The sequence below is a fragment of the Sarcophilus harrisii genome, chromosome 1 (genome assembly GCF_902635505.1).
Source record: "Sarcophilus harrisii chromosome 1, mSarHar1.11, whole genome shotgun sequence".
In the NCBI taxonomy this organism is placed as follows: domain Eukaryota; kingdom Metazoa; phylum Chordata; class Mammalia; order Dasyuromorphia; family Dasyuridae; genus Sarcophilus; species Sarcophilus harrisii.
Genome location: NC_045426.1, coordinates 642,066,821 through 642,308,781, shown reverse-complemented (window position 1 = coordinate 642,308,781; position 241,961 = coordinate 642,066,821). Strand labels below are relative to the sequence as shown.

At 38.6% G+C, this 241,961-nt stretch overlaps 4 protein-coding genes across 11 annotated transcripts; 3 read left to right on the top strand and 1 right to left on the bottom strand.

Annotated features, from left to right (window-relative positions):
* Positions 1-24,360: 24,360 nt before the first annotated feature.
* On the top strand, positions 24,361-35,737 carry KIFC2 (kinesin family member C2). Its single transcript, XM_003760553.3, has 18 exons — positions 24,361-24,866; positions 25,587-25,671; positions 25,848-26,026; positions 26,589-26,781; positions 27,056-27,156; positions 27,789-27,854; positions 28,089-28,226; positions 29,261-29,338; positions 29,694-29,823; positions 29,948-30,057; positions 31,663-31,771; positions 31,971-32,128; positions 33,042-33,146; positions 33,272-33,402; positions 33,511-33,634; positions 33,829-33,958; positions 34,043-34,299; positions 34,545-35,737. The coding sequence occupies exons 1-18, from the start codon at positions 24,765-24,767 to the stop codon at positions 34,779-34,781; spliced, it is 2,433 nt and encodes an 810-aa protein (XP_003760601.2). The 5' UTR covers positions 24,361-24,764; the 3' UTR covers positions 34,782-35,737.
* A 183-nt stretch (positions 35,738-35,920) lies between these two features.
* On the bottom strand, positions 35,921-39,470 carry FOXH1 (forkhead box H1). Its single transcript, XM_031947582.1, has 3 exons — positions 39,255-39,470; positions 37,056-37,160; positions 35,921-36,890 (listed from the first exon to the last, which is right to left on the bottom strand). The coding sequence occupies exons 1-3, from the start codon at positions 39,468-39,470 to the stop codon at positions 35,994-35,996; spliced, it is 1,218 nt and encodes a 405-aa protein (XP_031803442.1). The 3' UTR covers positions 35,921-35,993.
* A 56,688-nt stretch (positions 39,471-96,158) lies between these two features.
* PPP1R16A (protein phosphatase 1 regulatory subunit 16A) lies at positions 96,159-220,148 on the top strand. Of its 4 annotated transcripts, XM_031947358.1 has the most exons (13): positions 96,159-96,421; positions 132,148-132,249; positions 147,650-147,709; positions 157,815-159,442; positions 184,146-184,216; positions 184,426-184,571; positions 216,319-216,422; positions 216,575-216,699; positions 216,967-217,092; positions 217,314-217,389; positions 217,479-217,617; positions 218,773-218,935; positions 219,142-220,148. In XM_031947358.1, exons 4-13 carry the CDS (start codon positions 159,064-159,066, stop codon positions 219,541-219,543), a joined length of 1,731 nt encoding a protein of 576 aa, XP_031803218.1. In that variant the 5' UTR covers positions 96,159-96,421; positions 132,148-132,249; positions 147,650-147,709; positions 157,815-159,063; the 3' UTR covers positions 219,544-220,148. The 4 variants fall into 4 exon arrangements, with proteins under 4 accessions (XP_031803218.1, XP_031803219.1, XP_031803220.1 ...); XM_031947359.1 differs by lacking the exon at positions 132,148-132,249; XM_031947357.1 differs by lacking the exon at positions 96,159-96,421 and having other exon boundaries at positions 131,903-132,249.
* Positions 220,149-221,969: 1,821 nt separating this feature from the next.
* Positions 221,970-230,554, top strand: GPT (glutamic--pyruvic transaminase). 5 transcript variants are annotated; one of them, XM_031947362.1, is made up of 13 exons: positions 221,970-222,071; positions 222,438-222,483; positions 225,136-225,295; positions 225,893-225,982; positions 226,074-226,182; positions 226,465-226,598; positions 226,874-227,117; positions 227,249-227,328; positions 227,428-227,564; positions 227,793-227,967; positions 229,624-229,779; positions 229,895-230,007; positions 230,125-230,554. In XM_031947362.1, the coding sequence occupies exons 3-13, from the start codon at positions 225,140-225,142 to the stop codon at positions 230,213-230,215; spliced, it is 1,485 nt and encodes a 494-aa protein (XP_031803222.1). In that variant the 5' UTR covers positions 221,970-222,071; positions 222,438-222,483; positions 225,136-225,139; the 3' UTR covers positions 230,216-230,554. The 5 variants fall into 5 exon arrangements, with proteins under 5 accessions (XP_031803222.1, XP_031803223.1, XP_031803221.1 ...); XM_031947363.1 differs by lacking the exon at positions 222,438-222,483 and having other exon boundaries at positions 221,982-222,071; XM_031947361.1 differs by lacking the exons at positions 221,970-222,071; positions 222,438-222,483 and adding an exon at positions 223,982-224,115.
* Positions 230,555-241,961: the final 11,407 nt, after the last annotated feature.

Genomic DNA, 241,961 nt, shown 5'->3' with positions numbered 1-241,961 from the left:
CATTGAAAAAGCACTGTATGAACTCTGATGGGATAAGAAGTCTGTTGTAGGAAGTGGTGGGTCCTACTTCCCCATTAAGTTCCCCAAACTGGACTTACATCCTCCCTGAACTATTTCAAAGCCCATTATAATCTTATCCCAATTGCCAATCATTGCAGTCTACTTTCTAATGAAACTGGCTTACAAACTTTTACTTAGAATTTCCTGTTTTCCTTGTCTTTACTCATTGCCATTCCTTCTGTTTGGAATCTTCTAATGAAATAAGTATCTAGTGAAATCCTGCCCAGCTCAAATGCCTATTTCTCCATGTAGCCGTTAGCTGATTCAGCTTATAAGAATATCTCCTTTCTCTGTACACCTATAGAATTTACTATCTATGCCCTGTCTAGCCATTAATTTTGTTTTTAAAAATATATTAAGCCCATTATGTCTTGGCACTGGGGATACATAAATGAATTTGAGGAAAAAAAGCTTACTCTCACAAAGCTTAAGATCTACTAGGGAGAATGTGATTTGTACACAAGTGTGACAAGTAGAATTTGAAAGAGGCAAAAGAAAGCTCCAACTAAAGTTTCCATGAAAATTTTAAGTGCAAGACTTCATGGGGGAATGGTATGTGATCTGGGCTTCAACAGGGAGATATGAGATGTTTCTGGCACAGGATGCACTTTGTGGGAATGCAGTAAGGATTAAAATTGGGGTCTAATTTGGCTGTGATGTAGAATCCATGAAGGAATATAGTGTAGAAAAAGGCAAAAAATATAAATTGGAGGCAGACTAAGTAGTTTGTATTTTATGCTATAGGCAATCTTTATGCACTGAACACTTTTAAGCAGAGGAATGACATGGTTAGACCTTAATTACAAGCTGGCTTGTCTTTATAGCCATTTCTAGACTATAAGCTAGGGGAAGAAATGGACCAGGGAGGCAGAACCAATAAGTGTCTCTAACCTGTCTTTCTTTCTCCTTGTGCTTCCCCTAGCTTTCTTCTACAGATGTCTCTTTCATACAGTAAATACTTAGTATATCTATTGAAAAAATGAATATATGAATCCTGCCCTTCAGTTGGAGTTGGGAGAAAGAGGAACAAATAGATGCCAATACCAAGAATCTAGAACACCGTATTTGTTTAACTCCAAGGGGTTAAATAATGACTGCTAGAAAATCAGGCTACCTAAGGAAAGATTTCTTCATTGAAGGAGATTAGACACCCTAAATCCAATGTTCCTCCTTTTCTCCCATGATAGGGCCACCGTGCTTTGCAGTTTTGAGACTAGAGACTATTCTGCTCGTTTGCTCTGCTCAGGTTTGGAGTTAGCCTTGGCCATATGAGAAATGAGTAAATCAGACAAAGGGCCAGGTCACCTTCAGGAACAGCTAGATTCATATTTCCCTATTCCACAATATTTATTAAAATGTCACTGAAAGGCAAAAGGCAGATTCCTCTCTTGTCCCATATACAAGTCCAGCCAAAAACAGAGCCCTTCGGATAAAACTCACATGTCCCTCGATGTTCCATCCTTGGTAAGAGGAAAATTAAAAGGTAGGTCCCAAGGGTTGCAACATTCCCTCCCCACACTATCTTCCAATTAAATGGAGCACCAATCCCTGGGTATAGGGAAGTGCTAAGGTCTTTGGGCTGTAGGAAGGAACTGTGAGGGAAATAGTTCTAGAAAACCCACTCTGGGTAGGACACCTAATTCATCTCCACAGGCTCACTGTCCAGGGTGTGCCAATCCCCTTACCATATTTCAGCAATAATAGGGATTGTATTTATTTGGCAAAGAAGAAAATGCTGCAGCTTACTCCAAAAGAAAGTACTGGCCTATAAAAGATGGAGCAAGAAAGTACAGAAGGAAGGAGGCAGCCAGCAGGTGATGATAATGGGAGAAATCTCACTTCCCTGATGGGGCCAAAAGTTTCTGGTCACCCTGGTGAATGAGAACCTAATACAAGAAAGAGTTAACTAAAACAAGAACACCCACCACACACACCTGCCTTGCCTTTTCCTCCAGCACAAGTCCCACAGGATCCAACACCTGCCCAGGTAGCTTCCCTGGCATCCTGAGAATCAAGTTGGTACCCATGGGAATCGTCTGCTCCTGAAGGGATCTTGCTTCCATCTGCCCTAGGAAGTGGTCAGTCCAACTCCAAGTGCTGAGTGTGCAGAGCCCAACGATAAGCCCAGCTCCCCACAGCCAGGGCCCATCTGCATGCATCTTCTTTTTGGAAGAATAACAGTAAAGTCTCCTCTTCTAGGCGACTCATGAGGCCGGCTGCACCTAATGCCACACCACCACCCATTCCATAAGTGTTGACAGTGAAGACAGACACAATGAGGATAGTGACTGCAGCCACTAGGGCCACGGCTTGACCAGCCACAGCCTTGGTCTCTGTGCCCAGATAGTCGCCAGTCACTGCCAGGACCATACCACCCCCCAGAAGCAGATTGGCCGTAGATCGGTCTCCATTCACCCAATGGAAATCAAAGGCCAAGAGAGGGAGGCCAATGACTGTGGCCACCCAGGTTCCCATCTGGTTATTGATATCTGGCTGGGGACCTGAGGCCAATGCGGCAGCTGCAGCTAGGGCTTGAAGTAGGAAACCTGCTGCAGCCCCTCGGTTCACCTGGCAATATAGGGGAAAGGAAAATTAGATCACAAAGACAAAAAAGAATCATTTACCACCCCATGAGCAGCTGAGAGCCAAAAGCTGGTCCTCTAACTTTATATTCAACTTCCTGTCCATTCCCATTCACCAACATTTAGAATAATTTTATCCATTTGAATCTATGTACATCACACTTAAATGGTACCCCACACTTAAAATGGTCAAACTAAAATGCAACTGATTAGCCAACATGTGGTCCAAAACAGTCTCTGTTGCCTCCAAAGTCAAGAGAGACAGAGCATGGCCCTCCTACCACCCATACTATCGCAGCCAAAGAACTGCCATTCAAATATTCTGTGACCTCTGATGATATAAACTCTTCATGATATAACTCTTCAGGTATCATCAGGGGGATGCTATAACTCTTCAAAATCCCACTCCCAGATAGCAGGCCACTCACCCTGGCAGTATGCACAGCAGAGTGCAGAGAAACTACTCCTAGAACAAGATAGGAGAGCTGGGTGCTCCATTCCTCAGACTTCTCTGCCATGGAGCCAGAGAAAGGGAAGGTGAGGAAGGGGGCCTTCTGCCCAACCTTCAAAGGAAAGGAAAGAAACACACTACTCAGCCTTTACCCAAGACTGAGAACTTTTGGGGTTCCAGAGCAATGTAGGGGAGAATCTGTTTTCTAAGCAAGGTAGACAGCAGGAAAGGGTGAGCGCGAGCTAAGCTGAGGGAAGCTATAACTGGACAGGAACTGGTAACATTTAGGAGTCTGCAGAATGGAGTTGGCCAAAGGAGATCGAGCTGTGCAGGAAGTAGGGTGGGGATGGGGCTGGCAAGCAAAAAGCTGAGCTTTGTTACATGGGGAGCAGGGGGTTAGATCCAGAGTTTGTTAAAGGCGGAACAAGAGCCCGCAATTACCTTGGGTGAAGCTCAAGGGAGAAAGGCGGATGGGCAGGTAGTGGGGCTTGGAGGATGCTGGACACGACGTCAGCTCGAGCCGTAGGGAGAGAGGAAGGGATGCGAGGGGATCCAAAAGGACTCGCGGTGCAGGTGGGGGGTGGGGGTGACTCTGGCGAGGGCCCCCAGCGAGGGTACGGTGGGGCCGTGTGGGGAAAGCCAGGCCCGGGCTGCAGCGAGCTGTAGGGAACGGGCGCTGTCCAGCTGCTGGTGTAGATGGTCCAGGCGGAGGCGTAGCTGCCCTGGGACAGAGCCTGGAGAAAGAGGAGATGGGATCTGAGCATAGGGAGGATCTCTGGCCGCAGCGAGAGAGGAAGGGGCGCGGGAATCGGGCCCGGCTACAAGCACCTGCAGGCCTAGGCCCAGTCCAAAGGACAGTGTAGGGTCCGAGGGCGGTGCAGCTCCTCCTCCCGAGCAGGCCCCTCCCTCTGTTACCATAGCAGCGCCTGGAAGCTGGGATCGAGGCCAGGAAAAAAATGAAGGAAAAGAAGGCAAAAAGGAACCATAGACTCGGCTCCGACTCATCAGCGCCCCCTATGTCCGGAGGGGGAGGAGTCTCCGTGAAGACAGGCCGGGACTTTGGGGAGGAGGTGGGATGGTCTTGGAGGAGGAGTTGAAAGGTGGAATGCGGGAGGGAACTCCTCCAACGAATTCAAGATTGCCCAGACATGAGAAAAGCTGCTTTCTAGTACAAGCCTGAGGTTTGCATCGCATACATCAGAATTTCTTTCAACTCTCTTCTGTTTCTAAAAATTTGCCAGCAAAATCACTTTTCTTCTTTCCTTTGTTTCCCACCATTATTACACCATCTCTGTCTTCTGAAATTATTGAAAATTCAGCATATTCAAAATATAATCTAAACCAAACCCGTCCCTTCTCCAAATATCCCTATTTTTGTTGAAGAGACTACAAATGCCCTTCCACTCTTCCAGCTTCTCAGATTTGAAGTCATCCTTTCCTCTTTCCTAAATTGCTTTACCCTAATATTCACAAAGTTACTCCCATCCCTCCAATTACCTGGCAAATACGCTAGTTTAGAACTTCATCATTCCTCATTGACACTGTGCAAGCTCTTTCTAATCTGGCCCCTCATGTTCTTTCTAATCATTCTGGTCTTCATCTTCTCAACCCAATCCTTCATACAACATAGAAAAGGATATTGTTGAATGCAGCCAAAGGAGTGCTTAGGAAAAAAATATATGTCTTCAAATGCATACAGCAATAAAAGAGAGAAAGAGCAAAGCAATGAATTTGGAATGCAACTGATTTTTTTTTATTTCAAGAAAAAAAATAAACCATTAATTAATTTGATTTTTTAAAATAAGAAAAAAAATTACTACTATAAAAATTAAAAGAGTAAATGCACCGCCAATGAAAAAGGCAAATTTGAAGTACTACCTCACACCTATCAGATTGGCTAATATGACAGAAAAGGAAAATGAGAAAAATTGAAGGAGATGTGGAAAAACAAGGATACTAATGCACTGTTGGTAGAGATGTGAACTGATTAACTATTCTACAGAGCATTTTGGACTATGCCCAAAGGGCTATAAAACTATATATGCCCTTTAATACAGCAATGTCACTACTAGGTCTGTATCCCAAAGACATCAAAAAAAAAAAAAAGAAAAGAAAAGAAAAAGGAAGACTTATATGTGCAAAAATATTTCTAGCAGCAATTTTTATGTTGGTAAAGTATTGGAGATTGAAAAAATGTTCATCAATTGAACTGCTGAATAAGTTATAGTATGTGATTGCTCTGGAATATATTGTACCATAAGAAATGACAAGCAGAAAATGTTTTCAGGAAAACTTAGAAGAACTTACATGAATTGATGCAAAATGAAGTGAGCAGAACCAGGAGAACATTCTATACAGCAATAACAATATTATATGATAAGCAATTATGAATGACTTAGCTGTACTCAACAATACAATGATCCAAGATAATCCCAAATCCTGCTTGTCATTTCTTATAGAACAATATTACATCATAATCATATACCACAACTTGTTTAGCCATTCCCCAATTGGTGAGCATTCTTTCAATTTCCAGTTCTTAGTCACTACAGAAAGAGCTACCAAGAATACTTTTGTACAAATAGATCTCTTCCCTCCTCCCCCCCCCCCTTTTTTTAAAATCTCTGAGATAAATACCTAGAAGTGATATTGTTGGGTCAAAGGGTATGCACAGTTTTATAGTCTTTTGGACATAGTGAAACTCATTTTTTTTAAGTTTCTGAAAATTCTATATATGTAATTGGGAGATATTTAATAAAAATTAATTTTTAAAAATTGGATTAAAATGCAAAAAGAAAGAAGAAAGAAATAGTCTTGTCAAAGAATTATGGAAAGAGAATTAACCAGGAGTGGAGCCAAGATGATGGGGAAAACACAAGAACTCACCTGAACTCTTTCCAAAATCCCCCTGAACACCTTTAAATAATGCCTTTGAACAAATTCTGAAGCAGCAGAATCTACAGAGGGAAAGGGTGAAGAATTTTCCAGTCCAAGACAACTTGGAGGATTGGCAGGAAAGGTCAGTCATGCTGAGGTGAGAATGAAACACAGTTCAATATAGTCTGGACAAGTGCCAACTGGACCACAGCAAATCAGGAGCAGGCCTTGTAAGCACTGAAATCAGCAGTAATAATGGTTGCTTCCATAGTTCTCATTCTACAAATGGTAAGAGGATTGAACAACTGATCTGAAGGATCACTGGGTTTCTTTGCTGGCACTAGGGGCAGGACTCTGTTGTTTTGTCCATACTTGAATCCTGGATCATAATCTTGAGTAGCAGTCCCAGGGTAAGAAGGAACAGTAGCATACCAGAGCCCCAGTGAGGCAGGAATCATCATCACAATTCCAGGGCAGAAAATAAAATTTGTCTCTCACAGACTTGAGCACATCACAGGAGAATAGTAAACACCTCTATTCAGATCATATTACCTTGGAAGAACTGAAAACTTACAAGCCCATAGAAGTATCTCTGAAAATAGCTGTGCAAAATTCCTGAAGCTTGAGACAATGCCCACCCTAGAAGTAGAGCCCCACTTAAGCAAAGAGTAAAAAGTCAAGAAATAGGCTTGAAAAATGAGCAAACAGAAAAAATTCTGATGAGTTACTATGGTGACAAGGAAAATCAAAACTCAGCAGATGACAACAAAATCAAAACTCCTACATCTAGAATCTCGTAGACAAATATGAATTGGTCTCAGACTAAAGAAAAATTCAAAAAGGATTTTAAAAATCAAATAAGGGAGTAGAGAAAAATTGGGGAAGAAAAATGAGAGTGATGTAAGAAAATCATGAAAAGTCACAGCTTGGTAAAGCAGGGATTAAAAAAAAACCTGAAGAAAATAACTTTTTAAAAAGTAGAATTGGGGGCCCCAAACAAAGTCAAAAGAATGTAAAAAATAAAGAATATATGAAACATCTCATAGAAAAAAAAAAAAACTGACCTGGAAAATGGATCCAGAAGATAGTATTTAAAAATTATTGGACCTGAAAGCCATGATCAAAAAAAGAACCCAGGCATCATCTTTCAAGACATTGTCAAGAAAAACTGTCCTGATATTCTAGAACCAGAGAGTAAAATAGAAATTGCAAGAATCCACCGATCACCTCCTGAAAGAGATCCCAAAATGAAAACTCCCAGAAATATTATAGTCAAATATCACAGGAGAAAATATCACAGGCATCCAGAAAGAAATAATTTAAGTATTGTAAAGCCACAGTCAAGATAACACAAAATTTAGCAGCTTCTATGTTAAAGGATCAGAGGACTTGGAATATAATATTCCAGAGAGCAAAAGGGCTAGGATTTACACTCAAAAATCATTCAGCAAAAATGAGTATAATCCTTCAGAGGGAAAAAATGTCATTCAATGAATTAGAGAATTTTCAAGAACTCTTATTGAAAAGATCAGAACTGAATAGAAAATTTGACTTTCAAATAAAAGATTCAAGAGCAATATAAAAAGGTAAACAGGAAAGGGAAATCATAAGGGATTTAAATGAAAAGATGACACTTGTAACTCATAAGAACTTCCTCATTATTAGGGCAATCAGAGGGATAATATGTAAGCAGAGAGCATAGAGGATTATATATGGACAGGGCATTGGTATAAATTGAATATGAAGGAATATCTAAACAAATGAAGGGATAAGAGAGGAATGTACTGGAAGAAGGGGAAAGGAAAAAGTAGAAAGAGATAAATTTGCCACAAAAGAGGCAAGAAAAAGCTTTTACCATGGAGGGAAAGAAAGGGAAAGCAAAAAGGACTGAGTGAACCTTATTCTCATCATCTTCTCTTTCCTACACTTTCCTTTAGAGCCACACAGACACTAAGCTAGTACCAGGCTAATCCTGGTACTCAGGCTCTCTCCTATATTTTCCTTTAGAGCCACTCAAACACTACACTAGTTCCAATGATGTGTGCATCAACCTCATTATTAATCTGTATATCATTGGAAAATGTACTCTCAAGATTAAGTAAACTTATCCAGAGTATTCAAAATTTCTCCATTTACTGTAACCAGTAGTTCCACATACGAATGGTGTGATCTTGGCTGGTATAGCACCTGTGTTTTTTCTTGGCTCAAGAGGGGAATAACAAAAACACTCAATGAGGGCTAGAAATCTTTCACAACATGACTATTATGGAAATATTTTTCATGACTTACACATGTAGAACTTATATTGAATTGCTTGCATTCTCGATGAGATGGGGTGAGGAAGAAGGAAGGGAGAGAGTTTGGAATTCAAAGATTTAAAATCAAATGTTAAAAATTGCTTTTACATGTAGGGAAAAAAATAAAATACAAAAACAACAAAAAAGAAATTATGAAGAAAAGCTGCTATGATATTCTAGAACCAGAGGTTAAAAGAGAAATTAAAAGAATCTACAGATCACCTCTTAAAAGAGATCCCAAAATGAAAACTCCCAAGAATTATAGCCAAATTCCAGAGCTCCCAAATCAAGGAAAAAATACTGCAAGCAACCAGAAAGAAGCAATACAACTTTACAGGAACCATGGTCAGGACAACACAAGATTTAGTAGCTTCTATATTAAAGGATCAGAGGCAAAACAGTATAATCCTTCAGGTGGAAAAATATATATTCAATGAAATAAAAGATTTTCAAACATTCCCAATGAAAAAACAAGAATTGAATAGAAAATTTGACTTTCAAATAAAAGATTCAAGAGAAGCATAAAAGGGTAAAATGGAAAGGGAAATCTTAAGAGATTTAGTAAAGTTAAACTGTTTACATTCCTACATGGGAAAATAATACTTTTAACTCATGAGAATTTTCTCATTATTGTGTAGTTGGTTGGTTATCCTCTGAACTTGAAGAAAACCAAAATGACATCACTATATTAGATTCAAGTTACAGTGTTTCCAACCATAGCTGATCAGACCAATACTAGCTCAGAAGGTTCTGCTAAAGATTGGGCACAAATAATCTATGTGAATATTTATGACGGATTCTCTAAATTTGCATTTATTTAGTTTCTTTTAAGCTACTTCAATTCTGTTTTGCTCATAGAATACAGCATCTTCTTTGATGAAGGCATGCCATAGTGGACAGTTCTGTGTCAGTGACTCCCATGCCATGCAATTAATTCCATATTTGTCAGAGAGATCTTAGTGTCTTTACATATCACATGAGTACTTGATTTGTGCATAAAACAGTCTTTAAGACAAATTTGGCATTTGAACAATTTGTCCAGGACATTGGAGTTGCACATTGAAGTAGTCTGAATGCTTGGAAGTACAGCTAGAGAAAACACCTCTGTGTCTGATACCTTATCTTATTAGTTGACCTTTATACTCTTCCTAAGACAATCCATATTTCACAAGTGTACAACAATGAATTTGGCATAATGGCTCTATAAACCTACAGTTTGGTAATCAGGCTCTCTCCTATACTTTCCTTTAGAGCCACTCAAACACTACACTAGTTCCAATGATGTGTGTATCAACCTCATTATTAATCAGTATATTATTGGAAAATATACTCTCAAGGTAAGTGAACTTATCCATAGTATTCAAAATTTCTCCATTTGCTGTAACCAATAGTTCCACATATCAACAGTATGATCCTGGCTGGTAGAACACCTGTGTTTTCTTGATATCTAGAACTGAACCTACAATAAAATCAAGATGTGCCTGTACTTAAAAAGTAAAATTGGGCAAATGGGGAAAGAGGCATAAAAGCTCACTAAAAAAAATTATTCCCTAAAAATTAAAGTTGGACACCTGGAAGCTAATGACTCCATGAGACATCAACAAACAATAAAAAAACAAAATCAAAAGAATAAAAAATAGAAAAAATTGTAAAATATCTCACCAGAAAACCAACTGATTTGAAAAATAGATGAAAGAAGACTTGAGAATTATTGGACTACTGGAAAACTGATCAAAAGAAGATGTTAAATTAATAAGATAGTTAAATTAACAAGGAAAACTGCTCTGAAATTTAGGTAGAATAGAAATGAAAAGAATCTATTGATCACTACTTGAAAGAGATTCCAAAACAAAAACACCAAGAATATTATAACCAAATTCTAAGCAGCCAAAAAGGATAAAAGGGTAATCCTGAATGTATCAAAGAAACCATTAAATATTGTGAAGACACATTCAGGATTACCCAGGATTTATCAGCTACCATGTTTAAAAAAAAAAAAAAAAAAAAAAAAGGCTTAGAATATAATTTTCTGGAAGGCAAAGGAGCTGGAATTACAATCAAAAGTAATCTATCTACCAAAATAGTATAATCCTGCTAGAGGGCATATAATGAAATAGAGGATTTTCAAACATTCCTGATTTCAAACAAACAAACCAAAAACCAGATTTGAATAGAAAATTTGATTTTCTAATACAAGTCAAGAGAGGCACAGAAAGGTAAACATGAAAGACAAATCCTAAGAAACATAATATGTTTAAACTTTTTACATTACTATATGAGATGAAAACACAATTTTGAGGAACTTTAGCATTATTAAAAATCTGCATAATCAGAAGGCAAAAATGTAAATTGATTATGTTGGACTTATCCTTCCCTCTGCTCCCCTCAAAAAATGAAAGGAGAAAAAGGGATATATGGAAGAGGAAAGGAGTGGTAAAAGGGGGAATATTCTCACATAAAAGTGGAATACAAGAAAGCTCTTATAGTAGAAGGGAAAATAGGGGTGGGGGAACAGGCAATAATCAATTGCACTCTCATCAGAATTTGAACAGGGAAGATTGTATATCACACTCAGGTATAGAAATGTATCTGACTCAATAGAGAAATAAGAATACGCTTTTCTGGAAGGCAAAAAGAGCTAAAAGTACAATAAAAAAAATAATCTATCCATCAAAATAGTACAATTCTTCAGGGTGAGGGGAATAGGGTGTAAGTTCAGGGAATATCAATACCTTTGGTGTGGTGTGCCCTCACACCAAAAAAAAAAAAAAAAAAAAAAAGCTAAACACTTTTCAGGGTTGCATTCCACTTTTGGTATCCATCTGATTCAATTCTCACCTATGTCTCCAAGAAATTGGAGCATACACAACAGCCACACCCCAATAAATCATTTTGGCAGATGGGTTAAACCAGCTGAGGGTAACCCAGAGATCTCAAACCCTTTGGTAAGTTAAGGGGGTGTCTACCCCAAGAATATGAAGACTTTCCTTAATGGAATGGGCAGATAAAAACATGTTCCATGGTGACTCAGCCCCATAAGGTTGTCTTTTTTCTGTATCGAAGCAGCAGTGAGATTCAGGAATGCTGTGCTGATTCTATTCCAGCCAAGATTTACAAGACAGAGGGGCCACATCTTATACAAAAGTTGACCGAAATTTTCTCAGTTACATGACAAGAGAAGGTTATTCCTCAGGTTAACCTAAAGAATTCAAGGATGCCTCCATTGCCCATCCATAAAGGTAAAGGAAATAGATTATCCTGTGACAATTGGCTCTTAGGAATACCTAACAAGATTCTTTCCAGAGTCCTCCTTACTAGACTGATTCTTCACCTGGAAGATAGTCATCTACCCGAGAGTTATTGTGTCTTCAGAAAGAGCTGAGAAATGGTTGATAGGTGTTTGCTACCTGACAACTCCAGGAGACATGCCAGAAGCAGAATAGAGGTTTGTACACATTTGTCAATCTAACCAAGGCTTTGATACCATCAGTTATGAGGGATTATGAAAAATTATGGCAAAATTTGGTTGCCTGGAGAAGTTTATCAGTATTACACATCAGTTTCATGAGGTCAGGATTGCATAGGTTCTGGATAATGGATGATGCTCTCATCCTTTTCCAGTAACCAGTGGATTAAAGCAAGATTATGTAGCTACTTGCTCCTATGTTTTTAGCATGATGTTTTCAGCAATGTTGCCAGACACCTTAAAAGAGGGTGCAAAATGCATCAAGGTCAGTTACCTTATGGTAAATTATTGAACCTGAAAAGTCTACAAGCCAAGAACAAAGTAAAGGGAAATTTGGTGTACGTGCTTTGTTGGGTTTTTTGTTTGTTTATTTGTTTTTCGTTGTTGTTCACAGTTGATTGTGCACTCAATGAAATTTCAGAGGCTGAGATGCAACAAAGTATGGCTCAGATCTCTATAGCAAATGAAGAAATATTGAATGCTGTGGCTAAATTAACTTACTTTGGCAGTATACATTGTAGGTATGTAGATATAGATGATATGATTGATGCATACATTGTCAAAGCTAGCTCAGTTTTTGTGAGCTATGAAGTGTGAAGAGTAAAACTATTAGACTGACAATTAAACTGCCATTGTAGTGATCTTTTTGTTGTATATTTCCGAAAACTCTACTATACTAAGAAATAATCACTCTCATTTGAAATGATCTTATATTGGCCTGATCAGTCACATTTGGACACATTACACTTTGACTCCAACACAGTGATGTCATTTTGGTCCTCTTTGAGAATGAAGGACAGCAACCAACTAACCAGGAGAAGTGGATAAAAGATATGATGGGCAGGGGAGGAGTGATCAAAGGAAGGACTGAAAAAGGGGATGTCAATTAAGGGAGGCAATAGAAGGAAAATAAACTTTTGAGAAGGGATAGTATAAAAAGAGGGAAGGATAAACAGGACAAATACAAGAAAATAAGACAGAGGAAAACACTTCAGAATCCTAACTGTAAATGGCAATGTGATGGATTCACCTATAAAACTGAAGCAACTAGAGAATAAATTAGAAACCAGAATCCAACCTTATACTGTTTATGAGAGACAAACTTGAAACAGAAAGACACACACAGAATTCAACTAAAGGAATAGAACAGAATCCGTTATGCTTCAGCTAAAGTAAAAAAGAAACAGGAAATAATCTTGATCTTAAACAAAGCAAAAGCAAATATAGACCTAATTAAAAGTACTAATCAGGAAAACTATATTTTGCTACAAAGTACCATATTTAGTGAAGTAATAGCCAAAATTTTTTCAGCAAGTTTCTCTGATAAAAGCCTCATTTCTTAAATATATAGGGAACTGAGTCAATTTTATAAAAACAAGAGCCATTCCCTCCCTAACTGATAAATGATCAAAGGATATGAACAAGCAGTTTTCAGAAGAAATAAAGCCAATTGTAATCATATGAAAAAATAATTTAAATCACTACAGATAGGAGAAATGCAAATTAAAACAACTCCAAGCTACTACTTAAAAAATGACAAATGCTGGAGGAGTTGAAGGAAAATAGATAAACTAACAAATTGTGGGTTGTTATGAACTAGTTCAATCATTCTAGAGAACAATTTAGAAATATGCCCAAAAGGTTATAAAACTGTGCATGCCAGCAATACCATTACTAGATCAAAGAAATAACCCAAAGAGATTAAAGAAAAAGAATCTGTAGTTCAAAAATGTTTATAGCAGTTCTCTTTGTGGTGGTAAAAAAAAAAATTGAAGGGATCCTCATTAATTAGAGAATGGCTGATCAAGTTAAGGCATATAATTGTGATGGAGTACTATTTTGTTATAAGATGTGCAATGTTGTAATGATGATCAACTTTGAAAGACCTGGCTACTATGATCAATACAGCGATCCAAAACAATTCCAAAGGAATCATGATGAAAAAATACTATCCTCCTTCAGAGAGAAAATGATGAATTTTGAGTGTAAATTAAAATATAACTTTCTAGCTTTATTTTTGTTGTTCCTTTTTCCAAGATACAACTAATATGCAAATATGTTTTGCATAATTTCACATGTATAATGATATCATTTTGCTCATTTTCTTAGTGATGAGGAAGGGATGGAAGGGAGAGAGAAAATTTTATTTTTTTATTCTTATACCTATTTTATTTCTAACAAATTTATTTATTTTTTAATACACATTGCTTTAAAAATCATATTGGAAGAGAAAAATCAGAGTAAAAGAGAAAAAACATTAAAAAAAAAAAACAACAGAAAAAAAGACATGAACATAGCATGCGTTGATTTACATTCAGTCTCCTTAGTTCTTTTTCTGAATGGCATTTCCTATCCAAAGTCTATTGGGACAAACAAGTCTCATCATTCATCACACATTCTTGCTGTACAATGTATTTCTGGTTCTGCTCAGTATCAGTTTGTGTAAATCTTTCCAGGTCTTTCTGAAATCAGTTTTTATTTTTTTATAAAACAATATTCCATTACCTTCATATACAACTTTGTTCAGCCATTCCCAATTGATAATTAGTCAAAGGTTATGAACAATTTTCAGATGATGAAATTAAAGTCATCTATACTTATATGAAAAAAATGCTCTAAATCACTACTGATTAGAGAAATGAAAATTTGAACAACTCTGAGGTGCCACCTCACACTTCTCAGATTGGCTAAAATGACAGGAAAAGATAACGATAAGTGTTGGAGGGGATGTTGGAAAACTGGAACATTAATTCATTGTTGATGGAGTTGTGAAATGATCCAAACATTCTGGAGAGCAATTTGGAACTATGGCCAAAGGGCTATAAAAGTGAATACCTTTTGACCCCACAGTGTCATTATTGAGTCTGTATCCCAAGGAAATTATAAAGGAGAGCAAAGGACCCACATGTGGGAAAATGTTTGTAGCCCTCTTTTTTTGTTACCAAAGAACTGGAAAATGAGTAGATGTCCATCAATTGGGGAACTCAGAAAAAGAGAAAAGAATGTTAAAAATACATAATGAATTAGTTTTTAAAAGAAAGAAAAAACTATCCTAAGTGACTTTCTAATGCCTCTAGGATAAAATACTAAGTCCTCAACCTAGCATTTAGAGCCCTCTACAGTATTACTTCATCTTTCCCAATCTAGTTTCATATTATTTTAGTTTGTAAATTCTATTCTTATTTATTTTTATTTTATTTTTTCTGGTTACATATGTACTTTCTTTTTTATATGTACACATTTCTTTATGCATCATGTTGAAAGAGAAAAATCAGAGCAAAGGGGGAAAATGAGAGGGAAAAAAAAAAGAAGAAAAAGAAAAAAAAATTGAACATAGTATGTGTTGATTTATATTCAGTATGCATAGTTCTCTTTCTGACTGCAGATGGCATTTCCCAAAGTTTATTGGGTTTGCCTTGGATCACTGAATCACTGAAAAGGATGAAAATTGCAAGCCAAAATTACTTGGCCCATGAACCCCTAACACACAAAAAAAATTCTTACCATACTTATCATTCTTCAACTATCCGTAATCATATCCTTCTCCTCATCAAAGCTTATTATGTTCTATATCCTGTTTGAAACTGTATGAAACCTTCACACTTGATCAATGCACAATGTTGCTGTTAATATGTACAATGTATTCCTGGTGCTACTTGTTTCACTCAAAATCAGTTTGTGTAAATCTTTCCAGAACTTTTTGTGATCAGCTTGTTCATCATTTTTTTATACAAGAATAAGATTCCATTACTTTCATATACTATAACTTATTCAACCATTCCCCAATTGATGGGCATGTACTCATTTTCCAGTTCTTTGCCACCACTAAAAGAGCTGCTACAAACATTTTTGCACATGTGGGTCTTTTTTCCCTCCTTTATGATTTCTTTGGGATACAGACCCAGTGGTGGCCCTTCTGGATCAAAAAAGAATGCACAGATTTATAGCCCTTTGGGCATAGTTCCAGGATGGTTGGATCATTTCACAACTCTACCAACAATGCATTAGTATCATAGTTTTTCCACATTCCTTCCAATATTTATCAGTATTGTCTGTCATTTTAGCCAACCTGAGAGGTATGAGGTTGTACTTCAGAGTTGTTTTAATTTGCATTTCTCTAATCAATAGTTATTTAGAGCATGTTTTCATGATTATAGAGGGCTTTAATTTCATCATCCGAAAATTGTCTGTTCGTATTGGACCATTTATCAATTGAGAAATGATTTGTATTCTTATAAATTTGATATAATTCTTTATATATTTTAGAAATGAAGCTTGTATCAGAAACACTGGCTGTGAAAAAATCCTCCTCCCCCCCCCCCCCAGTTTTGTTCTTCCCTTTTAATCTTTTTTGTGTTGGTTTTGTGCAAAACCTTTTTAATTTAATGTAATCAAAGTTGTCCATTTTGCATTTCATAATATTCTCTGCTTCTTTGGTCATGAATTTCTCCCTTCTCCAAAGATCTAATAGGTAAACTATCCCTTCTCCTAATTTGCTTTTAGTATCAGCCTTTTTGCTCAAATCATGTATCCAGGGGTAGCTAGATAGTTCAGTGGCTAGAGCATGGACCTTGAAGTCAGGAGGACCTGAGTTCAAATTCAGTCTCAGTCACCACACTTACTAGCTCTATAACCCTGAGCAAGTCATTTAACCCCAAATGCCTCACAAAAAAAAAAAAAAAAAAAAAAAAAAAAAATTATTTGGGGCAGCTAAATGGCGCAGTGGCTAAAACACTAGCCCTGGAGACAGGAGGACTCAAGTCTAAATCATGTACCCATTTTGACCTTATTTTAATATGGGATGTGAGCTGTAAATCTGTGTGAAGTTTCTGAAATATTATTTTTCAGTTTTCCCAGAAATTTTTGTGAGATAGTAAGTTCTTATCCCAGAAGCTGGAGTTTTGAAGTTTATCAAATACTAGATTAATACAGTCATTGATTATTGTGTCATATATATCTAACCTATTTCACTAATCTACCACTCTATTTTTTAGCCATGACCAAATGGTTTTGATGACTGCTGCTTTATAATGCAGTTTTAGGTCTGGTACTGCTAGACCACCATCCTTTGTATTTTTTTTTCATTAATTCCCTTCATATTCTTGACTTTTTGTTCTTCCAGATGAATCATTATTATTTTTTCTAGTTGTATAAAAAAATTTGACGGTAGTTTAATTCTGATGGCAATTAACAAGTAGAGCAATTTAGGTAGGATTATCTTGAGGGACTAATATTTTTACAGTTGTTTAGATCTGACTTTATTTGTGTGAGAATTGTAATTGTGTTCATATAGTTTCTGAGTGTTCATATAGTTTCTGGGTTTATTTTGGCAGGTAGACACTCAAAATTTTTGTTTTGCCTATAATTAATTTAAATGGAATTTCTCCTGCTGCTAGGCTTTGTTAGTAAAATATAAAAATGCTACTGATTTTTGTGGATTTATTTTATATCCTGCAACTTTGCTAAAGCTCTTGTTTCAAGTAGATTTTTGGATGATTCTCTAAGTATATCATCATATCATCTGCAAAGAGTGATACTTTTATCTCCTCATTGCCTAATTCCTTTAATTTTTTTCTTTTCTTAAAGAAAAGTTAACATTTCTAGTTCAATATTGAATAATAATGGTGATAATGGACATCCTTATTTCACCCATGATCTTATTGGGAATGCATCCAACTGGTATCCATCTCAAATAATGCTTGCTGATGATTTTAAATAGATACTGCTTATCATTTGGGGGGGGGGGAGGGGCAGAGTTCAAATGTCCTGATTTTTATTTATTTTTTTATTATAGCTTTTTATTTACAAGGTATATGCATGGTAATTTTACAACATTGACAATTGCCAAATCTTTTGTTCCAATTTTTCCCCTCCTTCCACCCACCCTCTCCCACAGATGGCAGGTTGACCAATACATGTTAAATATGTTAAAGTATAAATTAAATACAATATAACAGTTACTTTGCTGTACAAAAAGAATTGGACTTTGAAATAGTGTACAATTAGCCTGTGAAGGAAATAAAAAATGCAAGCGAAGAAAAATAGAGGGATTGGGAATTCTATGTAGTGGTTCATAGTCATCTCCCACAGTTCTTTCACTGGGTGTAGCTGGTTCAATTCATTACTGCTCTATTGGAACTGATTTGGTTCATCTCATTGCTGAGGATGGCCACATCCATCAGAATTGATCATCATATAGTATTGTTATTGAAGTATATAATGATCTCCTGGTCCTGCTCATTTTACTCAGCATCAGTTTATATAAGTCTCTCCAAGCCTTTCTGAAATCATCCTGTTGGTCATGTCTTACAGAACAATAATATTCCATAATATTCATATACCACAATTTATTCAGCCGTTCTCCAATTAATGGGCATCCACTCAGTTTCTAGATACTGCTTATCATTTTAAGAACTTTCTCCTTTGAATTTCAGAATTTCTAATTTGCTATTTAATTGGAGATTTTTAATTTGTTCTTTTTCTAGCTTTTTTAGTTGCATGCCCACTTCATTGACGTCTTCTTTATTTTACAATAATAATTTTGAAAACTACACAAAATAAAATAGGTCCTCAGTCATATCAAATTTATACATTAAACTATAACTAAACTTATAGTGAATTAGTGAATACAGATGAAAACTAAAATACTATGCATAGTTTCTAATATTAGAAATATTTGTTCTATTTTACCATATATTCCCATTCATTTTTCTCATATCAAAAGCTATGATGATTTTCTCCTTTCTCTCAATTTCTATTTGCTCACTACTCTGAATCCTGTGGAGCACAAAGAGAAAATACTGTAAGATATTTTTCCTTAAAACTTTTTCAGTAACAGAATAAAAAATTAGTTTTTTTTTTTAAAGATTTATGATCAAAATAATGACCAATCATGTCTCCAGAGGACCTATGGTAAAGTACCCACCAAATGAGAGAGAGGTGATGGAGGACTAAAAGTACCAAAACATATATTTTTGGACATGGCCACTGTGTGGATTTGCTTTGCCTAAGTGCATTTATTAATACTTTTATGATCCAACTCCATTGGCCTATTTACTATTCCAAGCACTTCATTTTTTTTAAATCTAGGTTTTTTAAGATGAATGAAAGGTAGGCCAGCTAGATGGCTCAAAGGATAAAGCACTGCCCTAAAATCAGGAGCACCTGAGTTCATGCTCTAGACACTTAACACTTCCTAGCTGAGGGACCCTGGGCAAGTCACTTAACTCCAATGACCTCTCCTCAGAAAAAAATTGGAGAAAAAGATAGGGAGAGTAAAAGAAAAAGAGAGTAATTGGAACTTCTTAAAATTTAGTATTTTATTTTCCCCAGTTATATAGAAAAACAAATTTTGACATTTGCTTTTAAAACTTTGAGTTCCAAATTTCCCCCTTCTTCCCTCCCCACCCACCCATTCTCACTGAGAAGGCAAATAATTCTATATAAATTAGACATGTATATTCATACAAAACATTTCCATCAAGTCAGAAACTTTTTCATTGCCAAGGACACAAAAAAAGGCAAAAATAAAAAAGCAGCATAGTTTTGAAGAAAAGTATGAAATTTGTATACACTTTTTTTTCAAAGTATATAGAATGAAATGGAGACACAGTTTCATATAGAATTCATTTTTTAGACTACCACAGTAAGTACTCAAACTCTGTCTTTGTTTCTTTATATTATACTCAAAAGTTAAGTGATTTGTCCACAGCTCTTTAACTAAGAGCTGTACAGAACTATACTGTGGGAGGTAGAATTTCAACCCAGGCCTTCCTAACAATACAGACTCTCCATTTACTCCCCCATGCAACCTTTTGTGTCATGTATTACATGACTTTTAACAAAAGTTTCTTTTTTTTAAATTTTCAATAATATTTTATTTTCCAAATACATGTAACAATAGTTTTCAATATTCCTTTTTGTGAGGCTTTCCAGATTTTTCTCTTTCACTCCCTTTCTTTTCCCTTCCCTAAGACGGCAAGCAATCTGATACAAGTTAAATATTTGCAATTATTTTAAACATATTTCCATATTTATCATGTTGTATAAGAAAAAGCAGATCAAAAGGAAAAAAATATGAGAAACAAACAAATAAAAAGGAAAAATACTATGCTTCAATCTACATTCAATCTCCATAGTTTTCTCTCTAGATGCTGATAGCATTTTCCATCCTGAGTCTATTGGAATTGTCTTGAATCACTACATCTAACAAGCATTTTTGTGATTTTTAAGATTTATATATTGAACCTCCTTGAGAACAGATACTGTCTTCTGCCTTTTTTGGTATCCCCAGCACTAATCAATTGATTGATTTATATATGAGAGGATTCTAGGTAGATGAAGAGATTTATACAATCTATGTGTAAGGTTGTGGGGGGAGGGGGAAAAGGGGATTGTGAAGCTTTTTCTGATTCATCTTTATATAAAATAGTCAACGTACAAAGATCATCAGATTTAAATACTAATACTCTATAGTTTACCATCTGTCCTTGGATAAATGCCCTCTTCTCTGGGAATTAATTTCCTATATGTTAAAGAATGATATTGTATCAGATCACTAGTTCTTTCTTTTCTTCTTTTTTTTTTTTTTTTTTTTTTTTTTTTTTTTTGCTGAGGCAATTGGAGTTAAATGACTTGCCCAGGGTCATACAGACCTCAGGAAGTCTGAGGTCAAATTTGAACACAGGTCTTCCTAACTTTAGGGCTGGTGCTCTATTCACTGTACCACCTAGATGCCCCTTTTAATTTAAGATCACTAGTTCCTAAATTGGGGTGTGTGAACTTTTTATCAAAACATATTTTGGTAAATGCTTTTCAATATGCTTGTTTTTTGGTTTTTTTTTTTTTGTAATCCCAGGTATCTTATTTTATGAACTTAAAACATTATCTTGTGTAGAGTCAGCTTTAAAAGGCATCACCAGCCCATCAAAAACAATTAGGGCAAAAGGATAAGAATCCCTTTACTAGATGATCTCTGGTTCCTTTCAGAATTAAATCTTATGACCCTATGAAAGGTTTGTTTGTTCTCATCTCAGAAGATAAGGTCATCCTTTCTCTTTGTCAAGATAACCAAACTTTCCTCTACTATAGGAATCCTTAATCCTATCTTGATTCATCTATTCTAATTAATCTATTTAATCCATTTAGTCAAACCCTCCCCTCCCTTCTTTCTCTCTCTCTCCTCTCCCTGTCTCTGTCTCTGTCTCTTCTCTCTCTTTTTTCCCCTTCTTTCCTCCTTTATTTTCCGCCTTTTCTCAACTGGCTCCTTCTTGCCTACAAACATGAACAAACCTCCCCAATCCTTAAAAAAATTTTCACTTGACTATCATCCCCTAAGACCAGCCTTCAATATCTCCCCTTCCTTTCTCAACCAAATTCCTAGAAAAAAACTGTCTTTATTACCTTCCCCTCTCCCCCATCTTCCATTCATTCTTAGTTACATAAATTTTGGCTTTGATACTCACTATTTAGCTGAAATTGTTCTCTCCTATGTAGATTATACATGCAAGGCACCATTTTTTCTTCTGGTCACTCAGAGTCTAAACTTAAATTGGTTCTTCAATCTATCAGAAGGATTTAATAAGCACCTACCATATGTTAACCCAGGCTATACTAGGTGGGTTGGAAATACAAAGACAAAATTGAAACAATTCTTGCCCTCAAGTAATTTACTTTCTTAAAAGGGAGCCAATCCATACATATATTCCTGGTGTTGTTCTTGTGATTTATCCTGCATTTTCAAAGAGGACCAGTGACATTATAGGTGATTTGGATTTAAGTGAGGCTGAGCTATATACAAAGTCACAATCTTTGTTCTCTCTTCTAGAGGCATTGAAATCCAATGCAAGACAAAAGTCATCATGACCAGCAATACACCATCATGACCAGTGGATCACTTTGTGGTCTTCAGTGTCTGATCGAGTTCTTCATGGCCACGGGAACAAATTATTCTCATCCACCCATGCCACCAGGGGAAGTCTTCCTGTGGTTGGGGTAGACATCCCCTAATTCACTTAAAATATGTGGCCCATCACATTGATTCATTGTTGGTGGAGTTGTGAACGAATCCAACCATTTTGGAGAGTAGTTTGGAACTATGCTCAAAAAGTTATCAAACTGTGCATACCCTTTGATCCAGCAGTGTTACTGCTGGGATTATATCCCAAAGAGATTGTAGGGAAGGGAAAGGGACCAGTATGTGCACGAATGTTTGTGGCAGCCCTTTTTGTAGTGGCTAGAAACTGGAAACTGAATGGATGTCCATCAGTTGGAGAATGGCTGAATAAGTTGTGGTATATGAAAATTATGGAATATTACTGTTCTGTAAGAAATGACCAACAGGATGATTTCAGAAAGGCCTGGAGAGACTTACACGAACTGATGCTGAGTGAAATGAGCAGGACCAGGAGATCATTATATACTTCAACAACAATACTAGATGATGACTAGTCCTGATGGATCAGGCCATCCTCAGCAACAAGATCAACCAAATCATTTCTAATGGAGCAGTAATGAACTGAACTAACTATACCCAGAAAAAGAACTCTGGGAGATGACTAAAAAACCATTACATTGAATTCCCAATCCCTATATTTATGCACACCTGCATTTTTGATTTCCTTCACAAGCTAATTGTACAATATTTCAGAGTCTGATTCTTTTTGTACAGCAAAATAACGTTTTGGTCATGTATACTTATTGTGTATCTAATTTATATTTTAATATATTTAACATCTACTGGTCATCCTGCCATCTAGGGGGGGGGGTGGGGGGGTAAGAGGTGAAAAATTGGAACAAGAGGTTTGGCAATTGTTAATGCTGTAAAGTTACCCATGTATATATCCTGTAAATTAAAGGCTATTAAATAAAAAAAAAAAAAAAAAAAAAAATATGTGGCCCATCAGTTACCCTCAACCTGGTTTAGCCCATTTACTGATGTTTACCTGGATGTATCACTTTTTTTTTTAATTAAACCTTTTTATTTACAAAACATGCTTGGGCAATTTTTCAACACTGATCTTTGCAAAACCTTCTGTTCCAAATTATCCCCTCCTCCCCACCCTCTCCCCTAGATGTCAGGTATTCCATACATGTTAAATATATTAAAATATATGCTAAATCCAATATATGTGTACATATTTATATAGTTATCTTGTTGCACAAGAAAAATCAGATCAAGAAGGAAGAAAAAAACAAAATGCAAGCAAATAACAACAGAAAAAATGAGAATTCTATGTTGTGGTCTACACTCAGTTTCCTCTCTCTGGGTGTAGATGGCTCGCTTCTTCATTGAACAATTGGAACGATTTGAATCATCTCATTGTTGAAGAGAGTCCTGTTCATCAGAATTGATCATCATTATAGTCTTCTTGCTGCCATGTACAATGATCTCCTGGTTCTGCTCATTTCACTTAGCATCAGTTCATGTCAGTCTCTCCAGGCCTCTCTGAAATCTTCCTGCTGGTTGTTTCTTACAGAACAAAAATATTCCATAACATTCATATACCACAATTGATTCAGCCATTCTCCAATTAATGGAGACATAATGCTCTTTTCAGTGAGACTTGACTGCCAGGTAAACACCAAAGGTAGACGAGCATTCCTAAAGAGGACTCGGCAAACCCTCACACCAGAAGTGCTAGTCCGATGGAGAGCTATGCTTGGAGTCAGAAACACCAGAGTTCAAATCCAGCCACAGAGAAGATACATTTCATGTGACTCTGGACAAATCATTTCATTTATATCTCTCAGTTTCCTCATCTGTGAAGTGGGAATCCTAGTACCTTTCTCCTCCACTTCTTGTAAAGATCAAATGAGATAATTATTGTAAAACACTTAGAACGGGGCCAGCCATATAGCAAGTTGTGTATAAATTTCAGCGCCTATTATTATTATCCCTGAAAGTCTCTGGGCCTTCAAACAAAAAGTTCTATGTCTGGAGTCACCTCACTTTGAAAAGTTCTTGGAGTAATCTGCTGTTATCTCTGTGTGGCACTGGTATTCTTTATAGGAAATCTCCTGCACTAGACCTCCATTTTCTATCCTTTCCAACCCATCTTCCAGCCAAACTGGTATTCTTACACTACTCAAGAAGTTGCAGCATAAAAAAATCTAGGTTCAAATATACACTCTGTCTCCATTCTATTTTTTCTAAACTTGATTGCACTTTACTTCCTTCTGTGTTTCAGATAAACTGATTTTCTTGATGATCCCTGTAAACATCACTCCATCTCCTATCTCCATGCATTTTGTACAGTATACTGTCATTCTTGAGATGTGCTCTTTCCTTACCTTCATTCTTTGAAACCCTAGCTCAACTCAAGTGCTACCTTTTCCAAGAGACCTTTCCTAATCGGGTGTATCCTTTATTTATTTATCGGTTAATATGTTGTATCTATGTAGTAAAATGCAAGATCCTCGAGGGCAAGCACTTATTTTTGTATTTGCATCTGACACACATAGCAGACGCTTAATAAACGTTAGGGGGACTGGTGACTGATTAAAGAGGAGTGGGTGGGAGTGAGGGTTGGTGCAGGAGGCTGACTGACTCCGAGATGAGTCAATGATAGGGGATGTCAGTATAAAGAGGCGGAGTCTGTATGATGAGTGACAGGGGAGGGTCTGGAAGAGAAGGAGGAGGGAATATGTGGTAGGGTGGAAAGCGGGAAGGGGGTCCAGGGAAGGAAAGGGTCTCTGTTCCGTGAGAATCTGGGATTTTCAAATTCAAGGGGCGTGCTCCATCTATTCCTCATTCCGCCCCCTATCCAGGCCCAGGTCCCCCTTTCCCGTAGTCCTTTCTCTGTGGATCGCCGTTCCCACCGCCCGCCTACCCTAACCCTTCCCTTGCCCAGAGATGAAGCCGAGGGAGCGGTCCCCTCCGCAGCAGCGAAGCTGGGGAGACTACGGCAGCAGCAACAGCAGCAGCGGGGGTGGCCTGTCTTTGGGCATGCGCACCAGCACTGCGGCTGCGGGCCGGGAGGTGGTGGTGGGCCGGGGGCAGACCTCGGAAGACCCCCGCCCCTCCCTCCTCTATGTATGCCTTTTACTCGCTCCTGGTCTATATCTTTTACACCCTCTTTCGAAGGGATGGGGAGGGAGCGGCTGCAGCAGCTCACAACGGGAACCCCTCGCAGGTGAGTGACAGGTCAGAGAGGGAAAAGGGATGGATAGGGTGGTGAGTAAGGGTTTACCTGAGCCCTTCTGCCTTTGGGAGGAGTCCACTTGACATACTCAATCTATGCCCTCAAACCCACTTCTCTAGATATGAGCTCCCGTACCTATGTTTGGGGAAGTGCTTTTTGCTGGAGTCTGTTTCCCCATTTCTAGGGAGACCACCCTAACCTGTGCTTGCTGCCTGGGACCCCCCCCAACCGGTGCTTGCTGCCTGTACGCCCCCCTCCCCCAACCTGTGCTTGCTGCCTGGACCCACCCTAACCTGTGCTTGCTGCCAGGATCCACCCTAACTTGTGCTTGCTGCCTGGGACCCACCCTAATTTTTCTTGCTGCCTGGGCCTACCCTAACCTATGCTTGCTATCTGAATCTATCCCCTGTGATGAAAGCAGAGCAGTTGAGCCTTCCCCACCCAATTTGAGGAAGCATCATTGCCAAGCTCAGGTTTGCACAGCTCCATTCCCCTCCATGACGTTGACATGGCTTACAACTAAAAGCCCAGGTGACACAGGGATGGTTCCTGAGGCCCCTTTCTCATCTTTGTTCTGATCCCCAGCTTTTACTTCCTCTCCCCCTCCTTGGGAGAAGAGGAAGACCTAAAATTATCCATCACATCCACCTTAGGAAGGGGGTGGTGACCCCATTTTGCCTTGAGGCTCCCATTCCTTTTCTCCTTTCTTAGGGTACTGGCTCCCTCCCCAGAAGAAACCGCCGCCACCGCCGCCACCCACAGCAAGATCTTTGGACTGAGCTCAATGGTCTAGACAGTATGTGACCTACTAAGTCATGGCTGTGGGGAAATTGGGCAGTCCAAAAAAAAAGAGGACAGTCTTCCCGCTCTACCATTATTGATTCCTCTGAGAACTCTGTATGACTATCTTGTAACTCCCAGGGCAGCCCAGATCTTACTCTTCTTTGACTTCTGACTTCTAATACCCTGCAGGCTCCTCAGATCCAGACTCTGAGAATGACAGGGATGGGAAACAGGAAGCAACAGCTGAGGGAGCTGCAGGCAGCTCCCCAGAGGTCTCTCTGGAAGAAGCCATCACCCATCTGGCTGAGTTCCTGTCTCTCCAGCTGGGAACAGGTGAAGGCTGGACAAGGTCCCTGGACCCAGACAAGGTGAGTGAAGCCAGATCTTATCTTCTCTTCTCAATGTCAAGAGTTGGAAAAACCTTCCAGGATCTAGTACAACCACCACCTTTACACAGGGAGAAATCGAAGCCTTTACTAAAGTGAGTATACACATCACTAGAAGCCAGGTCTCCTGATTCCTAACTTAGTGGTGGGCTTTCCATGCAGTCCCATCATTCAATCTGACAGAAGAGAAGGTCTTCAGGGTAATTTTTCCTTCCTTATCCCCAGGTCTTTTTTCCTAACTTTCTCCCAGTTAGCACATCTATGCCTTCCTTGGGGAGTCTGTGGCCTATTAAAAAGAGCCAGAAAATCTAAGTTTGAATTTTGAATTTTCTTACTAGCTAAGAGCTCAGTTTCCTCATTTGTAAATGAGAGGAGGCAGGGGAGAGGGAAGAATTATTAGCTAATCCCTAAAATTGCTTCCAGCCTGTTTGTTGTGATGGCTATCCCTTTTCTCTGACAAACCCTGTTCCCTCACAACCACCATAGCCCCTTGTTCTGACTCTTCCCCAAATTCCCCATTGACCCTTGACCTTCAAACTCCCAGGCTCCCCTGCTACTGACACTGACTGGGCAGCTCCTGGCAGTGGTAGCCTGGCTGCAAGGGCCAGGTGAGAATCGACCACCAAGGCTCCAGCATGGCCTCCAACATCGACTTTGTGGATCCCAGCAGACTGGGGCTCCAGCCCCTGCTACAACTTCAGCTTCATCTTCAGGAGGGCAACCCTTAGCCCCAGAAGGTAAATGGGGTATAATGGAGTGGGGAAGAATGATGTTTGATCTTGGAGGGAGATGAAGATTCTACTGCCTCAGTATCCCTGGGGAAATTGGGGTTTGGAGAGTAAATATAGTTAGGCTGGAGGCCAGGACTCCAATATATTCTTTCCAGTTCTTTTTCCTGCCATGGTCCCTGTTTGGAGTAAAGAGTACTTCTCAACACTGATAAAGCCCCATCTTTGATTCTAAGCTAATAATTCTCTATTCTTCTTGGACCTTTCCCCACTCCCCACATAGGCCCAAGGGTAACCATGAGGGGTGAGCCTAAGGGACAACCCCAGCAGAGGGAAGAGGAACATAGAGACTGGCAATGGCTGGAGGGGACCACCTTGGGACAGGTAAGAGGACCTGGAAGCAGCTGAAGTTGAGGAGGTTATCCTGGAGCAGAAAGGGATTCTATGAGGATGGATAGGAGATAAGGGGAGCTAAGCAAGGTTTAATGAGGAAGGTTTGGGAGGCAGAGAAGGGGCCCCAGGATAAGTAAAAAGCAAGGACATCCAGACAGGTAAAGAGATTGGGGGGAGGAAGTGGAGAGTTCTGGAACTAAGGAGCAGACTGCTTTATGTCCAAGCAAGAGGTTATAGGGGGTGGGGAGGAATCAGACAAAAACTTGTTTGCTGGGGAGAGGTAAAGGGAGGGTGAAGAGCACTGTCCACTGTGATACTATGGGGATAGGTAAATGTGAATATAGGGAATAGGGGCTGGAGGAATAAGGAGCTGACATCTGAGGAGGAGATCACTAAGGAGACAACATGGACTACCTGACTATGTCAGTGGGTAGGGAGAGAATTCAGTTCAAATCCATTACGGATTAGCTGCATTTAGAACCTTGGAATGGGTACCAAGGCAAGGCCCTGAAGGGAAACCACAGCCTTGGGACAAGACAAGGTATAGGAATCACTAGAACAGAGATACCCTCCCCTGCCCCTCACCACCTCCATATCCAAGGCTTCCCCCACATTTACTCCAGATAGAGGAAATGAAGCAACAGCTAGAGCAACAGGAAGAGGAGCTGGGTCGACTTCGGCTGGGAGTGGTGAGACCCATATTTCTGGGTCCCTGGAAGGCAGAGACCCTGTGAAATGAGGGGAGGACATGGGATGCTAGGCACCTGAATGAATCTCTTTTGAGGAAAAAGGGGAAACAATCCCACCTGACAAGTCTGGGGGAAGAAGCGGATTCCTGTTTCTGGGTTCCTAAAAGGTAATGGAGTGGGAAGGAGGAAGGGGTTGGGGATTCCTGGGTATCAGGGGGATACCTTCCCTCCCAGGGGATCACAGACTCTGAGAAGCGGATTCAGCACCTGACCCTGGAGAATGAGGCCCTGAAACAGAGCCTGAGCCTTACCAGGGACCTGCTGCTCCAGTGGGGGCCTGGGCCCCTTGTTCGGACTCCCTCCCCTGCTCAGGTAACACTGTCCTTCCACTCTTCCTGTTTAAGGGATCTCTTCTTCCAGGTGGCTTCACACCACTACCTCTCCTCCTTCCAGTTAAGAGCTATGACAAACTAGAAAGTCGATTGGAAAGAGGGATAAAGAAAAAAATAATAAAATAAAGAAAATTAAATTAAAAAAAAAAGGAAAGAGGGATAAAGGACCTTCCAAGGTTCAGATCGTTGCTCTATTACCATGTGATATTGCAGAAGTCATTTCACTGCTCTGGACTTTAGTTTCCTTATTGTTAAAATGAGTTAGACCTAAAGTCCTTTTTCTCCCTGATATAACCCCCAGACATTGATAATCCACTCAGACCCTATTCATTTTCCTTTGGATTTTCACTTGGACATATATATGCGTTTGGTTTGGTTTGATTTTGTCAATTAGTCATGTCTGACTCTTTATGACCCCATTTGGAGTTTTCCTGGCCTCAATATTGGAATGGTTTGCCATTTCTACTCCAGTTCATTTGACTGATGAGGAACCTGAGACAGACAAGGTTAAGTGACTTGTCCAGGGTCACACAGTCTCTCGAGGCTGGATTTGAACTCGGGTCCTCCTGATTTCAGAGTACTACATCCCCTTCAGGGCCTAGCTGCCCCTGCGTGGGGTTGGTGGGCATACGTCCTCTGCCCCAACTCTTCGTTTCCCACATTGTCAGGAAAGCAGGCTTCTGTAGGTGTTCTGACTTCCAGTGTTTTGGGTATGTAAATGGGTCGCTGGGTTGGTTGGCCTGTTTGTTGCTGGTTTTGGGGGGAATGAGGGAGCAGAGATAGAATTTGAGGATCTCTGAGGTTTCTTCCCATTCTGACATTCTGTGAGTCAGTCTCCTCGAACCTACCCCTGTCACTTTGCTCTCTGCCCCTCCCCAGATCCACTTCCCAGCCTGTATACCACCCCCACCCCACAGCTGGAGGGAACAGAGGCCTCAGGGCCTGGGCAATTAGGGCCCCTTCACCTTCTGCCCCCATCAGCTCCTGACACCCAAGTTTCTCTCCAACAAACAGGAGGAGGCAGAAGTCCTCATGGAGCTTAGGAGCCGGCTCAGAGAAACTGAAGAGGCAACCGAAACCCTCAGGACCCAGGTCAGGACCTGACCGGAGTGGGGAAGGGCAAAAGCATTTATATAGCACTTTCTGTGTGCCAGCCACTTTACAAATCTCTCATTTGATTCTCACAACAACCCTGGGAGGTAGATGACATTACTATCTCCATTTCACAGTTGAGGAATCTGAGGCAAATAGAGGTGAAATGAGGTCCCCTAGACTCACAATTAGTAAGTGCCTAAGGCCAGATCTGAATTCAGTTCTTCCCAAATTTCAGGCCCACTGCTTTAGCCTCTATGCCATAACTGCCTTCTGACTAGTGTGTATGTAGGGCAGCTGGGGAAGACAGGACCCTAGTCTCCTCCCCGGAATAACACGTTGTCTGGGGGGGCAGCTGGGGGTACAGGAAGGGCAGCTTTGGGAGCTCCAGGGAACCCTTCGAGAGCTGCAGGTCGAGGCAGCTGCCCAGGAGTCTGAACGAAGGAACAAGAGGGAGCTGAGGCAGATCCTGAGCCAACTGGCAGGTAGGGCGGCCTGAGGGGCTCAGACCAGGAGGAGCAGCTTCCGGTGGGGGAGAGAGCTGAGGCAGGGCAGGAACCCATTATCTTCTCTCACCATCAATCTCTCCTTCCACCTTCACCCCACCAGGACTTCGAGGGCACATAGTTGCCTTGCGCCAAGGCTGCGGGGACCTTCGTGGGCTGGTCATTGCCTTCACCCAGAACTACCAGGGGGCTCTGAAAGAAGCCCAAGGACAGGTCAGTACCTCTGATACCCCCTCTCCATTCACACTCCAAGAAAGCTGCTACTGAAGCATTTCCCAATTGGCTGCTCTGGATACAAGGCACTCAATGAGAGGTAAAGCCCACCAAGTTAACTATATTACTTGGTATCACATGATAAGGGTATTAGAGAGGTCCAAAACAACCTATATGAGGTCAGGGGAAAAGACTGTTACTAAAGGAGGAAATCAGGGAAGGTTTCCTAGAGGTATCATTTAAGATTGACTTTGAAGGATAAAAAGCCACAGATGTGGAAGACTAGCACCAGAGACCTAGGAAGCAAAAGGCATGGAGACATGAGTGCACACTATATGTTTTTTGTTTTTGTTTTTTGCTGATTTCTTCTTAAGGAATCTCAAACTGACAATTCATATTGCTGAGGGCAGACATATTATATGTTTGATGTGTATTTGGTAAGAAACTGAGAGGGACAGGAGATTGAGCTCCAGACCTGGAGTTAGACCAGAGTTCAAATTAGAGTTCTGTCCTTCCTTCCTGTTAGGAGTTAATGAATGTTTAATAATAGGTATTTAATAAATGCTCACTGATTAATTGTTGGTGGTACTAATTTGTAGAGAGCTCCCAGTACCATAACCGAGCAATCTGAGCTTTTGTCTGAAGCCAGTAGGGAGCTACTGAAGATTTTTGAATCGGAGAGTGACATTCATGGATCTGTTTAAGAAAGATAATTCTTAGGGCATTTATATCTACGTGGCACCATGAATAGAGCACTATGACCCCAGAGTCAGGAGAGCAAGAGTTTAAATTTGACATTTAAAAGCTGTGTGATCCTTGGCAAGTCACCTAACCCCGACTATCTCCTACCCCCTTCTTCCCCCCAAAAAAACACTTGAGTGGAAAGAAAGTAGAAGACCCTTTAAGAGGCTATTAAAATACTAATAACTGAAGATTAAAAGTGGTTTCAATGAACATAGAAGAGAGGATAGATGCTATGTAGAAATCCAATCAACAAATAGTTAAGTCAGAAGACAGAGAAGAGATTTGAGTAGAAAAGATAAGAAGCTTAGTTTTGGACTTGTTGAATTTAAACTATTTGTCCTGATGGAAATCTCTGTATCACAGATCTGATCCCGAGACAAGTACTATTTTCTAGCTTTTCACCAAGTATTCCTTAGATTAATCCAGTTCCAGTCCCAACCTCTAAACCCTCATTTTCTGCCCTAGTTTCCCAATCCCAAATTTCACAGAATCTGAGCCCAAAAAAACCTTAGAAGACAATATAAAAGAACACTCAATTTCAAGTCAGAGGACTTGGGTTTCTCTGTATTGGTATTATTTACTTCTATGACCTTGAAAAAGCAAATTTCTCTCTGGTCTTCAATGTCCTCTATAAAATGAGGGATTGGACTAGTGAAGTCTAAGGGCCCTTCCAGATCCTATTATTTACTTCTATGACCTTGAAAAAGCAAATTTCTCTCTGGTCTTCAATGTCCTCTATAAAATGAGGGATTGGACTAGTGAAGCCCTTCCAGATCCTACCCTTCCAGATCCTAATCTAGGATCCTAATCCAAGGGACATCTGAGCAAGAATTTCCACACCCTGCTGTGTCTGTCTCCCAGGTGTGCTGGGCCTTGGGGGAGCTATCAGCCAGTCACTGGGGAAGGAGAGTCTCTGAAAATCGGAAGAAACCTAGAAGAGCCTATCATGGCAGGCTGTTGGAGCTCAGAGGTAGGGATGGGGTGGGAAGAGTTGTCCTCCCTCTGTAATTGAAAACATACTGCCCATTTTCTCTCTTACGGTGGTGTTGGTGGTGATAGGTTGCTGCACAGATTCATAATAGAGAGGATGACTTCTGAGTTCTGTCCAAAGTCTGAGGTTCTGTAGGGTGACAAGTGGTACTGAGCCCAGTGGTCCTGCCTTCACCTAGGGAACATCAGAGTGCTGTGCAGGCTGAAGCCAGGGAGCCCTGGGAACCTGCTGAATGTGAACCCAGGTCCCGGGGGCACAATCACTGCCAACTACCGAGGGCGCCAGCGTCACTTCCGCCTAGACCGTGTATTCGCACCTGATGCCACCCAAGAAGAGGTGATCACTTGATATTTTTCTCTCAATAGAGTATATTCATATGTAAGATGAATTGTTAGAACATTATATTATTGTCTCAATCATTAAGATATTCACCTTGATGGAAATCCTGTAGGACAGGTCTGACCCTGAGGCAGGTCCTATTTCTAACTTTTCACCAAGTATTCCTGAGATTAATCCAGTCCCAGTCCCAATGTCTAAACTTTCATTTTCTGCCCCAATTTCCCAATCCCATCTCTCACAGAATCTTAGCACCCCAAAGACCTCAGAGAACAATGTAACAAAAAGAATAATAGCTTGATGAGGCAGTTAGTAGAGTGCTAGGTCACATAATAGGAAGATTCATTTTTCCAAGTTCAAATCTGCCCTCAGACACTAAGTCACTTAATCCTGTTTGCCTCAGTTTATTATTGATAAAATTAAACTGAAGAAGGAAATGACAGACACTACTTCAGTATCTCTGCAAGAAAACTCCAAATGGGGTCAGAGAGTCTGACACAATTGAAATGACTGAATGACAACTTCCATGTGGAGAAAAGACATCCTAGATATTATGTTGGGTGTTGTTCCACTCCCTCTCCCATTGCTTTGGTGGAGAAACAGACCTAAAGAGGTAAGGGGACTGTGCCCAAGGTTAGTCAGGAATCAAGTACAGATCTCACAAGGCCCAGACTAGGGCCCTTCTCTAGTCCATCAAGGAACTCTCCAGCTCTAGCATCCTAGACACCTGGAGGGGGTGACCTGCCTCTCCCTACCCCCACACCCTACCAATCCCCCATCCACCATTTTCCCTACAACTTCAACCTTCCTTTAGAGTTCCTACATTTAGATTATGTGGAGGCGGGGACTCTCCATGATTCATACACTCTCTTTCATACTTCCTCTCATCCAGTATCTTCATATCATCCCCCAGGTGTTTAGGGAGTTAGAACCTGCTGTGCTGTCCTGCCTCCAAGGTTATAGTGTCTGCATCTTCACCTATGGCCAAACTGGGACAGGCAAGACCTACAGCATGGAGGTGAGATCAGGACTCTCTGGGCCAGGGAATAGGGAGGACAGGGGAGCCCTCTCATTAGGATGGAATGGGAAGCCTCAGATCTGAGCGAGAAGTTTTGCCATTCTCTCTCCTGTTCCCCCACTCAGGGTCCAACTGAGGATCCTGGCATCGCCCCAAGAGCCCTGCAGTCGCTCTTCCGGGAGATGGGGGCACAGGGAGGGCCAAGACAGCACCGTGTGACAGTCAGCATGGTGGAGATCTACAATGAGGCTGTGAGGTCAGTGCCCACACTTGCTCCCTTTGCCTTCCCCTGCCTGCCCCACCTTACCCTCATTCCTCTCCAGGCTGGCCCCCTCTCTGGTACTGCTATTTTGTCTTTCCTCAGAGATCTCCTGGCCTCAGGACCCCCTGAGCGCCTCACAGTGCGTCAGGGACCAGAAGGCTGTGGGGGAATCCATGTGCCTGGTCTCACCTGCTGGGACGTGTCTGATCTAAGGGCTCTACACAAGGTAACCTCTGACTCTTGATGCTCCACATCAGGTAACCTCTTGACCTGTGTAATATAAACTATGACACCCCCCAAATAATTCCTCAGAGCTGCCCAAGGTAACCTCTGACCTCCTCTCCATTTCCCCATGCAAAGAACCACCCTCTGCCCCTTGGTACTCTCAGCATCTCAAAGACAAATTGCTGTGCCCCGTAGATGCTGAATCTGGGGAGGAGAAACCGAGCCACAGCTGCCACCCACATGAATGAGCACAGCTCGCGTTCCCACGCCCTGGTCACCCTGACGCTGACCACTGCCCCGCCTCCTCACGGCCCAGGAACTGCAGGTACCAGCCCCGGCCCGACACCCCCAATCCCTACTTCTTGGCTCATAGGTGGTGCCCCCCAACATTGACCCTCCCCACCCGTAGGAACGCTGCACCTGGTGGATCTGGCAGGCTCTGAGCGGGTGTGGAAGGCGGTGATGACCGAGTCGGGCGGCCGGGCTGGGGTCCGGGGCCGGAGACTTCGGGAAGCACAGACCATCAACCGCTCGCTGCTGGCCCTGGGGGGCGTGATGGCGGCCCTCCGGGCCCGCCAGCCCCACGTCCCCTTTCGAGACTCCCAGCTCACCCGGCTGCTGCAACCCGCCCTGGGCCCAGGAGCCACAGCCGTAATGTTGGTGCAGGTGGGCAAACTGGGGGCTGTGGGCGGGGCCCGGCCGGTAGCAGGGAGGGTCCTTCTCGGAAGGTGGAGCGGCGCCTCATTAGCATATTCAGTCTCCCAGCCAGCCGATTGGGACTGGTGATCTTCAGTGAACGCAGGCCATAGGAGTCATCTGCATAATGTCTCACCTTGGTAGAAAGGATTGGGCGGTTACGCCATCCTTTGGCCTCTTCCCCCTTCCCCCCGCCTTCTATCCCCCTCTCCTAGATTTCATCACGCCCCGAGGACGTGGGGGAGACGGTGTGCTCCCTGAAATTCGCTGAACGCGTGAGCCAAGTGGAGTTGGGACCCGCCCGGCGACACAGGACCCCAACTTCTGGGACTCCTACGTCGTCCAGCGCCGGAGACACCCCTTTTTTGGGAACACCTACCACACCTAGCTCGGAGGGGATCTCTCCTCAAGCAGAGCAGCCCTCTCCCTCAGGGGGCCTTCCTCCTCCATAATCCCACCCTGTGTCCTTCCAGCCCAAGTTTAGGATTAGGGGAACCCCTCAACGGGCTGGGGTTGAAAGTTGTACCGTTTTCAATATACAGAAATAAAAAAGGGCTGCCCTCACATGCCGAAGTATTCCTGGAGACTAAGGACTTCCCATTTCCAAGCTCTTACCCATTCTCTGGATTGGAGCAAGGCTCCCATAGATCCCAACCCTGCCATCTTCTCTTCCCCCCATCTTATCAAATCCTTCCTCTTATCAGCCGCTCTCAGCAGGGTGCCCAGACCCCACAGGAAAGGGGGAGGGGAGACCTCAGCTGTGACCACCCACCCCCAATCACAGACTTTGGATTTAAAGTGTCTCAGTTCTTTATTGCCTCTATCCCTGTGTGCCCTGACCCCCCCCCCCCCCCCACAAGCCCTGAGGCTCTGGAGCAACCAGCTCATATCCCTTTTCTCTACCCCAGCCCCCCACAACAAAGGTGCTAGTTCCTCCCCTCCCCAAGCCTAAGGGAGGGGCCATGGGCAGCGTCCCAGCCTCTTCTTTCAGCCAAGAGATAGTATAAACTGGAGAATGGACAGGACCTGATGGATGGAGGGGGAAAGCATGATAGGAAAGGGTGTGATGGAGATGTTAGGGGGTGAGAATAGTGGAAAGAATGAAGGGTCCTGTCAGGAAAATGGAGTTGGGGGGTGTCTCAGTTTTGGCTCTTAATTCATTGAATGACCTGAGTAGTTCCTTCCCCTCGATGAACTTGTTTTCTCTCTCTGCAAAATTAGGGGGTTAAACTTGTGGTCTCAAAGGTCCTTCCCAGTTCTAAGATTCTGTGACAAAGGGACTATCCTCAGGGCTCCAAACAGGATCCAACTACAAAGTGAGTCTCTTCCTCACTGTCTCTCTCCCTCTGGGAAGCCATGGCAGTATCTTTCCACAAGCGAAGTGGTTCTAATAAAAATTTTCAAAATACTCAAGTTTGATCTGTTTTTTTTTCCCCCTTGATTTTATGACTGATTAGAAAGGTGGGTAATGAAATTGAGGGGTATACTCCAGGAGGGGAACAGTTGGTTTATAATTGTGGAGCTGGGACTTGGGTCTAAGGATGTTTAGGAGCCCCCAAGGTGAAACCTTTTCTCTTTTGCTTTCCTTATGTGGACGCAAGGTGGGGTGGAGGTTGGGAAAAAAGGCAAGGAATGGAGGGGAGAGAGATCCTGTTTCATCATCTTCACACATTGTACCAGGTAAGTAGAGTACCTGGAGTAGAACCTCTGGGATTGGGAGATACTAGGTCCAAGGGGTGAGTGACCAACACATCATAGATGCTCTTGTTAGGCGGCACCACTTGGAAGAGAGCATCCAAGTCCCCTAAGGAGCCAGTGGGACCTGTGGCCTTAGGTGCTAGTCCCCAGTAGGAAGGACCCGGGGAGGGCAGACACTGAGGACAAGGTGGGGGTGCTAGAGGCATCACCACATTTGGGGTGTATATGGGGGAATATGATGTAGGCAGCTGTCCCCAAAGGGGGACTCTGGTACTTCCTGATAACTGCACTTGGCTTGAAGTACCCTGAATTACAGGAAGGGGAAGGAGAGGCCAGGAGCCTTGCTCAGATGTCAGAGGAGGGAGCTGAGACCCCCCTGTGGCTCCCAACAGCCCTGCCTGAGTTGAGGTACCTTGTAGAAGGGGGATGGGCCGGAGGGGCCAGAGTCCCCCCTCTGAGGGAGAAGAAGAGGAGAGGGGAGAAGTAGGTACACCATAGCCCCCCAAAGATCCCTCTTGTGACTTGGACATAGGGCCCATGGGCCAGGATACTGGCTCTGAAATAGAAGAAGAGGAGGAAGAAGAGGAGGATGGCCGTGGGGGCTGAGGCCCTTCTGGAATATCCCCAAGCAAGGAATCAATACTGAAGGAGTCGCTGGCTAGGTTGGGGCTAGGGGGTCGGTAGGGCCAGCCATGAAGAACGTAGGGGGTCAGATCCTTGGCAAAGGCTTTGCCCTGGCCACCCCTTTCCCCTCGACGGGCCACAGCTGTGTTTTGCAAACGAAGGGCCTCAGCAGGGATCTGGCTCACGTCCACAGCCCAAAAATTCCCCTTGGCCTGTGGCTTTTCCGGATCCTTGGGTACCTAGAGAGAAAGCCAAGGCTATTGGGGAAACTTCTGGTACTTGATGTGATCCGGCCCTGCCCTAAACAGAGGACAGACTTCTTCTTATCTTCCCTCCCCATAATGGGCATCTTCCACCCTCAGCATGGCACCCCTTCCCCAGGCTTCCCCAACCCTTGTCCTAACCTTGTGGAAGCATCGATTGGAGGAGAGGTTGTGTCTGATGGAATCCTTCCACCCTTCATAGTCATCCTTGAAGAAGGGGAACAGGGCTTGAACCTGATGGATGATCTGAAACCAGATCCAGAGGCATGGGGTGAGAGCTCTAGGACCCAATCTGGGTCTGAGAAGGGAACCATGGCCCCTGACCTCAGAGAGCTCTTAGTCTGAGGGAGAGAACTGAGAGTGAGATGGATTCAATGGACACATATTCGAATGAGTTGAATGGGATCCTTGTGGGGGGAAAATGGGGAACACTGGGATATGGCAGAAAAGAGTATTGGATGGACAAACCCTTTGGTGTTCCTGTCTGCTAAAAGAGCTTGGGAATGTATTTCCTACTAATTCAAAATCTTAGGACTAAAGATAATGCAGATCTAAAGTGCTCTTGTCCGGAGGCTTAGGGAGAAATTACTTCACCAGACCTTTTCAGGGACTTCCAACCCATCCCTTATTGGGGGAGGACCACTTGAGCCTAACCTGGGATCCTCCTATTACTGATTCACCTTTGGAATGAACAGTTTATCAGTCTATCTCCATCTATAGGACAAAATCCTGCATTATTATAAAAACTTAATTTCAAACTACACAGCCACCAGAAGAATAGTTATCCAAAATGCATGCAAAATTCACATGGAGTGTGGAACAGCCAGTGGTAATCTTCACTCCAGCTGCTGAGGACACCCTGAGCATTGGGGGCTGGTAAACACATGCCAAGGATTAAGTGACACAACACAGGGCAGGAGATGTGTCTGAGGTTGGAAAGGGAGTGACAGATCAGCCAGGAGCAGAGGACCAGAAGCTGTCTATCATGTTTAAAGGAAGCTGTCTGGACAAAGACACTAAGTTGGTTCTGCTGCTTGATCCCAGGGGATAAAACTAGGACAATCAAAGGGTAAAGCTGCAGAGACAGATTGAGATTCACTGTAAAGGAAAACTTGCTTAAAAAAAAAAACACGCTTCATAAAGGAAAATCATCAAGCTGAAGATTATAATAACAGATATTGTAGAAGAGTCCTGACCAAGTATGTGTTACCCAGATGTTCTGAGGCTCCTTCTGGCTCTTGATAGTGAGCTAGTGAGTGTAGAATTTGGGGGATGAACCTGGGAATGAAGTGAGCCTGAGAATGGAATAAAAAGGAAAGAAATGAGGACTTAGGGTGGCAAAACAGAACAGCTATGGAAGTTGAGTTAAGTTTAGGGAATCAATGTACCAATCACTGTCTTAGAAACTAGAGAAAGTTTAATAGGCTATTGAATGCTGACTTTGGGAGTGAGGTCTTTGGATAGAAGAGGTATCTGTGTAATATGTGAGAAAAAGGACAGAACTGAGAGTAAAATAGTTAGGATAAGTAAGCATGGTGTTCCAGGGAGGGAAGGGTTGGGGAATGTGTAGGGAGGGTAGGTCTGTCAGCCAGGATTAGGGATAGGTTTGGGGGAGGGGATTGTCTTAAGGTTTTTTGAGTTTGGGGAGTGAGGTGGGAAGAGCTGAAAATGGAGTCAGAGTACCCTGGGGAGATTCTAGAAGTAAGAAGCCAAGGGAAAATTAAGGAATAGGGTGTTTAGAGTTAGTTGAGGGTCTCTGGAAAGTGAGGTTAGGATCTGGGGATCCAAGGGAATGATGGGGGGGGTTGAGATCTAGGGAACGCAAAGATAATAGGGACAGGGTAGATTTGGGGGTGAGGGCAGCAAAATTGGATAATCTGGGAAATGGAGTCAGGCTCATGGAATGAGCCAAAAATCAGAGGAGAGGTAAGGACTATGGGTCCACACAGTCTGGGAGTGAGGAATCAAGAGAGTATTAAGGTTAAGGTTGACCTGAAGATTGATGATAGAGCTAAGTGGAGAATATCCAGGATAGTCAGGGACGAGAGTCTCAGAGTTAGTCAGGGAAGAAAAGAGGAGGGGAAAGTTATAAGTTGACATGAAGCATTTATGTTGAAGGGGGGGGGGGTGTAGGACAGAAAAGGGAGGAAGGGATTATGAACTCAAATTTGTAAAGAACAGGAGCTAAGGGAAGAGTGTGGAGGAGTATTAGGTCAGGGAAAGAAGGAAGGGTCTTATCGAGTCAGCACAACTGATGAGAGGGAAGGAATACAGGATGAAAATGGGGGGGCAGGAAGGGCTTATTTGGGGAAATGGGGGGTCTTTACCTCTGCCTCTCACCTGGGCCAGTTTGAGCCTCCGAGCCGGGGCAGCCTGGATCACCAAGGCTATCATGGCCAGGTAGGTGTAGGGAGGCTTGTCATGCCGAAGATATTTCTTCTTCCTTTTCTTCTTGGGGGGTTCTGGATCCGGTTCTGGCTCTGGCCCTGGCTGTGGGGGGCCAGGGCTTGAGCCCCCTTGGGGCACCGTGGAAGGGAAGGACCCAGCACTGGGCATGAAGTTCTTAGGCGCTGTTGATCTAGGCAATTGGAACCCAGGATCAGAGGTTGGGGCTTGGGTGTATGGCAGCAGGCAGGCGGGGCCCTGGGCCCTTTATCATTCGGATGGAGGGGGGAGGGAGAGAAGGAAGGGAGGAGGGAGTCTAGGGTGGGGGAGGGGGCAGCCACAATTAGCAGGTTTCTGTTAATCTCAGAGGAAAAGGGAGGGTTGGGGGAGGGGACAGAACTCCTTTTCTGGGATTGGGGGTGCTGAGAATCTAAAGGCTGGGGTGGGGGGAGGTCTAGACTTGTCCCTTTGGAGAGTTAGACCATAGCACACCCAAACACCCACCCACCCCTTTCCAAGTTGTCCCTTGGATCCCAGGAAGAAGACCCCACCCAGGCCCTCCTTAGACCTTGCCCTCCCCCCCAATCTGAGGTCCTTTGCCGTCCCCTAAGGGCCTGGCTCTGGATTGATTAGTTGAATTTAATCGCTCTTCTATCTAGAAGAAGCTTCCAGTCCATCGGTGCCCAGCCCCCAAACTTTCCTAGACTCCCCACAGAAATAGAGCTGTTATTTCTCATCCTGGAACTTGATGCCATTACACAACTTTCTCCTTTTCCTAATAATTTTAAAAGACCTTTCTAACTCTAAATCAATTAATAAGCATTTATTAAGTGCCTATAGAGCCTCCAGCTCTGTAACAGTCACTGATTATACAAAGACAAAAATCTAAGAAGCTCCTGCCCTCAGGGAGCTTACATTCTATCTGGGGAAACAACAGTAAAGGTCTAAGTAGTTTATGATACACAAAGTAAACACTACACAATTGGGGCAGTGGTAGGATTAGGTAAAGTCTCCTGAGGGAGAAGGCCCTTGAGCTGAACCTTAATGGGAGAGTCTGTGAGGCTGAAGTGTGGAAAGAATCCATACTTTTTGGCCACTTGGGGAAAGGCAGCCAATCAATAAACATTTATTAAGCACCTACTATGTGCCTATTTAGCAAGCTGAGTGCTAAACCCCAGGGATACAAAGAAAGGCCAAAGGCAATCCCTTCCCTGCTGGGGTCAGAATGTTGTATGAGTAAAAGCCAGTTGATGGGTCTGTTTATGGGGAATGTCAAGTATGTGCCTGGAATTGATTCTTAATAAATCAGGAAAAGTAACCTAGAGTCACTTTGAAAAAAAGGCTTTAAATACCAGAGGAATTTCTAGTTGATCCTAGAGGTAAGAGGGAGCCACTGGAGCTTCTTGAGTAGAGGAGTGACTTGATCAAATTTGTTGATCTCACAGGATTATAGAGTTAGATCTGGAAAGGACTCTAGAAAGCATTTAGTCTCATCCCCTCATTTTATAAATGAGTAATAGAAATTCAAGAGATTCACACAGTAAAGGAGTTAGAATCAGGTCCTCTAATTCCAAGTCTACTCTACTATTACTGTCTCGTTTATTTATCACATTCCTATCCTTATGTCCTGCAATGCCTCCATCTATATCCTTCTTATTGATTGAATACCTTCCTAATGGATGTTTAGAGAAAGAATTGATATAAGCTACTTAATGAATGGTTGGTAAAGGCTTCATGTACAGGGTCTTAAAAGGTAGGTTGAATTTGAAAGGAGGGAGAAAGCCTAGGGAAAGAGGAAGTAGGGGAAGGGAACAAGCACTTTAAAAGCACCTACTATGTGCTAGGCACTGTGTTAAGTGATTTATTATATTATCTTTTTTAAGCAGTAGGATATGAGTGGAAACTTCCTAGGAATCCTTGGTATTAGAGTCAAGAAACGCCTTCAAATCTAAGTCAATCCACTTATTTTACAGATGAGAAAACTGAGGTCACAAAAAGTGGAGAAACTTTCTTACTGTCATAAGGGACTTCTCCAAATTAAGAGTTTTTACTTCAGTTTTCCTGGGAGCTGACCAGCTTCTGCATGAACACTTGCAATGACAACAGAAATGGTCAGATACTCATCATCTCTTTGCAGTATAATGGAAAAGATACTGACCATGGAAGGAAGAAAAATTGATTCAGGAGAAATTAAATGAGATACTTATAACTGCTTGACCCTGCCCAACCTCTCTGTCTCAAATTTTTCATTGTAGAACAGTGATAAAAATACCTGTACAATGTACTTGCCAAAAATTGTTAAAATAATTTTTAAAAATATCTTTAGAGTTTTTTTCCCCTTAGCTAGTTGGATAAGCTAATTGCTGAAATGGATGAAGTGCCAGACTTGGAATCAGGAACACTTCAATTCAAATTCAACCTCAAACATTTACTAGCTCTGTCACCCTGGATAAGTCACTTAACCCTGTTTTGTCTCAGTTTCCTTGCCTGTAAAATGAGCTGGAGAAGAAAATGGGTTTACAAAGAATCTGACAAAACTAAACAAAACAATTTCCTTTTCCCTCTCACAGAAAGCAATCCCAGAAAAAAAGTTGTTATTTTAATTTTTAAAATATCAATCTTCATCCTTGCAAAACCTTGTATTTCAAATTTTTCTCCCTCTTCTTGCCCCCTTCCCTAGACAGCATGTAATTCAATATAAGTTAACCGCGTAATTCTTCCAAATGTATTTCCACATTTATTATTCTGAGCAGGAAAACTCAGTTCAAAAGGAGAAAAAAAATGAGAAAGAAAAAAACAAGCAAACAACTTTTTTTTTTTTTAACAAAAAAAGAGAAGGAAACCAAAGAGGGAAAAATTGATGCAATTGATCAATACATCCCCAAATGTCCAAAAATTTGTTCAATCTACAACACTTGTTAGACCTTCCACATCAGCAAAAGGATTATAGTATCTTCTCAGATTTCTTCGTTTTTATTATTGGTTATTTTCAAATTTTTTAGTGATTCTTTAAATGTATATTATTTTAATTGTTGTATCTATTGTTTTCTTGAATTTACTTCATATAGATCTTTGCATGTTTCTTTATATTTGTTACCTTCTTCTTTTCTTACAGTAATATTCCATTGCATCCATGTGCAATAATTTGTTTATCCATTTCCTCAAACTATGGTCATGTACTTTGTTTCTAATTTTTTGCCCTCACAAAAAAGTGCTTCTATAAACATTTTAGAGTATGTGGAGATTTTTTTTCCTAACAATGGCCTGATTGGGATATAAGACTAGCAGTAGAATCTCTGGGTTAAAAGGGTATGGATATTAAAGTCATCTTATTTGCATAGTTCCAAATTGCTTTTTTTTGTCACAACTCCAAAAACAAGGGACTAGTGTGCCTATAACCCTTACAACATTGATTATTCCCATCTTTTGCCAATTTGCCTGATGCAGTGAAACCTCAGGGTTGCTTTAATTTGCATTTCTCTTATTATTAGTGATTTAGATCATTGTTTCATATGATTATTAAGTCTTAAATTTATCTTTTAAGAATTGTTTGTTCATATCCTTTGACCATTTATCTACTCTGGAATGATTTTTGATCTAATATTTCTATTGTTTATCTTGGACACCAAAAGAGAAATTTGATAGAAAGATTCCCCTTCCTCCCCCATTTGATCACTTCCCTTCTTATCCTAGGTTTATTAATTTTGTTTGTATAGTAACTTTTCAGTTTCAGATAATCAGTTATCTATTATTTTGTCTTCTATAATTTTCTCTATCCTTGTTTGGTCAAGAATACATCTTCTACCTCTAGCTGTGAGAGGACAGGATCTGTTTCTCTTCTAATGTTTTGTTACTAAGATCTTTAATATTTAAGTCATGTATCTACTTAGAATGTATTGTGGAATATGGTATGAGGAGTTAGTTTAGTATTAATTTTTTCCAGACTGCTTTCCAGTTTCCTCACAAATGTTTATGAATTGGAATTATTCTAAGTGATTGCTATTTGGTTTTCATTCTTTCAGATTCTCTTTTATCTAATCTGTTCAATTGATCTATCTTTATATTTTTTAACCAATACCAAATGGATAAATAATTTAGTTTAACATGTTTCAGTTTTGGAAGTGCTACCTCTTTTCATTTACCTTGAAGTTCTAGGGCTTTTATTTTTCCAAGTGAATGTTGTTGTTTTATTAAATTCTATAAACTTATGCTGAGCATTAAAAAAAAATAATTTAACTTTTGTAGTACTATCATTTCTGTTATATCAACACAATCCAGCCAACAACACTGAATATTCCTCTAGCTATTTAAATTGTTTTTTATTTTTGTTCTTGTTCTTCTTTGTGTCAGGAAGGCAAATACTTTAAAATTTTTAATTTTTCTCTCATTACATATAAAAACAATTTTCAACATTCTTTTAAAATTTTGAGCTCCAGGAGAACATTGTACACAGGATGATTGTGTACACAACTATGATTGACTTGATTCTTTTCAGCAGTACAATATTTCAAAACAAGTCCAAAAGACTTATAATAGAAAATGCTATCTATCTATATCCAGAGAAAGAAGTGATGGAATCTGAATACAGATCAAAACATATTATTTTTCCTTCCTTCCTTCCTTTCCTTTTTTTTTTCTTTTGTTTTGTTTCTTTTACAACACAACTAATACAGATAAATGTTTATATGGTTATAACCTATATCAAATTTGCTTACCATCCTAGGGAGGGGGAAGAGGAGAGAGGAAAGGAAGGGAGAAATAAATATTAAATCTTGTCTTTATATATAATTGAGAAAAAATTCCACTATCTAATAAAAAAAAATTGAGATTCAAATTCTCTCCTTCCTTCACTCCTTGCTCAGAATGGAAGCTTATTTTTGTTCTTCTTTTTCTAAAAGCACCTTGACTTCAGAGGAGTTATGCCAGGACATGAATTGGATTTAAGTGAAGGAGGCCTATGCAAGATCATCTGCCTCAACCAGAGCCATCTGAGTCCAATGGCAAAATATAGCTCAAGATGAACTGGAGATAGCCCTGGGTGTAGTGGGAGACCTTGACCTTTTTAAACTAACATCTTTAATAGGTCTCAGTTTGACCAAGATAGCACCCAATCAATGATTAAGGCTAGGTAAGAAATGAGGCAGTCAGTTCCAATGATCTTGTGATGAAGAGAGTCATCTATACCCAGAGAGAGACTGGGAACCGAGTGTGGATCATAATATAACATTTTCACTCTTTTTGTTGTTGTTTGCTTGCATTTTGTTTTCTTTCTCATTTTTTTTTCCTTTTTGATCTAATTTTTCTTGTGCAGCAAGATAATTTATAAATATGTATATATATATATATATATATATATATATATATATATATATATATTGGATTTAACATGTATTTGAACATGTTTAACATATACTGGATTACTTGCCATCTAGGGGAGGAGTGGAGGGGAGGGGGGACATTTGGAATACAAGGTTTTTTTCAAGGGTTAATATGGAAAAATTATCCATGCATATGTTTTTAAATTTTTTTAATTAATTAAAGAAAATGAGGCACAAAATGATCTATTTTACCTAGTCATAATTTAAAAACCCAAAATGGGAGGGTTTTTTTCACATATGTGTAGTGTCATACAAAAAAACAAAACCAAAAAAACCAAGAAAAATAAAGAAAATTATGCTTCAATCTGCATTCAGACTCCATCAGTTCTTCCTCCGAAGATAGATAGTATTTTTCATTATAAGTCCTTTAGAATTGTTTTAGATACATTGTATTGTTGAAAAGAGCCAAGTCATTTGTGGTTGATAATCCTTACAATACAACTGATACTGTGCAGTTTTCTCCTGTTTCTGCTCATATCACTTTGCATCAATTCATGTAAGCCTTTCCAGTTTTTCTGAAAGCATTCTGCTCATCATTTCTTATAGCACAGTAATATTTTGTCACAATTATATACAATAATTTGTTCAGTCATTCCTCAATTAATGGGTATCCCTTCAATTTCCAATTTTTTTGCCACCACTAAAAAAGTACAAAAATATTTGTACTTATAGGTCCGTATCCTTTTGGGTTTTTATCTCTTCGAGATACAGACCTAGTCATAGTATTGCTGGGTCAAAGGGTATGCAAAGTTATATCACTTGGCTATAGTTCCTAATAACTCTCCAGAATAATTGAATCAGTTTACAACTCTACCAACAGTGCTTTAGTGTCCCAATTTTCCTGTACCTTCAATATTTGTCATTTTCTCTTTCATTGTATTTACTCAGTATGATAGGTGTGAGGTGGTGCCTCAGAGTTGTTTTGATTTGCATTTCTCTAACCAAAGTGATTTAGAGAATTTTTTCATATAATTATAGAACACTTTGATTTCTTATTCTGAAAACTACTTGTTCATAATCTTTGTTGTTGTTGTTAAGTACTCTCCAACTCTATGATCTCATATTCTGTAGCAGTTCTTGGGGTTTTCTAGGCAAAGATACAGGAGTGATTTGTCCTTTTCTTTTTAGGTCAATCTAGTGGATGCTTTTGTCCGACAATTAGAAATTAAATGGTTTGTCTAGTGTCATACAGCTAGGAAGTGTCTGAGGCTGTATTTGAACATAGATCTTCTTGATACACAAGTCCACTAGCTGTCTCTCATATGCTTTGATCATTTATTAACTAGGAAATGACTTGTATTTTTATAAATCTGACTTAGTTCTATGTTTGAGAAATAAGGCCTTTATCAGAGAAAATTGCTATAAAAATTTTCCACGTTTTATGATGAATTGGGTATTTCTATCCATTTTTTTTTTCATCTGTTCATTCTTCTCTCTCTCTTTTCACTTTGTCCCAAAAGCGTTTTGCTTCTGACCACCACCTTCCCCAATCTACCCTCCTTTCTCTCAGCTCTATTCCTCCTCTCATCCCATTCTCCTCCTACTTTTCTGTAGAGTAAAATGTATTTCTATGTCCAAATGAGTGTATGTTATTCCTTCTTTGAGCTGCACCTCTCCTTATTCCCTTCTAGTACAAAAGCTCTTTCGCTTCTTTTACATAAAATAATTTATCCCATTCTACCCCCTCTTTTCCCCCTTCTCCCATTTTTTTATTTTTTAAAGATTTTTAAAAATTTAAAAATTATTTTTGTTTTTTAAATTTTTTAAAGATATTATCTCATCATAGTCAACTCACAACCATGTCTATGTACACTCTTTCTAATGATCCTAATAATGATAAAGTTCTTAAGAGTTATAAATATCTTCCTAAATGAGCAGCAGTAAACAGTTTAACCTTATTGAATCCCTTATGATTTCTCTTTCTTGTTTATCTTTTTTATGCTTCTCTAAAGCCTTTTATTTGAAGGTCAAAATTTTGAAACAGTTCTGGACTTTTCATCAAGAATTCTTGACATTCCAGATTGGCTAAGATGACAAGAAAAAATAATGATTGTTGGAGGGGATGCGGGAAAACTAGGACATTGATGCATTGTTGGTGGAATTGTGAATGAATCCAACCATTCTGGAGAGTAGTTTGGAACTATGCTCAAAAAGTTATCAAACTGTGCATACCCTTTGATCCAGCAGTGTTACTACTGGGATTATATCCCAAAGAGATTATAAAGAAGGGAAAGGGACCTGTATGTGCACGAATGTTTGTGGCAGCCCTTTTTGTAGTGGCTAGAAACTGGAAACTGAATGGATGTCCATCAGTTGGAGAATGGCTGAATAAATTGTGGTATATGAAAATTATGGAATATTACTGTTCTGTAAGAAATGACCAACAGGATGATTTCAGAAAGGCCTGGAAAGACTTACACGAACTGATGCTGAGTGAAATGAGCAGGACCAGGATCATTATATACTTCCACAACAATACTATATGATGACCAGTTCTGATGGACCTGGCCATCCTCAGCAACGAGATCAACCAAATCATTTCCAATGGAGCAGTAATGAACTGAGCCAGCTATGCCCAGAGAAAGAACTCTGGGAGAACCATTACATTGAATTCCCAATCCCTATATTTATGCCCACATGCATTTTTGATTTCCTTCACAAGCTAATTGTACAATATTTCAGAGTCTGATTCTTTTTGTACAGCAAAATAACGTTTTGGTCATGTATACTTATTGTGTATCTAATTTATATTTTAATGTACTTAACATCTACTGGTCATCCTGCCATCTGGGGGAGGGGGTAGGGGGTAAGAGGTGAAAAATTGGAACAAGAGGTTTGGCAATTGTTAATGCTGTAAAGTTACCCATGCATATATCCTGTAAATAAAAGGCTATTAAAAAAAAAAAAAAAAAAAAAAAGAAATGACCAACAGGATGATTTCAGAAAGGCCTGGAGAGACTTACACGAACTGATGCTGAGTGAAATGAGCAGGACCAGGAGATCATTATATACTTCCACAACAATACTATATGATGACCAGTTCTGATGGACCTGGCCATCCTCAGCAACGAGATCAACCAAATCATTTCCAATGGAGCAGTAATGAACTGAGCCAGCTATGCCCAGAGAAAGAACTCTGGGAGAACCATTACATTGAATTCCCAATCCCTATATTTATGCCCACATGCATTTTTGATTTCCTTCACAAGCTAATTGTACAATATTTCAGAGTCTGATTCTTTTTGTACAGCAAAATAACGTTTTGGTCATGTATACTTATTGTGTATCTAATTTATATTTTAATGTACTTAACATCTACTGGTCATCCTGCCATCTGGGGGAGGGGGTAGGGGGTAAGAGGTGAAAAATTGGAACAAGAGGTTTGGCAATTGTTAATGCTGTAAAGTTACCCATGCATATATCCTGTAAATAAAAGGCTATTAAAAAAAAAAAAAAAGAATTCTTGACATTCTTCTGTTTCAATAAAAATCCATTTTCCCTGATGGATTATACTTAGTTTTTCTGGGTAGGCAATTCTTGATTTTAATACTAGCCCCTTTGCCCTCTGAAAAAAAGATATTCTGATCCTTTAATTTAGAAGTTGCTAAGTCTTGTCTTATCCTGATTGTGGCTTCATGGTATTTGAATTGTTTCTTTTTGTGTGCTTGCAATATTTTCTCCTTGATATGGAACTTTGAAATTTGGCTATAGTAGTGCTACAAGTTTTCATTTTGCAATCAGTGGTTCATAATTTTAATTTTATCCTCTAGTTAAGACATTAGGACAGTTTTTTTTTTTTTTTTTTACATTTCTTGAAAGATGATTCTAAGCTCTTTTTTTGACTATGGCTTTCAGGTAGAACTTTTTTTTATTAATCTTTTTCAATAGTATTTTATTTCGTCAAATATATGTAAAGATAGTTTTCAACATTCATGCTTGTGAGACTTGCGTTTCAAATTTTTCTTCCTCCCTCCCTTACTTCTCCTGTTCCCAAGATAGCAAGTAAGATAATATAGGTTAAATATGTGCAATTCTTTTAAACATATTTCCATATTTTAGCACAACAATTCTTAAATTATATCTCATCAAACTATTTTTTAGGTTAATTGTTTTTCCAATAAAATTTTTTCACAATTTCTTCTATTTTTTCTTTCTTTTCATTTGATTTTGTTGTTTCTTGATATCTCATGGAGTCGTTAGTTTTCAATTGCCCAATTCTACTTTTTAAGGAGTTCGTCAATAAATTTTTGTATATCTTTTTTAACTTATCCAATTCTACTTGTTAACCATAATCTTCTCTTCAGTGAATTTTTGTATTTTTTTCCCTCTTTGATCAATTCTGCTGCTGCTGCTGCTGCTGCTTCTTGTTCTTTTTTTTTTTTTTTTTTTTCTAAAGCAATTGGGATTAAGTGACTTGCCCAGGGTCACACAGCTAGGATTTATTAAGTGTCTGCGGTCGCATTTGAACTCAGGTCCTCTTGACTTCAGGGCCTGTACTCTATAATCAATTGTGCTTCTTAAGGAGATTCTTCAGTAGATTTTTGTGCCTCTTTTACTATTTGGTCTATTCTATTTTTAAGGTACTTTCATCAGTATCTTTTTGTGCCTCTTTTACCAAGCTATTGATGCTTTTTTCATGGTTTTCTTGCCTCACTCTCATTTCTTTTCCCAATCATTTCTCGACCTTTCTTATTTGATATTTAAAATCCTTTTTTGAGCTTTTCCAGGAATTCTTTTTTTGAACCTTTTTTTTTTCTTTGAGGTTTTGGATGTAGCTGTTTTGACTGAGTTTGTGTTTTGATCTTTTCTGTAACTTTCCATGGTCAAGTTCTTTTTTTGTTGTTTATTTATTTTTCCAGCTTATTTCTTGACTTTGAACTTTATGTGAAAAGTTGGGCTCTACTGGAGGGAAGTGGAGATAAGGACTATCCTAAACTTCAGATTTTCATGCTGTTTTTTTTTTTTTTTTTTTTTTTTTTCATAGCTAATTTTAGAAGTCTGAAAATTTTTTGGTTCTTCCAAGGTAGTATGATTCAAGAAGTGTGTTTACTACTCTCTTGGCCTATACTCTGGATTGTGAGGGACCACAAGAATTTTTCTCTGCCCTGGGACTGTGACCATGCACCACTATTCTCCTCTCCTACCCTTCCTTCCTCCCACCCCCCCACTTATTCCCATGCCCCTGCAGCTACATACTCAGTGTGTGCTAGTGTTTCTCCTCCCCACCTTGGATCTGGAACCTGAAACCATGTACAGGCAACATAACAAAATTCTGCTCCCAATGCCAGCAAAGAATTCCCTGTAATCTTCTGACCATTTGTCTGATCCCCTTACTATTTGTGGGCTGAAAGAAGCTCCTCTTGTCAATTCAGTTGTCCCGTACCTCCTACCCGCCAAGGCCTACTGTTGGTTAGCTAGTGTATAGTCTGCCCTGCCTTTCTGGCCAAACTTCTAAGTTGTCTTGGGCTAAAAAATTGTTTTGCCATTTTCCTTTTGTTGGTTTTGCCACTCCAGATATCATTTTGAGATATCATTTTAAATGTGTTTGGAGGAGAATTTTGCAGGAAACAGGTGAATTCCTGTCTTTACTCCTCTATCTTTTCTTTATTTAACTGAGGCAATTGGGGTTAAGTGACTTGCCCAGGGTCACACAGCTAGGCAGAGTTAAGTGTCTGCAGTCAGATTTGAACTCAAGTCCTCCTGACTTCAGTCTGGTGCTCTACCCACTGTACTACCTAGCTGCCCCTTTACTTCTCTATCTTGACTCTGTCTTAAATGTTCTTTATATCTTTAAGCATCATGAATCATTTTATAATTATGTCTTTATAAGTTTTTTTATATTTTAGTAGATTGATCTTCAGATATTTTATGCATTTTGTAGGTATTTGGAATGAAATTTCCCATTTTTATTATTGCCTCTTGGATTTTGTAATTATTTAGAAATGTTGATTTTTAATATCAATTTTAAAATTCTTTTTTAAAGTTTAAAGTTTAACTTTTAACTAATCATTTTAATTTAATTTTTAATTTTTTCTATTATATGGAAAAATAATTTTTCACATTCATTTTTAAAACTTTGAGTTCCAGATTCTTTCCCTTTCTCCCATTTCACCCCAACCCCCCTACTCACTGAGAATGCAATCAATTTGCTAAACATTATACATGTGAAATCATAATGCTATTGATATTTAAGGGCTATTTTGTAGTCCTCAACTTTGCTGATGCTATTGTTTCAGTTAGTATTTTTGCTGATTCTCTAGGATTTTCCAAAAAACAGTAATATTATCAGCAAATAGCAATAATTTTTTCTCCTTTTTACTTTTTAAAAATGTGATTAATTATATCAATTATTTTCCTCATTTTGAACTATCTTTACATCCTGGTATAAACCCAACTTGGTCATGATAAATAATATTTTGAATGAATTCTTGTAATTTGACACAATTCTTTTTAAAATTTCTGAATTGACATGCATTAATGATATTGGTTTATAGTTCTTCTATGCTTTATTAGCCTTTGCCTGGATTAAGTATTGGAATTATGTTTATATCATAAGAGGAGACTAATAATGTCCTTCCTTTATTAATTTTTGAGAGCAATTTGTATTATGTCTGATACTAATTGTTCTTAAACATTCGATAGAATTCTCTTGGACTGGTAATTTTTTTTCTTATAGTAGTTCATACTAGTTCTTTTCTTCTGTTAGTTTGCTTATTTTTTTTTTATTTTGAAGATAGTCTATTTTTCTTGTCTTCTTAGTTTTGTTAGCACATAATGTGCATCATGGGATCTGAGAATTCTCTTTATTTGTTCTGGTTTCATTGTGATTTTACTTTGTTGATTTGTTATTCTATTGATTTTATTTTCTACCCTCTTCTTTTTAATTAAATTGACTAAAGGGTTATCAATTTTGTAGATTGTTTCCAAGAACTAGCTTTTAATTTAATTGACCTTTTCTAAAAAAATTTTGGTTTCCAGTTTTTTCCTTTAATTTTTAATGTTTCTTCTTTTGTGCTTTTTAAAAGTTTATTAGTTAGCTTTCTAATTTTTGAAAATGCATATTTAATTCATTAATCCTTTTTCTACTTGTAGGCATATGATTTTTCCTGAGAAGTGCTTTAGCTACATTCCAGAAATTTTGGTATGTTGTTTCAGCATTAGAATTTTATTTCACATAATTATTGTATCTATGATTTGTTCTTGGACTAACTCATTATTTAGAATTTTATTGTTATTTTCCCATTTAAATCTGTATTTTATTTGTGCTCCTTGAATCAATTACTATTCTTTTTACGTTATCATCTATAATGATATATTTACTATTTGTGTCTTTTTATGTGCTATAATTTGCAATCCATCTGTGTCCTAATACATGGTAAATTTTTATAAAAATTCTATGTGTTACTCTGAAATATTCTTTAGTAATCACATTTTTAAAATATAACTTCACTAAAATAAGGAATAACTTCTTAACTTAACTTCTTAACTTAAACTTAAATATTATGTGACTTCCCCAAGGTCACACAGTTAGGAAGTGTTCAGTGTCTGAGGCCAGATTTCAACTGGGGTCCTCCTGACTTCAGGGCTGGTTCTCTATCCACTGTATCACCTAGCTATCTCACTACTGTGTGTTTTTTAGTTCTAGTTTCTTCAGCACATTGACCCAATAAACATTTTAAAAGTGCCAGTCACATGTCAGGCACTATGCTAAGCACTGAAATATAAAGAAAGGTGAAAGACTGTTCTTGCTCTCAAGAAGTCTAATGGGGGAGACAACATACAAATGACAAATGTGCAAAAAATATGATCGTGTTATGGAAGACATTTAATGTCAAATAGAGGATTCTATATTTGATTCTGGATGTAATTAAACTTTATTGAAAAAGGAGGAAAAGTGGGATTGTGAGACTTAAGTTCTAAGAATATCACATCAGAGTAGAGGATGGATTGGGGGAAGAGATTCAAAGTAAGTAGATTCCTCAAAAGATGATTGCAATGATTCAGGTTTGAGGAGATGCGGGACTGCCCCAGGGTAGTAGTGCTGTAAGAACAAAGAAAGAAGCATACACAAGAGATATCATGGAGGTAGAATTGAAAGGCTTTGGCAACAGGTTGGATATGGAGGGCTAAGAGAGACTCAGGAGTTAAGGATATCACCAAGGATGTAAGCATGAGTAGTCAAATTAGAAAAAGGGAATGATTTAGAGGGAAAGAGAATAAATTCAGTTTTGGACAAGAGTTTAAGATGTTTATAGGACTTTTAGTTTAAGATGTCCAATAGTCAGTTGGAAATTGAGAATGTAGTTCAACATAGATTAGGGCTGAATACATAGATTAGATAATCATCAACATAAAGATGATAACAATCTATGGGAGATGATAAGATCATCAAGTGAAATAGTAAAGAGAGAAAAGAGATCGAGGACATAGCCTCATCGTATACCCACAGTTAGTACAAATGAATTGGATGAAAACTTGGCAAAGGAGACGGAGAAGGATCAGATAAGTGGGAGAACGAGGAAAAAAGTATTTCAAAAATATAGGGAAAAGATAGTGTCAAACAAAAGAGGGTGTTCATTAGTGTTAAAGGCTGCAAAGGGGTCAAGAAGGATACAGCTTGAGAAAAAGCCTTTCAACTTGGCAATTAATAAATCATTATTAACTTTAGAGAGAGTAATTCAGTGATGAAGTTGGAAGCCAAACTGTAGAGTTAAGACAGTGAGAGGAAAGAAAATAGTGACATCTATTGCATATAACCTTAACAAAAACTGTAGCCATAACATTGAAGAGAAATATGAGATGAAAACAAGCAAAGATAGATGGATCAATTGAGGTTTTTTTGAGAATTGGGGACACAAGGAAATATTTGTAGGCAATAGATAAGTGGACAGGGAGACATAGATGAAGAAGGAAGTACGAATGATAGAAGGAACAATCTGCTGGAGATGATGGTATGGAATTGGGTCAGTTGTGCCATGTTGGCAAGGTAAAGAGCCACCTCTTCATCCGAGTTAGGGATGAAGAAGAAAATAGTGGTAGAAGGATCTGAGAGAGATAAAGAAGAGAGCAAATAACCTCAGTACTTTCACAAAGTATGAGGTGAGGTTCTTAGCTAAGGGGATAGGGGGTGGGGAGGGGTGAGGAGAAGATAGAGTTTTTCAGTTTGATATTCTTCCTTTTATTTATCTTTCTTTTAGACAATCCAAAATTGAATGAGGGACATTGAAATTCCTTGTCACTATTGTATTACATAAATAGTAATTAAATAGTATTGGATTGTTCAGTTCTTGTAGTTCAGAAGCTAAAGCATTTGAAGCATATTTAGTTTAATATTATATTGGTTTGTTTTCAGTATAATGTAGTTTTCTTGTTTATCCCTTCTTATGCCATGAATGTTGGGCTTTACTTTGATGATTACAGTCTTACCTTTTTTGTAATTCTTACATAAAAAGTTTTTCTTCAACGTACAATTTTTATTCTTTTTTTTTTTGTAGGCAACACATTTTGTGGTTTTATTTGCTTATACAATCTGTCATTCATTTTCATTTTATTGAATTGTTTAATCCATTCATATTTACATTTATGAGTCTGGCTTATATTTTCCTCTACATGTCTCTAATAGAGTTCTTTTTTTTTCTGAATTAGGATTTCTTCCCTCTTTTTTTCTCTATAAATATAGTACTTTGTCTCCAATTACTTTAACTTAATCTACTATAAGGTAGTTCCATTCCAATGACTCTCTTCCTTACCCTCGACTCCTGCCCCACCTCCTACCTGTTACTCTTTTTCTTAGTTTTAAATTTTGCTTAACTTGATAATTTCTTTTTATTTCTTAAAGTTATTCAATTATTTACTTCTTCCCCTCTTTTTTCCATGCTCAGTTAAGTAGTGCAGTAAAATTTCTTTTACTCACCTCCTCTTCAATTTATTTTGTTCTTTTGGATTTATTAATTTTCAATTTCTGCATGTTTTTTTAAAAAAAAAAAAAACATTTCTTTCCTTCATTTCTCTTCATTATTTCTTTTCCCTGTCTGTTCTAAAGTTTTAGTCTTTGATTCATAATACTATATTCTTATTTAGTTTTCTTTAATTTCTGTATTCCAAATGGAATTAAAGCATCTAACACTGATTTGGGGATCTCTTTTCTAAACATTTTATAAATGTTGCCTTTTAGATTTTGCTCTCAACTCTAATACCAATTCCTGCAAATCAAAAAAATGATGTTACCCCAAAATAGACTTGCTGTGCAATTCATTATTAACTTTTGCCCTCCTTATGGTCAGTTCTCCCCCATTTGCCAAACAATTTCCTCTCTAGGCCCCTCCCACTCTCCTGTCTGCCAGTTGTCCCCAGGAGCTCTGATTCCCCTTCTGTGACAGAATGAGTGATTTCTTTAAACACTAAATTCCTGCAGATTATACTGACTGTAAGGTCTCCATCGCTTTTTATAGAACATCTGTTTTTTTTTTTTTTCCTTTAGTGGTATCCCCTCTTACCAATGAAACAAGATGTTTCCCCTTTCTACCATTTCAATCTCTTCTTTTGCACCCTTATCCATTCTCCCATAATCTCATTTTCTACCAAGAGATTATAGAAGTTATTTTCTTTTCATTGTTTATATTTGACTTGTTTAAGGTATATCACACATTCCTTTCTATTTTCTTTCTCTCCTTCGCCCCTTTAAATGTCTTTCTTTTCTGTAATTTAGTGTCATTAAAAACATTAATTTACCATTAGGCAGTTGTGAAGTTTAATCCATAATGATGTTTCAGGCCCGTTTCTTTTGTTTACCTTTCTCTTTCACTGTTGTCCTTTATGTACTTTTTGAAAGATATCCCTTTGTTGTTATTTTGTTGTTTTTGATCTATTTATTTATTTACTTTTGTATTTCTGTTGTCTGTAGTGTTTGAGAAGCAAATAATCTGTTTGGACTGGATTTTCTTTCTAGGAATACTTTTTTTAATTGAATGTCCATCTTTTATTATTGATTATAAGGCTCAAAATAGCAAGGGATTTTACCTTGGATTATATCTTGATCTCCTTGGCTCTTGGAACATATTTCACTCATTATTGCATTTATTAGTGCAAAACAGTCTTGCCTTATTCACATTTCCTTTTCTTTATATTTGAAAGTCTTTTTCCTGATCATTTTGTAAAATGTTTGTTGTTTGCCATCAAATTTGTTCAATTTAATCATTGTCTTATAATTTTTTCCTGAAGGTGATTTGTGAATTTCTTTGTCACTTTATTTTCTATGTTCTGAAGTTCCAGACAGTTTCCTTCTATTATTTCTTTTTTTTCCCTCTTCAATTATTTATTGCATTGTAGTGTTCAAATTTTGTTTACTTAACATGTCCTTTTGGGAAATCAATAATACTATAATCTCTACTAATCCTGTCTTCAAGATCTATATTTTGTTTTTGTGGAGATCATATTTTCTTTTAACATTCTTATTTTTTCCTTCTCTTCTTCACTTCTGGGTATTTGTATTTCCAGTCAGTTATTATCTTGTTTGTTTCCTTGAATGAGATTTGTTTCTACCGATTCAAATCTTTCTTTTCTGTCTTCCGTCAATTATTTCTATTTCTCTTTTAAACCATTCAGGAATATTTTATTGAAGTTTACCCCTCTCTTGGGAATCCATTGAAGGGCCTCTATCTCATCAAGTATTAATTTTTCTTTTGTCCTGAAATATTTATTTATAGACTTACTTATTTGATCTGGAGGCCATATTTCCTTCTATTATTAATATTAACCCTGTTGATTTAGCTCTTTATGCTCAGGTCTTTAATTGAGTTTTTTTCCTTTTGAAATTTTTGGTAATTTCAGTCTTTTTATTTTTTTCTCTTTATAGTCCCCTATTGCTCATTTTCTAATTCTGTTCCCTTGGCAATTTCCCTGGAGGTTAGACCTTACAACTAAAGATCTTTAAACTTAAAACTCTTTCTAAACTGGACAGTTCATCTTTTACTGGTTTCATTCTCTGTTCCAAGTGACTTCTGAGAGGACTAGCCCTAACTGAACACTGGACTTTTTTCCTTATGAGTGAAATATTATTTATTTTTTTAATAGCCTTTTATTTACAGGTTATATGTATGGGTAACTTCACAGCATTGATAATTGACAAACCTCTTGTTCCAATTTTTCCCCTCTTTCCCCCATCCCCTCCCTCAGATGGCAAGATGACCAGTAGATGTTAAATATATTAAAATATAAATTAGATACACAATAAGTATACATGACCAAACCGTTATTTTGCTGTACAAAAAGAATCAGAATGAGTGAAATATTATAAAGCCACACATCTTGGTATTCTGCGCAAGTTCCCTCTGTTGCTCAGTCCTCTGCCTAGATTTTATTATAGCTTCTGCCTTTTACAACCCTGATGGAGGAGAAGGGAAGAGTTTAGTTAAGTTGCAGGATGTGTTAGCTGTACCAGAGGTAGTAGGGAAAAGAGTGCTAAATTAGTACCTATGAGATTAGAAATTAGTCTTCTCTATCATTACTTCATTAGGTTTTTACCTCATTAGGTTTCTTGTTGTCCTAGACAATGGAGCCTACTAAATTACTTTATCTCTTGTGCCTAATTCCTATTTTAAAAAGGTTCAAGAGATTATGATAGCTGAACCAAGAGGACATTGTATATAGTAACAACAAGATTATGTAGCGATCAACTGTGATGTATTTGGCTCTTTTCAACAATGAGGTGATTCAAAGCAATTCCAATAGACTTGTGATGGAATGAGTGATCCACATCCAGAAAGAAAACCTTGGAGATTGAATGTGGATCAAAACAGTATTCTCATCTTTTTTGTTTGTTTGTTTGTTTGTTGTTTGTTTGCTTTTTTAAAAATTCTCTTTTTCTTCTTTTTGATCTGATTTTTCTTGTGCAGTATAATGAATATAGAAATATGTTTAGAAGAATTGCACATGCATCTATATCAGATTGCTTGCTTGGGGAGGGAGGTGGGGGGAAAAGGGGAGAAAATTTTGGAACAAGGTTTTGTAAAGGGCTGAAACTATTGGATTGATGCACTGAGGTCGGGACTGCTGAGCACTTGAGGCCAACTACTGATTGGACAATGCTCTATGGGAATATGCTTGGAAAATGGTCCTTTCCACTATCCGTGCTGGCTCAATGATTGGTGTATAGAGGATTGTAGGAGGGACTAGGGGGTGGAGAAGAACTAGCCAGGGACACACTCTTGGCAGTAGACAAGGAGAAGTCTGTCACAGAGATTCTGCTTCCATCCTGTTCAATCTTGCATCTGGGGACCAAGAATAAAAGACTTTTGCTTATCCTGACTCCAGCTGATTCTGGGGTGTCCTAGGTGCTACTGCGCTCGCTAAAAGGTTTTGCAAAGGTTTGAAAACTATCTTTGCATGTATTTGGAAAAAATAAGATGCTATTTAAAAAAAATTCATGAAGACAAAAAGAAAAAATGTCTAGTTCTCCCTCTTGTTGATCACATCTCCTAAGATTCTTTTGATAATCAAATGAGAAAACATATGTAAAGGTACTCTATCAATATTAAAACACTATAAACACTTAACATTGCCAAGCTGTGCGACCCTGGGCAAATCATTTAACTTTAATTGCCTCAGAGGGAAAAAAACACTGTATGAAATCAGTTATTAGAATTATTATCTAGATAGGGCAGCTAGATGGTGGAGTGGATAGGGTATCAGCCCTGAAGTCAGGAAGGCCTAAGTTCAAATTTGGCCTCAGACACTTAACACTTGCCAGCTGTGTGACCCTAGGCAAGTCACTTAACTCCAATTGCTTTAGCAATATATATAATCTCACTAGCTGTGTGACAATGAAATGTTCATTACAGAAGAATCAGTGGGCTATGCAAAAGGAATATTGGATCTGTAGTCATAACCAGAATGCAAATCCTATGCCTGAAATTTACTACCTATTTCATACTGTGCAAGTTTCTTCCATTTACTGGGACTCAATTTGCTAATATATACAATGAGGAGCTTAGATTCAGTGGCCTTCCAACTGCAGAGCAACAAGTCTATGATCACCTCCCTCCTTTTTGCCTCAGTTTTTCTAGCTGTAAAAGAAAAAGGATAATAATTATATGAGTTACCTCACAAGGTATTAAAGAGAGAGAGGTCTTTATACTCATGCATTAGCTTTTTAGAACCTGCTAAAAAGTTTGCTAGAACCAAACCTTTTAGAGAGGGGCTAGGCAAGTTGTAATCCTTTCATCGCCTGTGTTCTGAATTAGGGACATAAAAATGAAAATCTGCAATAAACTATTGAATAATTCTAAAACAATCTCTGTGATGATTTGCTACTATCCCTACTTCTAGAACTGAGGTTTCACAATAGCTGCCAAACCAATCCTTTGCTGTTCTTGTCTCCAACCTCAGCTTCCCTGGTCACTGATCATAATCAATCAAGAATTTATCCAGTATCTACCATATGCTGGGCATGTACTAAGTATTATGGAGTAAATATCTAGAAATATAATACATATACTCAAAGGGAATTACAATTTGGTTCAAAAGAAGTTGATATGAGGGAATATCAATGGAAAAATAAATGTTATAAAGCCCTTGTGGGTTTTCAAAATCTTTGACCAAAAGACAGTTTTGATGTAAAACTTTGATGTACAGGGAATATTGATGAAATTTGACAAATGGTCCCAGATAAAGAAGAAATTGTAAAGTGATATGAATGAAAGCCTAATATAGCCAGCAATCTGCTTAGTATAGAAATTGCTACTTTATTTCTTTTTGGGAGGAATGGAGGTGTTTTTGTTTGTTTGTTTGTTTTGTTTTTTGTGAGGTAACTGAGGGTAAGTGACTTGCCCAAGGTTATGCTGTAGTACCTGTTAAGTGTCTCAGGCTGCCACTGTGCCATTTAGCTGCCCTTAAGAAGAAGTTGCTACTTTAAAGCAATAATTTAATTTAAAACTTGATTTGTTTCCAAGTCAGCAAAGAACAAGCAAAACAAAACAACAAAAAAAGATGTTGCTTCTAGAGATCTAAAACCTCTTCACAGAACTAAGGAAGCATACCATTTAGATGATGATAGAGTAATTGCTTATCGATGGCTCTTGAAGTGGGCAGCTAGGGTGTACAATGGACAGAAAATCTGGTTTGGAATCAGGAAAACCTAACTTCGATCTGGCCTCAAATGCTTATTATCTGGGTAATCCTGGGCAAGTCACTTAATCCTGGGTGCCTCAGTTTCCTCATCTGTAAATAATAAGTTAATAAAGGTAATGGTGAACCATTCCAGTATCTTTGCCCAGAAAACCCTAAATGGGGTCAAATCAGCCATGACTAAACAGCTGAAAAACAACAACCTCCAAATATAGAGTTCCAACAACTACATTTAAGCAAGAACTCTTCCCTACCATTATATAGTTTTTGAAAAATCAAGGCTTGGGGCACTTAGATGGCTTAGTGGCCCTAAAGTCAAGGGGACCTGAGTTCAAATTCGATCTCAAGACCCTGTTGTGTGACCCTGGGCAAGTCACTTAAGCCCAGTTACCCCACAAAAAAGAAGGGCAAAGGGTCTCTTGTGGGACTGCTAAACAGCACTTTATAATCACCATGTGTATAATCCTCGGTCATGATTGTCTTGATTTCCTTTTGTTCTTATGATTTTGACTTAAGTCAGAGAGTACAAGTTCTAATTTTTTCTGCTAATGATAACTACTTATCTCTCTCTGAATTTCAGCTAGGTGGCCCAGTAGATAGAGTGCCGGGCTCTGGAGTTAGTTCAAATATGGACTCAGACACTTCCTAGCTGTGTGACCCTCAACAAGTCACTTAATCCTGTTTGCCCCAGTTTCCTCATACATAAAATGACCTGAAGAAGAAAATGGTAAACTTTTGGCATCTTTGCCGATAAACCCAAATGAAATCATGAAGAATTGGAGCTTATTGAACCACAACAATGAGAATTTCAGTTTCCTTGTCTATAAAATGAAAAGGCTGGATTAAACAAATAGTTTCTGAGGAATCTTTTAGCTCTAAATCTATGACTCACAGACTTGAACTGCTTCTACTAAGGTCCATATCTCCTGGCTAGCCAAGTGAGACTCATACATTCTTTTTTTCGGGTAGAGGATGATTCCATCAGTAGGCACCTTCTAAGATAAGTGATTTAGGCTGTGGGAGTCACCTTCTAGTGGATAGCAAACACTAACTCAGGATCTCCTGGATTCATGAACTAGCTACTAAAATTTGAAATTTCCCTGGAAACCAGAATAACTGGTTGCTACTTATAGACCTGGGCCCAGATTAAATATAGAACAAACAGCATTTCAGATTCACCAAGGCAAAAACATGTTCCCACTGCCATGTGATTGAGCTGTGGAACCTCCATTTGGGCAAGTGCCCAAGTAAATCATATTCATTCATTGCCCAGTTAACTTTTTGACTCTCAGATTTTACCTTGTGTCTTCATACCAGTTGCTGTCTCTTCCTGTTTTTCTGCTTTATTTCTTCCAAAATTCTTTGCCTTGGCTTACCTTCTTGGGTTATTGATTCCAACCTCAAAGTGGAACATCCTTGTGTGAAAAAAACTTATCTCTACCTTAAAATGAGAAATCAAAAATTCATACTTTTGTCACACATCACATATAGGCAATATGCAATTGTCCCATATTTATCCCAAAATTTTAGTTGTCAATATTTTCTAGCCATCATCCTCAAAGCCTGTATAAGTTATAGGTAAATAGCATAATCATCTGTGTCTTCAGTAATCTGTTCTCTTTTTTTCCTCTTGAGAGGCTGCTCTTTTTTGGGCCTTCACAGATTGTCCATTTCTTTCCAAGAATTGAGGAGCTACTTCTGTCCTTTCCTTTAAAATTTTTTTTCTAAACTTAAGAAATAAATAAGCATTTCCATAATATATAGTAAGATCGAAAAAAAAAGATGATTGTGCACAAAACTATAAATATATTATGTACAACTTGCTATTCTTTTAGAATATATAATAAAGTTATTATGTAACTTTCTTCCCCTTTTATTTCTTCCCTTCCCCACCCTATCCCACCCAAGATGAATGCCATTAGACACAAAAATGTATAAATATATAAAACCATTCTGTTTATACTTCCATTTATCAGTTCTTTCCTTGTATACAGATAGTACCTTTCTTCATATGTCCTTTGTGGTTAATTTGAGTGTTTATAATAGACAAAATGACTTGTTGAATGTTGTACTGAAAACAATATTGTTATTGTATACAATGTTCTCTTGGTTCTGCTCATTTCATTCTTATTATCTCATGCAAGTGTTTCCATGTTTTTCATAATTTTTTATAGAACGGAATAGTATTCCATTACATGTTCAGCCAAAACTCAATTGATGGACATTTATCCCTTTCAATAAATACAAATATCAAAGTAAGAAAAGGGTACCATTTTACTTGAGCATTCCTTTTGTGGTAAAGAAAATAGATAGCTGTCCTATATTTGATAACTACTTTGTACATTGAGTTCTTTTCTTGAAGTAAATGTGTTCATCTTTCTTGGGGAGAACATAGATATGAATCATACCTAAGCTTTGTTTAGAAAATTTCCCAATAGTACATAATTAGGCATAATAATAATAATTTACATATAATATAACATAAATATATAACATGTAATATATTTATGTAATATATAAGTTTGTATATAATCCAAACTCTATAATATTATATATAATTACATATTATGTCTTATTATAGAATATATTCTAACATCATATAATATATAGCAAATTCTATATTTACATAATGCTTTAAGATTGATAATGTACTTTACATATATTATCTCTCTTTTATTCCTAACTGTGAAGTACATGAGAGAGTCAGAAAAAAAACCCAATCCTTTCTCTTTGAAGTTAGTCTGTCTCCAGGATGAATCTAGCTTCATGGGAGTTCAGAACAGGAGTTCTTTTGGAAAAGAGTCTCCTTGGCCCATTGGTTATAGACCTATTTACTAGAGTCTCTGTTTTATCCTCTTGCAAATTCCATTACTCACAATGAATCCAGTCCTAAGTCTCACTGCTTCTTTCCTCATCATCTTGCATTTCTCCCATGAGAACAAGTGAAAAGAGTAGTGAGTGACAGGAGTCCTTAGATGGAGGTGGTAGGGAGAAGACCAATCCTCAAAACTCATATCATCACTTGTCCTCTTCATATCATTGCTATTTTCTTCCATTCTCAATAATAAAAGGCAATAACTTAAATAACTTAAGAGAAACATATAAATCTCAAGTAGCATATTTAAATTTTTTTCTGGGCCTGTTAAGTAGTGATAATTATATAGTTATCCCTTTCATATCTTCGAAGTTAGGGGCATGGTGCTCCCATGATCTGACAAATATGTGTAAAAATTTTTGGACCTGCCTCCTTTGTAGGAGAGAAATCTGAATTATCATGTCATTAAAAAATAAGTTATGTTGACATTATATAATAATATATATACATATTTTATATATTTCTGAATTTCTAAACTTTCTCTGTCTTCTGCTGACCTTTGCATGTCATCTGGGGCTTCCACAAAACTCCCCCCCCCCATTCCCATTTAATTTCTTATGCCAATTTGCTATATATTGGAATCACAATGAGGAAAGTTATAATATGGAAGGGATAACTAATTCAGAAAGAGAAAGAATGATTTCTGATGATCATCCTTCCCCTTTCACTGAGAGTTCAGCAAATGATGGTCTCCATTTTCTCCTTGATGGGTGTCTTGGAGAGTACTCACTCAAGAAGTTGCATGAAAAAGGGGGGAAGGCCAGGACTTGCATGTAGATGCAGACAGGCCTAAGTTCCCAATTTCCTTGTTCTTTGCTCTTGAGAGAAGCTTTTTGCTAACCATACATCATGTGGGGAACGGAACCAATTGTGTGTTCTAGTCCTATTAAGTGGTGAAAAAGCCATTGATTTTGGGAGTAAGAATTCCTTTATTCCAGTGATAGAGCCACTTCTGATCAGTCATTGTATGAATACAGGGAACAAAGGGACAATGGCACTGAGGCTTGTCTGATGCTAGATGTTAATGGCGATGGATCTTGGTGGTGGTGGTGGGGAGGGAAATAGGGATCATAGCCTTCTGTTGCCTTCAGCTATAATCTAAATTTGTATGTGCTGTCACTAGAATCCCTATAGAAAAGTTGAAAGTAGACCAAGTTATTTACTAAAACTGAACCAGATAGGGACCTTTGGAAAGTAAATAATAAAAGATTAATGCAGCCTAGAAGTTGTAGAAAATGTTATTTTCAGTAAACAGAGGTGAGTAAAGGTTCTTTATACCCTTTTTTTGAGCTATAGATCTTTCCTACTAATCCTGATGTGGATCCCCAGATATTCAAATCCTTTTATTGTTCTTTCCCATTCATTGTCTATGAAGAACTGAAAACTTCAGTATTGATCAATGGGCACTTCAGGGAGGGAAAAAAGCTAGGAAGGAAAGTTGGAGGTTTCTAAAAGGGATTTGGATGGAGGCTGCTCAAATGAGAATATTTAACAATTTTCCTTTCATTTTTGATATGTCTGATATAATAATGATAACATTTATATAGTATCAGGTACTGTTATTCCCTTTATAAATGTTATGTCATTTGATCATAATCTATGTATCTTGGGGTATATAGGGTGTTGAGAAAAGCTAGCACCACTGGTGTGAGGACTTCCCAAATACTTTTCAGTGCTATTCATTTACCTTTAGTGTCTTAACTGATTCCCCAACTCTACAGTGGTTACACCCAGATAGCATTGGCTAAACTAGACAGATCTGAAACTGGATGGTGAGTTAGAGGGTTACCTACTTCAGGCATGTGAAGACTTTCCCCAAAATGAAAGAACAATGGCCATAAGAGCAGTTGAAACAGATATTGTGGAGGGCTTAGAGTTGATCAGACATGGAAGATATCACTGGACTTCAATAACTGAAAGAAAGACTGAGGCTGCTGATTTTGTGCAACCCACTTAAATCCAATTCAGGAACAAGTCAGACATTACCCTGTAATGTCATTGATCCTCTTCAAAAATGAAAGGGGAACAACATGTACAGTTATTCCTTCCACATTGTGATTTTGATAGATTAAAGGTTGGCATAAGATTAAATAAGAATTTTGGGGGATTTTTTTGCTCAAACTGCAGATGATATACAAAGGCCAGCAGATGATACAGAAATTGTTTAGAAACTCTGAAATGCATGAAATATATACACAGTATTATAAAATAACATATTTTAATCTTTTAATAGCATAATAATTCAGACTTCTTCTCAAGTACAGAGGGAGGACTGACAGACTGCAGAGCATTATCCTCCTAACACCTTTGATGTGGAAGGGATAATTATATCCCTATATTTTCCTATATTTTGATAATCCAGATTTTCCTATATTTTGATAATCCCAGATTTTTTTCCTATATTTTGATAATCCAGAGTGCTATTTAATATTCTCTAGACTAGACTCAGAATTTGGACAATCTGGGTTTTAGTTTGCCCCCCAGAGCCCAGAAGTTATGGGATGTACACCAAAGTGGAAGGAAGCATTTGCGTAAGCATCAGATTTTTAGAACATCCCGTGATTGGTGATTTAGGAATAGCACCATCTAGTGGACAAATCAAATTTTATATCCTATTCTTGACTGGTTGATTCATTGGATGGTGGCTGTCTTTAGTTCTGGAAGAGGACCAAAATGACATCACTGTGAGAGTCGAGTTACAGTCTCCAACTGTAGCTGATCAGACCACTACGCGCTCAGAATGCTCCGCCGCAGGTCGGACACAAATAGTTCCCACGAACATCTGGGTGAATTCTCTAATTTCGTGCACCTCCTGTTTCTTCTGAGCTAATCCAATTCCGCTTTGCTCTTGGAGCACGGCACCTTCTCTGATGAGGGCGGCTCTGTGTCAGTGTCTCCCATGTCCTGCCATGAATTCCAAAGCTGAGACCTTGACAGTGTCCTTGCAGTGTCCTTGTATCGGGTTTTCTGACCACCTCATGAGCGCTTGCCCTGTGTGCGCTTTTTGGCGAGGGTGCACTGAGTGGCGTTGGAACAGTGTGGCCAGTCCAACAGAGTTGTGCTCTCTGCAGAAGAGTTTGAATGCTTGGCAATTTAGGGGATAATGTGGGTTCTTAATGTAGCGGACCAGGTACCCATCAGGCACAAATGCAGCCTAAACTTCTGAAACAGATGTGATTAGAAATCTCTACGCTGGGTGGGGGGTAAGAGGTGAAAAATTGGAACAAGAGGTTTGGCAATTGTTAATGCTGTAAAGTTACCCATACATATTACCTGTAAATAAAAGGCTATTAAATAAAAAAAAAATAGAAAATAAAGTGTTGGGATTCCCCCCCCCCAAAAAAAAAAAAAAAAAAAGAAATCACTACGCTGGGATTAGAGGAGGGACATGGTAGAGAGCTCTGGGATAATTTGAGACTTCTATATTGCTGAAGGGACAGACCCATTCTGGGAAAGCGAAAAGGGGAGAAAAGAAAGCCAAATCTGTGACCAAATTTCTGGCCTTCTATCTCTATGGCTTTCCCTCACCACCTCTCCAGTCTCCTGAACCTACTCAAGCTACCTTTAGCTTTAGTTTCCCTTTAAAATCAGTTGCAGTTTTCAAAAGGAATATCATTAGTCTTTCAGAAGTAACAGGGATCCTTACCTTAAAACTGAGGCCTTTATAGGCCTGTTGCTTAGAGATCTTGACAGAAAGGTTGGTTACCACTTAGATAAGAAGTAAACTTTGGCCTCTCCTTTGAACAATTCTTACTACTGGGTTGGGTCCTCAGGCAAGAAAATTCACCTTGACTTATGATCCAGTAAGTATATTTCCCAAATCTTTCCCTCTGAAAGCAAAGTTGCTTGCCCAATAATCACCAAACAGTTCTTGGGTTCAGGGTTCCCCAGTTTGCTTTGGGGGAGGGGGAATTGTTTTATTTTGTTTTATTTTTGTCCTTGAAAGTGAATGGGTGGGGCAAAGGTTCCGAGACATTCTATGCCTTGGGGCAAGTTCATTGTTTCTGATGGAAGCTCAACAGCTTCCCGGACCTTTCCATATGCAAATTAGTAACTTATATAGTCTTTATAAGGTGCAAATGAACCTACTCAAAAGTTTTATAACCTTTGCAGGGTACAAAGTGATCTACTCAAATCTAGAACGAGGTTCACCCTTAACTTTTATGTCTTGCAAATGCTTCTTGACTGGCTAACACAAATTCTTTCCTTAGTTAAACATTTGCAGTCCCCAATAAATAATAAGGGTACTTTAGGGTAGAGTGACTATAAGTCTAGAATATGTGCCCTATGTGTTACCAGATGATCTCATAATTGCCAGATTTGATCTTCCACCTGTTACCAAATGATCTCATAATTGCCGGATTTGATCTTCCACCTATTTGTTTCATTTGGCACTGCTGACTAATCTGTCCAGAATTCTCTCTGCTACAGAAATTCCTGACATCACTCTTTCCTGGTTTTCCTAAAACTTATCTTACTGGGTTGCTATTTTATCTCTTTTGCTGGCTCCTCAACCATATTACACCCTCTGACTGTGGATATTCCTTAATTTTCGGGCCTTATTCTGTCCTTTTCTAAAATCTCTGACATTCATTCTAAGTAAACCCCTTAATTCCCATGATTTAACTATATATCCATTTCCATATTCTCCCCTGAGCTTTATACCCATTTTACCACTTGACTAATAGATATTTCAAACCTGATATGCTAGAGGCAAACAGGCAGACATAAATTTTATCAAATTCATCTTATGTGTCAGCACCATGATATTTTGTTAAACTCTGTGGATTAAAAAATATAAGCAAAAAAGAAAAAAAAAAACTATTATCTCTCTTTGGAGGCAATCAGGGTTAAATGACTTGGCTAGGGTCCCACAACTTGTAAATGTCCCAGGCTAAATTTGAACTCAAGTTCTCCTGACTCAAGGGTGAGTGCTCTATACATTGAGCTGCTTGGCTAACTATAATGCCTGTTCTCAAGGAGTTTACATTCTGATGGGGGGAAACAACTAATAAAAAAGACAGATAGGTATGTACCTGTGCTTGGGAATGGTAATAAAGCTTGGAGGAAGTCAGTACAACCAGGAGGTGAAGGAAGCATGGTGACCTTGGCCCAATCCCAAAATGGTAACCTAGAAAGAACAGAATTCACTAATGGGAAAAAGAAACTAGTATGATGAAGGAATTGGGGGTGGGGGAGAAGGAGCTGGTGAAGGAAGATAGAAGGCCCCAGGTACTGAGAAAAGTTCCACCACGACAATACAGTTAAGTAATGGTGGTGACAAGGAAAGTCAGAAGCACATCAGAAAGTGGAATACCAGAGACATCTCTGACTCATTATGTCCAAAACAGAAAATATTGTCATTTCTCTAAAATCCTCCTCATTTCTAAACTTCTTTAGGTCTTTATATAGGGACACTCTGAAGATCTCTCTATTGTGAGACATGGGAGATACTGCACAGGACCATGGCTGGATGATGTGCTGTTTGAAAAAAAGGGTATTGCAATAGCTCAAAAAAGATGCAAGATGCACAGATTTAGAAACATCTCAATTCCAAATGTGCATACAGACTATTTGTGCCAACTGATCAGACAGTCAGACATATTATACATTATTTTTATCCTCTTTGATTATGAAGGACAACAATCAACAATCAAATAATTAAAACTCAAGTTTGGCTCAAGTTCAATTATATCAGCTTGTGGAATAGAAAAGTACTCAATATACAATATGAATCAAGTATGGTTCAAATATTTTTTTCCTACACACAAAAGAAAAGCTTAACTTAAAAAGCTCTTGTGTGAATGACTTGGTAAAAATTTAAGGAGCAGTTATAATTACTGTTGGACTCTTGCCAGGATGTTGAGAATTAAACCTTAGAAGATGAACAAATTTGCAGGATGACTAAATAGCCATTTTGAATTTTACCTCAGCTTTGCATCGTGCAAACAATTCTTTCCAAGGTCCTGTCTTCTGGCAAGACAGACCAGTGCTTGGGACTCCAGTGATCATCTTTAAGAAACTCTGAAGTTGTTGACAGGGACTTTTCCCAGTGTGTAACCAGGATCAACAGAAGACCCAAGATCTCCAGACCTCTTAAATGCACAAGATTTAGATATGTCCAAGCACAGATTAATCTCAAGATTAATGTTCAAAGCAACCAAATTTAAGAGATAGTTAGGTACCCAGGCTTGAGCTCCTCAAACTGAAGCATCTAGTGCCATGCTGGCAGAATGAAGAGTCAATCCTTAGATAACCTTCACAGGAAGTCCCACAGTTATGTCACTGAAGAGTTAAAAGAAGAGAACAAACAGGGATTATGTTCCTCTTTTTAAATTATTTTATTTTACATAAAATGTTTTATTTACTTTTAACATTCATTTAAAAAAATTTTTTTGAGTTTAAAATTTTCCCCTTCTATCTGTCTCACTTCTCCCCTACCCACTGAAATGTAAAGGAATATAATATCAATTGTATATGTGAAGTCATGCAAAACACATTTCATATTAGCCATGTGGCAAAAAAATAAGAAACAAGAAACCAAAAAAGTGAAAAAAGTATGCTTCAATCTGTACTCAAAGCTCATTAGTTCCTTTCTGGAGGTGGAGAGAATTTTCATCCTTTGGAATTGTTTTGGAGAATTGTATTGATCAGAGTAGCTAAGTCTTTCACAGTTAGTCATCCTTACAATATTGCTGTTACTGTGTAGATTGTTCTCCTGGCTCTGGTCACTTCATTTTGTATCACTTCATACAAGTTTGCCCAGGTTTTTCTGAAACCATCCTGTTGATCATGTCTTCTAGTGTAATAATATTCCATCACAGTCATAAACCACAACTTGTTCAGCCATTCCCCAATTGATGAGCAACTCCTCAATATCCAGTTTTTTGCCACCACAAAAAAGAACTATTATAAAATACCTTTATACATTATTTTTTCCCTTTCCTTTGATCTCTTTGGTATACAGACCTATTGTTGGCTCAAAAGGTATGCACAATTTTTTGTTTGTTTTTGTTTTTTCTGAGACAATTGGGGTTAAGTGACTTGCCCAGGATCACAGCTAGGAAGTGTTAAGGGTCTGAGATTAGATTTGAACTCAGGTCCTCCTGACTTCAGGGGTGGTGCTCTATCTACTGCAACACCTAGCTGTCCTGAGTATGCAGTTTTATAGTAATTCCAGCAGTTTCTTTGAATGCTTAGACCAGTCTACAACACCAATAGTATATTAGTGTATCTATTTTGCCCACATCCACATTTCTGCATTTATCATTTTCCTTTTCCATAATGTGAGCCAATCTGATAGGTGTGAGGTGGTACTAGGTAAGTTTCTCTAATAAATAATAATTTGGGGCATTTTTCATATCACTATTGATAACTTTGATTTGTTCTGAAAACTACCTGTACATATTTGACCATTTATTTTTATAACTTTTAATTATTTTTATAAATTTATCTCAGTTCCCTATATATTTGAGAAATGAGACCTTTATCATAAAAATGTGCTGTAAATTTCCTCCCTCCCCAGTTTCCTATTTTTCTTCTAATTTTTGCTGCATTGGTTTTGTTTGTGCAAAACCTTTTTAATTTCACATAATCAAAATGATCCCTTTCATATCCCTTAATGCTCTATCTCTTATTTGGTAATAAACTCTTCCTGTATCCAAAGATCTGACAGGTAAATTTCGTACCTAACTTACACTTATGAATCATCCATTTGTCTAAATCATTTACCCATTTTTGACCTTATTTTGATATACAATGAGAGATGTTAGTCCATGCCTAGTTTCTGTCAAATTAGTTTTCTATTTTCCCAACAATTTTTTTCAATGAGTCACCTGTTTAAAGGTTAGTTAGGTCATTGGCTCTTCCTGATCATTTGACAATAAGTAAATTGCTTTACCCTTCCCAAAATGCTTAATTCAAAAATTTAAGGAATCATGCTTGGGGTAGATACCCCATAACTCAAGATAGGGTTTGAGACCCCTTGGTTATCCTCATGCTGGTTTAGCCTATATGCTGAAATGGTTTACTGGAGTTGGCCAATGTGCATGCTATATCTTTTTGGAGCAGTAGGTGAGTTCGATGGATCCAAGTGAATACCAGTGGTGGAAAGCAACCCTGTAAAGGGCTTGGCAGCCTTCACCCACAGGTACATTTAAGTCTTCCCTGAACACACCCTGTCTACAGAGCCAATGTGTTGACCTCATTATTGTATGCCCATGAAACCTGGACAATATATCAGCACCATGCCAAGAAAAAGAATCACTTACATTTGAATTGTCTTAGTGAGATTCTGAAGATCACCTGGCAAGATAAGATGCCAGACACCAAAGTCCTTTTTTGAGCTAAACTGCTAAGCATTTCAACTTTATTGCAAAGAACACAACTCTGTTAAACAGGCCACATTGTTTGAGTGCCAAATGTACACTTGCCAAAAAGACTATTTTATGGGGAATACACACAGAGCAGGTACTCACAAGGTGGTCAAAAAAAAGTGATACAAAGACGTTGTCAAGATCTCTGTTAAGAATATTGGAATCAATAGAATAGATTAGGGAGACCCTGGCACAGGACTGCCCAGCATGTTGTGCCCTCATCAGAGAAGGTTCTGTACTCTGAGAAAAGCAGAATTGAATTAGATCAAAACAAAACAAAACAAAACAAAACCCACAAGATGCACAAAGTTAAAAAAGCCATTCCAAATCTTCATAGGGACTATTTGTGTCTGACCTGTGGCAGAATATTCTGAGTTCATATTGTTCTGATCAGCCACAGTTGAACGCATTGTAATTCGACTCTTAACATAATGATGTCATTTTGGTCCTCTTTGACAACAATAATTTTTAAGAAATTATTTTCCTTAGTGGGCTTTTCTATTTGGTCAATTTTGTTTTTAAGGCAATCTTCACTTCACTGGCTTTTTATACTTACTTTTACATCTCTCTCATTTCTCTTCCCAATTTTTTTTTCTGCCTCTCCTCAAAATCCCCTTGAATTCTTCCAGGCCTGAGATTAAGTCTTATTTTTCTTGAAGGCTTTGGATATAAGAACTTTGACTTTATTGTCTTTTGTGTGTGTATTTTGATCTTCCTCGCCAAGAAAGTAACTTTCTATGGTCAAAATCTTTTTCTGTTGTTTGCTCATTTCCTTAGCCTATTGCTTGGCTTTTAACTATTTGTTAAATGGTTCTGTTTCCAGAGTACAGGGTATAATGTCCCATTGAGTTCTGGTCTTTTTGTTACAAATAGGTGAAATTCTTTTAGCTTGTTAAAAGTACTTTTGTTGTTGTTATTATTCAGGATTATATTCATTTTTGCTGGGCAAGTTATTTTTAGTTTCAACCCCAGGTCTTTTGCTCCCTGAAATATAATGTTCTAAAATTTACTGTCTTTTAATGTCAGAGCTGCTAATTCTTGTGAAATCCTGATTGTAGCTCTGCAGTATTTAAATTTTTTTTTTCCTTATTGCTTGTAATATTTTTCCTTAACTTGGGAGTTTTGAAACTTAGTTATGCAGTCAACAAATATAGCAACCTAGTCTTTGACAAACCGAAAGATCCCAGCTTTTGGGATAAGAACTTACTGTTTGATAAAAATTGCTGGGAAAATTGGAAACTAATATGGCAGAAACTAGGCATTGATCCATACTTAACGCCGTACACCAAGATAAGGTCAAAATGGGTTCATGACCTAGGCATAAAGAATGAAATTATTAATAAATTAGAGGAACATAGGATAGTTTACCTCTCAGACCTGTGGAAGGGGAAGGTCTTTATGACCAAAGAAGAACTAGAGATCATTACTGATCACAAAATAGAAAATTTCGATTATACCAAACTGAAAAGTTTTTGTACAAAACAAAACTAATGCAGACAAGATTAGAAGGGAAGCAATAAACTGGGAAAATATTTTTACAGTCAAAGGTTCTGATAAAGGCCTCATTTCCAAAATATATAGAGAATTAACTCTAATTTATAAAAAATCAAGCCATTCTCCAATTGAAAAATGGTCAAAGGATATGAACAGACAATTCTCAGATGAAGAAATTGAAACTATTTCTAGTCATATGAAAAGATGCTCCAAGTCATTATTAATCAGAGAAATGCAAATTAAGACAACTCTAAGATACCACTACACACCTGTCAGATTGGCTAAGATGACAGGAAAAAATAATGATGATTGTTGGAGGGGATGCGGGAAAACTGGGACATTGATGCATTGTTGGTGGAGTTGTGAACGAATCCAACCATTTTGGAGAGTAGTTTGGAACTATGCTCAAAAAGTTATCAAACTGTGCATACCCTTTGATCCAGCAGTGTTACTACTGGGATTATATCCCAAAGAGATTATAAAGAAGGGAAAGGGACCTGTATGTGCACGAATGTTTGTGGCAGCCCTTTTTGTAGTGGCTAGAAACTGGAAACTGAATGGATGTCCATCAGTTGGAGAATGGCTGAATAAATTGTGGTATATGAATATTATGGAATATTACTGTTCTGTAAGAAATGACCAACAGGATGATTTCAGAAAGGCCTGGAGAGACTTACACGAACTGATGCTGAGTGAAATGAGCAGGACCAGGAGATCATTATATACTTCAACAACAATACTATATGATGACCAGTTCTGATGGACCAGGCCATCCTCAGCAACGAGATCAACCAAATCATTTCTAATGGAGCAGTAATGAACTGAACTAGCTATGCCCAGAAAAAGAACTCTGGGAGATGACTAAAAACCATTACATTGAATTCCCAATCCCTATATTTATGCACACCTGCATTTTTGATTTCCTTCACAAGCTAATTGTACAATATTTCAGAGTCTGATTCTTTTTCTACAGCAAAATAACGTTTTGGTCATGTATACTTATTGTGTATCTAATTTATATTTTAATATATTTAACATCTACTGGTCATCCTGCCATCTAGGGGAGGGGGTGGGGGGGTAAGAGGTGAAAAATTGGAACAAGAGGTTTGGCAATTGTTAATGCTGTAAAGTTACCCATGTATATATCCTGTAAATAAAAGGCTATTAAATAAAAAAAAAAAAAAAAAAAAAGAAACTTAGTTATGATATTCCTATAGATCCTGGATCCATTTGAAGTGGTGATCTGTGGATTTATTTTTATTTCTATGTTTCCCTAGAACTTCAGGACAATTTTCCTTAATTTCTTATGATACAATGTCAAGATTCCTTTATTTTTTTTAAATTGTAACTTCTGGGTAGTCTAACAATTCTTTATTGTCTTTCTTTGATCTGTTCTCCAAATCAGTTATTTATCCTAATGAGATATTTCACATTCTCTTCTATTTTTTTTTTACTCTTTTGATTTTGTTTTATTATTTAATAGTTTCTTATAAAGCCCAATTTTCACTTTAAAAACATTATTTTTACTTATTTTTTTAAACCAATTCCCTCTTTCAGGGAGTTATTTTCTTCCTTAAGTTCTTGGATTTCTTTTTCTAATTGGTTGAATCTTTTTTCATAATTTTCTTGGATTGTTTGTTCCTTATTTTTTCTTCAACTTCTCATATTTAATTTTTGAAGTCATTTTAAAGTTCTTCCAAGAACTCTTTGGGTTTCTGTCCATTTAATTTTTCTCTTTGAGGTAGGAATGGCTGGGATTTTGTTGTGGGTGTTTTTTGCTTCACTATTTCATTGTAATATGACCCCAAATCTTTTGTATGCCCATAGTCGCTGTCTACAGTCAGGTTTTTTCTTCTTTGCTTACTCATTTTTATTTTTAGAAGCTTGTTATTGTAATCAGGTTCTAATCCCAAAATGTAGGGAATGGTGCCCCAGGCCTCAGTTATTTTCTGAACTCTGTCCAGAGGCTCAATTTGGATACTGGCTTCTCTCCTAAGCCATAGTTAGGGGCTCCAGCCATGTTGTCCCGCAAACACTCTTGCTCCCTGCCATCTTTCTTGCTTCTGCCAATTTAAGCTCTCTCTCCCTCTCCCTGGAACCAAAATCAAAGACTCTGCTCTTCTGCAAGTTCCCACAACCAGCAGGATCCCCAGCCCTCTGCTACAACATTTACTGGGTAAATGCTTATTTCTTCTCAGCTCCAGGACTCTGGTCAGCACAGTTGTACCCAGCATTTTAAGACAACAGAGGATTAATCAATCTTCTCCAGTTTAGCCACAGGACCTGATATAGTCTATGAAGTGAAAGTTATAAAGGTGGAGGCTGGTTCTGAACCCAGCCATCCTCGGGGCTTGTTGTTTGTTGATTCAACAGTCTGCCTAGAGATGTTTGCACTTCAATGTGGCTAAACTTTCCCCCTGGGAGGTAAAGTCTCTCCTAAGGTCCCCCGCAAGTTTTCCTGATTCCAGATGCAGCACTCTTTCTATTATCCAACTACTTGATATTGTTCAGGTTTTACACTTTACTAAAATTGTTCTGATGATTACTGCTTTATAGCATAGTTTGAGAGCTAAAACTATCAGACTATTCATTCCTACTTTTTCATTGTTTCTTTTAAAATTCTTGATTTCTTCTTCTCTAGATAATTTTTTGTTGTTATTTTGTCCAGTTCTATGAAGCAATATTTGGTAATTTGGTATAGCCTACCAATGGCACTAAATCTGAAAATTTATTTAGATAGTACCATGATTTTTTATCATATTGGCATGGCTCAACCAAAAGCAATTAATAGTTCTCCTGTTATTTCAATCTTCTTTCACTATTGTAAAGTCAGTTAAATAAAAAAGTATTTAGTAAGGATAACTATATACCAACAAATGTGTTAAGAGATAGGGCATTTTGCAGTTTTTCTCATATAAGTCCTGAATATATCTTGGTAGCAGCCAAGTGGCTCAGAGCTGGATAGAGCACTGGATTTAGAATCAAGAAAATTTGAGTTCAAATCCTTTCTCATATACTTACTAATTATGAGGCCCTTGGCAACTTATTAAACTGTTTCACTTTCAGCTTCCTCATCTGTAACGTGAGGATAATAATAGCACTTATCTCCCACAGTTCTTGTGAGGATAAAATGAGATAAAATTTGTAAAGTTCTTGGCAAATCTTAAAATTATGCCTGTGTGTGCACATACAAGTGTATATGTGTACATATGAGTATGTGCTGATTATTATAAAGTAGACTCCCTGATATTTTAGCTATTTCATAGTTATTATATATGGAATTTCTTTATTACCTTTTGCTGGTTTTTGTTAGCATGTTTTAGCCTATTTTACTGACACTATCTAGTCTATTCACTATGTCACCTAGCTTGCCTCCTCTTCCTATTAGGTGACTAGACTGAAATTTTTTTTTTCAGGTTTTCAAACAGCTCCAATATGTAAGGTGCAGAGAGCTAGGCAAGCTGAGCTATCACTCACCTACTGAAACAGAGCGCCAATAATTCTGGAAGAGTCCTGAATACATGCTCAGCTTTATCAAGGGACCTGAGCCTGGAGCTTCTCAAAAGTAGCCAGTGTCCATGCTTAGACCCATTCTCTTTATTACATTTAAACATTTAAAAAATCACATTCGGAATAATAGTGTTAATGAGACTGGTAGACTTACTTCTCTTCACAAAGGTTCTCATTGATGGTGTCATTGAGAACATTGTTCTCCATAATTCTTTTTTAATCACCAATCAAGATCAATATTTCATCTATAATTACAATCCAGCTCTTTTTGTAGTTGCAAGGAAATGGAAATTGAGTGGGTAAATGGTCAAATAAGCTATGGCATATTTATATAATGGAATATCATTGTTCTTTAAGAAATGACAAGCAGGCTGATTTTAGAAAAGCCTGGACTTACATGAGCTAATGCTGAGTGAAATGAGCAAAACCAGGAGACTACTGTACACAGTAACAACAAGATTATATGATGATCAACTGTGATGGACTTGGCTCTTTTTGACAATGTGGTGATTCAAGTTAATTCCAATAGACTTGGGATGGACAATGCCATCCACATCCAAAGAAAGAACTAAGGAGACTAAATTTGGATTGAAGCAAAGTATTTTCATTGTTTGTTTGTTTTTTCTTTCCTGTGGTTTTTTCGCTTTTGGTCTGATTTTCCTTGCACAACATGACTAATATAGACATATCTTTAAAAAGATGAAACATATTTAACCTATATCAGACTGCTTACTGTTTTGGGGAGGAGAGAAGTCAGGGAGGAAAGGAAAAAAATTGGAAAAAAAGGTCTTATAAAAATGAATGTTGAAAACTATCTTTACATGTATTTGGAACAATAAAATACTACTGAGGGAAAGAAAAACTAGCTATAACAGAACAACCCCACTTCTTACAAATGAAAGCAGACAAATGGTAACAAATTCTGTATAATTTTGTTTGATAACAGTATTCGCCTACAGCCAGAACATCAGATTTTTATATTCAAACACTTATTTCAATGTATATAGTTTAACTATTGTTGTTCAGATGAAGTAAGACCAAATGGACCATATTTGTATACAACAAAGGTTTCCTTAACTATTTCTAACCATAAGGAACTATGGTAAGGTCACCACAGGGGTTAGAGTACTGTCTCCACCTAAGATTCAGTACCCAGACATGTAACTCGGAACCACCTCAGGCCTAAATCCTAGCCAGTTTTACTTAGTGCTAATGTCTAGTGCTTCCTCTAAAAAGAGAAAGTTGAAAAGATACTCACTGTATAATATGAATCAGGAATGGGATACTTTTCCACATATGAAATGCTAAACATAGGACACTTGACAGGCATACATTTGGAAAAACAAACCAACCAACCAACCTTAAACCAGAATTCACTAACAACTTAAAATTATAATTACTATCTATTGGGAAAATGATCCTTAAACTTCATCAGGATGTAATGTAGTTTATGGGATTCTTGATTAAGCATTTTATTTCACCTCAGCTCTGTACCATGACTCTATTGCAAACCTGAATTGTCTTTGAACTTTGTACTCAGCCACTTTTTCTGTCAAGAGTTCTTGTGACTACAACCAACAATTCTCATAAGACTCATGATCTTTTGACCTTTTGAACTCACAAAATTGCTTATAAATCTGGCCACATCTGCTACAAGATCCATATTGGGTAACCAGGAAAGAACAGAAAACAGAAAAGACATAGACATGAGCCCAGGTACAAACTAATTGACTAGTTGAGACCATATGCCAACTGGTGAGTAATGGTGGGGTAGAAGAATGAACACTGCCTATCCCCTCCCTGATTTTATAGGAATTCTGATACAGAATCAACTAGTTCCCACATGGAAGAATTAAAGCCAAGACTGAAGTGAGGGGGAGGTTTGCTCACTTTTGTACATCCTGAGTTATCATCTCTTCTTGTTCTGCAGCTAACAAGGGGACTCATCTCAGCACAAGCCCTTAATGAGTCACACAGGCCCTATAGCAGACCCCTCAAAGCTTCCATGCATCTACAGGAAAGACAGCTCTGAACATGTCTATCATTACACAATCATATTTAGAAATATCTAGCTCTTTAAAATAGAATGAGAATTACTCATGTAACCTTGTGTAATCATGAGGTTACATGATTAATAATGTTTTTTTACTCATGTTTTATTTGGAGGGTAAATATTTTAAATCATGTCAAAACATAATTTCATATATTTATTATTCAATGCTCTATTTTTTCATTAATGCAATCACTTTATTTCTAAATCAGAATACAAATTTGAAGATTTTGAGCCAATTTGTTTAGATTACTAAGTCTAAAAGAATCCACCAAATCATATTTTAGGAGAAAATTTTTGCTATAAAGAGAATTTGTTTTATCTTTATTGTTATCATTAAGAAATGTGCCAATATCTTCTTTTAGTTCAAATACCCTTTGAAGTGCTTTGTCACAAGAGAACCAACATGTTTCACAATAACATATCTCAGATAGTCACAGATTTTTGTAAAGAGTTCCTTTTAGATGTTAATAACCAAATTAACAAAAACCATATGATCATCTCAATAGATGCAGAAAAAGCATTTGATAAAATCCAACATCCATTCCTATTAAAAACACTTGAGAGTATAGGAATAAATGGACTTTTCCTTAAAATAATCAGCAGCAGCATCTATTTAAAACCATCAGTAAGCATCATATGTAATGGAGACAAACTGCAACCATTCCCAATAAGATCTGGAGTGAAACAAGGTTGCCCACTATCACCGTTACTATTTAATATTGTATTAGAAACGCTAGCTTTGGCGATAAGAGCTGAGAAAGAGATTAAAGGAATAAGAATAGGCAATGAGGAAATCAAATTATCACTCTTTGCTGACGACATGATGGTATACTTAAGAGAACCCCAGAGATTCTACTAAAAAGTTATTAGAAATAATCCACAACTTTAGCAAAGTTGCTGGTTATAAAATAAACCCACATAAGTCATCAGCATTCTTATATATCACTAACAAAATTCAACAGTCAGAGTTACAAAGAGAAATTCCATTTAAAGTAACTACTGATAATATAAAATATTTAGGAATCTATCTGCCAAGGGAAAATCAGAAACTTTATAAGCAAAATTACAGACCACTTTTCACACAAATTAAGTCTGATCTAACCAATTGAAAAAATATTAAATGCTCTTGGATAGGGCAAGCAAATATAATAAAGATGACAATATTACCTAAACTAATCTATTTATTTAGTGCTATACCAATCAGACTCCCAAAAAACTATTTTAATGACCTAGAAAAAATAACAAAAAAATTCATATGGAAAAACAAAAGGTCAAGAATTTCAAGGGAATTAATGAAAAAAAAATCAAATGAAGGTGGCTTAGCTGTACCAGATCTAAAATTATATTATAGAGCAGCAGTTACCAAAACCATTTGGTATTGGCTAAGGAATAGATTAGTTGATCAGTGCAATAGGTTAGGTTCAAGGGATAAAACAGTCAACAAATATAGCAACCTAGTCTTTGACAAACCCAAAGACCCCAGCTTTTGGTATAAGAACTTACTGTTTGATAAAAATTGCTGGGAAAATTGGCAGAACTTTGGCATTGATCCACACTTAACACTATACACCAAGATAAGGTCAAAATGGGTTCATGACCTAGGCATAAAGAATGAAATTATTAATAAATTAGAGGAACACAGGATAGTTTACCTCTCAGACCTGTGGAAGGGGAAGGACTTTATGCCAAAGAAGAACTAGAGATCATTACTGATCACAAAATAGAAAATTTCGATTATACCAAACTGAAAAGTTTTTGTACAAACAAAACTAATGCAGACAAGATTAGAAGGGAAGCAATAAACTGGGAAAATATTTTTACAGTCAAAGGTTCTGATAAAGGCCTCATTTCCAAAATATATAGAGAATTAACTCAAATTATAAAAAATCAAGCCATTCCAGCCCTTTTTGTAGTGGCTAAAAACTGGAAAATGAATGGATGTCCATCACTTGGAGAATGGCTGAATAAATTGTGGTATATGAATATTATGGAATATTACTGTTCTGTAAGAAATGACCAACAGGATAATTTCAGAAAGGCCTGGAGAGACTTACATGAACTGATGCTGAGTGAAATGAGCAGGACCAGGAGATCATTATATACTTCAACAACAATACTATATGATGACCAGTTCTGATGGACCAGGCCATCCTCAGCAACGAGATCAACCAAATCATTTCTAATGGAGCAGTAATGAACTGAACTAGCTATGCCCAGAAAAAGAACTCTGGGAGATGACTAAAAACCATTACATTGAATTCCCAATCCCTATATTTATGCACACCTGCATTTTTGATTTCCTTCACAAGCTAATTGTACAATATTTCAGAGTCTGATTCTTTTTCTACAGCAAAATAACGTTTTGGTCATGTATACTTATTGTGTATCTAATTTATATTTTAATATATTTAACATCTACCGGTCATCCTGCCATCTAGGGGAGGGGGTGGGGGGTAAGAGGTGAAAAATTGGAACAAGAGGTTTGGCAATTGTTAATGCTGTAAAGTTACCCATGTATATATCCTGTAAATAAAAGGCTATTAAATTTAAAAAAAAAAAAATCAAGCCATTCTCCAATTGAAAAATGGTCAAAGGATATGAACAGACAATTCTCAGATGAAGAAATTGAAACTATTTCTAGTCATATGAAAAATGCTCCAAGTCATTATTAATCAGAGAAATGCAAATTAAGACAACTCTAAGATACCACTACACACCTGTCAGATTGGCTAAAATGACAGGAAAAAATAATGATGATTGTTGGAGGGGATGCGGGAAAACTGATGCATTGTTGGTGGAGTTGTGAACGAATCCAACCATTCTGGAGAGTAGTTTGGAACTATGCTCAAAAAGTTATCAAACTGTGCATACCCTTTGATCCAGCAGTGTTACTACTGGGATTATATCCCAAAGAGATTATAAAGAAGGGAAAGGGACCTGTATGTGCACGAATGTTTGTGGCAGCCCTCTTTGTAGTGGCCAGAAACTGGAAACTGAGTGGGATGCCCATCAGTTGGAGAATGGCTGAATAAACTGTGGTATATGAATATTATGGAATATTATTGTTCTGTAAGAAATGACCAACAGGATGATTTCAGAAAGGCCTGGAGAGACTTACACGAACTGATGCTGAGTGAAATGAGCAGGACCAGGAGATCATTATATACTTCCACAACAATACTATATGATGACCAGTTCTGATGGACCTGGCCATCCTCAGCAACGAGATCAACCAAATCATTTCCAATGGAGCAGTAATAAACTGAACCAGCTACGCCCAGAGAAAGAACTCTGGGTGATGACTAAAAACCATTACATTGAATTCCCAATCCCTATATTTATGCCCACCTGCATTTTTGATTTCCTTCACAAGCTAATTGTACAATATTTCAGAGTCTGATTCTTTTTGTACAGCAAAATAACGGTTTGGTCATGTATACTTATTGTGTATCTAATTTATATTTTAATATATTTAACATCTACTGGTCATCCTGCCGTCTGGGGGAGGGGGTGGGGGGGGTAAGAGGTGAAAAATTGGAACAAGAGGTCTGGCAATTGTTAATGCTGTAAAGTTACCCATACATATAACCTGTAAATAAAAGGCTATTAAATAAAAAAATAATAATAAAAAAAAAGAGTTCCTTTTAGAGGCATTTGATGGTACATAGAGCACTGGGTTTGGAGTCAGGAAGAGCTGATACTTTCTGACACTGGCCTTGGACATTTAATAGTTGTGTTCTCTGGGCAAGTCATTTAAACTCTGATTGTTTCATATTCAACTATAAAATAAACATAATATTAGTATTTACCTTGCAGGTATGTTATGAAGATCACATGAAATAATAACTGTAAAAAGCACTTAGTAAAGTGTCTAGCACATAGAAGGTGCTATATAAATGATTATTTCTTTCTATGTTGTGTATAAAGTTGATTGGTATTGTAATAACCTAAAAAATTATATATACTTCTTATCTTATATTTCTTAATCTTATAATTCTTAATAATTATCTTATATTAATCTTATTATCTTAATTTTCTGTAAAACATTCTAAATTCCCTAAATTTTTAAGCTAATTTACATAAACTTAACACTCGTGAGTGTTGCTATAAAAAGAACACAATCTTTTCTGCTCTTTTTTTCCCTTTTGGAAACAACAGAATTCAACTTCACAGTTTCTACCTTATTCCCCTTTTCTTTTTTACAATGAAGGTTGGAGATTTAAATAACCCCAACCTATTATAACAGTTAAACGATGTTTAGCCAAGGGCAATATAATGGCTGCCAAGTTCACAAGATTTTTTACTGACATTTTATGGAGTTTATGTCAAACAAAAATCTATTAATGTGCCCATAATAGTTCAGAAACCCCAGTTATAAAAATCCCTAACATTCAGATAGGGGTTTCATTATCTGCTATCATTAAACATATAATCTTGCCATTGCTGTGTACAGTGTATAATGATCTCCTGGTTCTGATCATTTCACTCAGTATCAGTTCATGTAAGTCTCTCCAGGCCTCTCTGAAATCATCCTGCTGGTCGTTTCTAATAGAATAATAATATTCCATAACCATCATCCTCCAATTAATGGGCAGCTTTTCAGTTTCCAGTTTCTTGCCACTACAAAGAGAGCTGCCACAAACCTTTTTGTATATGTGGGAACCTTTCCCTCCTTTATGATCTCTTTGGGATACAGGCCCAGGAGAAATACTGATGGATCAAAGGGTATGTACAATTTGATAATCCTTTGGGCATAGTTCCAAATCGTGCTTCAGAATGGTTGGATCAGTTCACAACTCCACCAACAATGTGTTAGTGTTCCAATTTTCCCACATCTCCTCGAACATTCATGATTTTCCTTTCCTGTCATCTTAGCCAATCAGTACCTCAGTGTTGTCTTAATTTGTATTTCTCTGATCAATTGTGATATAAAGCACCTTTTCATATGACTAAAAATATTTTTAATTTTTTCATCTAAAAATTGTTCATATCCTCGGACCATTTATCAATTGGAGAGTGGCTTTAATTATTATAAATTTGAGTCAATTCTCTATATAGTTTAGAAATGAGGCCTTTAACAGAACCTTTCAATGTAAAAACGTCTTCCCAATTTATTGTTTCCCTTCTAATCTTGTCTGCATTAGTTTGTATGTACAAAAACTTTTTAACTTAATATAATCAAAATTATCTATGTTTTGTTCAATAAGATTTCCAGTTCTTCTTTGGCCAGAAATTCATTCCTTCTCCACAGATCTGAAAGGTAAACCATATTTTGTTCTTCTAATTTGTTTATAATATCTTTTTATGTCTAAGTCATGAACCCATTTTGACCTTATCTTGGTATAGGGTGTTATGTGTGAGTCAATCAGTCTGTGCTTTTGAAGATGATATGTGTCCCCCTAAAAATGCCTAGGCATGATCTAAGTCCACTTTCCAACTCAGAAATCCAAATCCAACTCCAAATCATTCTTAGAGTAAAAAGAGGAATAACTATTTGTTATTCCTCTGAATTACATTGGGATATCAGTCAGTTTTCAAACCTGCATTTCACACTCATACACTGAATTCAATCAGGGAAGAGTGTCCTATAATTCTCCCAAACTATATAATTTTCATTTGAAATGTTAATTTGATTGAAATTTTCTCTTTAACATCAACAAGCATATAAAATAATATGACAAGGGGTAGAATTTAGGTGTAAATTTTGGGGTTCTACAGGAGAAATAGTCCCTCACAGCTGATTTGTTTCCCTGCTTTCTGCAGCCTACCGAAAAACAGGCTATCATTTAATTAGCTGTTGAGCAATGGAACCTCATATATAATTAGACCACCATATGTCATTACCCTCAAACCATCAGCAAAATAATTAAGAGGATCTTCGATGCATATGCCCAAACTTTCCCAAAGGCTGATATATATCCCCATTGCTAAATATAGCAGCACCTATACATCTTAAACTACTCTTCCTCTCTCACCACATCAAGTTCATAGTACCTTGGTACCAGCTTTGATTCAATGCCAAAATTGTAGAATTAAACTGGAGTATAATTTTGAAATATTGAAATTACAGCAATTTTGTTACGGCTTTCTCAATGATTCTGTTTCCATCCTATGTCAGGGAAATTTCCTTCAATTTGATCAATTCTCTGTATTGTGTGTCGTATAAGCAAGTGTAATCTTTATTTCACAGACATTTTATTGGACATACTACAAAACTACTCTAAGGAAATGTTACCTTTTACCTACATCTCTTCTCAATTAATGAGAAAAAGAATAAGACAAGAGATTACATGTTTGGAAATTCACCAAGATCAGTTCAGAAAAAAAAAATTAGAGAAAACAAGAGGGAAATAGTATGGTTGATGATTGAGAATAGTCTTTCAGAACAACCTCATCAGCAGCTGAAGTTTCATAGCAGCACTGGTTTGTTTCCTGTTCCCATCCTGCTCACTGTTCCTAATTGCCCCAACACTCTTTGTCCCTCATCTCTGCTCCAGGTCTCCACCTTCACCACACAGGGCTCCAGGTTCTGTTCCAGCTCATCTTTTAAAGAAATTTCTTGTCCATCATTTCATTTTATTCTTTCCTTGCTATTAGCAAGTGCCCTGTCCTGCTAGTTGCAAGGAAAGAATGAAATAAAATGGTGGACAAGAAATCTCTAAAGGTAAAAGGGAAAGTTGAGGATGTTAAGAAATGTACTTCCATACACATCTCCTTTTTTCCCCCCCATTGTCTTACTGATTTATTTCTCCCAGTTGACTTCTGGGAAATACCAGAAATACTATTTAAAAAAAAAAATTTAATAGCCTTTTATTTACAGGTTATATGTATGGGTAACTTTACAGCATTAACAATTGCCAAACCTCTTGTTCCAATTTTTCACCTCTTACCTCCCCACCCCCTCCCCTAGATGGCAGGATGACCAGTAGATGTTAAATACATTAAAATATAAATTAGATACACAATAAGTATACATGATCAAACAGTTACTTTGCTGTACAAAAAGAATCAGACTCTGAAATATTGTACAATTAGCTTGTGAAGGAAATCAAAAATGCAGGTGGGCATAAATATAGGGATTGGGAATTCAATGTAATGGTTTTTAGTCATCACCCAGAGTTCTTTCTCTGGGCATAGCTAGTTCAGTTCATTACTGCTCCATTAGAAATGATTTGGTTGATCTCGTTGCTGAGGATGGCCTGATCCATCAGAACTGGTCATCATCTAGTATTGTTGTTGAAGTATATAATGATCTCCTGGTCCTGCTCATTTCACTCAGCATCAGTTCGTGTAAGTCTCTCCAGGCCTTTCTGAAATCATCCTGTTGGTCATTTCTTACAGAACAATAATATTCCATAATATTCATATACCACAATTTATTCAGCCATTCTCCAACTGATGGGCATCCACTCAGTTTCCAGTTTCTGGCCACTACAAAGAGGACTGCCACAAACATTCGTGCACATACAGGTCCCTTTCCCTTCTTTATAATCTCTTTGGGATATAAGCCCAGTAGTAACACTGCTGGATCAAAGGGTATGCACAGTTTGATAACTTTTTGAGCATAGTTCCAAACTACTCTCCAGAATGGTTGTATTTGTTCACAACTCCACCAACAATGCATCAATGTCCCAGTTTGCCCGCATCCCCTCCAACAATAATCCATTATTTTTTCCTGTCATCTTAGCCAATCTGACAGGTGTGTAGTGGTATCTTAGAGTTGTCTTAATTTGCACAGAAATACTATTTGTTATAATAAATCTTTTTTAACATCAATTTCAGCTTCTATAACTACATCTGTTGCTTTATCCACTTATGATGAAAAGTCAGATTTTAGTTTTTCAATTGAAGTGCAAAGATCTTTTGACATATAGGAAATTCTTTACACAGTATTATTTATAACTTTCCATCCTCTTAAAATATCATTCTCTATCTTTTCTTTCTGTTCACAGTCAAATTCATATAAATAAGCTATCCTGATTGCTTCTATTTTCTTTCTTCTCATCCACTTCTCAACCCCTTGCAAACAGGTTTTGATTCAATTGAAACTGCACTGTTCAAGGAAAAAGTGATTTTTTCTCAGTTTTTATCATCTTGAATTCTCTCCTCCCCTTAGACACTCTCTCCACCCTGTTGGTTTCGAGGCATTGTTATCTTATGCTTCTCTTCTTACATATCTAATCATTCCCTGACAGTATCCTTTGCAGAATCATCATCTTCTTTGAGTATACCCTCTGGGGTGTGTCCTCACCCTATTTCTCTTTCTTTTAGTCTCTGTGATCTCATCTGATCTTATGGTTTCAACTATCACCTATATGCAAAGTTTTGTGTAAGCAACTTCAGTCTCCAGACTTTGAGTTCTGTAACACTAACTGCCTATCTATGTATATCCCTAAATGGATGTCCAGTAGTTGTCTCAAATGTAAGATGTTCCAAACAGAATTCATCATTTTCTTCACCCTCACTCCCATCCCAAATGTTATTTCTTCCTAATTCCCCTATGTCTGGGGAGGGAAGGGAGGGGAGTGGGATACCACCATACTTCTAGTCACAGAGATCCCCAATTTGGGAATCATACTTGAGTCTAAATTCTCCCTCACTCTTTACATGCAGTTAATTATCAAGCCTTATCAGTTTGTCTCCAAAATCTCTTTTATGTATCTCCTTCACTTTGTTTTCACAACTACTACTTTAAGTTATCTAATTTTTTGAGGGAAATAATCTTATTTTCTCAACTCATTTACTTTAAAAAAAAAAAAAGTATTGCTATCTTTTATATATCACCTTCATTTACAAATGTATTCTTTGTTCCTTCCTTTCCCAGAAAGCTGCCTTGTAATGAAAGAATTAAAAAGAAAAATAAAAGCAATTTAGGAAAATTTAATCATATCAACTGAGTTTGACAGCATATTTCATATAAACTTTCAAGTTGCCCTTTCAATTTATTAGGCTTCATGTTTTCTTCAGTTAAAATATATAATGGATATACCTTGGTCTTTCAATTAATAATAACACCAATGAACAATATACTGGATCCCATATGCAGAATTTTGGCTTTTTAGTTTGTGTTTCTGTATTTATGTTACTAAAATTGTCTCTATTATTTCACTTTTAAAAAAAGAGATAAGAATTTAAGAAAATTTTCAAATATTTATTCCCAGGTTTTTCAACTTTTTAAAAAGTTGCGGATTTCTGGGATACAAACTTATTATGTAATACAGGAAAAAAATTGATGATAAGAAATATAGTGGATAATTTGGTACTTTTAATTTCCAGGTAAAGATTAACTATACATTTTATTTTCAAATTCAGCAAGAAGCATATCGATAGAATTTATTTATGAGTATGAGAACCTACCCCAACTGATGGTGACAGTGACAGATTATGCCCAAGATGTGTGCTGAATTGAATTTGATCTTGTTTTGACATACAATTTTAAATAGTTGCTTGATTCCCTTCATTGTTAGCTTGAATAAATTCACCATGATGGTCTCTGTTGACTTTGGGATATTTTGTCCACTAAAAAAAAAAAAAAAAAAAAGTTATGTTGAGTATTGTACTTTAAAATATCTAATCATTTTGACCATTGTTTCATTCCTTTTCACAGAGGATTTTTGTATTTTTCCTTTTGCCAGAGAATCTTGTCCTACATTTTGGAAGACTCTGCATTACATCATATCCTTTTTCTCATAATACTTTTACCACTTCCTATCTCATAAGCTGGTAAATTTTAAGGGCGACAAGGATGTTAGTGTGATACAAATAGATGTCAAAAGAACATTACTTTGAATCAGCAACCAAAAAAAAAAAAAGAGGAAACTAGATTGTTTCCCATTAAGCTAGGAGAACTGAAAAAAGAATTTCTAGGAGTAAAGCAGATATTACATTATGAAAAGCAAAACTTTACCTAGAAGAAAGAAGAATCCCAATATGGATGCAGACATAGAGGCCTCATGACATCACAATTATGTTGGTACCCACAGAAAATGTGAGAACTATCTGTGAGTCCCATGGAACTAATTTGTAATCAAATCTAAGTATAACTGAGAGCTTGGGACTTCCACCTGAAGATAGAAGCATCTAATAATTTTAATGTTACTATAGTAAATCCTCTGTATGTCCATTTTCCTTAAATGTTGGTCCATAAGAACAAGAGCATGAATACAGAATATGAGAAATAATTTAAGCCATAAAATAAGGAGTTCTTCTTTGATCCTATTCCCCCCCCCCCCCCCCCACTCAAATTCCATAATCCTTTAATGTTAAGACAGAGGAAGTAGAAGTAAACTGATTTTACATATGGTACCAGAAAATGGCTAGTGCTGCTTGTTCCTTAAATTTTCAGCTGTCATCATGAAAGTCTTCCAAAGTAATTTTGAATATTTGGGTCAAGAGAGACAGAGAATCCTTGAACAATTTAAAGATAGGTTTTACAGTCCCTAAATGTCAAATGCTATAAATAATAAACATTTTGTTGTTGTTGAGTTTGGTCTTGTCCAACTCTTCATGAGCCCATTTGGAGTATTTTTTGGCAAACATGCTGGAGTGGTTTCTCTTTTTCTTCTCCAGCTCATTTTACAAATGAGGAAGTAAGGCTAAGAAATTTTAGTGACTTGACTAAAATCACATAGCTAGTTAGTTAAGTGTCTGAGGCTGGATATAGCTTCTGCTCAACATTTCCAAAGGAAAAATTTTTCGAATTTGTACTACATATTCAGAAAATATAGCAAACAGAAAACTGTGGGAGTTTTTATATATCAATATTTTATTTTGGGAAAGAGACTAACAGCACAAGCCACATCCTAAGATGGTTACTGTTAAATGCAAATTTTTAGGAAGACACAACTGAGTCTTTTTGGTTCTGTATTCACTATTTTGCTGTGTATGACTCCTGTATGCAGATCCAGTAGCATAAACTGGTTCCTGTAATTATCTGATTTCTTCTCCCAAATTGTACAAAAAGATTTATTAAAAAAGAAAAAAAAATGAGGACTTCAGTAGCCTAACCTATGTCCCCTTCTAATTAGCCTGACAGGCTATGTCTGTTTTGTTGCAACTAGCTATCCTAACAAAGAAATCTCTTCTCAATCTCCTGTAGCTAATGCTATACATTTTCCTTCACAAGCTTTTTTTCTTTTTATAACTAGCTGCGCCATTATGACTAATCAGTAGTCATCTTTTTTTCTTTGTCACAAGTAATGTATAATAAATACTACTAGCTGAATTGTGAATGATATATATTTCCATCAACTATTAGTAGAGTGCATCATACTCAGAGTGAATAAACTATAGTTAAGATCTATTTCTGAATCTTGCTTGCTAATTAGCATTGGCTAGTCAACCAATCTATTCAACAGATGCATGATTTTACCAGGTAGGCATAGGTGTTGTGATATGGGAGCCATCTGCCAGTGGCTGCTGGAGGTCTAACTTAGACCTGTAGAATGGATCTCTTCGTGTGAGAGGATGATGAGGATGAGGATGATACAAGGAGACTGAGAGGCAGTTGTATTCTCTGACGTCTCGACTGAGAGGCGGTTGCATTGTCCGACCTCCCTGCTCTTCCCTCTTGCCTCCAATTTATTTCATTCCTGATCTACAAGGAACCTTTGCTTTGGTAAAGGCTGCTTTGCAACTCCTTCAATTGTTATGATTCTCAGCTGTGGAGATTCTGGGAGAATTGACCTGCCCCTTCACCCTAAGGACCTAGGCACAGTCCTTAACACATAGGCACACTCAATGAGAAATCAGAAAACTATTACTATTAGGAAGGTGTTGTGGGGAAAATATTTCTCAGTCAATGATTTCCCAATCTGATTCATTCTAGTGGAAGAGGTTTTGAAAGCAAATTACTCAAGAACATGTTGGTCTTAGTGGGAATCAAGACATTTTGGAATGTCTTACCTCAGGTGGTAAGATCTCCTGACCTGCCAACAAAAGTTCATGTGTGGGTGAACTAACCAGGCTAGAGAGAAAAGAAAGAGGAATTATTTCTTAATTCCTTAATAGACTCTAAATTCCTTACAAGCAGGGAGCATGTTTTATCAGACCTTTGTATCTATATACTATAGACATTTAATAAATGGTTGTTGAATTGAACTAGTCAAAAAGCCAAGTAAAGTTTAATCATTAAACATTAAGCACCTACTAGATGCAAAGCCTAATAGCCTTGAGGGTCATAATTTGTTCTTAAGCATTTTAAAGCTCTTTGAGTCTGCATAATATGTACCTTTTTTCACACAAAAAGATGTTTCCTATCTTTTGAATAAGTACAAACATGCTGTAGTTGAATGGTAGGTTGGTTGGTAATTGGTTGTTCTTTGTTTTCAAAGATATCTTTGGTATCTCAAAGATACCAAAATGGCATCACTATGTTAGAGTCAAATTACAGTGTATCCAACGGTGGCTGATTAGAACAATACAACCTTAGAAGGCTTTACTATAGGTTGGGCATAAATACTATATATAAACATTTGGGATGGATTCTCTACATTTGGGTTTGGTCTACTTCAATTCTACTTTGCCAATAGATCACAGAATCTTCTTGGATGAGGCCACATTATGTTATGTGTTCCTGTGCCAATGTTTCTTTTTTTTCACAATTAACCTCAAAGTACTTCAGAGAGGCTTGAGAGTATCTTCCTGGCATTTCTGCTCATGTAAGCGCTTGCCTTGTGTGAATTCTCCACAAAATAGTCTTTTAGACAAAAATATATTTGGCATTTAAACAATGAATTTACACTCTCTGCAGCAGAGTTTAAATGATTGACATTTTAGCTTGAAAAAGGACCTCAGTGTAGGATACCTTATCCTGCCAGGTGATTTTCAGAATCTTTTCAAATGGAAATGATTCAATTTCTTAGCATGGCACTAGTATACTGCCCACGTTTCACAGAGATACAGCAATTAATTAGTACAACAGCTCTGTGGACCTTCAGTTTGGAAGTCAATCTTAATACCTCTTCTTTTCCACATTTTCCTCCAGAGCTTTCCAAACACAGTTATCTCTGGCAATGGATGTGCATCAATTGATGTGTACATCCCTGGAAAGCAGACTGTTAAGGTCTGTGAACTTATCCACAGAATTCAAAATTTCTCCTTTTGCTGTTAACTATGCTGTTCCATGTATGGATGTGGAACAACATTGCTGGTTGGTGGAACATCTGTGTTTGCTTGGTATTTTCTTGGCACATTTGTTAGAACAAAATTAGCACAAGCAACAAAAAATTAATCCATACTTTGCTGCATCTCAGTTTCAGAGACTGTACTGAGTGCACAATCATTTGCAGATGAAAAATCATGTATCAACTGTCTCTTACTGTAGGCTTGTCATTTCAGGATAGAGTGAGAAACTGTATGTGTCTCCTGTGGGTACTTACCTTTGTTGTCCATACCTGTGCCATCCTGGGGATAGTTGAGAAGGTGCTTGGAAGACAAGAGAAAGAACTTTAGCTTGGGGTAAGGGAAATAAAAGATTGAGCATAAACCTTGACCAATGCTTTGAGAGAATGTCTGAATATTTAGGATACTAGTCCTCCCCTGCTATAAAAGTTTTAACTCCTTCAGCTTCTTTTTTGGTGCCTGTTGCTGGCAGTTGCTTCATTTCCTTTTATTTTTAAAAAACTATTTCTATTACCTAGTTTTGTTTAATATAAAAATGCTGTATCCTAACTTCCTTTGTGATTCATACCTTTGTACTAATTGTATGTAAGGAGGAAGGTAATTGAAGATGCCAATGTTTAGCATGGTGGTATATACATAAAACAAAATTAGGTCAGAGGATTAGTGCTCTGTCCATACTGGTAGGATTTCTGGCTTGGCGTGGAACTGATTATAAAATAATTTTATAGTGTTTGATGTTGATTACTAATTTTTAATAGGGATAAGAACTAGAACTATAATTTCATTGGTACAGGAAACTCTCAGTTGAGGAAACTCCCTGTACCAAAGTAGGTCAATGACTTTTCTGCAACTTATTACTTTAGAGTTCCTCTAGACTAGAGCATTAAGAGGTTAGATAATTTACTCAGAATCATTTAGCCTATACATGCCAGAAGTCCAGTTCTTCCTGGCTCTGAAGCCAGCTCTCAAGTAATTATGGTATACTGCCCCTAATAGCTTTTAAAAAGTTCCAGTATATCAGAGTACAGACAGTTCTTGTGAATCAGAACCATGTCTCATCTTGGCTAATATAGTCATCATCAAACTATCAGATGGCTAGAGATATAAAGTAAAGTAAATTAAATCTCCAGTGAAGATCCAATCTCCACAGCATGGGCCAGGATAGAAGTGTGGACTGAGGAAGGTCAGTCCTCTTGGGACTACCTTGTTAAAAGTCAAAAATGTGGACTGGGAAAAAAAGAGGCCTTGTTTTCCTTCTGGGAGAGAACCTTCTTAACTTTTAATTTTCACTTATCATCCCAAATTTCCATCTTTGTCAAACATCAAACCCTGTGGATCACAACTCTTTTCTCTATTCCCTGTATACCTCCCAGACCATGCCATTCATTTCCTATTTATTAGTTTCTTGTGACCTCTCCAATCCCTCTAATTCCTCTAGTCTCAATTCACATCTTCTCTGAAACTATTTCTACTCAAATATGTGAGGTCCCACTTAACAACAGGAACATTTCAGGTTTAAGGGAAAGGTTTTTTTGGATAATCATGATTATGATCCTTCACTGCTTTTACAGAACCATACACTATAAAGTTGAAAGGATATTCAGTGCCAATTCATAGCTAAGAAAAAAATTCCCTCTATAACATCCTTCACGTGGAAATATAATCTTTGTTTGAAGACCTTGAGGGAAATAGATAGAACAGTAGACTGTGAGCCAGGAAGATCTGAGTTTGAATCTTGGCCTTGTTGTTTACTAGCTTGTGACTTCGAGAAAGTCACTTTGAATATCAATTTTGTTTATTTTTTTACTTATCAAATCTTTATTAGATAAAGGGGCAAGGTAGGTAAGATTTATTTTAGTCCTTCTTGGCAGCAGCCTTCCTCATGGCAGCTGGAACATTGCTGAGCTCTCTTCCTCTTAGCCTGTTTGTGAATGCCTATCCCTTTCCTTCCCCCTTTTTTTGATGAACTTAAGGGCTAGGTGATTCTTGGAGACATTTAACAACTGCATGGCTTGCCTCTCATAAGGCGTAAACTACAGACTTCCAGAATCATGTGCATCACAAACTTGGTGGGTTTGGTCAAGTATCCAAGGTAGCAGCACTATTGAGCTTCCAAATGTTCTTGTTAACTTTGTGACCCTTGTTGAGGCCCATAGCTATGGGGTATATCCTGTAGTCATGACTTTGGTGCTCTTGTAGCCCTAATGAGAGCCAGAAGGAAGGAAAGTGAGTCTCACTTTCTTTTTCTTTTTTTTTTTTTTTATAGGCAACTGGGGTTAAGTAACTTGTCCAGAGTCACATAGCTAGGAAGTGTTAAGTATCTGAGGCTGGAAATTTGAACTCAGGTCCTCCTGACTCCAGGAACAATGCTTTATTCACTGCACCATCTAGCTGCCCCAGTCTCAGTTTCTTAATTGATTAAAATTTCTGGATTGGATTCGATGAACTTTAAGAACCCTTTTAGTTTTAGGAGTCTAGGATCCTGTCAGATAACTTTTGAATGTTTGAATGATTAAATGCTGTTATCTCTTGCATTGTGTAATATAATTTATAATATGTAACATTGCTTGATATACTTTTTGATACATATTATATACTCAGAGGTTGATATGAGCAATACAGATGATGCATCTCTAGAACACTGGTGCTTAGTAGTATTTCTGGATCCTGGCACATAGAAGGACTTAATAAATGCTTATTGATGTGACAAGGACAATAATAACAATAACCAACATTTATACAGTCCTTGTAAAATGTCTTATGCCATAGACAAAGGAGAGAAATAAAATAGTCACAAAATGATATGAAAAGAAAATTCTGTGCTTCTCTTGTAGGGTAGGAAGTCCTGGCTCAGCACCATGTATTGAGAAGCATTTCTGAAATCCCTTATCTCAGTAGGAATTTTAGGAGAGTATACATGTTTAAGTAATTTAGAGAAAACAGATTTGACCCAATGTTCTATGTTACTAGGATGTTTTTGGATTCTGAGTAAATCATTCAGTGTGTGCAAATTTGACAAACTTAAAATAATTTCCATAAACAGCACAGGGCGCCAAAGACAAGTCTTTGAACCGATACTTTCAAGCTGATAGCCACTGATAGCTACTCTTTGGGTCATTCAACAATATATAAATCCACCTAATAGTAATAAAATCTGGTTCATATTTCTTTACTTTACAATCAGATTAATATGAGAGGTTTTGTCAAATAGCAGATATACTAAATTCCCAAATGTCCAAAAGTGAACTTGTTTCCATCCCCCTCAACCCTCCTCAACCTCTCCTCTTCTGAATTTCCTTATTACTCGGGGGTACTACCATTCCCCCAGAAATACTCAGCCTCACACTCGAGGTGTCATCCTCCCCTTCTCATGGTTAAGTCTGTCTTTGTAACCAACACTGCAACTACCCTGGTGCACCCTGGTGATGGTTCCTTTTCATTCACATGTGATTTATTGCAGTAGTCATCTCGTTGATTCCTTGCCCCCAATTTTTTCCCACTCCAAATCCATACTCAACTTAGTTGTTGAATTGATCTTCCTAAATTGAAGATCTGGCCATCTTACCTGTCCTACTCTTTTCCATTCAATAAGTTTCATTGGCTCCCTTTTACTTCCAAAATCAAATGTAACCTCCCCTATCTGGCTTTTAAAGTGCTTCATGATCTTATCTTCCCAGTCTTGCCTCTCTCTACCACAAGCATTTTCTCTGGCTGTCTTCTATTCCTGAAACACACATTCTCCTCATCTTAGCCTTCTACCTTCCCTGGTTTCCATTAAGTTTCAACTAATAGGTCTCATTTTCTTCAAGAAACTTTCCTCAGCTCTCCGTACTCTGAATATCTTCCCAATTTGTCCCCTATGAAGTTTGTTTTTACATTGTTGTTTGCACGTTGTTTCCCCCATTAGCTTCTTCATAGCAGGGACTTTTAAAATTTTGCATGTCTTTGTATCTCTCTGATCCTTGGCACACAGTTATTGCTTAGTAAATTAATCTGAACGCCTTAAAAACATTTTCCAGACATGGCTCTTTTCAGCAATGAGATGTTGGAGGTCAGTTCCAATGATCCTATGATGAAAAGAGCCATCAGCACCCAGAGAGAGGACTGTGGGAACTGAGTGCGGACCACAACACAGCATTTTCACTTTTTGTTGTTGTTTGCTGGCATTTTGTTTTCTGATTTTTTTTTTCCGTTTTTGATCTGATTTTTTTTTTTATGCAGAAAGATTATTGTATAAATATATACGTATATTGAATATAACATATTTTTAACATGTTGGATTACTTGCCATCTAGAAGAGGGGTGGAGGGAAAAGGAAGAAAATTTGGAACACAAGATTTTGCAAGGGTCAATGTTGAAAAATTATCCATGCATATGTTTTGAAAATAAAAAGCTTTAATAACAAACAAACAAACAAACAAACAAACAAAAAAACATGGTCCAGAGGCTGCTAGGTAAACAGACCCCTGGAGCTGTAGTCAGAAGGAGCTGAATTCAAATTCAGACACGTACTAGCAGCGTGACCCTAGATACGTCACTTAACCCCGATGCCCCTCCCCCTCCCCAAAATGTGCTCCACGGTTTCTAGAACGACCATAGGACTTTGAGATCTTATTTGTGGTTGGGACCTTTTGGACCCGTTGTTTCCGGAAGACTGTATAACTTGGAGCCCATTCTTTAACTCTCTGGGGCTCAGTTTCTTTACCATAAAAGGAGAGGATTGGACTCCATTATCTCTACTGGACTTCGCATCTCTCAATCTTCAGTTCTAGGTCCTCCTTAAACCCTCAGACGCGGATCTTTCCCACTTTAAAAATCCAACCCACTTCTTTTTTCTCCACTTTCCCTCCCCTTTTCCTCTCTCTCTTGGCTCCGCCCCTTTATCGCGTGGACTGACTTCGCCCCTAAGCTTCGGCCCCGCCCCCTACCTGGAGAGCTGGCGGCCGCGAGTTCCGGTCGGCGGCTGCGCGGACCGGAAGCGTGGTGTTGCCATGGCGAGGGCCGAGCGCCGGGCCCGCCCCCATGGTGGCGGGGACTGCTGCTGGGCGGACAGACTGACTGACACGCCGCCAGAGTTGAGGTCGGGTCAGACGAGGGCGCGGCGTGTGAGAGTGACCCCTGGGGAAGAGACCCGAGCCGAAGGGGTCCTCGGGACTCAGAGCGGAAGCTGGGCGAGGGGGAGAGGAGCTGAGGTAGGGGAGAAGAGGGGGGAGTGGGTCTGCCTGGGGAAAGGGCCCGAGCCCCTAGGAGGGGGGTGGAAGGGGAGCCCGGAGAGGACGGGAAGGGCGGTGGGAGGGGCGGAAGCAGGAGCCCTGGGGGAGGCACGGAAGGGGACTCACTGGGGGCGGGGGGCTCCGGGATGTGGGAAGCGGGGGCAGCCGAAATCCAACGGGATAAGGATCTGAATGCGGAGGCAGAGCGGCGGAGGACGGAAAGGGGAGGGGAGAAGGAGGAAACCTGAGAGTGCAAGGGGCCGGAGGAGGCAGAGGGCAGGTAGAGTCAGTCCCCTGGGGGAAAGGTGTGTGCGGGAGGAGTAAAGGAGCCAGTCCATAAACATTATCTGGCACATATTCTGTACGGGGCGCTGCGCTAAGAATGACATGGAAAGGCACAAGGCAATCATCCCTTGCCCTTTAAGAGTTGTACATAGGATAGATTGGAAATAATCCACCCGGGGGATCCTCTAGAATTCAGGGATGTTGGGAAAGGTGATTTTGGGGTGAAGGAGAGGGCCGAGACGGTTAGAGAGGCGAGGAACGGGTGGCTGGTAGAGGAGATGAGGCTAGCTTGCTGCCCATGGCCCAAGTTTGGTGTGTTGATCTGCAAGGGGCAGGGTCATGGGAACCTGGTTTCTGGTTGCTCAGAGAAGGCATTTAAGTGAGTAGGTCTAGGAGGAAGGGAATCTGATCTTGAAGCCTTCCATCTGAATGAACTGTCTCTTCTTCAGCTTGGCTTCTGGTACACCTTGGATCCTTCGCCCTCTTCTCTCCTTGCAATTGTATTAGCTGCTGTTCCTGAAAAATAACCTGCTCTTTTGCCCTTAGGGGATGAGAGAGCTGCCTGAGGTCCTGCCAGTCAGAGAAAGCCTTGTCTCCCGACACCTTCTCTGCCAGCTCAGAGTGTAACCCAAACCCTGAGCTCCCATTCCTTCCAGCCTCATGCTGGCAGCTGCATGCCTTGGGGCTGGACTCCTCAGGCTTCTGGGTTTTCTTGCTCCCTTCCTCCTTCTGGTGCTTCAGACCTCAGAGCACTTACTGTCACTCTGAAGGTGAAGAACTTTCCATCTGTAAGGAAACTGCCTTCTTGTGAAGCAAGGGTAGATAATCTACATGAGTTTGGATCCTCTCTTCTGGACCTCAAGAGACTGACCTGGATTTATCAAATGTCTTTTCCTTTCCTTCCTTAAGTAGGCCTTTTACAACTTCAGTTTCTCTTTCCATTGGCTTGCCATCTGACCACAAGATGTGGGAAAATCCCTACAAAAGAGAAGGACATTAATAATTTTGTCCAACTAAAGGCATACCTTCTTGTTGTAGTTAATAGCCTTATTCAAGCAAACACATATCTTCTCTGCTACAATCCAGCCATGCTCTGATGGCCCTGAGATTCGTTGTCAGTCTGAGTAGGAGAGCAGAGGAGGAACAAAGATGAGAGCCATTCTGTTGTCATCAGAGGGGAGAAATCTTTTTGAAGACTAGTGGAGAGTGATCATGTACCTAGCTACCTATATTTATTTCCTTTGTTTCAGCCCATTAAAACATTTCAGTGACTTGGAAAAAGGAAGATGTTTGGGCTGCTGTGTAGACTAGAGGCCACACTACTGGAGTAAGACTGATGGTATGTAGGAGTGGTGGAGAGGGGGAGTTGACAGATTCAACTCTTAGTGGTTTATTGACCCTTCTGAAGGCCCATCTAAGTAAACTTTTACTTAATTATCCATCATTGTCCCTCAGGCCTGAATTACACTTCCTCCTCACTTTTTAAGAATCCTTAGTTTCTTTCAAAGCTCAGCTCAAACAATGCCTATGTGAAATATTTCCTGATTTTCCCAGTTGCTAGTGTCTCCAGTTCCCAAATTACTTTTTATATATTTAATATATATTCATCCTAGAGGCAGTGGTGCCTAATGGATAGAGTATCCTTTGGAACCAGGGTGACCTAGGTTCAAATTATTTTTCTGATACTGACTGCCTCTGTGACATGGGGCAAAAAACTTCTCAGTGCAGTTCTCTAAGAGTACATTGCAGAGAAATCGCCAGCTTGCATTGGGAGTAGAAGTTTCCTCATCTGGGAATTCGCTCTCCCAGTGAAATCATGATTTATCTGTGTGCGTGGCTCCCCTAATACAATATAAGCTTCTTGAGAAGGGGTCTTTTCATTTTTATTTTTGTACTCTTAGTTCATAAGCTCAGTGCCTGCCACATAGTAGGCCCTTAATAAATGTTTTTGATTGATGTAAGCTTTAAACATTGCAGGATGCTTTATATACATTATTTCATTTGATCATTATAAAAATCCTATGAGATTTATGGTGCATGTATAATAGAAATAGGTATAGGGCTCTGATTTCCTTGATGTAGGGGACTTCTGAGACTGGCAACAAGCATTTAGTGAGAAAATGTGAATAATAATAATAATATGTCAGAGTTTTATAGACTTTTAAGGTTTACAAAAGGCTTCTTTACTGCAATTACTGCTTACCCCCATTTTACAAATGAAGAAACTGAGACTCAGAGAAGTGATATGGTTTGCTTTCAGTAAGAATTAGTAGATTATAGTGTCTTTGAAGTCAAGGCAGGAAAAAGTATATGGTAGGAGGGGGTGATAAACAGTGTCAAAAGATGGAGAGAGGTTATGAAAGCTGAGAATTGAGGGAAAAAAACATTTTATTTGTTAGTAGGTCATGGTGACTTGATAGAGCATTGCTATTACAGTAGTGGGGGATATAATACAGATTGGAAAAGATTGAAGAGGAATTAATGAATGAAAAAAATGAGAAAGCATTTATTAAGCACTTATGTGCTGTTAAGCAATGAAGCGTTCAATTATAAGGGAATAAGTATTTTTGTTCTCTTGGAGCTGATCCTCTAGTAGAGAGGGTTAGGTGGCACAATAGATAGATCATTGGACCTGGAATTAGCAAGAATGAATCTCAAATCTACCTTCAGATATTTAATAACTCTGTGATCTTCTGCAAGTTACTTCTGTCTTACCTCAGTTCTGTCTATAAAATAGGCATAACAATAGTATCTGTCAGTATTGTTTAAAAAAAAAAAAAAGATAATATTTGTAAAACTCTTTTCAAACCTTAAAAGTGCTACAGAAATGCAGCTATTACTGTGGGGGATGATTAGACATATAGAAGAGTGGTAGTCAGGAAAAGGTGTTTTGAACAAGAAAGTCAGGGGGATGATGATAGGAATTATAGAGTCATTTATTGATATCTTTTCCCCCCAGAATGTTAATATTGATGTGATTGCTGTTGTCAGAAAATAGAGAGTAAGGAAATGAAAACACTAGATGCAGATAACTTTTTAAGTATGATTAATATTTGGTACACAAGGGTTGAGGGAAAGCTTTTTTTAGTTTTAGGGAGACTTGATCATGTTGGCAGTAGCAGGGGAGAGATTAAAAATACATGAGAGAAAGGGGATGACTATTGGAACAAGGTTTTGGAGAAGGCAGAAGGGAATTAGCCTTAGTGTGGGTAGGGATACCTTTTCTTTTGTGATAAAGGAAAGGAGGGGAGATTATAATAGATTTGAAGTGGGTGAACTGGGCCTAGGTGGTTTTTATCTCAGTGAAGCTTTTAGACTTTCTCTAAATGTGGGGGTGTGGTTCTTGGAGGTAAGTGTAGAAAGGAAAGGTTTGAAATGGTTGTTGTAGGAAATTGGGAATCAAGAGTAGAACAGAAAGTTTGTCAAGCTGGAGTAAGTAATCCAGTAAGGTTATTCCCCATAATTTATATGGGAAATCTTTTTCTTCAACAACATGGAACAATTTTGTTTGATTTTAAAGCCTTTCACAACTTATTTCTTCCAACTTTTTCAGGCTTCTTATACTTTACTCACTTCCATGTATAATATTGTATTATTGTATAATTGACTATCACATTCAAGGGTAGTGTAGCTATACTAACATGACAATCAATCAAAAGAGCTAAGAAATTGAATGGTAGGGATGAGGAGTCTCAGGTTGAAAACAGGGGAAAGTCAAGCAGTGAAGGGATTCTGGAGTAATTGGTAGTATGACATGAAAGCAGCAGACCAGGGGGTTAGGACTGCAAAGTGAGGTAAATAAAAGCAGGATTAGAGCGAGAAATGGTAGGGCTAAAGGTTCCAAAGGAATATAGGTCAGGACTAAGGTTATTTTGAGTGAGAGAGTAGGGGATATGGAAGGAGAGATGTTTATGTTGAGGTAGAATAGAATTTCAAAATTCTGGATTTTGGAGCATGATGAATTGACCACATGGATAGTATGTGTTGGGTGGATATAGAAAAGTAACTGGAATTATGTGATCAGGTTGTTAATGGGGTCTCAGCAAAATAAATATTGAAGTCCTTGATTGTTTTACCTTTCCTTTTCCTCCTTCTTCTCCTCCCTCCCCATATGGAAACAGTAAGAGTTGGATAGGGAATAGAGAAGACTGAAAGATGAAATAAAGTTATGATATTCCTAAAGTATTTATCTGATCTCATTATATACTAGACACTGTACTTTGGGGACATAAAAACATAGTCTCTGACCTCAATGAGATTATATGCTAATGAAGGAGACAAGATAGTGAAAAAAATGCATTCATATATATAAATAGAAGGTAACCTCAGAAAGAAGGCACTAGAAATGAGGAGGAAGCAGAGAATGGGAAAGGCTGCTTGTGGGAAGCAGAATATGTGTCATGAAAGAAGCTTGGAGAGTCAGAAGGTAAAGGTGAGGAAGGAGAATCTTCTAGACATGAAAGATAGCTAGTGAAAAGATACCAAGTAGATTGAGTGCCATGTTCAAGGGCAGGCAGGTGTAGCTGCATTATATTATACATGGAAGAGAGTAAAGTATAAGAAGCCTAGAAAGGTTGGAAGGAATAAAGTTGTGAAAGGCTTTAAAATCAAACAGAATATTTTATATTTGATGCTGGAGATAATAGGGATGACATGATCAGGCCTGAGCATCACTTTGACAGCTCAGTGAAAGATGGATTGATGTGTAGTAGGGAGACCAACTAGAAGAAGATTATAACAATATCTAGGAGAGAGGAGATGAGAGCCTTTACTAGTGTTGGGTCTGTTCAAGTGGAGAGAAGGGGACATACATGAAAGATATATCATATATGAAAGAAAGTAAAAATGGCAAGATTTGGTAACATACTGGATTTGAGAAGTAAGTGTGAGTGAAAAGTCAAGGATGGGGTTTAGGTCACACACCCTGGTACGTAGGAGCAGGGTGATGTCCTTGATATTAATATAAAAATCCAGAAGAAGGAAAAATTTTTGGGAAAAGATAATGAGTTTTGTTTTGGATTTATTGAGTTTCAGATGTATATGAAACATTCCAGTTCAGGCTGTCCAAAGGATGCTACTTCCATAGGCTTTCCCAATACTTCTCTGTTGCTAAGTGCTTTGGATTACTATTTTATTCCTTCTTTTTCCTTACTGTGTTCAATAAATGTTTGTTTTGGAGCAACCTAATTTTGAAGTAGTCTAGAATACTGTTGGCATCACATTTTAGGAAGGACATTAATAAGTTGGAGATTGTCCAGTGGGGGATGACTAGAATGGTAAGACTGACGATCATTTGGAAGAATTGGGAATGTGTAACATGGGGAAAAGTGGGAAATATAAAAGCTGGGAGCACAAAGACAAAAACCAAAGTGGTCTGTTGCCCTCCAAAGGGCATGGATATTACTGCCACTAAGCAAGGTTGACAATAAGGATCAAGTGAGATTAATATACCTGAAGAGCTTTGTAAACTTTTAGTATTATATAAGTGTTAGCTGTTATTATTATATTCTATAAGTTCTCTTTTTTTGAGGGGGGAGGCAGGCAATTGGGGTTAAGTGACTTGCCCAGGGTCACACAGTTAGTTAAGTGTCTGAGGCCATATTTGAATTCAAATCCTCTATCCACTATGTCATCTAGCTGCCCCTATTCTCAAACTTATCCTGGGTCTAAAAAGCACTCATCTTTTTTTTACCTTAACCTCTCCTTTCTCCAAACTTCCATATTTAAGTTGAGGTCATTACAGTCCTTTGAGATCCTCAGATTCATAATCTCAATCATATTTGACTATCCCTTCTTCTAATTGCACATGGGTAACCAATGTCGGATTGCTTGCTGTTTAGAGGAGAAGGAGAAAAATTTGTAATACAAAGATTTGCCAAGGTGAATGTTGAAAACTGTCTTTGCATGTATTTGGAAAAAATTAAATACTAAAAATAAAAAAGACTTTCTTCTTCTTCACATGAAACATCATATTCAATTACTGGCTCAAGTCTTATCCACATATCCATCATCCACAATATCTCTTGCATCCTTTTTTTTTCCCCCCTGAGGCAACTGGGATTAAGTGACTTGCCCAGAGTCACACTGGAAGTGTTAGAAAGTGTTAAGTATCTGAGACCAGATTTGAACTTGGGTCCTCCTGACTTCAGGGCTGGTGCTCTGTCCACCACTGTACTACCTAGCTGTCCCCCATTCTTTCTTTCTTTCCTCATTTTGTCAATTCTTTAGTTTGAGTTCTTTTCACCAGTCATTTGGGATGTTGCATTAACCTCCTAATTGGTTTTTCTACTTCTAATCTCTTCCCACTCCAATTCAACCTTCAGATAGGTACCAAAATAATGGTATTAGTGGGTAAGTGTGCTGCTCAAAATGCTTATAGGAAAAAATGCAAACGCCTTATCCAGCCAGGTCTCTGAGGCCCCTACAATCTGTCTCCAGTGTCTCTTTGTAGCCTTACTTCACATTTCTCTTCCTATTTACATTATATGTTCTGGGTAAACTCTTTCTTGAATTCCATATTCTTTTTCCCATTTTCATCTTTCCATATTAACTGTCTTTTGTATTTGGAATGTCTTCCTTCAAATTTGTCTTGTAAATTCCATATTTTCCTTTAAGCCTTAGCTCAGATACTTCTCATGCCTTTACTGATACCCCTGTTGATATGGCTTTTTCTTTCCTTAAACATTTTTATAAAATTTATTTGTTTTTTCTTTGTCTTTTTAAACTTCCTGTCTTGAATTATACTTATCAATATGTATGCCAGCTCCAGCAGAATGTAACTCTTTGAGTGCAGGAACAGTTTTATTGTTGTCTGCATATATCTATTGTTGAATGTACTGCTCTGCATTTAACAGGAGATCAGTAAATGTTTGCAGAATTTAATTTATTTACATGCTATCTTATATCTCCTTATTTAGCATGGGCTTAAACTCATAGCTACACAAGACTTATAGGACTTAATAATTACAAATGATCTTGCAAATCATCTAGCCCCCTCATTTTACAAAGTAAACCGAGTTTCAGAATAGTTAAATCATTTATCCAAGAATACTGATAGAAAATATCAAAAATGAGATTTGAATCCAGCTTGTTTGAATCAAAGGACTCTGACTTCTACTGTACCTTGCTACTTATGTAAGTCCCTCTTGACGATTTTTGTTTTGTCATTTCAGTCAGTCAACCATTATTTATTTGGCACTTAACTATATGCCAGGCATAAGCACAAGGGATACATATAAAAAGTAAAAATAGCCCTACCTTCAATAAACTTGCATTCTAGTGGAGAAGGCAGTCTGTATCCAAATAAGAACATACAAGATGTATCCAAAATAGATGAAGGTAATCTTAGAAGGGAACATACTAACAGCTGCGGCCCCCTAGAAATACCTCTTTATATAAGATGGCATTTGTACTTAATATGAGTTGCTATGTATCTTTATATCTTGGGTCTCCTTAATGTACATTCTTGATACTATATCAACATTATGAATAAAGTTAGTAGCTTCTCAACATAATTCCAAATTGTTTCCTAGAAGTCTTTGTTTTCTCTGTCTAATACAGTCTTTATCTGGGATTCATGAATTTCAAAGGAACCTGCAGATAGATTTCAAGTGAGTCTTTGAATTTGGATAGGAAAAAAATTACTTCTTTATTGTCACTAATTTTAACTGAAATGTAGCATCTTTTAAAAAAAATTATAACTTATCATTTATTTTAAACATTCTTTTATTTTTAAATTTTGAGTCCCTTCCCTCCCAAACCCTACTACTAAGAAGACAAGTGAAATGGTAACCATTATACATGTGAAACCATAACATCTTCTTTGATTATGAATTTTTTAAGAATTACTCTGAGCAGAGGTCAACTTACTATCCTATTCTTAACAGTGGCTCTTCCAAACCTTTTAATCTCTTCTCAGATCACCTCTTTCCCCTACCCTCTCAGCTAAGAAACTTGCCTCATATTTTATAGAAAAAATTGAGACTGTTTTCTGTGAGCTCTATTTTCTCCTCTCTTTCCCATCTCACATCATTCATATACCTGCCAATATCTTACTCCTTACCCAGGCTAATTCCTCTACCTACTCAAATGATCCCATTCCATTCTGTCTTTCAACAATTATTACCCTTGTATCACTTATTTTCTCTTTTCTTGAGACAATTGGGGTTAAGTGACTTGCCCAGGGTCTCATAGCTAGGAAGTTTTAAGTATCTGAGTTCAGATTTGAACTCAGGTCCTCCTGACTTCAGGGCTGGTGCTCTATTCATTGCACCCCCTTAGATGCCCCATGTATCACTTATTTTCAATCCCTTTGGTTACTGTTTTTTTTTTTTTTATTTAGTTTTTTCTTTTTAATACACATTGTTTTATGAATTACATTGGGGGAGAAAAATCAGAGCAAAAAGGAAAAACCATGGGAAAGATTTTTTTTAAAAAACAGAAAAAAGAGGTGAACATAACATGTGTTGATTTATATTCAGCCTCCTTAGTTCTTCCAGTTGCAGATGACATTTTCTGTTCAAAGTCTATTGGGATTGCTTTGGATCATTGAACCAAGCCTTTCATAGTTGATCATTGCACATTCTTGCTGTTAATTATGTACAATGTATTCCTGGTTCTGCTTGTTTTGCTCAGCATCAGTTCATGTAAATTTTTCCAGGCCTTTCTATAATCAGCTTGTTCATCATTTTTTATAGAACAATAATATTCCATGTGTACCACATGTATTACAATTTGTTCAGCCATTCACCAACTGATGGTTAAATGAGTTAAATGAGTGAATGAGTTCACTCAATTTCTAATTCCTTGCAATCACAAAAAGAGCTGTTACAAACATTTTTTATGCATGCGGATCCTTTTCCCTCTTTTATATTCTCTTTGGGATATATATCCAGCAGTGACCTGGCTGGATCAAAGGGTTATACACACTTTGATAGCCCTTTGGGTATAGTTCCAGAGTGCTCTTCAGAATGGTTGGATCATTTCACTACTCCACCAACATTGCATTAGTGTCCCAGTTTTCCCACATCCTCTCTATTTCCTGCCATCTTAGACAATCTAAGATGTGAGGTGGTATCTCAGGGTTGTTTTGATTGGCATTCTCTAATCAATAGTTGTGGTGTTCTCTTCTTTAAAATATAATGGTTCTCTCTGGGAGCAGGTTTCTTGGGGATGTTTTCTGGAGGCAGCCTTAGTTTCAGTTACAAGTCATAATCACTCCAAATACAACCAGCTGATAAAATGCAAACGTTTATTTATCTCTTGCCTGGGTAGCTTTCTTAGAGGCCTATCTCTACTTGGTTCCAAGAGCTCTTGCCGCTAATCTTTTACCCCTGCCAGCTTCGGCTTCTCTTCTTCCAAATGTCTCCAGCCAGCACCAAGGTGAAAGTTGGAATGAATCTGACTCCACCTTCGAGAGTGGGCTTGTGGGCTTCTGTATCTCCCAGAGTGCTCCTCTCCTATCGTTGGCAATGTTCCGAATTAACTTCTGGCTCTAGCTCAACTCTGACTAGTGGCTTCTTCTGAACTAACTAACCTGAAGCTCTAAGACCTATATATATGATCTCCCAAAGGTTGACTCCTCTGAGGGAGGGACTAAGGGAAGTGTGAATTCACAAAGTTACAAAGTTAACTTTGTGAATCTCCCATGCTTGTGAACTCCAATAAGTACTTAAATACATCAGTGAGTTAAAGAATTTAAGTACCATGCTAAATTAGAGAATTATTGTCTCTATCAACTCTAATGAGTTAACACTTTGTAAGGATTCCAACAAATAGTGATTTAGGTTACAGGTTCTGTACTACAAATATTCCCATGTCTCTCCTATCCTGAAAAAAAAAAACAACTTCACTTGATTCTTCCATCCCATAGCTTTTATATGTTCTGTTCTTTGTTCCTAAACTCTTTGAAAACACCAACTATAATAAGTCTTTCCAATTCCTCTCTTCTCACCCTCTTCTTTTTTTCTCCTTCTCCAGGTCATTTTATTATTATTTTTTAAAATAATAGCTTTTTATTTTCAAAATATATGCAAAAATAGTTTTTAGCATTCACCCTTGCAAAACCTTGTGTTCCAAATTTTTCTCCCTCCCCTCCATCCTTTCTCCTAGACAGCAAATAATCTAATATATATTAAACATGTACAGTTCTTCTATATATAGTTCTACATTTATCATACCACATAAGGAAAATCAGATCCAAAAGAAACACAAATGAGAAAAAAAAAAAAAAAAAAAAAAGCAAGCAAACAACTGTAATGGATTGAAGCTCAAGTTGATGCACTGAGGTCCCAAGCACATGAGGCTAAATAGTAATTGGACTATACTCTATTAATATATATGCTTGGAGAAAGAATGGCCCCCTCCCACTCTTTGTGCAAGTCCTGATGTGTTATATAGGAAATGACAATTTTGGTGGGTGGAGGCAGAAGGGCAGGAAGAGAGGCGGGGAGAGATTGCTGGTTGGCTTCCTGTTGCAGCTGCACACATTTCGATCGTGATCCCCCCTTCACCTCTGATCCCCTTTCACCTCTGATCCTTCTTCACCTCTACTGAGAATAAAGATTGAAGATTTTCCCTTAATCTGAATTCCTGACTCCGGCTGATTTTAAAATACGCGGTCATCACAAACAACAGTCACCTCACTTAGCATCAGTTCATGTAAGTCTCTCCAGGTCTTTCTGAAATCATCCTACTGTTCATTTCTTTCTTTCTTTCTTTCTTTCTTGAAGCTTTTTAATTTTCAAAACATATATACGGACAATTTTTAAACATTAACCCTTACAAAACTTTGTGTCCCAATCTTCTTCCATTCCCTCCACCAGATGGCAAGCAATCCAATATAAAACATGATAAAAATATATGTTAAATCCAATATATGCATACATATTTATACAATTATCTTGCTGTACAAGAAAAATCAAATCAAAAAGTAAAAAAAAAAAAAAAACAGCAACAAAAAGAGTGATAATGCTATATTATGATCCACACTTTGTTCCCATGGTCCTCTTTCTGGGTATAGATGGCTCTCTTCATCACAAATTCATTGGAACCGGTCTGCATCATCTCATTGTTGAAGAGAGCCACGTCCATCAGAATTGATTATCATATAATTTTGTTGTTGCCATATCCAATGATTTTCTGGTTCTGCACATTTCACTTAGTATCAGTTCATGTAAGTCTCTCTAGGCCTCTCTGAAATCATCCTTCTGATTGTTTCTTATAGAACATAATATTCCTCAACATTCATACATCAAAACTTATTCAGCCATTCTCAAGCTGAGGTGTATCCACTCAGTTTTCAGTTCTTTGCCACTACAAAAGGGGCTACCACAAACATTTTTGCACGTCTCATTCTTTTGTTAGCAATCTTACTTTCAGAACACTAGGAAATGAATGTAAACTGCTTGCATTTTTGTTCTTCTTCCCAGGTTATTTATACCTTCTAAATCCAATTCTCCCTGAGCAACAAGAAAACTGTTCGGTTCTGCACACATATATTGTATCCAAGATCTACTGTAATATATTTAACATGTATAGGACTGCTTGCCATCTTGGGGAGAGGGTGGAGGGAGGGAGGGGAAAAATCGGAACAGAAGTGAGTGCAAGGGATAATGTTGTAAAAAATTACCCTGGTATGGGTTCTGTCAATAAAAAGTTATTTAATTAAAAAAAAGTATCTTACTTTAAATCTGGCTTTCAATCTTTATCATTCCATTGTAATTGCTCTTCCAAAGTTACCAATGATAATGATTTCTTAGATGCCAAATCCCAATGGCCTTTTCTCAATCCTCATTCTGCTTGACCTTTTTGCAGATTTCAATAACTCTCTTCTCAACCTCCTTTGCTGTATCCTCTTTCAAGATCATTCCTTTTGACCATAGGTATCCCACAGGGTTCAGTCCTGCACTCTCTTCTCTTCTCCCTCTGTGGTTCATTTGGTATTCTCATCAGCTCCCATGGATTTAATTATCATGTCTATGCTGGAGATTCTCAAATCTGCCTATCTTACCACAATCTTTCAACTGACTTCTTGCATTGCCAACTGCCCTTCAGATATTTGGAACTGGCATCTAAAACTCATACATGTCCAAAACTGAACTCAATATGTTTCTACCAAACCCTCCCCCTTTTCTAATTTCCTGATTACTGTAGAAGGCAACATCATCCTCCCAATTCCTCATGGCCTTAAATGTTATCTTTCACTCCTCACTATCTCTCACCTTCATGTTCAATCTGTTGCTAAGGCCTGCCGATTTCACCTTTGCAGAATCCCTTGAATGTGCCTTCTTCTCTTTGATGCTGCCACCATCTTGGTGCATGTCTTCATCACTTCACACTCAGATTATTGGAATAGCTGCTGGTTGGTCTGCCCGTCTCCAGTCCATCCTCAATTTAGTCACTAAAGTTCTTCCTAAAACATAGGTCTGATCATGTCACACACTCTTTCTCCCCCAGATAAACTCCAGTAAGCTTTCTGTTACCTCCAGGATCAAATACAAATTCCTCTGACATTCAAAGTCCTTCATAACCTAGCCCCCTCCTATTTTTACAGTCTTCTCCGACTTTACCTCCTGACATGTACTTTTCCATCTAGTGACACTGGACTAGCTCTTCTGTGAACAAGAGCCTTTATTTCTAAGTTTTGTGCATTTTCTCTGGTTGTCCTCCATGCTTGAAACATTTTCTTTTCTCTGTCTACTGCCTTCCCTGGTTTCCTTCAAGTTCCATCTAAAATTTCATTTTCTACAAGAAGCCTTTCCCAACCCTTCTTAATATTATTGCTAATTATTTCCTATTTATCCTTTATACAGCTTGTTTATATACAGATTTGTTTGCTAGTTGTCTCCTCCATTAGATTGTAAACTCTTTGAGGTCAGAGATTACCTATTGTCTCTTTTTGTATTTCTAACACTTTGTACAGGGGAGCTAAATAAATAGAGTACCTATTCTGAAGTCAGGAGAACTCATCTTCATGACTTTAAATATAACCTCAGATACTAATTAACTGGGTGACCCTGAGCAAGTCACTTAGCCCTGTTTGTCTCAGGTCCTTATCTGTAAAATGAGCTGGAGAAGGAAATGGCAAACTACTGCATATCTTTACCAAGAAAACCTCAAATGGGGTCATGAAGAGTCAGACAGCTGAATCTACTGAGCAGCTAAGCACTTAGCACAGTGCCTGATCCAGAAGAGATATTTAATAGCTACTTGTTAACTGATTTACTAATAGGCCCTTAGGCTTTACCAGACTGCCATAGAGGGTCACTGTGTAGGATTACGAATCTCTTTTGATCTCTACAAGAGAACATTGTACACAGCAACAAGAAGATTATAGGATGCCCAGTTCTGACCCTCTTTTCAACATTGAGGTGATTCAGGGAGGCCAGTTCCAATCGAAGTGATGGAGAGAGCCATCTACACCCAGATAGAGGACTGTGGGGATTTAGTGTGGATCATAACATAGCATTTTCACTTTTTTTGTTGTTTGCTTGGTTTTTGCTTTCTTTCTCATTTTCTTTCCTTTTTGATCTGATTTTCTTGTGCAGCAAGGTAAATGTGGAAATATCTATAGAAGAATTGCACTTTTTAACAATATTAGATTATTTATTCTCTAGGGGAGAGGGGTGGGAGGAAGGGAAGGAGAAAAAATTTGGAATACAAGGTTTTGCAAGAGAGAATGTTGAAAACTATTTGCATATATTTTTTAAATGAAAAGCTAAAAATATAAAACAATCTCTGGTTTAGAATTTTGTCAGGAATTGAAAACAAACTCACAAGCTGAGTAATTATAAAGCTTAACAATGATGGCTGCAATTTCTTTTTCAATACTTTAGAATTTACTTTTTTAGTATTTAGACTTGGAATGAATGAGATCAATTGAGCAATCCTCTAAATATATCTTCCTTTATCATGTTACATTTCTGTTACTAATTTTTTCCCATATCCTATGCGAAAAATAATTGTCTTGGTATAAAGACTTCAGAACTCAACAATGCTGCCTTCTCTTTGTTATCTTATTGTCCTGCAGTGGCTCTGGCCTTTCTTTGTCCCCTGCCCAGCTAAAGAGGCCCTTCTTATTGTCGTTGGTATCTATTGAAATCTCAGCTTCTTCCAAACATTATCGTCCTTGGCTTTCTGAAGGTACTCTACCATAGTTTCACAGTTATGTTTAGTTAATTGACCTTGTCTCTTTCTTCTAGAAATGTCTTTTCAAATAAAAATTCATTGATAAATTCCTTTTGTAGCCATATTGATTTCTTTGGACAGTTTTCTTCATTGGAATCATTTTTACTTCTGTTAACAGTTTTAGTTTTCAAGACTATCCTATTCATCTTGAGTGAGTACTTAGACTTTGGATCCTATTCTTCTTCTCTTCCTTCCTCTTTCTCTCTTTCCTTCTCTTCCTCTCTCCTTTTTCTTTCTTCCTTTCTCCCTTCCCTAGGCTGCTTGATGGTATAGTGGTTAGAGGGCTCTTAAGATATTTTCTAGGTATGTTATCCTGATTATGTCATTTAACCACTATTTGCCTCAGTTTCCTCAACTGTAAAATAAGTATAATAGTTCCTACCTTGCAGGGTTATTGTGAGGATCAAATGAGATAATAATTTAAAGTACTTTTAAATTAAATTAAATTTAATTTAAATTTAAATTAAATTTAATTTAAAAATAATTAAAAGACATTATATAACCTTCATAAATGCTTATTCACTTAATTCCTCTCCCCATTCCCCTTCTTCCTTCCCTCATACCCCAAATTTGCCTGGCTGTTAGTGTCAGGAAATTCTCTGTTTCCTAGCTTCAGATTTCTCTTCTTGGATTTCACTCCTTTATTTTTTGTTAATCCCTACCTTGTTCTGCCCACAAGGCAGTTATGGGTAAAGAAATGCCCTGGGAACAATTTTCTGTCATGAGGATTATCTAAGTCCTAATCCATTCTCCTCTTCTCCCCCCCCCCCCCCATCCCCTTCACATTAGGTTCTATAAAAACTCAATCTAGTCAGTGTCTGGCACATGGTACTTAATAAATGTTTGTTGATGGATTGATCTTTTCCTCTAACTAGTATCTTAACCTAATCTAGTCTGAGTCGTTCTTTTTGGGGATTCTATCCAGTACTCAGGGATCAAAACCCACTGGTCTAGGTTTCAAGGCTGTTAAGAGAGCCTCTCCTCACTCTGTTTCCCAGGTTCTGGTTCTTATTCTCTAGCATCGTCAGTTCATTAGTTGAATTGAAAAATTGAAATAACTGTCATTTTCCAGGGCTAATGAGCATCATCATTATCATGACCATTGAGATATGTGTGTGTAGGTATGTATGAATTGGATATATGTGTATATAGAGATCTACAGATATTGTTATTGGTATCTATAAAATTCTACATATATGCACACAGTATTCGATTTTGAGTCTTATATTAGCCCTGAGCTATTCTCTTTTTACAGATGAGGAAACTGAGATTCATAAAGGTTAAATTTCCTCAAATTCATACAGTTAGTAAATAGCAGCTCTTGAATTGAAACCTGGGTACTGTGACTCCAAATAGTGTTTCTGGGGAATAGTGGCCAGCATTTTGTATCCTTTTAGTCTTCTATGGCTTTCACAGCTAGCTCTATGGCTCTATGGCAGTGCTTCTAAAATGACATGATCCAGGTAGAAATCTGTTCTCTGCGTATCTACTTTTTGCTCTGCTTCTTTCATAGGTAGGACCCCTGCTCTTTTCTGCTTTGGAATTATGGCTTGAAAGTAGATGATGAGTTCTAAGGGAGAGGGTGGGGGAAAGGAGGGGAAAATTTGGAACAGAAGATTTTGCAAGGGTCAATGCTGAAAAATTAGCCATGCATATGTCTTGTAAATAAAAAGTTATAATAATAATTTAAAAAAAATTAGGTAATGAGTGTCAGAACTACTTGATAGTACTTGTTCCTGCTCCCAGGACTAGAACAGGGATCCCTCGGGATGTTTCTGACCATGTGTTTGGTCTCCTTTCTGTTGGGCACTGAGTTGTTCCTTGCTGCCACCATAACCCAGTGCTACTGCCATAACCCGGTTTCCTTTCAGTAGTCCTCCTGCCCAGCCAGTCCTCTACCTCCCATCCCCACCCCAGTGTCCAGAGACTTCTCTGTCTTAAATTCTTAAGCTACACTGTATTGGCAAAATGACTGAATGACTGACTTTTTCTTGACTTTGTTGCTCAGAATTTGGTTTGGCATATTTTCTAGGTTATAGAAGAGCTATGGCAAAAGTTGTACCCTCTTATTCTGCTATCTTGACTCCCTCCACTGCCTCAACATTTTTTTTTTTAACAGAAACATCAGACATACATCAGAAAGATAATTTACCTAGATTTTAATAAAGCACTTTAGAAATTCTTTCCTGCTTTAAGCATTTATGAATTTATGAAGTATTTAGATATGGGCTATATGATAGGTGGATTTTGAACTTGTTGAATGGCTGAATTCAAAGAATAATCATTGATAGTTCCTGTCTCATTGATTTCAGTTTGATTTTTCTGTTTAACATTTTTATCTGTGACTTGGTTAAAGACTTGAATAGGATGCTTATCATATTTTCAGATGGCAGAAAGCTAGAAGGAATAGCTAATATGATAGAGTCAGGTTCCAAAAAGATCTTGCCATACTATATCATTTAGTTTAAATCTAATAGGGATAAATGTAAAGTCTTGTATTGAGTTCAGACATTCAACTTTTTAGAGAAAAAGTGGGGAAATATGGCTAGACAGAACATCAGTTTTTGTAAAGCTAGGCTTATTTTGTTGTTGTTGTTGTTGTTATTGTTGGCACATATTAGGCACTTAACAAATGCCTGCTTATTGATTGACTTATGTCTACCTAATTTTATTTTACTAGCTTTGGTCCATTATTTTATACATTTGTGTCGTTTGCAGATTTGATAAGCATACTGTCTACAAATGAATGAACAAGAATTGAGCACCCACTATGGATTAGGCATTGTCTACATGCTTGAGGATACAGATATAAAGATGAGTCTCTACACCTAAGGAACTTACATTCTATATTGTTGTTTATTCATTTCAGTCATGTCTGATTCTTTGTGACCCTATTTGGATTTTCTTGGCAAGGATACTGGGGTAGTTTGCCATTTCCTTCTCTACCTCTTTTTAAAGGTGAGAGAATTGAGGAAAATAAGGTTAAATGTCTTGCCCAGGATGACATAATATCTGAGATCAGATTTGAACTCAGATCTTCAAGACTCTATTCATTATGCCACCTAGCTGCTTTCTTACATTCTATAGGAGGATATAAAAGATGTGGGAGAATGGGAGCCAAAGAGGAGTCATAGAGTTGGCTGGGTAGGCCCTGGTTTCCTGGGGATGACTAGATGGGATATTAAGAATTATCTAGAAGAGGCTAACGGTGACTTTTTCACATATCCACATATCAGGATAGTTCCACCCTGAGCCTGAATACCAAAAGAGTGGATTTATACTACTTTCATTCTACTGCCCTCTCTTGAGTGTGGGGTTTAGTCTCTGGAAGTCTGGACAGTTACTGTTCTTGAACAGTAGCTGTCTTTGAAAAAGGGGATAGCCTCCATTCAAGTCATTGATAGGAAGTGTATTTAACAATATTATTCTTTGGATTCAGTCATTTTGCCTGTTCAGAATCCTTGGGAATAGTAGTATAATGAGGGGATTATACAATGAAGACTCAGTTCTGGGAACATACATATTAGGTAAGCTTGCTTTTTGAAGTGCCTGATGACATGGAATGAAGGTCCTGCTCTGCAGTTATTTTTTGTTAACTTTTGTTAACTTTCCTCCCTGGCTTTTGTTAGAGTGATGAGGCAGGAGCTATGATAAGTCTTTAGGTAGGGCCATTTCAGAAAAGTATATGTGATAAATATTGAATAACTGGTTTGCAGGTGGAGAGTAGAAGTGGTAATGTATGTATACACTTTTAGTTTATTCTACATTTTTTTAAAGTCTATGTCATCCGAACAATAAATGAAATTGAGTTAAAATACTTGCTGATTTTCATGATATAAATAGGTTGAAAATTGAATACTCAAGAACCTTTTTGAACTGACTTCAGCTTATCTCTGGGCTTTTTCATTTGGTGATGGTGTTCATTTGTTTCAGCCATGTCTTACTCTTTATAACGCCTTTTGGGATTTTTCTTGGTAACAATGTTGGAATAGTTTGCTTTCAAACTCATTTTACAGATGAAGAACTGAGGCAAATAGGGCTGTGACTTGCCCAAGATCACCTAGCCAATAAGTGTCTGAAGCTAGATATGAACTTAGGAAGATTAGTCTTTCTGACTCTAGGCCTGGTACCTTATCCACTGAGCTACCTTGATGCCTGGGGCCTTTGGTATCCAAGCTCAGTTTGTCTCAGAAAAGCCAATGAAAGAACCTTTCCTTTACCATTCAATGAATGAACAAAAAAATAGTCATAGAATTTAATTATTCATGTTCCAAAATGTTCAGTTACTTCCAAACACATATTCTAAACACAAAACACAACATAATTGCAAACACAAACTCCTATGTCTGTATGAACACTTTCCCCTATTTTATATCTTACTTGATACTAGTATTCAGTTATTTCTGTAGTGTCTTTGGTCATGGCTGTGTTGGCAGCCAATGGTGCCATTGATCTGTACTAGGCCTAAAGTCATGAAATCCTGTATTCAAATTTGGCCTCAGCCTCTCTAAGTGTAATAACTCTGGACCAGTCACTTTACCTTTGTTTATCTCAATTTCCTCAGCTGCAAAATGGACATAATAATAACACTATCTGTAGAGTAGCTGGAAAGATCAAATGAGATAATATTTATAAATTAACATGCTGCCTTTACATAGTTGGTGCTATGTAAATGCTTGTTCCCTTCTCTCTTATATGATATTAATATCTGCCTTGCAGACATTTTGCTTTAGGAAAATTTTTACTTTTGTTCTACAAAGTAAAAAAAAAAAAATTATATTAACAGAGCCAGCAGGAACTTATAGTCTCTATGACTGTATGACAGTCCTTTACAAAAATTTACTAGTTCCTTACTCATAATTTTACAACTATATGTCAGTATGCACACAGATCATTCTTGCCAAGTTTTTACAGGGTCGAGAAAATTTACTCATGTGGATTGGTAGTTGCTAATGGTTATTTTTAATTAAAGTAGATCTTTCCAATACCTAGCACAATGCCTTTGGCGAATGCATAGAATTTAGATTTAGAATCAGGAAGAGCTGGCTTTGAATGTAACTTGGATATTTACTAGCTCTGGGATCTCAGGAAAGTCACTTAATTTTTCCAAGTTTTATTTTACTTATCTGTGAAATGGAAATGATAACCACATCCTAAGCCATAGAGTTGTTGTGGAAATTAGTTTGAGATGATATATGTTAGGTAAGCTTTGATATTATTATCACATTGTCTTGAATCGAATTGTGATCTTTTTCCATTCTTTGAGTTAACTTAAAAATTGATCTCTGAGTGCCACCAACATTGTAACATTTAATATGGATTTCTTCTACAGTAGAAATTTGGTGAGCTGCAATTGTTTATCCTAATTCATCATTTTAAATGCTATTGCCACTTAATCACATAGTGCCTCTGTTATAGTTGAGTTCAGATGTTTTGTTTTATGTTATCACTTGTTAGTTTAAATTTCTATTCCTCTTTCCATGATATTTATTATATCAATACAGTACAGATTGTTCAACCATTCTCAATCTAACCCATGGATAGATAGGTTTTTTCCCCTAGCTTTTTGTAATTACAAATAAAGGATATATGGATTTTTTTCTCTAAAATAAATTTCATTTTCATTCCCAACCAATCAACAAGCATTTATTAAATGATTTCTATATACCAGGCACTTGTGGGATACAAAGAAAGAGCAAAATAACAGTCCCTGTCCTCAAGGATCTTTTTTGTTCACTGCTAAATACAAATATTCAATTATATAAGTAAGAGCAAAGTACAAGAGAATTAAGAAAAAACAAAACAAAGATTTTTGGTGATTTATATATAAACTAATATTTATACAGATTATTAAATAAACAAAAAGGAAGATATGTATGTAAGCTTTAGCTACTATAATAAAATTCTTTTGGTTTTTATAAACCTTTCTGAGTGTCTTTTGGGTATATTTAATTGTATTTAATTCTGTGGCTAATGTCTTTGCTTTTGTTTGTTCACTCTGTGCAGGGACTCGAACACACACATACATACATACACACAGTCAATTCTTGAATTTTTGTGGAGACTGAAATCAAAAACCCAAATGTTGATATATTGAACTTATGGGAAATAGGGGGTTCGGTTCCTGCGACCATTAAAAACTAATCTTTCTCTAGAGATTGCTGAAATTACACTTTTTGGCATATGATTCTTTATAGCAAAATATTTCCTAACACAGTAACTATAAAATAACCAGGGATGCAGGGATGTGTAGAGCAATGCCAGATTGGATAGATAGGAGCTGTGATGTCAGTCCCTGCTGAAGAACTCTGAGATAAAAAAGGGAAAGGGGAAACCTGACATTTCTAATCTCCTTTTTGTGTCAGTGGTTAAACTGTTTCCACATTGAAAAACATGTGTTTGGAATGGGGGTGATCCCAGTATCAAACCCACAAACAGCTTCTTTTTCCATTTTTTTCAATTCTCTTATCACACACTTTCTGGAGCAGATTCATGAACACTTCCAAATAAATATGTTAGTCTTTTTTGTGGATATAAACTTGCTGCATTGTGTTTAACATTTTGCCTCTTCTGTACATAACCTCAAATATTCAATATTGTGAATTCAAAAGTAAAGATGAGGTTACTAATAAAATTGCATGAATAATGTTGAAGATTGACTATACATGTGTTCTAAATTTTTTATTAGTTTGCATTATTGTTTCATATAAGTCATCCCATTATTTAATTACATTTGTATATTCTAATTTTTTAAACTATCTCCCATCATTGAATTCATACTTAATTTTTAAATTTTTGCTATGCCAGTATGGTTACTTTGAATATTTTTATGCAGATGAGTCTCTTTCATGCTTATAACTGACATATAGTAGTGGAATCACTGGCTCAACATATATGAATTTTTAAAATAAGTTTTATAGCATATTCCTTTCTAAAAACATGTGCCTGTTTTCCTGTAGTCACTCATATATAAGATAGTTCAGTCAGGTGTTCAAAGATTCTGAATAATTTTCTTTTTTCTTTTTTTTCTTTTTTACATGACCAAACCATTATTTTGCTGTACAAAAAGAATCAGACTCTGAAATATTGTACAATTAGCTTGTGAAGGAAATCAAAAATGCAGGTGGGCAAAAATATAGGGATTGGGAATTCAATGTAATGGTTTTTAGTCATCTCCCAGAGTTTTTTCGCTGGGCGTAGCTGGTTCAGTTCATTACTGCTCCATTGGAAATGATTTGGTTGATCTCATTGCTGAGGATGGCCAGGTCCATCAGAACTGGTCATTATATAGTATTGTTGTTGAAGTATATAATGATCTCTTGGCCCTGCTCGTTTCATTCAGCATCAGTTCGTGTAAGTCTCTCCAGGCCTTTCTTAAATCATCCTGTTGGTCATTTCTTATAGAACAATAATAATCCATAATACTGAATAATTTTCTAAAGGAGATTTCAGTCTCTAATTTACTAATTAGAGAAATGTTCATTAAAACAATCCTGAGATTGTTTTACTCATACTTCTCAAGACAATTTAAAAAATTGAAATAGATTTGTGCTGTAACATGTAGCAAGGACAGGTGGGTGGCTCAATGAATGTTATGCTAAACATGGAGTCAGAAAGACCTGAGTTCAAATTCTGATTCAGATACTTAGTAGCTGTGTGATCTTGAGCAAATCACTTAACCCTATTTGCCTTAATTTTCTCATCTATAAAATGAGTTGGAGAAGGAAGTGACACACTACTCCAGCATCTTTGCCAAGACAATTACAAATGGAATCACAGAGTTGGACATGACTTAAATGATTGACCTAGAAAGGATTTAGGCATGCTAATATATGCTGGTACAACTATAAATTAATCTGGTGTTGGGATTTATTTTTTTTAGGCATGAGTTAAACCAATCATTCATAATTTATTCTCTATATAGTAGGAGTTCTTTTTAAAAATCATAAACCCTTTGGCAGTTGTGGGACCCTTTTTCAGAATCTTGCTTTTATTTATTTATTTGTTTGTTTGTTTTTGCTGAGGCAATTAAAGTTAAGTAATTTGCCCAAGGTCACACAGCTAGTATAATACAATCAACTTTTTAATACACAAAATAAATTACAAAAGATTACAGAGGAAACCAATTATAATGATACAGTTGCCAAACTATTAAAAAAATTACGAACTTGACATACCAATATATTAGAACTTTTCCACATTTAAAGAACAGGGGAAAAAAAGAATCCATATACAACCATAAAATCTATATTAATTTTATCTATTGTTATTGTTTTTAGAATATATATTAAATTTAATGTAGTAATAACAACATTAACCTGCTGGTCTATGTCTCCTAAACTTCTGAAGAACTTACCCAATTGTTTTCATATTGTTCCTCCCATTAGACTGGGAACTCCTTGAGAATAGAGATTATTTTTTGCCTTTCTTTCTATCCCTAGTGATTAGCACAGTGCCTACCTGGCATATTGCAGGTGCTTAATAAATACATATTCAGTTAGTATTATGGTAGCTAGGTGGCAATGAACAGAGTTCCAGGAATGGAGTCAGGGAAGACTCTTCTTCCTTAGTTCAAATCTGGCCTCTGACACTTATTAGCTGGGTGACCCTGGGCAAATCACTTAACACTATTTGCTTCAGTTTCCTCATCTGAACTGAACCTGAACTGAAAAAGGAAATGGCAAACTGCTTTAATATCTTTGCCCAAGAAAACCCCAAATGAAGAATTGGACCTGACCGAAACTACTGAATAACAGGAAAAAAATTAGCATTGCTGATTCTTCTGTGTATTTTTAAATGTTTATTTGATAATGTTGTGGTCATGTATACTTATTGTGTATCTAAGTTATATTTTAATATATTTAACATCTACTGGTCATCCTGCCATTTAGGGGAGAGGGTGGGGGGGGTGGGGTAAGAGGTGAAAAATTGGAACAAGAGGTTTGGCAATTGTTAATGCTGTAAAGTTACCCATGTATATATATCCTGTAAATTAAAGGCTATTAAATTAAAAAAAAAAATAAAATAAAATAAAAAAAATAAATGTTTATTTGACATTTTCCCCTTTCTATTACTTTTAAAAAATCACTCTCCAAACTCACTTCTCCTTTATTCTTTCTCCCTCTCCCCTGAATTAAAAGTCCTGCCTATAACTTAAAAAACATAGTAAAGAAGCCGATATCGTCTGAAGATATATATCTTATTCTGTGGCTACAGTGGATCGGTAATGTCAAGAGATAGGAAATTTGTTTTATCATTAGTTTTCTAAAGTCATGCTTGTTCCCTTAATACGCTGATCAGAGCTTTTCCTATACAGTATTGTAATTATTGTGCACATTGCTCTTCTGTTTCTGCTTACTTTATTGTATCATTTCATACAAGTTTCTGTCTTCTCCCTGAAACTTCCTTTTTTTCAATTATTGGGCTTACCCTTTCTCCCATCATTTTGTAATAGCTTGTATATACTTATCTGTGAGCACATTGTGTCATGGCTCAGTGGTCAGTAGGGCCATCCCCTTAAAAGCATGAAGAACCAAAATTGGAAAGGATGGGATTTGCACCCTTGTATCATATAACTGCTTGCTATCTTTCCAATAAAATGTAAGTCTCTTGAGGTCAGGGACTATTTTAATTTTGTATTTGATTCTGTAAAACTGAAGAGCACAATGCCTGGCTCATGCGGGTCATGTAATAAATTTATGCTGATTAACAAATAAACAAGCAAAAATATAAGGCAGAAGGAGAGGTGGAAATTCAATAGATTGTGAGCAGATAAAGGAATTATAGAGTTCATGAAGTGGTACATTTATGAGTAATGGCAACATCAGGGGTATAAACCATCTTTTAGGTTGAAGTAGTTTAGAGGAGTAATATAAGGGAAATGAGTAAGTTGATGAACTGGGAGGTTAGAATGTGTGAAGGAATATCAATATGTATGTATATTGTATTCTTTGGTTCTGGTTATTTAATTCTTTACAACTTCATATCTATCTTTCCAGGTTTCTTTCTTTTTTTTATTATAGCTTTTTATTTACAAGTTATATGTATGGGTAATTTTACAGCATTGACAACTGCCATACCTTTTGTTCCAATTTTGTTCCAATTTTTCCCTTCCTTCTCCCCATCCTCTCCCCCCGTGGCAGCTTGACCAATATATGTTAAGTATGTTAAAGTATAAATTAATACAATATAAGCATACATGTCCACAGTTATTTTGCTGTACAAAAAGAATCGGAGTTTGAAATAGTATATTATTAGCCTGTGAAGGAAATCAAAAATGTAGGCGGACAAAAATAGAGGGATTGGGAATTTTATGTAATGGTTCATAGTCATCTCCCAAAGTTCTTTTGCTGGGTATAGCTGGTTCAGTTCATTACTGCTCTATTGAAACTGATTTGGTTCATCACATTGTTGAAGAGGGCCATGTCCATCAGAATTGATCATCATATAGTATTGTTGTTGAAATATATAAGGATCTCCTGTCCTGCTCATTTTACTCATATCTTTCCATGTTTCTCTAAATATTTGGCTCATTCACAAGTTATTACTTCACAGTAATATTCTATTACATTCATATCCTGTAGTTTTTTTTTTCATTCCTTTCCCAACAAATGGGCCCCTACTTTGTTTACTTTTGTTTGCTATCACAGCGTTGTGCTATGAATAATTTGGTACATATTAGAGATTTGTTTCTGTCCTTCTTTGTGGCATATTACCAGTATTGTTGGTCAAAGACTACATAGAAAGCTTAGTGACTTTTCTTGTGCCATTCCAAACTGATAGCCAGAATAGTCATACCATTTCTGAGTGTAATTAGTGTGCCTGCCTTTCTCTAGCTGTGTCAATTTTAACTATCCACTTTTTTGGTTATCTTTGCTAATTTGCAAGGTATGTAATGTCAGAGTTATTCTTTGGGTATCTGAAAAGAATATATATTCTTTTCTTTTTTTCTATTTTCTCCATTTATTAATTTAAAATACATGTAACATGTATATGTGTGTATATGTACATGAATACATGTACATATACACACACATATATATGTACACACATACATAGTTATAAAACAAGCAAACATATAGCTTGCTTAGAAGCTTATTCAGCTCTGCATTTGCTTTCTTCTTTTTGGTAGATTTATATTCTAAGAGTGAGACTAAAATCTCTGATTAAATTTTTTTTAGCTATTTCTTCTTACTGAATAATTAATTATTAGATATATAAATATTTACAGTGACACTCTCATTTTGGTTATAATCTTTTAGAAAAATGTATTTTTTATGATTTTAGGTTGAATTTGACTTTTTCTAGTATCATTAATGACATCACATTTTTTGATTTCAGCCATAGTATGGTACATTTTAGACTACCTTTTCTGTGTAATTCAATTCAACAAATAATTATTTCTCATCTAAATTGAACAATATTTTTGATTTTATTTTATAATATAATAGTTTATTTTTTAATCACTCTAGTTCACTTATATTTAACATTACAATTGTTAAGTTAATGTATCATTCTTTTTTCCCATTGCTATTCACTTTATTGGAATGAAATCCATCCATTTTTATTATTATTTCTGTTGTTTACCCAAATCTAACAAAATTACCCTAAATAAAATTCCTCTGTTTTGCCTTAATACTTTATTTGTAGGTTCTTTTAACTTTAATCTCCCTTTGTCAAAAACTAGAAGTTTATTTTGGTATTACTGTAGCCCCACCCCTTTTCCCGTTATTTTTTCCCTTTTCTGGTTTATGTGGTTTAGCTAATATAATGCTTGTAGAGTTCCAGTATTTTGTTAACAACTGGTTTATCTTGATTTGCAAACTATGAGGCTTTTAAAACAATGCTTATCTTTTTGGCTTAGAAGCTGAAGAATTTGGCTTAAAGGCTGAAGAATTTAGCTTTGAATGAATTTGTTCTAGGACTTATGCTACGTTTTCAAGGTTCAAAAGTCCCTCTTTTGTCTTTGCCAGTCAATAACCAAGCATTTATTAAAAGTCTACTGTGTGTTGAGCACTGTCAGATACCAAAGATACAAAGATTACAAAATAAAAGTTATAATTTTTTGGGGGGAGGGGTGGAGAAGCACAGTGATATGTGAGTAGGAGTGGAGGTGGCTGATAATAATAGCTAATGCTCTTATGTAGGGCTTAAAGGTTTTCATAGTACTTTGCATACATTCTCTCCCTTGATCCTAGAGCCCTAGACACCAGGAGATTAAATGACCTGTCCTGGGTCCCACAGACCTTGTGTCAAAGGTTTTCCTAATTCCAAAGCCTGTTCAGTATTTACTATACTATTCTGCTTTTATTTATAAAACAACATATCTTATTGTCAGTAAGTCAACAAGCATTTAAGCTTTACCTTTCCTATTTGGTAGGCACCTTGCAAAATGCTAAGAAAACAAATCAGAGTAGAAAGAAGGCCTCAGCGGGGAAAGCACTCTGCTTGGAGCAGGCCGAGGAATTCTTAAGTGCATTCTGAAAAAGAATGAGACTTGGATGGAAGGGTCTATTCAATCAGGGGGAGGGGCTTCAGGGGAGGAGAATACATGCAAATTCCGTGAGAGTATGAAGATCTGGTACTTGGTAGAACAAGCTTGTCCTGTCCTGCCCTCCCTTCCCCTTTTTTCCCCCCACTTGTTGGTGCTGCAGGGAAAGGACTCACTTAGGTTTAGGCTTGCTTTGAGTCTTGCGTCTCTACAAAAGAGATCAAAAAAAGATTCAGTGCACAGTATAAATATACTTGGAGACAACAATCTATTTTCTCTATACAAAAGAAGTGTTTAAAACGCTGAAATTTGTAGACACATTGACAAAATTTGTAACGTGATACACAGTAACCTACAAATTACATATTTTCCTGGGAGGTTGATACTTAATATATTAAAAAGTGAAAGTTTCTGGGCCTCTTAAACAATCATTTCATCTTTGACTCAGCTCAAATCTTATTTAACATAGGAGTTATTTCCTGATCCCCCTTACTCCTGGTGGATATTATATTCCATCCATTCTGTCTCAGTCTTGTATATATGTAGTTGTTTGCACATTGTCTTGCCCTCATGGAGGGCAAGGACTTTTTTTGTTTGGCTTTGTATCTTATTTTTTGATTGACCTCAGAGTCTGAACAACTCCATAGAGGGTCATATCATTTGGCTAATGAGAATATGGCTTGGATTCATCTTCCTCTTGTTAGTCATTTTCTCACATGGCAAAAATTATAGCTTCAGAGAGCACCTTTGGTGCTGTGGGACTGATAGAAAGGAACTCTCCATCTTTCAGATTTGTAAGGCTGTCTCCAAAGCTGAAAATGACCTCAGGGTTTCTGTTCTGTCACCTTGGTCCAAAGAAAGAAACTGCAGAAGGAGCAGTTCACACTTAATGGGGGCTCAGTACTTGCTTTGTGAAATGGCCCCTGTAGGCCATCTCTGCATATTCCATGGGATGTGCTCTACCTCTAATTAATTTATGTTTAATAAATAATATAACATTATTTATGATAGTGGCCAAAAAAAGAAAAAAAAAACCCAACCCTCTAAACTTCAAAGTAAGTTTGAAAGAGATAATATAATTTAATTCAACAAGCAGTTATTAAGTATCTACTATTGTGTCAGGCACCATGCTGAGGATACAAAAGTAAAGTAGAAACAAATTGAACCAATTGGAGAGCTTAGGCCTTTTTCAAGTGTAGGAATAAAAATACTGATACTTTCCAGTTTAGATCAAAGGTTTGCTGCAATTCCAATAGATTATTTTATAGAAGTAGATGAATATTAACAATAGATTAAACTTACTACTAGTTCTTCAAATTCTTATTGTGTTTTCTGAATTCTCTAGTTATATAATTATGCCATCTATAAATAGGATTGTTTTAATCTCTTCATTAGATTCTTAGTATTCTTCATTAATACTTTCCTTTACATGGCTGTTGCCTTAGTTGATATTGCTAAAACAGTATCTACTTGAAGTGATGAAAGTGAGTAACCGTATTTTTAGATTTTTTTTTTAAAGAGGAAATGCTTGAAATATTTTTCCAACATGTATAAGATTAACGTGTGGTTTTAAAACATGCCTTTAAAAACTGCTTTAGAGAAAAATCTTGTTGACCATAAGTGGATTCTTTCATTATACTGTTTCCTCTATTGATATGATGTTTATAAGATTTTGGGTGCAATTTATTGCTTTGTTTTGCTATATATAATTCATTAAATTACCCTTGGATTCTTAGTACAAACCCTAATTGATCAAAGTGAATAATTTTTCAATGTCTTGATGTATTCTGTTTATTGTATTTTTGCAATAGTAATTAAATTGATTAATATTTTCCTTTTTCATCCTTATCTTTCCCATTTTTGTCAAGCAAAGCTGTTCAGTTTCATAGAAAGAATTTGTGCTATCTTTTTCGATATTAAGGTATGGTAAATTTAATAGGAATTGTGTTTTTTTGAGTTTGAAAAAATTCCCTTGTGACTATGTTTCTGATCCCTTTTTTTACATGGAAGCTTATTAATGGTTTTATCCTTTTTTTTTTCCCTCTAAGATTAAACTACTTAGGTTTTCTTTTCTTGCTTTGTCAGTTTGAGTATTCTGTATTTTGGGAGATTTTCAAAGATTTCTTTTGAGTTTTCATGTGTATTTTGCCAGAATAATCTCTAGTAAATTTAAACATTTCTTTTTGATTTGTTGTGATCTTTCCTTCCAAACTTCTAATTAATATTTATATAGCACTTTAAGATTTGTAAAGTGCTTTATATGTATGATTTGATTTGACTTCTCTGTTGAAGTAGATGCTATTATCCCCATTTTACAAAAGAAGAAACTGAGACTGAGCAATTAAATAAATGACTTGCCAGGTCACACAAATTGTAAGTGTCAGAGATCTTCCTGACTCCAAATCCAGCCCTTTCTTAGCTTTGCTTAGTAATGTTTGCTGCTATTGAAAACAAAACTGTATTTTTGAGTGAGAGGACCTGAGTTTGAATCCTGGCTTTTAGTATATAATCTATGTACAATATAGTATAATAGTATATATTAGACTAGATAACTCTCAAACTGCCTTCCAGCCCCAAGTCTGTTACCTTCTAGTAAGACTTCTTGGCCAGAATTGGAATCTGGCCTTTCTACCACTGAGAATGAGGGTGGGATACTTCAGGCATAGGAAATGACAGGAGCAGAGGCCCTAAGAGGACATATTGGGGATAATTAACACTAGAAATCAAATTGTATTTAGCAGAGTGCACAAGTATTTTGGCTTTTGTTGTGAAAGGGGGATGGCTGTAAAGCCAAAATCAGAAGTTTGAACTTTTTAATCTCTACTCCATGGGGAACCTTTGAAAGCTTTTTGAGGAGGGATATAAAAGGATCTGAACAATACTTAAGAAGACTGATCTGGATGTTTGTGAAGAATTAATTGGAGAGGAGAGCAAGCTTTACATGTGTTAGTCATTTGAGTCTCAAAACTCCCTCAGAAGGTAGTAGCATGATTGTTGTTGTTTGCTATAAAGAGGAGGAATTTGGAACCCAAACAGGTGAAGTCAGTTACCCAAGGTAACATAGCCAGTTGAATACAGTTAGGATTATAGGATTTAGAGCTGGAAAGGAGTGAGTGATCTTTTAATCCAACCCACTCCTTTTGTGAATGAGGAAACTGAGGCCCCCAAACTGTCAAACTCTACGTTTATTATCTGATCTTCACCACAGTCCTATGAGGTAGGTGATATTATTATCTCTTCTACAGATCACAAAATTGAGACTAAGAGAGGTTAAATGATTTGTCCAGTATCATATAGCTAGTAAATAGCTGAAGCAGAATTCAAACTCAGAATATTCCTGACTTTATAAATCTAGCATTAAGAGATAATAGAATTTTCTGTAAATATCCAAATTGTTCGGATTTCAATCTGCCTGACCTAAAAGCTGCTACTGAAATGTAATAGGTATTTAGTAATGCCTTTTCTGCGAACAGCCCTGTGCCAGGCACTGATGGAGTGGGTGTGGTATCTCGAAGACATGAGACATGGGGAAAAGATTACAATGCCAGAAGCCTGAATGTGGTCAGCCAAGTTGGAATTCTTCAGGTGCTGATTTATACAATCATTGATTTCGAGATGGAAGAGAATTCATATGTTATCTAATTAAAGGTCCTCATTTTATTGATGAGGAGACTGAGGACAAGAAAAATTAAATAACTCACCTGGATCACATCAGAGAGTAGAGAGCACTAGGATTCCCACCTAGGGCTTCTGATTGCAAATTTATTGCCTTTTCATTACCTTATCCTATATAATGTGGTAGAGATACCAAATATCTAGGCCCTCAGATAGGCAACGCAAGTGTTCTTCTACAGAGAAGATGAGAGTAGGATACCATTCAGTGCTTAGGAACCTGTTAAACAGGTCCAGAGATGGGAAGATACTTGTTCAAAATCAAATTAGAGTAAGTTAGAGCAGAGATAGGACTGGAACCCAGGTCTCCTGACTTTCCATCTGTTGTTCTTTCCATGATGGCTAGGTGACACAATGGATAGAGCACCTGGCTTGGAGTCTCAGGAAGACTCATCTTCCTGAGTTCAAATATGGTCTCAGATATTTACTAGTTGTTGAACTCTGGGCATGTCACTTAATCCTATTTGCTCCAGTTTTCTCAGTTATAAAATGAAAGGGAGAAGGAAATGGCAAACCACTCTGGTATCTTTCAAGAAAACCTGCAGAAGGGGTCACAGAGAGTTGGACATGACTGAACAACAAATATGTTTTTACTTTGTTTTTTTTCTCTATCAGTTCTGATATTTTTGGCATAACCAGTTTAAATGTGGTGTAGCAGGATAGACATGAGACTTAAGAGTCAGAAAACTCTTTTTTGGAATTTTGATTATGTTCAAACTGGGTGATTTTAGGAATGTTACAACTTCTTGGCCTCGGTTTGATCATTTGTAAAATGGGGACAATAATATTTGTACTGTTTGCTTTATAGCATTTTGAGCATCAGTGAGATATGTAAAGGACGTTTATAAGCAAAACAGTTATACAAATAGATACTATTAATAATTCTGATATATTGAGTACCTAGCATCAGCCAGGACCCAGTCACTCAACTTGAAGAGTTGTTTTTCTTTAGTCTAACTAGTCTCAAGGATCATAGAGTTACAACTTAAAGGTACCAGATCATTTAGCCCATCCCCCTCATTTTTAAGATGAGGAAATCAAGGCCCAGAGAGATCAAGGGACTTAACTCTTGGTCACACAGGTAGTAATTGTCATGGACAGTATTAAAATCCTGGTCCAAAATCAGTGCTCCTTCCACTGTACTAACACTGTTGCCTCAATTATATTTAACAAACATTTATTATGCTAGACTGAAAACTAAATTTCCCTTTTATCTCATCAGTTGATGATATCTGCTTCCTTGGTCTTCCTGCTCTACAGGCCATATTTTACTTTAGTCCTCTCTTGGATTCCTGGCACTTCTTTCTAGTGGGAAGACTTTCTTCTGTTTTCTATCTGGGGTCCATTTTAATCTTTCTTCATCTCTTCCCTTAATCCAACCTGTGCCTTGTCAGTATTTTACTGTATGTCTCCTGATTGGATTGTGATAATCAGGTTGTCCAGGGTTTGTCTAAGGCAGCTCCCAAAAAGTCAGTGAAGTGCCCTATGGCTGGCTAACCAAACCTTTCTTAGTAGCACAAAAGCTCAAGGCTGAATCCTTGAGCCCTGCAATTGAAATCTCATCTATCTAGATCTACTTTTTTTGATCCTTTATTGCAAGATTCTGTTTCCAGAATCTCTTGAATTCCATCCTCTGGGATCTAGATCAGACTTCTTAAACTTTTTCCACTTGTGACCCCTTTTTTCCCTAGAACGTTTTTACATCATGCTGGGCATATAGGTATATAAAATAATTATACAAATAAAACATTTACTCATAATAATTCATAATTTTGCAATCTTGAGACTCCTCCTGTCTCAGACAGGAGTTACGAATCATATTTTAAGAAACTGGGTTCTAGATGGTCTGAGAGCTTCAGGCTTGGCTGAATCACCTGTTCTCTCCCTTGCCTCTTCTGGACCTTGAGTAAAAATAATAATAGTAATAAAGTGAAAAAAAGATAATATATTTTGTAGCAGTTCAGTCTGCAAAATGCTTTATATATTTTGTCTTTGTTGCTATTGTTCAGTTGTGTGAATGACTCTTCATGACATCATTTTGGGGTTTCCTTGGCAAAGATTTCTTCTTCAGCCAATTTTTCAGATGAGGAACTAAAGCAAACAGGGTTAAGTGCCTTACTCTCCTCCCTCCTTATTGAAACTTTACAACTATTTATAGAAATAGATATTGGCAGCTAGGTGGAATAGTGGATAGAGTATTGGGTTATTTAGAATCAGAAAGACTGAAGAGTTCAAATCTAGCCTCAGACACTAACTGTGTGAACTTGGGAAAGTTACTGTTTGCCTCAATTTCATCATCTGTAAAATGAGCTGGAGAAGGAAATGGCAAACTCTTCTAGTATCTTTGACAAGAAACTCATATGGGGTCCCAAAGAGTTGAATGTGTGACTGAAACAAGTGCACATTTTATAGATGAAAAAACTGAGGCTTAGAGAAGTCAAATGTCAGGGGCAGGGTTTTAATCCAGGTTTTCCCCGACCTACAGGAATTTCACTCACTATAGTGTACTGCCTCTAATCATATTAAACTTCCCTATCCTTGTTCCTATATAAACATGCCAGTTGTATGAGGGATTCCCGGGGCATGTTGCTGACTGATCTTTAAACTGTCCTGAGATCTTATTCTGTACTTTGGTATGTCTTTAGTAGGGGAAAAGCATAGGTTATGTAGACTGTAGGGAAAAGGGGAAGTGGCAACTATCAGGAGATACTTGGCCAATGATGCCAAGACTTCACATGGTATATTTTGTGAATATACCATGGTATATTCTGGTAGGCAGAGAATGTCTTTTTGTTTTTGTATCTGCAGTACTTAGCTCAGTGCCTTGCTTGATAAAGCCTTATGGATTGACAATTGACTATTGAAAAAGATCTAAAAAATGATTTTAGAAAAGTGAATTGATGCTGAGTGAAGTGAGAAGAACTAGGAGGACACAGTACACAGTCTTAGTCACAACAAAATTATGTGATGATCAGTTGTGAAGAACTTAATGCTTTAATAATGAGGTGATTCAAGGCAATTTCAGTTGACTTGGGTTGGAAAATGCCATTCGTATCCAGTAAGAGAAGTTTAGAGATTGAACATAAAGAATAGTATTTTCATCTTGTTTTGTTTTTCTTTCTCATGGTTTATTTTTCTTTTCTGATTTTTCTTGCACAATATAGCAAATATGGAAATATATTTAAGAGAATTGCACATGTTTAACCTATATCAGATTGCTTGCTGTCTTGGGGAGGGGAGAGTGAAGGGAGGAAAAGAGAGAGAAAAAGTTTGGAACACAAAATCTTACAAAAATGAATATTTCAAGTTATCTTTACATGTATTTGGAAAAAATAAAATGTTATTGAAATTTTTAAAAAAGAAAGAAAGACGGGAAGAAGGGAGAGAGAGACGAAGGAAGAAAATCAATCTAAAATGGAAGGACTTAGGTGCTCAACATTTTTATCCATAATTTGAATAAGAACCTGACAGGAAGATCAGACTTGGAGAAGACACAAAATTGAAAGGATAGCTAACAAATTGGATGACCAAGTCTAAATCAAAAAGATTTCAATAGCTTAGAATGGTGAGCTTTATTTTATAAAGTTGCTTAAGAGTTGCCTTTTGGACATAGATGTGCCTGACACATTAAGTCCTTAATAAATATTTTATTCAGGATAGGAGAAATGGGATGATTATGTAAACAAATTTTAGTGTGTTTAAATTTAATGTGAATCTGCAATATTACATGGCTGCCCCCCAAAAAGAATGGAGTTGATGTTCCCCCTACTCCTTGATCAAGTCAGATCACATCTGGAGTATTTTTTCAGTTCTAGGTATTCATTTTAAGAGGGATATTGGCAAACTGGAGAAAGTCCAGAAGGTGACGAAGGTGGTAAGGGAATAGAATGTCTTTATATAGCATTTTAAAGTTTGCAAAGTTTTTTGTTTGTTTTTTTTTTAACAAATATTATCTTGTTTTATCTTTGCAAATCTAGGAAGTAATTGCTATTATCTTAATTTTACAGATGAGGAAACTGAGGCAGGCAGGTTTAAGTGACTTACCCAGGGTCACACAACTAATAAGTATCTGAGGCTGAATTTGAATTCAGGTCTCCTGACTCCAGGCCTGATGCTCTATCCACTGTGCCACCTAGCTTTCTCTAATTAGGTTAAGTAACATTTATTGGGGGGTTTAGCTATAGGACAGATGGAAAGGCCTAGTAGACTTTAGGAAGCAATGACTGGAAATAGTAAGATTCAGTAATTCATCATATTACATATTATCAAGACTGTAGTTAGTGAATGGTCATATTACTTTAAGAAGGAAGAAAGAAAGGAAGAAAACCAGTATTTATTAAGTACTTATTTTGTGCCAAATTCTGTGCTATATAATAGCCTCTTTTGATTCTCACAACAACTCTGGTAAGTGCCATTATCCCCATTTACAGTTGAGGAAACTTAGACTAGTTAAGTGACTTGCTCAAAGTCACACAGCTATTGTCCAGAATTGAATTTAAATTCAGGCCTTCCCAACTCTTGGCCCAGCAACGTATCCATTGTATCAGTTAGGGACTCTTGAGAAAGTGGTAGTTGTTTTAAGGTCCGAGTGCAGCAAGTTATTTCTGGTGGGATTGGGGATGGTTAGGGTCAGGGTCCAGATGGGAAAAGTATATTCAGCACCTGGTAGGAATTGGGAAATAAAGGCTGGGGTTCCGGGCGGGGGGGGGGAGGTGAAGGGCTCCTTTAGATCTTTTTGGGCTGAGACCTTGGGAGCTCATTGAGATTTGGACAGTTAGCCCGTAAGCCCTTTATTGAGCACCTAATATGTGTGTGGGGAGGTAGGGGGAGTAATATAAGGATTTTGGATCCCTGTAAAAATTGGGTAGCTAGAAGGGCAAGGAGCCTGGGAATGTATAGTAGTGAGCCTTGAGAATGGAGCCATTCTGGGCAGGCAGACTTACTCCCTTCTATCTTTCTTACCTCTAGGAGGTCTGCGCTGGACTCAGAACAGGCAGTCATTATGGCTGCTGCACTTAGAATGCCTTTCTCATCTGTGAGTTAAGGAGATTATCTTTGTTTGAAATTCCAGGGAGCCTGGGAGGATTTGTTAGCAGCACTTGCCCTCTCTCTTCTGTCTAGGCAGTGGAGCTGGCCTGATCTGGATTGGGCTGGCTGAAGGCTCTTTGCCATGGTAAGTGTAGAATTTTTAGTGCTTTCTTGGACAATGTGTGTCCCTAGCCCCGAGGACTGGGATTAGGCAGAGGGTTGGTGCCTGGAAGCACGGTGTTTGGGTCTCCAGCTAGAAGGAGAACGGATAAGACTAAGACTAGATAAGGGGGAGCTTGGCTTAGAATAGGGCTGATCGGTCATGAGACCTGATCAGCAGCATCACTCAAAAGTTTGCTGGACTAGTCTGTGATGGCAAGGGATGGGTAGGTGGGTTCTTCTGCACGAAAATGTTGCTAGTTGGTCCTGGGGTTCTTATCTATGGTGTGGGATTGGAAACCTTTCTTAGGGACAGGAAGAGTGCTATTTATTTCGGTTGTTGATATCCTTAATACCTTCTTATTTAATATCATCACTTCTCCAGGAGGCATAAACTACTGAGCTTTGATCTGGAGTGAGGAACAGAAGAGAGGTGAGGTAGGTTATTTTAGAGGCAGAATCTGAGGTCTGGGAGGTCCTGAGAGGAAAGATGTAGAATATTAGATTCATAGGATAAACGTTTTGAAATAACAGATGAGAAATTCTGGGTAGTTGGGAGGCAACAAGGCTGTCTTGGACAGGAGCTGGAAATGTTTTGTGAGTTTTTGGGTTCTCACAGGCAGATGGAAGTATAGGGTAAGGTATAAGGGTAATGACTTTCCTCTCCTTTCTTTCAGATGCTCCCAGTTCACTTTTATCCTTTGTTCAGTGGGTTTCTGTTTTCCCATTTTGTGAAGGAAAGAGATTAGGCTAGATAACCTCAAGCCTTTTGCAATTCAATTCATCAAACATTTATTAAGCACCTTCTTTGGAGGACTCTGGACTGTGGACAAAGGGTAGAAAACAGCCCAGGCTTTGCCCTTAAGGAGCTTACAATCTTTATTACATGCCCACTATGTGCTAGGCACTGGTCCAGCCACTAGGATACAAAGACTAAAGTGAAAAGTAGTCCCTAACCTCAAGGAACTTTTATCCTGCCAGTAAATAGTTAAGTATGTATATGATACCCTGAGGAAGGAGAGAAGACTTACATCTAGGGGGAAATCAGGTGGCACATACTGAGTCTTGAAGGAAGCCTAGGATTCTGGGAAGTAGAAATGAAAGGATTACACATTTCATGCTTGGATAATTGGAGTATGCAGTCCAGACTATGTAAAGGCATGGAGATAGGAAATGGAGTGTCACATTCTTGAAACAACAGGTTGGTCAGTCTGACTAGTTACATTTTGTTATGAGGAAAAACCTAACAGCTGTCTAAAAGTAGAAGGGGATTTTTGTGGAAGTAATGGGTTAGGATGTTTCCCCCCTATCTTTCACTCCTCGTTGTTCAGTCATGTTTGATTCTTCATGACCCTGTATGGAGATTTCTTGGCAAAGGTACTGAAATGTTTTGCTATTTCATTCTCCAGTAGATTATGTAAACAGGTTAAGTGATTTACCCAGGATCATACAATTAGTGTCAGAGGCCAGATTTGACTCCTCTTTGGAGGTACCTTCCAACACTGAGATTCTCAGTTTAGAGTACAAACTGGAAGAGGGGTGAAATAAATGTGGAAAGACAGACAGGAGTCACATTGTGAAGATCCTTTAGTTCTGTGCTAAAGGAGTTTGTATCTTGTCCCATAAACAACGCACCAGAGTTCTTATTGGCACCTCTCCAGAACATGACTTTGAGAAACTGGAGTCAGGAGATCAACCAGTTAAGACTTTAAATGCAAACTTTGATTGTATTAGCTGGACCTTGGGCTTAAACTTTCACTATTTTCTTAACTACCTGAAAGTCTGAATAAATTAAACATATATCTCCATTGTTCTGCCACATCCACCTTAATTTTCTCTTTTTACCTCTTAAAAATCATAAACTTTTAGAATTGGAAGTCAAGCTCTTCATTTTACAAGTGATAAAACTGAGGTCAAGAAAGCAGAAGTGACTTGCCTGATATCAAAGGGTGGTAAATGAACTCCGCCAGTCATAACTGATCCTTGTGAAGAAATATTGCCACTATATCATATTGTCTTTCTAAATAGCCAAGCTCCAATAGGGTTGTGAGAATGAAATTAATATCTTAATGTACAGGTATTAGAACTGGATTCAGATACAAATATATTAAAGAATGTTGGATTTCATTCCAGAGTTGGATTCAAATCCCACCTATCATTTGCTTTGTATCCTTAACTTTCCCCCTAATTTCAGTTTATTTTGAGCTTTGGCTCTTCTGACACTATTCCTTTTTTTTTTTTTTTTTTTTTAATACCTTTTTATTGACAGAACATATTCATGGGCAATTTTTCAACACTGACCCTTGCAAACACTTCTTTTCCAACTTTTCCCTTCCTTCCCTCCATCCCCTCCCCTAGATAGTAGGCAGTCTCATACATATTAAACATGTTAAAGTATACCTTAAATACAAAATATATGTAAATATTTATACAGTTCTCTGTATAAGAGAACTCTGCACAAGAAAAATCGGATTTAGAAATGCAAAAATAACCTGGGAAGAAAAACAAAAATGCAAGCAGTCCATACTCATTTCCTAGTGTTCTTTCACTGGGTGTAATTGGTTCTGTTTATCACTGATCAATTGGAACTGAGTTGAATCCTCTTCTGAATCTTCTTCTTTTATAGGGCTTTGCCATGCTTTCTATTTATTCTCTATTACCTGCTCTTGTTTTTATCTGTTCTATACATCTTGCTAACATCTAAATTAGTCATTGAATTCTCTCTGTATTCCCATTTATCTTTTTCCACTTTGCTGTTCTTTTTTGACTTCAGAATTTCATTCTTATAAATTTCCATTCTTATTGCACATGTTTACCTTATTGCTTGCTATCTTGAGGAGGAGGTGGGGAAAGAAGGAGGGATAAAAATTTTGGAACACAATCTTACAATAATGAATGTTAAAAACTATCTTTACATGTATTTGGAAAAATAAAATACTATTGAGAAAAAAAGTTTCCATTCTTTTTTGGGCTGACTTCTATAAACTCCTTTCTCTGAAACTTTTAATATTTGTTCTCTTAAAATCTAGGATGCATGTGAAACTCTTGTCCAGTTTTTCTCTCCTTTTCCTGTTTGCTTTAGCAGACATTTTATTGGTGCCTTTTTCTTTGTTTCCATCACTGCCACTGCCAAGAGGTGATTCTCTTCTCCCATAGAACCCTTCCATATAACAAGTACAGTCAAACAAATCATCCTATTGGTTATTTCTGAACATTGGTTTCTCATTATGCCCCTATAGTTCATTGCTACTCTTTTAAGCAGCAGTATGTAGTAAGTAAGTAATGCTTTAGTGTAAAATCTCTGAAATAGCAATTTTCTCCTTCTGCTTCTATACAATCAATCAATCATCATGCATTTATTAAAAACCTGCTTATGCTGAATATGTCAATAAGTGTATATACATATAGTGGGAAGATAAAACCTAGAAGAAAAGGCACTAGCTCAAACTTTATTTTTTTTTATTTTAATAGCCTTTTATTTACAGGTTATATGTATGGGTAACTTTATAGCATTGACAATTGCCAAACCTCTTGTTCCAATTTTTCCCCTCCTTCCCCTTCCCCTCTCCCCCAGATGGCAGGATGACCAGTAGATGTTAAATATATTGAAATATAAATTAGATACACAATAAATATACATGACCAAACCATTATTTTGCTGTACAAAAAGAATCGGATTCTGAAATGTTGTACAATTAGCCTGTGAAGGAAATCAAAAATGCTGGTGGGCAAAATTATAGGAATTGGGAATTCAATGTAATGGTTTTTAGTCATCTCCCAGATATCTTTCGCTGGGTGTAGCTGGTTCAGTTCATTACTGCTCCATTGGAACTCATTTGGTTCATCTCATTGCTGAGGATGGCCAGGTCCATCAGAATTGGTCATCATATAGCATTGTTGTTGAAGTATATGATGATTTCCTGGCCCTGCTCATTTCACTCAGTATCAGTTCATGTAAGTCTCTCCAGGCCTTTCTAAAATCATCCTGCTGGTCATTTCTTACTGAACAATAATATTCCATATTATTCATATACCACAATTCAGCCATTCTTCAATTGATGGGCATCCACTCAGTTTCCAGTTTCTGGCCACTACAAAGAAACCTGCCACAAACATTGTTGCATATACAGGTCCCTTTCCCTTCTTTATGATCTCTTTGGGATATAAGCCCAGTAGTAACACTGACTAGCTCAAACTTTAAAGTAGAGTGAAAACTTTTCCCAAATGTTACTATTGTTTATCCCCTAGCAACCATTTCTTCTTTATTGGGTAGAGTCAGTTCCATAATAGAACTTCTCCTGGTTGGTTCTGTTTTCTTCTGAAAGATCGTTATCATTAAGTTTCATCAGTGAGTTGGCAGCCTATGGGTAGGCTATGGTACCTATGATAGATGTGCATTCAGGTGAAAATGTAATGACTCTTGTGACTTGCTGCCCCCTCTTTCAATGAATTTTTTTCTCACTCTTATGCCACAAAATTAGGTTAGGGTCCCTCAGATGTTCTTTAAGAAGGAAGCTTCCCTAGGACCTTTCCATTTGGGGAGGGAAGGCCTGGTGACTGGACTGGACTATGTTATACAGAAAATTCATAGAACTGTATACTTAAAACTGGAAAGAAAGTTAAAGAACATTTAATCTGAATTTTTTAATTTTAGGAAACAGGCAAAGAGGTGATGAGGTGAATAAACTTTACAGATCAAAATTAGGAAGATAGATACAGAAATTTGGAAGATACATCTGGGATTCAATTCCAACAAAAATCTAGTGTTTCTTCCTACTTTACCATACTTCTTCAGATTCCTGGGAAAGCCTCCTTAGAATTCTCTCCTGAGTGGAGAATTTAAAATAAACCATGCTTATTGTTGTTTCAGTGCATCAGAATAAAGCAGTTTGTAAATTTTTAAAATGATGATACTCTAAATTAGTTTATAGATTTAATTTTTTTTTTAATCTGACTGTCAAGGACAAATTTTATAGGACTAAATAAAATAACCAGGTATGGCTGGTTAATTAGTCCTGGTCTAATGAACATTCTTCCTCTAGTATTCTCAGCTCTTTTATCCTAAATTTTGCAACCCTTTCTCAGATGACCCCACGTGACTTTTGGTCTGATCCAGAGAGTTGGACCCTGTCTGGTCTGACTTTGATCAGCAGGGGCTTCTCTGGCTCGAACAGGACATCCAGTCCTTCCTTCATTTTCCTGAAATGAAGAAAGACTTGTATAATTGGAGAGATCTTCACTATTTGTGGTTCATCATTGTCAGTGTAATAAAAAATGATGATATTCAGTGCCATACCAATCAAACTGCCAAGAAATTACTTCATAGAGCTAGAAAAAGAAATAACAAAATTCATCTGGAAGAAAAAAGGTCAAGAATTTCAAGGGAATTAATGAAAGAGGAAAAAAAAAATCAAAGTAAAGTGACCTAGCTGTACCAGACCTAAAACTATATTAGAAAGTGGCAGTCATCAAAACCATTTGGTACTGGCTAAGAAAACGAGTAGTAGATTAGTGGAATAGGTTAGGCTTACAAGACACAATAGTCATTGACTATAATAATCTATAATAAATAATGATAAATTCCAAAACTCCAGCTTCTGGGATAAGAATTAACTGTTTGACAAAAAGTGCTGGAAAAATTGGAAAATGGCAGAAACTAGGCATTGACCACTATCTACCACTACCTATACCAAGATAAGATAGAAATGGGTTTATGATTTAGACATAAAAGATGATACTATAAGCAAATTGGGAGAACAAGGGATCGTCTACCTTTCAGATCTGTGAAGAAGGAATGTATTTATGGTCAAAGAAGAATTAGAGAACATTATGAAATGCAAAAATGTATAATTTTTATTACATTAAATTTAAAAGCTTTTACATTAAAATAGCTAATATAGTTAAGATTAGAAATGAAGCAGAAAATAGGGAAAAAATTTTTATATCCAATGTTTTTGATGAAGGCTTTATTTCTAAAATACATAGAGAATTGAATCAAATTTTATAGGAATACAAGCCATTCCCCAATTGGTTAAAGAATATGAACGGACAATTCTCAAATGAAGAAATGAAAATCATCAATAGTCATGAAAAAATGCTCTAAATCATTTTTGATTTAGAGAGATACAAGTTAAGACAACTCTGACATACTATTTCAGATTTGCCCAGATTGGCTAAGATGATAGGAAAAGGTAATGGTAAATGTTGGAGGGGATGTGGGAACATGGGACCTAATACATTATTGATAGAATTGTGAACTGATACAACTATTCTGGAGAGCAATTTGGAACTATGCCCAAAGAGTTATCAAACTGCATACTCTTTGATCCAGCAGTGTTTGTACTGGGTCTGTATCCCAAAGACATTCATAAAAGAGGGGAAAGGATCCAAATGTCCAAAAATGTTTGTAAGCAGTTCTTTTTGTAGGGCAAGGAACTGGAAAACTGAATGGATACCCATTATTTGGGAAATGGCTGAATAAGTTATAGTATATGATTGTTAATAGAATTTTTTGTTCTATAAGAAATGATTAGAAAGATGATTTCAGAAAGGCCTAGAAAGACTGATATGAATTGATGCTAAGTGAAGTGAGTAAGAACCAAGAGAGCATTGTACAAAGCAACAAGATTATGCAATGATTCACTGTGATAGACTTGGCTCTTTTCAACAATGAGGTTATTCAAGCCAATTCCAATAGACTTGTGATGGAGAGAGCAATCAACATCCAGAGAGGGGGCTATGGAGATTGAATGTGGATCACAGCATCGTATTTTTATCTTTTTGTTGTTTCTTTGCTTGCTTATTTTTTTCTCATTTTTTCCCCTTTTGATATGATTATTCTTGTATAGTATGATAAATGTGGAAATGTTTAGAAGAATTGCACATGTTAGGGGCAGCTAGGTGGCACAGTGGATAGTGCATCATCCCTGAAGTCGGGAGGACCCGAGTTCAAATCTAGGCGCAGACACATAACATGTCTTAGCTGTATGACCCTGGGCAAGTCACTTAACCCCAATTGCACATTTGCAATTGCACATTGCAAAATTGGGGGGGGGAGGAAGGGGGAGAGAAGAATTGTACATGTTTAACCTATATTGGATTATTTACTATCTAGGGAAGGGAAGAGAAGAGAGAGAGGTAGAAAATTTTGGAACAAGGTTTTACAAGGGCGAATATTGAAAACTTATCTTTGCATGCATTTTGAAAAATAAAAAGCTATTATTAAAAAAATTTTAAAATGATGATACTCTAAATTAGTTTACAGATTTAATTCTCTTTTAATCAAAATGTCAAAGACAGACTATAGTTCTAGATAAAATAACAAAATTTAGTTGGAAGGATAGAAGGTTTGGAATTTTTTTGGGGGAGGGACTTTAATAGTAACATATATATAAAAAATGTTTTATTTTTCCAAATACATGCATTGAATCTTGTGTTTTTTTCTCCCTCTCTTTCTTCCTCTACTTCTTACCAAAATAGCAAGCAAACCAATATAGGTTAAACATGTGCAGTTCTTCTAAACATATTTCCATATTAATCATACTGTGCACAAATCAAAAGTGAAAAAAAATGAGAAAGAAAAATGCAATAACAAAAAAAGGTATAATAATGAAGTACTATTCTTTGATCCACATAGTTGCCATAATTGTGTGCAAATCCACTTTCCATCCCAAGCCTATTGGAATTGCCATGAATCAGGTTTAGCATTGGTAAATACCAAACTAATTGTGAAATCATAATTATCAAAATGGTTTCATAGTTATTAAACACAGGAACAGACTAGCCAAGCAACACTGAGCCTTTCTTTGATCTTCCATTTTCTTTAACCATAGCTAATGAAGCCATATTAAATTCATAAGTTGATATGCAAATCATAATCAGATATAGAAGTTAATAATAATAATAACTAATATTATTAATTTTTTTCACAAGCTTCAATTCAACTCAGCTTTAACTTTCCTTAGCACTAACTATAGGATCACAGTACTCTTTTATATTAAGCCATAGTTACCTTCTCTAGTTCTTATCTCTCCACTAGCTGTGTAACCCTGGGCAAGTCACTTAATCATCTTCTGTTTCAGTTTCCTCAACTGTAAAGTGGAGATAGTAAAAGCACCTACTTTGTAGGGTTATTGTGATGGCCAAATAAAATAATATCTATAAAGCACTTAGCATAGTACATGCTAAATAAAGGCTTGTTTTATTCCTTCCTACATGTTCTTTTATTTTTAAATAATATTTTTCCAGTTATATGTAAAAACAATTTTTAACATTTTCAAAAAAATTGAGTTCCTATGCCCAAAGGGCACACTGCATACTTCTTGATCTAGCAATCTCACTACTTGGTCTGTATCCCAAAGAGATCATAAAAGAGGGACCCACATGTATAAGAGTTTTGTAACAACTCTTTTTGCAGTGACAAGGAACTGAAAATTGAGTGCTCATCAGTTGGGCAATGGCTGAATAAGTTAAGATATATGAATGTAATGGAATGGTATTGTTCTTTTTGTAAAAATAGTATTTTATTTTTTCCAAATTCACGTAGAGTTAGTTTTCAACATTCACATTTGCAGAACTTTGTGTTCCAAATTTTTCTACCTCTCCTCTCCTCTTTCCCCTTCCCAAGGCAGGAAGCAATCTGATAAATGCATGTGTAATTCTTCAAAACATATTTCCAGGAATATAATTTTTTCTGTAAGAAATGATAAGCAGACTAATTTCAAAAAAAACTGGAAAGACTGATGCTAAATGAAGGGAGAACACTATACAGGGTAGCAAGAAAATGTGATGATCAGCTGTTACATACTTGACTTTTCTCAACAGTGTGTGGTGATTGAAGGCAATTCCAATTCTTGGATGGACTTGGGATGGAAAATGCCATTCTCAACCAGAGAGAGAACTATGGAGAGTGAATATGAATCAAAGCATAGTTTTTTAACCTTTTTATTGTTGTTATTGTTTGTTTCTTTCTCATGATTTTTTCCCTTTTGGTCTGATTTTTCTTGTGTAACATGACAAATATGGGAATATGTTTAAAAGGATTGCACATATTTATATTAGATTTTTTGCTTTCTTGGGGAGAGGGTGGTAAAGGAAGGAGGGAGAAAAATTTAGAACACAAAGCCTTACAAAAATGAATGTTGAAAACTATCTTTACATGTATTTGGAAAAATAAAATATTATTGAAAAAAAAAAAGTTTTGAGTTCCATTCTCTCTCTCCCTCCCCCTCTTCCAAAATGGTAAGCAATCTGATAAAAGTTATATTTGTACAATCATATAAAACACTTCTATAATAGTCACTTTATACAAGAAGATGTGAAAAGAAAGAAAGAAAGAAAGAAAGAAAGAATGAATGCTTCAGTCTGTATTTAGACAGCATCAGTTCTTTCTCTGGAGACAGATAACATTTTTCATTATTTAGTTCATTGTATTTCTGAGAATTGCTAAGTCATACACATATATACTTCATTACGTAATAAGGCGGTTACTGTGTGCAATGTTTTCCGGGTTCTGTTCACTTTATTTTGTTATCAGTTCATGTAAGTCCAGATTTTTCTGAAATCATCCTGTTCATTATTTCTTATAATACAATAACATTTCATCATATGATCATATACCACAATGTGTTCAACCATTGCCCAATTGATGAGTATCCCCTCAATTCCCAATTCTTAACCATTGCAAAATAGCTGCATAACTATATTTATGTAAATAAACCCTTTTTCCTTTTGTTTTTAAATCTTTTTGGGATACAAACCTAGCTGTGGTATTGCTTGATCAAAGGGTATACACAGTTTTTATAGCCTTTTGGGCATAGTTCCAAATCTGTATGTCCTTTTAATTTCTGATTTTATTGGTGACTTCCATGATCAGATATGTTAGTCTCTTTAGCTCTTCCTCCTCACTAGAATCAATTGCTATATATTAAAGTTTCATTCTTGACAGTTTCTCTTTCATCTTCACTGCTAATCCAGCAGTTTAACAAACAATTGTTGAACATTCTCCAAATACTAAGTCTTAGACTGCTAGATGTGTCAGTGAAAATGTCACAGTCTTTATTCTAAGAGAATTTATAATCTATGAGAAAGACAGCATGAAATAAGATAAGGTAGAATGATAGGGGCAAAGGAGATAACATTTCTAATAGGGGAATGAATATGGGAATTGGATCAGGAGAGACTCATGGAGAAAACAATTTTTATAGGTGGAAAGTGCATTTCAGGCATATAGGATGGTCTTAACAAATACAAGAAGGCAGAAAGAAAGAATTGGGTTCAAATTCCAATTTTGCCACTGTGTCACTTTAGATAAATCATATATTCTCTTTGTCTCAGTTTCTTCATCTGTAAAGTGGGATGAATCATATATGAACTACCAGTTTTATAGCCTATTGTGAGGCACATGGGAAGTAATCTATGTAAAGTACTTTATAGACTTTACATGGGATCTTATTATTTTTTGTATCACAGATAAGCCCCAACATCAGCCATAATAGTTGGGAGTTAACTGTTCATATTTAGGTCCACTTCTTGATATTATTTTTCTATAGAATATCTACATGAAACTGATAGAATAATTGGCAAATGAAGGAACCTCAAGTCCTGGGTACAGTTAAGTGTGGTTGCTGCAGGTATAGTACAAGGAACATATATTTGGGAGCCAAAGACCCGAGTTCAAGGCCCAGCACCAATTCATAATAGCTGTTGGGCAAATTCCTTTACCTGACTGAACCTCAGTTTCCTCATTTTTGTACTATATAACTCACCACTATTTCTAGCATCAAGTATTTTTCTCGTCTTCTGCCTCTGTGACTACATTACCATTGATCTGTTAGAGAAGCAGAAGTGAAACCTATCTAGGTATGGGAGAAGTAGGTTTCTTCCACTTTTGAGATTTTGTGATTTGTAAGTAGAGACTTGAGTTTGGAATCTTTCAAGACATGGAAGATGGCTTACACAATGGCATGAAAGTGGGAGAGGATGGTACAAGATTGGGGAACAGCAACTAAACAATCCCCTTTAGGTAGAATGTAAAGTGTTTAAAGGAGAATTGTTCTTCACTCATTTTAGTCATGTTGATGAGTTCATGAACCCATTTGGGGTTTTCTTGGCAAAGAAATTGGAGTGGTTTGTCATTTTCTTCTCTAGCTCATTTTACAGATGAGAAAACTGAGGCAAACAGGGTTAAGTACCAGCGTCACACAGATTTGAATTTAGGTCTTCCTGTCTCCAGGTCCTGCATCCTGCACTCTAGTTCCTACACCACCTAGCTGCTCTTAAATGAGAGTAGTGTTAAGTAATTAAATTTAGATTCAGATTTCTTAAGGACCATCAGTGCTAGGCAAATTAGTTTGTACTTTATTCTAGAAGCAGTAATAAGCAAGTGAAAGTTCTTGAACATAGATAATATAACATAGTAATAATAACATAGTAAGAGTTTTTGAGTTGATTTTCCTCTAGAATTTCAGGCCATGGTATCCTACCTATTTCTATCTTTGAACTCTGAAATTTATTTAGCTGAATGCTAGGCTACATATCAAAGTATATGCCATTTCCTTCCTAAGGTCACTTCCTTCTACAATTCCATTCATTTCACTTTTAGTATAATTTTTATTTATAAATATATTTTTGATGTCAGCTAGGTGGTTTAGATAAAGGACTGGGCTTGAGGTCTGGAAAACGAGTTCAGGTGAAGCTATAGATGTCTCCTAGTTGCCCCTTGCAAGCCACTTGCTTTCTGTCTTCTTCTGTTTCTGCATCATGGTAAAATGAGAATAATAATGTCCCTACCTCACAGGGTTGTTGTGAAGATCAAATGAGATCAAGTGACATAAATACGACATAAATACGAATAACACATTTTCATACCCACAATAGAACACAAAAGGAAGATTCAGTTTGGTATAGAATCCTATTTCACAGTACTGCTTTTCAAAAGATATTATGTACATATATGTAATAATTTCTAAATATTGGATTGAAAATATTTCTAGTTTATCAGTATTTTTGAATTTTCTATTCTCTCCATTTAAAAATTTTAATATTTTATTTTTTCCCAATTTCCCAAAATTTCCCAATTTTCTCAAAATTCCCAATTTCTATTCTCTACATTTAAAATTTTTAATATTTTATTTTTTCCCAATTAATTTTTCCCTATTTTTTCACAATTTCCCCAATTTTCCCATTTTTCCCCAATATTTTCCCCAATTTCCCAATTACATGTAAAAATAATTTTGAGTTCTAAATTCTCTTGCTTCTTCCTTGTCCATCTCCTTTCTTTAGAAGATAATTATACATGTGCAGTCAGACAAAACATATTTCCATAATTAGTCATGTTATGATAGAAAACAAACAAAAAAACCCAAGAAAAATAAAGTGTTTATATATATATATATATATATATATATATATATATATATATATATATTATAGCTTTTTATTTACAAGATATATGTATGGGTATTTTTTCAGCATTGACAATTGCCAAACCTTTTTGTTCTACCTTTTCCCCTCCTTCCTCCCACCCTTTTCCCCAGATGGCAGATTGACCAATACATGTTAATTATGTTGAAGTATAAGTTAAATACAGTATATGTATACATGTCCAAGCAGTTAAGAAAAATAAAGTTTTATAAAGTATGCTTCAGTCAGCATTCAGACTTCACCAATTCTTTGTATGGAGGTGGATAGATTTTTCATCATAAGTTATTTCATGTAAATCCACGTTTTTTCCAGAGCATTCTACTTATTGTCTCTTATTACACAATAATATTCCATCATAATCATATACCACAGTTTTTTCAGGTATTTCCCAATTGATGGGTGTCTCCTCAATTTCCAATTCTTTGCTACCACAAAAAAAGGGCTACTGTAAATATTTTTGTACATATAGGTCCCTTTTCTTTTTTTAAATCTCTTTGGAATATAGCTCTAACAATGGTGTTATTGAGTCAAAGATTATGCATGGTCTTATAGCCCACTGATCATAGATCCAAATTAATCCCTAGAGTAGTTGAATAAGTTTACAACAATAGTGCATTAATATCTCAGTTTTCCCACATCTCCTTCAACATTTGTCATTTTCTGTTTCTGTCATATTATCTAATCTAATAGGTGTGGGATGTACCTCATAGTTGTTTTAATTTGTATTTCTCCAATCAGTAATGATTTAGAATATTTTTTATATGACCATAGATAGCTTTGATTATTTTATTTGAAAACTGCCTATTCATATCTTTTGACCATTTAGCAATTGGAGAATAACTGTATTCTGAATTTGACTCAGTTTTCTATAACAGTGGTACTCTGGCACTCTGCTGCTTGGAAACACATGGACTTTATTATTCGATGTATTTCAAAGAGAAAAAAAATTTTCCACACTTTAACAGTTGCTTAGCACTTTTCGAACTTGGTTGTTGTCTTGACTGAGCAGTAGAGATATGAGGTTCACCAGATGTACTGTCCAACTCTCAACACTGCTGCTATTGCCTTCAACTTCTCCCTAGCAAAGGTGACAGTATACAAGACTAGCAGGTTGAAGCCCATGATAACTTCAGAGTTATGCAAATTGGCAGGTTGGCAGGTTGCAGTAGATAGTCTACTGGCTCTCAAAGCAATAGTACAGGAAGAGACATGGAGCAGCTGATGGTGCTCAACAGGAGGGGAAGGAGCAGTAGTAAGAGCAGTAAAGTAGTGAAAGCAATGACTCTGGGAATTCAGGGAGAGGCAGTGGCTGCTGCAAAGGACCTAAGACTCCTGGCAGCCTCCAGAACCCTGCATTGCAGAGAACAAAGGACCATTTATCTCCACATCAGGGACCTGCCTCCATTCTTCCTTTCCCCAAGGAAGTTTGGACAATGGGTTAGGGGTGAGTATAAAAATCTAAATTCCTCTCCGAAAGTGAATTGTGTCTATAAAGGAAGAAAGAGCTCAGCTGGACTGGGCTGGGTTGATTTGTTTCTCAGCAGCTGGAGGTTCTATTTGTCCTTTTGGGGAATTGGGTGGGGAGGGATGGTTAGATTGTATACTGGAGCTTCATACCTTGTGGCAAAAATTAATTCAGTACTCATCATTTTCACCACTTGTGCCTTTTAGAACAATTAAGGAGTACCAATGTACCACTCTATTTGCAAAATGAGAAACTTTATCAGAGAAACTTGTAAAAAATTTTTTTATAGTAAGGATTACTGTTTTTTCCTCGATTTTATTTTCTCCCTATTTTATTACGTTATCCTGACTATTCTCCATGATATTTGAATTGTTTATTTCTGACTGCTTTCAGTATTTTCTCCTTGACCTGGGAGCATTGGAATTTGGCTATAATATTCCTTTGAATTTTCATCTTATTATTTATTTCTTTTTTTGCTGAGGCACTTGGGGTTAAGTGACTTGCCCAAGGTCACACAACTAGGAAGTATTAAGTGTCTGAGATCGGTTTTGAACTCAGGTTCTCCTGACTTCAGAACCAGCACTCCATCCTCTGTGCCATCTAGCTGCCCCTGGGAATTTTCATTTTAGAATCTCTTTCAGGAGTTGATCAAATATCAGGGCAGTTTTCCTTGATAATTTCTTGAAAATTCTCAAGTAAAGTAATCCAATAAATTATCTCCTTGATCTATTTTTTAGGTAAGTTGTTTTTCCAAAGAGATATTTCATATTTTCTGTCATTTTCTCTTTCTTTGCTCATTAGCTTTCACTTGCCCCGTTCTAATTTTTAAGGAGTTCTTTTCTTTTTTTTTGCAAAGTTATTTTCTTCAGTAAACTTTTATATCTCCTTTCCCACTTGGCCCATTCTGCTTTTTAGGTTTGTTTTTTTTGTTTTTTTTTTGTCTTCTGTGCCTTTTTTTTACCATTTAGCCACTTTGTTTTTAAGGTGTTGTTTTCTTCAATTTTTTTTTTTTTTGCCTCCTTTACCAAGCTGTCAATTCTTTTGAATTGACTAATTCACATTTTTCTTTCAAGCTTTGGAGTTTATGTTTTGATCTTCCCTGTTCCTAGAATAACTTCTTCTGGTCAGGTTCTTTTTTTGTTATTTGCTTATATTTTTTCCCAGGGGCAACTAAGTGGCACAGTGGCTAGAAAACCAGGAAGACCTGAATCTGGTCTGAAATACTTACTGGTTATTTGACTGTGGGAATATTATTTAAATCTGTTTCCTTCAGTTTCTTCATCTATAAAATGAATTGGAGAGGGAACTGGAAAACCATTCCAATATATTTGCAAAGAAAACCTCAAATGAGGTCACAAAGAGTCAGACACAATTGAAAAATGACTACACATTTTTCCAGTTTATTTCTTGACTTTTGACTTTGTTAAAATTGTACTCTGCTTCCAAAGGTGGAGGGAGCACTGTCTAAAGCTTAAGGTTTTTTGGTATCTGTTTTCAGATCTGCTTCTGGAGGTCTAGAAGTTTTCAGTTTTTCCAAGGTGCTGTGATCTAAGGAGAGGTATGTTTACTACTCTTCTGGCCTATGCTCTGTAAGTGATCACATACACTCTTTTCTGCCCTGGAGCCTCTTGCTCCCTTAGGTGACCATAAACTCTGGTGAGCTAGTATTCCTCTTTGCACTGAGACTAAGACCAAGGGACTGTGGCCCAGATCTATGTATGGGCAGTGTAACTGAGTCCTGCACACAGGGCCAACAAAGAGACTTATACAATTTCTTCCTAACCAGTTGTCTGAGCCCCTTACCATCTGTTGTCTGGGAATTCCAGAAGCTGCTGCCTCCAATCCAATTGCTCTCAAGGCTTTTTGAGGCAGTGTGTATTATCAGATTTCTTAGAGGAGTACCTGAATGTATTAAGCTCTACTCCACCCCAGTGCATTAGACCCATCTTTTTTTTTTTTTAATTTTATTAATAGCTTTTATTTTCAAAATACATGCAAAGATAGTTTTCAATATTCATCCTTGCAAAACCTTGTGTCCCATATTTTTCTCCCTATTTCCCATCCCTTCCTCTAGACGGCAAGTAATCCAATATTTTTTAAACGTGCAATTCTTCTGTACATATTTCTACATTTATCATGCTGCACAAGAGAAATATTAAAAAAGAAAAGAGAAAGAAAATAAAAGCAAGCAAAAAACAACAAAAAAAGTGACACAACTATGTTGTGATCCACATTCAGTCCTCACAATCTTCTTTCTGGATGTAGATGACTCTATCTTGTGATATGGCCTGGATCACCTCACAATAGACCATTCTTGCTAACCTCTTAAGTTGTCAAGTCCTTGGGTTGCAAAAATGTTTCACCCCATCCTTTTGTGGGTTCTGAGATATTTTCTCCAGAATTCATTTTAAGATGTTATTTTAAAGTTGTTTGGAAGGAAATTTTGGGGAATTCAGAAGAGTTCCTCTAAGCTTTCTTCTACCCTCTTGATTCTGCCCAATATTTTTGTGCATTATTAAAAAAAACAGCCTCTCTTTTTTTGGACATCACTATTGCTACCTACCCGATGCCCTTCTCCTCTCCATTCCATTAACCAAAAGAAAAGAAACAAACTAAATTTGTACCAAATAAGCATAGCCACTCAAAACAGTAGCCATGTTCAGAAATGTATTTCTCCTGCCCCTTGTCACTTTTTTGTCAAGAGATTTGTATACATATTTATTTAGTCATAATTTGTCTAAACACATGGTTAGTTATTGCTTTGAGCAGTATTCTTTCAATTTTTAAAAAAATTTACATTCTTGTTTTCCTTGTATAAATTGTTCTCCTGGTCATGTTCACTTCATTTTAAATCAGTTTTATTATCCAGAATATTCTGAGAGCATCTCTTTCATTAGTTGTTATGGTCCAATAATATTCCATTATATTTATTTGCCACAATATGTTCATCTTTTCCCTTGGATTCTAGTTCTTTTCAATCCCTGCCCCTTTAATTCCTCCCTTCAAGATTAGGAAGTTTGATTTGCTTTGGACTATTCTCTCCTTGTTATTATCCTCCCTTTTTAATTTCCCTTTTTCTATCCAAGCTTGTTTCCTTACTGAGTTTTATGTATTTTCATACCAAACTTTTATGTATGCATACGTTAGCTCTCCTTTGTCCATTTCAGCTAAGTGAGATTTGGCCGCTGCTCAATGCCCTTGTTCATTCCTTCATGTTTGCATATTTTTCTCTTCATGTACCCTAATTGTAAAATAATGATAATGATATTAATAGTGATAATAGCTAATATTTATGTAGTTCTTATTGTGTTCCAAGCACTATACTAAATACTTTACAATTTTTTTGGTCATCTAATCTTTATGATAGTCCTGAGAGGCAAGTGATATCCCCTTTTTACACGTGAGGTAAACTGAGGTAAACAGAAAAAGATTCTCACACTGTTACACAGCTATTACATGTTTGAGATCATATTTGAACTCAGATCTTTCTGATTGTAGACCTGGTGCTTTATCCACACTATCATCTAGTTTCAAATAACAAATTTAACATTCTTGTTCTTCCTTTCTACATTTCTAGCTCCTTCCCAGTTTTCAAATAAGTGCACCTTTCAAGGTTTCTTTGGATCCTTTGTTTGTATTTCAACTACTCAGCTTTTGCCTTTTCATTAGAAATACTTGAAAGTCCTCAATTCCCATTAAAAATCCATTTTCTCCCTGTAGAATTACATAGTTTTGCTACTTGAATGTAAGTACATATGTTTTGTCTTCCGGAACAAAGTTATTAAGTCCTATGTAAGCCTTGACTAGCATCTCAATTCTTGGACTATGTCTTTCTAGATATAATTTATTTTTCTTTTTTTTTTTTTTTCAATTTATTTTTCTTTTTTTTTCCTTTGATATGAGAATTCCAGATTTTGGTGGTGTTTCTGTGTACTTTTGTGGTTTCTTCCAATGATTGCCGTATTCCTTCCATCATTACTTTGCCCTCTGATTTTGAAAGGCCTGGGTAATTTTCATCTGTGATTCCTTGTAATAGAGTATCCAGGGTTTTTTTTTTAATCATGGGAGGATTCTGGGAGAATGGCAGAGCAGGTTGGTAAATTTCAAGCTCTCCCAATTTCACAAATTTCACAGATTTGTACATCAGGGAAAACTGATAATAAATCAAGAAGACTTGGAGAAGAACTGGGGTCCTCCTGAATCTCAGATGATCAGAAGAAAGACCCCAGATTGGGATTAATCTGTCTAAAGTGCGTATACCATCAGGCTAGCTCTGCAGAAACATCTAATGGGGATTCCTCAGGCTTGCTGAGTGTGACTGGATTCTCTGCATGAACCACTGATTCTTTTACCTTCTGGCCTGTTTGTAGAGTGGGGATTTGAGTCAGAAAGACAGTGAACTTTAGCTGATTAGGAATGCCAGGCCCAGTTGTGCTTCTGAGACACAGCCCTGGGCAAAAAGGAACCAGTACCCGATGTGTGCAGAAGCAGACTATCTGTGGGCACTTGCAGGAAGGTGGACCTTTGGGTTTGGAGTTCCTGGTCAGAGAAGAGAGCTAAAGGGAAGCTTGAAATACCATTCCCCAACCCCACAATTAGAAGTGCTTACACTAATACTTCTTACTAAAAAAAATGAATTGGTAAAGAAGAAAGAATACCACTATTGAAACATATTATGGAAACAGGGAAGACTGGGGTTCATTTTCAGAGAAGGACACTTTAATAAAAAAAAAAAAAAAAAAAAAAAAAAAGCTTCTATCCCAAAGAGTAATGTGAAATGGCTCCCTACCCAGAGAGAATTTATAGAAGAACTAAAAAAAAGAATTTTAAAATTAAATGAGAGACATTAAGGAAGAGCTAAGGAAAAAAATTAAAACCATCCAAAAAATCCAAGATTATTTTTTAAAAAAAGCTATCCAACTAGAAAAGGAGGTACAGAGTCTTAAAGATTAAAATAATTATTTGAAAATTTAAATTGGGCAAGGAAAAGCCAGTGAAGCTATGAGATATTAAAAATAATAAAACAGATTATGAAAAAAGAGAAAATAGAACAGAATATGAATAAGAAAAATGACAGATATGGAGAACAGATCAAGAAAATATAACAATAAGTGGACTGCCAGAAAGTTGCAATCAAAAACAGAACATTGACACAATAATGCAGGAAATAATCCTCAAAAATTGTTCTTGAGTGATAGAACATGAGGGGAAAGTAGAAATAGAAAAAAAATCCACCATTTCAATGAGATCTTTTGTGGAAAACACATAGGAATATCATTGCCAAATTTCAAAACCCTCAAATCAAAGGGAAAATTTTGCAGGAAAGAAGCTACAATTAGAATTGTACAAGATTTAGCAGCTATAATAAAAGACCACAGATCTTGAAATTATATCTATATACAAGCAAAAAAACTAGACCTACAGTCAAAAATATATCCAGTAAAATTGTTGAGTTGGGAAGGGGACCCCAAACACAGACTGGTGTTGCTAGGTGTCTCAAAAGAATTTGCAGGCTTGAATCCATTTCCTTGTCAAGGGGCAAAATTTTTTGTAATTGTAATACCAATTACAAGTGAACTAAATTCCAAGAGAATTCTGCAGAGAAACAGAAGCAAGGTGACACATTTATCCAATTTTCTATTGACATGCTAATTCTATGGTCCAGAGAAGTGGTCTCTGGAATTTGGTTCCCACTGACCAGATTATTAGTCAGTAATGAATTAAGGAGTGGTCTCCAGTCATCAATGAATCCAAGAGTGGTCTATTCAGAATCAGACAGATGGTCAGAACAATAGCATTCCTAGGTAGGGTGGGAGGGGGGCAAAGCTACAGGATTTTGGGATCAGATTGTTCCCCCCCCCCCCAAATCACCTCATATATCCCTAGAAGCTGATGAGGTGGGAGAATTGAGGATAAGAGATCCCCTAATTGCAATGGGATCCCCTTGGCCAGTGACAGCTTTGCAAAAGAATTCGCAAACCCCAATGAATACAGGCATGAGGTTTGTGCAAAGAATGGGATTTATTTACACTGAGAAGACAGCTTGCTAGGAAGACAGCCTTCTTAGTGGGCAAGGTCTTGTTAGGACTTCTGCAAAGATTCAGTGTTCAGAGTCACTTTTATTTAGCTTTCCGAAGAGGCTTTTTTGGGGGTTTTCCCAGGCCCCAAGCTGGGAGCAATTTTAGGGACTAATCTCCAATTTAACGGGAGGGTGGTGATTATGCTCCTGGCCAAGATCTCCAATTGAATGAGACCACTTAACTTTGGAAAGGGTGTTGTTTGGAAAAGGTGTTTGAGGCTCAGGAACACCCTTTCCCCCACAGATTAAACGGGACACAGTTTCAGAGCCCACCCAAAGATTAAAGGGGACATAATTTACATCAAAGCTATACTCTTTCAAAATTATTTATAATTTTGACTGGAAAAAAGTGGACATTCAATGAACTTGCAGATTTTCAGGACTTTCTATCAATCAAAGCCAAACTTAATAGAAAATTCAACATATAAGAGAAAGATAGAACTCAACATGGATAAACTTTAAACATGAAAAAATTGTTTATGTTTTTGTACATGGGAAATTTAAACTTTATGTTTAAGATTTGCATTGTGTGGGACAGTAGCAAACACAAAAGCAGTCAGAGACTCAGAGTGAGAAAAGGCAAGAAGTGGTTTATTCTTATCTCGGGAGAAAGGGCCTCTCCCATCTGACAAGGTTTGTTAGTAAAATGAGTGCAAAGTAAAAACTGTAAAACACAAGATTAAATAGCCTGAAGAAAGAAGCCCCCACCTCCCAGCCTGTCTTTTTCTTCTTTTGTTTAGGGGAATCCAGGCTTACATTCTAACTGGAGACCTATCCCAGAAATAAAAGAATAAATTGCCTTTAAAAGAGATACTTAAATGCTAATTAAAAGGTGGTGGGAAACTGGAGGGGAGGAACACTTGCAACTTTTTTTTTTTTTAAAACTATAGCTCTACTTGTTTATTATAAAGTCTCAGGTGGCAATTATAGTATAGTTTAAGGCTATATTCTCATGAGTGTCTTCACACAGTTCATTCTATGCAGTATTGATGCAGTGTGGGAAGGGGGAGAGATGCCCTCTACTCGGAGATGCAGATCCAGATGTGAAAGAATTCGCAAACCTCTGAAATCAGTGGCAAAAAGGAAGGTTTTTCCACTAAGATGCTCTCTCTTAGTAGACAAATTTCCTCAATAAGGACATTTGCAAAGAATGTGTTAATAGAAACCTATTTTGTGAGCAAAGCTTGGGGGATAGGGGCAGTTTGAGCTGATTATCTGACCAAGATCTTACAATTGAATGAAATCACTTTGAAGGCTTTTTCCAGAACTTGGAATTTCCTGAATGGGGATCCAGCTACCCTAAAAGATTAATGGGGAGTGATTTTCCCAAGATCTCCAATTGAATGAGCATTTGGAATGTATGCCCCCTCCCAGACTTTTTACAGATCAAAAGGGACACAGTTTCAGAGTTCACCCCTGTCAATATCAGCAATAGCATAGCTCAAAAGAAAGACTGGCAGAGTAAAGGCTAAAATAGTAATCATGTAATATAAATGAGGTACAGAGAAAGAATTGCCACAGAGGCATTAGAGGGGGAGGAGGACGGATAGTTCTGAACACCAACTCATATCAGGAATGGGTTTAATAGGCAACACTACATATATACTTCATATTCATATATATACTTCAAAATCTATAAAGAAATAAGGGGGGAGAGATAGGTGGATGGGGAAGCAAAGGGTGAGGGAAGAAGACAAGGGAGGGATCCCTGGTAGGGGGAGGTTAAGTAATAGTAAACCAAGTTATGGAGCAGAATTTAATGAATCAGCTGGGATAGGAAATACATGTTTGTGTATCTGGGGTGGATGTGTGTGCAAATGTATATATGTATATATTTACATATGTATACATAAATATATATTTTCTTAATTAGCTTGGGGGCAGTGGAGGGATAAAAAAGAGCTATGTGTGTGTCTGTCTATGTGTATATGTAAGTATATATCTACATATATATATTTTAACTGTAGCCTGCTTGAGGGTGGGGGTGGGGATAAGAAGAGGAAAAAAGGAATAATATAAAAAGGGTATATGTTAGGATTCTTACAAGGTGCTAAGTAAGTGGAATTGAGGAGACAGTGGTTAAATCTAGTTTATCATTGATTTAATACTACAACAAATAATGCTTTCCTAGTGATAAAATTATTGATGAGTACTCAGTGTGGGGCATATAAGGAGGAGCTGTCAGGGCCAGAAAGGACAAGTACACTAGAAGCTTTCTGAGCTGAGACAGATTTATTCCATCTTCTACCTTTGTGCTGGCTGGAGGCTGAAGTATAAACCTTTGGATTTGGAGACATTTGGGGGGAGCTAGAGGCAGAAGCTGGCAGAAACAAAGGACTAGCGGCAGGAACTCTCAGAACCAAGGAGAGAGATAGATCTTTAAGAAAGCTAACCGGGCCCAAGGGAGGAGGTAAGATTTTGAAGGAGAGAATAAAGGATTTGGACTTTAATACCTGGCTGCATATGGGGTGATTACTCTGAACTGAAACGAAGGCTGCTCCCAGAAACCCCCCAAGAAACCTGCTCCTAGAGAAGATTACATTTTAGAGAAGAATATTACAGGTATACTACAGAGAACAAAAGAATATTAGGAAGTAAAGAAAAGATGAACAATTCATGAATTAAATTGGTATTTGTTATATATTTTGAATCATCGCTAAGCATATGCCAATGTTCTCTTTTGTTTTATTTTATTTTGTATTGCTTTTCTTTTACTTTTCTCTTGTTTCTTCAAAATAAAATATTAAAAAATATACATAATCATGGTATTCAAGAAGTCCATTGATTCCTACATTTTCTCTCAACATGAATCCACATAATTTTTTTTTATCTCAAGTATCTTAATTTTTCTTCCCTTTTTTAATTTTTTGATTTTTTCTATTATTATTTTATTTATTTTAAATTTTTATTATTTATTATTATTTACTATTATTACCATTATTATTTCAGGGAACCATTGATTTCTATTTGGCCTATTCTGGTTTTCAGGGATTTTCTTTCTTGGATAAGGTTTACTACTTTGTCTTTTAAGCTACTTATTTAGCTTCTAATTAATTTTTTTAGTGTGAAATAATTCATTTTTGCATCTTTATATCTATTTTTTCTTGCTATTTCCTTGTGGAAACCCTTTTTCTTATGCTTATGTTTGATAGATAGTCAGATTTGCAATAATTATTGATACCTGTGGGTGTTTCTTTGATTTATTAATCTCTCCAGCTTTATTTCCTGTAGTTCATCATTGTCCCAGATCCAGGGTTTATTTGCTGCACTTTTGAGTGGAATGATCAGCCCTGCTTGGTTTTACTTTGGGTTCCTTGAGTATTAGGAATAACCTCTACCTCGTAAATATGACTCCCTTGGATCTTTGAGGTACAAAGCACTGAATCTTTAGGGCCCTTTCTGATATCTCAGGACAAAGTGTTTAAGTAACAGCCCCCCGTTGTCCTAGTCTCTGCACAGTATTGTGAATAGTCATTGCCTGGTACTGTTCCCTAAGGTTTTCAAAATCCCCAGTGTTAGGCTTTCTGATCATCCTGGGGATTTCTAAAGGGAATCCTCCGATTTTGTTACCTTTCAGCTTAGGGTCTTACATGTTACATTTGTCTATCTCTGGACACATGACAATCTCTTTTGGGTGAGGGAGGTGGGAAAGAGCTTTCCTCTTACCCCTAGACTTTTGACAGTTTTGGCTCATGTGTGGCTTATTCTTTTGTTCAGGCAGCCAAATTGGCCAGAAATTGTCTCCATTGATTTCTGTTGCAGTATCCATTTGTTCACTTGTATGTCATGGCATCACTTCCCTGATGTCATGGTCCTCTTCAAGAACAAAGGAAAAACAACCCATTTGTTATTTGTCAGAATCAAGTCTGGTACTCCAGTCTCCCTTTCAGTTTCCTTCTCTTTCTAAAATGAAAATGTCCCTCTGACATTCTGGTGTCTGAGAGACACCAGGAATAGGAAGGCAATTATCCTTCTGTCCTCTTCCCTGTTCAGATCACAGTTGGACTATTGTGTTTGGGACTGCATGCCACAGTGTAAAAAGAACATTGATAGACTGGAGAATGTCCAGAAAAGCATGACCTAGGTGATTGGGATTATTCCATGAATTTATGTTGTGATATCATGCCACATGAAGATTTTGTGAAGGAATGTAGAAAACTTTAGGGAAACATCACATTGTCTTCAGTTATTTGAAGTATTATGTGAAAAGGGGCTTAGATTTGTTATTTTTATTTCCTAGTTCCACACTGTGTAAGGGCAGAAAGATAGATTTTAACTGACACAGCTGTCTAAAAGTAAAAGAAACTACTGTGGCAGGTAGTGAGTTTCTCCCAAAGCATCTTCAAGGAAAATTTGGATGGTTATTTGTCAGGTATATGATAAAGTGGGATGGAATGTTTATGAAGGTTGAACTAGGTGATCTTTGAAGTTCCTTTCAACTCTGAGATATTCAATTCTAGGTTAGATTAGAACAATAATTTATTTATATTTATTTATAATATAAATATATATTTATATAGTACTTTAGGGTTTACAAAACACTTTTTTCACAGTAATCCTATGGGCTTAAAATAGTGCAGATACTTGTATCACCATCTTAAAAATGAGAAAACTGAGACTTTGAGAAGTTAAGTAATTTGTAGTCACCCAATTTTGTATGAGGAGAAATTTGAAACCTTATCACCTGAATTTAAGTCAAATCTTGCACTCAGCCAGCTTTAACATTCTGTTATTTGTTTACTCATTCATTTATTTAACAAACACTAAGTATTTCCTAAATCTGAAACATTGTACCTGGCCATTGAGAATATACCAATGAGTGACATGATCCCCCCCTACCTTTAGCTGTCTAGCAGTATAGGCAACATTTGGACAGAAATAGCTTTATTACAAAGAGAATAGTACATTTAAGAAATTATGAGATGACTACAGATGACTTTCGTCAGAGGGATGAAAGGAGGTAGCATTGGGTTTGCTCTAAAGAATAAGTAGGATTTCATCCCATAGTTGGCAGAATGAAAAGAGGTGAAAGTGGGCTGACATTCTGAGGTAGAAAACAGTGGGCAAGAGTTCTAGTGCAGGAAAGCATGGGTTACATTAAGAGGGCAGCTAGTACTCTCATTTACCTGAAGATATACTTGAGGAAAATAGATTGGATCTAGATTGTGGGAAGTCTTAAATGTCAGAGTGAGGAGTTTGACCTTTATGTACCAGGCTATTGGGTTTTAAGGGCATTAAGACATTTTAAGCAGTGGCTTTCTATTTGCCCCACCCTAGGAAAACATGACCATGGTTCCTGCTTGAATGAAAACCTCTCATTCTGTTGAGGGTGGGTAGAGAGAGAGAAAAAATATGCTGTAATGAGGGTATAGGAATAAGGATGGATGGGCAGACAAGGGAAACTTTGGGGCTGTATAGTGTGGAAGTAAGATCTTATGCTACTACACTCCTGTCTAAACTGTGTCTGTCAGTAGATACTGACCTGGCTACCACACAGTTGGTTTGAGAGATCAGACACCTTCTTCTTCCCTTTCCCCTTCTCTTCCATGCCTTCTTTGATGTTTCCTTGTTCTTTCCTCCTCAGGCCTGTGGGAGCTGCCTGCCTGTCTGTCTACGTGAGTGGGGTAGCAAGGCAGCGAAAAGTAGTATGTGCCCAGGCAGAGTGCACTGGGGATGACCTTCCCTAGCACTGATCTACCTGCCTGCCTACCTTCCCCTGCATTTGGGTTGGAAAGAGGCCCACTCCTTTGCTGGACAGGAACCAGAAAATGGGGGTAAATCAACTTACTACAAAGAAGGGAACCAGCCAGCCAGCTTAACTCCAGCAAAGCCTTGGTGGAAAGAGTCTTGAGCCTTGGATAGAAGAGGATTAAAAAGGAGAAGTTGCTAAAGCTTGGCAGAGAAAGTTTCCTTCAGCATACCATCCTGACAATCTCTTTCCCTTCCTCCATTGATAGCTGATCTCCTGTTCCCTCCCTTTGGGGAGGAGCTGCCCCACTGGCATTCCATCAGTTTATGATGGTAATGGGAGCTATAAACTGACACTGGAAAACTCAACATTCTGACTAAGCCAGGAGGGGGAGAAAGAAAGAGGAGCAGAAGATTGAAGAGGGGCTGATGATGGGGAACTCTTTGATTGGACCTGTGGATTCTCTGACTTGGAAGGAGGAGGTTAGGTGTACTGCCAGGACCCTTGGAGGGACCATCATTTACTGGTGATTGTTCTCCCTTCCCCTGCCCTTCAGTGGCTTGGGAAGCTAGAACCTCCTTATCAGAGTAATTAGCAGCAGACCCTGGACTGAAAGTGGCCTCTATCTCAATGACTGCTTCCCTGCCGAGTGGATCCTGCTTGCTGTGCACCACACATACCAGCTGTGCACCCTGACCCTGTGGGGGGAGGCGACGGGAAAAAGGAACAAGGAGGAGGGGTAGGAGAGATCCAGTACCTCGGACACTGACCTGAATCGGCACAGTGACAGCCCAGAGGGTCTGGGGTGCTGAGGGGATTGCTTGTTCAGCCTTTCCTTCTACCTTCTCCTCAGCTGTCACAGGAGGAGTACTTGAGTTCCAGTCTCTGGACACTGAGGTCTAGGCCTTCAGGAACTAGAACTGGGCAGCTTTGGTGAGTGGGGCAGAGAGTGACCAGTTATCAGGCTAGGATTGAGTCACTTGGGTATATTGCTGCTTGGACCCCAGCCTTCCCCACAGACACAAGCCTGGCTTAACACTATGGAGCACTTTCTTGCCTTTGGGGCCAAAGGCTCAACTACAGAGCAGCTAACTGATTAACATCGACAGCGGGATCACAAGAAGGAGTAGTTGCTGGGCAGGGGATGCCCGCGGAGGTCTTGGATCAGGCCACCAGCCTTATCCTTTGGGTCCAGGCCCAGGCTAGCCTGTTCCCTTCCCTCCCTTACTTTGACTTATCACATCCTACCTGGAAGCAGCCCTTTACCATGGCTGAGCATCTGGAGCTTCTGGCAGAAATGCCCGTGGTGGGCAGGATGGGCACCCAGGAACGGCTTAAACATGCACAGAAGAGGAGGGCCCAACAACTGAAGAAGTGGGCCCAGGCTGAAAAGGAGTCCCAGGGCAAGAAGGGCCATGTGGAAAAAAAATGCAAAACTAATGCTGGAATCAAGGAGAAACATGTCCTTTTTCCCCCAAGCATCACCTTGTTGGAAGCAGCGGCACGTAATGACCTAGAAGAAGGTAAGGATCCTGGGAATGGTACCTCTGGGCAGGGAATCACCCTAACCTCCCCAAGTTTCTGTTTGCTAGTCTTCTAAGTGGAGGATGAGTGAGCCAGAACATCCCATGTGGGCATGCAGCGTGGTTTCCTGGACACCTGCTCTGGGGCAGTCGCCTTTCCTTCATTCTGCTCGCCAAATTAGGACAAGACAGATTTGTGGTAGAAAGAACATTGATTTAAAAGCTAAAATCTTTGTTCTGCCATTTATTTAGCTGTCTGATCCCAGAAAAATGGCCTAGTGAGCACTAGCTCTGGAGGCAGAGAATGTGGGTTCAGTTCTCTTTTCTGAAATTTAACAGCTGTATGATTTTGGGCAAATCCACTTAAACTTCTTAAGGCTTCTGTCTTATCTGCAAAAAGAGAGGTTTGGATTTGATGGCTTCTAAGGTCCCTTTTAGTTCCTGATTTATGATCTTTGGACTCTTAAATTACTTAACCTTTCTAATCTGCAAATTGGGCACAGTGATGCTTTTGCTAACTCTTTATGGGGTAGTTGTGACCGCTTTTTAGACTATATTAAAATATGATTTATGATCACTCTTTGTGCAATGAAAGAGGGAAGAAAAAGGTCAGAGGACTTACAAGGGAGCAGACCTGACTCAGGACAGCTGCTGTTGCCACTAGGTCCTCCTGCTCAGAGTTGGGAGCATTAGCTCTCCTGTTAATCAGAGAGGCACCTAAAACTGAAGTGGGGCTGCTGCTCTCTGGGCAGTCTCTAGGCTAGTGTTAGCCATGTCCTCTACTTTTGCCAGCCTGGTGCTGCCTGAGATATACTGTTAGAGCTTAATTCATCAAGCATATATTCATAGGTTTGAGAACTGAAAGGGACTCAAGAGGTCATCTGATCCAACTTTCTCACTTTACAGATAAGAAAAACTGAGGCCCAGAAAGGTTAAGGAAGTTTGTTTGAAGGTCATTCAGCTGTAAAGTGGCATGGTGACTTCAAATTCAGAGCTGTTTCCAATATGCCATTCTACTACAAGCGTGCCTTGAGTGCTTTACTCTCTGTCCAGCCCCTTGCAAAGTGATATTAGGAGAATAACTTAGAATTTTAGATTTACCTTGATGTTGGAGCAGGAAGGGTAACTTGAAAATCATTAAGTTCATTCCTTTCAATTTACAGAGGGAGAATTGACTAGTAATTTTGGGTTTAGTATTCTTTCTGTTACACTGTATAGAATAAATGCACAAATCCTAGGATCACAGATCTCGATTTGGAAGGGCCCTTAGAACCCATTGAGTCCAATCCCTTCATTTTACAGACAAGGAAACTGAAGCACAGAAATAGAGAGGAACTTGTCTTACATAACTGGTCTCTAAAGCAAGATTTTGAACCCAAACCTTCCTAACTTGAAATCCTTACCTAGAGCCTATTGGAGAGGAAACATTGATATCCACGAAATAACTAGAAAACAATGGTCAGTTGTTAGTCTGTTCTGGAATGTGGGCTAGGAGAAGACAAACCCCTTAGACCAGCCTGTGAGTCAGTAACCAGCAAGGCCTGCATTATTTAGACAGTAATCATTCAGCATTGTTGACAAATGGGCAGGTCAGAAAAGGGGTGAGGCTGGGGCTGTCAGAGAAGGCTTTAGGAAGTAGGTAGACAAACTGGGTGAATGCAGAAAACCACTTTTAAAGTAAGTCTGCACCTTAAGCTAGAGAGGTATCATTATCAGCCCATATTAGATAATCGGAGAGGGGGAGGGCAGGACTCTAGCTTGGGCTCAGTTAACTGAGGAAAAGACTGGCATGGCTGGAGTGGAGGGTGTGTCGGGGAAACCTGGAGAGATAAGGGTGATGTGGTTGGGCAGGGTCAATCTGTGGAAAGCTTTGAATGGCTGGTTGAGGAGTTTGAACTGCAGAGCGTCAGCAACCTATGGCCTGTGGCACAGAGGAGCCATGTTGTGTGCCATTTTCAAACTGCTGATGCCCTTCAAGGTTGGGAAACTTGCAGAGATGCTCCTCTTAGGGTATCACTATGTTCGGGGCCTAAGAGATCTCCTAGGCAGAAAGGGAACAGCAGCCAGAGTTTCCTTCTATTTAGCTTTCTGGCCATTTTTATACTTCTAGCATTGTAGGGATCTGAGGACACTGCTGCCACCATTTATGAGAAAAGACTTCCAGACACAAAGGCCTTTTGTTACTGATGAGCCAGACACTTCCCTGGAGAATGGCCTTCTCTCACAAATACCCTTTTGCATCAGTCCAATGCAGAACTCCCTCCTCAGCCTGTGTATCCTTGGAGCTCATGTATGCCAGCAGCAGCCTGAATTCTGATTGGAGTGGGGAAGAGGGTCATTGTGGGCAGGGCCAGACTGTGAAGAGAGGAGAGAAAAGACTAGTGACAGTCATTATGTCATACCCGAAAGAGCATGTATCAGAACGTGGGCTCGTGTATCAGCTTTGCCACTGCTTACCCATATAGTAGACAGCTAGGTAATGAAGTAGATAGTGAACTGTACCTAGAGTTGAGAAGACCCAAGTTCAAATCCATCTTCTGTTACTTAGTATGTGACCCTAGAAGTTGGTTAATCTCTTTTACCTCAGTTTTATTATCTTCAAAATGATAATAATAGCAGGATTGTTGTAAGATTCAGATATTTGTTACACATCTTTAGCAGTTAAATAAATGCTACTCTCCCACTACTATAACCACCACCTCCACTACCACCTTTAGAATGCTAGACTATTTCCTTTTTTCTAAGCCTCAATTTCCTTATATGTAAAATAACATTTGTATCATAAAGTCAGTAAGCTGCGCATTTATTTTTAATAGCTTTTTATTTTCCCAAATACATACAAAGGTAGTTTTCAACATTCGCCTTTGCAAAACCTTGTGTTCCAAATTTTTCTCCATCCTTCCCTCTATCTCTTTCCATAAGACAGCAAGCAATCCCACACAGGTTAAACTTGTGCAATTCTTCTAAACATGTGTCATATTCATCATGCTGTGCAAGAAAAATCAGATCAAAAAGTGAAAGGAAAAAAACAATTACAAAAAAAAAAAAGAGGTGAAAATATGCTTTGATTCACATTCAGTCTCCATGGTTTTCTCTGAATGCAGATGACATTTTCTATGGGAATTGACTTGGAATTGTCTTGGATCATTAAATTGCTGAGTAGAGCTAAGGCTGCCATAGTTAATCATCACATAATGTTGCTGTTACTGTGAGGTGTTCTTTTGCTCACTTCACTCAGCATCAGTTCATGTAAATTTTTCCAGGCCTTTTTGAAATCAGTCTGCTCATCATTTCTTACAGAACAATAATGTTCCATAACAATCATATACATAACTTATTCAGCCGTTCTCTAGCTGATGGCCATCCAATCAATTTCCAGTTCCTTTCAGCTAGTATTTGTTAAAGGCTTACTGTCTGTATAGCACTGTGTCATACAAATGTAATTAGAAAGAAAGACAAATTTTGTCTCCAAAGTATTTACTTTCTAATGGAGGAAACTAGACAGAAGCTGAAAGGGAGCTGGGTGAAAAAAGTGCCCAAATACTGATGCATTGTCAGTGGAGTTGTGAATGAATCCAACTATTCTGGAGAGCGATTTGGAATTATGCCCAAAAAGTTATCAAACTGTGTATACCTTTTTTTTTTTTTTTAATAGCTTTTTATTTATAAGTTATATGCATGGGTAATTTTATAGCATTGACAATTGCCAAACCTTTTGTTCCAATTTTCTCCCTCCTTCCCACTTCTTCCCCCCACCCCCCCAGATGGCAGGATGACCAGTAGATGTTAAATATATTAAAATATAAGTTAGATACACAATAAGTATACATGACCAAACCGTTATTTTGCTGTACAAAAAGAATTAGACTCTGAAATATTGTACAGTTAGCCTGTGAAGGAAATCCAAAATGCAGGTGGGCAAAATATAGGGATTGGGAATTCAATGTAATGGTTCTTAGTCCTCTCTCAGAGTTCTTTCACTGGGTGTAGCTGGTTGAGTTCATTACTGTTCCATTGGAACTGATTTGGTTCATCTCATTGCTGAGGATGGCCAGGTCCATCAAAATTGATCATCATATAGTATTGTTATTGAAGTATATAATGATCTCCTGGCCCTGGTCGTTTCATTCAACATCAGTTCGTGTAAGTCTCTCCAGGCCTCTCTGTATTCAGTCTGCTGTTTACAAAGTACTTTCCTTCCACAACCTCCCCAGGCTGCACTTGGGACTTCCTCTTTCAAAACTCCAACTTGGGCACTTTTTTTGGGCCCAACTTTGGCCACTTGATCCAGCAGTGTTACTACTGGGCTTATATCCCAAAGAAATCATAAAGGAGGGAAAGGGACCTGTATGTGCACGAATGTTTGTGGCAGCCCTCTTTGTAGTGGCGAAACTGGAAAATGAATGGATGCCCATCAATTGGAGAATGGTTGGGTAAATTGTGGTATATGAATGTTATGGAATATTACTGTTCGGTAAGAAATGGCCAGCAGAATGAATACAGAGAGGCTTGGAAAGACTTACAGTTATGATGCTAAGTGAAATGAGCAGAACCAGGAGATCATTATATACTTCAACAATGATACTATATGAAGATGTATTCTGATGGAAGTAGATTTCTTCGACAAAGAGAAGATCTAATTCAGTTCCAATTATTGATCAATGATGGACAGAATCAGCTACACCCAGAGAAGGAACACTGGGAAATGAGTGTAAACTGTTTGCATTTTTGTTTTTCTTCCCATGTTATTTTTACCTTCTGAATCCAATTCTTCCTGTGCAACAAGAGAACTGTTAGGTTCTGCACACATATATTGTATCTAGGATATACTATAACATATTTAACATGTATAAGACTGCCTGCCATCTAGGGGAAGGGATGGAGGGAGGGAAGGAAAAAATCAGAACAGAAGTGAGTGTAAGAGATAATGTTGTAAAAAATTACCCATGGATATGTCCTGTCATTAAAAATTTATAATATTAAAAAAAATATGTATTGTATAAAAAATAAAGTGCCCAAGTTGGAGTTTTGAAAGAGGAAGTCCCAAGTACAGCCTGGGGAGGTTGTGGAAGGAAAGTACTTTGTTAACAGTAAAGTACTATAGACGTGTAATCTCTGAAGGGAAGTTGTACTTCTCTTCTTTGATTCTGCCTAACTGTGGCTGCTTTTCATATACTCATTTATATTTGCTCTACTTTTACCTTACAGTTTTAGCCAAAACTCCAAGGGTTTGCTCAGCTTCTTTCTAGCATCATCAGATTACTTGGGTTATAGGCCACAATTTCCATATCCCTCTGTTTTTCATAACTGTAGGGGATAATTTCACTACTATTTCCCTCAATAAATCTAGTCCTAGAGATCCCTCAAGTCCTGTGCATCAGTTGAGCATCCCAGGTGTGGGGATCTCCTGAACTATGTCTGCCCTGCTGTTTCATAAGATTTAACAATCGTGAGGCGGAAGAGGATAGCCAGATAGCCAAGGTTTCATGTGTGTATATGTGTGTGTGTGTATGTATACATATACAAACATATATGATGTGGCTGATGTCGGCAGCAAATGTTAGGTTTGGAGCATGTGAAAAATTGGCCATTCTCTTTGGCAAAAGGTAGGTTTATTTAGGAAAAAAGTTATAGAAAAAAATGAATGGATATAGTAGACACCAAGATTGATAAATATGAAATAGAATGGGAGAACATGGAAAGGGTTTTTATGGAAAGTACAAGTTCCCTAGTGCAATTTGCCATTTACAACTAAGAGAAAGTGAGGTTGAGGCATGCCCATAACTAGCAGGCTAAATCCTGAAAGGGACTTAGCATCCTAAAAAATGAGTTAGGTATAAGAAGAAAAAGTCGGGTCAGGAGAGAAGAGGCACCATAAGGCATGGGTGGGGTTAGGAGGGACACTGGTCGCCTGGGGGCAGGGTAAGGAGAAAGACACCATGAATCAGAGTGTCCTGGGGGACTGACCCAAAGGAGGGCAGTAAGTAGTCCCTAGTACATGGCCCATAAGTAGATTTATAGGGAAGATTTAACCTCAGGGACATGACTGGGATTTCTGACAGGACATGGCAAGGTGAGGCTGCTTGAGACCCCTATAGAGGGTTGGTCTTAGGGGCTTGAGATAACTAGGATTTCTGACTGGAGGACCTCTACAGAGAGTGGTACCATGGAGCTAAACTGATCTCTGTCAGTGCCTTCTCCCTGCCTTGGCCAGGGATCAATTTTATCCATTCTTCTGTTTCTCTCTCTACCCCACCCACCATTCAGGACCTCACATATGTACACGTGTGTGTGTGTGTGTGTGTGGTGGGTGTGTGTGTGTGTGTGTATATCTTTAAAATTTGCAAAATTCATGGCGTATATTATGTCATCATGAGGCAGGTATTCCAGGAATCATCATCATTCATACTATCCCAGACAAAGCTAAGAGGAGTGAAGTCACAAAATTGCTAAGTATGGGGATGGTGTTTGAGCCCAACTTCTGCTGCCTGGAGGCCGCACCCAGCACTGTATCCTGAAATATCCCTCCATTTTCTAGATAAGTTTTTTTTTTCCCTTGAAGTTTTCCATTATAGCAAATACAAATCTGCCTCTCTCTCTGTTACTAGTTATTCTCTTATCACTAGTAGCTCTGAGTTCTCACTTCTTGGGTCAAACAGAAAAATGTCTAATTTCCTCTTTCCAAATAGAGTTCCAAAGCAGGGAGCATTTTTTTTTTTATTTGCCTTAATGATTGAGGAACTAGAGGATAACTGATTTCTTAGATTAGATTTTCACCAGAACCAAAGAAAGAAGTGGATGTTAAGATAGACAACTACGTCTTAGAATTTGTGATAGAAGACAGCCAACCAGAGGCTGATGTGTTTCCTAAATATTCAAAGGTTTCAGAGAAAGGATAAATAGAATGCCATGGCTTAAAATTTATCTAGGAGTAATGGGCATCTCAAAAATGAGTTTGTTTCTCTCTACAGCTTTAGCAGTTCAATGGGTAGAACAAGAGAAAGTTGTTTAAAGTGACTTCTGTAAATGCACAAAAACCAGTTTTGATTTTTGAAAGATGGTTGTAACAAAAATTCAGGCAGCTAGGTGGCGCACTGGATAGAACATTGAGTTTAGAATCCAGAAAACTCATCTTCATTAGTTTAAATTTGGCCTCACAGTCACTTATTATTCTGGGTAAGTCACAATCCTGTTTGCCTCAGTATCGTCATCTATAAATGAGTTGGGGACAGTAATAGCAAACTACTCTGGTGTCTTTGCCAAGAAAACTCCAAATGGGTTACAAAGAGTTGGAAAGAACTGAAACAACTAGCTTATACTTAGATAGCATTTTAAGGTTTGCAAAACACTTCACATAGATAATTTGATATAATCCTATGACATAGGTGCTGTTATTATCCATCCCTATTTTACAGATGAGGACCTTAGGCTCAGAGAGCTTAAGTGACTTGTCCAGAGTCACAGTTAGTGAATGATTAAGGTGGGATTTGAACCCAGGTCTGCTTATCTTCATATTCAGCACTCCCCTCTGACAGACTGCTTTTCATTAGCAGAAGATGGAAGCAAGAGAAGGTAAGGAAAGATAAATACAGATGTTTGACACATCTGAAGGAATAGTATTAGGAGTATGAAATCCCAGAATGGACTGAGACTAGGAAAAAAAGCTGTGGACAAAAAAAGGTAGTTTATGTTTTAAGTTGTATTGAGGAAAATAGGAGAATCAGAGAAAAGGAATAGTACCATTACTTGTAGATAGATTAGGTCAGAGTTGTCAATAACATTCAATTTAGGCATTATATTCCCCAGGATAGATCAAACCAGATTAGAATGTAATTGGGAAATATTTAACAAAATGAATAAAAATAAATACAATATAGATAGTATTAATATGTGGTTTATAAGTCAGTCCATGGGTATATGATCCTTATGTATGATTTAGTCTATCCATCCAGTTTGGAAAACACTTTTTACTTTTTGTCTCTGCATAGGAGAATAATCAGTCTTTTTATTGGAAGTGACAGGGAAAAAAATGATATCCAAGAAATGTAGGAAAATAAAAGAAAATGCCTAACTGCCTTTTATCAGTTCAGATCACAAGGCTCAGATGAACTAATTATAAAATATGGAATTTCAAAATTGGAAGGGAGTTTAGCAATCATCTGGTTCATTCCATACCAACCAAGGATTAATCCCCAGAGCAAGTGGTAATCCAACCTCTACTAGAAAATCATCAATGAGGAAAAACATATTACTCTTCTGAGGTAGCCCATTTTACTTTTGGATTGCTTTAACATTAGGAAATTCCTTTTGACATCAATCCTAAACTTGTTTCTTTATAGCTTTCTCTCATTGTTCCTTGTCCAGCCCTCTGGAGACATACCAAAGAAGTATAATCTGTTTTCCACCTGATGGCTCTTTTAAATTGAACAGACGACTTTTATGTAACCTCTTCTCTTTCCTAAATATCTATATTTCTTTCAACTGAACTTCTTGTGGCATAGATTTGAGAGCTTCACCAATCTGGTCACTCTCTTCTGAACGTTATCTATTTATCAATGGTCTTCCTAAATTGTGGCACTCAGCATAGAACACAGTTCTTCTGTAATATGTATACCCAGAGCATTGTAATAATATCCTACCCTGGAGTGAACAGAAAAAACCAATATAGGGTTTCTGCCTACTATCAGTGGTTTTGGAAAGATTTTGAAAAATGGGGGAGATGCTTTAGGATTAGAGAAGGATGCTATTCTTCTTTTCAAAAAAGGGAAGCGAATAGGACCTGCAAATTATAGTCCAGTGAACTTGACTTTGATTTGACAAAATTCTAGAACATATTATTAAAGGAATGAACAGTGAACTCCTCAAAAATTAAGCAATGAATATACAAAGAGCCAGGATAGCTCCATCAAGAATGGGTCATGCCAGAAAAATAGATTATTTTTTGACAGAATGACTAGACTGGAGTGCTGTAGATATGATTTACTTAGATTTTGACAAAACTTTTGATAGTCTTTCATGCTATTACAAACTCATTCTTGAGATGCCCATTACTCCTAGATAAATTTAATTCATGCAATTCATAGGGCATCTATGAATTATATCATAATAATCATGTAAATCATAGGTGAATTCTGGAACTTGCTTAATGGCCAGATCCAAAGAATAGTCATTAATCATTTAAAATCAACTATAAAGGAAGGCTCCAGGGAAGGACTTCACAAATCTGTGCTTAGCCCCATGAAAAAGCATAGCTAACATGCTTATCAAATTTGCAAATATGACAAAAAGTCAGAAAAGTTAGTAGATGTTGGATGACAAAATCCCAAAAGATTTTTGTCTATCTATTTGTCTTCCTCCCTCCCTCCTTTCTTTCCTCTTTCTCTCCCTTCCTCTCTTCCTTTTTTCATTCCTGCCTGCCAGGTAATTGGGGATAAGTGACTTGCCCAGGGTCACACAGTAAGTGTTAAGTGTCTGAGACCTGATTGAACTCAGGTCCTCCTAACTTCCGGGCCAGTGCTCTCTTTACCAAAAACTTTTTGAAAGACTAAAACACTGTGCCAATGTAATAAGATAAAAGTTGATAGGAATAAATGTAGACTTTTATACTTTTGTTCAAAAAAATCAAATTCACCAAGGCTAGATGGGAGAAATGTGTCTTTACAAGGGTTCTCCAGAAAAAAAGACTTGGAAGTTTCAGTGGAATGAAAGCTCACTATGATTCAACAATGTGATAGGCCAAACAGGAAAGCTCTTAAAATCTTAGGCTATGTTAATTGATAGTCTTGTGTACTCACCCCTGGTTAGACTAACATCTTGATTATCATGTTTAGTTCTGGATACTACATTTTAGAAAGGATATTGATAAACTGAAGAGCATCCAGAAGAGAACAGCCATTATGGTGAGGAACCTCATGCCCTATGAGAATGGTTGAAAGACCAAGAAAAGGGATGAGTTAGAGAGACATGATAGATGTCTTTCATTATTTGAAGAGCTTGTTTCAGAGGCTATGTACTGATTTTGTTTGAAACTATGAACAATGAGGGGAAGTTGCAAAGAGGCAAATTTAGTCTTCAGAATAGAAGAAAAACTTTTCCAACAATTACCCCAAAATAGAAGTTTTGTACTTCACTAGAAATTTTATTGGATACAAGCATTGAAAGTGACCTCAGAGGTTTGGCAATTGTTAATGCTGTAAAGTTACCCATGTATAAATCCTGTAAATAAAAGGCTATTAAATTTAAAAAAAAAAAAAAAAAAAAAGTGACCTCAGACAGCACCTTATTCAGTCTGCTTCTTTTACAAATGAGAAAAGGGAAGCTAAGGGAGGTTAAATGACTTGTCCTAGCTTATAAAGGTGATAAGCCTCAGAGGTGGAATTTGAACTCCTATCTTTTCACTGGACCATGGTGCCTCTGTCTTGTAGTAGATATTCTTTTTCAATTATGAGATGGACTAGGCCAGTGGTTTCAAACTCAGTAACTAATGTCACTAAGTCATACATAAAAATCTTTGTGGGCAGCATATTGACATAGAAACCCATATGTTTTAGTATTGTCATTATTATTAATAACATATTCATCACATATTACCCATATTATGTTGTATTTTTATTTATTTTGTTCAGTATTTCCTAATTATATTTTAATCTTGTTCAGACTACACTCAAAAGTGTTGAAGACTGTATTAAAAGGCTGCACATTTGATACCTCTGGACTAGATAACCTATGAGGTTTCATGCACTTGTGAGATTATGTGATTCTATGAAAAGCCTTTTAATTCTTGTATATTACTAGCCTTTTTCCCATCCCCTGCACACCAGTCTTCTCTTTCTTAGCCTAAGTATTCCTAAACAATCCTCCTATGGTCTGATTTTCAATCTTTTCACTATTTTGTTCACCCTCTCCTGGACAAACCAGTTTGTTCTAAAATTTGGCTTCCAAAGATGAATATAATAATTAGTATATTGTCTCATCTGATAATTTACATTTTTCTTATATGAATTTTTTTGGTTTTGTTTTTTGCTGAGGCAATTGGGGGTAAGTGACTTGCCCAGGGTCACACAGCTAGGAATTGTTAACTGTCTGAGGCTAGATTTGAACTCCGGTCCTCCTGACTTTAGGGCTGGTGCTCTATCCACTGCGCCAGCTACCTGCCCCATATGAAATTATTTATGAACACTCAAAATATAATTTTCACATGAGATTTGTTTGAGGTAACGGGAATTTAAGTTCTTTCAATCCATACACTTAAAAGGAAATATCATCCTGTCACATGAGTACCCTTTTCAGGAGTGCAGATCAAAACCCCTCTTGACACTTCATTTTGTATAGCACTTGTTTGTGTCCCATAAGACCTTATCAAGAGGTCTGCTCGGTGTCTTGGAAGTATTCTGTAACATTCCATGTTACATGAAAACTGGTTGAACACATGAGTTACCTTATTTGGCATCTCTTACTTTTGATGCTAGATAATCCCACTTCCTTTCTGTCTCTACATTAATTTTATGATATATTTTATTAATCAACAGACATTTATTAAGTACCTATTTGAATTCATTAAATAAGTAATTGAAAATTTTTAAGTGGAAATGGACCACCGGAATGACATTGACACTAATTATAATAATTTCACTCAGAAGTTTATCCAGTGTAAATTAATTGCCACAGTGAGGACACCAAAAAAAATCAGGAAATGTCTTCTTTAGAAAATACTTGCTAAATGGAGAGATAAGATTGCCAAAGGTAATACTTAATTAAAATATAAATTTATTTATGGATCTTATGAATAAGGATGATGATAATCAGTAGAGAGAAACTCAGCAAGCTATACAATCAAAGTCACTACAAGCACATTAAAGATGAAAGTAGAAGAACAGAAGAAAAATAGAAAAGATTCACATCTTAACAAATTTTTCCATCAAAGACCATAAAACTGCCATCCTTAGACTATCATAGTCCCAGATATGCTTAAGTAGAAATAGTAAATGAAAGAACAAGTGGGGAATATGAAGCTGAATTGGACAAAATATAAAAAGAAGAAATCTGTGCTAGAGACAATATTAATTGTGAAGGTATTGAGGAATCAATATATAAAGTATTTAAAGGAAGGGAAATAGATTTTTTAAAATCCTTGGACCTTATTAATACAAAGAACATCAATAAATAATGTTCCATATGCCAAAAGAATATCAGGAATTATGGAATTATATATCTTTTCTCTCATCTATACAAAATCTTTATGAAAATTATCTATACACAAATGGAGGGCATTAATCTTGAGGGTATTAGTAGGGAAAAAGCACTTTCATAAGAAATATTCAACAATGGACTGCATCTTTACCATTTATAATTAACCGGCAGATATACTGAATATAAGATTCCATTGTGCTTTTAGTATATAGATTTCTGCTCCCAAGAAAAATAAGCATTTGATTCAGTAAAAAATTAAAGCTGCATTGTGGATTTTTTGCTTTTTTTTAGAAAAAAGTTTTTTTCTTCAGTCAAAAATCTTTGTTTTCCTCTCATCTCCTCCCATTACAATCTCTTTTACTACAAGATGTATTTCATCCATGCATCAAGACGTGATTATTCTATATATCTTTTGAAAATCAACAGAAACCCTATTTAATGACTCTTTGATTATACATTTCAGGTGAACCATGAAACAGGGAGGTATCTCACTAAAGATGTTCTTCAGGCCCTATACCCTAAAGAGATCATAGAAAGAGGAAAAGGACCCATATATATACAAAAATATATATAGCAGTTCTTGTACTGGCAAAGAGCTAGTAAATAAGGAGATGCCCATTAATTGGAAAATGACTGAACAAGTTATAGTATATGAATGTAGTGGAATTTTGTTATGCCATAAGAAGTAATGAAAGTGATAGTTTCAAAGATATTTAGGAAGACTAATGAACAAAAGGCAGTAAGTAGAACGAGAACAATTTACACTAACATTGTAAAGACAAACAACTTTATAAGATATAAGAACTCTGATTAATTCAATGACTTAGCCACAGGTTGTTGGTTATTTTTAATAAAAGCTTTTTATTTTTCAAAATACATACAAGATAGTTTTCAATATTCACCCTCACAAACCTTGTGTTGCAAATTTTTCTCTCTTCTTCCCTCCCTCCCTTCTCCCCTAGACAGCAAGTAATCTAATATAGGTTAAACATGTTCAATTCTTCTAAATATATGTCATGTTGTGCAAGAAAAATAAGATCAAAAGGGGGGAAAAACATGAGGAAAAAAAAAGCAAATAACAAAAAAAGGTATGCTCTCAAAAAATACTGTGCTTTGATCCATATTCAGTTTTAATAATTCTCTTTCTGAATGCAGATGACTCTTACCATTACAAGTCTATTGGAATTGCCTTGAATCACCTCACTGTTGAAAAGTGTTAAGTCCATCACAATTGATTGTCATATAATCTTCTTGTTGCTGTGTACAATGTCCTCTTGGTTTTATTTATTTCACTTAGAATCAATTCATATAAGTCTTTCTAGCCAGTCACAGTTTTAAAGGAGCAGTGATGAAGCATGCTATCACTCTTCTGACAGGTAATAAACTTAATGCAGAATGAGACGTAACACTTTTCGGATGTAGATAATGAAGGGATTTGTTTTGCTATGAATCTGTTCTTTTTTTTTTTAATTAATTTTTTTTATTTTCAAAACATATGCATGGATAATTTTCCAACATTGACCCTTGCAGTTTTCCTCCCCTTTTCCCCTAATTGGCAAGTAATCCAATATATGCTAAGCATGTTAAAATATATATTAAATCCAACATATGTAAGTCATATTTATACAATTATCTTGTCGCACAAGAAAAATAATAAAAAGCAAAAAAAAAAAAAAGAGAGAGAGAGAAGGAAAACAAAATGCAAACAATCAATAACAAAATGATCCTCACTCAGTTCCCACAGACCTTTCTCTGGGTATAGATGGCTTTCTTCATTGCAAAATCATTGGTATTGGAATTTTTCTCATTGTTGAAAAGAACCATGTACATCAAAGTTGATCATCATATAATCTTGTTGTTGCTGTGTATAATGATTTCCTGGTTCTGCTCATTTCACTTAGCATCAGTTCATGAAAGTTTCTCCAGGCTGCTCTGAAATCATCTGGCTGCTCATTTCTTTTAGAACAATAATGTTTCACAACATTCATATACCATAACTTATTCAGACATTCTCCAACTGATGGACATCCACCCAGTTTCCAGTTTCTTGCCACTACAAAAAAGGGCTGCCACAAACATTTTTGTACATGTGGGTCCCTTTCCCTCCTTTATGATCTCTTTGGGATATAAGTCTAGTAAAAACATTGCTGGATCAAAGGGTAAGCACATTTTGGTAGCCCTATGAATCTGTTCTATGTTTCAATAGTTTTGTTTTTGTTTTTCTTTTTTTTTTAATTGAGGAGGGGGAGGCAGAAAAATACTTGTTAACTAAAAAAAATGAAAAAGGGAAAAAGAAATTGCAAAACTCTTAAATTTTTTTTTCAGTATTACATTTAATGGATGTTGTTGTTATGGCACTGAGATATGAAGTACCATTGCCTCTAAAGAACTAAAAACAAGTATTTGACAGGAAATAATAAGAGAAGTATATGGAAAGTGTGAGGAGATTACAACACACCAACAAGGAAGAACCCTGAAGAACAGGATTAAAGAATGTCATTAAGAAACTGTATCATAATGATTTTCATCGAACTAAGTGCTTAATATGAATGGACTTCAGATGTAATTGAATCTTACAGGGAAAATGAATAAATATGTTTTTAATTCAAAAGAATTTTTAAATAGAAAATCACACCTCTAAAACCAGCTTTAATTGAGGAAGTTGTTATAATCCAGTAATTGTTTTGCCAATCTTCAGACTGTGGAATGATTGCAATCACTATATTTATCTTTTCAAATATAGGTGGAATAATGTTCTCAAATTCTGTATCTGGCCTATTGACTAGCTCCAAAATGGAAAGTCACCAAAATACATCACTTGTTATTAAACTATGAAATATCTGTCAAAAAAAAAAAAAGAAACTGTATGATAATAAAAAAGATGAACCAGTCATGTGGCAGTGGTATGGGATGACAAGTGGGTAGCCAGAGTTTTCCAAAGTCAAGAGAAAGTGAAAAAAACCCCTAGTGCATAGCAATTTTTAAGCTTTTTTTGTGTCATGTACCCTCTTGGTAAAGTCTGTGGACCTGTCTTCAGAACAATGTTTTTAAATTCATAAAACACATAGGATTATCAAGAAAACAAAGTAATGAAATAGAGTTATTAAAGTATTTTTCTAAAATAACTTTTTATTGACAGAACCCATGCCAGGGTAATTTTTTACAACATTATCCCTTGCACTCACTTCTATTCCAATTTTTCCCCTCCCTCCCTCCAATTAAAGTATTTTAAAAACAAGGTCACAGATGCAGGTTAAGAACTCTTGCTATAGTGCATTGGATGGACTTTGGCAGACTTTTGGGAGGACGTGGTCAAGAGTCACATAGGCCTGAATGAATTGCAGTCTTCATTAATGCAGGCAACTCCCAAATTGATGAAATCACAGGTGCAGTTGATAATTGAGAGTATATGTGCCAGGCATTGTGCCAAGTGCTAGGGATACAAAAACAAATGAAATGGTCTCTGGCATCAGGGAGCTTAGAAATCTATCAGGAGAGATAACCTATTCACATATAAGTATTACAGTAAACAAAATAAATGCAAGGTAATTCAGGAATGGGACAATGGGGAGGCAATAGTAGCTCACTGGAATCAAGAAAGGCTTCAGGAGAAGTATTTGGCCAAATAAAGATGGTGCACACCTGAAATCCTTATTACTTAAGGAGGCAGAGAGGCTGTAAGACAGCCGTTCTGATCTGTAATGGGCTAAGAAAATCAAGTATCTCTCAAACCCAGGTTAGAAACAGACTTGGTCAAACCTCCCATGATGATCAGAATGAGACTGGACCTATGAATAGCCCCTGCCTTTCCAGTCTAAGTGAGAGAGATAGATCCAATAAGAAACTGGAACTTGAACTCAGCTTTTAAAGGAACTAGGATGATGATGATGATGATGGTGTAGTAATGGGGATAAGAAAGAAGAATCTTGTATGAAGAACAGAGGTTAGTTCATTTCTCTCTATTATAAAGAATGAGATTCTAAGGTTTAAATTTAACATACTAGAAAGGCCCCATAGTTTTTTCTTCCTATTTCAACCTTAGCCCCCTGTCATCACCCCAACTATACTACCCATCAAATCTCTGTTTCCCTTTGAGGAAGGCTTTCTGTGTCTCCCTGCTCCCTGTTAAGAGATAAAATGATAGATGTATTGATTTAAATTTAAATAATCCCCACTTCTTGAGTGAGCTTTTGATTGCACTTCCCACATCTCAGGACAATTTAGAATCTCGATTACACTTTTATAAAATAACAGATATTCTGGCACAGACAGTATCCACCCATTATTAGAACAGAGTTATTTTGCCACATATAGGTTAGAACCCAAGTTTGGAGGGTTTGACTAAGGTTTATACTGTAGGAATCATTTGAGTTCCCATAGACTTGTGCAAAGTAGTTAGATAGGAAGGTGAATATAGGCCTACATAGGGTTGAAAAGATGAAATCACAGATTCTTCACATATTTGCATATTAGGGCTTATCTAATGTTCTCTTCACAACACCCTTCTAAGCTAGGTACTACAAATATTAATACTTTGACATCAGAGGATAGTGTTAAAGTGATCAGAAAGTCTTAAGTCATTTTCTCTTAGATAGCTGGTGTGAGCCAGGGTTCATTTAGGTGGTCTGTTTCCAGCCCGGGACTCCTTTTTCTTTCTGAGGCCCAATTTGGTGAGACTGGGGAAAGAAACTCTGAACCTCTCCATAAGAAAGGAAAAGTACTTCCTACCTCCTGTCTGCACTCCTGGTTGGGTTAATACTCTCATTTATCCTTTTTTTCTAAGAAGTGTACTCTTTGGGGCCAGAGCTGCCCTAGGCCAACTTGGGGTTGGGGTCTCCCTCAGTCCTCTAGCTTCCATTTCAGTGGCATAGTAGGAAGAATCTTGGCCATGAAGTCACAAAGTCCTAAGTTCAGATTCTGACTTGGATAATTTACTAGCTCTGTAACTCTGGGAAAATCACTTCACTCCTATTTGCTTCAGTTTGTATATTTTTAAATGGAGATAAGAAAAGTACCTTCTACCCAGAGTTCTTATGGAAAACAAGTGAAATAATACAAGAACCTGAAAGTAGTAGAAAAATGGTAGTCACTGTTGTTATTACTGTTATATTTAATCTTTGCACCCCAAAGTGACTTGTCTCTGCCACCAAGGAGAGTCCCAAATTAGTTCCTGGTGAAGAATTAATAGGATACTATCCAAAACATTTTTTGCCTGGTTAGATCACATCCAAAGTATTGGCTTTAATTCTGAAATTCACATTTTAGGAGGAATACTCACAAGCTAGGGTCCATCCAGAAGAAGATGGCTAAGATTGTTATGTGAGACTGGAGACCATGTCATCTGAGGATTGCCTGAAAGAACTAGGAATTGGTATAGAGAAGAGTTAGTGGAGACATGATAGCTGTTTTTGTATTTAAAGGCAATTCATGCAGAGGAAGGATTCAACTTTTTCTCCTGTCTCCCTGGAGGTACAACTGGAAGCAACGGGTAGAAGTTATAGAGAGACAGATTTCTGCTCCTTAGGAAATAGCAGATTCTTCTTTTTTATAGCTCTGAAGGTAAAGCAAGATGAAGACCTAAAAGTAGTATAGAGAGAATCCCTGATTATGTATATATTGAACTTGATAACCTCCAAAGTCCTTCCAGCTGAGATTCTATCAGAGCCTAAGGTAGTATTTATTCTCCTGCTTCCTTGTCCATCATAGAGTTCTTGCCCATGCTATGTGTCATAGTTTTGTCCTTTACCTCATATTGATATCTTCCTGGGCCCAGCTAACCCTGCTAGGTTAGACAAGGAAATATTTCTAATTTCATCTCTTTCATTGGTGTTAAGCAATACAGTTTTCTCTGTCCCAAAATCTGACCTGTTTGAGCTGTAGAAAGCTGTGTCCTGTTGTCTCTGCTCTTCTCAGCCTCCTTGGCCCTTACCATATAATTCTCTCTACTGTTTGAAGCCTAGGAGACTGCCCATTTAATAAGCAAAGCCTTCTCACTACCTTTTCATTCTTATTTGCTAGACCTGGCAGTAAAGTTTCCTGTCTGTCCTTGGTGCTCCATGGAGCCATGTCTCTTCCCAGGAGTGCAGTTCAGTGCCAGGCCCAGTGATAAAAGTCTCTTTACCTCCCTAGGCAGGTGAACTGAAGTGAGAAAGCCAGGCAGTAGCATAGTATCAGATTATTATACTGCACAAGGACAAGGAGTGGTGACGGTTAGTGAAGTGCCTAGTGCCAATCCATTGTGAATTTAGATAGTTCTTCCCCAAGAGTATAAGGCCCCAACTTGGTCTCTTGAGATTCCTATGTAAAATTTCTAACAGATTAATGGTCTGTTCCTAAAGTGACTGGGTAGCACTTCCCCCAACCGTCCATTGAACTACTAGGCTTGGTTTTCTCCTAGAATGAGGCACCAGGGACCTACTGTGAAGGGTAGGAGAGGCTTTTCTTTAAAAAGTATAGGAAAAAAGTCAGGTGACTTCTCCTTACATTCTTGGGCCAGAGGACACAGAGACAAAGACTGTGGAAAAGTTCATTGAATCTAAGAGTTGGGAAGGCTTCAGCCAAAATCTGTGGGAGGCAGTGTGGTATGGTGCTGGATTTGGAATCAAAGGCCCTGACTGCTACTTACTGCCTCTGTGACCAAGGGCAAGGGAACCTTTCTGGATCCTTAGTTTCTTCATCTGTAAAGTGAGAGGGTAGGATTAAATAATTTCTAAGGTCACTTCCAGCTCTTAATCTATGAACATGATTATTAAAGAAGCAGTTCCCTTTTCCATTAGACTTGCATGTACCAAAGAGCTTCCCCACATCAAAGCCTTAGAGCTCCTCCTGTTCTAGGGAGTGGACTTCTTTCTCCTTGGGGTATAGCAGAGCAGGCCTTAATCACTCGTGCACATGACAGCTCTTCAGATACTTGAAGGCAGCAATAATGTTCTCCCTAAGTTTTCTCTTTTCTAGGCTAAATAGCTCTAGTCCTTTGATCCAGGCTTCCTGAACATGGTCTTGAGGCCCCTTGCCAGCTACTTTCTGGATATTTTCCAGCTGATGAATGTCCTAAAATGTGACTCCTGGAAGTAAACACAGTATTTCAGTTGTGTTCTGACCAAGGCAGAGGACAATAAGATTGTGCTTTATTGTGTTCCCTGATCCCAAACGAGATCAGGTTCACTTTTTTGACCACCTTGTCACATGGCTGACATTTAGAAGCACTAAGTCTGTGTGACTGTGGCCATATCCTTTCTTTTTCATGGCCTTGATACATTCCTTTGGATAATTAGGGAGTTTGATTCCGTAGCCTATAAAGGCTCTTCTAGTTGTCATCCTTTGTGATCTTGATGGTTAGAGCCCATGGTAATACTAAGCAACTATAATTCTAAAATAATGGTCTCTGCAGGCAGGGGTTGTGCCCTCCTGAGGGAATGGGGTGGGTCATGGCATGATTCCAACTGGTATGTAATCCAGCTAATTGAAAGACCAGAAGATGGTTCTGATCCCACCCTTGGCCGGTCATAATCTTGTCTCCAACACTATAGCATCTCTCTCACCCATTATCATGGAATACTCCTCTACTACAGCCTCTTTCACCTTCAACTTCCCAAAGTTGGCTGGGCACAGACATTAGTCTATGGCACTGGGCACAGTGAAGGCACCCAGAGTAGTTGCCCAGGTATACCTACCTGCTTCCCATCCCAACATCTCTACACTTTGTCCCTAAATTTGTTTCCCAGCTATAGCAGATGGCTCTCAATGAATGAGCTGTATTCTAGGACAAAGCTTCTTAAACTGTGGATCGTGACCACATGTGTAATCAAAGGGGTTACTTTTATTAACAATAAATATTTGATTTGTATACCTATTTCATGTGTTTATATACCCAAAGTTGTATAAAAATTTGTTGGGTGAAAAGGGATTTGCAAGTGGTAAAAGTTTAAGAAGCCCTGATCTCTAGGACATTGGTAAGAATCTCCTCGTCCCCTTTGCTCCTCCCCCCTTTTTTTTCTTTGGCAAGAAAAGGATGAATCACAGAATAAGTAGGCATGATTGGGTTGTGATATGCATTGCAGATATTAATATCTTTTTTCCTACAAATCCAGGCCTCTTCCAAACTTATTACAAGAAAGAGCAACCATGATCATTCTAGTTGCTTAGGTTCACAGTCTCTATCATTTTAGCTTCATGACTCATCATTCTCTTCACTTCACACATCTAACTAGTTGCCAAATCATGTTGATTTTATTTCCATAGCCTCTCTCATCCATCTCTCCTCTAGTCTCATAGTCACCACCGTAGTTCAGGCTCTTGTCATCTTTAACCTAGATTATTGCATTAGCCTCCTAATCCATTCTCTTAGCCCAAATTTCTCATTTCTTAAACTGTGGGTTGCAGCTCCATATGGGTCATATAACTGAATATGGGGGTTACAAAATTGCGATTTATTATTATTAAATGTTTGTTCTGTATACCTATTTTATATATCTATATCTGAAGTTATAAGTGGAAAACGTTTAAGAAGCCCTGCAACAGTGTTTTGATTTTATATATATAGTTTCATTTTTATCTCATTGTTTTTTATTTTCATTTTTATCTTTTGTAACAGACATAATTATTAGTACATATATAATTTAATAAATAAATATGAACATATTGAGGTTGAGTAGTGAAAAAATTTTATTGTTTTTAAATTTTTTAAATTTAAAATTTTAACTTTATTCTGAAAGACCAGAAATGAGAGGTAGTTGTTACCAAAAGTATATCTGGACCTTAAAGATGGAAGCTAGGTGGAGCAGTTGAATAGTGTGTTGGGCCTGGAGTTAGGAAGATTCATCTTTCTGAGTTCAAATCTGACTTCAGACACTTATTTACTGTGTGTCCATAGGCAAGTCACTTAAACCTATTTATCTCAAGTTTCCTCATCTGTAAAACGAGTTGGAGAAGGAAATAGAAAATTATTCCAGTATTTTCCAAATGGGGTCATGAAGCGTTGGACACAACTGAAATAATTAAACAAGAGAAAAATGGAAGAAAATTTGGAAAATGTAGTCAGGGAATCAAGATGGAGAAGACAGTTTAAGTCAAAGAGAGAAATGAAACATCAAAGTGGTACAGTAAATAGAATACTGGAAGACCTCAGAAAGATCTGATTTTGAATCCTATCTGCCCTCATTTTCCTTCTCTATAAAATGAGAAAAATAACAGCATCCAACAGAGTTGTTGTATCAAATAAGTTAAGACACACTTTGAAACTTTTAAAGTCTTTTATAAATGCTGGCCATCATTTCCCCCCATCGTTATTATTAAAGAATAAACAAATGTATGATACCCTTTAGCAGGATATAGTTTCCTTATCTCTTTTAGTTAGATCTATTTTTGTTTTTGCTTGGCCTGAGATCAGGATCACTACCTGTTTGTTTGCTTTTTAATTCAGCTGAAGCATAATATATTCTGCTCCAGCCTTTTACCTTTACTCCGTATGTTTCTCTCTGTTTCAAACAGGTTTCTTATAAACAACATATTGTAGGATTTTGGCTTTTAAACCATTCTTCTATCTTCTTCCATATTATGGGAGAATGCATTCCATTTATATTCACAGTTAAGATTACTAACTCTGTATTTTCTACCATATTACTTTTCCCTATTTATACTTTTCTCTTTTCTTTCACCCTTTCCTTTCTCATCAGTGTCTTGCTTTTGTTCCCCACCGTCCTCAATCTGCCCTTCCTTTTATCAGTTCCTCCCCCCCCCCTCCCATTTCTTATCCATTTTCCTTTTTTTTCTGCTCTCCTATTAGCCTCCCACTTTCCTTTCCCCTCCTACTTTCTTATAGGGTTAGACAAATTTCTATAACAAACTAAATATGGATGCTATTCTCTAAAAGAGTAGAGAACAGGAAATGGCCCTCGCTACTCAGATGACTAGTTCTTCCCTATTCTTCCCTTTTTGGGAAAGGGAAAAGCTATTCCTTACCATGTTTCTCTTGTGTTCCAAGAGTGGGAAGTTTGGAGGTGCAGGTGAAAATGATGTATCCCTTATTCTTCCCAGCTCTCTTCAGTCCTGGCCTGCTTTGCTTCACTCTGTCCTATCTTACCCTATTCAGGCTAACCTGGTACCCAAGGGACTTGGTTGTTACAGGCAGTTATTTCTCAGTCTCCTTATTGCATCAGCTGTAGGACCTTCCTTTTGGGAAGTTTCCTCTCTATATCCTGCTGCAATTTCAGCTCATCTCTTTATTTAAATAGCATTTTATTTTTCAAAGTATATGTAAAGATAGTTTTCAACATTCATTTTTATAAAACTTTGTGTTTCACATTTTCCCCCCTCTCTCCTTTACTCCTCACAACAGCAGACAATCTGATATAGGTTAAATATGTCCAGTTCCTTTAAACATATTTCCATATTTGTCATGTTGTGCAAGAAAAATCAGATCAAAAGGGAAAAAAAACATGAGAAAGAAAAAAAAAAAAGCAAGCAAATAACAACAAAAAAGGTGAAATTACTATGCATCAATACACATTCAGTCTCCATAGTTATCTCTCTGGATGAGGATAACATTTTCCATTCCAGATCTATTGAAATTGCCTTGAATTATCTCATTGTTGAAAAGAGTCAGGCCCATCACAATTGATCATCATATAATCTTCTTGCTACTGTGTACAATATTCTCTTGGTTCTGCTCACTTCATTTAGTATCATTTCATGTTAAGTCTTTCTAGACTTTTCTGCAATCAGCCTCTTCATCATTTTTTATACAACAATAATATTCCATTACATTCCCCAGCTGATGGGCATCCTCTCAATTTCTAGTTCCTTGCTACTATAAAAAGGACTTCTGCAAAACCTTTGCACATGCATCTTTTATGATCTCTTTGGGATAGAGAGCCAATAGAGATACTGCTGGATCAAAGGCTATTCATGGTTTGATAGCTCTTTGGGCATAGTTCCAAATTGCTCTCCAGAATTGTTGGATCAATTCACAATTCAACCAACAATGCTTTAGTGCAGGGGTCCTCAAAATTTTTAAATAGGGGGCCAGTTCACTGTCCCTCAGACTGTTGGAGGGCTGGACTATAGTAAAAACAAAAACTTTTATTTTGTGGGCCTTTAAATAAAGAAACTTCATAGCCCTGGGTGAGAGGGATAATCGTCCTCAGCTGCCGCATCTGACACCTGGGCCGTAGTTTGAGGAACCCTGCTTAGTATTTAAGTTTTCCTGCATCCCCTCCAACATTTATCATTATCTTTTCCTGTCATTTTAGCCAGTCTGAGAGGTATGAAGTGGTACCTTAGAGATGTCTTAATTTGTATTTCTCTAATCAATAATGAGTTAGAGCATTTTTTTCATATGACTAGAAGTAGCTTTAATTTCTTCATGTGAAAATTGTTCATATTCTTGGACAATATGTCACTTGGAGAATGGCTTAAATTCTAATAAATTTGAGTCAGTTTTCTTATGTATTTTAGAAATGAGGCCTTTATCAGAAACACTGGCTGTTAAAATATTTTTTCCCAGCTTTCTGGTTTCCTTCTTATCTTAGGTGTATTAGTTTGTTTGTGCAAAAAATATAATTAAAATTATTCTAATTAGCTTATATTATCACCCCTTATGTCTAAATCATGAACCCATTTTGACCTTCTCCTAGTATATAGGGTGTGAAATGTTGGTCAATGCTTAGTTTCTGCCATACTATTTTCCAGTTTTCCCATCAATTTTTGTCAAATAGTTCTTACCTCAGAATTGTGATCCTTTGGGGTTATCAAATGCTAGATTACTATAATCCTTGATTGTTGTATCTTTTGAACTTAATCTATTCCCCTGATCCACTACTTTGTTTCTTAGTATCAAATGGTTTTATTGACTGATGCTTTATCATATGGTTTTAAGTCTGGTATGGCTAGGCCATCTTCCTTTTCAGCTCATCTCTTTAAAGGAGATAGAGAATAAATAAGCTGGTCCTCGGTATATACCCTACATTTCATGCCAATACTCTACCGAGTTGTTTAGGGACACTACAATGTCAGTGTTTTGCTGTCTGGAATTAGAGCCCTAGCTAAGCAGGCTTTTTGGAAGGTTTGGAGCCTACCTTTTCCCTCCTTAGCCAGAAAGTCAGTTCAAAGTAACTTGCCCAGAGGTATCATCAGAACAGATAGATATAGGTGGGAAAGAAATCAAGCTTGTCCAGCTCTACTAAATTAACTTTTATTTAACCTACATGGACCTAAGTGACATGATGGGAAAAAGCCTGGGAGGAAAGTTCCCTCCTTTTCTTATTCATGTCACTTCTGAGTGCTTCTCTTAACCTGATCTCATCTGCCTCAGGGGGGTGAGGAGTTTGGGGCTTTAGGGAGGGAACTGGGTGTCTACCTCACCCTTGGGGCTCACCGTGAAGAGTTCTTAGGGAAGGGTCCAGTAATTCTCTACCTCTACCTTTCCCCTACCCCCCAAACTCACACAGATATAGGCACACTTGCATCTGCTACCAATTATCCTGGTCTCTAACTGTGTCCTGGTTTCTCCTGGCAGTTCGGCAGTTCCTTCAGAATGGTGTGAGTCCCAATTTGTGCAACGAGGATGGCCTTACTGCCCTGCACCAGGTTAGTGTCCTAAGAGCTTTTTGAAAGCCAATGGAAATGCTGACCAAGAGTATGAAGTAACAGTTTTCTGGGGGTTATGCGGGCTCACTAATATCCCCGGGTGACAGGGCAACCGTGAATGGTGAGGTGAACACACATCTGCCTGATCTCTGGGGTGAACTGGGAGTTGGAGGGTTCCTGCCTCTGAGGGAATGCTCTGTGGTTTGCAGTGCTGCATTGATGACTACGGGGAGATGGTAGAGCAGCTTCTCGAGGCCGGGGCTGATGTGAATGCCTGTGACAGCGAACTCTGGACACCCTTGCATGCTGCCGCCACTTGTGGCCACCTCCACCTTGTGGAGCTACTGATTTCCAAGTATGTGGATGTGAGGTCAAGCCTCTAGCATTGCTATTCGCACAGTAGGCTGCTCACAAATTTTTCAAATTAAGTTGAAGTGATGATCCAAGAGTAAGACTCAGTTGTGGGGCAAAAAAATGTGATTGCAACTGGATAAAGCTGTGCGGAATCTTGACCTTGCCACAGGGGAGAAAGTGTAATACCTACCTCTGAGTCCTCTCTCCATAGTATTTGCTGCCCATATAACTCTGGAGATTGAGCAAAGAGCCCAGGCAAAGCTTGAGCCCCTTTTTTTTCCACCTGAGGCAATTGGAGTTAAGTGACTTAAATAGGGAGTGTAAAGTGACTAAGACCAAATTTGAACTCAAGTCTTCCTGACTTCAGGTCTGGTGCTCTATCCACTGTGCCACCTAGCTGCCCCTAAGGGGATCTATTGTTAAGAATAGCTGATATTAGTAATTTAAGGTTTATAAAACGTTTTATTTGATCCTTCCAGCAACCCAGTGAGGACAAATAGCTCAAAGTCCTTATATATATGGAAACCTTAATCATAGCCTAGTATTTAAAACATATTCTTAGGGTTGGAGTGGACTTCAGAGGTCATCTAGTTAAATCCTACCTAATTCAAACCATGAGTTCTTGAGCCTAGAAAAGGTGAATCATTTTCCTCCACTTAACAGAGTAAACTGAGGAAGTCAATTCCCCTTTCCTAGGACTTCTGACTTCAGATCTTATGACTGCAAATCTTTTACTTTTTCTGCTACACTGAACATAGCTGATTACCTGGAGTCATGCATGATAATCAAAAGTTCATGCAAGGAAGAGCTTGACAGAACCGAACCTTAAAATTAATATATTGGTTCCTTACTTGGTATTTGTGGACTAAAGGGGGTCAATGAGTAACTTTCAGGAAGTTCATCATCATCATAGCTAGTAATTTTTGTAGTATTTTAAGGTTTATAAAGTGCATTAATAATATCTCATTTTTATCTGTTTTATTATCTCAGTTATGAACTTGAGTGATTGCATCTTATTTTCATTAACTTTTGGTTCATTCAATTTTGTTTACTTTGTAAAATGTGTATTTTATTTAATCCTTTTTATTTTTAAATTTAAAAAAATTTCCCAATTACATGTAAAAGTAATCTTTGTATTTTATAATTTTTAGTTTCAATTTCTTTTTCTCCTCTTTCCTCTTCCCCTTGAGAGATAAGCAGTCTTATATAGATCATACATATACAGTCATGCAAAGCATACTGTCATGTTATCTCTGTTGAGAAAAAAAAAAACCCTACCCCTCAAAAAATAAAACAGCCCAAGAAAAAATAAGGAAAGTTAAAAAAAAAAAATATATATATATATATATATATATATATATGCTTCAATCTATATTCAGATTGTATCAGTTCTTTTTCTAGAAATGGTATTTTTCATCATAATTCCTTTGGCATTATCTTCATTCATCATATTGTTGAGAATAGCTAAACAGTTGATCATCATACAATATTGCTATTACTATACATTCTTCTCCTAGTTCTATTCACTTCATTTTCCATCAACTCATATAAGTCTTCTCAGTCTTTTCTTTTCTTTTTTATTATTATTATAGCTTTTTATTTACAAAACATACGCATTTGTAATTTTCAACATTGACCCTTTCAAAACCTTCTGTTTTAACTTTTCCCTCCTTCCCCATCCCCCTCCCCTAGATGGCAGGTAGTCCAATACCAGACAATAACAGAAAGAGTGGAAATGTTATATTGTGGTCCATACTCATTTCCCATAGTTCTCTATCTGGAAATAGCTGGTTCTCTTCATTACTGAACAATTGGAATTGATTTGGATCATCTCATTGTTGAAAAGAGCCACGTCCATCAAAATTGATCATCATATAATATTGTTGTTGAAGTGTATAATGATCTCCTGGTTCTGCTCATTTCACTTAGCATCAGTTCATGTAAGTCTCTCCAACCTCTCTGTATTCATTCTGTTGGTCATTTCTTACAGAACAATAATATTCCATAACATTCATATACCATAACTTACTCAGCCCAATTGATGGGCATCCATTCAATTTCCAGTACTTGGTCAATTTTTATATAAGTATTATATACCACTGAAATAAAAGGTATATTCCTTCATATTCTCTTTCATTTTTCTCCAGAGGTTTATCACATCTTAACTTTTCTAAAATTCTATTCATTTCCTTAACTCTTTTTTTGTTTATTTTGTAATTTATCTAGTTTTGAGAGGGGAAAATTGGGATCTCTCAGTAGCATAGCAATAAAAATTATATTCCTCCTTTAAGAATTTGATGCATATATGTTTAATGTTGATATTACTCCGTTGGCTTTTAGCAGGATGTGGTTTCCTTGCTATTTCTTTAGTTTTTTTTTTTTTTTTTTTTGCTATTGCTTTGTCTGAGATCATGATTAAAATATGTGCTTTTTTTACTTTACTTGAAGCATAATAGGTTCTGCTCTGGACCCTTATCTTTATTCTATGTGTGTCTCTTCTCTAAGTGAATTTCTTTTAAACAACATATTATGGATGCAGTTCATCCAATTTATATTCACAGTTATGATGACTAGCTGTATTTTCTTTCATCCTATTTTTGCCCTTTTTATCCTTCTCTCGCTCTCTCTCCTTCCTTTTCCCTCCCTCCCCGCCTACACTTTGTTCCTTCTCAAAAGTCTTGTTTTGCTTCTGAGTAGCATCTTTCCCAATCTGCCTTCATTTCTATCAACAGACACCCCTCCCCCCTTCTCTTATTCTCCTCTTTTCCTACTTCCCTCTAGGGCAAGTTAGATTTCTATACCTAACTGAGTGTGTATGTTATACCTTCTTTAGAAAATTTTGATGAGAGTAATGTTCAAGTGTTGTCTGCCATATCCTATCTTCCCCTCCACTGTAAAAGCTCCTCCTTTTCCTGCCTTTATGTGAGATGATTTATCCTATTCTACCTTTCCTTTTTCGATTTATCTTTCTTTCTCATTCCTTTTTAATTTTTTTGAAATCATCCCATCAACACTAATACATTGTTGGTGGAATTGTGAATGCATCCAACCATTCTGGAGAGCAATTTGGAACTATGCTCAAAAAGTTATCAAACTGTGCATACCCTTTGATCCAGCAATACTACTACTGGGCTTATATCCCAAAGAGATCTTAAAAGAGGGAAAGGGACTTGTATGTGCAAAAATCTTTGTGGCAGCCCTGTTTGTATAGCCAGAAACTGGAAACTGAGTGGATGCCCATCAGTTGGAGAATGGGTGAATATGGTATTGGCTCATATGGTATATGAATGTTATGGGATATTATTGTTCTATAAGAAACAATCATCAGGATGATTTCAAAGAGGCCTGGAGAGACTTACATGAACTGATGCTGAGTGAAATAAGTAGAACCAAGAGAACATTGTACATAACAACAAGATTAAAGGATGATCAATTCTGATGGATGTGGCTCTTTCCAACAATGAGATGATTGAGGCCAGTTCCAATGATCTTGTGATGAAGAGAGTCATCTACACTCAGAGAGAGACTGGGAATGGAATGTGGATCACAGCACAGCATTTTCACTTTTGTTAACTTGCATTTTGCTTTCTTAATCATTTTCTTTCCTTTTTGATCTGATTTTCTTTATGCAGCAAGATAATTGTACAAATATGTTTACATATATTGGATTTTACATATATTTTAATATGTATAATATATATATATTGGATTACTTGCCATCTGGGGAGGGGTGGGGAGAAGGAGAAGAAAATTTGGAACACAAAGCTATGCAAGGGTCAGTGTTGAAAAATTATCCATTCATTTTTTGTTTTGTTTTGTTTTGTTTTTGCTGAGGCAATTGGGGTTAAGTGATTTGCCCAGGGTCACACAGGAAGTATTAAGTATCTGAGATCAGATTTGAATTCCAGTCTTCCTGACTTCAGGGCTGGTGCTGTATCTATTGTGCCACCTAGCTGCCCCCATACATATGTTTTAAAAATAAAAAGTTTTCCAAAAAAATTTAAAAAATAAAATTCTTAAAAAAAAAAAAAATTCCCCAAATCATCATAGTCAATTCAGTACCCATTCCTTTTATATATATATATATATACCTAACTTTCCTAATAATGGTAAAGTTCTTTTTTTTTTTTTTTTTTTTTAAATTTTTTTTATTTAATAGCCCTCTATCCACAGGACACACACATAGGCAACTCCACAGCACCAACAACTGCCAAACCTCTTGTTCCAATCCTCCCCCCCCTCCCCCCCACCCCCTCCCCCAAATGTCAGGATGACCAGCAGATGTTAAAATATATTAAAATATAACTTAGATACACAATCAGTATACATGACCAAAACATTACCCTGCTGTACAAAAAGAATCAGACTCTGAACCACTGTACAACTAGCTTGTGAAGGAAATCAAAAATGCAGGTGTGCATAACTATAGGGATTGGGAATTCAATGCAATGGTCCTTAGTCATCTCCCAGAGTTCTTTCTCTGGGCATAGCTAGCTCAGCTCATCACTGCTCCATCAGAAATGACCTGGTTGATCTCGTTGCTGAGGATGGCCTGATCCATCAGAACTGGCCATCATCCAGTATTGTTGTAGAGGTATACAATGATCTCCTGGTCCTGCTCATTTCACTCAGCATCAGTTCGTGTAAGTCTCTCCAGGCCTTTCTGAAATCATCCTGTTGGTCATTTCTTACAGAACAGTAATATTCCATAATTTTCATAAATGGTAAAGTTCTTAGGAGTTACAAGAATCATCTTTCAATATAGTAATATTGCTAATTTAACCTTATTGAATCTCTTATGATTACTCTTTCCTGTTTACTTGTACTTCTCTTGAGTTTTGTATTTAAAAGTCAGATTTTCTATTCAGCTGTGGTCTTTTTATCAAACATGCTCAAAAGTTTTCTATTTCATTATATATCCCTTCCCCTCTTAAGGATTATACTCAGTTTTTCTAAGTAAATGATTCTTGGTTGTAATCCTAGCCCCTCTGGCCTCCTGAATATCATATTTCAAACTTCCTCATCCTTTAATATAGAAGCAGTTAAATGTTGTGTTATCCTGACTGTTGCTTCATAATATTTGTATTGTTTCTTTCTGGCTATTTGTAATATTTTCTCCTTGACTCAAACAAAAGTTCTGTAATTTGGCACCGATATTCTGGAAGTTTTCATTTTGGGATTTCTTTTAGGGAGGTGATTGGTAGATTCTTTAAATTTCTATTTTATTCTCTGGTAGTTTTCCTTGATAAATTGGAGTCTTTTTTTTGATCATAACTTTCAGGTAGTTTGATAATTGAAAATTCCAGGTCATTTTTTTCCCCAAGGATATATTTCACATTTTATTATTTTTTTTTTCATTCTTTTGATTTTGTTTGTTTCTTGATGTTTTGTGGAATCATTGGCTTCCCCTTGCCTAATTCTAATTTTTAAGATATTATTTCCTTCATTTAGCATTTGTATCTCCTTTTCCATTTGGCCAATTCTGCTTCTTTTCTTCTTTTTTCTGAGGCAAATGAGATTAAGTGATTTGCCCAGCAATTCTGCTTTTTAAGGGATTCTTCCCTTCATTGAGATTTTTGTGCCTCTTTTACTGTTTGGTCAATTCTGTTTTTTAAAGTGTTATTTTTCATCAGTATTTTTTCCCCTCTTTTACCAAACTGTTGACTCATTTTTCATCATTTTCTTGTATTACTCTCCTTTCTTTTCTCAAATTTTCCTGTACCTCTCTTACTTGATTTTTTAAATCTTTTTTCATCTCTTTCAAGAATTTTATTTATTTTTTTGCCCTGTGACCAATTCCCGTTATTCTGAGCTTTGCATGTAGGTATTTTGATTTTGTGTCTTGATCTTCTCTGCCATCATAGAAGTTTTCTTTGGTCAGGTTCTTTTATTGTTATTTGTTCATTTTCCCAACTTTCTAACTTTGAATTTTAAAGTTGAGGCTGTGCTATTAGGATTGAGAGGACACTGTTCCAAGTTAAAGGTTTTTGATGCTATAATCTTAAGAGCTGTTTCTATGGAAATGTAAGTGTTTGGCTTTTCCAAGATTATATGCTTCAGGGACAGTTAGGATCACTGCTCTCCTGGCTTGTGTTCTGGTCTGTGAGTGGCTGTATGTACTCTTTTCAGCCCCCAAACTGTTTCTAACATCCCTGCTCCCCTGCATAATTAAATTCTACTTCTGCTCCTTTACCTGGGACTGAGATCTAGAATCAAGTACAGGTAATACAACAGAGTCCTGCCCTTATTGTATGCAGAGTCCCCTGTAATTGCCTTCTGACCAGTTGTCTGAGCCCATTACTGTCTGAGGTCTGAGAGGTCTCAAAGGCACCAGCACTACCACAAAAACAGCTGCTCCCAAGACCCAGTGCTGCTAAGGCACATCCTGCTCTGTACTATGCTCCAGCCCTGATCACCACTCCTAGTGAGACAGACCTTTCCTGCCAACCTTAATTATTTCATACAAACCTTTTGTTGGCTCTTGTCTTAACAGAATTTGATTTGAGGCATTATTTTAACCTTATTTGGAGGGAAATTTAGGATAGGTCAGGGGATTTCCTGCCTCTAATCTGCCATCTTGACTCCAGTCCCTTCATGTTTCTTAAAATATGATTTTAGGAATCCATAGGCTTCACCAGACTGCCAAAGGGGTACATGATACCTAAAAGATTAAGAACCTCTGTATTAAGACAAGAAAGTTCTTGTTTGATTCTGCCCCCTCCTTGTTCCTTATCTTTTCTTTAATTGGATAACATTCTAGATCAATTTGCTCATGTTCTAGACTTAAGAAGTATAGCTCCACTGCTAAGGTCTAAGTCTTAGTGTCTTCCTCACCCTACTTCATCTGTCTAGAGAGAAGACTTTAAGTTGTCTTGCCCCTGACTAGAGAGTCCATCTGCTCTAGCACCCCCTAATGAGCAAGAAAAAGAGAGAAGGCAAAAAAGTATTGTATGGTGGTAAGGCTCTCACTCCTCCCTGACATTTCTTAGTTGTAGGACCCAAAGCAAGTCTCTTTATCTCTGTGAGGTCCCATATACTCTTCTGTCAAAGAAGTATTAAGAGTAGGTCATTGTTGTACTTCCTTATAGTCTTCCCATTCTGAGGGAGTTGTTAAATATAAATCCTATTATTTTTTCCATCCCTGAACATTTTGGTTTCTTTTTGCTGTTTTGAAAGTTCCCATGGCTGTGAATTGTAGATACTCTAATTTTTACCTGTGATTCATTTCTTTTTGTCTGGGATAGTTTGCCTGAACTATTCATTAATGATCCTGAACTCTCATCTTCACCTAGTCTTTCAGTAAGTTGACAGACCTTGAATGAGCTGGAGTCCTATCTTTTATTAATACCTTTTAATCATTGCTTCATCTATTTTCAATTTATTTTCCTTATTGCCACAAATACTGTGTTCCTGTTTTTGGTCTGAAAGGTGACCTTAGTTTCTTAGTTCTTTGTTCCTTTCCCAGATGACTGATAGGTCCAGGGATCGATGATTGCTTTAGAACAGTTAGCCCTGCTCTGCTGGAACATCTGGTTCCAGAAAAGACAAGGAAGCAGATTTCAGAAAGATTCTTAAGTTAGACTTTCTTTTATTTATTTATTTTATTATAGCTTTTTATTTACAAATTATATGCATAGGTAATTTTTCAGCATTGACAATTGCAAAACCTTTTGTTCCAACTTTTTCCCTTCTTTCCCCCAACTTCCCCCAGATGGCAGGTTGACCAATACATGTTAAATATGTTAAAGTATAAGTTAAATACAATGTATGTATACATGTCCATACAGTTATTTTGCTGTACAAAAAGAATCGGACTTTGAATTAGTGTACAATTAACCTGTGAAGGAAATAAAAAATGCAGGCGGACAAAAATAGAGGGATTGGGAATTCTATGTAGTGGTTCATAGTCATCTCCCAGAGTTCTTTCCCTGGATGTAGCTGGTTCATTACTGCTCTATTGGAACTGATTTGGTTCATCTCATTGCTGAAGATGGCCATGTCCATCAGAATTGTTCATCATCTAGTATTGTTGTTGAAATATATAATGATCTCCTGGTCGTGCTCATTTCACTAAGCATCAGTTCATGTAAGTCTCTCCAGGCCTTTCTGAAATCATCCTGCTGGTCGTTTCTTACAAAACAATAATATTCATATACCACAATTTATTCAGCCATTCTCCAATTGATGGGCATCCACTCAGTTTCCAGTTTCTGGCCACTACAAAGAGGGCTGCCACAAACATTCTTGCATATGTGGGTCCCTTTCCCTTCTTTAGTATCTCTTTGGGATATAAGCCCAGTAGAAACACTGCTGGATCAAGGGTATGCACAGTTTGATAACTTTTTGAGCATAGTTCCAAATTGTTCTCCAGAATGGCTGGATGTATTCACAATTCCACCAGTAATGTATCAGTATCCCAGTTTTCACACATCCCCTCCAACATTCCACATTACCTTTCCCTATCATTCTAGCCAATCTGACAGATGTGTATGATATCTCAGAATTGTCTTAATTTGAATTTCTCTGATTAATAATGACTTGGAGCATCTTTTCATATGGCTAGAAATAGTTTCAGTTTCTTCATCTGAGAATTGTCTGTTCATATCCTTTGACCATTTATCAATTGGAGAATGGTTTGATTTCTTATAGAGTCAGTTCTCTATATATTTTGGAAATGAGGCCTTTATCAGAACCTTTGATTGTAAAAATGTTTTCCCAGTTTATAAGTCAGACTTTTCTAACCTTAATAGTAGGTTTCTGTGTTGTGGCTACAATATGGAGTACCAATGGAAAGAGGCAAGAGATCTGTCTGCCATATTTACTAGCTGTGTGACCTTGGACAAATTACTTCTTTCTGATTTTCAGGTTTTTTTTATCTATAAAATTAGAATAATACTAGTTACATTAAACCTTGAGGCTCTATATGAATGAGTCGTGTTTAAAAAAAAGTTACCAACTTTCCATACAAAATCAGGTCATTTATTCAGGTGCCTCCCTTTCACTTCCTCAGTAGGATCATCTCTAAAACTCTGCCTCTATCATGTCAAAAATTTTTCATGCAAAATAGCAGTAACAAGTCATCTTTAAAAAATCTCTCTAAATGATTTCTCTGAATTCCTTCCTTCCTCTGGCTTTTTGTTATCTTAATTTCTACTCAGTGAAAATCTTTTTTTTCCTCTGGCCTAGTCATTTAGGAATATGCTGAGCTGCCTGGAGACCAGAAAAAATATGGTTATAGAAGCCCATGGAGGAGAGAGTTTTAAATTAGCAAGCTAACAAATGGTTTGATAAAGCATTTATTAAGCAATAATGGGCCAGGTTTTATAGAGGAAGAGATGGGGATGATGGGTGAAGTGAAGCAGCGTAGGGAGGAGGCGGTTAGGAAGAAAGATGAATGGTATTCGGGGGTACAGAAAAAATTAGGGAGAACCAAAAAAGAGATTGTTACAGAGTCTCAATATTGGAAGACTCCAATGGAAGTCTCATTCATATCTGAATGAGAATCCCTTCCACAGTATACTTACTGAGTAATGAGGAGGAACCTGTGTCCTCCTGGGTATCTTTAATTGTAAGGTAGCTTTTATTTATTGAAAGTCTAAACTTACCTCTTTAGTTTTTTTAGTTTTTTAGTTCTCTTTTAGAGAACAGGGATTGAAACCGTTAGCCTTGTTTGACTTAGCTCCAGAAGACAAGAGACTAAGAGCAATGATATAAATTTCAAAAAGACAAATTTCGATGGGAGGGAAAACTTCCTAATAAAGCTTCTCCGAGTCAGAAAAGACTAATCTGTGAAGTAATAAGTTCCCTATCAGTAGAGGTCTTGAAGACATGTTTTAAAGACGTGACTGGATGAATGCTTGATTTTTGATATTCTAGAGGATGACTCCTTCTTAAGATATTGATTGAACTCAGTGGCTTCTGAGATTTTTTTATTCTGTTTGACAGAAACCAGATTAAATTCCAGTAGGTAGAGAAGGAACATATAATTAGGAAATGGGGCCAGCTGGTGAGAATCATTGAATCATAGAATGTGAGCATTAGAAGGAATCTTAAGAAATTATTAAATCTTATTCCAGAGAAGTGAACTGATTTTCTTAAAATCACACTAGTGAATGGGGCCAATCTGAACTAAATTCCAAGTCTTTTGATTTCCAATCCAGTCCTACTTGATAGTGCAAGGAAAAAAGAATTTGTATAGGTACTGGTGTCCCTTTTTTTTTTTAAGGATGGGTATGTGGAAGAAGAGAGTCAGAGGAGGGAAGGAGTGAGGTTTCTGGATAAAAAGAAAAATGGTGGAAACAAATGTAATTTTTTTTTGTTTTGAATGTAATTGGGGAAAATATTAAATAGGTTAAAAAAAAAAGAAAAACAGTGGGAATGAAGCTGATCTGTGGGAGAAGTTCAGATCTTAAAGCACAGGTAGAAGGGGTTTATGTCAAAGGCAGTAGAAGGTGAGAGAAGAGTTGAGAATGTGAAGGAATTTGTTCTGAATGAATCTGAATTTTGTCTCCTAATTCTAAACTTTGCCTCATTTCCATTCTGGAGATGACATTTGATGAGGATGGAAAGAAAAGATCTAAAATGCCAACTTCATTTGTCAGGTTTTAATTGTTTATCACCTTGTGTATTCTGGGAAGCTTCTTAAATTTCCTGGGTAGTTCCTGAGTAGGTAGTATGTATTTGAGGTTATTAAGAGGTATCACATCTAAATTGGTTTACCTGATAACTTCACTTATCAGAATGCATGCAGAGATGGTCTACCATGAAGAAAATTGACCTTGATATAGGATAAGATAAAAGCTACTATCACAGTTCCTCACTTAGTCCTCCTTCATGGGTCACTAAGAGGCATAGTTAAGTGTAACAGTAATAATAGTACATGTATTGGAGATAAAGCATTTATTGAGCACTTGCTGTGGGGCAGACATTGTGCAAAGCACTGAGAATATAAATACAGGTGGCAGTCCCTCTCCTCAGGAAGCTTATTATATTATATTGGAGGAAGATAGCATTATATAGGAGAGTTGGAAAATACTAGGTAGAGAGAGATAGTATGGTGTGAGATTGAACAGAAAGGAAGATCAATATTATCTAGAGTTGCAGAAAAGCCAAGGAGAATAACAACAATCTCAGCACAGAATCTCAGCACTGGAAGGGACCTGAGGGGTCAAAGTCATGGCCTATGAACTGTTGGAGCCTCAAATCAGATTGAAATATCATTGGAAGTGTTTAAGAAAATAAATAAAAGTTCAAAATATAACACAACATAAGGTTAATTTGTGATTTTCTAAGTCAATATGTAACTGGCAGGGATCCATTTCTATCTGTTTGATATGACTGCTCTACAATATACCTGCCAAATGTGACAAATACATATTGTCACAACAATCCTAAAGGGGAGAAGTACAGGATTCATCCCTATTTCATAGATAAATTTGTAAGGAACAGAGAAACAATTTGTGGAGGTGGCTTAGAATATTGGAGCTTTGCACAACAGACTTGGCAGAAGTAATAAGGCACAGTTGTGGTTGTTGTCCTTGGTCTAAGAGGACCAAAAATGACAACACTATGTTGGGGTCAAGGTACAGTGCGTGCAGTCTGATTGGCTCATCAGACCAACAGGGACTCAGAAGGCTCTACTAGAGGTTGGACACAAATAGTCTTTTGAACATTTGAGGTAGAGAGGGCATTACATTTTCACATCACATTTCTGTTGAACTATTACAATTCTCCTTTTTCATAAAGCACAGCAGTGTGTCCTTTTAGCACTTTTTCATGTGAGTGTTTGCCTTGTGTGAGTTCTCCATAAAATAGTCTTTTGGCAAATACACATTTGGCACTTGAAAAATGTGTCCAGCCCATCAGAGCTGTGCTTTCTGCAGTGGAGTTTGAATGCTTAACAATTTAGTTCAAGAAAGGTTCTTAGTGTCCAGGTACCTTATTTTGCCGGGTGATTTTCAGAATCTTTCTAAGACAATTCAAATGGAAGCGATTCACTTCCCAGCATGGTCCAGGTGTTATGGGCCTGCAACAGTAAGGTCAGCACAGGGGCTCTGTTGACCTTCAGTTTGATAGACAGCCAAATACTTCTTTCCCACTCTTTTCTTCAGAGCCTTCAAAACAATGAGCTAACTCTGGTAATGAGTACATCAACCTCATCATCTGTATACATCTCTGAAAAGTATAGTGCCAAGATAAGTGAACTTATTCATATTATTCAAAATTTTTCCATTTCCTATAATTGATGGTTCCACATATGGATGGTACAGTGTTGGCTGGTGGATATCCTCTGTTTTCTTGGTGTTTATTGTCAAGCCAATATTAGCACAAGCAGCAGAGGGTTGATCCTTATTTTATTGCAACTCCATTTCAGAGGCAGCATTAAGTGCACAAAATTACACACCAACTCTTCCTTCACTTTAGTCTTGACTTAATAACCTTTTGAAGGTAAATAATTTATCTTCAGCGTGGTAGTGGACCTTGATGTCATTTTTGTCCTCCTTGAAGGCATCCAACATCAAAGAAAACATCTTGTTAAAAAGTGTGAGAGTAAATACACAGCCTTGTTTCACTCCAATAGTGACTGGAAAGCAAGAGCGCATCATCCATTATCTAGAACCTGTACAAGCATGCTTTCATGAAATTGATAGACAATACTGATGAATTTCTCCAGCAATCCCATTTTGCCATGATCACGATCGACAGTATCAGCGGCCTCGGTCAGGTCAGAAAAACGTCATGTACAGACCTCTGTTCTGTTCTGGGAATTTCTCCTGCAGTTGTTGAGCAGAAAACACCATAGTGATCTTTCCTCACCTCTTTATAAAGCCACACTGACTCTTGGGTAAATGACCATTTTCCAGGTGAAGGATCAGTTTATTAAGGAGGACTTTGCAAGAATCTTGACAGCAATGACTGAGAGATTTATTTGTGATTGTCACACAATAACCTCTTTCCTTTTCTTTTAGAGAAATCACAACGGAGGTATCCTTGAACTCCTCTGTTGTCACTGTTCATTCATTTTCAGTTGTTTCTGATTCTTTGTAACCCCATTTGGGGTTTTCTTGGCAAAAAAGATACTGGAGTGGTTTGCCATTTCGTACTTTACCTTTTTATATATGGGGAAATGGAGGCAAATAGGGCTAAGTGACTTCCTAGAGTCACACAGCTAATAATTTGAATTCAGAAAGATAGATCTTTCTGATTCCAGGCCTAGCACTCTCCACTGTTCTACTTAGCTGCCCAATATCAACTAACAATAACACAACAGCCAAAAAAGCTAATATTATCTTAAGTTACATTAATAGCAGCTTAGTATCTACAAGGGAAATGCTATTCCTGCTATCCTCTGCATTAGACAAACCTCCCTTGGGCAGTATTGTATATGATGCTGGTAACACATTTATGTGCTTGGACAATTTGGAATATATCTAGGGGAGACAGCTAGCTCTCCCTATTGAGGGTCCTTAAGTTGATGTCTGAGAATCACTTTAAAGGAAATGGAGGTATTTAATCTGAAGAAGGAAAGATCTAGGGGATCTTTGTGCCCAGCACAAGGCACTTAATAGATGTTTCATGAAATAAAAGAATCAGAGGGAAACCACTAGTAGTTGAAGATGAAAAGATTTGTGTACTAGTTGGTGCTAGAGTTAAATGTTAAAGTGAGAGAAGTGCCTTCTAGAACACTAGACAGTGCAAAGGACTGGGAGTGCAAAGGCATGGAAATGGGAGGGACAGGGAAAAGCCAATTTGATTGGCTTCTTCTGGTGGAGTATGGATGGAAAAGGGAATAAATATAAAGAGCCTAGAAAGATGTGTTGCAACATACTAAGTCATGGAGGGCTTTAAAAATAAAACAAAGGATTTATTTTATGTCCTAAAGACAATAGAAAATCATTAAGAGTTTACTGAAAAAGGAAGTGGCATGGTCAGTTCTGTGCTTAATGAAAATCCACTTTGGCAACTATATGAAAGTTGAATTATAAAGAGAAGACACTTGAGACAAGGAGACCAGTTATACTAGACCATTGCAATAATTCATGTAAAAAGTGATAAAGGACTAAGATGTTTGGTGGTAGAAATAGCAAATTTAACAACTGATTGGATTTATGAAGGAGAATAAGGCATAAAGGAGAAAGCCAAGCTTTTGAATCTTGGAAGGAGGTGGTATCCTCCATAGAAATAAGGAAATTTGGAAGATGTGTGAGTTTTTGGAGAAAGGTAACAAGTCCTGTTTTGGAGATGTTTGAAATGTTTCTGAAACATCTGGTGTGAAATATCCAACAGGCACTTGGTGTTGTGGTGCTACAGTCTTCAGGCAGAAGTTAAATGATTACCTACCTGGATGCCAAAGAACAGAGAATCCTGTCTTAAATGGGAAGATAGACTACATTCCTTTAAAGTCCATTTCAACCTCTTAAGATTCTCTTAGTTTAAGACATCTTAGAAAAAGGAAGGAAAGAGGAGTGGAGTTTCACTGTAATAACTACATTGTATCAATATAGTTAACAACCTGTTTTTCCTAAAAATCCAGCAGCACTACCCTTAAAAATAGCTAGTGGTCCTTGTGAGCGAGTTTAGCAGAACAACACATATAAATTTCAGAATCAGGATATCAGGTTTTAGATCATTTCTTCCAACTTATACTTGAATAGAAATACCCTCCACAACGGTGATGCCAAACTCAAATAGAAATAGGAGCTTCTGATCTGTATATAAGGATCCTGGTGGGCCACATATCGACTTTGTTTTGTTTATATTTTTTATTTATTTTGTTAAATGTTTCTCAATTACATTTTAATCTAACTTGGGTATACTCAGGAATGCTGTGAGTTGCATACGATCCATGAGCTGTGTGTTTGACACTTCTCCTTTACAACATCCCTAACAGATCTCAAATCTAGTTTCTTCTTGAGGATCTTTAGTAATGAGATCATTTGTGCCTGAATCAGTACATTACACTTTTGGACAGCTGTAATTGTTTGGAAACTTTTTCTTACATTCATCCAAAATTTGTGTTTTTAGCATTCACTCAGTGTTCTTAATTATGCTGTCTGGAGCCTCATCCACTTGACAGCTTTCAAGTATTTGATGGTTACCATCATGTCTCCCTCCTTCCCCTAAGTCTCTTCTCCAAATTAAAGAATCACAGTTCAACCAATCTCAATATAACATAATTCTCAGCCCCCTTACCACCCTAATTACCTTCCAGGTTATCTTTGTCCATTCTAAAATATGGTGATCAGAACTGAATATCATTTTTCTGTTTTGTTCTAACTAGGGGATATTATTCAAGTATGGTATGGACTGAATGATCTCTGAAGTTCTTTTCAGTTCTCTGCTGAGTCAATATCATTAATCTTTAAGAGGTCATAAAGAACAATATCATAGCTGTCCTGATTTAATGAGAGAGAGAAGGAAAGAAGGAAAAAAGAGAGAGGGAGGAAGGAAAGAAGAGGAGAGAGAGAATATGGAACTTGCAAACTATATATTTTTATTAAAGGAATAGTGGCCTTCTAGAAAAGGAATAATAATAATTCCAAAGTCTTGGCAGGCTGACATATTGGGCCAAATCAAATAAGATGGAATTTAATGGTTATGAATATAAGACCTTATATTACTTAGTTACTACAGTGTACCTATGATTTCATCAATGCAAATCCCAGCCTGTCATTTCACCCAATGTACTGTGGCCTTCCTCTTGACCTCACAAGTACTGCTGAATCTACTTCCTCTACTTTTTTTTTCCATTTTTTTTTTTAAGTTCCTGACCTTTTGGTCTACCAGATAAACTTTGTTATTTTATTTTCTAACTCAATAAAATGAATGATGTTGAATAAATAGACAGGTAAAATTATAATTTTAAAAATTATATTTGCTTTACCTGCCCATGAACAATAAATGTTATTTCATTTCTTTAGATCTGAATTTATTAGCATAAAAAGTGTTTTATGTTAATGTTCATGTAGTTTCTGTGTCTCATTTGGCAGATATGCACTCAAGTATTTTATACTGTAGAGGTATTTTAAATGGTCTTACACAATACTGAATAATATTGCTGACACATAGTGTAGTTTCTCTTTTTTTTCCTTCTAGCTATTTTAACTTTAACTTTGAGATCATGATTACTGTCCTTTTTATATACATAATATTATATGCATCATAAATTCATAAACATATAATTTATATATACATGCATTTACATACTCTTGCCCTTTATTTTATTTTTATTTATATCTCTCATTTTTATGTTTCTTGAAAGCAACATATAGTTGAATTCAAATGTTTAATTTGTTATCCATTTCGATTTTATGCGTAACTTCATTCCATATTCTTAATTACAATTACTTGCTGTGTATTTTCCTTATTCCTATTTTTCCTCACTATCCTCATCCTATTTATCTCATCTCTCTTCACTCCTCAGCTTTATTTCTACTCACTACCTTGTCCTCCTATTTCTTAATTTACACACTTTTCTAAAAGTTCTTCCCTTTTCCTCTCCCCCATCTTTCCCCTTGCCCTCTTATTTCTTTCTGAATTTAGAATACTTTTATAATACATATAAATATATATGTAATGTCTATAACTCCTTCTTTAACCCATTCCTGATAAGAATAAGATTCCAGCACTACCAACCCTCCCCTCTACTAGCTTCTTCTAATTTTTTCTTTTATGCCTCATTTGTTTGAGATAATTCTTTTTATCTCTCCCTACAGTTTTATTTAATTTTTTTTAGGATGATCCCATCTTACTCAGATTAGCCCTTGGTCATAATCCCAGCTCTTTTGTCCTATGGAATATAATATTCTAAGTCTTATGATCCCTTCAGTGTAGTAGCTGCTAGAAATTGTGTAATTCTTATTGTAGCTCCATAATATTTAAATTTTTTTTTCTTGTTGCTTCCAATATTTTCTCTTTAACCTGGGAGCTTTGAAACTTAGCCATGACATTCCTGTAAATTTTCTCCCTGGGATTTCTTTCAGATGGTAATCAAGGTGGATTTTTTTCTATTTTTGCTTTTATTCTAAAACTTCTCGAAAATTTCCTTAATAATTTCTTGTAATATTGTATCAAGATTTTTTACTGTATTTTTTCAAATAGTCTGACTATTCTTATATTAATCTGTTCTCCATATCCATTGTTTTTCTAATGAGATCTTTTACTTTCTCTTCTATTTTTTTCATCCTTTCTATTTTGTTTTATAATTTCTTGGTGTCTAAGGATGTCATTACTCCCCCCTGCCTAATACTAGTTTTTAAAGAATTATTTTCTTCTTTAAGTTTTTGATACTCTTTCTCCAGTTGGTTTACTTTCTTTTCATAATTTTCTTGGATTTCTCTTTTTTTTTCTAATTTTTCTTTTCTGTACATTTTTAAATGTTTCAATGATTTTTTGAAAACTAGAATGCATTCTATTTAAATAATTTGAATTATGCATGTTTATAACAACATTATAAATCTTAGTCATTACAAAGTCTTTCACATAGGTTGATAGGCAAGTCAAAAGATAGCACCTTATAAGATTTAGCTGTGACAATTAATAAAGCCACAAAATGTACTTTTATTTTTCTTCTTTTTAAAAAAAAATCAGTATTTAATTTTTTCCAATTACATATTAAAACAATCTTAATATTCTTTTTTTTTTTTTTTAATTTTGAGTTATAAATTCTCTGTCTTCTCACTCCTCTCTCTTGAGAACACAAGCAATTTGATATAGGTTACATAAGTCTGGTCGTTCTGTGAAAGAAAACCCAGACCCCAAAAAATAAAAACAAAGAAAGTTAAGAAAAAATATTTCCAATCTGCATTTAGGCTCCACCAGTTCTTACTGTGATGGTGCACAGCATCTTTCATCCTGAGTACTTCAGAATTTTCTTAGATCATTGGCTAGCTGAGAATAGTTGTTATTCACAGCATACAATATTGCTGTTACTGTGTACACTGTTCTGCTTTTGCGTAATAAACTTTCTATCAGTTATGGATAACAATAGTTATCCATTACAATCATATACAACAACTTGTTCATTCATTCCCAATTGATTTTTATTTCTTTCTAAATGCACTTTTAAATCAAATCCAAGAAGTATAATATTCTAGTATTTCTAGAATAGATTCACAAATTAAGCTTACCATTTTTCAACCTTTTTTTTTCCATTACAAACTGGCCATTAAGTTCTGCAACATCTCAGGTTTGTGTTTCAGCTCTTCCCTTCTGGATTTTTGGTAGCCTTAGGCATGTGAGTTCCCACCCATCCTGGGAAGCAGGCATTCAGAAGAATCTTATCACCTTTACTTTGCTCATTCACCTGCCTGTCAAGGAGTCTAGATATAGGGAGGAAAGGAGAGCAAGAAAATTAGGGCAAATTATCTTACATAATCAGAGTGCACAAATAGACATTTATACAAACAAGAAAGAGAAAGTAGGGACTGATTGGCTAACACTGAACCCAACTCTCATCTGAACTGGTAAAAGAATGGAAGAATACACACATGCAGTTGGTATAGGAAATATATGTAACTCAACAGCATATAAATATATGCTTTAATTCCCTCTATTAAAGAAAAGGTAAATTAAGGGAGGGATTAGTCCTAAGCAAACAAACTTAGGATATACAGGATATTTATAACTATTTTTGTGTAAAGGTTGGTTATCTGAAGTTGTGCTCATAAATTGACGATTGCCTGAACAAGTTGTGTTATATAAATGTAATAGAATACTGTTATACTGTTAAAAAAAAGAAAGAAAGAAAGACATACTTAGAATCTTAGAAGACTTGTATGAACTGATTCAGAGTAAATGAACAGAATCAGAAAAATAATTTATACTGTGACATCAATAGGATAAAAACAACTTTGAATGTAGGAACTTTGATCAGTATAATGACCAACTGGGACTCCAGAGGACTAGTGATGAAATGTTTTGCTTACATCCTGTTAGAGAGATGTAAGACCTAGAATGCAGAATGAAACAATATTCTTGGAATGTCCACTTTGAAAATTTTTATTTGACTATGCATGTTTGTAACAGAGATTTTGTTTTTCTTTAATTTTCAATAGTGGGAAGAGGCATATTTTACTGATTTTTTTACTGAAAAAAACCTTTAATAAAAACTGTGGTAGAGTATTATTTTGTGTAAGGAAGATAAATCTATGTGGAAATAGAGGAAATATGATAGAAAGCAATTGCTTAGGGATAAAAGAAGAAACAGAAATGATATTTTTGAGGAATTATACTATAGATCACCAGAAATATTAGAGCAAATAGATAAGGTCCTAATACAAATCACAAAATTTAAATCAAGCATGAGATTAGTCAGAAATGGATATCTGCTGTAAGGTGAAATCTCATTCTATTGAAAATATGAGGATAAGTTTCTAACTTAGCTTACAGAGTTTTCCCAAGAATAAAAAAAAAAAAAAAAGCAGCAAAACGCAGCTTAATTCTAGCCAATAAAAAGGAGAATTGGTTGATTAAAACAGAAATGACAGAAATCTTGCAAAAAATATATGATGATGTAATGTAATTCTAGAATTCCTAAGATGGAGAAGAATGTGAAAATACGATATTCACAAGACCCAATTTGTTTTTTAAAGGGAAGCTCAAGAAAAATGAGATGCATTGAAGAATAAAATTCTAATGAGGAAAAAAGGGAAATACAGAAAAAAAGATCAGAATTTCACAACATAAAACCTGTCAAGCTCAGATTCAAAAGGACTTGTGTATGCTAGGCATATAACTGAGAAAGAATACAAGAATGGAATAGTATTGTGAAGAGAACTAAACTTTGTGAAAATGCTAAGTACAAAAGGAATTTAGAAGCTATGTTCAAAGCTGAAACAAAAGGAAAAGAAATAATATTTTAACTCATTGGGCTGCTAAAAGAAAGTAAAACTGCCCTACTATTTTGTTTCGATTGGGACTGAGAAGTAGAGAATAAACAGAAATAGGAGAAAATTGAAAATGATTATAGGGGAAGAGATAGTAAGAGAATACCTACTGACTTTAAATGAGTTTGAATCTACTAATTTGTATCAATTACATTTCTGGATACTGACAGATATCCTAAATGTGACTGACAAATCACTCTCATGATGAATAATTTCAGAGGTGCAGGAAGACCAGAAATGAGGAGAGAAAAAGTTTTGTTTGTGTGTGTGTGTGTGTGTTTTTTTTTTTTTTAACACTGGAAGATAATGAATTCTACAAAGTATAGACTGGTAAGTTTGATATTGAACTCAGACAAAATTTTAGAACATATTATCTATCATTCCTGAATCTCTTTGTGTTTTGCATGAAACAATGTACTTTGAGTGAAAATAGAAGAATTTGATGGACCATTTTAGTTTTGACATATTTTTATGGCATAACAAAAATATATAATTTCTTTAGAAATGGAAATTAAATGTTATATATAAACTTATTTTTGTTAGGTTTTTTTTTTGACAAAGCCTTTAAAAATCTGAATTTACTAGAGAACTTTCTGTTCTTTTATTTTTAAGGAGTTTTCCTTTTATTTTTCCTGGATTGGTGAGATTTCATCTACCTTTTTTGCCTTTCCCATAAATTTTAAAATAACTGGATCTTTATTATTGAGAATAATGCTTTAAGTATGTTGTGCCTGGATTTCAACAATGGCAAAGCCTCTTTTCCTTATGAACAATACAGAAATATATAGACGGAATGTCAGTACTGATAGCTGGATTCAAAACTGGTTGAACAACTACATCCAAGGGTGGATAGTCAACAAAACATTTGTTAAACACCTATTATGTGCCAGGCACTGTACTGAACATACATTGAAAGACATCCTTCTCTCCCATCTCCACCCCCCAATTTGCTGTTCTCTCAAGGACTCAAAAAGCTTTTAGAAGAAATAGTATGTACACAACTACATAAAAAAAAAAATAGATATAGATATAGGTGTGTGCATAGTGTACACACATATACATGTATATGTATATACATACAGGCAACAAATTGGAGATAATCGGAAGCGAAGGCACTTAGGGGGATCAGAAAAGGCTTCCAATGGAAAGTTAGATTTTAGCTGAAGCCAGGTAAATGGGGAGGAAGTGATGAGGACTAAGTGTTCCAGGAATAGGAACAGCCATAGAAAATGCTCAGAGTGGGGTGATGGAGTGCCTTATTTTAAGAATAGTAAGATGGGGTAGCTAGATGGCACAGTGGATAGAACTGTGGAGTCAGGAGGATCTGGGTTCAAATCCAGATTCAGACACCTAACACTTCTTAGCTGTGTAATCTTGGGTAAGTCACTTAATCCCAATTGTCTCACCTCCATACTCACCTCCCCCTCCCCCCCCTCAAAAAAAAAAAAGAAGGAAAAATAGCAAGGAGACTGATGTCACTGGATTGCAGAGGGAAATGGAAGGTTATGTTGTTCAGTCATTTTAGTCATGTCCAACTCTTTGTGACCCCAGTTTAAATAGAAACTACCAAGTCTTTTGTGAACCCCATTGTAATTCCTTGGTATCTGAACTGCTTCTTTCCGGATGCTTGCTGTATTTTTTTTTCTTTGATGTAGTAATTTTAGATTTTGGCTGTAACATTCCTGGGACTTTTCCTTTTGTTGTGTCTATCAGAAAGTAAAATTGGTAGATTCTTTCTTTACTTTGATCTCCGATTCTGATAGATTTACAAAATTTTCAGTTATGGTTTCTTGAAATATAGTGCTTAGACTTTTTAAAATCATGTTTTTCAAGAAGTCCAGTGATCCTTAAATCATTCTCATTGACTTGTTTTTGTGATTGTTTTTGCAATACTTCAATTTTCTTCTGTTTTTTTTTTTTCAATCTTTTGATTTTGTTCCAATATTTCTCACATCTCTTGGAGTCACTGATTTTTGTTTGTCCTATTCTAGTTTTCAGGGATTCCCTTTCTTGAATAAGGTATACCACTTTATCTTCTACTTATTCTTCTTCCAATTATTTTTCTCTAGATTTTTTTTTTTTTTTAAATAATCTCTTGGTTCATTTCAACTAAGTATTCATATAGTCCTTGTGGAAACTCATTTTTCCTTTGTGGTTGTTAGGGAGTCAGATTTACAATAATCATTGATATGTGTGGATATTTTCTTTAACTTTCCAGTTTCATTTCCTTAGTTCCAGCATTGAACAACTGCCAGACTCTGTTCTACTGTACTTCTAAGTCATAACAAACCTCTGCCTCCTAGATTTAGATAGCCTTGGATCTTTGAGGTCAAATTCTGGATCTTTAGGGACCTCAGAGCCTCTGAGCAAGGGCTGTCCTGCCTCCCCAATTGGGCAGCACTGCACGAACTAATGATTGCTGAGGTTCCCTGGGGATTTCTGAGAATCATGAATCCTTTGGTCCCGTTTTCTTTTGATTTAGAACTTAGGTGGTCATGACCTTCCTGACTTCTCAAGGAGGTAAGAACCACCAAAAGAAGGTGATCACGCCTTCCCTGACTGCCCAAAAAAGAAGTGAAAACACCATAAAAAGAAGGTGGTCATACCCTCCCTGACATCTGAGGAAGGGAGATGAAAACACCAAAGGAAATTGGAAATCAAATCAGATTAGCGGGTTTCTAAAGGGGCTCACTTGAAACAGGTATACATAAATCCATCAATATGGGAGGTATTACACATAATTACATTATTACATAAGCACCCAGCAATATAACACAGACTAGAAGTGATGTAACAAATAACGTGAATCAACATGAGAATTTACACATGTCCATAAGTCCTAGAAATAGTCCAAAAGGAATCCATTGTCCATTAGTTTATGTGCCAGGAATCCAATAATTCCTGCAAGCTTTGAAGTACTGCAATAATCTCATCAACAATTTTTCATCTCAAGGAATCCAATGATTCCTGCTGGTTTTCAAGTTCTTGAAACAGTTTCATCTTATATTAGGGAATCCAATGATTCCTAAAGATTTTAAAGTTCTTTTAACAGTCTCATTATCAGCCATGCTCTTTCAGTGTCAGATGTTTCTTAAATCTTCTCCTTTGTTTTGAGGTTTTTCTATTTTTTTTGTTTCTCTCTGATGGACAAGGCAAATATGGCTCATTGGCACCCATCTGATCCCTTCTCCTTCTGTAGAAATACATGCAAACCCTCTCTTCCAGGCAGTTAACCTATCTAATTCCCTTCTATTTACCACTTTTGGGATTTCACCTCATCATCTGGCAATTACATTGGAGCTGTTTGCACTGGACACTGCCCTGTTGGGTTAAAAGGCCTGTATTCTCCCCAACTGTAATCTCTTTCTGCTATGTAATTACTTTCAGGCTGATTGATCACATCAGAGTTCTGACCTTCTAAAGACTCTCTGGGTGTAACCTCAGCTGCCATCATGCCCCATCTGTCTTTTGTATGATATCTTGGGGCTGGGCCTTGCCTCTCATTTCTCTGGGTCAATCTACAGTCTGAGGCCCAGTGGAAGCCTCTGTTGCATTTTGGACATGGGGTTTGGGGTTTTCTCTCACCCTGTCTTCTCACTCTATCTCCATATATGCATTGGGCTCTCAAACGTCCAACTTTTCCACACTGAAAACATCTACAAGTTTCTCTAGAAGTCCCTTGCCAAGAGGGACCCTGTCTTCCCATGTTCATCATAGTTTGGGTATAATAAGCATTTATGCCCACTGTGGCACAGCATCTTATGATCTCCTCTAAAGGAGTATCTGATCATTGGATTTCCTGACATGTGAAGCAATAGACAATAGATTGGTTTTGGACTATCTCTTGGCTGCTGAAGAAGGTGTATGTGTGACTGTTGTTTACCCTCCTTCTGGGACTTCAACACAATGTTGATTTATATTGTTTGCTATTTCGCTACTTGCATGTACAATTCATGTTTGTTACACCACATCGAGCCTGCATTGACTGAGGGGAGGGTCATCACTACTAGCCTCTGCATTATTGCTGTGTGCTTGTGTAATACCTCCCATGCTGATGGGTTTGTGTATAATAAGACCCTTCAGCCCAGAAATCCACTAACAACCCCCACTTCCCTTTGGTGCTTTTCATCTCCCTTCCTGAGAAGTCAGGGGGGTCGTGATCACCTCCTTTTCAATGCTTTCACCTCCTTTCCTGAGAAGTTGGGGAGGGTGTGATCACCTCCCCTTGGGTGGTCTGACCTCCCTGAGGAGTCAGGGATGGCATGATCACCTGTGTTCTAAAACAAAAGAAAGCAGGAGATGTAATGGGCTGAAGCTCGAATTGATGCACTGAGGTCCCAAGCACATGAGGCTAAATAATAATTGGACCATACTCTATTTAATATATATGCTTGGAGAAAGAATGGCTCCCGCCCACTCTTTGTGCAAGTCCTGCTGTGTTGTATAGGAAATGACGATTTTGGTGGGTGGGAGAAAGGAGGGGAGAGAGAAGGCTGGCTGGCTGGCTTCTGGTCTGTCTGGCTTCTTGACACAGCTGCTAACATTGCTAATCCCCCTTCACCTCTACTGAGAATAAAAATTGAAGATTTTCCCTTAGGCTGATTTAAAATACCCGGTCATCACAAGTATCTTTATCTAATCCCCATATAATTCTTTTGCAAACCTCATTGGCATTTTCCTTAGCCAGATGTCTGGTCATTATTTCTGTAGTTGCATTATCTCCAATGTTTCTTATTACAGCTGTTTGCAAATGTCCCACAAAATCTGCAAAAGGTTCATTGAGACCTTGTTCTATTTTTGTGAAGGCTTTGCATAGATCTTTCTGTCTGGGGAGAGAACCCCAAGCTATTATTTCAGCCTTAGAAATTTGCTCATACATTGTTATGGGATAATCAGTCTGTTCTGAATTCTCGCCATACTGACCTTCACCAGCTAGTTGGTCAAAAGCGATTTGTACATTAACTCCTGTTTGCCTATTGCGTCTGGCTTGATTCCTACATAATTCATGATTCTCCAAAAGCCACAACAAGTTTTGTCCAGGTTCTAAACATGTCCTCGCTATGGATTTCCAATCACTCGGGGTTAAGATTTCATAAGACAAAGTATCTAGTAACATTTTAACATAAGAGGATGTAGCCCCATAAAGAGTGCAACCCTTTTTCAAATCCTTAATTTTTTCTAAATTAAAAGGAGTGTATCTTTTCCTTTTTTGACCTGAAAAGTCAAGCTCTTCAATCACAGGATGTGCATTTATAAAATCAGATACATCTTGTCCTTCATTTTTTGCCTTAATTAATGCCTTTTCTAATCTTATCACAGGCTCCTTAATAGGTGGTTCTGATTGCATTACTGCTTCTCCCCCTCCTCCTTCTCCCTCCACCCATGAAGGGTTAATTGAGGGGGGGGGGGTCATGAGATGAGGAATGATCTAATTTCTCCTGCTGTGAATCTGATTCTTCCTCCTTTTCACCTAGTTTAGTTGGCACCTCCCCCTCCTGCTCTTTCTTCTTTTTCCTCATTCTAACACTTATATAATTTCTTATAGCCAGTTGTGTTAAATTGTATGTATAAAGTGTATTTTTGGCAATTGAGTTTGGATTAGAATTGTAGTATTCACCTAGTTGCTCTCCTACTAATTTCCACTCATTTGGATCCAATTCTTTTTTCCATAGAGAAGCAAGGAGATGTGTACTATACAGTTTTTAAAAGATCAATGATATGCTCCCAGGTTATAATTAAACCTTGATTTTTTTTTTTAAGTCTGGCAATGGTCTCTAAACATTTTCCTTGAAGAGAAACAGAAGGCTGTTTTCTAAACATTTGTCCCATCTTAGCTGAAATTATACTTTATGTCTTTTAACAAAATTTCTTTGTTGTACTCACCCTAATTTCTAGGTTGAGATGACTTTTCCACTGGAATCAGGATCAGAGGCTTTTTCACTGAAATCAGGGTCCTGTCAGTCCCACATTCAGGCACCAAAATGTGGTGTTGTCTTCTTTTGTATTAAATGATCGTTCTCTGGGAGCAGGTTTCTTGGGGAGGTTTCTGGAGGCAGCCTTAGTTTCAGTTCAAATCAATAATCACATCAAATACAGCCAGGAGTTAAAATCCAATCTTTTATTGTCTCTTCCAAAAGAGCCCGGTAAGCTTTCCTTGGTTCCGAGAGTTCTTGTTGTTAGTCCTTTGCCTCTGCCAACTTCAGCCTTTCCTCTTCCGAATCCTTCGTTTTTCCCGACTGTAGTCTCTGGCTTTTCAATCTCCCCAACTCACCCTCCCTGAGACTGAGAGCTTCTTATATATGATCTCCCAAAGGTTGACTCCTCCTCTGAGAGAGTGGGATTGTGGGAGGTTAAACTTGGATATCTCCTGACTTGTGAACTCCTGTGTGTGAGCCAATGTGTAAACTCTCTTAAATGTGCGAGTTCTAATGTGTGAATTCTCCCAAAGGTGTGAACTCCAAAGGTGTAAACCCAAGCACATAAGCACTGTTTCTATCAATTCTATTGAGTTAATACTAAGATTCTAACACATTGGGGAGGGTGGATAGGTCTATTTTTGCTGCCTTGAAACAAAGATTTGGAGATCCTGCTTGTACTAAAAAATGCTCGCTTTTTGGAAGGTGGGGCGAGATAGACTAGTGATGAGAATAGGCTTTTGCTTGTTCCTGAACTGCTATCTGACCTTTTGTGCACTTCTGGGAAGGTAGATGTCATTTACCGTAGTTTCTCATTGAATATCTGTCATCATTTGGACTAGCTCAAACATCAGGGTTTTGCTAGATACGTAAGACCTAATCAACCTGCCCTTCTTTTGGGTAGACATCTTGGTAGAAAACCTCCCAGTATCTTTTAGAGACAATAAGAATTTCAATGGGCACTTATATCTTCTCTCCTATTAATCTGTATCATTACACTCAAATAATAAATAAATAGATAGATAGACAAAAAAATAAGTAAACAAATAAACTCAATTAAGTCTACCTTCTAGCTTTCACTGGATTCATATTTGTATTTCTAAATTCCTACTTCAGCTCTGTTTTGTTTTGTTTTTTAGCAGAATACATGAGTCCTTTTTCGTTAATGATCCATCTTTTTTCCTTTGTAAGATTGTACTGTTTTATTCTTCTTTTTAAGCCCTTATCTTTTGTTTTTAGAACATTGTATATCAAAATCTCTGTTTTTTTTTTTTTTTTTTAATAGCCTTTTATTTACAGGATATATGCATGGGTAACTTTACAGCATTAACAATTGCCAAACCTCTTGTTCCAATTTTTCACCTCTTATCCCCCCACCCCCTCCCCTAGATGGCAGGATGACCAGTAGATGTTAAATATATTAAAATATAAATTAAAAATCTCTGTTTTTTTAGTAAAAGTTTTCAAGTCCTTTGTGACCCTGAGTTCCTTAGTACACATCCTTTTTGAATGATAGTTGTATTTTTTCTTTGTTGTGTTTTTTTCTTGTGGAACTTCTAGACTTTGACTATGACAGTCTTTTGATTTGAATTGCAAAACTATAGACATACATTCTTTCAAAAACATTTTTTTTCGGGAGTAGAGGAATAGGTCAGAGTTTTCACTTAGCTCTACATTCTGTCCATTTTAGACTTAAAAAAATTTTTTCAGTTCCAACCCTGCCCCACCTATTGAAAAGGCAAGAAATATGCAAAACCTATTTTCATATTATAGACATATATGTTCTTTTTTTATTATTATAGCTTTTTATTTACAAGTTATATGCATGGGTAATTTTTCAGCATTGAGACTTGCAAAACCTTTTGTTCTAATTTTTCCTCTCCTTCCTCCCACCCCCTAGATGGCAGGTAGACCCAATACATGTTAAATATGTTAAAGTATATGTTAAATACAATATATGTATACATAGACACATATTTTTACCAGCCCTTGTTATATATACTACATTCCTAGGGAAAAGAATGTCATTATTATAATTTAAACTATGGTCCAGCACTCTAAATCTTAGATATCGTCTTTGGAACTAGCTGTTCACTTCCCAAATCTGCCTTTCTCTTCTGAAGCCTTTGCTATCTGTCTGTAGCGGTGATGAAAATACTCCCTTTATCCACAGAGGTTTCTGTTTTTTGTATCCCATACTTTAATGCTTGGCCTAGATGACTTTCTACCTTTGAAATTATGTAATTTTGTGGAAAAGATCTTAAGAGCTTCTGAGTGAGCAAGCCCAGTATGAACCAACAGAATGAAGTGGGCTATTAATCTATTAGACAGCCTTAACAGACTGTCCAGTGCAAAGGAGTTTATTCCACTCTGCCCAGGTTAGGGGTCCAGCTTGGGGCATCACATTTTAAAAAGGACATTGACTAGCTTAAGTATTTTATAGGAGAGAAATCAGCATTGTGACAGGATTCAATGGGCTTGAATTGTGTTTACAATTCAGAGAACAGAAGATTTAGGAGGAACATACTATATATCTGAAGGACTATTGTATGGAAGGATTAAATTTACTTTCCTTGACCTCAGAAAGAAGAATTAGGAGAAAAAGTGAAAGTTGCAAGGAAGCATAATTCAATTTAAGAGAGAAATTTCACACATTTAGCTCTGTCACAAAATTAAAAGATTCTGTCTTATGATGAGCCAGAAGTTCCCCATCACTGAAGTTGTATTACATTAGTTAACAGTGACCATTAGTTGGAGATGTTATAGAGAAAATATATGATTTAAGAAAAGGTGTGATTATTTACCCTCAGAATTCCCTTCTAGCACTTATGTTCTATGATGGTATTATCCTACGTAGGAATGTCTTTTGTGAATAATTGTCTTGGGTTTTTTCACTCATGGGACTGTCACAGAGATAAGTAGTCTGGTTTATTTGTTGATTTTTAGTGGCCTTCTTCCTTTTTTTATTTTTTATTTTTTTATTTATTTAATAGCCTTTTATTTACAGGTTATATGCATGGGTAACTTTACAGCATTAACAATTGCCAAACCTCTTGTTCCAATTTTTCACCTCTTACCTCCCCCCACCCCCTCCCCTAGATGGCAGGATGACCAGTAGATGTTAAATACATTAAAATATAAATTAGATACACAATAAGTATGCATGACCAAACCGTTATTTTGCTGTACAAAAAGAATCAGACTCTGAAATATTGTACAATTAGCTTGTGAAGGAAATCAAAAATGCAGGTGGGCATAAATATAGGGATTGGGAATTCAATGTAATGGTTTTTAGTCATCTCCCAGAGTTCTTTCTCTGGGCATAGCTGGTTCAGTTCATTACTGCTCCATTGGAAATGATTTGGTTGATCTCCTTGCTGAGGATGGCCAGGTCCATCAGAACTGGTCATCATATAGTATTGTTGTTGAAGTATATAATGATCTCCTGGTCCTGCTCATTTCACTCAGCATCAGTTCGTGTAAGTCTCTCCAGGCCTTTCTGAAATCATCCTGTTGGTCATTTCTTACAGAACAGTAATATTCCATAATTTTCATATACCACAATTTATTCAGCCATTCTCCAACTGATAGACATCCATTCAGTTTCCAGTTTCTAGCCACTACAAAAAGGACTGCCACAAACATTCGTGCACATACAGGTCCCTTTCCCTTCTTTATAATCTCTTTGGGATATAAGCCCAGTAGTAACACTGCTGGATCAAAGGGTATGCACAGTTTGATAACTTTTTGAGCATAGTTCCAAACTGCTCTCCAAAATGGTTGGATTTGTTCACAACTCCACCAACAATGCATCAATGTCCCAGTTTTCCCACATCCTCTCCAATAATCATCATTATTTTTTCCTGTCATCTTAGCCAATCTGACAGGTGTGTAGTGGTATCTTAGAGTTGTCTTAATTTGCATTTCTCTGATTAATAATGACTTGGAGCATCTTTTCATATAACTAGAAATAGTTTCAATTTCTTCATCTGAGAATTGTCTGTTCATGTCCTTTGACCATTTTTCAATTGGAGAATGGCTTGATTTTTTATAAATTAGAGTTAATTCTCTATATATTTTGGAAATGAGGCCTTTATCAGAACCTTTGACTGTAAAAATATTTTCCCAGTTTATTGCTTCCCTTCTAATCTTGTCTGCATTAGTTTTGTTTGTACAAAAACTTTTCAGTTTGGTATAATGGAAATTTTCCATTTTGTGATCAGTAATGATCTCTAGTTCTGCTTTGGTCATAAAGTCCCTCCCCTTCCACAGGTCTGAGAGGTAAACTATCCTGTGTTCCTCTAATTTATTAATAATTTCATTCTTTATGCCTAGGTCATGAACCATTTTTACCTTATCTTGGTGTACAGTGTTAAGTGTGGATCAATGAGTGGCCTTCTTCCTTATTGGGCATCATCTAGGGACAAGTGACTTTGGTCTGCTTATTTTCCTTCTTTGAGATTATTGCTTTCAGGGTCAGGATATCAGTTTCCTGAGTTTATAAAAAAATTCAGAACTGGCTCCAGCCCCTGGTCTCAACAGGCTGGCCCTGTCTGTTTCTTGAACTGCTTACCTTTGCCCTGACCCCAGGGATCAGCAAGCAGTTAGTTGCTCCCACTGGGGCAGGTGGATGGATGGGCGCAGGCAAGTAGGCAGACAGGCCTGATGTAAATGTTTAATGGGCAGATAGTCCACAGGTAATCTGAGCCCCAGGTTTCTGGTTTGCACATCTGCCAACCATTTGCAAGTAAGAGGAATGTTTGGGCTAAGCTTTTATCTTTTTGATGGTTATTTTCTAACCTAGATCTAAGATCAGTGAGAACCAGATTTCTAGAAGGGTACACAGCCAGCAGAGTCAGTTCAAAGGTAGGGAGATAAGTTAAGGAAGTCATCATCTGGGTAGGATCTTTGCAGGTCTCTATAGAAACTGATGCTACTAGGCCAAAATCTGACTCAAAAGAAAGAGACCCTGAAGCTGGCACTGACCCAGCAGCAGTAGGCCCTTTACCACAGAGCAGCCCATCTTCCTATAGAATCAACTGTAGGCAGAATCCTACAGAGCTTCCTGGAAAAGAACTATGGTAATGGCTCTCAAAAAGCAGCCTTGCTTCAGTTGTCCTCCTTCATGTTGAAAGAAAACGAGCATCATTCTTTCTGAGAATAATAGCATATATATATTTTATAAACTTTAGGTTTGTAAAGCACTTTACAAAAATTATCTCATTTGGTTCTCATAACCATCCTGTGAAGTAGAAATTTTTATTATCCCCATTTTACAGTTGAGGAAACCAAGACAAAAAAAAAGGTTCAAGTGACTTGGTGAAAGATTGCAAAGCTGGTAACTCAAGGAACTCGTGTCTTTCTGACTCTAACTTCAGTACTCTATCCCTGCGCCACCTGTCTGTGTTCTCTCCCTGGGATCTTAATTTGATGTGGGACCTAAAGTCAACCTGAACTGGCCCTCCCTGGCTTCCTCTTGAAGCCTATAATGGGAATGAAATGGTGGAGCTTGTGGTGCTAGGCCAGACCCGTGTTGTCCTGCCATCGCAGCTGTTGCATAATCAGCCTGCTACTTTGTAGGGATCCACTGGTGGGACCGAGGACTGAGAATGCCATTTTCTCAAACCTAAATTTCTCTGGAGGAGACTACAGCCAGATATAAGTGGGCCCTGTTCTGTGAATCTTTGGGAGGCTCCTGAGGGGGAGGGGGGGAGATGGTCTGCTCACCACCGCCCCAACCTGTTACCACTGGGACATTGGAGTTTCCTCCCTGACTTTTAATTGGGAGTGTGCAGAGGATGGGTGAGGAGTAGAAAGTCAGGCTTGGAATCCAGGTTGTTGGTTAGGATCACTCCCACCCACAAGCAGGCTGGCCCGAGGGGCTCCAGAGCTCTTTGCGTAAGAAGGAGAGCACTCTTCCTTAGGAGAGCTCTCCCCTCCCCTGCAGGGGTGCCAACCTTCTGGCCATCAACACGGACGGGAACATGCCTTATGACCTATGTGAGGATGAGCTGACTTTGGACTCCATCGAGACAGCGATGGCTGAGCAAGGTGAGTGGGAGCGCCCCTCTGGGCTGGTCAGGGCTGGGATGAAGCAGGAGTCCCTCACTTTAGGAGCCCCCAGGGCCTGGTGTGAGGTAGGAATAATGGGGGGGAGTGAGGGGGAAGGGTTCTGCAGCAACCTCGAGCTCCACACTCCCTAGGCATCACTCAGGAGAGTATTGAGGAGGCGCGGGGAGTGCCCGAGCTGCACATGGTGGAGGACATCCGCAGCCTGCTCCAGGCCGGGGCTGACATCAACGCTCCCCAAGACCATGGGGCCACACTGGTAAGGGCCATGGTGGTGAGGGGGAGAGAGCCACATGGCGTGCATCTCTGGCCGGCCGGAGGACCCCTTGGACAGATGTAGGGTATGGGGTCAGGATGAGGACTCTGAGGAAACTTGTGGGCCTCTCAGCTTCCTTCACTCTTTGGGGCAGTGATGGGGGGTGGGGGGAAGGAGGGCGAGGAAGGGGAAGAAATGGATACAATGGAAAGGGGAAATTGTCCATCCCTGGACTGATGGAACTTCCTCAGCCCAGGCTCCTCCCCCTAGCTGCACATTGCCTCAGCCAATGGCTACTTGGAGGCAGCTGAGCTGTTGCTGGAGCACAAGGCTGACCTGAGCGCCAAGGACCAAGATGGCTGGGAGCCGCTGCATGCGGCCGCCTGCTGGGGCCAGGTGAGTGGGGAGGGGAGGCCGGGGCAGGGGGGCAGCCAGCCCTCATTCCGGCCAGGCCTGCTGGACTCCAGGGCAGGACTTCCCACACGGTTCCTGCTGTCACTTGCCACTCAGCCCCATACATATTTGCAGAACATTCCATGACCCCAATCCTCCCACCCCTTGCCACTCCCCCAGCTACATCAGGGCAGTATCAGGGGCAACTTGACTTGTCCTCCCAGGTACCTCTGGTGGAGCTGCTGGTAGCGCATGGAGCCGATCTGAATGGGAAATCACTGCTGGATGAGACGCCTCTGGGTGAGTGGGGAGCACCTCCAAGTCATTGGGGCACTGCCGAGAGGGGGGCAAGGCTGAGATCACGGACCTTCCTTGTCCCCCTCCCCTAGATGTGTGTGGTGATGAAGAGATGCGGGCCAAGCTGCTGGAGCTGAAGCACAAGCACGAAGCCATCATGCGCTCCCACGATCGCCACCGCGGCTCGGGCTCCCTGCTCCAGCGGCGAACCTCCAGTGCTGGCAGCCGGGGGTGAGCCCTTCCCTGTGGGTCCCCGGCCGCTACTCAGCCTGTGTCTCCCAGCACGGCCACTGGGGGGCACCCATGCCCTGGGGCTCCTCTCCCCAAATTTCTCTCTGATGCTCAGCTCCATCTTTCCCTGTCCTCGTCTTCCTGGGGGGCCCCTTTCTTGCCCGTCTCTAGTCTCGCAACACCCAGCTTTCTTTCTCTCCTTTTACTAGTTCTTACTTTATCCATTTCCTTTCCCTCTTTTTCCCACATTCTCCCCTTATAGGCCTTGAGGACTTAACTGGTCCAGAGTTCCTTGGAATGGTGACTGGCCTAGGCTCCTGAACTGACACTAGTGCCATTCCACGGGACCACCATCCGGTCCTGGCTTTTCTTTTCCGTCCTTATCCCCCCAGACGCAATAAGGTGGCATAATGGGTAGGGCGCTGGGCCTGGAGTCAGCAAGATGATGTGCCCTCCCGGGCAGGGCACATAATCGCCACTGCCTCAGTTTCTTCAACTGTAAAGTGTGTGTCATAATCGCACTTACCTCCCAGAATTGTTGAGAGAATTAAATCAAGTATTTGTAAAGAACTTAGTACAGTGCCTGGCCCATAGCAGAGCCAGGAAGGAATTGTTTCCTTCCCTTCCTTCCCAAACCCACCACCCAATCCGTACTTTCCCTCCATTTTGTTCCCTTCTTTCTCCTCTTCACTTTTCAGATTTCGCTCTAGAGAGGCTCATCTTCCTTCCCATCTAGGTGTGAAATTGTGCTCCTAATGCCCATAGCCTTTGCCCCTCAGAATTTGATTTCCCATCCCCTGCCTTTCCTAGAACCCCTTGTACTAACTGATACAAAAGGACCCGTGCTGACGTCAGAAGTGTTCCGGGGTCATGTACTCTTGCTCCCATTCTTTCCCCTGAGGTACCTCCCCCAGCTCAGCTGGAGGTTCTAGGGCAGAGTCCAAAGGGAGGCGGTCCTAGGTAGGTGTTCCTTGAGGTGGAGTTTCTCCTGTCCTGGGCCCTGGGCCAATGCCTGGCTCTGACCTGGCCAAGAAAGCTGGGAAAGCTGACTGGGGGAGGATGGGATAGCTGGGACACAACTCTGACCCACAGTGACCCATGGCATCCCAAAGCAGGCAGGGGGCCCAAGTGGGGTCCTTGTGTTCCCCACTGCAGGAAGGTTGTGCGAAGAGTGAGTGTGACAGAGCGTACCCACCTGTATCGTAAAGAGCATGCACGTGAGGCCATTGTGTGGCAACAGCAGCCAGCCACTGCCACCGAACCCCCAGAAGAGGATGAGGATAAGCAGACAGATGCTGAGCTCCAGCCACAGGCTCTGGTGAGGAGCCCGGGCCCTAAGGGCCTCTCTCTTTTGTCCCATTCTCTCATCTTCTGTCCAGCTGCTTGTTATCTCCAGTTACCATCACCCATCCTTCACCGACATTACTCAGGCCCATTTTTCATGCCCTTTGCCCATCTCCAGCCCAAGGCCCCATCTTCAGTTGGCCCTCCTAACCTCTCCCTGGACTCCTCTCTGGCCTGCAGGAGCTGGACCCTGAGGCCCTGAGACATCGGAATGGCAGTGCGGGCACGGCCCCGGGGCCCCCCAGCAGGCACCTGTATTCCAAGAGGCTGGACCGAAGTGTCTCCTACCAGCTGTCCGCCCAGGAGCCAGCCGGGCCCGGACCCCTCACTCGGGACAAGGCGCACCACACCCTGGCTGATCTGAAGCGTCAGCGGGCCGCCGCCAAGCTACAGCGTCCTGTGACTGAGGACCTTGTGGGGTCAGGGAGTGAGGGGCTGCCCTGTGCTGAAGCCCAGCCCTCTGGACTCCCTCGAACACCAGTCTACTACACTGCAGCGAGTGGAGACCCTCCCCTGCTGAAGCTGACCGCCCCCACCGAAGAGGCCCCGGCTGAGAAGAGGCCCTGCTGTGGCATCATGTGAGGGGGATGGGCATCAAGGGGCCTCAGGCCAGTAGGCTTGCTTCCTCTCTCTTCCTTTTATCTCCCAGGGAAAGGGGATACTCCCTCACAACTCGGCCGGTGGGAAGCTGAGTTACTTGTGTTAGGCACAAGGGAAAATAGGAGCCCCAGCCTAGACACTGTTGGGCAGTGGCCCGGCTCAGCCCCTTTCCCCCCACTTGATGGTGATAGGGCAGCTGGCCTTGCAAGGAATGGGGCTGGGGGCTCCAAGCTGCAGTTAGCCTTAAGCCTCCTGGGCCTGAAGGTCCTACAGCTAGGCCACTTCACCTCCCCGTTTTTGGGTTCTGGAGTAGGAGGAGGCTGAGGTCTAACTCATCTCCTCATTCCTGCCCTGGGGGAGCCAGGAGCCTCTTCCCTCAGCTTCACCCTTGCCTTATCCTTGCCAACCCACTTCCTGGCAGCTTCTGAGCAGAGCATCCAGAGTGGGGGTATTGGCGCCGGGGCCCTCGCTTAGGCTCCTGTCTCAGGTTCAGACCCTCTGGGGACAGATGCCCTGGGTTTGGGGCACAGGAATGGGGAAATCCATATTTTTATTCTGTGAAACTTGATAAAAGGAATTTTCTGCCATTGGTGTTGCCGTCTTTTTGTGTGTCTGTGATATCAGGGATTGACAAGCAGAGACCACTTTGTCTTTGGATCTCCAGGAGGGTCTCACAGGCCCCTGTGGGGGCTTACTTGTCACCACCAACCACCATAGATACATCCCTGAGAAAAACAATGAAGGGGGAGAAAGAACATGACTTCCATGCAGGACATCCGAGTTCAATTCCCATCCTTCTCCAAGCTATGTGACTTTGAGCAAGTAGTTTCCTTTTCTGCAAAATAAGAGTGTTGTAATCTATAATCTCCAGGACATCTTACATCTCTAACCTATGATTTTGTCTGTTATCAGTATGTGGTACGTGCCTGTGTGCATACAGATGAAATGAAAGACTTGTGGCAGTATCTGGGGGATACTTTATTAATTAGGCTACTTGCTAATAGTGGCGGCTCAGTGGTTCCTCTCAGTAACCAAAGACCCCCAGTGGAAATCCTGCTTTAGTATGTACTTTTAGAAAAGGGGGTGGGGTGGGGTGGGGTGCATGAATCAACCCAACTGGTGAACAGTTATTGAGAGATTAGGCTTCAGCCTCTCCAGCTGAGAATGCGGCTTGATTTGCTCTTGAGACTCTGGCCGCTGCCTCCAGCAAGCTAGACTAGGAATCCATCCCTACCTAGCCCACTCTCTTGGGTTTTCTCCTTCAAGGGTTTGGGTTACCCTAACCTCCCATTGGAGGGAGGGGTACTAAAGGCTTTGGGGCTGGAATTCACCCAGGTTAGATTCTGTTTACGTTCTAAACACAATTAAGACCTCCTAGTTGGGTGGGGTCCTGCCCAAGATCGTTGATCCCAAGAATTAATTAGGCCACTCTCATCAGCCTTTTCCTTCAGAGACTGACTGACTGACACGTGAGCTGGTCCCTGAATGAGGAAATAAAAAAGCCTTCATCTTAATTGCTTATTGATATGATAGAAAATACTCATTTCTCTCACAGGTTATGTCTCCCAAGAATGAGCCCCTATATACCTGACTAGGATTCTTTTTGTCTTCTCTCTGGGGGGCCCGGCTTAAAAAAAAAAAAAAAAAAAAGGCTTCCCCTTTGAAGCGAGTGTGGGTGCAAGGACAGGGAAAAGTGGGGAGAAGGGATTTCTTGGCTCCGAGGCCGGGGGAGCCACAAGCAAGGCTACCTGGCCGGGGCCTCAGTAGGAAGGAGGAAGCAGCCTGTGCCTGGCCTCCTTCCACAGGGGGTGGATCTCACCTAGACCCTGGCCTCTTGCCTAGCACAGGCGCCTAATGGGGGCAGGGGGAGTGAAGAGCAGGCTGCCAGCTTCCTCTCGAGAAGAGATTGGCATAGCCTGGGCCCTTCCCTGCCTCCTCCCCCTTCAACGAGCTGGCTAAGGCCCAATGTCTGTCAGGGCCGAGGTTCCTTGGGGGCCAGGAAAACACCCCTGCTGGGCTTGGCCTGGGCCCTCCGAGGGCTGGAGCCTTTACCAGCTCCCGTCTGCTCTTCACTCTCGGTCTACTTCAGCCCCCCGGGCAGTCTTCAGGTAGACCACCTTCTTCTCCCGGCCCTAAGGAACTGGCCCAGCTCTTGTCTCCCTCCCCATCTTGCGTGGATGAGTTTGGCCGGGACCAGCTCGTACTCATTATCTCCACTTACCTGGCTTGGGGTCTACCTTTCCTCTTCTCCCGATTTCCCCTTCTTCGGGGAGGTAGGGGCACTTAACAAAGGGTATGGCCCCTGATTGGACTTGGGTGGTGGGGAGGGAGGGCCCGATGGGCGGGCTGGGGTTAAATTTAGTGTGGGATGGTGCAGCTGCTGCTGAAAAGGTCATCAGGGGGAGGGGAACTCTCTGGCCCCGCCCGGGGTCCAAGCCCATATTAACCTTGTCCTCTGGGAGAGGGAAGGGCTAAGTAGAGAGAAGCCTGCGACCCACTTTATCCAAGAGGTGAGACCTCTGGGAGGAAAGATGCACTTTCACTCAGCCTTCGAGCCAGGGCGGATTCAAAGCCAGCTTCGGGGCCCTGACTGCTGCTTGGCACAGAGGGGGCTTAGGGGTACGGGCAAAGGTAACTTCAGGCAGCCGGGCACAACGGCGGTCGGCTTTAGGGCTGAGAACTACTGGGCTCGGCTGTGTGCGATTATTTGGAAGCAGAGCAAAACTTGGCTGGAGCTGCCTGGGACTGGGTTGGCTACTTACAGGTGGCCCCTAAAGGAAGGGAAAGGGAGAGGTGGGGCTAGATGAGATTAAGGGACTCCTAGCTCCTCCTCCTGCCTACTGGTGGGGCCCTCTGACCGTCTCCCTTCCTGCCAGGGGAGGGAAGACAGAGCACCTAGGAAACCCGGACACTACCCACAAGGTGAGTGAGGAATAGGGGAGAGGGCTGGACTGTGATCCCACCCCCGACAGGTGTGTTTCCAGTGGGTTGGAAGCTCACAAAAGTTTCTAAGGACTGGGAACAAAATGAACCCACTCATCTATATGGCTTCATTTTCAGGCTAGGGCTAGAGATGAGCTTGACATCCATGGTCCTTCAGACTCCTTCCCTCTCCCAGATTACTCCCTTTAGAAAGCGTGGTTTTGCCCGGCATTCCCCTCCCAGTTCCCCCAGACCCCTTGGTGCTCAGGAAGCCTGGAAGAATAGTCTGGCAAATAAGAGAGTGGAGGAGGAGGAGGTGGGGCTCTGAAAACTTATCAATAGTTCCCATCCAATTTTCCCCATAAATCAAGGGCCTAGAAGATTAGGGAACTGAGGATATGGCCAGCGATCAACCCCTAGGGTGTCCTCTTGGGGACAGATTTGAGCCCTTCCAGAGACATCTGCCCCTGTGCCAGCCCAGTACCTATTCTAATTCGATCTTCAGCCTGAGGTTTAAGATGGGACTCTGCAGAAGTTGAGTAAATCCCTCATTTCTCTTCCTGATCATCCTCCCGGTTTCTTCCTGTGTCCCATCCTTGCCTTTGAATTTGTTTCCATCACTGTTTCTGATCTCTTTCTCTCTCTGGGTTCTCCCAAGTCCATAATCCTGATTCTTTCTCTGTTTCTGTCCATCCCCCTTTCCTTGACCCTGCTTCCCTTGTCCCAGCATTATCTTTTATTCCTCTATGTGCCTTTGCCCCTCTGCCCCGATCCACCAGCCTAGTTCTGGCATCTCTAGACCCAAAGCTGTAATTACCTGAAACCAAGTTCTTTTGGAGCCTGAAATCCATAGGACAAAGCCAGTGAGGATGTGCTTGTGTTAGCAGAGCTCAACCAGTTCCCTGGAACATGAGTGGTGGCAGTGCTTGTGGAGAAGAAATAAATCCCTTCCCTCAGCCCTTGCACCCTCCCATATTGGCATCCAAGGGGCAAAGTCCCTGTTCCACTCATGTTCTGCTTGGCTCCATTTTCGCCCTGTTATTTATCCTAGTGCTTTCTACTATACTATCTCTGCGGACCCGCTCTTGCCCACTCCTACCCGGCCAGGGAGGGGGAACTTTAGGGAGAAAGAGTCCTCCACACCCACAGCCTGGGCAGACTTCTATTTCCAGGCCTGCTGATTGCTGAGACCCTGCTGGACAGATCACTCTTCCCCGTCCATTTCCCTGTCCTTGGTATCTGAAAAGTCTCTGTGCCCTTGGACCAAAGTCCAGAAACCAGACATTGAGCTCCCCTTCCCAGAGCCTTGCAGGACTCTTCTCCAAGGACGGGCCGTACAACTCCTCCATTCTGGCCTTGGGGAAAGGGCGCTGAATGCCTTTCTCCCCTTCCCCATCCAGGCCTTCCTGACGAGAAGTAGGAAGGGAGCAGAGCCTGGGAAGTTGCAAGAGGGTTCCCCACCCCCCAACATAGATCAGTCCCAGGTGCTCGAGTCAGCAGAGGGTATAGAATGATGGTATTGGAATTCCCCACCCCCAGCCAGGATTCCTGGGGCCTTGCCCAGTTGCCAGGGAAACAGGCCTGATCAGACAGAAAGATGAAGGGGCTGAGGCTCACGCGGACCCTGATGGGGTAAATAGTCCAAGTTCTCAGGGAATTGGCAAGATGAGCACCCCGTCCTCACATACAAACTGTCCTGACACTGGCAGGGGCTCTCGGGCCCCGGAGCCTGAGCCGTTGGCCCTCTGCCTTTCCCTTCTCTCGGTCTCTCGTCTCTCTCTTCCCCCATCTCTCCATTGGCCCTGGGATGGTCCGGGTCTCGCCTCTTCTCGCCTGAGCTGTGTATGTGACTGTCTCCCTGCTCCTGGCAGTGACAGGAGTCTTCCCCCAAGCCCCGCCTCTACCTTCCCTCCCTCCCTCCCTCCCTCACCCCTGCCAGGGGCAGAGCTATATGCCAGGGCTGCTGAGGCGGGGCAGGGGGCCCCGGCTCACTCCTCATTCCCTCTATTCTCTGTGGGACAATCCGAGATCTCAAGGCTCTGAGCGGGAGAGGGGACTCCCCCCCACCTCCCAAGCACAGGTTTCCTATCCTCTCACCCTTCCCCCAATTCCTTTGCCCCATGAACTGGGATCACTTCCTTCCCTCACCACCTTTCTCTTTTTAAATGTCTCTCCTTTTTTCCTTCCCACTCCTCCCCCGTCCCTTCTCTTTCTCCCTTTCATTCCCTTTTCCCACTCCCTCTTCCCCTGACCCCTTTCTGACATTTCCCACACCCCCTCATCTATTCCTCCTCACCTTAACTCAATTTACCTTCTTCTCTAATCCTTCCTTCCCTTCCTGGGCCCTAAACCTGCATTTTTCCTCCTTCCTCTCCGACTTTCTCCTGTAAATTCCTCCTTGCCTTTCCTGCTTCTCTAATAGACTTATGTGGCGCCCCTCTTCGGCACCCCCTCTTCCTCTCCCTCTCCGTCCTGCTCCCCCTTTCCTATCTTCCCTTTCCAGCCTTCTTCCTCTGTCCCTCCCCCCCTCCCTCCCTCTCCTCAGGACCCTCCCAGAGTCCGACTGCCTTGCCCTGCCCTGAGAGGGGCTCGGGGGGCTGCTAGCATGAGGTGGGGCACTCTGAGGAGGCTTCACCCGTTCCCCTTATGTAGGACCATGGCGAACAAGACTATCAAGCAGCCGGTGGTGAATGGGATCCGGGACAAGGTGCTGACCATGGACACCATGAACCAGTCGGTGAAAAACATCGAGTACGCCGTGCGAGGGCCCATCCTGCTGCGGGCTTTGGAGCTGGAGAAAGAGCTGCAGCAGGTACCACCCGGCCCCCTCCCAGCCCCTGATGGTTGTGTGTCTGTTGGGTGCCAGGCCCTCCCGGCCCCCACCCCCAGGGTGTTCTGCCTGCCCCCAGCTGCGCTCCGACCTTGCACGGGCCCTGGCTCAGGGGTTCCACACTCCTTCCCAGGCCCGGGAGCTTCCTTTCTATAACTGAGACTTCCCAGGAGACCCCAGGCCCCTGTGTAACAGGCTGGAGGGATCACAAGGGCTTGGCCAGCGCTCTCTGCTCCGTCCCCCACAAGCCCAAGGCCTCCTTCCCAGGCAGCCTTGGGTGGGACAAGAGGTGCCGTCCGCTCTCCTTCCCACTGAGGGGTTCCCGCTGTCCCGGAGACGGTGCCTCCCAGATCCTCCTGCCTTCCCTGATCCCCGACCCGGGCCCGGCACAGCCGTGGGCTGAGTGAGTAAGGCAGTCGCTCTGCGCTCCCAGCCCCTGCCGGGGGCCCTGCGGCTTGTCGAGGCAGACTGGGGCAGGCACTGGGAGAGGCCGGGCCCACTCCCACCTTGAGGCTCCTTGGCTCTGGGAGCTGGGTGGGGAGAAGGATCAGGCTAAGGAGGGTTCTCCTCTCTCTCCAGGGGGCGAAGAAGCCCTTCACGGAGATTATCCGAGCCAATATTGGGGACGCCCACGCCATGGGCCAGAGGCCCATCACTTTCATGCGCCAGGTGAGAGGCCGGGGACCCCGCCCCCTGCCCATCCCTGGGGGACCCCGGGGGCCTCACGCTGTACCCTTCCCCCCTCTCTCACAACTCCCAGGTCTTGGCACTCTGCCAGTACCCAGACCTCCTGAGCAGCCCGTCCTTCCCGGAAGATGCCAAGAAACGCGCCAGGAGAATCCTGCAGGCCTGTGAGGGCCACAGCGCCGGTGGGTGCCCTGCCCCTCCCGCTTTCTGTCCCTGCATGTAGGGAGCACAGTTTGGGATCCTGGCTTTGCTGGCTCTGACCGCGTTACCCCAGACAAATCCTTGGGCCTCAGTTTGCTCCCCTGTAAGATGGTGCTGGACCGCGTGACTTTGGAGGCCCCTCGCAACTTTGGGGCTCTGAAGGGGAGACCCTCCCCCTGGGCTCGCTCTGACCTAAAGAGGAGTGCGGGCTCTGCCCCCAGCCCTCATGCCCACCTCTGCCACCTGTCCCCGCCCCGGTTTAGGGTCTTACAGCGCCAGCGCCGGCATCCGGACGATCCGAGAAGATGTGGCGAGGTACATTGAGCAGCGTGACGGGGGCATTGCTTCTGACCCTGAGAACATCTTCCTGTCCACAGGGGCCAGCAGTGCCATCATGGTACACTTCCCTCCCCCGATCTGATTTCCTTAGACCCCCTCCTCACCCCACCCCCTGCTCAGCCCTTCCCCTCGCAGCCATCCGCACAGAGGCCCCCATTGTGCCCGAGCCTGGCACAGCCTATGCTCGGTTGGCAAGGAAATGGGGAGGGGGAGGGGTGGGCACAGACTCCCAACCGAGACAAGTGGGAGCACAGCCGCGGATATCCGATGGCGTTCAGAGGGGGAAGTGAAGGACGGCGGGGAGAGGACTGAGCTTTTCCCTGTCTTCCCCAGGCGGTGCTGAGCCTGCTAGTGTCCGGCAAAGGGAAGAATCGCACCGGGGTCATGATCCCTATCCCCCAGTACCCACTGTATTCAGCCACCCTGGCCGAGTACGACGCGGTCCAGATCAACTACTACTTGGACGAGGAGCACCAGTGGGCCCTCGATGTGGCCGAGCTGCGGCGGGCCTTAGAGCAGGCCAGGGCCCATTGCCAGCCTCGGGTCCTATGCGTCATCAATCCCGGCAACCCCACAGGTAGATTTCCCCGGCCCTGGCCCCATCCTGGACACCAGGTCCCCCTGCCCCACCTTCCAATCCACCTCCTCCCCCCCCGCCCCCTGTGACCTCCCGCTGTCCCCTTCTGTGTCTCCCAACCCCAAACCCAGGGCAGGTCCAGAGCCGGGAGAACATCGAAGCTGTCATCCGGTTTGCCTACGAGGAGCATCTCTTCCTGCTGGCTGATGAGGTGCTTAGGCAGGGGCCTGCAGGGCGGTTCAGATGGGGTGAGGGGAGGCCTCGGGGTGTCTGACTGGCAGTGCCACCTTCCTTTCGCCTGGATCCCCAGGTTTACCAGGACAATGTATATGCTGAGGGATCCCAGTTTCACTCATTCAAGAAGGTGCTAATGGAGATGGGCCCACCCTATGCCCAGCAGCTGGAGCTCGCTTCCTTCCACTCCTGCTCCAAAGGATACATGGGCGAGTAAGACACAGGCCCTGCTCCCCCTTCTTGGGCAGGGATACACAGGGCTCCTTCTTCTCCCTCCCAAGTCAGAGAGAGAGAGAAATCCCACCCCCAATCCCTAAAAAGTCATCCGCAGATACTAGGCCCCAGCCATCCCTCCACCCTCTTCAGGGAGGCCCTTGGACCTACTGGCACCCCTTTCCCAGGTCCTGAGTCCTTCTGATCCTCTGATCCTTTCCTTCCCAGGTGTGGGTTCCGGGGAGGCTACACAGAAGTAGTGAATATGGACCCTGCAGTAAAGCAGCAGATGTTAAAGTTATTGTCAGTTAGGCTGTGCCCACCGGTCCCAGGGCAAATTCTCATGGACATAGTGACAAATCCTCCCCAACCTGGGGAACCCTCTTATCAGCAGTTCCAAGAGGTGAGTAGGACCAGGGCTGAGGGGGTGGCTGGGAGGGGATGGGGCGCCCTCCAGGCTGGGGGACCTTCCTCCCAGGGACAGTTCCATGGATCACCCACAGGGGCCTGGATGTGGAGGCAGAAGTGAGCTCAGACATAATCGGACCCATCATTTGGAGATGAGGAAGTGAAACCCTGAAAAGGGGTCTGGGCTTGCCTAAAGTCACACACTGGAGAATGGGAGAGCACTTTATCCCACTTGTTCTTACTCTAGATCCAACCCAGTGAAAACAGAGCCTGAGGGATACTGGTTCAGATCCAACATGAGCCTTGTCCTCATGGAACTCAGCCTGTGGGGGAATAAGGGATGATGTTACAGAAGTACATGGGACAGGGCAAACGAGGTGTTCATGAGGCCAGAGGGGGAAGGTCGGAACCAACTCGGGGCACATGGTTGGAGCTGGGCCTCCATGGCACGGCTGCCAAGAACACAGGGAGACCCCCATTCCACAATGAAACATCTGAGGAAGAGTTTACTGGAAGTGCTTTGGAAATACTGAGGGGCAGCTGGATGGTGCAGTGGATGGAGCGCGGGCCCCGGAGTCAGGAAGCCCCCTGACCCTTAGCACTTCCTGACTGTGTGACCCTGGGCAAGTCACTTAACCCCAAATGCCTCACAAAAACAACAACAATAAAAAGGAAACACTGAGGAAAGAATTCAGCAGGCAAAGAGCGCAAGAGAGGCCGTCTCAGACACAAGGAAGATGGACAAAGGCATGGAATCCAGAGAGTTCAGGCCATTCTCAGAAATCCAGGACGTGTCTAGCATACACTGAAGGGAAAGGAGTAATAAATGTTGAGAAGGTTAGGGTGCCTTGGAGGTTTCTGTGCTGGGCCTTGAACGCCAGGCAAAAGAGTCATTAGGGAAGGCGGGTGGCAGTGAGGACACAGAGTTGCATGATGGGGTAGCGGGGTGGGGGGTGGAGGAGGAGATGAAACCAGCAGGATTTGGGCCTTAGGGAGGGGTCTGTGACATCCCCAGAAATGAGACGCCAACTTGTCTGCAGAGATGGGATGTTGATCAGTCGGCAGATAACACACTGCTATAGAAGTACAAAGGATGAAATCTCTACTGGCAAGGAGTTTACATTAGAGCAAGGCTTTGTAAACTTTTTGCATGAGAAATTTTTATATGACCCCAGGCATATGCACATAAAATAGATAAACAAATCAAACATTTAGTGATAACAAATCATAATTTCATAACCCATATGTGACCCCACATAGGGTCATGACCTACAATTTAAGAATTGGACATTAGAGTGGGAGAGACAAAGCTGAATGGGATTCTCAAGAGAGAAAAGGGTAAATAGAAGTGTCAAGGGACCAAGGATAGATCCACATTAAGGCCAGGAGGTTAAGAAGAAGCTAGTGGCAAGAACCAGGGACAATGGATGCTGCTTCTGCCACAGGAGGAAGAAGAAGAAAGTGGTTCCTCGAGCATCTTGGAGAGGATATTGGATCTGGCACTTAGGCCACTGATGATCTCAAGAGTTTCAGCAGAATATTGTAGGGATCTAGGAAACTATTCCATGAGACTCCCCCCTCCTCCCCCCAATGATGTGGGATAGGGGTGCCCAGCATACTGGCCAAGCCCTGACTCTTCTTCCAACCCCAGGAGAAAAAGGCTGTGCTGGCAGATCTGGCAAAGAAGGCCCAGCTCACAGAGGAGATTTTGAACAAGGAACCTGGCATCCAATGTAACCCAGTGCAAGGGGCCATGTACTCTTTCCCCCGCATCCAGCTACCCCCCAAAGCATTGCAGCATGCAAAGGTGGGACACAACCCTCTTTTGGTGTGGGGACGGTCTGAGAGATTGGGATGGGCTGGACTAGGAGGCTAGATCCTTGATGTGTATCTCCATGTCTCCTCTCTCTGTTGCTGCCCAGGAGCTGGGCCAGCCTGCTGACATGTTCTTCTGTATACAACTCCTGGAGGAGACTGGTATCTGTGTGGTACCTGGCAGTGGCTTTGGCCAGAAGGATGGCACCTACCACTTCAGGTAGAGGGTGGGAGGTTTCCACCGAGAGCTAAGGGCCACTGGCTGAAGGGCCCCTTCCATAACATTGAGGGGAGATGCTGACCACTGACCTTTTCTCCCCTTCTCTTCCCCCCTCAGGATGACCATTCTTCCCCCTTTGGAGAAGCTGAAGATCCTTCTAGAGAAACTGAGTCAATTTTATGCCAAGTTTACTCGGGAATATTCCTAACGGACAGAGACTGAAAGGCAAAGAGGGGAGGACTTCTGCTTCTCCATTATCTAGCCCTTTTCTGGAAATAAGTCTTGGGGTCCCTTACCTTTCTTTCCCGTGAGTTCCTCTTCCTTTTTCCATGAGGTGAAAACAGAATGGTGGATGGTGCCCAGGGGCATCAGCACAGACTTCTAGAGGGCTGTGGTTCTCAGCTTCTCTCTGAGGATCCCAAGTGAGATCCCTAGAGATCCCTGGGAAGTATCAGGGCTTAGGGACTGGGCCTAATAAAAGTATTGAAGATGCTCTGCTGCCCCTACTTTTTTAGGAGGAACAATAAAGGAGTAGGTGACTTTGTGACTCCTGAGGACCATGCATTTGACTGGGCTTGGAATATGTGGCAAAGCACACGGCACATTCAGGAGCCTGACTTCCTCCTCTTCCTCCTCCTCCATTCCTCCCACCAGCTCCTTAGGGCCGCCTCTCTCTTAGGCCTCCGATGTTCTCACCACCAACTATTTCTAGGTGGGACTCTCCTGGCTTCTGTGCAGTTTCACAGACTGCCCCCCCCACCCTCAACCCCCGACTCCTGGCTTTCCCCCCGCTGTCTATCTGGAGTCTCCATAGGATAGATACAAGAAGAGCCTCCCATCATCTTTCAGGGCGAGGTACAACAAACATAAATAGAGTCTTATGGGCGGGGGAGCCTGGTGATTAATCCTCAGGGGGCAAACTTTACAGGAGACCCCGCCCCCCCTCCTCCCCAGCTCCACACACACACAGAGTTCACAGTCTAGTAGAAAATGAAATTTCTGCTAAGAAAGGTATGACAGGACAGTGTCAAGGACTAGCCAGACAGGAGAATGTCAGGGAGAAGTGACTTGCTGAGGATAAGCAAGAGGTGGAGTGAGATTTGGGTAGGAAGGAGAGTTGTTTCAGTCGCCCTGGGCTCCGATCAGTACTTAGTACCTGTGGGAACTCTGACTTCCCAGGACCTCCATCTGCAAAATGAGGGACTGGAACCATATCAACTAAGATTCCTTCAGGTCCCACATCCTACAATCCTGAATCTGCCTTCGCTGGCTCTGCTCTTCCGGGGGGACCTTTGCCCTTTACGCTTCCACTTTTCATTGCTTATAGAGCCGCCTTTTATCACTGAACCTCACCCTGAGACCTCTGAGCTGTTTCCACCCACCCCCCACCTACTGGTGCCCTGCATCCTGATCAGCTGCAGCCACACTGAATGGCTTCTATTGCAGGTCCTCTCCCTTGAGGCGTCTTAGCTCATTACCCACCCCAGAGTACAAAGTGTATCTTCTTGAGTTTGTTTACAAGGATCTAGAATCAACCATAATTCACTAGACTGACCCTCAGGTTCCTGGACAAAAAGAAAATGTCCCTATCTCAGACTCAGGTTTTGCTTCTCTCCTAATTTTAGCAAAGACTCCTAGTACCAGATTCCTCCTCTCATGCCCTTTACCCTGTAGCCTAGGCAAGAATGAGAAAATGCAACAAGAACAAAAAGAGCTCTTATCACCTCAAAAATTGGAATGATCCAACATGGAAGCTTCTCAAATTCAAATCTCGCAGTTCTTTCCTCACTCCTCCTTATTTGAATATATTTCTATTTAAAAAGTTAAACATGAAGAAAATTATTTCTAAATACTTTTTAACAGGGATCATTTAATTGATGTCTACTGAAAAATAACAGACCCAAAAATAGTAATGTTCTAAGAAAAAGCCATAGGGCTTGACCTTGAGTTACTCTATCCATGTTATCATTTAATTTTCCCCAAAAAGAGTGGAATTCATATACTTGGAACTTTTGATTTAAGAAAAAAAAAAAAAAAAGCCTATCCTTACAATTACAGTGTAGTTCACACAAAAAGAAAAAAATGGGAGTTTGTGGAAAAAAAGTATTACAGAATTTCAAATTTGGTAAGGACCTCGGCAACTTTTTAATTCAATCTGTAGTCAAAAAAGAGTATCTACAACATGCCTGACAAGTGATTGTCCAATACATGCTTACTTGCCAAAGGCCAGGCGAAAATTTGACACTACAATGGCAGTCCATTGCCCTTAATGTCTGCCTACCTCTATGGGCTATTTGTGGTTAAAGAAGTATAGAAGCAACTCTTCTGTCACCTACCTTACAGATCTAAAGAGAATAACAGACCTGGTTGAAACATTAGTCTGATCCAATCTACGTATAAAAGACTTCCAGTTTAAGAAACTCACTACCTTCTAGGGCAGGGGTCCTCAAACTATGGCCCCAGGGCCAGACGTGGTAGCCGAGGACGTTTATCCCCCTCACCCAGGGCTATGAAGTTTCTTTAAAGGCCCACAAAACAAAGTTTTTGTTTTTACTATAGTCCGGCCCTCCAACAGTCTGAGGGACAGTGAACTGACCCCCTATTTAAAAAGTTTGAGGACCCCTGTTCTAGGTTATCCCATTCCACTTTTAAGTCATTTTTCAGTTGTGTCTGCTCTCCATGATACCATTTTTCTTGACTGAGATATGTAGTGTTTTGACATTTCTTTAAAGAGATGAGAAAATTGAGGCAAACAGGTGACTTACCCAAGTTCACATAGTTAGTGTGCCTGAGACCAGATTTGAAGATTAATCTTCCTGACTTCAGGCCCAGCATTTTATCCACTTTGGGACAGCATTAATTTTTAGCAAGTTTGGCAAAATCACACCAAAATCCATCTCCAGTTTCTACAATTGCTCTCCCTAGTTCTATCTATCCTTTGATGACAAACCAAAGTTTAATCCTCCTTTTTTGAGACAAATACTTGAAAGCAGTTTGCCCTAAGTCTTATCTTCTTCAGGCTAAACATCCCGAATTCTAATATTTAGTCTTTATGAGTCCCCCAGTCATCATCTGATTGATGCCTTTAGCAGTTGACTCTTAGGGTATGGGTTGCCCTCCCCCTCTGCTGTCCTCAGAGCCACCCTTGCTCTGGCATTTGGGGGGGGGGGAATGGGTTTTCTGGGTAAAAAGGTCCCTTCCTACTACCTCTACTCTCCCTTTAGTGCCCCCCTCCTCTATCTCCCCTTTTGTTCCTTAGCTGGGAGGTGACACCCTGAAAAAGGCCAGTCTGACCTTGAGTCTGGTTTCAGGCATAATAAAACTGAATTGTCTCCTCTGCTAGTGACAACTCAGTAAATACATACTTGGGGCTTTAGTGTGCAGCAGTTTTACCTGACTTTCTTGTGGTGACTTAGACCTGAATCTGGGCAGCCCTAGTACAGTGCCTGTTGGTGCCTGGCCCGGTGACTCCAAGCTTGAGGATTCCCATTAGCCGGCTCCCACAGTTCCCTTTCCCTTCATCTGCCCTCCCTTCCTACTTCCCACTGGAATTAACAACCCTTCCTTCTCCCCTGGGCTCTTAGCTGTGAGTCATGGACCCAGATCCCCTGGGTGAGGCCAGCCCCAAATCTCGTCCCATTTTTTGCAATCACACTTTCACACTGTACACCATTTTCTGGTTGGGTGTTCTGTAGTAGTAAGGGAGCTGGGTCAGAGGTGTGCAAGAACCTAGGAAGGGAAGAGCAGTCCAGGACGCCTGCTGAAGAGGAGCCAAGTCCCAGAGACTGGGTGTATGCAGGGAACGAGGTGATCAAATGAGTGTAGGACGGCGAGAAAAGGGTCACAGAGGGGACCCAGTTAACTAATGGTTAAATGAGAAAGTAAGACCAGAGGAGAGGGCCACTGTGTTGGCTTTCCCAATCCTGACCACCCAATCTTATTGTAATTGGCCCATTCTAACTTTACTTTTCACACTCTGCTCTATTCTATTATCCCTCCTCTTCAGGGTTCCTGGTTGTCAGCACCTCCTCCCTTGGCCTGTGCCCTTTGGAACCTACCCTTCATGACTGACATTCTCAGACTTTCCACCTGCACACTGCTCCCTCCATTTAACAGAAACCATGGAAATACCATATCCCCAGCAACTTTAGCCACCAGTGTCTGTTCCTTCTCCATTTCTTATGACCCAAAGTTCCAAAAAGGATTAATACCATTCTGGTTTCCTCCCCAAAGCCTATGCTGGGAATTACTGTGTCTGGGGCCAATTCAATGATCTGGTTTTGTCTGATCATAATAGGACCATCTAATGGCTGGTGGCACAAAGGACTGTTCAAAAAAGACAGAAGTTATTGGAAGAGGATTTTGCCCATCTCTCAGAGATCCCCTTGGTGGGGTGGGAAACATGGGCCCTAGCACTGCTGCTACTGTGTTTAGGACCAATTATGTGTCAAATACCCACTGGGGAGACAAAAACAGAGACTGTCCCTGCCCTCAAGGAGCTCACAATCTAAGGGAAGAGACAATATGCAAACAACAATGCACAAATTTAGGTACATGCATACAAGGCACTAAAATGCAGAGCTGCTTCCTCTAAGGAATAGATTTCTTCATAGGAAAGAATATGTTAGTCCCCTGGGGCAAGCTCCATTTGTCCTGTGCTAACACTCACACTCTCCACTTCTCTCCTACTATTTCCAATTCATTCTTCTACCAATTCCCAATGACCTTTCATCTTTCAAAGTCCATTTATTCTGTTTGTACTCCTTTCTGCCCATCCTTATTGTTCTTATCTACTGACCAAGATACAGTCATCTCATGCAGTTTTCCCTGAGATAAATGGGAAAGATGAGCTATTATTATTTGCCAAGTAGAAAATAGAAAGGACAAGAAGACGAAGGTGAAGCATAAAATGCTGTAGAAGTGGTTGTACTCTTGAATCTTTTGAGCTCCATCAGTGTTTCTCCCTAAATAAGAGTAGCAGCTCATGTTTCCATTAGGTTTTGAAGTTTACAATTAATTTTCTTCAGGACCAGCCTGTGCAAGAATTATTAGCCCCATTTTACAGATGAGAAAAGTGAGGTTCAGAAAAGCTAGTAAATATCAAAGCCTAGGTCTTTTTTTTTTCTTTTTTCTTTTTTTTAAATAACTTTTTATTGACAGAACCCATGCCAGGGTAATTTTTTACAACATTATCCCTTGCACTCACTTCTGTTCTGATTTTTCCCCTCCTTCCCTCCCTCCACCCCTCCCTCAGATGGCAAGCAGTCCTATACATGTTAAATAGGTTACAGTATATCTTAAATACAATATAAGTATGCAGAACCGAACAGTTCTCTTGTTGCTCAGGGAGAATTGGATTTAGAAGGTATAAATAACCTGAGAAGAAGAACAAAAATGTAAGCAGTTTACATTCATTTCCCAGTGTTCTTTCTTTGGGTGTAGCTGCTGCTGTCCATCCTTGATCAATTGAAACTGAATTAGATCTTCTCTTTGTCAAAGAAATCCACTTCCATCAGAATACATCCTCATAGAGTATCGTTGTTGAAGAATACAATGATCTTCTGGTTCTGCTCATTTCACTTAGCATCAGTTCATGTAAGTCTCGCCAATCCTCTCTGTATTCACCTTGTTGGTCGTTTCTTACAGAACAATAATATTCCATAACATTCATATACCACAATTTACTCAACCATTCTCCAATTGATGGGCATCCATTCATTTTCCAGCTTCTAGCCACTACAAACAGGGCTGCCACAAACATTTTGGCACATACAGGTCCCTTTCCTTTCTTTAGTATCTCTTTGAGATATAAGCCCCCTAGTAGCACTGCTGGATCAAAGGGTATGCACAGTTTGATAACTTTTTGAACATAGTTCCAAATTGCTCTCCAGAATGGCAAAGCCTAGGTCTTACTCAAAGTCACTCAATTATAAATCCTCCATTATGTGACTGAAGAAAGTGACAAAATTATTGTCAACCGGCCCACTATAGGTTTGTGCTATCTAAACTCACTCAGTAGCAAACCTTTTTTTTTAATTGTAGTAAATTTATTTTTAATACACATTGCTTTATGAATCATGTTGGAAGAGAAAAATCAGCAAAAGGGAAAAACCATGGGAGAGATTAAAAAACAGAAAAAAGTGAACATAGTGATGAGGTTTAGATTTGGGGTACCCAAATAAAAATGAGATTTAGTGGCAGATTTGGGGTACAGGGAGTCAAATGGAGCTCCCCTGCAACCCCTTTGGATTTGGCACAAGGGTAGGGAGTTAGATAAGGTCTAGTGAGTGGCGGCACGAGTGCCCTGTAAAGGAATTTACAGACCCGAAAACCTAGGTTGATAAAAGAGGTTTATTATGGGGATTGGAAGTAAGGTTAAAGTCTGGTAAGTAAAAGGTGTTAGGTAAAGAAAAGAGGGCACCAGAGACAGTATTACAGTGGGCAGAGACTCCTTGGGATGCCAAGCATGGCATAGCTGACATGTTTGGATCCTCTGCAAAGAGAGGACTCCAGCTTGGCTCTTTTTATAATGAGAGATTTAGCTAAAGGGGCCTGTGGATGGAGTCCCAAGTTGGCTCCTCACTGGATTTCAGCTAGGACTAGAATTTGTTTGGTGGGGGTGAGGAAACCCAAGCAGATCATTAGCCAATGGGGGCTGGGACAGCCCAAGTTGGCTCAGATCCAGTGGGGGCTGGGAGAAGCCAGGATCTCCTATTGGAATTCAAAGGGGTGCTTTTGACCAGGATTTGTGAATCAAAGGTCCTAGCTTCCTGAATTGATAATGCATCAGCCAGGAGAGACTGGGAGTAATCTCAATCACAAATCAATCAAAGGATTGAAAGGATCACAAATCAGTTTCTTAAAGGGACTATAACCTGCTTCATTAGCATGTGTTGATTTATATAAAGTCTCCTTAAATCTTTTTCTGGATGCAGAAGGCATTTTCTGTCCAAAGTCTATTGGGATTGCTTTGGATCACTGAACCCCACTGAGAAGAACCAAGCCTTTCATAGCTGATCATTGCACATTCTTGCTATTACTGTGCACAGTGTATTCTTGGTTCTGCTTGTTTACATCAGTTCATGTAAATCTTTCCAGGCCTTTCTATAATCAGCTTGTTCATCATTTTTTATAGAACAGTAATATTCTATAATCTTCACGTACCACAGCTAGTTCAGCTATTCCCCAATTGATGGGCATCCGCTTTTTCCAAATCTTTGGTACCACAAAAGGAGCAGAAGCCATCCTTTTAATCTTCACATTCCCTCAAACGTTTCTCTCTCTTCTTCTTCACCATCAGAGTTGTCTGCATTGTTACCTAACTTTGATCCCTCTCACCCTGACTTGTGACCCCGAATTATATGGATACTGCTTCCTCCGGAGTCACCAAGGAACTTTAAAAATGACAAAAGGCAGCATGAAGTCCCCTCCAGCTCGCCACAATTCCATAGCAAGTTAGAACAGCATGAGAATCTGAGCAGGCAGAGCTGCCCATCCTTTGCAGCTTCCTCCACTCTCTCTCACCCCCCATCTGCACCCTGTTGCCAAGACGACTTGGTTTCCCCTTGGCAGCCTCTCTCAAATAGCCCCCACCCCTCTCCTGAGCCTGCCAGCCCTCTGGTGCAGGCCCTCATCACTGGTGGGTCTGCTTACCCCAAGTGTCTGCCCTCCCCACTCCGTGGGAAGGCTGCTCTTGCTAATGTCTCCTGTCTGAGCTTCCCGGCCTCCCCCGTTCAGTGAAGCCCTTCACGCCCCGGCCCCCTCCTACACTCTGGGCTCCCTGTACCTTATTTTTTACATGTACTCTGCCATCCCAGGACTTTAGCTTCCATGCTGCTCCTTAAACACAGAGTTCCTTCTCCTAGTGCTGGGCAGTTTTCACTGACTCTCCCCCACTCCACATCTCTGCTTCCTTCACCTCCCAGCTGAAATCGCACCTTCTCCACGAAGCCCTCCATACACAATGCTTGTGCCTTTCTCTGTAGACCATCTCCCACTTATCCTGTGTTTAGTTTGCTTGGTTAGGGTTGTTTTCATGTGGTCTCCCTTGAGAGCAGGGACTTTTGGCCTTTCTTGGTCTTCTCAGTGCTTAAAGGCACAGTGCCTGGCACATAGTAGGTGCTTAATAAATACTTGTTGACTGGCTTACTAATAAGGACAAGAGTGCTCAGTGCTGGATAGAAGTGCAATTGTGTTACAGTTTTCTGAAGAGCCTTTTCAGTACATACTTTGTATCATCAGTCCTTATCAGTTTCTGGCAAATAGTACATACTTAATAAATTCTTATAGATTGTTGACTAACACCTTTTTTTTTATTTGAAATTATTATCAATATTGATTTGCCAATCATTTACTCATTGTTTTAACAGAGGTTTCTTGACATCTTTAGCATTTTTAAACAATTTCTATATTTTATTTTTTTCAATTACATGTAAAAACAATTTTTAACCTTCATTTTTTTACAATTTTAAAATCCAAATTCTCTTCCTTTTTTCTCCTTTCCCCTCCTTGAAAAAGCATGCAATTTAATATAGATTAACATATTCAGCCATGCAAGACATTTCTATATCAACTATATTTCAAAAGAAAAACAGAGAAAAAATAACAAGAATAAACAAAGTTCAAAAAATATATTTCAGTTGCATTCAGGCTCCATGAGTGTATGTAGAATAAAATACACTCTACACTGGATGTAGATAACATTTTGATAATAAGGCCTTTAGAATTGATATCAGTTTTTTTTTAAAATGACTAAGCTCCCCCATCTCCTCTAGGTTGTATAAGCATGAGATGTTAACCTGTTCCATTTATGACTTCAGCCAATCTTGTCAAACAATATGATGGGTCCCCACTTCCAGTGGCTAACTAAATTTATGCCAAAATTAATGCGGACTCCTGATTGCCTTAACCTACTCTAACTCAAAATTCCTGAGTTCAAGAGAGCAGCCAGCTTTAATAGGGATTACAAGTGTATGCATCACACCACGATTGGATTGACATTTGACTTTAGCATGTCCAGATGTTGTGGACGTCTCTGAGGTGTCAGAAATAATCAGGGTCAACTCCAGACTACTCACAATCCTAGCAGAGTACTAGAAGTAAGGGGTTGGGACTCCTTACCTGGACATCCTAGCATAAAGATGAGAAGACTGAGCCAATGGTAAAGCAGAGCATCAAAGAATTACACGTCCTTCTCTCCAACACTCCAGTGGGCCTAGAAGTTTGACTTTGGTAATTCCTTAATGCACGAGGAATGGAAAGATTATTTGAGAAAGGAACTCTCAGAATGAGGACTGATGTTTTCTCATTGAATGAGTAGAATGTGGAGTGCTCTTGAGGAGCAAAACACAGAATCTATCCTAATGACTCCCACTCTTTTTGAGGTGCAGTCACAGAAAATCACCCTGTTTGTGATGAAAAATCTCAGCAACTACCTGAAGGAACTGGTATTTCATGATATCTTCATATGGTGTTGTCAGTCAGTAAGCTTTAACCCAAGTGGTAGTACAGAAGAAGATTTAAAAATCTAAATAGGTGGGCATTATCAGACTGAATAAGTGGACAAAGGAGGATCCAAATACCATGCCATGATTTCAAGGTGCCCTGCATTGGTTGTCCAGCAGCTAGGGTTTTTTTATTTACTGGGCCACTATGTTCTGTACCATATATTGGTGAAGATGAAAAAAAATCTACTCCATTTTATAGATAAAAAAAAAACTGAACTCTCAGAGATTAAATTATGTGCTCTAACTCCCCCAGGTAGACCTCAGTGGGATTTGGTATTTAGATATAGATCAGAAGCAAATGGGAAGGGAGAGACAAAAAGTACATGAGAGAGATAAAGGATAACTAAGGGGGTGGGGTAGGGGGAATGTCACATCTGATATCACATCACTTGGTCTCAATTAGCTTTTAAAGTATGATCAGAAAGCAGTTTTTCTTGAAAAAAAGATGGGGGTGGGCATACTGGCAGCCAAAAAAGCTAATAGGATTTAGGCTGCATAAAGAGAAACTAGGACTTATTCCCCCCTGTATTCTGTTCTGGGCAGATGCCATTGGGAGCATTATTTTCAGTTCTGAGAACTACATTCTAAAAAGTAAAACTACATTTAAAAAACTACATTTTTAAAAAGGACATTTAAAAATGTCCAAAGGATAGCAGCAACCAATATGGCACAAAGGGCTTTGATTCTATGCCATGTGAGAACGTGTGTGTGTGTGTGTAAGGGGGAGGAGGGGAGAGAGAGAGACAGAGAGAGAGAGAGAGAGAGATTCTGGAGCAGCATCCTAGAATATGGGAGGAAGTGGGATTAAAGGTTCCAATAAAGGGATTAGTTTATGTTAGTTTATGTCACCATTATTGAATAATATGCCCAAAGCCAAAGGGAAATAATGTTGTGAAACATGGAGGGATGGAGAAAGGGTAGGGCTGAGAAAGCTCTCCTTGGATAACCTGAGAAATCAGTGAGTCATTTGTTCTTAGAGTGAGTGAGGAAAGGAGAGGGATGGGAAGACCAGGTGTGAGATTAGCAGTGATAGGAGACAAGAAAAAGTCTGTATTGGGTTTTGTGGAGTAGGAAGGGGGTTGATTGTAAACTAGAGAAACTAGATGATGTTAGAATTGATTGTAGGGGAGACACTGGCATAGGACCAACCAGCATGGACTTATCCTGTCCACCATACTTCATGATCCACTTCATGATTCATTATCTCCTCCAGGAAGCCTTTCCTGATTTCTTGAGCTAGATGTGATCATGGTCATCTCCTCTACAATAAGTTCTTCTCTTATGTTACTTAGATTGAACTTGTAGACTTCTGAGATATGGCAGCTAAGTTATGCAGTGGATCAAGTGCTGAACTTGGAGTCAAAAGAGACTGAGTTCGGATCCTGCCTCCCATACTTATTAGGTGTGTGATCTTGAACAAATCACTTAACTCCTAGGAGTCTCAGTTTTCTCATCTGTAGAATGAGGTGATATTTTCTTCCCTCAGGGTTGTTGTGAAGATAAAGTAAAATAATATTTGTAAAGCATTTTGCAAACCTTAAAGGACTATATAAATATAAAATATTGTGATTATTATATCTATAACCTTGACTATATACAATATTCTAATTTACATTATATTTATCCATTGACAAAAGCCTTCCTCTGAGACTTCTGTACCCTTTTAAACTGGGATTCACTGTGGGGTGTGTTCAAGGGGTGTGCTCACACAATGTTCCTCCCCCTTTCTAAATTCCCTCAGATATGATAGGTTTCCTTTGCCTCATCATGCGATGTAGTTTACATCTTTTTATCTCCCCTTTCCCCTTTTTCTGACACTATCCACTTTCCATTTCTACTTCCCTTTTTTGTTATATCAGTAAAATTAAATTATACATGTGGTTTTTATGTATATCCACAACAGAAATACAGTTCTCAACTCTTCCTTTTACCTTTTTCTGCTTCTCTTGAGTCCTATGGTTGGAGATCAAATTTTTTGTTTAGATCTGGTTTTTTTCCTTAGAAACAAATGGAAGTCCTCTGTTTCATAAAATGTCCATCTTCTTCCATGGAAGAAAATGCTCAGCTTAGCTGGGTAGTTTATTCTTGGCTGCATTCCAAGTTCTTTTGCCTTTTGGGGCAATCATCAGGGGAATAGAAACTCAAACAGGTTCTAACAAACTGAATAGGCTTTGAGCTTGAGCCTGGTGCTTGTCTGTGTCTGCGAAAACACAGCTCTGATCACTAAGCATGGAGGTGAGCTACGCATCTTCATTTGAATCTGGAGGCCTCTTAGCCCTGGAACCTGCTGTCACTGGAGCAAAGGACAAGTTAGCCCTCAGTTATCCCTGAGAGTCCGAGGAAGCAACAGGAAAGAGGGGGTTAGTGGTGATGCTCTCTGTGAAGTTGGAATCCCTTGTGTCTTGTTCCTGTCTGATAAAATGCCCCAGTCTTCTGTAACTGTTGTAG

Coding starts and splice junctions, on each gene's coding strand:
- KIFC2 (XM_003760553.3), top strand. CDS start 24,765: ATGTATGCCTTTTACTCGCTCCTGGTCTATATCTTTTACACCCTCTTT. Junction 27,157..27,788: donor AGGGGACCACCTTGGGACAG/GTAAGAGGACCT, acceptor CATTTACTCCAG/ATAGAGGAAATGAAGCAACA. Junction 33,635..33,828: donor ATCTAAGGGCTCTACACAAG/GTAACCTCTGAC, acceptor TGTGCCCCGTAG/ATGCTGAATCTGGGGAGGAG.
- FOXH1 (XM_031947582.1), bottom strand. CDS start 39,470: ATGCCCAGTGCTGGGTCCTTCCCTTCCACGGTGCCCCAAGGGGGCTCA. Junction 37,161..39,254: donor GGAGGCTCAAACTGGCCCAG/GTGAGAGGCAGA, acceptor ATCTGGTTTCAG/ATCATCCATCAGGTTCAAGC. Junction 36,891..37,055: donor CCAATCGATGCTTCCACAAG/GTTAGGACAAGG, acceptor CTTTCTCTCTAG/GTACCCAAGGATCCGGAAAA.
- PPP1R16A (XM_031947360.1), top strand. CDS start 159,064: ATGCCCGCGGAGGTCTTGGATCAGGCCACCAGCCTTATCCTTTGGGTC. Junction 184,572..216,318: donor GTGGAGCTACTGATTTCCAA/GTATGTGGATGT, acceptor CCTCCCCTGCAG/GGGTGCCAACCTTCTGGCCA. Junction 217,390..217,478: donor GCTGGATGAGACGCCTCTGG/GTGAGTGGGGAG, acceptor CCCCTCCCCTAG/ATGTGTGTGGTGATGAAGAG.
- GPT (XM_031947361.1), top strand. CDS start 224,081: ATGAAGGGGCTGAGGCTCACGCGGACCCTGATGGG. Junction 226,599..226,873: donor GGGCCAGCAGTGCCATCATG/GTACACTTCCCT, acceptor TGTCTTCCCCAG/GCGGTGCTGAGCCTGCTAGT. Junction 230,008..230,124: donor GATGGCACCTACCACTTCAG/GTAGAGGGTGGG, acceptor TTCCCCCCTCAG/GATGACCATTCTTCCCCCTT.